The sequence below is a fragment of the Tinamus guttatus genome, unplaced genomic scaffold, assembly GCF_059628265.1.
Source record: "Tinamus guttatus ecotype Peru unplaced genomic scaffold, ASM5962826v1 Tinamus_guttatus_pri_ptg000503l, whole genome shotgun sequence".
Taxonomy (NCBI): domain Eukaryota; kingdom Metazoa; phylum Chordata; class Aves; order Tinamiformes; family Tinamidae; genus Tinamus; species Tinamus guttatus.
In genome coordinates, this window is record NW_028289037.1 from 3,496,115 (window position 1) to 3,784,472 (window position 288,358).

The 288,358-nt window shown below is 37.1% G+C and overlaps 1 protein-coding gene across 1 annotated transcript; it reads right to left on the reverse strand.

Moving 5' to 3' along the window:
- Positions 1–44,267: 44,267 nt before the first annotated feature.
- On the reverse strand, positions 44,268–213,701 carry THSD7A (thrombospondin type 1 domain containing 7A). Its single transcript, XM_088533515.1, has 28 exons — positions 213,539–213,701; positions 151,735–152,569; positions 140,386–140,634; positions 138,638–138,819; positions 136,739–136,807; positions 132,622–132,777; positions 129,324–129,527; positions 110,138–110,329; positions 102,902–103,136; positions 99,926–100,041; positions 97,751–97,883; positions 95,200–95,303; positions 85,315–85,509; positions 82,312–82,575; positions 73,333–73,511; positions 68,488–68,621; positions 66,797–66,950; positions 65,742–65,883; positions 64,977–65,092; positions 60,000–60,117; positions 57,262–57,407; positions 56,485–56,659; positions 54,202–54,375; positions 52,970–53,065; positions 49,633–49,715; positions 49,102–49,312; positions 46,626–46,713; positions 44,268–45,113 (listed from the first exon to the last, which is right to left on the reverse strand). Exons 1-28 carry the CDS (start codon positions 213,699–213,701, stop codon positions 45,029–45,031), a joined length of 4,998 nt encoding a protein of 1,665 aa, XP_088389641.1. The 3' UTR covers positions 44,268–45,028.
- Between the last annotated feature and the right edge of the window lie 74,657 nt (positions 213,702–288,358).

A 288,358-nucleotide genomic window follows, 5' to 3' on the forward strand; every position in this document is an offset into this window, starting at 1 on the left:
GTGGCCCTCAGGGTCTGAGACAGTGCAAGTTTCAGGAGCACCAGGGAAACCCATGAGTTTGACACTTAAAAACCATAAATACCGATCTATTTAGATGTGCTAACTTGAAATATTTATGATGGTGTTGAAGGAAATAGTATGGCTCTGAAGCCTTACACAACTTTTGCAGGTCAGTTTTCCAATAGATATGTTGTCTTAGAGGTGAAAATAAATTTAATTTCATTTGCTCTGGTATACGTGGTACAATAATTTGAAGAGAAAATCTTTATATTCCAAAGAACATAGAGCAGAAAGGTTTGTACAGGAACAAGCATTTAGTAAGGGAATTATATAAAGTATTCTGATCCCTAGAAAGTTAAGCACTGAGATTTTTGTGACTTTTCAAGCACTTCTCTGCATTCAACTGTTAGCAGAGCTGACCAAACATAATTTTCTTTTCATAAAATGGTAAAATTGGGTAATCTGTTGTACTTTCTCAATTAGTTGTAATGAGAGACATTTAACTACATTATTGGAAAGCTAATGTAATTATCAGATGCTGTATTGGAAAATTCATAATGATTTGAAGCTACTGGCAACATTTAATGAGATTTCCTGTTTTGCTTTCATTCATTCAAGTATGTCCTTTAGCAGTTGGATTGGCATGAGTTGAAATATTTTGGCCTGAAAGAGTTTTTTATATGCAAAAACATGAAGGGGGACTGTCCACACACCAAACCGTGTAGCTTACTAGAGCGTGATTATTATGGAGAAGCATTATTTGCCTTCTTTCGTGTCCTCTTTTTCAGAATAAAGTTTCTGTCGCAAATTACAAGAAAACTAGATTTTTCTGAAGTCAGATTGCTACTTAGTCTATGAGTGCATTATGCAAGAAAAAAAAATTAAGGCTGAATTGAAGGGTTTAAATACTCATAATATTTTGCTTCATCAGGAAAAAAATAACAAAACAGGATCCAATAATATATTTCTTGTATGCAACTCTTCTTTTTGAATTTTAAATAGAGTTCGTGACTATAAAGTATAGTTATATAGCTATAGCAGAGACTTTGAGATTACATTTAAATATTTTGGCAACCCACAACAGAAATTTTTTTTCCTCTATTGCAAAAATGACTTATGAAGAATAAAAGTTGTCTGTAGTTTCAAGTAAGCTGTATCTTTTAGTGTAACTTTTGAAGTAATTATTTTTATGTTGTATAATATGACCCAAATATTGTATTTTTGTCAGCATGTCTAATAGGTTGCTCAATATCCTTGTTCTGTACAGGTCATTGAGCCCATTCATGTTCAATGATATACAGTATGAATGTTCATGGGTAGTTTGATACATCTTTAATAGAAGGTGAAGGAAATGGCACAAGTTTGTTTTTTGACCTTCTAGAAGCGTATTCCCAGCAGAAGTGAATTGTACTTCTAGTCTGATCAATGGAAAGAGAAATTCTGGAGAAGAAAATGTTTAATTACTGCAGATAAACCTCCAAGAGCTGGAGGGTCATTTCCTATGATTACCATTATAAAGCAAATTAAGGGAACATTTGTTTTAAATAAATTATTGTACAAAGTGAAAGGTCATCACAAGCAGAGTTCTGACTTCTGAGTTTTGGATTAGCTTATGCTGCTTTAATTACCTCTTCTCTGCCCTCAATGCAAAATGCTCTGAACACGTAGCTCTGTTCAGAACCCTTAGCTTGAAACTGCATGACAGAACGCAGAGTACTTGATCACAAGTAATATATGTGAAGAAACTGATGCAGTGGACATTTAAAAAAGTAGAAGTGGATAATTTACTATTTGGAAACTAATAATTTAGTATGTGAAATCATGAAGAAAATTAATATGAAGATAAAAAGTCAATAAAATGCATTTAATATTGAACAGACAAGTGCAAAAAGGATCCCAAAAGTCTAGTCCATGATGACCATTAACTTTATTAATTCAGATTTTAAATGATTTATGGTCATTCTGATCCTTTTTAGAATGCCAGATGGCACAAAATCAAATTCATGAGACCCAGGACAGGCAGTCCAGGCCCATTCCCAAGTGACTTTGATGGAGCACCAGCATGGAGCTGATAACCAGCAGTGGTTGTCTGGAGGATGGAGCTACCTGTGCTATGTTGCTTATGTTACAATTGGACTGATGGGAAGATGAAGGGGATCAGTTTGGTGCAGCATGACTGAGTTAAGCAAATTGGGATCACTATCCACCTCTCCACGGCAGGAAAGTAATGATGAGCCTGACCTCATGTAGGATAAATGAGAGAGGGATAGCTGATCCTTCAAAGATGCAAGATGCCTTCCTTTTCCAGCAGATCACCACGCAGGGCCTTCTTGATGTGGAAATTGTAAGCAGAAGCAAAATTTAATTAAGCATTAGTAAGCAATGTTACATTTTAGAGTGTAAAATAGCATGAAAAAGTTTTTAAACTTACTGATGGAGCAATGTCACCTATTCTGAAGCTTGAGGCTCGTTGCAGGAGCAGCAACGAGCTCACCTGGTTTTGGAAGTCCCGGGTAACAGTCAGTCACGGATCCCTGCTGCTCCTCATTGACCATATTGCTGGTTTTCTCACCTTGAGAATGCCTATGGAGGTGGTTTTAGCTTCACAAGTCTTGATAAAAAAATGCAACAAATGGCAGAGTTATGTTTCTCTCTGAGCTTCCCCTCCAAAAAGTCCAAAAAGGAAATCAAAATGAGCCTATCATTAGTTAAAGTGCTAGCTGATAACTGGGTGGCATTTTGTAACATTTTTGCAGCACTTGCAGCATTGCAACATTTATAACATTCATAACAAGTGCTGCAAAGTTGAGAAAAATGATTAATGGGCAATTCTGTGACATGGGTGATCAAAACATCAGCAATCAGTTTTCTTTTTGTCGAAAAATTAGGGTTATGAGCAGGGAAGAAAATACATTAGGAGAAAGGGAACTTACAAATCTGTACTGAAAAGCTAAACAGCACTTAAAAGAAAAAATGAAAAGAACATTTAGAACAGAGTTTGTCTAATTAAAATTTCACAGAGATTTAGAGATCAAACCAGGTGTAAAGTTCACTCTCAACTTATCTTTGTCAGGTTTGTGCTTAAATGTGTACTCTGTAGTTCCCAGCATATGAAAGGCTTTATTTCCAGCCTCTCGGCGTGTGAGTGGCTCTCCTTTAACTAGTTCTTTTGATTTTTACCCAAGATTAATTATGCCACAGCACATTGTAGGTCATTACAAATCTCACTGTGCACCTACCAGTGTTCTTTAAATTGGTCTTGGGAGCATTTCTGCTGACTTTTGCCAACTTATTGGTCCCGTTCCCATCTTCAGCACATTTTTCAATCTGGTCTCCATTTCACCCTTGAAGTTAGTGTTAGTTATATGAAGTTGGTTTAAATGCCTGCTTATTATCGTGTTGCCTGTTTGGCAGAAATACTTAACTGTGGATCAGTAGAGAGATGGCAAGGGGTTAACTCTTCGGTTGACGAGACACTTTGAACAGTTTCAAAACAGTGGGTGAAATGGTGCTGCTTATGGTGAGAGTAAATAAGCTCAGGTGGAAGGATGTCACAGTGCCAAGGCCTTTCTTGGAAGAAGGTGCAAGAGATGACAAATCACTCAGATAGATACTCAGTTTCCCAAGAGAGCGGAGGCCAAAGCCCGGTGTGAGAGCAGGGTCAGTGCATTTTGCAGCAAAGCAGTGAAAGCATGAGCAAGAAATGTGAATCCTACGGAGAAGATGGACCAAGAGATCAGGAGAGTTGTCCGGGAAAGATAAGGAAATGTAAAGATTACTTTTAAGAGTGAAGGTGTTCTCCTGGTGGTTTCGAATTGCCATCAGTTTGTGTGGGTTCCAGGTCCCTGTGAGAACACCACGCGAACACCTCCAGCTGCTGCCCCCTTCCCAGCCTGCGCTCGGCCAATATGCACAGTGGGACAACAGGAGGAACCAGTGCTCGTATTTATATTTTCTCAGCTTTACCATACTGGTTAGTGATTTGTATCCAAGAAACCTTTTCCTTTGCCCCAGGGATTTTGCATTTATGCAACCACATGATCAATAAACAGAAGTCAGAAATGCTTCCTCTCTTCCTCATTCCCTTGCTTTTTAAATTTTATTTAATTCCATTTATTTATTTATTTATTCATGAGGCAGTTTTGGTTGGCCCCATACTGAGTCTCTCACTCATTGCAGCATTTAGCAAGACGCTCTGGCAGATAGACTCAGCTTATGAATTCATTTTGTTAATGTTCCAGCATCCACATCATGGCCTTTTGCCTGACAAGGGGGAGATTTAAAAAAATAATAATAAAAAATAAGCACATTATAACCCAGCAGGAATGATTTTTGCAAAGTCGCATCTTAATGCAAGAACTACATAGTAGGAGGCTTTTTAGGTCAGTGTAATTGAGCTCTAGGGAAGGCTTGAGTTTTGCTTTTCTTTTTGTTTGTCCTTTTAAGGTCTGCTATTTTTCCCTGAACTGTGGCATTTCAACCATTTGACAGAGAATTAACCGGTGAAGGAGGAGCACAACAGTTGTCAAACTGGAGCAACAGGAATCTGTGTGCGTGTCTTTTGTCCAAGCAGAATGAGTCTCCAGGAGGGATAACTATTCAAAGAAATCATGGGGCCAGGCAGGTTTCGGGGTATGCATTTTAGGGAAGCTGCTGCTGCTATGTGGGCGAGTTAAAGTGCAGTCCTACTAAATAAAAGGACCCACAGTGACCAGGTTGCAAGAAATGGTGCAGGTTTATATAATGTTGAGGATAAAAGGAGGCCATTACCCTCCCAGGCAGCCTCCTAAATGGTCTTCCTCGTTTTGCCAGGGAATGAAGCTGTATAGAACGGGTCTAATTAAGAGTTTTCGATGTTTAAGGAGATTTGTGAAGGATTTCGCTGATTTATAGTCCCTTTCTCTTCCTCAGCAGGTCAGCAGTGTTTGGCTCACACCAGCAGACAGGAGAACTTCCCACCAGAAGCTCTGCCTCCCGCCATTCCTGCCGCAGCCGGGGAGCCACAGCGTGGCGTCTTTTCGCAAATCAGCGGATGGATTTCGCAATTTTCCACATACTAGCTGAAATCTGACAGCAACAGCAGAAAACGTGTCCCCTTTTCAATGTTGCTGGCAGGGTAAGTGGACAGAAACATTTGCCAGGTCAGTCATAATCTCATTGGAAGGTGTTACAAGAGTCCAAGTGGACCATGCAAGATGTGTGTCAGATGCCTTTCAAACATATTTTTTCTATATTTATAGATTGCCTGGCATAAGAGGTCATAATAAGTGCTGGGACTATTTAAATAAGAAGAGTAAATAATGTATTTTAAGTGTTTTGCATTTTTATTAAATTCAGTATATGCTCAGATTTATTTTGATGGAGATTGACATTGTAAAGGCTTTGTTTGGCTGAACGGACATTCTTGTCTGTTTTCCAGCAAAAATCCTGTTCTTCAAGGCATAGAGACAATATGAAAAAAAATAAATAAATCAATGTTGGCATAGTCCTATAGCTTGTTTTTATTATAGCTACTGTAAATCTTACATATGTTTGTTTAATCAATCCTGTAAAACAGTCAGAAGTGATTTTCTTCATTTTCCCATTGCTCATTCTCTAAAATGTCTGAAATTAAATTAAAAAAATGATCAAGGCATTTTTGTTTTAACTGGTTCCAGCAAACAAGCCTCTTTAGTCTGAGATTTGAAAGACTTTCTGCCCATCTGTTTTCTTTTTGGTCTTTTCTTTTGGGTGTTTTACCCAATGAGATTAAATGATCGAAGAGGTAACATCTGTACCTTGCCAAACCTGGATCACGCTATGTGGGAAATGAACACGGGAAATTTTGGGAATAAATTTTGGAAAATGATCTACAGCGAAGCAAAGTCTAAATGTGTGCATGCAGCAAATGTAGGGAACCATCACGTGTCCCCTGGGCTTAACACTGGCATAGAGTGAAAGGCCTGACAGAAAAAAGAGCTGGGGGGAGGCTGTTTATTCAAGATTATGCATTTTGCTAACACAGGGCAGCCCCTGCCAGCCTGTAATACTAGTTTTCTGCTGCAAAAATGGCATTCTTTTGAATGGTATTGCTCTTAAAGTAGAGCCTTTAGGCATACAGGGTTTCATTTATATCACTGCCTCTCCTACCAAAATTAGCAACTCAGAGATTCAGCATGTAGTCTTCCTCTGAAACAAACTCCTGTCACATGAATATTTCATGAAGCTTTCTAGACAGATGGAAGTAGAAAACAAAACCTTTCCTTGGCTAGACCAAATTTGTCTCAGACTGAGAGGCTGTTTTCTAGAAATCTGACAAAAACATGGTGGTGTTCCTGCTTCTGGAAACGAAAGATCAAGCACTGAGCATACTGCCTCACTGACAACAAGAGGATTAACTGTGCTTTATATTAGGAATGATTACGAGGAATGAATCAAAAATAAGAGTCAATGCAAAAATCTCTGCAGTAACTGTTAAGTGCTTCATTATTTGATTGTCTTCCAATAGACATTCTTTTCAACAGAATTAAACAATTGTTGGGGTGGGGAAATTCACCCACTTTCCAGAAAAGTTACTAGGAGAAGTATACAGTTTAAATACTTCCAGAGCTATGGCCATGTTAATTCGTTCTCTGCTAGGTCAGGGGGAAAAAATACAAACTTTGTGAGTATCTGAAACCTGCTTATTCACTCTTCTGTCACCATAAAATCTATGCTCAGTCCCAGAGTGTTTCATATATAGTCTTGGCCAAAACGGGTGTATTTCCTCCTAAAATTTTGTCTAGGTAATTCAACTTTTTCTACCATAAGAACCTGTCCATCAAACACTGCCAAGCTTATTCTTGTGCTCTGTTCTTAATTCTTTAATCTGTCACAGGGAAAACAGAGCAAAACAGAACAACAAGAACAAAGAAACATGTGGTGACATGAATCATATCGTGTACCGCTCTGGTAGGGTATGCGTTTTGTTCAGTAGAGACGAAAATAAACACAAGAGTTGATGCGGAAAGTGGAGGAGTAGTTGCATTAAAATATGCAGAGTATTACAGAGGAAGCAGACAAAAGAGGGATTGTTTAATAGCTGAAATTGTTGAAATAATTTAAATGTTGAAATACTTCTCACAGTATCTTGGATGATCTCGAAATACTCTGTTTAAGATTGATTAAGGGCATAAAGCTCTGCATTGTGCCCACCCCCATCCAACTGGGAAACATCTGGCTTTGAGATATTAGAGATCATAACTTGCTAATAAAGAGAAGATTCTGAGAGCAATGAGGATTATTTAACATTTGTTTCTGCAAAGGATGTAAATTGTCTTTTCTTAATGATGTTTCAGCTTCGACAATTTACAGAAAAGAAAGTTTGAATAGATAAGAAGAAAGAAAGTTTAGCACAGAGAGATGGATATTCTTTGAAGTTCTTCAACTACCAAGGACAAATTTTTGAAATTAAACCATGAACAAAAAGTACTTTTACAGCTAAATACTGGAAACTTTCTAAATGTTGGAGACTGCTGAGGCCTCTCAGGGCAACAAGGGTAGTTTTGCACTGTGTAAGTCCAAATGAGGATATAGTTAAATTGATATCAGGAAGTCAGCAGACTCCTTGAAGGTTTGAGAAATTATTTTCTGCTAACACTTTACCTGTAGATTTTATAGACTTTTCTTATCCATGCTTCAGTACAGTTGCTCTGTTATGATCTGTCTTAGGACTAATATGAACTTATCTCTTGGTGCAAATGTTCTTTATGTAAATGGTAGAACGGAGAACAGAGAGGTTTTATATCTTTTTATTGCTTAATGCCTCATAATATGGAACAAAGATTTTATATTACATTTTGGAGATGCTGATATAAGGAAAAGGATAAGAAGGCAAATAGATACATCTTGAACCGTTATAACCATTTATAAAAGGACAAAGGATATAAATGTTTGTTGCACTGGCTTTTGCTAAGTAACACCTTGTTGTGAAACCGTTTTAAGGTTCTTGTTAAGAGTCAAGCATATTCTCATTTTTTCTCCTAAACTTACACTGACACAGGGAAATTATGTGCAAGCAAAATGTTGCCCTTTTTCTTCCATGACCTCGTTAGTACTTGGAGGTGAAAGAAAATTAATTAACTTGTCCTCATTTCAAAACAATCTACTGTAACTGCAAATGTTTCTGTAGACATTTTCTGAAATTTAATCCAGTGTTGTGAATTAACATGGCACCAAAGTTGAGTAACGTTCTCAGCATCACTGCTCTATGAACAAATTGTACCAAATGTTTATGCATGTAAAACATTGTATTTTTTTGTAAATCAGTAACTGCATAAAGAAAAGTTAAACTTGCAAGCCTGTTTGAAATGATTTTGCCTGTTTAAGTATTAAAATCCAATGGCAGTGTCTTGACATGATGAGAATATCATGCACTTACCATTAAATCCACTATTACAGCACTATTTTAGCAATTTTGCAGTTTTTGCTTACAGTACTATTCACTCAGTAACGTAAATCACAATGAAATACACTTTTGCTGATCTTGCATGTTTGCTTTTAGTAGAAAAGCAAACTTTTCTCCTAAAAGAAAAGAGCTTCCAGACAAGAACTTTACCGCTCTACTGTGTGGAAAATATTCATCAGTGCCCTGATGCTGAAGCTGTGCCTCAGGTCATTACATTTAGCTATGAGGTAAATGAAATTGGTATCGTTTTTCCTTTAAACACTCAGATGTGTCAGCACATAGACCACAAAACATCTTAGACTGTGCAAATCTGGGTGACACAAAGTGTCTTAAGAAGAGCAAGAACTGATCATGGCATGGTAAGAAACTGCAAAGGTAAAATCAAGAATTTAGAATAAAATTAGAACCTTTTTGTAAAAAGCAAAAAGAAAAGCACAAAAGCCCACCTTTCTAAAATAAGAAACAGGAAACCTCTTTATGATATGCATATCATAAATATATCTTTATGCATATCATAAAGATTGTCTTTATGATGATTTATGATACCTTCTGCTAATTGAGAAAGTTGATTGGATTCAGCTTTATTGATTTTTTCAAACTAGTGACTATATATAGTAGTATCTTTTTTTTTCTCTCCTTCCTTTTTATTGTCTTCAAAATAGCTGGTGTTTTGGAGTCATTAATTGTCAGGTTTTAGCTCCATTCTAGGCTGAAAGTTGTATTGCACTGAAACCACGTTTGTGACGTGGCTTTCAGTGACATGTGATTTAGCACTAACAGGAGTGCATTTCAAATTGAATGCCTTCACTAAATAAATAAAATTGACATTAGCTCATTCCCAAAGGCTTTGCCACCAAATGTCCTCATTGTTGGCATCTCCTAAGGGTCAGTCATGGAGAATCAAATGGAGAGATTTGATTGGATTTGATTGGATTTGTTTGGATTCAGAGATTGAGAACAGAACTGAGAAAAGGACTCAGTGAGGATGGTTAATGAAAGGTAGGATGAAGAGAAAAGGATCTCTGATAGGGCTGCTATCTTGACAGGAGAGTGTTTTCTCCTACTTAGTGACTGTGTGCCTATGCAGAAAGAGTCTCCAGAAAGTAATTCAATAAATGGCATGCTACACAAAGGTTGTATGCAGGGCAGCATAGAAGATGTGTAGGCAAAAGGCTGAAGGACATGAAGGATGGTGGTAGGACATGCTTCATCTTTGATATTTTTGATTGTGTGTGCATCAGGACTGAGTTTGCATATTTACAGAGACTTTTTTTTATGATTTCTCCCAAACCACTAAAAATAATGTCTGTCTTTACTGTTCATACTCTGTTGCATGCGTATTCCTGGCAACATGGTTATTCAAACCCCTCACCCTTCTTCCCTTGAAGTGTATAGTACAAAAAAAAAATTATACCTCTAAAAGTCTAGGTTTATTGTAGCTGTTTGAAACTCCCACCTGGGGGAATTTTCTATCAGACATCTCAAAGAAGTTCTATGTGTTCTGCCTAGTTTAGCTTTTTCCTACTTTGTGGGTAAAATTAAAGGACTTTTCTTTTAAAAGCAATTTTCTCAAATCCTCTACAAAAGTAAAAATCTGTGATTTTAATGCTTCCCTTGGCACTGGCTCCTTAGGCAAAAATGCAGCAATTATAAATAAGACTAATATGTTCATCTGATGGCTTCTGATAACAAGCCATTTTCAGAATTCCTTTTATTTATGTATTTATTTTTAATAGCATGGGGCTTTAGTTGTTGAGAAAAAGGCAAAAATGTTTGTATGTATGTGTGCAAGAGAGAAAAAGAGAATTGACTGCATACTGAGCTACAATATATATTTTGAAAGAGAAGATTGGAAATTCATTTTAATAGATTTACTTATAGCGTTGTTATGACCATCATCTCCAAAACAGAATGAGAGCAAGAAACTAAACTTAATTAAAGTGACTTGGTGTTCAGTAAACATCCTGTTGCCAGAATTAATTGATTTACTATAATGAAAGACAGAATTGTCATAATCAAGGTTTTCAGAAGTAATTTGAATATTTGTATGTGGTGGGCACCAATCTTGGATCATCTCCATTTAAAGGGTGTTGATAATTCATGAAGGGGGTAGTCAGAGATTCCTGCTTGTTCTACCCCACATCTGACCGATACATTATAAATGGCTAATCTTAATTTAAAAAAAAAAAAGAATTAAAAATAGCAGAAAGAAAGCTTGAAATTCACATTCTTGAGCCTGCCAGTTGCATCATCTTTATTGTTAAAGGAAAAAGACATGTAGATGTGCACATCAGAAAAGAGAGCTAAGGAACAAGAGGCCTGATATTATATATCTATGGATTCAAGAGCTGCTGTTTGAAGCAGACCTGGAACTAGCCTGCTTTATTTCTTTTACCATAGTCTAGGCTTTTTTTCCTTGAATTGCAGAAGTTACAGGACAGAGAAATCTCAGTTAAAATAGTGTTTGTTGTGGTTTTGCATCATATAAATAGAGATGATGTTATTGGATGCAAAACTCAAGCAAAGAAGTTTTATCTCTCACCCAGAACTTTCATGAAACCAACACTTGATGATTGGTTGAATCTGGTATATCAGTCATGTCTGCTTGTCTAAATGACTTTCACTCTTGTTTCCTAGCCTGATATTTTTTTCTCATCTTCAGTCTCAGTAAGCAATTCTTTTATATGTCTTCTGGTTAATTGCCTGAAGTTATTTTAGCATTTTCTAGCCAGAAATCTAGCCCTTCAGGATGCAACTAGATAATGATTTCCAATTAACAGTTAATTTATTATTACATTTAAAAATAGCTGTAGTATTCATTCAGTTTTTTAAAAATTGTTACGTTTGCAATTACACTATCTTGAGTTCCAAGTTAGGTACTTGACAGAATACAGATAAAATATAAGACATATTTTATTCTTATTAAATAAATATCGAATAATACCCAAAAATAAAGTAATATTATATTGTGCCAGTGACTTAAAAGTGTAACATTTTTTCCAAAGCCTACCTGATGCCCTAGATTTCTGTTAGCTGAAAACACATGGTGTTTCATAAATTCTTAAACCTCTCTGTATTTAAACCTCTCTGCAGCAGAAGACATTAACCAGAAGAAACCCAAACTAAGGAAATTCTCCTGTGGTACAGTTTCCAGGCATTGCAGTGTTAATTCAGGCATTGAAAAGTTAATGCAGAACTTTTGGAAAGACACATATGTCAGAGATCTGTGAAGATGGGCTCTCCAGTGCATCATAAGTGGTGAACTTCTGGGAATACCCCCCTGCCAGGGAGATCCTGGATCTCCTGGAGCTGCCTCTCTGTCTGTCAGACCACTGTGACTGTCCAGCATGAGTCATGGTGATAACGGCCTTCATCTCCAGTGCAGATGCAGGTGGGGAAGCATCATATAATTTGCCAAAAATGGCTTGCACAGAATTATCCCAAATGGAAAAGGAGCATTAAAAAAAAAAAAAAAAAAAAAAGGCAGCCTATATTTCATTGTGTCAAGGGATAAGCAACATAAGATAAATGATGAATGATTATTCAGACTGGAATGGTAAAGGAAACCTGAGACTCAAAAATCCCTGATATAAATGAGAACTGTTTCTACTGAGGATTTTTGCAACATCTTATTCTGGAAAGCAAAGGTTTAAATAAAAAAAAGGCAAAAATATTTTCGCTTCACTGTTGCTGGTTTCTGCTTTCTGTTCCTTTTGTGCATAGTGAAAATCAGTGCTGACAGCTTTCTTTCCGTGTTTGGTTTTCAAATACTGCCAAGGAATATTTGTTTATTTAAAACCACTTGTTATCTTTGCCTCGTTGAAGGTGGCAGGGTGGGAAGATAAATAATTTTGTTGTTCTTGATGTCATGGTGATAGGCACTGCAATTTCCTTGGGGAAATGACTAACGAAGTTCTGTAAAAACTATAAAGGTTCTTTTAATACCAGGCGAGGGACAATTTGAGCCTTTCAAAAGCTGCACAAGATAAGAAACTGAAAAGTAATGTGTTTGGAATTTTACTCTTCTTTAAACCTGATTTATTACGATTGTTTTCTGCAAGGCATTGTTCTCGGGAAATTGTCTCCCGTCTTTATTCTGGAGATTGCGCTGTCTCCTTAGGCAAATGCTAGTTACATGTTGTAAGCAGCAGCACGCCAAGGTTGGTCCTCAGGGTCTTTTGCTTTAGTTCATGAGTGTGAGACAACAGGCAGAGTGCAGGAAAAAAGCCTGAGCAGCGAGGAATAGGAAGGGTTGAGAGAGCTGGTCCAGGGACCAGAGTGTTTTGTTAGGTGTTTTGAGAAGCTGTGGGCATGTCAGGGTGTATTCCCGTGTGGCCCTCAAGACCATCAGGTTAAGCGTGTACAGGAAACAGGCCAAGGAGGAAGTGCCAGCATGTCTTAAAATTGCAATTTTGGTGTTGAGACAAGGGAAAAAGGATTTGGCAAGTGGAGACCTTCTGTGCAAAGAATGAAAGACTTTGTACTTTCATATAAATCAATGGATTTCCAAAGAGGGTAATTGACCTAATCATTTATTAGGTCTGATTTAAGAAGGCAAATACCAGTACTGAATGTCTGTACCCTCACATACCAGCATCTGCATTAGGAGGGAAATGTGCATTCTCCCTATGTCTAGTAGTGCCACTTAGATGCAAGGCTAACTAGTTAAATGCTCTTTGAGACAAAATTTTAAAAAGTTGTCTATTAGACAGTAGACTATTAAAGTCTACTGTTATACCGCTACTGGTTCATGGTACTATTACAGATAAACATATTTAATATGGGCAGAATTAAATCCTCATGAAGACATTGTAGCTGAACAGCACAACAGATTTCTTTTAAGATCATTTGTTGGGTTTGTTTTATTCAAAGTTATCAATCTGCTTCTGATACAGTTTATAGTCTCCTCAAAATATGAGGAAAACTTGCTAAAACATTCCCAGATATGCACTGCATTTGTCTTGTAAGGCAAGAGATTAAAATCTTTGCAGTTCTTATTTATACAGAGTAGCACTATACCATGCGTAGCTGTTAGTAGCAAGGACCATGGCATGTCAGCCAACATCTGGATTACATTTGACACTTCCACAGTATTAACCGGATAAGAGTGCTCTCTATAGCAGATGTTGGGTGCACTGGAGCACCTTCACAAGCTGCATCACACTGTCAGCCCCAGAATGCACATCCTTAAAAGGGTCCGTAGATAAAGCTTTTCTCACTTGGTTTGTGTTGCTTTTGTTTTTCTTTTTAAGCATGGTCTACCATAATTGGTATATTTGAATTCCAGTGTTTTCGAGACAGCTCCCTGATTGAATTGGGGACCGTGTTAGTTCTCCCCATGACCTGTCAGAGATAAAGAATTTGTTTACTGTAAATTACTCACCACTCACTCCTATGCACCATCTGCCACACTTACCCACAAAGAGCTGCATTTCTAATAATAGCTCTTTTAACTTAAGAAAAATATTTCTTGTGTACATCCCTGGGTTAAATTTGCAATTTTAATCTTCTTGGTTACCTCAGCCTTACATGCTAAGCTATGATTTAGTGTCAATAAAACATTTTTTTAAGATATGTAAACGTTCTGTGAAATAGTCAAAGTCCTACATCATCAAAGAAAGCAAGAAAAAGGGTGCCAATTTGCCTCTAAATTTGCATCAGTTAAACTTATTAATATATTTATATTAGTTTTTTTATTGTTGTATCTGGGAGGTCTTATTTTAGGAATACAAAAATATAATACAGAGAGAAAAGCATTAGATACAATAAAGCAAATTAATGCCCATATCTTGGCTGCATAAGGATCAGGTATCCAGCCTGGATTTGAGAAGAGCTAAGAATGGGCCTGAAATGGGAACTCCATCCAACTAGCAAATAAAATATTGCAAAAAGGGGAAAGAGAATATCTGAATTCTACTCTTATTAGGTATAATGTCTCTTTCTATAGAGGTAAGTTCCTCTGAAGGAAAAAAAATCATAAAGGAAGATGTTTAAAATCTATTTTGGAAAGTGTTATATTCTAGAGGAGACTCCACATTGTGCTTCCCAGACCCAGGGGTGATGGATGGCTACAATTACTTTAAGTTATTTCTGTTCCTTACAAATTTCATGGTGCTCAGAACAGAATTTGGATGAAAACTGAGGCCCAGTTGCCTTTCCAGGTTGCCCTACATCTCTATGGTTTAACCCTCCATTAGTCCAAATTAGTCCTGAGGGTTATGCCCAGAGTGACATAGCTTGTTTTATTTCTCAAAGTATTCTTTGGTGCAAGAATCTTTGGCATATTTGGTAAAATGGGGCAAATTGCACACATGTTTATTGCTGAGATGAAAATTGGACAAAATATTGTTGGAAGCAGTTGATAACAGTCACTGTGTACTCAGGATAAGTGTAAAAAGCAATAAACCTTAAGGAAAATTACGTAGCAGAGATCATTGAAGTCACTCCCTCAAACATCCTGAAGTATCATGAAAGATAGGAGAAACTGAGGCACATGAAGAGGGCTTCGAGGGACTCCTCTTCAAGTAGGAAGGAGACAGACTGTAGACTGTACCCAGCACACAACTACAGATCCTGCAGTCTTACCACCTGCAAGCTGCAAAGACAGCTGTGAGAGTGTAAGCAAAGTAGCAGCATCTGATTGCAGAGATATATGTGATTGCACTTGCAAAACAGTATGAGTGAACAAAGAGAAATCATAGAATCATAGAATCCAAATGATGGTCCATGGCCAGTTGGTTCTTTTCCTTTCCTTTGACAATTTGCTTTGGAAAAAAAGGAATATCATTTTGTATGAAAATGTCTGTCTCGAGTGTTGAAGTCTGTATGATGAGATGAGTGAAAATAAATATATGTAATTGGTCATATAATGAATAAACAAACAACAAACAATCTTTCCTTCTATGCCCTATTCCATCTTCCCTAAAGAATTCTAAAACTGTGCAAAACCAATTCCTTTGAGTTTGAAACTAACACATCCAGAGCAAGCAGACATAGGTCATGATGCTATGCTCTTAAAAAAATAAACCTTACTCTACAAGCAGAAGGCTGTGCCCACACAGACCAAGAACTAACCTTCTAATTCTCAGGTGAGCTCAGACGGACTCCTCTCCTGTTGTGTTGATTGGATTTATTCCTAAGAGATTAATTTTGACGTGATTCCTTTCCCTATAATCCTTTCTAATTTTCTTGGTTACTATGGATCGGGAAAAACTCATTCTGAATAACTTAAAATTAAACTGATTGGGCTCTGATATTAAAAATAAATAAACAAATAAATAAAATTATCTATTAAGTCTAGCTCATGCAAATAAAATCATTCTGAATTTAATAGCAAGTGAAAATGCATAGACTGGTATCTGGTCCGGTATTCTTGGGAATTCTCTTTTTTAGCTAATTATATTATAAAATAAAATACAATTTTATTTAACTTCTTAATGCTGTGACTGTTAATTACATGGTTTCCTAGTTATATTGCTAGGTTTGTTTGTGGATAGTATGGGTTACTTGCAAAGGTTTATGCCTCTATTTTACTTCTTAATGGTGGAAAGCTACTGATCATCAACAACCGGTAGGACCAATCTCTAAGGCATTTGTCATTGCAAGTGTCTTTTCTTAGTTTGAATACACATGGAAGACAAAAAAATCTGTTTATTTAATAACGGTCTTATTTCTAGAACAGTAAAATTCAATAGCAAGGATCAACTCCCACAATTCAATTACAAGAGCATTCTTATATCCTTTTTTTTTTTTTTTGTAGTTTAAGTATTGCATCTCCATAACACTTTTTGAGGGAACAGAAATAGTGGCATGGGCTCCCTCAGGGGATTGACACTGCATCACTTCATTGTGTGACAGAAATTTCTGAAATATCAGGCTTATGCTGTAGAGCATATATTAGAGGATACGATAGAAAACCTTACAAGTAATTGACATATCAGCTGGTACAGATTCAACAGAGAAAAAAAAATGAGGGATCATCTGCACTTCCTAAAGATGCCATCGTTATTCATACTGGAAAAAATAGTTTTAAACTATGAAACATGACACTATGTAACTTTCTCAAAAATTTTACTACCATTAACTATTGTTGTGGCTAACATATGATCTACCATGACAACTGCGAGTCAGTCCATTCCACCTTTGATGCCAAGAACTTAACAAGATTTGCTGACATGAGGGTACCTAAAATGCTTCTACTGATTTCTGGAGTGTATGAAAAAAAGGAAATCTTTTTCAGATCTGTATTTTGTCATGCTTTGATTTTGTAGGTCGACTCTCCCCTTGCTCTTGTGTTAATGATGAGCTCTCTTATTCTACATGCCACTCGTTATCTTCTCAGCTGCTTCTGTTCCTCTGGTGGCTCAGGGTTTCCTGGGAGCTATTGGACTTCCCTCGGCTCTCTGATTATTGCAGAGGGAATAGTTGGTTTATGTTTGCTGGAATCCACTTGTTCCTGATCACCAGGCGAGTTCCCTAAGCTCTTTCTTTGCAACTGGGAAGAAAACACACTCCACAGCCCCAAATCCTTCCAGAGTGTGCTCACTTCTTCTTTGTGCAACAATCTAAGTTTGCAGGTTTCAACCTTATTACCATCATCTCCACACCAAGCAGACTTAATCATGAAACAAAAAAATGTTTATGTTGGTCTAAAGATCTGACCATTATAATTCTGGAAACAGAAGGTTGCAGAGAAGCCATAGAAAACATAGGTCCAACTCTCTGGGTGCTTGATTTCTCACTGAAGTTGCTAGGGCTTCCCACCTGCCTGATGTCCCCACTTTTTTATGCATGTGTATGCACCAAGATGAAGCCCTTCCTCCTTACACCCTTTATCTCAACATCTGAATTACTTTTTTACCTGCCCTGCACTGTATGTTGGGCCAGCATTTGCATTTTGCTGAAAATATACAATGGTTCTTTCCCTAGAAAATATCTGGGAGATTATTGCCATTTGTTTCATTCCATTTTAAGAACAGTTTTTAAAACAGTTGCCTGTAGTCATTGCCACTGTCATTCTCATGAGAATGTTCTGATTTGTTTATCTTTCAAAGAGTTGTTTTAAAGGAGATCCGTCTTTTCTTTACACTATTCACAGCAATCAGATATGAAAAGTAAAATAAATAGCTTTAAAATATGTGGTGTTAGCAACAAATATTAACTATTCTTCTCTGTTTTACCAGCTTCACAAAGGAAAAAGTAATTTTCTTTCAAAGAAAATGCAGCCTACACATTCTTCCAAAAGAAGTGTGATTTTTATTATGCTATTCACTTGATTTATTATTCACAAAGAACCTTTGAACAGAAGCTGGCCAATATGTAAGCCAAAATACTGACTTTAAAGAGATTCTTTGGCCATAATTCTTACTGCCCTGTGCAAATCAGCAGGGAATATTGAAAGCATGTTAAATTTAGTGTTTGAAAGTTAAATCTGATAAAAGCAGACTTACCAAAACACATTTTGGAAAGTAAAAAGCAGGATTTCATTGCTATTTAGTTTTTTTTTCTTCTTTTTTTTTTTTTTCCTCAGGTGTAAAGGAATACATGCCCCTCCTGGTGTCCTTTGTTTCAATGTTTATATCTTACTAATTGCATTTTTAGTTGAAAAAACAGAGCGTACAAAAATGTTAGGTCCAGTTTTGTTTCCCCTAACATAGTGTTTTCTGTTGCATTTGGCTCAATGTAGGGAGTGCCAAAAGATACTAATTAGACTTGCTATGAAAGATGCAATATCCAGAGGGAAAATGACCTTCTTAAAAAAACCTCTGAGACCGGCTGGGGGAGGCTGGGCTGCAGTCTTCTCTTAGACCTTACGGACAATCTTCTGTCTCCAAGGGCAGGTCAGTTGCTCTTCATTACCTCAGCTTTGTTACCTTAAGTAAGGTTAATATGCTGCTTCATTCTGAAGCTTGTGAAGTAAGTTCCTACCAACTTTTGGAGGCCTTGGATGGAATATGCAGTAAATGAACAATGTTCTCTTCTGGAGCTACTTTGATGATGGTTGTATTATCAGAGAAGGCTCATAGCCTATGTACTGAGTTTTCCATTATACTTTTATAAAAATTTGTTTTTCCAATATGTTTATCAAAAAGAAAGTTCTGATAGCCAGATTTATTTTGTTTCAGAATTTCAGAAACTTATCCTTGTTTTAAGCAGTCTATATACTCATTTTTACTTTTACTAAGTAAATAGTAAAGAGGAGGGTTTTGCTTCTTTAAGTCCTATGCACTGTTTCTCTCCACCTGCTATTTTTAGGCAAAGTGTCCCCGTGCCCCTCCTAAAATCTAGCAGACATTCAAAACCAAATAAAAATCAGCAGAATTCCAAAGGCTGAAAAAAAAAAAATCACTGCTTTTTTTTTTTTTTTTTTTTTTTTTGGTGAGGAACACTGCATGAATCCTGCTTACAAGGAGCAGATGATTCTGGTCGCCTTATCCCCTCCATTCTTCCAGTGCAGGTAATACTTGCCTTTCTCATGTTTCACATCTGAAAAACTGAATAGGATCAGCAAATAGAGAAGAACAGCAAGGCAGCCTTTCCTAATAAACTCAGAGCTCTGTTACTAATCCAGTCTCTGACAGATTTACCCTTGTTTGCCCCTGGCTAGGATTAGAGGTTAGATATATAGATCAGGAATGTGGCATGGGCGGTAAGCAAACAAGCAAGCTAGTAGCATATTAGAAAAAAATAGGAGAAAATACTCTGTGGGAGGAATGAACTAAAGAGCCTAGTGTATTGCTGTTGCTATTCCTCACAAAGAAGAAAAGTAAAGTTAAAATAGATGATGGATCGTGAACATTTTGCGGGGGTGGGAATAGATCTCAAAGGAACCGTCTGCCTCTCCTGGGTCTACTACCTCGTGCAGTAGAAAAAGGCAACCTAAAAGAGTTTGTTGTACAGCTGTTCAAAAGATTTTCTTTCCAGAAGAAATGAAGGACAACATCCCCATGACTGAAGGAATGCACCGTCTGCCAGCCCAGCATCTGCCTTCTGGCAGCATCCCCAGGACCTTAACCTTCAGAAGCCAAAATATCTGAGAAAGAGATAACATTCCCCACTTAGCAAGACAGCAAGCATATTTGAATGATAACTAAACTTTCCTTTTACAGTTCATATAACATAGCTATCCTGTACCAAGGGAAAGGACAGAGTTTCTCCAAATAAAGCAAATGATGCATGAAGAGAAAGTAAAATATGCCATGTCATTTCTGTCCAAAGCTAGGAATGTACCATGCTTTGTTACACAGCGTGGCACATTTCTTTCATTTCCCCTGGAAGAATGACTAAAATATGTAAGATATAAAAGAATCAAAATTAGTGTCCTAGAGTCCTTCTCCTTCAGAAAGGCCATAAAAAAATGTTTCTTTGTAGTCAATCAGCTGAGTCTTGCTTGGAAAAGTTTGATGCAGTATTTCTATGTTGTACAAAGTAGTTATATGCCTATTATTTGAATGCCATGGTTAAGTTAAAACTAAGAAAATGTGATATGTAGCCATGAAATTTTTTGTTAGTGAATGTGTAGTCCTGTGTACATATGGTCCAGAGGACAGTCAATTCCAGTATTGCTTTTTTTCTGCATAGTATCACTATCCTAATAATCTGCACACTGGTGAGTATTCTTTAAGAAAAAATATATTTCATCATAATTATGACTAAATTATAGCTACTAATAAGCAAGTGTTCCGTCTCTTATGTGCAGCAACAGAGGGATTGTGCCATTAACCAGAAATGTGTGTGTTAAACAGAAACAAACCCTTTTTGCTTTCTTAGGAAGTAGTTTGAAATTGATTGGAAAATAGATAGTAGGCAGATGGGAAGTGTATCATTATCTAACATGCAATTTTATAAGTGTCAGACATAGACAACAATCCTGCAATATGCTGCCTACCTCATATATTGCCCCAAAAGAAGCGTCTGCCTACCAGCCCAATGCATCTCCCAAGTATCTTACACTGTCTCTTATAAATGCTTGCAGTAAATAGCAAATAATAGAGGAGCAAAATAACTAATTACTAATACCGACAATATAAGATTTCTTAGGATATAATGAAGACCTTTTTTCAGCAAAAACAATGATACTACAATAAAGAGCAGAGACTTTCACCGACCATAAAAACCAAGTCTTAACTAAGAGAAGTTGGTTCTGTTCGTAGATAAGTTTCTAGCTCAAAGGGACGTTTAAATGATGCTGATATAACAAAACTTCTTTATCAGATATTCAGAAAGATGCATTTACCAAGTTAATTGAAGAGAAAAAAGATTCCTGTTTTGCACTTGAAACACACATGAACTTTGCATATTTAATTTGGTTTAAGAAATAGGGAGAAGGATTCCATGAATCATTTCATATCCTTATAACTACTATTTTAAATTTTCTTTTGTTCTGAGGAAAAATTTAAAAAAGGTTTTCACAATTACTGACTGGCTGACTGTATCTTAAGGCCCTCTAGGTCTTTTCTACTGCTTCTCTTTAGTGGAACCCTCATAGCTGAGGTCTGAGCCTGCAGATCATGTTAGTGATACTGGCCTGACTCAATTTTGGCATTTACAGAATGCTGCTCTCAGAAGCATGTGGTCTGAAGAGGCACAGGACTGCTGTCTTTGGAACCAGATCCAAAACTGTTAACATATAACAACAGAAAGGGACCACGTGTAAGCACATTTACCTGTACATTTATAAGCCTGCTGTAGCACTCCTAAACCCATCTTTGGCCTGGAAGATGCAAATTGCATTTTTTTTTGCACCATTGGTTCTCTTAGAAAGATTGTAGGTGACAGGCTTTCGGCTGGAGTATCAGTCTTACCCCAGATTTCTTTGTCCCTAAGGCTCTAAGTCTGAGACTTATCTTCAGAAAGAAAAAAAAAAGCTACTAAACGGACAGAGCCATCCAAATGACTTCTTCTTTATTGATGACCGAGCTACTGTAGCATAATGCTCTGCCGCTCTTGGTGGAAAAAACAGAAAAGAACAAAATCAGAAGTCGTTGTTTTGTTTCCCCCTAATTGTTCCTTTGATTATTCTGGAAGTTAAAATCAAAGAAAGAATCTGAAAGGCATTGATAAATTAGTCTCCAAAGATACTCAGGATGGAGAGGCAACTGCAAATACAGTGTCCAAATAATGGCCAAATATAGTTTTCAAATGTACCTAAGTGAAGGAAGAATCCATGTGAAAACGCTGTTGAGCACAGCAATTCATTAGCAAGAAATGCTAATGAGAACATTAAGATATTTCTTCCGCTTCAGTATAAATTGAAGGACTTTCAGCCTAATGCTTGTCACGGCCCCTTCAACAAGATGAGCCAAATCAAAGTGTCTGGACACACTTCTCTGATCAGTACGGGGACTTATTGAATCTGATCATTTGCCTAAGGAAAGAGAGGTGCTCCCAAAACCTATGAATTTTCCTCAGTGCTATTGTATGTGTGAGGTTTTTTTCTTTTTCTTTCACTTTAATATGAACATTTCTGTTCCTTCTTTCCAGCTGCTGAATTTCTCATCTTTTTTAGATGTGAGATCCTTTGTAGCATTTGCGAAGTTATTATTGTTCCATATGAACCATTAAGGACTCACCTAAATTACAGAATTTGTGGAAGTGTGGTGAGTACAGCATTCAGCTAAAGGCTTCTGTAAAACTCCTGTTTTCCACATTTTAAGAGCAGGGCTTTTTTGTTTTTTTCCTTTTTCTTTTTTTTTTCCCCCCAGAGGAATTTAAAATTCTGTTCCATTTAGGAGTACAACTGAAGGAAACACTCATACTTCATCTGACTAACGTAAAGCTCATAGCATGGTAAATGGCAAGCCAGATTCCTTCTATCTGAACTGAAAAAGAATCCTTTTCCTGCTTACATTTAGTCTTTCCGGTATACCTGAAATAATTACTGAATTAATCTACTTCAAATAGTTCCATGTATTTATGTGCCTGACTATGGTCTTAAGTGGCCCATAATATATTTGTAACACATTAATAAAAATGACGTGCCTTTTCTGCAGGAGAAAAGATCTTTAAGTAGCAACAGGGTGAAACGTATTTCGTCATGTTTTAATATTGCCTTTCTTAACAGTTTTATGTCAGTGTCCGTTTGGAGCGATGCAACAGACCTGTGAGCGTTTTGGAACTGATGCTTTACGAACTCCTTGGGCCTTGTTTACATTCATTGTCTTCTGAAACAGAATAATAAAATTGGAAGCAGGAAAAGAAAATGAAGAAATCTGGCCATTTTCTTTCTCAAAGTCTAGTGAATGCTGCTCTCTAGTGGAGCTTCTCCTGTAGTAACCAACACTGCAGGGTGTTGAGTTTTTGGCAGATTTATTTTGTTGAAAAATTACTAAGGGGAATTCAATGCATATGATGTAGCAGTTTTTTCCTTCGAACTCTTTTTTTATAAATAACAACATTTCTGTTAATGTCTTTTATTTATTTTTATTTGAAAACATCCATCACGTGTATAAGGGGACACAGCTCTGTGTGCTGCTTTTGGAAATATCAGAGGTGTTTTGCAAAAATCATGCATTTTTTTAGTATTGCAAATTTGCTTTTTATTCTCTGTAAGTGACTTTGAAATGTATCAGTAGTTCTGAAATATATCTGGTTCACGTTTCATCAGTTTCAGTAAGAAAACAGTGGTTTAAAAAAAAGGAACAATGCCTTGTATATTTGTCTTCATGCTGTTTGTGTATATGCTTTCCAAATTACGTTTTTTAAAATCTTTCCATGTTCAAAATGAGTGCTGAGAAAAACTTCTAGATGAACAGCACAAGATAAGCCACTCTGCAGACAGCTATCAGGATGGTCTTACCATAGAACCATCTTTGCAGACCCCATAGAGAAGAAAAGAGCTCCACAAGCACAGAGACTTCTGACTTCAGGTTATTTGAGGATTTCTTCTGGATAGGATTCTCAGGTTTCCTAAGAATATGCATGTTTGGGTTTACAGGGTAGCTGGTCCTACATTAGGGGCACCCGTCTGCCTTGCAGTGTGTCTTCATGGTAAGATGCAAGTATTTGACGCTGCAGTCAGATATGGTCAAAACGGTTGTTTGCGATTGAGACAGAGCAATTTACTTATTTGGAAATCATAAGATAGAGCTATTTGTAAATGCACGTGCTCTATATCCTATAGCTTGTTTCATCCAGCAGTATCCTGAAGAAATTTTCAGGCAACGAAATAAACTTCTCTCTTCTGATTCACCCCTGAGGCTTTCTACTGCATACTTTATACCCAATCTGTGTTTGAAATGCTACTTGAGTTCACTGATATAACACACACCCAGCAAAATGCTTGGCTGGAGAGAAACACTTCATTCCCAGACATAAATTTTTGCTGCCACCTCTGATGAAAAAACAATTCTCCTTAGTCAGAGTTCTTATCCCTGTGAGCATCAACAACTTTGAGGACAAGTTATATAAGAGCTTCTAAGCCAAGACAGGCAGTTTTAAGGAGGCAGGATTTGCTCTTGTGAAGTGAGGCACATTCAATAAGGTCAGGTAGGACTGAGGCATTTGATGCACTCTGAGCCCTCGAGAAGTGTAGTCCGTTTTCAAAAGGGAGGCAGTGGCCTGTCCTGGAGGTCTCTCTACTGCAACATATGCTTCCATGAGGGATTGCTGCAATGGCGAATGCATACTCCAGCTCCCTTCATACCGTTCACCTGTGGAGACCTGCCTTGTCCCCTCTTGCTTGTAGACAGGATATTCTCAGTAAAAAGAGGGAGTCTAAAGAATCAAGTAATAATCAGTGTGCTTTTGTGAGCCCTGCGGCACAGAGTGAGGGAGTTACAAAGGAAAAGCAAGTAGGTTTTGAAAGTACAATATTTCAGGAGAGATTGGGAGAGGGCGTTTTTACGATATTCTATTATGTCTCCTCTTTAGAGGGAGGCTGAGCCAGTGCCAAAGGAATAGATTCCCAAAGTGCTATTTGTTCACAGGATGGATAGGCACTGACAAGCGGACCATCAGAACAGCTTCTTTGTCCTTGGAGCTCCAGGTGGTTTAACAGTATAGAGAAGTTCTGTGTTTTTACCAAAATGACTGCTCATTCCTTTTTAGATGGCTTTGCAGCTCTTTTCAGCATATTTTCAAGTGCTTTTAAATGAAAAAAAAAAAAAAAAAAAAAAAAAAAAAAAGATAAAGCTGTGTGTGAGCGTGTATGTTTCAGGGAAAGTGGAACAGAAGGCAAGACTGGCTGTATGTGTGACATGGAGAGCTTCTCTCTTGCCATGCCCAGAAGGATATGGGCCTGAGGTAGAAGTAGTATCCATGCAACGTTGGTAAGAACCATGGCAGATTTAGAAAAAGCTGGAATTAATTTATTCAGCAGCAGGGTTAATATGTCTATATTGAATTTTGTTTTCTTAAAGTATATTTTGGGATGTATATAGCAATATTTAAATTATGCTTGAGAGCCTTTTTTATGTAATGTTTTATTGTTTATGTGATTTACTAACCTGTCAGAAAGCTCAGTCCTTTCTTGACAAGATAGTATGATAATTTCGTAATATAGAGATCAGATACCATTTTTAGTATTTATGATTGCAATCTACTTCACTTTGTGTTGTTTTTTTTTTAAAAAAAAACACTTTGTGTTTTTTTTTTTTTTTAAATACTAAAGAAGAAAGAAAAAATATTTTGGACCTGATTCTGACCAGATTGTAGAAATGTAAATGCACACTAGTAGCTGCTTATATGAAAATTCTTCGCACTGTTTACTGGCATTGAAGATTTTATTGATTTATTTTATATATGGATCAGATGATCGAAGAAAATGAAAGGCTTGCCCACTAGCAGACCCTTATCTTTTAATGCTAGTAACAAAACGTGATGGTTTGCTATCTGTGCACTGGTGGTTAACACGAAAATGTCTTTTTAGTGATCATAGAATGATCTGGGTCGGCAAAAACCTGCAGAGATGGTTCGGTCTAAGCTCTCCCCTGCTCAAAGCAGAGCAGGTTCCTCTGGCCCTTGTCCACCTGAGCCCAAACTTTCTTCATCGATAGAGATGCTGCAGCTCTCTGGTTGCCTGCTCCAGTGCTTGACCACTGCCTTGATTAACTTCCTTCTAAAGTCCATCTGGAATTTCCCTTAAGGCATCCTGTGCCTGTGGTCTCTTGTTCTTTTGCTGCCTGTGCCTCTGAGAAGAGATCGGTGCCATCTTCTCTAGAACATCCCTCCATTTTTGGTAGAGAAAGACCACAATTCGATCCCCTCTCATACTACCAGTTTAGTAAATTGATCAATCTTGAATTGGTCCAGAAGAGAGGAATGGAAGGAAAAAAAGGCAACATATGTTCTCTACTGCCTGCTCAAGGGGAAAAAATATTGATTTTCATACATCACAGTTACAATGTTAGCTTTTCAAGCAAAAAAAATAAGGGAGCATGTGTGAATGGTGCTAGAGAACTCTAATTTGATAGTCATCAGAACTGCATTGCCGTGGCTGAAGCCATTTCTTGACTTTGTGTATGAAGGTTTTCCAAAGTGAATTTGGTGGCCAGGCAGCCAATGCTGTTCCTGCTCTTTGCAGGAATAATGTTTGTTTTAAAAGATCTGCCAGTGAAAACTCTGCTTTCTTTTCTTCCCGACTGATAAGAGGCATGAAAATGGTGGTTAAAGTGAAAATGTTACTGCTTGCCATGCACTAACATTTCAGTGAAATACCCTAACAAAAGGTTTAAGATTATGGTGGTATTCACTCGAACACAGGAGAAGAATAATGTAGAGGTGTTTGTTAGACATACAGAGTTCTTGATTTCATAGGAAATAGGATTAGAATAGGTATTTGGGGTAGAAGGTGATGGGATTTGGAGAAACAGAATAAGTTGAGGAAAATTCCTGATTCTAAATTCCAGTAGAATTCTTGAAGCATTTTCTCCCAGATCTCTTCCCCAGCTTTGTAATTCAGTATGGTAAAGTAAATTGCTTACTCTATTTATTTGGAGAAATATAGTGTGACTCTAGGCATTTTCAAACTGAAAAAATTGTCTGGAGTAAGGAGGAAGAATTCCTCCCCATGTGATGGGTAAACATCTAGCTAATTCAAGGAAAAAAACATATCTCCTGTTTCAGCCCTTAACAAAGGTCATGAGGGCTTGAATGAGACAGAAAGGGAGATGATACCTTTTATTTTTCTTAAGATGAGAGTGTGTATATATAAAACAGGAGCTGGAGAAAAAAATGCTGTAAGTTAAATAAGTGTATTTAAGAAAGATGAAATAATAACAATAGACGCCAGCAAAGACAAAAGAGGAAAATAAGACACATTTAACTATGTTACTTCCTGTGCTGGGCAAAGGTGGCACAATACATTTAGTGTGAGGATTAGGTAGGATAATTAGTATGGTAAGAATATTCATGGTCCTCAGTCCTTGCTTCCACTTAATTAAAGAAGCTGCTTGGTGGGGTAAGTGACTGTCCCTGATCCTCTTCATCAGCAGCATAAACTGTGCTGTGCTTTGTCCCATTTCCGCAGAAAATTGCCTTGTGTTCTGTTTCCTTCTTCCTTATCACTTTACTTCCACCTTCTTTTAAAAATTGGTAGTACTGATGTCTTTCCTCAGTGCTGTTGGTGGACTAAACTTTTACTGCATTTACTGCATTAAACTTTTACTGTTAATCCGATGTAAAGGTGCATATATACAAGATGTTGTTGACTTGCGTCAACATAATAGAAGTATTGCTATTTACATTCCAAAGTACACTTTAAGAAAACATAAACTTCCATCACTGTTCCTAGCAGGGCTGGAGCTGCAGCCAAGGAGTATGAAGTGCCAGAGGGGGCAGCAATTTGGTTAGCTAAAGGCAGGGAAAACATTGGCAGAGTAAGGAATTGCCAGCTGCACTGTATGGGATAGGGCAATGCCACATTCAAAGTGATGTAAATGAGAACAGGAAGATTTTTGGTCTCTGATGGGACCTTCCCAATACTGTAATCTTTGGCTCTAAACCTCTGTATTGCTTTGATTTAAATTCTGTTTTTGTTACAATGCAAGTATCTTGAGAGACTGTGTAATATGTATCAAAATACCTAAGTATTTGTGTTTTTCTAGGAATATGCTAATTTGCCATGCAACGTTTTACAGAGGGAAATTGAATGAATAAAGCAGAATAGAAAATATAGCATTTTTTTGCTTCTCCTTAAAGCAGCAGATTTCTCACGATTTCAGAAATTTGGCAGGAGTGCCACCTTGTGGGAAAAGAGGCGCTTTTCCTCTGGCACGTTAGCAAGTCGTACACCTCGTAGCGTGGCACCGAATGGCCTCTCCTGCTTATTTCTGCCTTGCAAAAAGCTGATTTGTGATTATTTTCCTAGTAACATTTGCTGCCTCTGTAGATGGCTTACCTTGAGGCCATGATACATCGATTGTACCAAAAACTGACAATATTTTAGCAGGGACACGATTTACTTCATGTCAGATCCTGACAAGACCAAAAAGAAAAAAAGGATGGATACAAATATTTTTCTGGCACAGCCGAGGTGTTTTCATAATGGAAACCTCAATATTATTCAGATCCTGACACCCTGCGACACAGCATCAAACCCAAATCCTGACCTATTTTCTTTGCCCTCCTAATTTGTTTCAGTTTAGCCTCATTTTTTGCCTTTCTCCCTTCTTGAAGAGCAGAAGCTCACGCAAGCTAGAGCCTTATGGGCTTTACCTCTTGCTTTTATTTCCATCTGCCAAAGACTTTTCTCCCTCCCTATCTAAGCCAATGACAGTGGCAGTGGCAATGACTGCGTAGCATAAGCAGTTTGGCTGGGTTTATCTGAGCAGCTATTTACTGTAATTTGTGAGGGAGATTGGAGACACTTCACTTGTTTGACAGCTGCTCTGCAGTCAATCAAAAGTAGAGAAGCAGTTTCATTCCATAGGGTCCCTTGCAGAGAAAGCCTTTGAAAGGACTCTCATAAGGAGGGAATAGCCTGGACATGAGCACGGAGCAGCAAAGAGGACAGGCGAGTTGAGTGTGTGGTTTTCTCCTTGGTTATTATTCCTGCATTCCGTACGGGAGCCTTTGGCAAAAGGCAGGTCTAAAGGGCTGCTGCTGCCCAGGCTCTTTAGAAGGTTTTTTTTTTTCCTTCAAGGGCTGCTACCACAGCACAGTTTTCACATCAGAAGTCACCAGCTTTTCCAAGGAAGGGCAGAGCAGCTTGCTTCTTGCTCTCGCTTTTTAATTTGGTGCACGGGAGGCTTTTGGATTAATCCAGCCTGCTCACTGCAGGCTTCCGCTTTGAGTTACGCTCTGCGTAATGTGGGCAGTGAGATGTGATGATACTTTGCTTGATAGCAATAGCAGTTTTATTTCTGAGGGATATTATTTCATTCATAAGATGAGAGAAAGCTGACTATTCAAGCAGGCAGAATTCTTTGCTAGCAATATGAATAAAATGAATAATGATCTTCTTGTCCCTCCAAAAAAATGAATAACAGCCTTTCCAGAGGAGTGGGAACGGCACAGGTCCTTTTGCAGGCCCTGAAATGCCAGGGAGAGGAGCTGAGCATTGGACTACCACTTTGGGACTCCTCCAGATTTTATGTTACTCTGTAAAAGCGAAAATCTGGCTGTTAAAACTAAGTTTTGAAGTGGGAAATAAGTTCATTTCCAAATGTATTGTCATTTAGATACCACAGGTCAGGCCTTTCATGCTCAAAATCAGTCCAATGTCTTGGGGCTGGATGGGTCTTGCCCCATTAGTAACATGCTCAGCTGCCTGGTACCTTATTTGTAATTGCTCATACAATCTTTTAGTACTTATTAACCCTGTTATTAATCTAATGCCTGGATCTAATTCCCTAGTACTAGATTTTGGAGAAATAAAGAACAAAACCAGCTTATATATACAGAAAAGTTTCTGAAAAAAGACACGCTTTTCTTCCACCTCCAGGATTTATATGAAGACATTTTTTATATATTAGTACGTAACATATATGGAGAGAGCAGATTAAAATACATATAAACATGCAGATAAGTAATAAATTATAAGTCAAATTTCTAGCAGTGCAAACACTGCAATAGTTATCACCTAGAAAATTCTGCAGAGTTTTTCAACAGTTGTGTTTTGATGTATAAAGAGTTATCACTATATTAAAAGGCCTGCTAAAGACTCAGTACTTTCATTTGCACCTCTGTTTGATTAAGCTTTTTTTCCTGGACCATCACTTCTTTCAGCAGTTAAGATTCTTCGCACTTCATCTAACATCTTTAATGTCCCACTTTGATTCAGACTCATCGAAGTTGGCTGGTGAGATTTGAAAAGGTGCTATTCTTATTAAATGAGGAAGTTATTCTGGTTCAGTGTTTTTAAGTAGTAGGTCTCTTTTTGGCTAATTGATCTGATGCAAAAGGAAAAGTGGCTAGTAGGCATCAGAAACGTGGCAGGAAAAATATGCCCTTAATTCCTTTAGTGTTCCACTAAACTTTTCTGAAATTTCTCCTTTCTTCTTTTTTAGAGCTGTAAACATCAGGAGACTTTATTAAATTGCTTTTACCTTGCACTGCAGGAGACTTTAATGAAAAGGGGGAAAATGTTTGAAACTGTTGTGCCTTTTTTCTCTGTATAAGGAAAGAACATAGAGAATTCAATCAACCATATTTTAATAATGGGGCTTATTAACTTCACAGTGGTAAGAAAGGGCTGGCTACCTATTTACCTGCAATATTAAAGTACCTGCTGCATTGTAAAAGGGAGACGCTAGAAGGGGTTCTCTGAATGGTTTAAAAGGATTCTAAGAATTTCGTATTTCAAGTACTTGGAAAAGCACAAATACCTTATTGTCAAAATGCCAATCAGCATTATAGAACATCTTATATATAATATCTACGAGGAGATTTACAGATTTTCTTTGGGTAATGCCTTGCAGACACTTTTAGGTATCACAGTGACATCTGGAAGAGTGCCTGCATGTCTCAGAGTGCCTGAGTCAATTGTAGCATTCTCTGGAGCTCCTGCATGGACTTGAGACTGAGCAGGGGAGCAAAGATACTCACTATATATACTTTTAAAGTCAGAGAAGGTTTGTTCCATTCCTTTTAAGCCTCTTAAAAATTGTAACTAATGGTGGTGTTTAAGGCCTTGAGTTTAAAGCCTATTTCTCAATTCATAAACGAAAAATATGCTTCATTTATTGCCTTCTAAATTAAACAGTTGCCAAAATATTGTAGAATTCTCTGCGAAGTCTGTGTTGTAATTACAAGTGATGATCCAAAATGATGATGCTCTGGTGTTGCCTCTTGGAAGAGGATCGTGTCCATGTTTGGTGTATAATCCGGTTTCGCACCGCTTTGTGCTGTTCCTTCTCGTACAGTCACCAGTGCTGCGCAAGAAGGACGGGCAGTTTTGAGAGCTTCTGTGTCAGGCTCTGTCAGGCTCCTCTTTCTTGCCACTGTTGCAGGATTTCATACAACTACTGCAACTTGTAGGACAATACCCACAGGAACTTCAAATCCTAGTGCATGTGCCAAGATCAAAGCAGATATTGTGAACGAGTTGATTGTATGATCTTCATTGCTTCATACCATGTATCAGCTCGCTTTCTGCATCGTCTAAGCTCTTCCCAACCTTTGCATTGGCAATTTCTGTAACTCAGCCGTGTAACCAGGCAATGTCTTTTTTTTTTTTTTTTTAATGAGAAAGAAGTATTCTGCAAAAATTAGTGATTTTAGTGCTAGAAGGTTTTGTAAAGTTTCTATGGTTACCTAAGTGTCTTGTCTGCTAGTTTAATAGGAGTCAGGCAGACCAGGGAGTTCTTATCATCCTTAATTCACTGAGCAAAACTGGCACTTTTTTCACCTTTTGAGTCATTAGCTACTATATGCTTCCAGGATATTTATGCTGCTACTGCAGACCTCTGCTAAGCTAATAAGTGAAGTTGTTTTCTCTTATTTTTTTTTACCGTTTTCCCAGCTATATAATATTTTATAAATTGTTCCAATGCTGTGACTACAGGTTTATTTTCTCAAGGCTTCTGCAGTTATTTTCTGCATCACTTGGGTTTAGATCTTACCATTGTGTCCAGTGGCTATTTCTTTGCCCTCTGTTTGCCCAAATACAGGGAAATTACATGTGTTCAGTACAATTACAAGCAAGCATCTTCATTTATTATGCTTGTCAAAGCCACTGTAATGTATAATAATATATATCTATGTATATTATGTGTTATATGTATCTCTATGTAATAATATATATCTATAATATTTTAGAAAGCATTCCCCCACCCCTTTGGCTTCTAAAATTTTTCAACATTCGCCGTGCAATCTGGAATAACTATAGGAATTAGAAGATAGATAGACTTTCATCTGAAACAATTAGGAGATAGGATTTTTCATGTTATAGACAACCACTGTAAAAGCCACAGAACTGTAGCTACATGGTAATATAAAAAGCCACTAAGCCTGAAGCCCTGTTTTAGATAATCCTCCATTGTATGTCTTTGATAATTTATTTTAAATTTATAGACAAGATGACACTGAATCATTTTCATTTCCAACCATGTATTTTACTGATTTTTAATGGATTGTGATAGAAATAAGAGAAATTGCTGAAGGATAATCCATAGTGGAAGATTTAACAACAAGTACATTTTAGAAATTTTCATAGTAAATTACCACATTTTCCATTTGCATTTGATGTAGAGTTATTTTAATAACCAGAAAGCACATAAAAGAATTTGAGCGTTAGCATAAGAAGATGAACTCTCTTGTTTTATCATCATAAGGTCATGTCTGCCCTCTGTTATTTCAGGCAAGATGGCTTATTTGTACCATTTTTCATGATCAAAGCTGTATGTTGGTTGGACTTATCCTTGTAACAAAAGCTACGACTTGCTTTTATTGATGATCACTGGTGTGATTCTGTGTCCTTAACTTCCTAGTAAGCTGAGATTAATATTGATTATCAGGAATACTGACTGTAACCCAGAGGCTGATCCTACCAAGTTATTGAATTCTAAAAGTTAAATCAGTAGTAAACATTGCTTATGTAACAGAATAAATGAAGCGATAAAACACAGAATCACAACCATTGCTTAATTAAGCAAGGAAATAAAATTCAGGTTAGAAACTATGGAAATTAAGTCTTGATAAGCTCATGTTTATCTGGAAGATCAGATTAAGGCAATAAGTAGGTTCACTGATTATAAGATACCTAGGAATATGTGAAGCTAATTACTGAGAGAAGTGTCTCCACTGAAGTAGTTACTTCAAACAACCAAAAAAAGGACTTAAAGTTCCTCACTCAGGGAGCTGGCTTAGCCACAGCTGTCTGCAGTTGTTCCAGCAAGTCCTCTAGGGATGAACAAGGATGAAAGCAGCAAGGTAGTATAGATAAAAGACAGCTAGAATCTCTAAAATATGTGTGCAGAATCAAGGTCTGTAATAGGAAGGACTGTATTTGGAGTCTTGCATGTAAGTGCAAAGGAATATTGAAGTGTTTCATCCAGAAGAACACTCACAGATCCCTTGCTCTGAGAAACCAAATTATATGGGCCTATTCTGCAGGATTCAGGCTTTATTTTACCTCAAGGTACTACTTATTTTGCACTGCGGACAGAAGCATGAGAATCAAGAGTACTGAAGAGGATTCCAAGATGATCACCCAGCCCACCTGTTAGGTGGTCTGGGAATGAAAAAAAAACTTCACCCTGTAGCATTATAGAGCCTTTCCCTGTGGAGGAAATAAAAATGACAAACAAGCCTCAAACATCTGCTAATGAAAGATCATGAAGCAAACATTTGCTTTGCCAGACAAGTTATTGAGTTTTCGCCACATTCTCTTTTACTGAAGCTAAATTCATGTTGCCTTCTCAGAAGATAAGGGTTTATGATTGCAAAGCTAACAACATGTTGGCTGAATTTGTTAGCATACTTACTAATGCATCAGCCTCTCCATCCCAGAAGTCTCACATATGTTTGTTATAAAACCACTGTACGGTGTGTGAAATAACCCATTCTAATTATAGCCTAGAAAAATGCCAGGAAAGTGGAGCTAATCCAAATGAGCTACTGTTATCCGACACGGCAGTGTACACCATGAGGTAAAATTACTTGGATGAAGACTGGCAATGAGGGAAGTATTATGTGGTGAGATTTTGCCATTTTTCCCCCCGGCTTTTTAGCCAACAAATTAGAAGCTCATTGGAAAAGTCAGCTTAATTTGATATACTGATGTAGCAATGCCAGCCTAGGCAACCTAGTTGTTTCACAGTATTATTTCATTTTGGTGTCTAGAAATCTATAACTTAGAGGTTAATATCTCTGGGTTGTGTTTTCATTATATTTTAAGCGTATGTTATAAGTAGTGAATAAATATGCTTCCATTACACAAGCAGGATAGGAGAGAGGTTGATCTTTCTAGGCAATTGAAAACCTGGCAGTTGATCAAATGTAAAGACTGTGTGGACTCACACTCCAAATGAACAATTGATAAATGATGCGTAACATATGAAAAACAAAATTTGGGGCAGTTTACAGCATTGATCCCTTATTCCTCTGTTGCCCAATTGCACCCTGGGCTAGAAATGCATCTGCTTTTTGATACAGGGCTCTTCTTGTCCCTTCTGCAGCAGTCTGACTACACACTTGGCACTGTGGTTAACAAAGTTATTTATCTGCTGGATTCAGAGATTCATTTTTCACAGCTTAGATCTTTTTTTCTCGCTTTGATGCCAAGCTCATGTCTAAAGAAATGTGCTAGAAAGACGAGGAAAATGACACTGTGATGATACTGCATGATATACCAGATGTTGATAAGCTGTGAGGGGAGAAAGCCTTGACTGAGACACAGGTTGGCTTTGAAAATAATAATAAGTAGGTGACAACTTGATTTTACTTTCTTCTCTTTAATATTTGTTCCCTTAGAGATCATTATTTGTAGTAAGGGGGTCTTTTTTTCTTAAACTTGTCTGATTTATTCATTATTCTTTGTCATCATTTTGAATATTTTCCAGACCCCAGGAGTCAATCATGCCCTACTTGTGCATGTGAAAAATGATGAAGTTGCCCATATTTGTGCCTGGAAGTATTAGAAATTATGAAACAAAACTCATCTGTGTAATTTGTTAACCCCGTTAAATCTTATGTAAATCCCAAAGATACCTAGTGTTTGAATAACATTCAGGCATTGAGTGAAAAATATATATGTCTTACAGTACTGTTAGTTATATCATCACCTAGTGATCTTTTTCTCATGTGGTCCAACCTTCTTTCACTCCAGACAGTGGACTGTTACAGTTCACTTTTCTGCTTCTCAATGTTCATCCCCATCTTTCTCTCTAATTTATCTTTCCCTTTGTCATCAAAATCTTCTGCCCATTCCTTAATGCACCACAACAAATAATTCTTTGAGGAGTTTAGCTTCTATATCTTCTAAGAATTCTCTATGTGACAACTGGGAACTGAAGATTTTAGAAAGCTTTGTTGTTTGTGTTATGAAAAGTTTGAGAAGAGCTGTAGTCGACATCAGAACAGCCTCCTCCTCACACTTGCCGAGTGAGTTGGGCTGCAGTGTTATCCAGAGAGTTGAGCTCTCCTCCAAAGTGAAGAAACAGCAACATTTCTTAACACAGGATTTTTTAAATAAGAAAATCAAAATGCAATGTTCGATTTTACCTGAAGCTTTCAAAAAATAAATTGTATAAATGTTAATGAAGCTAGAACTAACTGGCACTAGTTGTTGCAACGGAATTACCCGGTCTTAACCGCAGGCCTCACCAGCCCAACACCCTCTCACCATGAAGATGAGGGTGCTCTCCCCTTGCCAGCAGCATTGCTTACCTCAGCAATTCCATTACTACAGGCAGTTTATTTTGAATGTTTCCCAGATGGGATTTCTACTACTTTCCTGGAGAGAGAGTGCTTTGGTCTTAGAAATCAGGAAAATTCAAGCTGAAGTGTGCCGTGGTCAATTTTCAAGGCCGTTTATCTGGACCTTTTTTTTTTTTTTTTTTCTCTTCATATGCTTCAGTTAAGTGGTTTTGCTTGCTTTATTCTCAAAGTGTGTTGAGTATCTAAATGTGCTGGAATTTAATTCTGCTTTTATTTTACCTCATAATTGCATTTCTATTTCTTCAAGGCCTTCTCTTGAAATAATTTTGTTAATTTGTCCCCAGCTTAAAAGTCTTTTTTACCCCTGCTATGGGTGAGCAGGCATGTTGCAGGCACCCAATTTTCCTTGTGTGCTTTCAGCTACAGCTGGACACATCTGACATTTGCCCTGTCTCTGTCACTGTCTTCATATCGTCATTTTTGTCCTCCATAGGTAAATATATAGAGGTCCCATAGCTTCCTGCCTTGCCATTCAATGTGCATGTATGCTTAGAAATCAGAGTCTGCCTTTCTGGTCCAGACAGTAACATCCCCTCTCCTGAGCTCCATTCTCTTTCTCTGTAGCTACACAGAGAATTTTTATGTTATATCTCAGTCATTGAGTATCTTCTGAGGCATCTTCCAGACAGATATATTTTAAAAAATCTCTCTAAGTCATCACTTCTGCTTTGTATATGATTATATGGTATATGCAGAATTTAAATTGTCAGTAAGATATTCTCTAAAAACCCTTCTAGTTCTAGCGTTAAGATACACTTCCAATGTGTTTTTTTCTGTTTTACACATTGGCGATCTCTCACTCTCAGACGGTCACTGTATTCTGCACAAGCTACTCTTTTCAGCATGATAGTTCATTAAACTTGGCCTCCAGCATTCTTAATGCATATTTCATTTTGTTTTGTTTTCTTTATGGTCCAACCAGTTTCTAGCATGTCCTGCAGGTATAAAAAGTATAGGAGCTTACTACTTGCTATATAATTTATGACTGGATTTTAAGATGTAAATTTTTTCAAATAAGAAGTCATCTTGAGCTACGCTGATTTCCAAGGGAGTGCTATGGCAGTATGCTCCCAGATGCCACCAAGAAGTTGCAAACTCCAAATCCAATGCTGATATTGAGAAAGGTCACTCTTCAGCCAAATTCCCTTTTCTCAGCTGTCATCTTAATATTATTTAAGACACTATCCTGTTGTATGTGGGAGCCTTCTATTTGCCGTTTTAGGATGTCGCCCAAAGACTTCAGGAGTGGTGGATGCAGTGAATGAATGAGTGCAACAAATGAATCCCATCCCTTGTCCTTAACTCTTACAATCCACGTGGTAAAAGACTGTGGGATCAAACTATTGTCTGAGCCAAAGTTTTTGTCATCCACATCTCGAGGAATTTTGAGATAAAGAAACACAGTAGCCTGCAGTGATTGTCAAAAAGCTGAAGTATTATTGCTATCAGATTAATATGTTGAGTCATGTGTTATCTAAAGTAGGAGTAGCTTGTTAGAGTATATGATAAATTCTTGTATATTTTTAACACCACTTCTGTCAAGTTAATGGAAATCTGTTTTGTTTGATGCAAAAGTCCATATTATAATCAATGCTCAGAATGGGGTGGAAGATTTTTTGTTTTTAAGAAGTGTTGAGAATAATGAGGTGGAAAATTCCATGCAGTGATTTTGAGGATTTTTTTTTTTAAGCATTTTGCCTTTTTAATACAATCTGCTTTTATTCAATTGTCCAGTGATTCTGCTGGAAAAGCTTTGCGGAATGCTGCAGTAATGTTTTGTTTCTATATGCGTAACTTAATATGTATATATTAATGAAGACTTAAAAGCATTATACTATGTAAATAAAATAACATTAAATGCTATTATTTATCTAATCTCCTTATTATCCAATAGCTATAATTTTCTAAAATACTAGTATCTCTATAGTATTATTTATACATTATAAAATGTTAAAGGCAATCTTTAGGTCAGGCTTTCTGATAGAGGCCATAAAGTATTCTGGGGAAATACAATTTACTGCAGTCATCATTAATCCACAGTGCCCGATGGAAATCCTATCAATCACCTTCAGGATCATCTAATTTCAGAGAGACTGCAATAACAGAGGTGGCGTATGGTAATCTGTAACATAAATAGCGTTTTGCCCTTCCGAAATTTTGGAGATTGGTCTTTTGACTGCTTCATCACTATACCTGGCATAAGGCCGGAGAGCCAGTTTGACACTGGCAATTACCTTGCTTGTTCTGGCAAAGCTTAATTTTATGTTTCTATAAAACTGAACAAATGACTGCTCCTAATGTTTTGCTCATCAGCTAGTAAGTGGAGGCCATTTAAGGCAGAAGTGTAGGGTTTAGCTCCAGCTGCTGTTTCTAATGTTGCAGAAAGCTTTTGCTGCAGTTCATTACACTCAACATCAGGCAGTCACAAAACTGCTAGCTAATTATTTTTTTTCTTTCCTCTTCTGAGTGAAACCTTGTGGTACCAGTTTTCACTCACCAAACGGAGCTGCAGAATCCTCCATTCTTGGAGAGTGATAGACAGTAGTGAAAAAGGAGTTAAAATAGCACCTAAAATTGTGGTGGTAATTTTTTTTTCCAGTTTCTTGGATTAACCTAGAAGTCATTCAGGAGTGTTTTAGTCTTTTTATTCCCCAAGAAAAGGGATGAAGTTAGGTTAATAGTGTGAGTTATTTTCTCACTGAGAATCTTGAGTGGAAATACTTGCTTCTCCCTGTAGTCTTGGATATGGGAGATGACATTCTTGAGAAGAGCAACCCTTTCCTAGGCATTTGCAATGGTCTGCTATAGGCAGCCACGCATTTGGCTCCCCGGCTGCTGCGAAGTCATTGCTTAAGTAGCTGACACATTGCGCATTGCAGGAGAGCTTTGATGCCATAACTCAGAGCAACTCATCCCACTGGACTGCAGAGGCTTTCAGCTCCTCATCAAGAACCGAGCAATGTGCCAAGAGCAGTGCAATATGTTACAGTCACACACTTTTTAAGGGATCTTGACATCTTTCAAAAATGTTGGAGACAACTGTTCTGGAATAGTGCACTACTGAGACCAGAAAAATGGGAGGTTGGTGCAGCAAAAAAAATCTCTTTTGAGTGACCAGGTCAGTGTTAAAGTTTTGTTAAAAGGATGATACGGAAAACCCAAAAGTAAAAGCTATTAATGCACTTTTCCATAAAACAGAAAGTACACTATGAAGCATTAACTTTGCCTAAAGAGTTATTTCTACTATGCTGGTTAAAACCAAACTAAACATTCACAAGTTCTTTCTTTTTGTGTAATATCAATACCCTGTTTTTAAGTTATAGTTTATAGAACCAAAGAACAGATACTATATCTGCTGTAGTAACCAAAGAACAGACCACCTGTGTGTGTTTAGGGTAATTTGCAGGAATAAGAAATGCAACCGCATCTCCTGTTGCCATGGGACTCTCAGGGAGACAGAAGTTTTGTCTGACCTCTTTGGTGGACCTCTTAAGGACTTTGCTAAGAGATAACCTTTCTAAGCCAGTCCATCAAGCTCTCCTCACAGAGTTATTGGAAGAATAATAGATACTGAGTATTTGAAGTTGTTTATTAACATATTGCAGCCAGGTTACCAAAGGGGGAGTTCTTCATTCTGGTAAAATTGTACACATAGAAGAGACAGCCTTACTTTGAATTTACAAATTAACACAAATCAAGTATAAAAAGGGAACAGTAAAGTTTAAAGCAACAGCAATAGAATGATGTGATTGGCCCTGAAGTATTTAGAACTAGCTGTCTCGAAGGTTTCCACATATACATCCACACTTTTGGTTCAGTGAGGTGATTCCAGGCTCTAAATGGCATTTTAGGTATGCATGTTTTTCCATTTGACAGCAAGTCTTGAAATAGCTGTAAGTAAGTTGTCATTTGGTAACTACTGTTGTCTAAACATACTTAGGAGTGAGTAGGCACATCAAAATAGAATTAAGGCTATGAGAGCAATCAGTGCAAATCAGAAAAGAAGTTCCAGCTAAGGATGAAACCTGCCATCTGCTTGAAGTACTCAGATGCACAGGAAGCACAGGAAGAAAGTTGGTAAAGAGAATCGGGTCCAGGGTATGAAAACAAGATACAATATGGTACGTGTCACCCTTACTTTGTTTTTCTGTCACAGATTTGATATTCTTTCTGTAAGTTCAGGCAGGGGAAATCAGTTTAGGCTCAGTTTTGAGGACTTCTTTGGGACTTTCTGACGCAGAGCTTTAAACATTACCTGCCAATATTGGAGAGCCAACAAATGGTGAATATGCATTCCCAAAACAGTTAACTACATTTTGGCCATGGATTCAAATTATATTTCTGTTTACATACATGCGTCTCAAGGAACAGTGCTGGTTAAGAATTCATAGATGAGGCTGAGCCACATTTTGATGTTTACAGGTAGGCATTTCATTTTTTTAGTTATTGTTAAGGGAAGACAAAATTTACACTTATTTTTTTCCCTCTTTATCCAAACTTCACATCACTATTTACCATCTGTTCTCTTAGATTTTGATTGTAATCATTAGTGTGTCAAAAACTGAATGGGTCTTCATGGCTTAGATGATTAATTTAAAACCTGTGAGATTATGTTGTTTTTTCAAAGCACCTATGATTATAGAATGATTAATATTTACTACTGAGATGAGGACTATGAAAAGCACAGTACAACTGCTAAACAGAAACTATTCCCCACTTCTCAGCAAATGGCAAGACAGCTGAAAGAAGCAGCAAAGAGGCTACATGATGGCAGTCGGGCTCCACACTGGAATCCCAGCAACCATCAACCAAGACGATGAAGGGATAAGTGTGAGCCACTCTTTGACATCACTTCTAAGCAGCGCCGCACTAGTGAATCCGACAGAGAGTGATGCTCAGACCAGAACATACATCAAGGGATTGCCTTGAGTGTCTTTAGTTGTGAATGTAAGAGCACTTGCGGTCAAACTTTTGCTCTTACTTTCCAAAGTAAACTCAGTGCCTGGAGGGACAGAAATGTATACCATGTAATAATTATGCTCATTTCTTAGATAAAAAGTTATCTGAATGGGATAATTTTGGCTAGCCACATGATTTTTGTGATAGGTCATTTCAAGCAGTTATCAACAAAAACTGAATGAATCATCGCTAGCCCTTAGTTTCTTTGTCAAGGATATGAATGATCTGCCCCCAGGCAATCTCAAGATGGCAGCAATATGACACATGTCTGACTTCAAAAGACAACTGGGTCAGAAAGCAGGAGTGAGATAAACATGGACTTTTGGAAGCTGCCAAGAATTGCCATAAGAACCGGAATATTTTAACTAGCAACCCCACATCCATCCAGTGGTTCCAAGCTCAATACATTACAAAGAAAGCGTTTTACTGAATTGTTAGCTCAGAAGACAATGCCAGAATATCTATAAATAATTAAAATCCTAGATAAAATTTAGATTGGAAGGAATCTATGGAGGTTCAAGCTTCTGGGAAAGTCCAGGCGGCCTTTGACACTAGATGAGATTGTTCTGGCTCTTGTCCGGTTGATTCCAGCCGGATTCAACTCCCTCCATAGAGAGAGATGTTGTTTTGAGAAAAATGTGGAGCCACTTATTTCCCTAGCTAAGCACAAAATTTTGAGTTTAGAAGAAATTAGGGTCTATTTGGATATTCAGCTAGAATTTAAATGACATTTTTGGGGGCATATTTGCATATTTGAGGGGGTGAAAGGCAGATTTTACTCTATGATGTGCTTTGGTGTAGAGGAACAGCTTCAGCTTCATGGAAGTCGATACCTGTCTTTTAGTGAAACCAAGATCCACCCATTATTCTCAACAAATGGTTTGTGTTGCCTAAAGATGGCAATTAAGAGAGAATCTGTATTGCAATTTATTTATTGAATTATTTATACATTGGGTAAATATTCATTGTAAACTTTTATGCCAACCAGAATTGTCCAGGAATGGGCTTTGACAGTTGCCAATACACATTTTTCCTATAGAATTACCAATTTTTCAAAAGAGTAAGCTTGCTGATATCCTTCACAAAAAGAGAATATTTAAAAGGTGATCACACTCTAGGGACCTGGGTTTTGTTACTCTAACTAGAGTATTATTCTACATCAGTTAAAAAGAGAGACATGAAATGATTTTGTATTTATATTTATTGTCAGCAATGCATCAGTTATGTAAAAATAACCCATATGAAAATGTAAGGCTTCTTACATTTTCACGTCATCTGTATTAACTGAATAAAGCTTAGTGACAATATACACAAATTTGCAGTAGTTGTACGTAAACATTTTGTGCATTTAAAAAAAAAGAAATATACATAATTTAAAAAATAAAAATGCATTACACAATTTACAAATTAATGTTAACAAAAAAAAAGTAAACATTCCTCAGACAGCTGCCTCCTTGTTCTACAAAATAAATATTCAAGTAAATTAAGTTAGGCAAAATAAACTCTTAACTTTGGGTGAGCACAATTTACATAAAGGTAAAAAGACAGATTTCCATTTTTCACTCAGGGTATATTTTACAGTGATTTATACACAGAATTTTTAAATTGGTCTCTTCAGATTGTACTATTGGAAAATGGACTTTACATTTGGGCAGGAGGAAGGGAGTTTCAAAATCGGTGCTTTATACCAAATATAAACAAGCTTGTGTAGGAGCACCGAAGCCTAGAAAAAGAGTTGCTCCAGGACTCAAAGCAGACACAGTCATCTAGAAACTACAGATTTAAAAAGGAAATTACAAACCACCACATCAACAGGAAAATGCCTACTTTGCTATTTTCTGCATGATTTATTTGATCACTGGAAACGTTACTTTCACAAACTAATGATCTACAGTAGTGGCTGCTTTAGGCACTGGATTTGAAGAAGCACTCTGATTTTTAAAGCAAATACTTTTTATTCTATACTGATACTTACCCTATTCTTTATTACTTTTTCAATGCTAAAAGGCTTAATCACCTTTGCAACTTTTAGTTTTACATACTACATCATCCTTATAGTCTAATAATCTTCTCTTGATAAAAAGAGAAGCCATCCTGGCTTCAAATTTCTGTGCACTTTGCGTTTAATAAATGCACTCTAGATTTTAGATGCAGCACGTTTATAACGTGGATGTGCACCTCCACAATTCACTGAGCTATAAAAAGCAATGTAATTACTATTCAAATACTTGCACGGGTTGCAAAGGCCAAACATTCTTGAACTTTTATCCCTTTCTTCATTTGTCATTTTTACACAGTGATTAAAAAGGCGATGGTACACCTTAATAACCCTCAAGTTACTAAAATCTGACCTTTAGGGCATAAAATCTTCAGGGCAAGAACCAGACAAGAGTGTCTGAGACCTGCCAGGATAATAAGTAGTGATGATTTCTTACCTCTTCCCTCAACTGATATTGGTCCAACACTGTTGGACAACTCAGAAGCAGACTTTTTAAAGTACAGAAATCATGATTTCCATGTGATATACATATTTTTTAAAAACTTTAAGCTTTTCCACCTTATTTTTTATATGTCTGGTTAAAGAGGAACCAACTAGGTTTTTGTTGTTTCCTACCAAGAGCTTTGAAGGTTTGTTTTTTCCTCTGGCTCTTTACAGAGTGAGACCAGACTCAAGCCCCCAGTTTTGCAGGACGGGCTCATGGGCACTTCACCTGCTATTACAGAATCAAGGTGAAAATTTTAACCTGTACAAAAGCTGGTTACTATTTTTCCCTTCGCCTGTCATTCCCATTCGGGTGAGTGGAATATCATTTTCTTTATGCTGTAACACCAAACTGGTTTTATAAATTAGCTAAATTAAATTAGGACCATAATCTCTCTTAACACTGGGCAAAATGCACATTGATTCTAAGAATTATTTTACATGGAACCAGGTTAGATATTTTTAAGGACTTGTGTAACCTACTTATATCAGGGAGAATCTTGTCATTGATTGCAGTAGATGTCATTGATTACACTGATTACCATGGGCCAAAGTTTGCAAAAGCTACAGTTTTCTTTAATGTGCAAAAACTGGTGCTTCTTGAGCAAATATTGTGAGGAATAGGCAGAAATGGTTTAGGTTATAAAAAAGACCTGAGGACCTAATACTGAACTTTACATAACGAATGAGAGGTTGCCTGATCAAGCTTTGTAATTGTATTGCTTCGTAGTGGCACAGTCACTCCCATGTAGAAGCCATTTTGTGAGAATAACTCTTCTCAGGCCATGAATCCCATCCGTAACAGGCTTGTAGAAACAACAACCTTCCGGGGGAAGCATAACAGCAACGAGCCATAAGCATGGGAGAGGTTAACAGTGAGCTTCTATAACACTGAGTTTTTGTTTTTTAGAGTTATGACTATTAAAATGGCAGAAGGTTTGATCTTATTCTTTACTTGCCAGTATGCTCAAGAATTGAGCAGAATGGTTAAAAGTAATGAGTCTCTGCAATTATCTTAATTAGAAAAGACAAAAGGGCTCTGAGTTTTGCATTGCCAGCAACAGTGAAAATGCTTTTACTAGCGAAATAAAAATAGCAAAAGCTTTTCTTTCAGCTGAACAATCAGAATACCTTCTCAGCTAAATATGTCACTCAAGATTAGAGGGAAACCACTTTTTCTTTTTCTTTTTTTAACAAAGTTAACAAATATAAAAAATCTAGTCATAAACAACCTTCAAAGTACAATTAGAAACCAGCAGGACAATCTATATTTGTATAGGTAGACGGGGCAAAAAACTAGACACTTGTATTACTGCCATGATAGAGACTACGAACGGCCGCGGTGATGAGGAGCAGGAAGTACGTGTCGTTAGCCGGTCCCATCCAAGTGCAGTCCAGACTGAACTCTACTCTCTTCAGGGATTAAGACCTGTCTCCTTGACACTCCTTGCACAAGATAGATAGATCATCATCCTTTCTGAACAGAGGCAGGTTTTCTATGGCAATACTAGTTAAGTGCATAACATGCTGCACTAATATAGTGCAAAAATTTGCCTTACATGTAGCAAAAAAGATGCAGGCAACAGTTTGAGTTAGAGAAAGTAGAAACGTATTGTAACATTTACAATGGGTATTATTTTTCCAGACAGGAACCTCTAGAAAATACTGAATCTGAGAATGCCTCCCTTCTCGATGTATAGCTGAGGCATTGATACTTTGGAGTGATAACAGGACAGAATTTTGCAAGTGAGTCATTGCCCTCTGAAATGCAGGTTAACATGAGTTATCAATTGCCAAACTGTTGAACTTGCTTAGTGGGTTAACCTCAGTTAAAAGTTAATATTTTTCTAAGCACTAAAATGCTCTTTAACATGTATATAATCTGACAGAGTAATACACATGGTTCATCTGAGTATATATCTTATGCTTGAATATAAAGAGTCATAGACAGCTTGGTACAAACTCTTCATGCTGTACTGGTTATACTTAGTTAACGTTGCAGGGGCTTTCAAATCTATGGCAGCTACAGCATCCTGGAGACAGAAGTGGTGCTTATAGTTTTGTAAGACTGAGGAAAGATTGCAAATATCTCCAACTGCAGGGTCTATTAAAGTGGTTCTGCCAGAATTCTCAGTGTCGATGGTCTAAAGTAAAGCAAAAATACCTTGAATATCCATAGGCATTATGAAATCCATCCTTCTTTATCTATGGTGCAGTTACAAAAAAAAAGAAAAAAAAAGTCAAATCACTTAATCCACTCCAAAGCAAATTCTTGTGGCTTTGGATAACCTTCTGATTTTGATCCAATAGTTTAGATTCCATTTGTCATCATGAGAAGTTATATTTTACATATCTGCATCTCCATCATAAGCCAAGGTTAATGGTTTCAGTCGGTTGTTCTGTCTTCTCTGGGGCTTCTTTGGCTTTTTGCTGAAACAGTAAGATATTTTGTAAATAGAATGATAGACAAATAGCATAAAAGGTGTGGGTTTCATTCTTAAGTTAAAAAACAAACAAACAAAAAAACCTCCAAAAAACTACTGTTTAAACTAATGCATTTGATTGTCGGTTGGGTTCAAGCTATTTGCCTAAACACTTCACTTTCTGATCTATAATTCTCTCTTTAACAACCCAAAGCAACACCAATTCAAGCTCAACTGTTGAGAAACAGGCTGTTTTGGTACTGGTGTGGCTTGACGAAATCCTTGTCAGGAGATGGCTAATCCTGCCAGATCACTCATTGAAGAAACAAACAACAACAACAACAAACACAAGCAAAAAAGCAGAACCTACAGTGGAATATGGTGTATTAAAATCACTAAGAGTTTATTTTTTTATTTATGTAACTTAGGTCTTAACCTCTCTTGATACATCAAGAGTCTGCCCGTGAACGTTCCATCTTGGGTAGTATCTTTTCCATTAGCCTGTCGCATTCTACTTGCCAAAATGACGAAGGTTAATTTTAGACAGTGTGATCAAATGAATTAAAAACAGTTTTGGGTTTTGTTAACAAATGAAAAAACTAACAAATGAAAGTAAAAACTCTGTTTGCATTTTTTTTTAACTTTTAGATAGAATAAATGCTCTTTTGTAGTACTTGTCTCCTTTTAGTGTATAATATTAACATTTCTTTAATCAGGCCTATGCATTCTCACCCTCCTTCAAACAGTTTCTCTCAGAGGTATCACTTAGGTTGTCAACTGTTCCCTGAACAGCTGCTTCACCTTGCAGTCTAAAGAACTTATAGTGTTGTTAGGGTGATAGGGTGATTCTTTCCCGTATAAAAAAGATGTAATTCCTTACTGAGACAGAACTGAGATTGTTGAGACAGTCTACCAAAAAGAAAAAAAAAGAAGAAAAATCTTCTTTGTCACAAATGCTTACTAATGCAGTATAGCCTGATGATTAAGGATCTGTGTTCAGGATAGGTATGATCTGCCCTGTCATTTGGATCAGAAATTCCAAATTGGACCCAAAATCTTGAGTAAAAACATAATCAAAAGTGATGTGTTCTTGGAAAAATATTATTGCTTTCTAAAGCAAGATGATTTTCAACAAAACAACATTTCATCTCTGAAAAACATGAGAAAGCTTTGAGCCTTTTCTTCTTTGTGTACCTCTGTATCCCTTCAAATAACAAATCCATCTTGCCTAGCCACTAAATCTTTCCCTTCCTCTCCACATGGTGATGCAGCTGCAATGAAATTAGCATGGGATGCAGTCATTAACAGACATAAACTGAGCAAAAATAATCCATACACTAAGAGAGGCCGTATCTGTAAGAGGTTTGCAGCCACTACCCTGAGCTTTGGTGACAGGATGTGGAAATTTTAACACTGCAGTTCCTAGGAGGGCTGCCTGCAGTTTCTAGTGCTGCGTATGTAAATGCTTGCATTACAGTCTGCGTGTGACTGCTTGTTTGTAAATAATTAAAGAACTCACCAGGCTAGATAGATCATAGAAACAATAAAGATGAGTAAAACAAATGCACCAGCAGCTACACCATAAACCCAGGTCTTCAGCCTCCCATCTAAAAGGAATGAATGTTAGTCAGTAGTGCTTGAGTTAGTCTTGTTGAAATATTAGTTCTAAAATAGTATAGAAATACTTTTAAAATCCCAAATAAATATCTTCATCAGCACGATTACAGCTTAATGGGAGTAGATACTAGTAAAGAAGTGAAGTAATGTGCGTTTTACACACTCTCCAGTTTTCCTGACAAGCCCTGCCAAGAAAGAAGCTGCTCTTCCTTGGGTTTTATTTTCTCTGCGCACGTGTCCGGCTCTCCAGCCAAAGTCCCCGTAATCCCAAGGGAGCAGAGAGGCAGCACGGCTGGAACGCAGCTCCCCACCAAATGCAGCCAGTGTTTCAGTTTCAGCTTCGGGAATTCAACCTGCCTATTCTTTTCATGGTTGCTGCAATTTACTTCTGTTTTTAGATAACTTTTTTCTTCATTTTTTCCTGTTTGTTTTTTTTAATTATTTATTATTATTATTATTATTAATTTTTGGCACAATGTCCCTGTAGTCTGAGGTATATATTCCACTCTCCTATTTGCCTTGATCCTAGATGTGTTTCCTAATCCCAGGAAAAAAAGGCAGAACAGCTGATGTGACTTTCTGCAGGGTATGGTTCTGAACCCCTAAATCACCATTTCATAACCTGAGGCCAATGCACATTATTTGATTCATGCTCTAAACTGATAATGAAAATATTCTTTTTCAATAGGTTAGATAGCCGTTTTACACTTGGTTGTCGATGAAAATTTATTTTAAAAAATGAATATTTCTTTTAAAAGGGACAAAACTGCTATTTCATTAAGTCATTTTCTAGTGTCTTACAATATGCCACGTGTTATTTTCAATCTAATGCTAAGAATGTTTGCACTTCTGACCAGATATTTGCTGCTTCCCAATAGCTCTGTAGAAACAAGGCGGCATTATCAATGCAGCTGATGCTTCCGCAACGTGATAATAATGTAGATTAGTTGGGCTGATTTTGTTCATATTCACCACAGCCTTCTCTAACACTGCACAGTAAAGTTTAGGCTTTCTGTCCTTCAACAAGCCAAAGACTTACAGTCACATGGACAACTTGGGCAATTAATATAAAATTATTTTAGCTTCCTTACATCAACTCACCTAATGAAACAAAACTATTAGCACTGAAATCACTGATCCATTTAAAGATGGATAGAAGCAGCCAATTTGACCTAACAAATGTCTGAATGAGGGCAATTCAGACTTCATTACTGCTAACCAAGTTATTGTCTTTCCTCCGACTTATTTACACAGGGAAAAGTTATGGGACTTTTTTGTTTGTTTGTGGGTTTTTTGTGTGTGATTTGTTTTGTTTTTCTTTTTTAATTTATTTTTAAAGTTTATTTATTTTTTAAAGTGTTCTCTCCCTGAAAGAAGGACTGACATTATTTTGTGTCTGGATCAGTTTTATGTCGAAGTAGAGAACTATGTTAACACATACCAACCATCTTCAGGCACCTAACTGATGTACTCTGAATTCCCTCTGCATAACTTAGTTTTCAAAATATACAGGGAAATAGACCTTTCGAGTGCATCTGTTCTGGGTATTATTTTAGCAAGGACACGTGGAGGACACCTGGTTTAAACACCTTCCTTTTCAGAAATGTAGTATTATTTAAGCTGGTGAAAGAATTATTGTAAGCCAGATTTAGAATCTCTGAGGAATGGAATAACCATGGTAGGGTAAAGAAGAATTTTTTCAATGGTTACTCAGTCCTGGAATGGAAATAATCAGCCCTTAATCTCATGTCTTACCTCTATGTCCTACCACTCCTACACAAAGGTGCTTCCTCAGCTCTAGAGGACTTGGTCAGTCAGCCCAAGTCAGTAACTCAGAGCATGCCTATGTTGAATACCATCATTATGGTTAGCTCTTGTCTAAGATAAATTAGTTTAAATATGGGTATGGCAGAAGAGCATTAGTGTATCTACATCAATTGTTTCCTTGCAATTTATAACTTGCTTGCAAATTTTAAGGATCCCTCACAGTGCTATCTTTTTATTCTTTTGGAGTATATCCATACATCATAATGGATGTATTATTGATTGAGACAGCATAATCTAGTGTCCTGGCTTGCACCTTTGCAGTCAACTCCTTTCCAGAGTCACATTTCAAACAGCTTCTGTGAATTTTAATAAGAACCAGTGAATAAAAGGAAATATTCTGTCATAAAAGATTTCATTAAATATACTGATGGAGTAGCAGAGAAGAATAGGTGTTTACTTATGCCTCTTCATTTGTTTTAATCAGGGCAGGCCACTGTCTTCTTAAGTGAACGCTAAAGGATTTTGTTTTTCTTCCTCAGCATCAAAAAAATGCAAATGCCAGCCCCTGCAGCAATGCTTAGCACTAAGAAGCGCTTATCGTACAACTTCACCTGGCCCAAAAGGCTGCAGAAACCAGGTCCTTCCTCGTCCTGACTGGTTATTGGAAGGCTGCGTGGGGTTCACAGCTCGACTGGTTTTCACATCTCCCTTTTTGTCCTCCATGGTGGGGATCACCACCACTGGGATGAGCGTGCACTGGTCGAGCGTGCCATTGGAGGACATGACTTCCGTGTATCCATCTTCGCAACTGCACGTCCTAGTCTGTAGGGAACAAGTGTTTGACACTGTGTAGCAGCAAAGCAGTTTTCCATGAGCTATGAATAATAAAATGGATGACTGGAAGAGAAGATTCTTTTGATGAGTGCTAGGCTGGAGACTACAGCTCTTCATATATTTTTATGCAATATCTGACTGAATCAACAGTGATGTTTCAACATCTAATGGAAAGGCAGAAAATGGTTTGAGGTTGATTTTAACAAAAATGATTTCAACAGCTAGTAAAATTTCTGGGAATACTCTTGTGGCAGATGTGTGGGAAGAACTCCTGGGGGTGTTTGCTGCTCCAGCACAGTAGCACATACCTCGCTACAGTAAGCGTGGGCTTGACTGCACGGTGGGTTACATGACCTGTCAGCGTCTGGTTGGCGCATCTCTAAACAGCCCCCTGTAGGACAGAAAATTATATTTTGACATGGTAATACCTCACCACTGATGAAATACTCATGTCATTACTTACTAAAGTAGGTCACAGATTACCATTTTATGGCTGTTATGAACTTAGGAGAGCTACTTTTATTCCAAGGTGAGTGGAAAGGGGTCTCAGGTATCTTCTCATAGGTGGAGTAAGGATACTGTATGTATATTCAGGTGCAATTTAGTGAGCTAGTATTTGACAAGTAAACCTTCTGTTTTTCTACTTTTTCCTTCTGTGGTTTGTTCAAGAAACAGCTTAAATGTGGTGTTTGAGGGAACAGATTTTTATTTTCTAGGACCCTCCTTATTACTCATATTAAAACTGTGGCTACAAAGAAAAGGATATTTTTGTCCTAGATTTTTGCCTGATAAACTGAAGACATACTAACCATTCGGTTCATGAACTGGTGCTTGTTTTCTGCTACTGCTGCACTTTTATTCATTTTTGTTCATTTTTTTTCCTTTTATGAAGCTACACTTCATGCTAGTATAAGGATGGTTTTCCATCGAGAAAAGAAGCAAAGAAGCTCTCTCAGTAAAACACATGCTGAATGCTATTATACTAGAACAGTCATTCTCAGGCATCTTCTTTTTTTACACAATTCTTGTTCTCATTGCTACAGCGTTATGTACAATGCAGAGTTATTGTTATGGACCAATGCACACAATCAGGCTTTCACTATCATTTCAGCCAGAATAGTAAATAAATTTAGTGTGAAGGTACCTGGGTTTCCTTCTTACGGAAGAGGAATATGCATCACCTAGTCTAAAATGTATACTGCTACAGGCCAGCTTGTCTTACATTCGTCAGATTAATTGCATTCTTATGCCGGTGTGATATGATGGTGAAACCCCAAGAGCTGGCATTGGTCACCACCGTAGCAGATGCAGTTAGATGTAGTTATTATTTTAGCTGTTATGCTAAATCGAAGGGTTAACAGGATGGCTGATGAAGGACAAAGAAAACCCTGCTGGTTGCCGTAAGTTTTCCCCACCCCCGACAAAATAAAAGTGTGCATTCTGGCATACAAATCACATGCCTGTGAGCATCTATGTAATAAAATATCAGGCATCCAGGGAGCTGCAGAAGGAAAGAGCTGCTTCATCGCCCATGGGAAACAACACCTTCAAGCAAAAAACAACTATTCAGCACAATAATATTATGCCAAAAAAAAGGCCTTAAAATACAACAGCACTTGTAATAAAACCTTGATCATATCTGAATAAAAATATACTACTTTCCAGCTGCCAGACCTGCAGTATTAAGGAGGCAAAGAAATATGATAATCTAAATATGGTTTGATTCTAGGCCAAAATATGTAATTTCTACTTAAGTCCATCATGTGCTTGTATCTATTCAGAATGAGCTCTTAAATATTGACATTTATAAGCAAGACTTTCAAAACACCTCAGTACTGTGCTTGTAATCTGGTTCACTTTTGTATACTTGATGCAGAGAAGTTTCAACAGAATTATATTTAAGTACTTTGTTTGAAAACAATCAAGAATATGTCAAAAATTTAATTTCATATTGGATGGAGTCTGGCACATCTACAATTCAATACAGAAAGATACTAAAGTTCTCAAATCATCTATCTACAAATTAGTAACCATGTCTTACGCTTTTTGTGATAAAAGCATTTATTTAAATGAGTAAGTCCTCAGAGTAAGTAATTTACCATTGATTTGTTACCACCTTGCTTTCTGATAGCTTGTTTCTGTTTTGCAATACTCATCTTTTGCAGCCTGATCAATACTAATGCAAAGGACAATGCATCAGATATTTCTTTGATATGCTAAATATACTATATTTGCTGCTTTTCCTTATTTAAATCTGTCAGTTTCTATTACTCTGATATGATATTTCTTTGGTAAATAAGCATACTTTTGTTGCCCAATGCTTCGTTTACCTCCATGTCTTATAAAGGTCAGATTATCATTTATATTAAATCCATTTGGAAGAGAAAACAAATCTTAAAGTCAGAAGATAATTATGGATCTCTAACACAGCTAAAATAATGGAGCTTATTATATAAGAGAAGCAATTCTACATATCCATGTAGATATGTAGCATGGCTTCATGAAAAATCTGTCAACAACACAAAATTATGCAATTCTCTTCCCTGGAATTTTTTCACCTGGCTGTATTCAGTTATACCACAATAACTATTCTTTTTTAATATATGACTCACAGTGACTTATGAACAAATTTTACTTTTTAACATCTCAAAGTCATAATCTCCAAAATGCTATTTATTTTGAAGGCCTATAGAACCTTTAACAGATCACATAATGTATCATTCTCAATGAAGATTCTTATTTATATTTTTAGTTACCACACAATCATCTTAGCTAGGCAGAAGATAATCAAATTGCATAGACACTGCCTGTTGCATTCAGTATGATAGATTTTAATATTTTTTACAGTACAAGGTGACACTTACTTACAAAAGAAACTTTGGCCTGACAGATATTATTTTAAAAACTTTGTAAAAAGAATACTATCTCAATAGACAGTAGTCTATTTAGTTGTCGCAATAGAGAGTAGTTCTGAATGCAGACATTAATAAGTACCATACAAGCAGTCCATAAATTAGAGTCCCATTCCTGCCACTGACCAGTGATTGCATTGAGGAAGCTGCACTAAAATTAACTACATCCAAAAACTGAAAATGTTAGACTACTCAGGTATTTTGGTATAGGTTTATCCCATTGATTTAAATTAAAGCATCTATAGTAATATATTTGTTAAAATTTGATATTTTGTACTTTCTTCGAAGAAGATGATATATGCATGATATCATCAGCCATGACATCTCTCTGGCTCCTTGAATGCAGTGAAAAGTACACAGAAAACATATACACTTGAATAAATAAAATGCTCTGGTTATTGTAGGGCTTGAAATCTGAAAACCTAAATCCCGAAGAGTATAAATGACTATAGAAAAATACCAAATGGACAACATTGCAAGTCTGATATAGAATATAATATTTTATGTTTACTTTAACATTACATAATTCTACCTAATTCTGAAAAGCCTTTGTTTGGTATGCAGTAACGTGATAATTCAGGACAACTCCACATTAAATAAACATTAAGAGAAGTGTTCCTGGTGTCCATGTAAGGTTTTTGCATCTTTTCACTTGAAAAAAAGCTGTTGTAAAAAAGATGTTTTTCATTTGTTTTCTAAGTTTCTGTGTGTATATAAAAAAGGAGTTAGGTACCTGTGACATTTAAGCCATCTGACCTTTGGCACCACACCGTTCGAGAAGACCCCTTCCACGCGCTCGCCATCCACTTGTACTCGTAACACTGGCCATCTGGAGAGAGAGAGAACATGGATTTGGTGACAAGACTTTAGGCTTCCACTGTCCACTCACCAGTAGCAGCAATAATTCAACTATTACATTACTATTACATTATATTACATTATTCTACAGTTAAGAAAAGTGAACCACCATTTATGGCCAAATGGGCCCGATCCTTCATCCAGAAGCTGAAGAAGGTGTACTGCACACATGCAGGCCCTGGAAGGTCTCCTGCACTTTCTGGTCATACAGAAGAGATTATATATCTGTCAGACACTAATTATCTTGTTCTGAACACACTGCACATGGGGTACACCCAGGGCAGTTAACAGGAAAAAGTAGATGTTTCCAATAGCCTTTTAATGGCCATGCCCCATCTGCTGTGCAAGAGTGAATCAGGAGTTAGGTTTCTTCAGTCACTGATCGAGGCTATAATGAAGTGGCCTGGTGATTCAAGCACTTGACCCGGATTCACAGTTCTGTTCTGCTGTATGCCCTCACCCTCTGGGATAAATTACACAATCTATCTATCTGACCCATCCTTCCCTCATTTGTAAATATAAACTTCTTTTTTTCCCATTTGTCTGGCACAACTGGAATAGACAAAAAATGTGTGGACCCAAAATGTCTTTTTCAACTGATGCTCTCTTCAGTAGTAATCATGGTCAAGACATCTCAATGCTGTTGTCATGTGATTAATAACAGTTCAAATGTGGTTATGCATCAAGATTTGAAAGATTTTTTTTAATCATAAGTTCTAGTGAGAAAAGGCAAATATTTTTTCCCAAATCATAAAATGGAATTTCATTATTAAAGTAAGATAACAATTCCCAAAGAATTGCAACTGAAGCCCTAAAATACAACGGTTAAGATTTTATAACATTTTCAAAAATTTTTTTGCTTCATAATTCTGTTTCAAAAAAAGTCTGTTTCAAAAAAGAAAGTGTATTCCTGTGTCCTTGAAACTCTTTTCAGAATTACAGACTCACAGAATGGTTAAGGTTGGAAGGGACCTCTAGAGATCATCTAGTCCAAGCCACCCTGCTTTTCTCTCCAATTTCTGATATTCTGAACAGGAAGAAAACAATACCTCTGTTGTTCTGCATTTTATTACATCACTCTCACATAAGGTGTTCTTTGGTGCTTACCATTGCACGGTCGTGTTTCCAAAGCCTGCTCTGGACAGAGGTGTTGATTCTCTAAATCTTGAATGATGACTGCCCGAGATCGCACTTGTATCCCTCCAAAGCCAAGGTCCTCACCATTAACACACGTTAACTGGCACAGGCTCCATTCTGACCATTCTCTCAAATAACAGTCCCCTGTCAAGCAATAATTTTATAATAAAATATCAGATCACTGTATATGAAGTGTTTTCAGTATGACAGTGTCTTAGAAAAAAATGGTTCCAATCCTGTTTCTTAATTTTCATTCTTTAGTTCCTTTTACTTCTCTTTTTAAACAGAAGAAGACATTTTCTATAACTATTTGAATGTATGTGCAGCAGAAAATATTTTAAAAAGATGTCCAAGAAGCCTGTTTATTCTAAAGTTGTGTAGCTTTCCTATGTAAATACTCTCATTTTGAAATTTTGAGCCACACTGCACTTTACATTTTTTTTTCTGTAAATTGTAGGGTATTATATGCCTTAGTTTAACTTTATGTATGATCTTGATGATTCTTCTTTGACCTTAGGAAAACGTAAAAGAAAAGACTAGCTTTAAAAAGAAAATTAATTGTTGCTTTTCCTCACGAAGATGTCATAAAACAGAGAGAATACTTTCAAATCTACTAAAAGAATATTTTGAAAAGAAGTTGCTGTTTTAACATTGTTTTTAAAAAAGGGAAATAGAAAGGCATTTAAAATATCTACTCTGGTTACTGTGTCAGAACAATAGGAATCTGTAGAATGTTATAGTGTAAAAATAAAAAAAATTATACTAATGACATTAATTAGTATGATTGACTAAAGAACATTTAAAGATCTGAGGCACAACATAAAGAGACCATTTTGCTAAAATGGCTGTATAAAATGGGGCTAGACTGTACACAGACTCATAAATAAACCTCTTAGTTCTCATTATTTCAGTGAAAGAACTATTAAAAATTCATGCTACCTTGCATTATACAGATGACAGATATAATCAGTACTGTGTTGACCAGATGCCTGATTAATGAAGGAATTCTATTTGCCAACATTAGGAAAGCATGTGAAGAGATGAATAATTGAAGAACTGATGTATACATAATGGGAAAGCAAGTAGTGATTTTGGGAAACATTAGCTGGAGTGTATCATTAGCACATCCCCATAGGGCAGTTATCCTTGCTGGCTAAATGTGGGATTGTTCAAGTACAGGTTGCTGCTCAGCAAAATGCTAAAATCAAGCCATAAGAAGCTAGATTTTAAAAATCTAACTTACAAGAAAACATAATTATGAGTTTTTTTAGTCTTCTAATTTTCATTTAATAAGTAGAAATATGTCAAGAGTATGCAATGGAAGTGCTGAAGTGCCACAGCTGAACTTCTGAACAAAAACGAGTGATAAAAGCCTCTCTGTTTTCAATTATTTTCTATTTGCTGAGGCACGGTTACCTTTAATCCAATCTGAAATGAATTGGAAAAATATTTCTGAGAAGGAAGGCAGTTCAAAAAGAATAAAACACAGTGTTGCTATGGAATGATAGCTGCATTATTTAAGAACTAAAGGAGTAAATCACTGCTTCTGAAAATACATTGGCAATGCCTCTGCTGAGCAGCAGTAATAGACAACAAATTCTACAAAGGAGTGTTTAAATGAACTGGAGGGGGTTTACTGAAAATTAAGCAGCTGTTACTAGCTCATAATCTTTCTTAGTACTGGGATCATGGGACTGATTGTCTACACCATCTCCTTTGGATTTGGTCTACAGGAATGATGATGGCACATGTCATGCCTGGTGAGTTAAGGAGCTAGAAACACAAAAATGTTCTCAAAAATCAAGATACCAGTTGAGTTTGGAATAGCCCCTTCCAACAAACAACAACGCTCCCTAGCTTGGTTCCCTTAGCCTCCTGTAAAAGGCATCAAACTCTTAAGTGCCTGTTAATGTTACTAATAAAGCTCTTATGAGGTCCAAACGTAAAATAAATATTTAGCAAGCACCCTTTCTTGTAGAATTAAATACAAGTTTTATTTTGAAATATTTTGAGGGAAAAAAAATCCTTCATAGATATAATCTGTAGCTGAAACTTCATTATAGTTTTTTGCAAAATGATTTACCACCATGAAGCTCCTACTGGAAAATAACTGTGTTGGTCATTTGATGGAATAGCCCAAGAAAGCATGTGAGAAAGATTTCATTGCCTGTGGCTTGCTTTAGGCACTGGTAATGGTAATGATACCCAAATCATGTTGAAATGCAACAATATTTATTTGATTAGCTTTGTTACCTGGACAAGGGAGGGTGCACGTTTCCTCAAGTATCATCTTCTTATTACCATCTATAATAGGCTCTACTTCACCACAGAATTCCTCATCTACTACTTTGCCGACATCTTCAACAGATCCATCAAAAACCACACAGGAGATGTTCCTCACTCGTGTCCCCTCTCCACACTGAGCATCCTGGGGAAGGAGGAGATACATGGATGCTGGACAGAAGAAAATGACCGTCTCTCCTGACTACCTCTTCAGTGATTTCTTAGGCATTGAATAATGAAATGGACTTTTACACTCTGTGTTAGTGGTTTGAAAAGCTAAATCTGAGTTAGCTGTTGTGTTTCCTGTTATTGTTCGCTTAACTACTTATTCATTGCAACAGAAAGGAAAATAATGATTTTACTCTCTACTACTGAGATTCAAACAAAATTTTGCTGGCTGCTACTACTGTTTCTTAAAGTAAGGAACTAGGCTTATCCTCTGAATTGCAACTCTTCTTGTTGAGGCTGCTTTGTTCAGTACAAGGATGCCAACCTATTCCACAGAGATTCCTTCACCATTTATTAGCACAGATACTGCTAAGTTACCAAAGCAAATTCGTTGATATCTCTAGGAAACTGTTATATCTACTGACCAATATGAATTCTGAAAGCAAACATTTATTCAGTTTTTGCCTGACAGATAGGGAATAAAATTAACTACACTATTGTGCAGCAGGTATCTGAGTCTATCATGGATATGCCTAGATACACGAACACAGTAACTTCGAAGTCCCCTATGGCTTTTACCTCTACTTTGCATTCAGACCACTGGCCATATTGCCAGCGGTAACAAGGTTTTACTGGACAGGGCTTGAACTGCTCCATCTGAGAAGGACAAGGCCTCCCATCCCCCTGAAATGGCTGATTTATGGTTCTTCTTCTGATCATTTTTCCTGTAAATGAGAGACAGTAATATAAGTAAAAATAAAGTGGATAGGTTGATTTATTCCTCAGGATGGTTCTATTTTGATGAAATCATTTGTGTTTGAATAATATAATTTCACACTGACAAACTAGATTGAAAAGCGGATCTGTTGGCTTGTCTGTTACATGGATTTTACATTTTCTGAATCAGGAACATCACACTATATCATTTGTTTGTACTGTACGAAGTGCAGGAGAATGTCTGACTTGGATTTTAGATTGCTCCCATAACAGAAAACATAAATAGTAATTTCCTAGTTCAGAAGCCTGGGGCAAAATACTCCTTCTGAATGAAACAGTCCTGCTGAGCTGATATATTTGTGACCTCTATGGAGATTCTGACTGGAGTTTGATGCTAAAAGAGGACAATATGTTTTGTCTTTCCCTGAGTTAACACTAAATCATGTGTCACATGATTCCTCCAGCAACAACAGGGGAAGCTTGCAACAGCCCCTCTCTGTCTGTCCTTCTTGATAAAGGCAAGGGATAGAGGATATCTTATTCAGGCCCAAATAAAATCAAAATACAATAGGTTTTTCCAACATTATTCTTCTTTTCAAACTCATCACTCTTAGCTTCAGAGTTGCTTTAGTTGAGATGTCACAGGATCTCAACTAGTCAAAGAAAAGATTATTTTGAAAAGTACTGGAAAGAGAACCTCTAAGTTTATTAGGTTGCTAGCATTTATCATAAAATAACAATTAAATCTACTAGCTCTCTCAATTGCCTGTTTATTAGAAAAAGGGCAACTTATATATGAGCTTACTAACATTCATTAAAATCACTGAAAATTTGAAAGTTACTTCAAATTATTATTTAAAGTATATTTTTCACATTTGCAAGTAAATTCTATCACTTTGAAAGCACTGTCATTTCTGATAGCAAGGTTTGGAAAAAGCACAGGAATAAAGATTCTTATTCATAAAAATATCTGCTCAACAGTTCTTGTTATGTATCTGAACAGAAGCTGGTATAATCAAAATGTGGCAACATATTCAAAGTATTCATTAGTTCCACTCTCATCCACATTTTCCCTTGGTAAGAAGGATCTCTCTAAGGATTATTGTGAATATCCTTAAAGTAGAAGTCAGGTTTTGAAAAGTAATGTAAAGAACTAAAACGTAATTAGGGTGTTAGATGTTGCAGTACTAAATTATTAACTGCTATCAGACAATAAAAAAATCCATAGCTCTTGCTGATGGGATCATGAAATGGCCAGAGTTTTCAGTCATTTTTGCCTAGTTTGCATTTAATGCCCTCTCCAAGGAACACCAACAGATGTTTAAAACCCACAAAAGGCAGGTTTTATCAGAATAAAGACCAATGCAATTAATGTATTAAGTAGAGAAAACTTAAAGAAATTAAACAAAGAAATATTAAGTTTATAAAATTTACAAAATATTGTTTTTAAGTTTGAGTTGTTAACTCGTCCCTCTCTGCCCACTCTTTCTGTCCAAGGCTACCTTGTGCTTCCAGATGTGGCTTGGGACTACACCAGCAGGATTCCAGCAAGCTCTGTCCCCTACCACCACAGAGAGACTTTTCTTCCTGCCTGCCTTACCCTGGATGTCTTCCCATTGCTGGTGGATTTTTTTGCTAAGTTCTCTATCTCTGTCTCACTACTTCTCTTAGCTCATCCTGCAGTCTGGCTGCTTTTCTCCCTGTGAATGCTCAGCATTTTCCCAGAGAAGGGACAATTCTGTCCTAGTGCATTCTTGCCCAGCTATATCGCTGCCTTTTTAAATTATAAAATATAATCAGAGAACAAAATACAGTGGGCATCAACACTTTATTTATATTTATGTTTCAAGTACTTCCATGAAGGGTACATCATTTTATTATAAGCCCAATAGCTGACTGGGGATTCCATACACTGCTAACCATCAAATAGCTATACTGACATATCCCAGATAGAGTTACAGAACAAATAGGGTTCACACAAGGGTTTCTACCTTTATCCTTCAGAAGTCTGTATATCTTAATCGCTTCCTACGATGGTCACTGCAAATCCTTACTCTGAGAAATCAATATGCTCTTTCAGTACAAATAAGTAGCAAGAGTTGCTCCACAGCTAGAGTGCGCCTTTGATATAGATTTAATTTTAAATTATTGGATTAAAAGCATATTTTGGAAAAATCAAATTAATGCAATTGCAGTGAAAGAAAGCTCCCCCTCCACATCACCTTTCACTTTTGAGGACTACAGTTGTGGGATTAACTATGCACTTCTAAGGCTTAGTTGTTCTAATCTCACTATTAATTAAACTTAAGAGGGAAATGCTCTCCTATGAGAAATAAATATGTGTTTGTTTTGGTCTCAATATATCCATTTATCATATCTCATGCTTGAGATTTGAGTCAGAGCCAATTCTGGGCCAAGTTCTCATCCGCTTAAGTGAGTGTAGTCTCCCTGAGACATATTATTGCCACGAGTAAGGACGATTTATATTCCCATAATACTCCCTAACCAACCATATTTTCCTAGTTCAGCAAAACCATATATTATTGCTTTTCCCTGAAAGAAAGCTCAGACTTTTAATTACGCCAGGAACATACACTGACCTGTGAGGCCACATGTCTGCGAGCACTCAGACCAAGGGGACCAGTCAGAGAGCTGGCAGTTCACAGGGCATTCCACCACGCACGAAGTGTTCATCTGCCACGTCTTCTCCAACGCCAGCTGAAAGAAAACGGCAGTGCTCAGCACATCCCCACCGCGCTGGGTCACCGGTGCAGCCTGTGCATGAAGAATCTGAGAGGACTGAAGATTTAAGTGAACTAAATACTTAGTCATGACTAAATAAAAAAGAAAACAGGCAGGACATTTAAAATCTCATTTCAAGATAGCCCTAATGCATATGTTGATTTTTTAAGTACATACTTAGATGTCAATTTTGTCAACTATTTTCTAAATCAAAGCTTGAAAATTGAGGGCTTCCACTCTGCAATCTTACTTTATACAGTGGCTAAAGGATAAAGCAATGTAAGAGGTACTGATACAGTTTTTTGAAAATAACAATATACAATTGCAGAAGTACCATCTGCTGTAACAGCTGAACTTTAGTTCAAGGACATTCCCTGACTAAAACATTTAATTCCTAAAGTAATACTACCCCCTAACAAAAGGAGAGGGCAGATCTTGGTAGACAGTTTGTGTGTCTGACACTGTAGGTGATAAAATCTTGTGTGAGGTTCAGACAGACTGAACTTGTGAATGGAAGAGAAATTTGAAGGTTAGTAAACACATAGAAACCATGTGTGGCTAACAAGCCCAGAGATGAAAAAGGACTGAAAAAGAGGCTGGGAAAAGAGCAAATGGAAGAATTGTAAAAAGGTAAGGAAAATCTTGCCGGGAAGGCGGCGGCTGCTCCAGATATTCCCCATCCAGCTATGGAAGACAAGAGATATTCTGCTCCTTCCAAATGAACTCAAGAGTGAATAAATGTGATAGAATAAAAACTAGCATGGCAATAATTATTCCTGCAGCCTGCACAGCCTAAAAATGAATTAAAAGGATAGGTGGTTTATAGAATATATGATATCAAATATGAAAGAAAATTAATTCTGCCAGTATGAACAGTTTCCGAATATAAAAGATTGTCCTCTTCACTGTCCCTCTACAATAATCCTTGATCCCATTAGGCCTTTAAGAATTCCTGGAGGCTGCAAATACCTTTACATATACAAACCCCCAATGTTTAATAAAAAACAACACTGCAGAGATTTGCTGAACTCTAATTCAAAAGCAAACTAGGCATTTCCAATCTATTAATTGTAATGACTCCAAAGGTTAATGATATAAAACCAGCAGTTAAGACTTTAAAGGGGAAATAAAAACACTATTTCCTTCTAAATGCAAGCATGGAGCAATAATTAGGAGCAATATTAACATGTCCTCTATAAATAAACTACCACAAGTGCTGGAAATGTCTCACCCTGATAGACTCACCAAGGCTTAAATTTCCATTTGCAGTACCACTTATTGAGACAAATGGGGTTTTTGACCTCTGTTCTGTTTTACACATCAGAGATTGAGTATTTTGCTTTTCTCTGCTGCATGTCATAACCGAGCTCTGTCATGCAGGGGACATGTGACACATTTGAAGAGTCTAGAATATGGATAATTGCAAATCTAGAAAACAAGGTTTTTAGAGAGCATTTACGTCAAACATTTCTGAGCACGGACTTGAAAGGCTGCTGAATTGACTCCCTGCAATTACAGAAACATGACTGCTTTCTTGATGCCTTTTTCTCCCTCCATGTCTGGCTTCTCGGTTGGACTTTTGCAGCTAGAGGAGGAAAAGCCCAAGAGAATCATAGAATCATAGAATGCTTAGGGTTGGAAGGGACCTCTAGAGATCATCTAGTCCAACCCCCCAGAGCAGTATTAAAAGCAGTATTAAGAGCAGTATTAAAAGTGTAAGAGGAAAAAGCTAACAATCATATTACCCACAGAGATCTGCCTTTTGCAAGTCTTAGACGCTGAAGTGCTTCTGAAATGGTTTTGGGGAACATTTTGCAATTTTGCAAATGTTCTCATTTCATATTAATCCCATATTCTCTTGTCGTGCATCTCCTTTCTTCAGTTGATGACGGATTAAACCCTAGTTAAGTCTTGTACTGTACTCCTGGTTGTACACAGCAGGGCAGCAGATTGCCAGACCAGCTTTCTCTGTAAATTCTGGGATGTGGTATCCACAAAAAGTATCTATACATGTTTATACGGATGTTAGGCACTAAAGATTAACCTCTGCTGGAGGTTAATCACGTAATCTGATCTAAAACAGAAAACTGCTGGTTTCTGATATGTAATTGAAAGTAAATGAATGAAAATAAGCCTATAAATATGCAAATGACTAGGATCAGCTTGCTTTAGGTGGTTTGATTTTCAAATATTCAAGGAAAAAACAAGCAGAGTTCTAGTGATGTGCTAATTCCATAGCATTAGAGTTCAAGTAATCCAGTATTACCATGTCTTGAGAGTTTGAAGGGAACTATGTTAACATAACTAGGCTTGGAAGTAAGCTCTAGAAATTGATTTATCCTGGCAGTAATCAGGATGCTGGCTTGCTCCTTTAGTCGACTGACTGAAGTGAGCACAAGATCACATGGATCATATGGAACATAGTAGCAAAGCAACCATTACAACACAGCAGCTCTGAGGAAATTTAAGTATGCATATACCTACAGAGATTGTCAGTCAGGAAATGGTGTGTTTTATCTCCTGTGGTTTTTGACAGTTTCTTAAACAGCATACTATGTAGAAATTAGCAATTGGGGGTCTTAATTTTTTAAGGAATCAGGATAGGTCTAGCTATCCTCTTTTTTGTACATAACAACACTCATCATAATGCTGTAAATGTATCCACATCTTAATTAAACAACACTTGCACTAAATAGATACATTTTATATCAAGTTTTCTGATATTAGATACTGGAAATTCCATTAGTTCACTCATTACAAAATGAATTCATCTCTCTATTATCAATCCCCCTAAACACATGCACCTAACTTTGAACCTTATTTAATCCCAATTAATCCCACCACAGTGGCGATACACTGTCCTTGCAACACAGAAACACATCACAGGCCACCTCTGATTAGATTAGCGAGAAGGGCACAGCAGAGACACGCTTTTGGATAATGTCTTGTATACTGTCCTCTCACGACCTGGAAAGCCAGAGTTCACTTTCACATCTTTGGAATGAAGGGGTTGGGAAGATCTGAGCAGCTTGGCTTTCCTGCTAAGCAGGTTAACAGATTTGACTTCTCACAGTTATTGGATCAGCCTTTGACCTTGCTGCGCTACCGCTTACATGTACGTTATTTATCAAGGAGTCCAGACTAGTAAGACTGGGGAGCAGATCAGAGCTTTCACCAGGACGATGTACAGCCTAGCAAAACAGAAGGGTAAATAAGACTGATAAAGTCAGGATCCAGCTGCAGCGATGTCTGTTGACTGGTAATTCCTGACAAATAGTTTTGGAAATTCCTGTTACTATCCCTAATTAGCTCTCTGGTTAATCATCTTTCATTTCTTAAATACGAGAAAGGTTCTGGAGGTTTTCTGCAGTGAGATTTCATTTGTTCTAAATGTTGCACAAATTCACTGGTTAGTAATGAGAAATGTCTTTTCATGTCTTTATGGTAGAAGAAATATATTCCCCCGTATAAAATCATAAAGCATATTCTTTCTGCTAAAATATTAATTCCAACAGATATATATATATATATATATTTATCATGTCTTGGTACGAATTAATCAATACTGAAGTCTCTTACATGTAACCTGAGAGTCATTCTTTTTCTTTTAATGTATTAAACTATTAACTTCAGAGAAGCTTGCTGGCAAGTGGACAGATCTTGAGTTTTCTCTAAGACATAAATTGACAAATTATTACATTTGATTATAATCCTAAGAGGTGTGTGTGAAGGAGGGTCTTGGCACAAAAATAGACTGCCAACTTAAGGAGAAGCCTCTACCATTGCTAAAAACCTATAGATTCAGAAACCTAGGATGCTGCAGGGAGTTGGAGAGACATAAGTAGGTTTTCAACTGTCCAAGCTAAGCGATGGTTTCCTGACTCGTGCCCCTTCTGACAAGTCTCTCTTCTCCATAGGTACATCCTGAAGAGCAAGAAAGGTCACTTAGACTTTTCTAAGGGACAAAGCTGCTGGGGAGGGCACTATACCCTAGTGACTGTTTCTTAGTAAGAATACGTTTTTGATGTCAAGAGACCCATCAGTAGTGGGATGGTAGCGGAAGCAAGTTCACTTATTTCCTCTCAGAAATGGATGTGGGATTGCTATTTAAAAATATTTTTATTTTTCATGTATTTTTATATTTAAATGCTACAAATTTGAGAATACTATTTTCTTTCCTTTTTTCTTCACCTTACCGTCTCTATGAAATTTAAAACATTAAGACAGACCCAGAAAAATAGTGCTGTCATGTTTAAACAATTAATTCAACATTTACCAAATGGCCATTAAAATTAAAGCTGTCCTATCTGCTGAAGGACAATGTTATCTTCTCCAGATATGTTTCTATTTCATTAATATATCATTCTTGGTGCACATTTCTCACACATTTCTCTACAAAGCACAGCTGGAGACCAGAATTCAGCATTCAGCCCAGCTGCAGAATAGCATGTGACAAATATTTTCTAGCACATCAAGCAAATGATTGATACTGGCAGCTGTCCAAAGCTCTACACAGAAATTGTATCAAATTAGAATCATGATTAGTATTCTGATTAAGATTTATTATCTTTATTCTACTTTATTAATTATTGTTTCTAAGTCATTTCCTTCAGGACATAATAATTAGTATTCCTTCATGGAAGCACTTAATAGTAACCAAAGGAAATTGTATGAAAAAAAATCTCTGGTGATGACACAGCTCATTTCAGAGGTACTTAACAACCCATGAATAATGTTGAGAAACATCTGGTGAAGATGGGTTACCCGCAGTATAGGTTAGTGGCTCAGCATAAATTAGCACCTTTAGAAAGGCGCTTTCACAGGTCCCCACTCACCTCTTCACAGTACTTCAGGTCAACTGATTTGCCATCACTGCGAACACAATCCAGCATCCGTGTTTTGATACCATTACCACAGACAGCTTTCTCACTGAGCTGGCATGTGCTCCAGTCTGAAACAAGGAAACCATTAGGATGGCAGACTTTTTAGCTAACAATCTTAATGATCCAATCTCACATTAATTCTAATTCTAATAGCCTAAAATAATCCTCATAAACAACTTTAACTCAAGCACAGGCTTGTGGAGTCCATCTGTTACATGTTTTTGGAAATAGCCATATTACTGCAGTGTTACTGTCAGTGACATGATGCCTTCCTCAGAAGTACATATTTGGTTTTATCTGCATACATTTTGAGCAAATCACAAAAAGATTATAGGAATAAATTTCTCGGAGTTACAACAGGCACACTAAACCCAGGTTGCAAAGTCTCCAATATCATTTTATCTGAATTAGAAAGACTGAATCAGTTTTCAGTACGAACCACACAGCTTCTAAGAACAGAAAGCAGAAAATATCTCTCCTTTAAAAAGAATGGAAGTATATTTTATTCCTTCCATCTCTCCTATCTTCTACATATACACACATAAACTCCTCACCTGGAGAACAACAGCAGCATAAGAGTTCTTTGCCATCTCTGCTAGGTATAGGCCACCTGAAACGCTCTCTTTTATGCATCTGCTGTACTAAATGCCAGGAGCAGCAGCATTCATATAAATGTATTTTCCCAGGCAGTTACTGGATTAAAACATCACAAAATACCTGTCACATTGTAATCATAGTGGTAGCAGTTTTTGTTCAAGGTGCAGGGTTCTGAGTCGGTGGCAGCAGGACAAGACTTTCCTTCATCAGGTTGTCTCAAAAGCTCTGCCGACCTTTCACGGACATTACTTCCATTGCAAGGCTTGAAAATATGAGAAACAGTTAACTTTGATTCTGTAGGACACTGATGCCTTTCATGCAGTACTGCAACAGTCTTATACGTAACCTCTTCACAGAAGGCAAATGTAAAATAATGGCACTGTGTTGTTGCCTAAGAGAAGCTGTCCTTGTTTATCCAGAAAGAATTTAGTCTGTTGCTTCACCTTTGTAACACCCAAGATGAAATACCCTCTCATCACTTAGGAAAATATCAAGATACTATCCATACTGCAGTAATGGTGACTCGAAGTTATTACACCCATAAATTGGCTGTTCACATGCACGCTTCCCAAAAGACGTACCATAGTGCACCAGAGCCCGAGAACTTAGAGGCCCTGAAAATCTTTTTCATGCTTGAATCTGAAAAATGTTTTTTAATTTTCTTTTTTCTTTTTTTTTTTTGACATTTCTCTTTGAGAGGAGACACAGAATTCTCCGTATATGCTTAGCCTGTATCTGCAGGTTTTTGCTCTTTAGAGCAAGCTTTAGAGGCTACTATCATTTTTAGTATGGTGAAGAAAGTATGGTATAGAAAGTTTAGTATGGTATAGAAAGGTCCATAGCTAGTCTGAAAGGTGGTCTCCTTAGTAAAAAACAAATTAGGCCACCCAGAAGTTACCCCAGTGGAGAATGACCACTGGCAATTTTTTATTTTTATTTTTTTTTAACAGGAAGCACTTTCCCAAAGTAATTTTCCTCTGGAAAATACTGGTACACCTTATTCACAACCAGTTATCAATGAACATAAAAATGACAGTAAATGCAAAGACTGACATATGTGTCCACTGCTTACGCAGCACCTTTCCACAGTAATTCGTATAAACATATAACAAATAAATAAACACATGAAATATCTACCTAAAACTGCAAATGTTACATTGAAATACATTCCTTACCAAAGAACATCGAGACCAGGGTCCCCATTCAGACATGACACAGTCTTCAGGACATGGTAACGTGCATTTTCTGGCGCCAAGCGGCATCTCTTCAGGATCACACAGATAGTCCTCTACAGTGTCAGAAGGACCATCCACGGTGTTTAACATGCACCTGGAAAGAAAGGACTGCACGTAAACTGCATTTGTCGTGGATTTTGTACCATATCTGTGTCCTACAGTATTCTGATGCATTTTAAATGTTTTGTCAGCAAGTAACAACTCTCAATTAATTGCAGTGGCAGAAGTAAGTATTGATACAGATTAATCAAGAAAAGCTGATAAACCAGAAGTAGCCCCTTGTTTTACAGATGACAGCCATAGAAAGAGATGCAGCTGCAATGCAGAGTGCAGACATTCCCTACCAGTGATGCACCAAGAGCTTCCAGGCAAATCATCTACTTGACACAAACTCACCAGCAAGCCTACATAAATGAGTCCTCCATAGCTTGGACATGCGATCTGTGTAATTTAACTGATAATGTAAATCTAGACATATTAAGCCTTTTCTATGGTAAAACCCTAACTCACACAGATGCTTTTCAATTATCATTATATTACATTATCATTTTACTACATTAATATAATAAGCTGGAGGCCCAGTCAAGATCAGAACATGAGCATGCTCAGTTTTATAGAGCTGAAAGAGATCAGTCCTGATCTCACAGTATTTCCAGTAGCGCTAAATTTTTTCCTCATAAGTACTGATTAATTCTGATGTTTCATATTGAAAGCTTTTTTTTCAAGAAAATTTTTAGTAGGAATCTATTTAGTTGTTATTCTATGAGTTGTGCATAGATTTTTCTAACATTGGCCAATCTTCTTGAAATAAATATTTACACTAACAAAACAGTGTAATTTTGAACAAAATCTTGTAAAGTGCAACTGTTCCTAAGTACCTGTGGCAAGGAATAGCAAAAATGTTTCCATTTACTACTAAAAGTTCTCTTTACTGCTACTGGCACCTTCAAAATAAATCAAATTACATTTTTGTATTATTCAAATTTATAATCTTAAAATGTGTGTTGCTTTGTAGTTAGCCCCAGAAAATAAAACACATTCAACTGCTTTTCCTGCTGTGTATCATACCATGTGAGACTAAATTTAATTAGACTTTGATTAGAACTTTGAGTTGATGAACATACAAGATGCTTGGAACAGGTTCAATAAACAACAGAAGATGTTTGGACACTCCTATTTCACTTCAATCACTTTTGCCTTTCTTTCCTTCAATAAGAGCTATTTGAATGTATATGTACTTAGAAAGTTCTGGGGTTTTTTGTTTTTGTCTTTGTTTTTTAAGTCACAATTTCATATAGAAAGAGCCTTTTGCCTTTCAGAAAAAAAAATGTAAAAATATGTTACAGTATTTGTATTAGTATAAAAATATAGTATAAAAATTAGTAAAAAAAAATATAATCCACATTAGTTTACTAAAAGAAGTTAAGGTCTAGAACCTTAACCAATAGACAGATCTATACTAATCTATACTACATTTAATGAAGCTGTACAAATTTATTTCGGTCAAAGTTCTAGGCCAATAGACCAGAGATTTATGCTGTGCATGAGATAGAATTACACAGAATTAAATATAAGCATGATTCAAAGTGAAGCTTCTTCTTTAAACTCGGGGAGAAGCAATGCTGTTTTACCTGACTTTCCTGGTCTGAACGCCTTCTCCACAATTCTCTTTTAGGTCCACATTGGTCACTTTGCAGATGCTCCAGGGCTCAGTAACCCATATGTACTGACTGCAGTCGCTGTGGCACGGGACCACCTCGTAGACCTGCAAGCCACAGCGGGGGTCAGTTTTGTTGCATACAAATAAGACACACACGCAGCAGTGATCACGCTGATGCAATCAAAGGTATTGCTACTGCTCTTTTTGGTAAGAGTAGTCTATGATAATTTGATATATCTATAGAAGTTGCTGATGAAGAGTTTGCAGCAATAATACATATTATATACTTGCTGCAAAACTACAGGAATAAAAAAAATCAAAAGCTAGGACATCTGATGAGAGTTTTCCTTCTCTTCTCCATCACTAAGCCTTTGCTATTCCATTTCCACTGATAACACCACCATGACTGACATGTAAAATCTTTAACCTGGGCTAAGGTTCTGATATACTTTTTGGAAATGCAGTTCCCAAACTACACTTCTGTATTTCAAATCTCCTCTCAACTATTCCATCCTACGGCGATTACTCATGGAGTTTTTGTTATTTCTAAAGACAGAGGAGCTCAGGGTAAATTCCACTAACACAGACTGCTTCATTCACAATAAAATATTTTTAACTGTGGATACTTAAAATCATCCTAATATAATTTGCATGCTGCTATTATTATTAGGCTTAGGTTTGAATATAGATTTGAAATATTGTTTTATATAATAACTTATATACTATTTCATATATTTCTTTAAGGTACATTACAAAAAAGGACAGACAATGTAATGAGGAAGGACATGTTAAGGTTATCTCTTTATTTTAGAGATGCTTACCTGAGCCTGAAGAAAGTATTTTCATGAACCGAAAAGTGAAAGATAAAAAGAAAGAATTAGAGTGAAGCATAGGTATTTATGTGGCATTCATTCAGTATTTATTATAAACAATATTCTGCAACTTCTGCCAAGCAAGAGGCATTTCATTTTTCCTCTTGCATCTTTCTCACTATCATGAGGCATTTCTTTGCGAGAAGCCAGCCCTTAGAAGAAAATAAAGTTTCTAAAACACAAGTAGGGGGAAGTGACTGTAAGCTTCTATTTCAGATATTCTCTGGTACACCACAAAACTATTTTCCTTCTTTATATATTATAAACATTGACTGTTCACCAACTGGGAAATCCACCTTCCCTTTGATAAGGGAAAACCCCATTTTTGAAGAGGATACTAGATTTCTCTATTAATTACAGGTATTTTAATACCACTATATGCAGTAGGTATAAGGGAATAAAAACAATTGGCAGTTTTCATCCTTCTGAAGTTCTCAAAGAGTATCTTAATTATGCATAGATTACTTACTTAAAGCCTGGTGCCTCAAAAATACTTTATACCAGCTAACTTGATATAGCTAAATTGATAAAACATTTTGAGTGTCCAGTTAGCAAAACTGACATATAAAAGGAATCTAAAACTTTATCCTTAACAAGTCCTTGATATTTTTCTCCAGAAACACTGGGTAGAAAGAGGGCTGATGGTTTGGTATTTTATCAGTTTACCTGCAACAAAATAAATTCCTCCACTAGAAAAGGATACCCTGAACAAGGAATATGGAGTGAGTCTGACTGATAGGCCACTAAGCAGCTGAGCAGGCCAGGCACAACAAATTCAGTGTAGTCAAGACATTTGGGCTATCTCTGAGCTACATAAGCATTAAGCTTGATGTGAAGATGGTTGGTGTAACTCATTTTGAGCAAGGAACTCACTGCACAGCCTGTAGTCACATGGAACATTTATCCTTGTCCAGGAATTCCAAAATGAGAATAGGGAGGCTATAGTTCAGAGGAGCATCTCTATATGGCTCACTCTGGTGGGCATCAGAAGAAATATATGAGGCCTCCATATCCAGCACCTTTTCTGATAAGAGAAAAATGGAATATCTTGCCAGAAAACCAAACTAGAACTCTGTATGGCATTATATTTGGTGATAGTCTCTTCACATTTTCTGTAACCAGGATTGCAGACTGTTATAATTGAGTATAACAAAGATTTAATTCCTAGCTAGGTGGGTATGGACACAAATAATGCCTGGAGCCAGTCAAGAGAGGGATGCTCTTATTTATCTAACAATCTCAGATTAGCCTCTTCAATTGAAATCCTCTGAAGACCATTAATGAGATTTCATAATAAATCAGATTTGAGTATTATGAGCTGCAAACCTACATTGTAGCAGTAAAAAGATATTTACTTTTCCAATTACCTAGATGGAAAAGAGCAACTCTTTGAAGTTAATGTCAACAAAGTTCCCCTCTTAGAGTATTCAAGAGCTTTCCATTTGCATATGATTTTCCTTGTGAATTTTCTATGTATACACATCTGCCAATATATGAAGTGGAGCTATGATAGTCAAGTAAAAATAAGAACAAAATTTTTAGCTGGAAAGATGGTAGTTTAGAATGGGAAGAATGAGAAAAGCAATTTATGAGGTGATTAAAATTATGTCCTCTTTTTAGGCTTGTATGAACTATTTTGCATTAAAAGTACCATCTGCTATTGAAATGGGCACACGTTCATGGTTGGAGTGCAGTCACTCCTGCCTGCACTAGAAAGAACGGGATCTTCAAGGTGTTTTGATTCCCCTGGTTTGCTACTTGCCTGAAGTTGCGATGACTTTTAGATCAGGACAGGGGGGTTTGAGCAGGGGACATTCAGGGGCTGGAAGGCTGGAAGCCCGGTCAAAAACGGGCTGGATGGCACATCCAGCACCCATGGAATTTAGGACCCCTCCAAAGCCTGGGCAGTCACACACACCAGCCCAGACAGATGTTGAGCAACCTGCTCTTAAACTCCACTGACCTATTAGCACTTTTTTCCAAAGTTTCTCTGTCCTTCCCATTAGAAAGTTTTCCTAAGGCTTAACCAAATCAGCTTGCAGCAGTCTAAGTCTGCCTTGTTTTATCCTATCCATGGTGGCCATGGAAAATAGGTTATTGTCTCTTCTTTGCAGCAGCCTTTTCTGTGCATGCTGGCACACTGTTGTCACACTGCTGGCACGATCCCTTCACCATCCCTTCCAGGGCTGTGCAGGATGTTGAAGTCTTTCCTCAGAGGGCATCTTCTCTAGCTCTCCCTTTGCCCTTCCCTACACCATCTCCCACATATCTGAGGACACCAAAGACCCAGTCTAGCCATTACAATCCCTGTGTATGTAAATAGGCATATATTATATGTACAGAGGTATTAAATAAAGAATTAAAACTAGTCACATTTGTTAGCTGAAATAAATATTCTGAAGTGTCAGTAATGACTAGTTTTCCAGTTGAATGAATGGTGGATCAGATTTAGACAATTAGTTAATCCACAACTCCTTGGTCACTGTCTCAGAGGAGATCTGTTAGATTTCTTAATTTAAGAATTCACAGTGGGCGCATTTAAGATTATAAGATAAAGCCTCTTTTTTTTTTTAATATACATTTCTATCTGATTTGGACGGCCCCTTCTCCTAAAGTCCTACATTTCAATTTCCTTTATGAAATAAATTACACATTTGATGATGATTTGATTTGATTTTTACTCTTGTATTAGGCAAGGGCTATATAACACACTACCAAATCAAGCTCTAGTCGAAGTACCAGTAGAGGGCAATGGTACTGCACATAAGAGGCCAGGAGAAGCCCAGTGAAAACACCTTCGCTGCAGAAAAAAAGAGGCGATTATGTACCACATGGATACTAAAGAAGGAAAAAAAATGTTTAAGCTATAATTTGTTCCTGTTGAAACACATGCCTCCTAATTTAAACCAGTTTTACATGCTGACCCAAATCCAACAACCTTCTTTCTAGCTTGCATTTTGCTAAAGTAGATTACAAACTTAGTTTATTAGCTGTAGTTTAACACTTATTATTTTCTAAATTAGAACTAATTACATTGCCTAAAGCAGAAAATTAGATCAACAAGCTATTTCACTCCGTGCTAGCAAAATGTCAATAGGATAATATTAAGTACATGCATTTTATTCAAATGTAAACTGACAGCTCTTTTTTTCCCCATCTTTGAATATTTACAGAGAAGACTATGTGGTTGTGTAACGTGCCTCTGCAGAGTGAATTAAATTCCACAGTAATATGAATATAAATCAGCTCTGGAGAACATAAGTTAATTGAAAAGGTGGGTTTTCCTTTTAGGAACTCTCCAAGGAAACTGAAAGGCTATGGACAGGCCTGGGACACAAGGAAGCACGTAAGTCATTGCTTAAACTTCTTTACTGAGAGGTTTCTTCTTTTCTGAGTTGTGCCTTTGCATCCAGTCTCTAGTTTGTTGGCAAGACAATTTGGGCTGCATTTTTTGGCTCTAAGAGAGGGTCTGGTACCGACACTTGCAAGGACTTGGTGCACCCTGAAGCTTGTTACATCTAAAATGCAGAGTGCTGGTGCTGCCAGCCCAGCCAGGAGTGCGCTGGGACGCGCCTGTTTTATGAGGTAAAGTCGCCGGGGGAATGAGACTGAATCTTACAATTTGGGCATCTATAACAAGACACATTCTACTCATGAATAGGAGAAGCTCTTCAGAAACATATGGTCTTCACAGACCTAGGTAAGATTGCGTTATTCTGTTCAATTTACAATTCAGACAACGTGCTACAGTCCTATAGATTATCAAGTAATGTAGGCAGATCCTACATTGATTGATTGAAGAATTTTAAGCTGACATATACTCCTCATCCCTCAACCTCTTCCCTTTATGCCCATTTTCTGTATCATGAAGCAATACAGTTAAAGTTAAGTTATTTGAGATGTGGAAAAAGCTCTATCAATAACATAAATAAAAACAAAATTACCTGATTGACATGATCTAGCTTAGGACAGGGTCTTCCACCATTGTAGGGTTTTTCACGGAGCCATTTAGAGCGAACCTTGACGCCACTCCCGCAGGATTTACTACAGCGAGACCAGTTGGACCATTCGCTGAGCTTGCAGTCCGAGGGACACGGAATAATACAAGCTTCCTCAATATAACCTGAGTGAACGGGGAAGAAAGGGAAATCACTTCAGCATGTCACTGCCACTTCTCCCCGAAGCCCTCGTCTACTTCATTTAGGTTGCCCAAAGTTTGACTTGACAGGACTGTGTGAATAGAGAGATTTCTTCATCATTAGGGCTAAATTAAATTCTGCAGAGAACTGACACAGATAACTGGAGACTGTGTTAGAGTAACAGCTGAGCATCCTCAGTATTATCTGATTAGGATTCACACTCGCCAGATTTCCTCATCCCAACTTTCTGACAGCTAGAATGCAATTGACACTAACCCATCCCTTGTCACAACACTCTTATGCTGTACAAACATTTTTTTTTTTTGTGAAAGAAAGAGATTTAATTAAAAGCCCCTCCATAATTTTTTCAAGCAAGTCAACTGCAGTTATATATCAAAAATCTATCAGAATCAAAAGCGACGCTTCTTATCGGGCTGGAATGAGGGAACTTAACACCTTGTGACCTTTCAGAGGCTAGAAAGAGAGCGCGGTTTGCCACATTAATGATCTGCCGATTAACCACCATCTGCCCTCAGCCGCACACTGAATAATTGCCCTGAATGGAAAAGCAGATGTTTCGTTTGGATAAGTCATGGGTCCTGAGAGGTTGGAAAGGGGTAGGACATGGTCTGCAGGGAGTAACATGAAGCTTCAATTCACTGAATAAGTGAAAATGTCTTTCTTTCAAAAGCGACATATGCCATAGCTTTACAATGTGTGTCATGTATGTCAATATTTAAGGCAGAAGCTATAAAATGTCAAATAAAAAGCCTGCCTTTGCCACATTTTTTTCTACGACTAAACCTACATGAATTCTCCTCTCCCTTTCCCTTCCATTAAAGGAGATAAAGAAATTATAGCTTGTCAGAGTCATAAAATATTTTGTGGTAAGTATTGCTAAATGTTGACTTCAAAGGCAAAAAAACTTCAGTGCACATAAGCAGTGAATTAAAACACTCGAGGAATACCATTCTAATACGTGGCTACGATCCTTTTCAAATGAATGTTGGTTTTATGGTTTCAAATGTGCTTCCTATGTACCACAACTTCTTTTTTCTTAGTCACTGCATGTTTAAAGCAATCACTGTCATTTTTCCTCAGCTCTGACATTAACAGCTTTATATTTTTAACTTACATATAGATTTTACAGCTTTTTATGAATATGTTTCACATCTGCACTTCTTTGTAACACAACTTCTAAATAGCTTTCTGCTGGAGAAACTTACTATTTTAATGCAGTAATGTCATTTAGTATTTATTAATTTTCTGCCTCCGTAATTAATACCTGGTAGGAACAAATTCACATTGCTCTAAATTAATTGTACACCTTTAATTAGATAAGTTCAATCAGTGGAAGCTAATTCAGGAAGACTTTATTTTAAGGATCTTCTATAAACACCTGAGCTATTTTAACTTTGTCTTATTTTATCTCAAAGGCATATTCTCCTCTGCCTTTCCTATGCTTTCTTGCTGGGTATCATCTGGCCTGTGAGGTTCTCTGCTCCCTCATTTTTATTTCCTCAGAAAATTTGGCATTAGCACCCAAAACTCCACAAGTAAAAAAGCGCTGCTGCATGGACAGCAAGAACGGAAAAGACACACGAAGACAGGGAACAAGAATGGAGTCAATCAGTATTGAAAAGAAATTTTAAAACGCGGAAAGGTTTGGAATTGTGGAAAAGGTGTGGAAACGTTTAAAATGTGGAAAGGTGTGAACATTTTTAGATAGCACAGAATAAAATATTTATTATGAAGGGAGATGAAAGATAAGGATGAAAAAGGTCCTAATCACTAGCACAATGCTGAATGAAAATTAGATCAAGAGCATGAACAGAAAAAACAGGAATCTAGAAGAGAGTTTCTCACGTTCCAAGTGTTCAAACAGAACAGAGAGAAAAAGAAATGAGTGAAGTTACTTTTCATGGCAAGCAGACAAAAGTGGAAACCACAGAGGGAACCCAAGACAAAAGAGGTACTGACGGGGAATTGAGAAAAGAAGAAAATAGACAGGGGGAGAGAAGAGGAAAACAAATGGCCCAGAACAGAGTCAAGAGAACTGCAGAGATACATATTTCATAGGCAAAGACAACAAAGAGGAAAAAAGCAAATCCTGCCAAAAGCAGTATCTTCACAATGCACAAACAGAACACCAAGTCCTAAAGACAAACTCAGGTATCTCCTGACCAAGCAGGAAACAGAATGAAGAGACCAAGGAAATAAATAAAAAGACTGTGATCTGAGTGGGATTCTGTAAGCAATTAATACACAGAATGAAAATGACAAGTCCCCAGTTACAGCTGAGTGAAATGCTTTTGGCATATTTGTTCTTTGGCATCTTTTCTGCCCCTCGGCAGTCTCACTATTTCAGCTTCGCTCCACAGCTAATTTAGTGTTTAGCTATGCCACTGGGCTCCCCTGGAATGCAAGCAGAAGCAGCCTTCAAATTGCTAGCAGATATTTCTCTGGCTAAGAGAAGGCTGAATTAAATAAATTACCTGTTGTAAAATACTCATTCCAGTCAATTTACTGCTCTTCTAATGCCACTTTTCAGAAAATGATTCTCTGAAGGATGTCATCACCTCATACATGCTTCTGCAAGCCTGATGTCAACATATGTTTTTAGGATGATTAAGGATGATAATTGCCAGATGTCCACAGTAATCATTTTTCAAGAGTAATGAAAGTTGGAAAAATTTATACCCCTTTTTTTTTTGCTTTTTAAATTTTTTGTTATACTTCAGGTGCTTATATTTGCAATTTTTGTCAATGCTGTAAACATTTTAGTAAGTGAGAAGAGAATAAATTGTGATAAATAATTTTCACATAGAAAACTTACACGCAGACAGGTTTGGTGATGTAGGTACATAGTTTCTGACATGAACAACATGTGAATGAGCCTTTCTTCCAGTTTTCCATCGTGTTTCCACTTCTGATCTAATCATCTATGAAAGGGTGTCCCTCGTGTTAGAAACTGCAAAGCTCAAAGCAGCAGTCAGCACGTCCCCACATAACCTCCAGCCTAAAGAGGGGCTCCAGTGCTGGAGTATCACACAGTAACATCACACTCATACAGAGAGGGCTCCAAAGAGAGGGGACCCTGGGATATTCCGGGACACGGCATCCTCCCCGCACAACCCAGAAGGGTAGTGGAAAGAGATGGTTCTCTCCTAAGGCTCATTCCTTTTCCCAGTGCAGGCAGATTCCTTGCTTATTCCACCTCCTGTCAGCCAAACTCCACAGGCTGGGGAAATGGGCAGTTTTCTACTATGGCTACAATATCCTTAGAGTTTTATTGCTGAAGTACAATTTATCAAATGGCTTTCAGCCACAAAGCATGTGAACTGAACTCAGTATTGAAAGGGAAAGCTTTATTGTCCCACCACTAATTGGCTGTAAAGTCTGGGCTACTAGAACCTCATTAACAGATGGGATGGGTAATTTATAATGGAGGACTCAAAGGACTTAACCATTGTCTAGTGAAGAACAGGTAAAGATATAAGTAATTGGATGTAAGATTCCTTTTTTTTTTTTCCCAAAAAAGCTATACCTACAATGTGCAAGAACAGACCCACTAGTTGAGTTTTAGAGTATAAACACAAATAGCATCTTAAAAAGTGTTTATGTGACCTGTCTTTTCTTTAAGAGTGACAGAATTGAGTGAAGTGTGCTGCTACTTTTCAAAGAAATTGCAATGTCAGAATGGCTTGTGTTCTTTAAGGCATTTTTTTTCCCGAAGAAATATAAACTTTGTGCCTATTTCTGAACATAAAGCATTCTGACATCTAATCCAGTATGGTAATAGATTTAGCTTCCCAATTATTATTACTATTAGAATAATTTGCTGTTTTGTATCTTGCATCCTTTCTAAGACATTTTAATATGCAGAATTTCATACTTGATTTTCCCTTGGAAATACGCTGTTATGCTTGATCACTGGTACTAGAATAAGCCTCTGCATTTTGGCACCACCAGATCTGCTCTGTCAAGAGGATGTCAGCCATAACAAAGGCATTCATCAACTCGAAGGCCTTTGGAAAATATATTTATTTTAGAACCTATACTTCACAGAAAGTCTCAATTTAATTTTGACGCTCTATTATTTGTATTGATAGACTTGCATTGCTTTAGGTTAGAATACTGAAAATGAAAAGGATTTTTAAAAGTGCCACCAAAAGTGAACACAGCACGTTTTAACTGACATCTTAGACCGTGCAGATGCTTTTATAACCTAACCTATAACATAAGCAATTAAATACAGAATTCCTTGATTCACATAGATACTGCAGCTGCTGTTGTAGAAGTATTCACTGGTACGCAGATACTCCTCGCTAATCCCCCGCATAAGCCTGGCAGCCATGGAGAGCTTTGTGGAGTCAGCACAAATCAATGCATCTCATTTAATTAATGCTAAAGGGGGAAATAATCTCACACTAATAAGGCAGCAGACAAACTATCCTGGACTGGTTACTGTGCCTAAGGTCTTACAGTAAACTCACATGAATTAAGAAGGGCAATACGACCTATATAAAAATGTTACATCTGTCTGCCATGCTTCTATATTTGCCTTCCATAGCTCCCTCCCTCCCCCCAGCCACACATACACACCAAAACACACACACATAACCACCTCTTCACTTATGTGGGTCAAAATTGCTATATAACCTAAATCTTGGAATATTGTAAATAAAATGTCACGCGTGACAGTGGCCTGCTTTTGATTTTTTTGTCATGAAGGTTCCAAGACAAGGTGAACCTGAAGAAACTCTGTATTTCAGTTTTTTTAAACAACAATGCTAAAACAGATTGTTGACAGACACGTGTCATTACCCACATATAACAGCGAGGGCAGGGATAATGTTATAAAAACAATGCCTGCTTTTCTAATGGGAAAAAAAAAAGAGGCTTTTGTCTTTCATCAGTAAAACCACCTACATAGTACTGAAACAGAGATGAAAACAGGAAAAAAAGCAATTCACGTGTCTTCCATTTGTGGCACACAGTTAAAAATCAGGTCACTTAACCTTGTAGCTGGCATAGCCACATCTGCTGACAAGAGTATCAGCTGTTAGCCCCTGTCCGTGCACCACAGAACTGGTGTGCATGAAAAATAACAAAAACAGAATCTTTCAAATAGCTGCTGGATGGTGACAATACCTTTATCACTAGATTTAGTTTGAATTCAAAACTAGTATTTCATATTGAAATGAGAAGCGAAAATATTAGGCATATAGAATACTGAAAACAGGGAAAAGGAGGGGCAAGGCGAGGCAAGGCAAGAAGTCACTCTGTAGATTCACTCTGCAGCTGAAACTTAGCTCTATTTTGAGCTGCAAGTTTGGGATTCTTTTAAAGTACTTGTTAAGCAACAAAAAGCTAAGGACCTTGTTTGGAAGGAATCTACCACTATAGTATTTTTCTTCAATACATTTCTTAAATTTGCAGTGTTTTGCCTCATCTTGCTTCAGAGTTACTGCCCACTCCCAGGTTTTCGAAACCTATTTATATTGGGTCATATTGGGTTACACTGCTTCCAGAATTTCAAAGTGTATCTCAGGAATCTTTTTACGGATCTACTAATTTAGGAGTTTGCTTTGTGTTGCACCCATTCTCTTAGTTCCTCAGGGCCTGTGAAAATGTTGGTCAACTCTTCCTGCATCAACTGAAAATGAGATATGTCTAGCAGTTAAAAGAGTTTCTGAATTCTTCTGAATAATTCTGTATTAATACTTCTGAAGTATTCATTCTCTTGTTCTGTTTCCTTCGTTCTTTCCTGGGAAAATCTACTGACTTGTGATTATAAACACATAAATTTTCACAAAACAAACAGCTAAGAATGTTTTGGCATTGCAGAGCAGATCCGCCTTCTGATTCCTCCCACTCAAAACTGCAGAACTTCCAACACAGACCTAGTCATATCCTCATAAATGTTCGTGATAATACTTACATAAAATTGTTGATGGTCTCACAATCTGATTTTTCTGTAGCATTTTTGTATATTACATAATTTCACGATCAATGCTGATCAATGCTCAATATTAACATTAGTGGTTCTCTGGTTTGTTCCTGTTGTCAAATCTAGAGGATATTATCACAGCTGAAGAAGTACAATTATCCCCATGTCATATCTCAAGATTTTATAGTGCCATGAGAATGAAAATTCAAGCAAAAGTTGAGCACACACAGAGGATACGTCTTCCTTAAATAGTGACCTTGACACGGCATAACTTAGTCAAAGTTAATTTGCACAATATTGCCATTTGCGCAGTTTGCAATTATATCTCATAAAAATTGCAATATAATTGTAGTACTTGAAAAAGAAATAGCAGATTCAAGAATTATCAGTAAAACCAATTTCTGAAGAAAGCACATCAAGTAGGAGACTAAACTGGCTCTTTTTCTTTGGATTGGTTACAAAAATTAGTGAAAAGTCAATGCTGTCATTTCTATAGGGAAAAAAGTAACCCAGTTAAAATCTACAAGAATATCCCAAGAAGGCTTGAATTATGAGTCCTGTCAGGCTCAACTTGAAAAGCTAAAAGGAGATTGATGGCAAGCTCCAAGGCACTTTTATTTGCTAGCAAGTGGGGTAACTATTGGGATGCTGCACAACTCCCATGTTGATTGGGCATCATATAGCTTTTATGTTTGCTCTTAAAGACAAAAGTACACAGCACAGTGAAACCCAGAGACGATGCCAAACTATAAAGTGCCATATAAAAAAAGGCATGAAGACAACAACAAAAACATCATAAATACTAGCAAGATATAAAATAAGATCGAACTAGCAAAACAACAGCTAATGCATATAGAGCAAAATAAAACAAATCATTGGAATGTAATGCATGAATACAGAGGAGATATTCAGAAAAGGCAGCAAGCATATACTCAGATCAGACTGAAACATCTAATTCATCTGTTATAGTCCCTTTGTAAATGCAAAAGTATGCTAAACATGGAAAATTTTAATGCTGAAGGTATACAACAAATCAGGTGAGCAGTAAAAATTATCTGTGTTTGTGTACAAAACTTATCAATAATAGATGCTTGCTGTAGAAGAGCTAGTGAAAAGGAAACCAAAACTTTGGTGACATATTCTTTAGCATCAAAGTCAGATTAGATATCAGATTTTCTGTATACTTGACATTCCTATCAAACAATTCTAGGGTGCACGAGGAAAGCACGATTAGTTCTACTGCAGTTCCAAGGCTCATCTGCCAATGCCTGGACCAAGATAAAAATACTCTCTCAAGTGGGACAGATGAGGAAAACACACTAAGATGCCTCATGCACTTCACTACCAAAAAAATGTAATAAAATGAGGGGGAAGAGGGAGGCAAAAATCAAAGAACCAGAAACTTTAATAAACTCGCTTACAGGAAGAGAAATAAATAAATAAATAAAAATCAAAAGGGTTGAGGCTTTCCAACCAAAGAAAAAAAATGTAGTAATGGCTCATAAAAATTTCCATTATTCAAAGAGAGTAAAAGAGATCTCAAATCAGTGAGAAAATTGAGCTGAAACCATGGAAAGAAGAAACAGACCAGAGCAATTCTATGTTCCATTTTGGGAAGATGGTCTCTAGAGCCACTAGGGCCACTGCCACAGAAATGGTAGCTTTTGGCATAGTAGGTGTAATGGCAATATTCTCTGAGTAGCTTTGCATCGAGTTATTATTCACTGTGGTCACTGTGAGTGCAGGGGACATTCACTGCTGCTCCATTAGACTGGAAATTACTTCTGGCATAACAATCGTCAAGAGTTGTAACAAGATAAAAAAAAGACAGATGAGAAGCTTTTTTTTTCATTTTTATTGCTTTTTTATTTCTCTGATACTTTGCCATATGATTCCTTATTTATTTATTTCTATAAACATTGTGTGTGCTGCAGAAAGAAACCAAATCAAGGATGCATGGGGAGAACCTGGTTTCTTAACATCTTAAAAATAACTAGGCAGCCCTCTGCAGCGTGTTTTGGTGCCTGGAAGAGACAGGCATCTCAAAACTACCATTTCTTGATGCATGTTAATTACATCTTACCTCTCCTTGGCATCAAGAAGTTTGAGTGAAGTGGGAAGTTCACCGAAGCCAGGAACTTCCAGTTCCCTAACACCACAGATGCATCTATTTTAGGAAGGAGAACATTTATGGAGAGAATTGTCCCCTCCAGGAGCAATGTGAATACACAGAATGCTAAGTCTCTCCACAGCCTACCAATACCCCTGACACTGAGAATTACACCTGGACAGAAAAGTGCTGTGAGCCATTGAACTCAGATCAATACATATCTATTAAAGTGCTGAAGAGGGCAGGGTAAAGATAAGAGTGAAGATAAGGCTATTTACAGAGATTACAGCTACCTGAAGACTGCATTTCAAGGAAATAGTTTCAGCCTTTGCCAAAGGCTGCAGTAGCCTGTGCCGTCACTTTCTGTTTTTTGAGGCTTTGACCATCCTCATTAGGTTTACTCTCCAATACACAGGTGCAACTAACAGGAAAAATGAGAAGATTTGCCTCTTATCTAATAAAATGCCTTGCTGCTAATTTACCATCATTTTACTTTTAAATATTGCATGGTCTCAAACAGTAAAAAGAAACTTTACTTTGGATATCTGAAGAATCTTACTTTTTAGAAGTGTATAAAACATATGCTGGGTTTGAAGGTATCTTGGGATAACAGAAGCCTAAGTAATATATATTAATTTGCTATTTCTTCCTGTATGGATATTATGTCAGATGAAATGATGCAGATTAGTAAGGAGATGAAAGAAAAGAGGTTTCTAAATACCGTGACTGTTGCATCGAGACGTTTCCACAAGCCGGCTGTTCTGATCGTAGCATGCCATGGCCTGGTAACGGTAGCCTTGTCCACATTCCTTAATGTCTCCTGCTACCTTCATTCCCAGCAATACTTCCACTTTGCCCTCTGGTAATATGCAGTCGGACCAGTTTCCCACGGGCTGAGCGCTGTATTTGTCACAGGGGCAAAACTGATTCTCAATCAGAGGATACAGCTGAGAATTTCTGCATTTATCCTTTTTCTTACTTTTTCCTAGAATGAAGAGAGACTTAGAATCTGAGAAAGTTTGCCTTAGATTACATTCCCCTGCCACAATTCATTTGGCCACCTGTATTTTCAAGATAAAACCTCCAAAGAACCCAAAGCTAAGGCCAAAGTTTGCATATGCCTACACTAACCTTTATTCAATCAGCTAGGTTAATAACTTGAATTTCTAAGGTAATGAATGCCCACAGTTTTCACAAAGGCAGTATCTTTTAGCATAAAGTCATATATTTCTGCTTAATTCAGATAAAAGATCGTAGCGAGTCCAGTTTGAAAATTTTAGCAATTAAAATATATATTCTTTACTCTTTATTTCATCACCAGTGTAAAAACAGTCCACAAAATAATGTCTCTCACATTATATGGATACATCTTTCTCACCTTTGTTATATTAGTGCATTCATTTCAAAAGGCAAAATCCTTTAATTTCACTAGCTGCTATTGTACCATTTGCTAATAATTACCATTATTCTAATGGAATAAGCCTCTCCAGTAAATTTTTGTTTCTTTTCAAGTATCTTCTCGCAACTTGTTTTCCTTCTCCGACCAGAGACCATTCACCTCCCACCCACCAAGGATTTCCTCTTCAGTACCATGTGCTCTAGTTTCCATCCTAGGTGTATTTCCCTATTGGACAACTCATCTACTATCATAGGAGTCTTTGCAAGAGTAGTTTTAAAAATGTCCATTACTCTGATAAGACTATAAATTAATATTCTGCCCTACTTGTGCTTTTCAAAACCAAATATGACTTTACAGTACTTTACGCTTATATTGTTATGGACTGTCTTTTTTAAAACTAGAAGCAGGTACCTCACAAGGAAAAGCTTCTCTTCCTTGGTAACACAACTGCATACTAACAGTTCACCTCTCTCACTCCTCATCTCATCAGAAACGTTTATGAACTCTCCCCTGTTGGCTTTGTACATTAGCCTGGATAACACCACGCAACCCAGGACACACCAGAGGCAAAACCTGAGTCTTAACAGGTTTGACAGGGCAGCTTAGCTCAGCCCAGGGCAGCGCCTCAAAGCGCTAACATGGTGGTAAGAGACAAGACTCTTCTTGCTTTGTTTATAAAGCAAACAAGCAAAAAATGTTATTTAGGGATTTTTTTTTTCCCCATGGAAGCAAATCTGGCAGCATGTTCAATGGTGTTACAAAGCAGCTGCAGTGAGCCTGCCTGAAGATTAGGAATTATTCAGTGTCCCGGGATCTGATTTACAAGGGAATGGTGCAGGGGAGATGGCCTGTGTCCCATTGCACGGATCCCAATTATATTGCTGGGCCCCCACTTAGTGAACTGGCAAAAAACGCTGTGGTGGAGGCCAACACTCACTCTTAAAGTTTTACTTGCAATTTAGGAGTGAAGTGTGTCTTATCCCTCTCCTTCTATGCAAAGGAAATAAAAGAGGCAGATTAAAATAAAAAGAGTTGGAGAAATAATGTATTTCCAAATGGAGAAATGCAAATCCTTTTTTTTTTTTTTTTTTTCCTCCAAGGTTTGCAAAATTCCTTGTAAATTGCCAGGGTTTGCAAATTCCTATATCCTATTAGAAGCTCCAGGGGAATTTCAACAAGATATTTTCTCCCAATTATCACCCAGAATAAAAAGAAAAGGCAAAGTAAACAGAAACCAAAACCTGGTAGTACACCAAGGACAAAGATACACCAAAATAGTTTACTTCATATGTCTATTCCAGACAATATTGACAATATATGTGACCTCTGTGTTTCCACAGTCAAAGGATTATGAACTGTGTTCATGCAATCATGAAATCAGGAGAGAGGAGATGAAAGACCCCCACTGAATTTCTCTTAGGCTTCTGTAAGGAAGAGCCATAATTGGGATGCAACTCCAGCGCAATTTGCTTCTACTATATATTCATAATATATTGTATTGTGTAATATAGAAGTATGTAACAGGCAATAAGTGGGTCAACAGAAGCTTAAGTCAGAAATTGTTACTGCTTTGTTTTTTAGGAATAAGCATCTGAATTTTATGAATGGCTTTCTGAGGAGTGAGGTGCCTCCAATGCCTGGTCAATGACAAGTTGTTCTCTTAAAGCATCTCTGCATACAATCGATTCTTCATTAGCAAATTGACATTCTAATTAAATTAATTATAAAGCTCTTCATTACACAAAGCCCACAACGGCATCCTAGTGAATGTGGAGCTTTTTCCCTCAAAGAAGAGTTCAATGCGGTGAAAGAACACCAGTAAGGTGTAGCTTGTCTCTGGAATCACCAAGAAATCAAATTGCAAACTCATCCCCTAAATTCCTACCTGAGAAAATGCATACAAATCAAGCAAAGTCCACCTAGCCCATAGGTGCTGTCACTGCTTTGTTTTTCATTATCTGTTCTCCAAATCTAGAACCTAGTTTCTCATCTTGACATAATTAAATTTAAATTAAAATTTGTTTGTGATTGAAACTGATTTTTAAGAGTGACGTGGCAAATTTCAAGAGACCGCCTTCTCCAGAACAAGACAAAATTGTTCTGGATTTCCTGGCATAACTTGCTATCCATGTCACATGGGAGGGTGACGTTTTACACCATCAAGCTGGTGTCTGAGAATTATATTTCCTGTACTGTTCACAAGGTCACAAGACCTGCCTGCAGATTATTAGATAAATAAAGGCAAAAAAAATATGTTTTTGAAGAATATATATCATTTGAAGATAAACACTGAAAAAAATAAATCATTTTTCTTGTTATTCTTACCAACAAGGGTGCGTTTTCTGGTCCTGACTCCTCCACAGTCCCCATTACAGGAAGAAAACTTTGACCAATTTGTAAACTGACAATCATCTTGGCAAGGAATCTGGCATGTCTGTGTTAAGGACGGGAGTGGGCCAGCATATTTAAGGCACTCACTGATGTCAGCCTGTCCTCCATCCTGTCTGCGACAAGTAATTGCTGGAAGCAAAAAAGGACAGAGTTAAATTCAGTGAGTTTCATGAACGTTACTATTCTTTTTAGTAAATCAAACAATCTTCTACCACTAAAATTGCACCGAAAGGCCAGAATACCTGTGTGATACAACAAGTTACCACCTGCAATCATTTGTCTTTTACATTTGAATGAATACAAGCAAAAAATTCTGAGTGACTATTTGAGTTTATGTTTAAATTACTAGTTCTTTATCAATACTTAGCAGGACCAAAAACCTTAAAGACAACTGCAAATATCATATGGGGTTGCACAGTGTTATTCATACCTACTACAGCATACCACTTTCCATACTCTCATTCTTACTACAGAGACGACTCAGACATTACAGACTATTTTAAGTACTGAAGAGTGCATAAGCCATAAAGCTAAAAATGCGTATCAGTAGCATAGATTTTAGAGAAGGGACAGACATAAAATTTAGAAACACATCTGAGTTCTGGATATCACAGACTGCATAAGTCCTCACAGCAGTCTTGCTCTCTGACACTCTTCAGCAATTCTTAGTCCTAAATTTTTAGTCTTGATTGAAGAGCAAAGCATGTTTGCCAGGGTGCAGTATCGACCAATGGGGGCACTGCTGTTTATAACAGAATATCCATGTCCCAAACAAAAGCTTCCTACTTATAAGAAGAAATAAAAAAGGTTTCTTAAGAAAACTTTAAATGTCAGAAGAAAAAGTTGGTGGAACATCCTCAGTTATTACAGCAAATAGGGCTGTTTCATTCACATCAAGCAGCACAGTTTTAACAGCTCTATTATTGTACCTCCTGGATAAGTTTCCTTTTTTTTTTTTAATACATTGTCTCAATGTATAAAAATCACACACCTCAGTAAATCTCACTTTATTTCCTAGCCCAAAACAGCTAAGAACTTATTATGCAGTAACAAGATTGGAAACTTCTAGTTGTATTTTTTATACAGTGGAATAGTATTTATGCTTCTCAGTGTCTGCCAGCACACCCTATGTGCCATATCTCATAACGACTGTGAAAGTAATTTGGATCTCCAATTGTTGCAGTAATATTGCATCCAAACACAATATTTCATTCTCTACACCTGGGGGAATCTCATGTTTTATATTATGCTCTACTCCATAATTTAAACCTAGTACTTTTATTGTACTGACAATAATTGTTTTATTGGCATGTGAATTGAAAAAAAATATATTACTAACTCAAATATTACGGCATAGTCAGGTTCAACTGTTGGATAAAAAATGTGTTTAAATGCAAAGTTTCAAAATAAAGCAGAAAACTGCCTGTAAAGAAGGGTGAAAAAAGGAAGAATATGTGAGGATGTGAGGAAAGATTTTTTTTTTTTTAAAGTCTTTTTCTTCTGACAGTTCTAGGCTAAATCTCTACTTCATGATGACTGTAGCAAGCTGAACTGTACGATCCAGACTGTATGTTCTGTATGTTCTTTTTCAATTCTGTTTGCCTACTTATCCATATCCAAAGGCCCTACATGATTTGTTTTGCCCTGGGTCTGTGATAGAACATACTGAATAGGAGGGGTTTTTGTTTTTCCAAAGACACTAAGCAAACAACTTCTGTGATCCTTGACTGCCCTTTGGAGTAGGGCTGCCAGCGCTGTTTATAATAGGCTCAGTACTGCATCTAGTTGAGCTTACTGGTGGACTGACCAGCTGTACATTGTCTAATGCAATTATTCTATAAAATCCTATTATTTTGGTGCGTTTTCTATGGGGAGCAAACACCTTTCTTCAGATACAATTACAGTGATTCAATGGGGAAAACCTGACAATCTGAAAATCTCTACAGTTATTTTAATAACGTGTTAACTGTACCTACTGTAGGACTTCTATACTTGTCTAAATATTATGTAAAAATACAAGTCAAACCAGTATCTTCAAGCTCAAGCCTAGGCTATGGCTTTTCATTCTTCTGAGAGATTCCTTCCTGCTAATAATGTGCATCATATGTGCCATGAGATAAAAACACATTTCAGACAAGCTCCGCTATGTTCAAATCCACAGAGGTCAAACTGAAACCCTCTGTCTTGAGGTTGACCTTGGCATGCACAAGCCTCAGTAAGACTAATTGTATTAAGTGGGCTGCCACAGAGATACAGGCCACCATTTTTAGCAGTGAAAAAGGTCAAGGGCTAAATGATTGCCCACAGATTAACCCAATAACTTTTAATAACCACCTCTGAAAGTTTAATACCCATTTTAGATACTGCTTTTCAGAGACTGGTATCTGTCTAGTCTTTTGATAGGCTATAAACATTGTCCATGGGAGAATATACTTTCTAGCTAAACTGAGTTTTTCTAAAACCAGTATTCATATCCAGATCTTTCTTGGTTATTAAACATTACTCTGTGAGCAGGTATTCAAGCTGTCATATTTTTTTATCAGAATTATAACAGTGCATGTAATTTACATCAAGTGAGACGCTCCCCTTGAGATGAATAACACTTTATTTTTCCCCAGATTAACTGTGAGTTGTACTGTAGCAATCAAAGTAGGAAAAAATGGCATTCTTGAGACCTAAATATTTCACCTTAATTACAGCACTTATTAAAGGACAGCTTGGCATACCAAAACAATTCATGAATCTTAATTTTCACACTACCTTTCCATAACTATTCATAATACTCCTGCTTGGCAAGGTCTGAATGATTGACTCCATCTTTTCCTCTACAACTACTTTTCTATAGATTCAGATATCTATTTGAGTGTTTACATCCTTGTGAACACTAGAAAAGTGATTGCTTTTCCATGATTTAAAGCAGGGTTTTTTTACAACTGTATATATACCATTAATGCATATTTTTTCCACCTCTGTAATGCCTTTATGGTTAATGGAGGTGTTAAGAACATTGCTTACTTTTGCCACACACAATCTCATTTGGGCAAACCCTTCTCTGGTGTCTCTGATTAAATCCATGGTTCCCTAATTACATTCTGTAAAAGTCAGCTGAGATCAATGGTTAACTCACTATAAGTAGCAATGTCTTCCACTGATATAAAGCCATGCAGTCCCAGACTGATTAATTTACCTATACAGCCACGTTATATTTATAGTAGACACGAGGAGTAAGTGGAAAGAATGTTCTTCTATTCTTCTATTAGCAAGTTAAGCACAAGTAAAAATCACAGTTAAGCGAAAATATAAAGCTAAGAATACAACTAACAGAAAAATCAAATTTAACACAAAAATAGTCCACTTATGAAATTGTTGTTGTATTTAACAATTAGTATCTCCCCAAAGGACAATGTGAAATAAATGGCAGTCTAAATTTTCTAGACAAGGGACTTTGATGTAATTAAAGTATTATCTGATAGCATTGCTTGAACTAAACCATAGGGGACCACAGGCTAATATATTTTGTTGTTGGCTTAATGAAATAGTGAGACTATATTTGAACAAGCTTTTTTTTATGTGCATGCCTATATATATAAATCTTGCCAGTGTTGTTCCCATCAATCCCATCACCAGCATTTCAAAGTGATGTGAGATTCAGTGACCCCAACAACTAAAAATTACAGTACTTTGCAAAAAAAGTGCTCCAAAATCCTTTGTTTTACAACACATTGTGTTACTATTTTTTCATTTGTTAAGTATTTCTACAGCAGCAAAATTCTAGTTCATTTGTGGAAAGATCAGAATTAATCCAGGACTCTGACTTTTCTTACCCTTAACATCGATGTCGCCCAGGCTGCGGCTTCATTGACGTCTCTAGCTGCCTGAGTAGGTCATGCAGACTGGACAACTGCATGATGAAATATTTCTTTCACTAAGTATGTCAAGGAGCATGTACCAACCACTTCCTAAAAATGCCAAGCTGAGAGGTTCTAATGTGCCAAAGAGAATACTATCATATCATCACTGTGAAAGGTTCTCTGGAGATTTTGTCTTTTTGTCAACAAGAATTCCATTTCTTAGCCTAATCATTTGCTTTTGAGTACTGTTGTCCAAATTCTTACTTTACTATAAAGCTAGGAGCTGCCTGTTGTCTTTTGCAGTGACCAAAACACGAAGCGGATAGTTGGGCACTCTGCTAGCAGGGTTAACTACATTAAAATAGTAGCTTATGGTTCCTTCATGCAGCACTCCTTCTTCATGAAGGAGTCTTCTTTCTCATGGTTTCCATGAAGCTGCCAAGGACCAAAAGCATCCCCAGGACAGATATGCTGTCCAGTTGCTGTTCGGCACCAGCAATAGTGAGAGGAAAGCCTGGGTTGCCTTCCTCGCTGCTGCTGCTTTCGAGCTGCTCCATTGCATCCCTGCAAGACCCCCTTGGAACTCACAATGATCCCAGGACATGTCCTCTAATTCCCCGAGCTCATTTTCTCTTCATACACCACCAAGAGCCAAGCGCAGTGAGAGTGCTCAGGACCAGAAGACCTTTAACAGCAGCGAATTTCCAGCTACATCAAGCGCAGCTTTTCAGAGCTACTTCCTTTAGCAGGCAAGTTACTTAAGCTTCTGCTTAAATTTTTATAAATAACCTACCTCCTCTACTATAGGATACTGGCACTGTTCACAGTTTCATCTTGTCCCTCTCACAAAACTCTGAGGCAGATTTATGGTGTCAAGGACTGCAGGCAGCATATCCTTTTGTATATCTCTTTGGAGTCGCTGGGACAGTGCTTCCCTGTGCATCAATCCATCCACAGATGTCATGACGTGAGCAGACTACTGCAGTTTGGGCACTACGTCTTTGCATCTGTGACATGTCCTCTTGACAAGAATTGGGATTCAGTCCAACAAGTCTTACTTTTAATATGCAAGCACATTTCCTAGGCTTTTATGTGCACTTCAAAATGTTTCTGAAATGTATTTACAACTTTATTCAGAATTTACAGAACCTGAAGTTTACTCGTCACAGATGTTTTAAGGCAGGCGGTCAGCAGAAGGTACACCTGCTTAAACTGTTCACAGTTTCAAGCTTTATATATTAACCTATCTCACAGACCAGACCTTTTGAAGTTACCTTTGTGGTGATACACATCAGCCTAAAGAACTAGAAAGACTTTGCATTGCTGAGCAGATACCCTAGCTGAAAATGGTCCATCTCCATGTAAACAGCCATTTCTAACTTCTAATTTTGCCTAGGTTTATAGTCCACACCACTTTCATTAAATACTGGTAGCCTGGTTTTATCAAGAATTTGCCCTTTTTTATTGTTCCAGTTTTTCTATTTTTGTATTTGCCAGTCCTCCATGCCTTTGCCCCCTGGGTTTCAGGTGACTCTTCCGTTACTCATCAAGATATCTGGCTAATTTAGTCTTGCTAATTAACAATGGCTATTCTTTCCATTTCTTGTTAGGTAGGATCAAACACAAGTTTCAAACTTCTCACTGATGTAGATATATTACTCTTTATAAGGGGTTTTAAACAACAGAAAGATAGAAGTTTTAAGTTACTGTAAGTTATAGAATACATTCTTGCTCTGCTCACCTACTGCTAAGAGGCCTTTTACCAGGGATACAGTAGCAAATCTTCTTTCACAATGAAGATTCACCGCAATAACTATGACTACAACAATGAATTTGCTCCTTAGATGTTAAACGCTCTGTTATTCTGCTCTGGTTTAGCTGTAAATAGCTGTTCATCACTAGCAAGAATAAGGAACATCTATCTTTAAAAATGCTTAAAAAATGCTTGATAACCAAGAAATACCCACCATTTTTTTTTTTTGCCCTTGCTTTGACCCATGTTCTCAAATTGTGACGTGTTCATTTAAACTGACACTTGCATCAAAACCCTCAGTATGCAGGACAGCTAGAGACAGAGCTGTCTTTAAGAATGAATCACAGTTCTCAATTTTATGATTCACCCGAGTATCTTGTCCGTCAAGCAAGAGCAATGTGATAAAAAAGCTGAAGAATGGAAATGTGAATAGTAAGGTAGTGATATAAAGCAAGGCATGCATATGCTGTAGGCTGTCATAGGCTGTTATGATCAAACATGTTAACCGCCATTTTTAATGACTTCTAACTTCTAGTTTTTCCTAACAAAGTAATTACCTCTACCTAACTAAAGCATAAACAGTAGAGAACATTTCGTTCAGAATAAACTGCTAATTATTGTCTATTCAGATGTGCCTGTTCTCCAGCACACATTCCTTCACATTTAACACATTTGGTGCTATACTATGTGTTATAGTGTTTGTGTGTAGGCAGTCACATCAGAAATAGGATAATTTAATAGCACTGGCAACATCTCCTAGCACTGAAAAAGAAGAACTGAGAACTGTTCCCAAATACAAGAATGCAATTACCTGCTCTGCTGAATATCAATACAAAATAAAAGGACAATCCACCAATAAAGGAGAGTGCTGAAATTACTTCTATAAGATTATAGCTTTACCTCATCACCAAAGGTAAGCTACTGCCAATAGATGAATGACTGTGATTTCTGTATTCATGAGGATCAAGAAATATCAGAGAACTCTTTTTTTGACTGAAGTGCTGCTATTTGTACATTTTCACAATATGGTAAGCATTTGTACAGAATGATTGCCAGCAAATGCTTAAATATGCTATTCAAAATATTTGTATCCAAGTATCACATCATAAATGTAGTATCAAAATATTAAACCAAAAGAGTTTCATTTCTCAAGGTTTAGCATTTCCTGACTTTGCGATGAATACAATTAGAAGTCCTTGCAGAGTAGTAGTTTTGCCTTTTTCTTGCATCTACATCAAAAAAGCAGTCTTTAATAAATGATCATATAGCACAGAACTTCTAACAACATATTATCATGTGAAGTTTTCCATAGTCTGTAGAAACTTTATTTACAAAAAGCTAAAAATGCAGGAGGCCTCCACAGATTACAGAATCTGCAGGGAGAGAGTCGAAATCTCTGCCAGAGTCTCATTTCAAAAACTGATGAAGTCTTTCTAGTACTGTCTCGTACAGGGCTAGGTGCTTGCAGGGCCAGCTGCCTTTCAGCGGCAATCTTGCATAAAGTCAAACTTTGTGCAGGGGACAAAAGAAAAAATGACGGGCACCACTAAAAATTCATTACTATCTTCATGGCTATCTTCAAAAAAAGAAATGTAGGAGGATAAAAGGAGTAACTTAATGCTCTATGCAGGAGAGAACTGATATAAAACTAACCAAAACAAACTATCTGTGTTCAAAAGGCAAGTTTTGAGGTTAAAAACTGAGTAAAATTTAAACCCATATCTTACACAATTGTACGGACATATTTTCCAAATTGAAAGTTACTTTTGTGAAAAAATTCAAAATCTATTTCTAAGTAAAATTCATTGTGTAGGTGTTCAAGAGACCAGAAATTATTTAATTTTTCTCAAGATAAAGAATATTGAACTAGCTTTTATTTTAGCCCTTACAGAATATCAGTTCAGTGGTTACTGAGCACAAAATAAAACCCTTCAGCTAACTGTGTCAGCTATTATTATTCAGCCATCATTGTATCAGTAATACATATATTACTATACAATAATATATTATTATATATGTGATCTGAACTTTTATCAGTTATATCAGTGAGAAAAATATTGGGCCAAAAAAGCTCAGGCTTATATGCCTATAACTCTTTTCACTTGATGAGGCTAGACAAGACTCCCATTTATATTCCTGGACTGAGGCCCGAAGAGACTACATTGTCTGCGAGTTTTAAAATAAAAATTATAACTAAATAGAGTTGTTATAAAGAGAGAGCAAACAAGAAACTCCCCTGACACTAACAGTTGGTATCATTTACAGAATTCCACAAAACCCACCTGATTTGTTCAGGCCTAGCTCTTTCTGGGGTTCTTAACTAAGGACAGCTCATCCTACTGCTCAGCCGTGTCCTACAGGAGAGTTCCACCAACTTCCACTGCATCTGTGTGTAGGAAGAAGGCTCCTGCTTCAGCGCCTGATCCTTTGCATTATCAAACTCTAGGAGCTGGTGCATAATACCAGAGGGAAACTCTACCATGCGTTACTCCATGTGTGTGTGTGATGTGCCCAATCACTGGGTGTGATTGCAGTTACAGGAAAACCTCTAAAACATCACAACATACACTAACAACATATTGTATGTAAAAACAACATACAATAATGGTACTTTTTTTTTCATGCTACCATTAGCAGTCTATTTCTGTTAACTGACTTTGAGGCAAAGGCGATAGATTTAGGTTCTAGAATGCAAGTACCACATTTTGTACTATTCCTTAACTCCTACCATGAAAGACAGAAATCTTATTTTCTCAGTGTGTAATCTGAATGTATGCTCCTGGGCTGCTAGAAATACACTGCATTCGGAACAGACCATTGTATGAACTACCACAGTCAGAAGTCTTTTGTATTATTGGGCAAGACCTTCAGGTTACATTTTGTGGTAAGCTTTAAATTGATCTCCTTTAACACCTTCTGAGTAAGTGACAGAAGTTACTAGCTTAAGATTTACCCTATGACTTTTTTAAAAAGAATAGCATAACCTACTTTAATCCTGCAAGGAAGTTAATGACCAGAACATTTCACTTTTGCAGTTAGCAATGTCCTTGGTCAGGACTTTTGCAATCTGCTGAGTTAATATTGTTACAATGGATTGGAGTTTGCACTCAGAAAATGTGAAAAACCCTCCTGAAATTCAGGGTTGACTAGTAGTTCAAAGCAATTCAATTACTGTAACACAGTAAGAATTGTAATTATTTTCATACTGGATTTATTTAAAACAGCTAAAAAGATCTCCCTGCCCTACATAACAGACTCACACATATGCAGTTCTTTTGAACTCCTGAAATTCTCTGTGAAGACAGGAGATGGTATTTGGCTGATTTATTTGTTATTAAATGGAAATTGGTGACAAGAAGTCTGGATCACTGGGCTCAAAGGGTCACTGGTTTGATGTCCGACCATTAAGTGTTGTATCTCAGTGATTAATTCCAGAGTCAATTCTGTTTAACATCTATAAAAACCTATAGAGAAAGCACCCTCAGCAGGTTTGTGGACATCCCCAAGCTGAGGAGAGCAGTCAGTATGGCAGGGCTGGAAAGATGGGCTGCTAGAAACCTTAGGTAGGTCTACTGATGATAACTAGGAGTCCTGCCCATCCCAGGTGAATAACCCCACACTGGGATCTTAGCAATCCCTACAGTCACCTAATGAAAGAATCTGGAAAGAATCTGAGCCACCAGCTTGGGTTGCGCCTAACTTTAAAACTGGCCGTTCTCTCAGTGAGTGGTTGGGCCATGTTACCTCCAGAGCTTCCTTCCAGCTGAAATTATTTAAGGATGTGGTGATGACAAGTCATAGAACATAAAGTGATACACTTTTTTTTTTCCTTTCCTTCTTCTTTGTTAAGAACGTTAACATCTGAAAGCATGCTTTTCACAAACATGTCTGCAAATTTGCTTCAGACATGGATGGTAAATAAGTTGAACAAGCAATACCATGAATGTAGTCTCTAGTGTGCCATCAATATGTAGATATAAATGAAAACTGTTATTTAATAAAGAAACATTTGAATGTTGTTCATTCAGCTGAATACTGGTTGGGATGCTCCCTACTATATGAGCAGACAGTACTTTTGTTGATATCCATGAAATTAAGTAAAATTAGTGCTTAGTCATAATGACTAAAGTTTTAGGTATTTCTCACAGATTTCCCACACCACACACCTACAGACTTCTGAAGAGTAAAAGATCAAAAGAAAAGAAAGGATCAAACCTCTTGCTTGTAACCCTGGTCCACATGTCTCTTGTGCTCCTGGACTGTCCTGGCGCACATACCACGGCACCAGCTGGCACCTGCGCCATTTGTGGGTCTTCCATCTGAAAGGAGGGGAGGAATTAATTGGAAAAATATCAACAATATCAAAATATCAAACCTGAGGCAGCACAAATGCTAGATAATACTAATCACCTGCAAGATACTATTTATTACTATGAATTGGGTACAGAAAATCCATAACAAAGGGTTCCCAACACTATGAACATTTTCCTTTGCCCTGTAAAATTTTTTCTATCTTTTATGATCACAGCACTGAGAGCAGGGAGAAGGAAAGAGGAGTGGAGAGGTGCATTACAGTAGTGCATTGATGACATTTAACAAATATACAGTGAATACAAACTGCAATAGGAGAGTTGTGTGCGTGTGTGTGTATCATTTGCTTTTTACACAAAGCAAAGAATATAATCAGAATTTGATCAGTCAAAATTAGGCTACACAGAAAGCATATCTAGCCACATTAATACAAAGCATTAACAGATATTTATACAAAATGTGAGACAAATTTCAAAAAAAAGAATAGTACATATAATAATACACAACTAATATGAATTTAATATGAATTCAATAGAAGAAACCCTTTGCTATGGATATAAGCATGCTCAACAGAATATGTTAAAAAATGCATATAGCAAGGCATAAAAACTCATCATTAATTAAGGATGAGTTTAAAATGCCAGTCAAGCCCTGATGAATCTCATCACCTTTTTACTTTCCTTTCTTTCTCCCTTATTTATTTATTTACTTTTATTTCCTTCCCTTTACCAGTAGAGAAAGATGTGTTGAAGCTGGCCAAATACAATATCGAGATGGAACTCCAGCATTGAGTTCTGGTTCCTACAGTCCTGGGAGCTACTTTTGGCAGTAAACAGTGTCACACACTGGTGTTTGTGTATATATTTCTCCTTCCCCACTTTTCCCCAAGTTGTCTTTTTTTCCCCCTCTCCTGAACATTCTTATTTTTTTATGAAACTTTCACAAACTTCCGTCGTAGTGCAGCAATATACCTCAGACTTAAATGTAACAAATTCAGGGAAGACTGGTTATTGCAACAGTTCTGAAATAATGCACAGTGGTTTGAATTATTTAGAGTGGGGGAGAAACAAAACTGCATTCACAATTCAAATCGTCTGCTGCTCTCATGCTTAAGGTGATGGCTAACACCTTGCAGCTTTGCAGCCCAAGTTTCATTGCAAACCTGGCCTTTGCTATTGAATATCTAAACTAAGGAATGAGCAAAGCTGAGTGTGTGAGTCCATCTGTCATAGCATGTGTGTAGGTCAGAAAAATGCTAATGGGAATATAGAGAAAATATGTTATTATCAGCTCACATTAAGAATTTTAAATTATCTACTACTCACTAGCTACTCTTGTTAATTCTATTCAGTATGTTACAGAGTGGTAATATTAGTAACATTTGTCAAGTAATATTTGTTCATAAAGGTACTAAATAGATGAGGTTCAGCTAGAATATAAAAAGTGGAAATTCTGACTCAATATTGATCAGAACAATTTTTCAAGCTGCATTCCTGGATGTTCAGAATACTCATTTTGGTAGCTTCACATTATTGTGTTCCCATCCTTTTATACCTTTCAGCTGGATACAATTTGGATTTAGCCAATTTCTTTTAGCTAAAATAAAATTAGGTCCTATTAAAATCCATGCAATAGAGAGTAGTTTTATGGGAATTAGCAAGTATTCTTATTTAGTCACTGAAGAAATGGAACATTGGCTTCCAATTCAAAGATATTTCTTTTTCTTCTAAACAAAACTTAATAAAGAATTTATTTGCCAAGTGAATTGAACAAACCTCAACAGAACTATCTAAACTTTTTCTCTCTCAATGGCCAGATGTATTGCTGTATGTCTAGACTTTCAGACAAAGTCTACACAGATACTGCACAGCCTGCAACAACAGATACTGCAAAACTGCCTGAAAATTGTCTTATCAAGTTGATCTGGAGATCCTGACCTGCTGGAAAAGTCCACAGAAATTTCTGGCACCAATTAGGTATCCCTATCCCCTATTGTACCAAAGTCTCTTTGTTGACCTATTCAGTAGGGAGCTGACTCTGGGATGATGTATGGAGGAGAGAGTCTTCCTGTGTGGCAGCAGAACACAATTCTGCTTAACAGATGAGGCTTCATTTCAGCCATTTGGATAAGTTAAAATAAATGTTTTTAATCACATAGAATTTCAGAATAGTTGCTAGGAAAGATTTACTCTGAAAGACAGTTCCTAGCAGCTGCAATGTTCCTGACAAAGAACTGCAACAAAACAAGCTACTAGATACCCATTTTAAAGAAAAGAAAAAGCTTTCACAGTGAGCTTGATACACCATAGGCCCAATTAGCCTACGTAATTGCACTGAAATCTTGAGTTAGCTATGTATCCCTATTTATACATTTTCTTAACAAGTGAAATTCAACATAAGCACTCCTGAAGGTTCAAAAAACATAGATAAGTTGGCTCTGGTGGATTAACACTACCTGTAGCTATGGCAGACAGGAGGAGTTTCACATTCCTTTTCCTCAAATAAAGCATCCGGGCACTCCCGGCCTCCGTTGGCAGGGAGCTGGATTATGACCCGATGACGGGACTGCTTCTTTACAGCAACATCTCCTGCAAAGAGCAGAAGAGCTTATTTATCTTGCTGTTTTACACAATGACAGTAGGGGAAAAGAAAGATTTAACACAACAGGTACATGAGTCAATTCCTATAAAACAGACGTACTGTTTTGTCCATAAGCAGAAAATTAAACTTAATAAATACAATAAAACAAATTAATCTCAGCGAAAGTCCAAGAAGCAGAACTAAACAGAAAGCAACAGTTGCAAGGCCATACAAACAAATACACAGTTCAGATAAACAAAAAATAAATGAGTTTGATGCTATACTCTGCTGTTTCATAGGGTAATTTTGTATTAATCATTAACATACAAAATAGAAATTAAAGGAAAGAAATGATTATATTTCACATTTTTTCCATTGACTAAATGACTTAATCAGAAAATCTAATTGTCTTTTGCTTATCTCCACAGCCAGGAGTATAGCAAATTTAACTGATACTCCTTGTTTTATCCAGGCTTCACTTTAATCCTATTCTCTACTCCCTCATTTCCCACCTGGGACAACATAACCGTATCTAGATGCACAAGAAATGTTCCTAAAGAGCATATTCCACATTTAAATGTGAAGTTTTATTATTTCCCTACTCCTAGATTAATTTACAGCTCATTGTTTCCAATTATTATAGTTATTCATTATTAATGATTAACACCAAATGGTTGCTGTAGGAATTTTGATTCCAGCCCTCTTCAGAGCTCCAGGCAGAAAAATAAGAACAAACTCGCAAATTTACATTCATTTTCATAGCAAGACATAACACACAAGTGGAACTATATAAATATATTGGATTTCCTTTCTTTTCTTTCTTTTTTTTTCTTTTAGCAGAGAGTTCTAAGGCAGATATTTGGCTAACTAGCTGCTATCAAACTTGGGTGGGTTATTACAGCAGCTGCTGCTTGTCTGAACACAGAAACGTGCTGGACTTTATCCAAACAATTGTAATTAGGAGCAGGCAGTGAGAAAATTATGGCAATGGATCTCCACCACCTGGCCACTCTTCAGCTCATATGGGACCCTGCGTCAGCGAGGAAAGCAGTGACTGGAGCAGCTCGGAGCTGGCAGGACAGGCAAGACCTAGAGAAGCTGCTGCCTGGCTTACCAGCATATATGAGTGATGACCATGAAATGAAGCTTGTGTGTGAAGTACAAAAACACCACTGGACTCACAGAATAGGCAACATGGTTGTAACAGTCTATACATTTATTATTTTATAGCAAAACCTACTCTAATTTGTAGTCAATATTCACAAACATGCAAAATTGAGAGCAGAAGAGAGCGGCACTTCTGTCCAAAAAATCTGTCCCAACAAAACTGTGTCTGAAAGAACTGTTAATATTGCTCCAAGATAGTGTAGTATTTAAGTGAACAAGTATTTCATAGATTTGGTTTCAGCAGTCCTAAATATTGTTCATTTGCAAGGTTTATAAATTTAATCAGGTTAACCCTACTTTATCTGCAAGAATGTTAAGCTCTAATAAGAATTACTGTAAAAATGAGTTTATGCTTCTGACCTCTACAAAGCATAAAGACTTGACTGTGACATTTGAAATGTGTATATTTGATGTAAGAGTATCTAACACCCTGACAATATGTAGCTGTGAGTAGTCACCATGTCCCTCTCACACAGGTATTAACACTCTGTGGAATTACACATGGACATGGAATTACGTTGTTGACTATGTCTACAGTAGTACATATTAGAAAAATGCGTCCTGTTAAACTTAAAAGAGAAAAAGGGCTAAGGCAGAAAGGCAGTAATCAGTCAGCCAACACTTCAGCTTTATGTGTGATTTCAGTGTCATAAAAATTCAAGAAATACCTGCACTGTTTTTAAAGTGTGACTATTAACATCAGCTGAAACTCTGTTGATTTTTATTAGCATTCACTTTCTTTGAGGTAGGATAAACTAGAGCAGGAAAAGTGAAATAGTTCTGTCAGGAGATATATATATCCTGGTACAAATATGTACGAACATGCCAGACTAATTTTTTTTTTCTTTAAATGCATCCACTACACTATAATAGATTAATTTACCCTCTTGACACGAAGCTGGACACAATGTCCAGTCACTAAAAGGAGTGACGATACAGTCTTTCCTACAAGGAAGCAGACACGGCCTCACTGTTTCTGGTCGAAGACTTTCTGGACATCTGCAAATGGAAGAAGAAAAAATATCAAATAAACAATCATTCTGCAGTGAAGCAGGGAATCATGAGAGAGACTGAATGCCTGCAGGCCCTTGATAGGAGTGCTAGCTGCCCACAGTTCGCCAGGATTCAGTTCAGAAATAAAAACTGATATATGGCAGAAGCAAGCCCAAACCCAGTGTCTTCTAAACCTGGGCATTTAATACAAAGCAGCCATATGTCCTCTTTCACCATTCAAACCTCTGCCTTTTTTGTTTCATTTTTGTACTTCCAAGAGATTGCAAAGAAAGGTTCTCTAGTTTATCTCAGCAAAACATATTTCTAGCTCTTTGTAAATTTACCATAAACTCTGGAGGGAGGGATATTTAAACTATGCAGGACTGCTAACACAAGAACAAATAGGTCACAAGAACAAATAGGTCACATGAAGCTGGTCACAATGATGACAGAAATCAGAAAAAGGTTTTAAATGACCAGATCAATAAGCTTATGAAAGACTGTCAGCAGGGACAGAAAACTTTGCTTGCTTTAAAAGGAGACTTTATTATTATAGAAGAAAGGCTTATAGGACTGCCACTTATGGGACTCATTAGTGCAGGCCATTTTCATCATTCCATGTTGCCATGTTCTCACTACAAATGAAACTCTCAAAGCTGCAATACTGGTTGTTGGTTGTTTAAAAAAAAAAAAAAAAAAAAAGCTTTTGCAGATGCAAATCTTTAAGAGAATTTAAATAAAGAGGTAAGGAAAACATCACTTGTGCATTTTGGAGCTTTTGTCTCATTGCAGAAAAGCACAATTATTATCAGTTTTTCCTCCCATTGGCGGCTGCAGATCTTGGACCACAGAGACGAGAGACAATTTTACAGTTGGACTGGGAGCCAGGGGAGCCTGGCTTGCACGAAGCATCTTTCCCGCCAGGCTGGTGGGAGCCCAGGCAAGCTGGCCTGAACTAGCACTGCCGGGAACACGTGCTCCCCACAGTCGAGGTAGAAGGACATCTGTGTCCGGGGGGAAGGAGGAGCAGGGGCGAGAAGGGGAAGGAAAATGAGCTGCAGCTTTGCAGGAATGCAGTCTTCAACTGTAGTGTCTGCTACTTCAGGGTTTCCATCAGCTGCCTCTGCATTTCCTTGTCCATCTGCACAAACTTCTCCAAATATGATCCACCAGTGTGAACCAGTGCCAGCTTCTTGGTTATAACAAGGTCCTCTTACCCCTCTCTCTATTTTCAAGATAAATTGTGCCTTTTAGTTTATACAGGATTCAGGAGATCAGAATACATATGCATGTATCATACATAAAGTCAACACACTTTAAAAAATGATTTGCCACCATTTACATACAGTGACTGTGTTTTCAGAAATTTTCTATAGGGTTAAAAATGAACATGTTTCTGAAAAGTACTGAACACTGGCTTACTACTTTTTTCCCTTTAAGAACTACAGTAACTATTAAGCTACAAAAAGTTTGAATTGTATGTATTTACTGTTTCACACAGAACTTCATCTTTCAGGAGCATTAAGCACTGCAATCCCTCTTCAGATCCTTGGACAAGGCAATTAGTTCAATTAGAACACAATTTCTATCTTTTATACTGCTTGTGTTTAGTATATGTGGCTTAAAGCAATGTATTGATTTTTCTGCAGTCCTTATTCAAGGTCAAATTAAACAGAAGTGATATGAGCTGAAGTCTGTAACTTGTGAGGCAGATAAGGCCAATAGTATTGATTATATCATACCAAAGTAATCCTTTTTATTAAGGCAAGTTTAAAACAAGGTTCTTATTTAGATTTTCATGTCAAATGTCTTGTTCTGTAGAAACGATCGACCAATCTTAATGTGACAGTTTGAAGGACCAACCAACATTTTTTGTTCTTATTTCACAGGATTCATTTATGATACAACAGTCCTTCTCCCCAGAATTTAAGGTCAAATCAAAGGCAAAGACATTAACAGCAGATTTAAAAATAAGAAGATAAATCACTACATTTTTTTTTAATCTGGCTACCAACTGAAAGATATAACGGTATCATATGACAGGATAGAATAGCAGCTTAATGTACACATACAACAATTTAGTTTCCTGATTGTGCTAGCACTATTCTTCACATTTCCATTTAAAGTAAATTAGAAATTAGTATTGCTGAACAAAGTGAGAAATGACAGGCATTGTACAAATATTTAGTGTGAAAATAGCTGACTCAGGAACTTTCTGAAAGATCCCAGCTCTCAGCTATTTCAGCTCTGAGTCTCTCCTAAATAAGATGTATTTAGACACTGACAAACTCTTTGGAGATAGTATCAAATTCATTTTACTAGCAGCTATTCTGTATTTAATCCTCTTGATATATTTAACTGTAAATTATTCAGCCCTCTACACAAAGGTTTTCAAACTAGCTTGATGTCTGCACTGCCGTGTCAGATGCACTGTGTGAGCTCACTGCTCTGCTCCTGGGCAGCTGCACTTACCTATGTACAATATTTAGCCCCAAAGTAAAATGTTTGCCTGGCTCTGCACTAACTCACACGGATGCAGCTCTGCTTGAAGCTCACTTGAGGATCTCTAAAGTGGTGCTGCACTGCTCACCACACACTGGCCCCAAGCATTTTATCTTGGCTTGACCTGACGAAGTGAAGGGGCCAGCTAGATTTAGCAATTAGTCAGTGGTGAGCAGGAACACTGCAATCAGGAGTGAGAAAGATACTTCACAGCCCTGTAACTTTGGTTTTGTACTTCTAAAAGATGACAAAGACAAGGGAGTATTGTGTCTTTGCATGGAGTCATCTTGATCATACGCATTGAAAGAAGCAAAATACTAGGGTAATTGCAATACGATTTTTTTTTTCAATTGAAGAAGTTTACTTTTTTGGGCCCACTTGTCCCACGTTGACTCTCACACAGATTACTTTTCTTGTCTGCATCCCAACAGCACAGGTGGGCTCCCCATTCCAGCTGGCAGACGCGTTGAAAGCAGACACAGAAGCATCCTCTATACACTGTCCCCATGGTCCAGTCTGCCAATGATACACAGTGCAAGAGTGTTCGTTACAGCTGCGTGTTTCCTGTAGTGCACTACTATTTGGGCACTGAATTCCTCCTGGAACAACAAAACAGGGCAAAAGTTCATGCAGTAGAAGAAAATAAAGCATTTTATTTGGCAAACTTCAGTGAACAGACGATACAGGCCAGAATGTCAATGGACAGTAAATAAAAATGTATATTATGTATATTATGTATATTATGTAGCTAGCACTTTTATTTAGGGGTTCCCCTTCCAAGAGACTGTATGAGGCAATAGACGAAGGCAGGAAGGCTCTAAGCAGAAGACGAGGTTCCATGCTCTTGTTTATGCATGCCTAGAGACCACTGTTTATGTCTAATTCATGGATCAATTAACAAGATTTTTGGAACTCTTGTCCTAGTTCCCAGTGGATATTTGTCCATGTTACATAATTACCAAGGAAGCATGGCACAGCTGGCAATTTCAGGTCCAGACTGAGATAACAAAGGCTGTCGCAGGTTAGGATTAAATGCATTCATGTGTCAGTAATTGTGCAGAAAAGCTCCGCTAATGCTATCTTTGTTGTGTCCACTTTTAGACAATGTGTTCCTTTTCTTACATTCATGCACTTCAAAGTTAATCTATCTTCCCAATCCTTTGCAAGTAAAAAGCTTTCTTATAAGACTAGATCATAGGCTACTAGATATCTAGTCAAACAAGTACATATGTCTGCTAGATCTCTAGTGCTGCAAGACATACAGAATCAAGATACAAGAATTTAATCATTCATGGTCCACAGAGAAACAGTAAGACTCCAATCTCCAGATGATGGAAAGCCAAGAAAAAAAACAAATAACATAATATGCTCTTCTAATAGACAATAACTGTAGGAAAAACATCTGAAAGAGATGGTTTTGTATTAGTTACAGTATATGAACAATACAGAGCTTTTCTCTGAAAGAAAAATATATCACACCAAGCATTTGTCAAAGAACATATTAGCCTTTCTGTCCCACTGTTGAATGGACACCTTGACTTATAGATATGCAAAAGGGAGGGAGCTTTAAGCGCTTAGTGTTGACAAATATTAAAGAAGAAACTAAGTATAATAATAATAAATAAACAATGGATACTTCAAATACACCAACACAAATAAATCTAGCAGCATTAGAGTAGAAAATACTCCTTAAGTTGCTTTCATGGCACAGCTAGCAGTCATTCTAGGAGACCCTTCTAATCAACTTACAGGATAAAATCTCAGATCTGGAATTTTCTCCCCAGAGATAATTTTAACTTCTGAATTTGGGATAAAATTACTGGGGCTACAAAACAACAATACATGTGATACTAATTCCACTACTACCATTCAAGAAGTCATACCAAACACTAGCTAATTATAAGTTTTGGAAAGTGGGGTTACTACAACCCCACAGCTTGTGAATGCAAGTCAAAAATGACTAAAATTACATTTTTTGATTCAGAACAGATGGAACTTAAATCTGTCAGAATAGTCACAGATTTCAAGGTACTTAGCATCAATACAGTAAGTTTTACGCATTTTCCTAAAGAAATATAAGCAAGTAAAATTGGAAGAAGAGTATTTTTGAAAAGAGGAATAAATCAAACATAGCACAATCATAAATTATTTAGCATAGGATAAAAAAAAATGATTCACAAGAGAAGTAGACTTCCATAATACAAAGAGTAAAAAGGGAAAAATTTTAATGGATAAAGACATTTAAGGGTTGCTAAATTAACTACTTCCATCCAACATTACCTCAGGGAGGTAATTCTAGCAAGATAAAATACACTCACTCATTTCACATTATATAAATAGCATATTTTCTGATATTGGTGAAGCTCAAAGGGAGCACTCAAGCAAATTCATAAATTAAAGGTGTATATGCTGGGAAAGAAATGGCTCCTTGGAACAGATGCCAATCCACAAGGCCCTAAAGCATTTGAGAATAAAGTGACAACTAAGATTCATATTTGACAGCTTTGCAAAAATGTATATTCAGGATAATTAAAAAAAAATCTTAAAAACATAAACAGAGAGTGACATAGACAGTAAGCGTTCAGGAAAAAATCTTTGTGCAAACATCTGCAGTCCAGTGGCAATGCAGTTCTGTGCAAATGAAAGCAGCAGAAAGCATAAGAAAGTTATGAAAAGACTGAGCAGAATCTGGAAATAATACTACTGGCTGCCAGTAGTAATAAATATTAGTATTACTAAAAATATACTCCTTATATAAAACAATGTGCCATTCTCTCCAGGAAAACCTTATTTCCCTGTGTTCCCATAAACTAAAATAGGTAAAGAAAATGAAAACAGGGAAAACTAAAACAGGTAAAGAAAAAGCAGAAGGGGTTGGAAAATGGGGAATTAGAGATGTCCTTTATAGCATCTGTGTAGGCATGACAAGATCAGAGCTACTCAACTTTGAGAGCCTTTCACTAAACAAGAACAGCTTTAACAGGAACATAAAAATCAGTAGTTGCCATACAAAAGATAAAATAGTTATAACAAAAATAAAATAAGTCTATCAGAAACAACCATGGGCCCACAGCAATAATATTTTAATTTAATACCTGATTAGAGGAAAGTAAATAATTGTTGTTGGCAGTACTAAAAAATAAACATTTCAAGATATAAAAAATGCAGTATTTCTTTTTGATTTGGATACTTCAACAAAAGCAAGTACATTTAGAAATGAAAAACTAAGCTTAGAGAGGGACCTGCATATTACTCACAAAACAGCAGAGATATAAGGTAGTTTCCTTGAATGGTTTATTAGAATTGCCAAATATTTAGACTGCCTTTCTGCCTGATTTGGAGGCAGGAGAAATCTGCCTGCTTGGACTCCAATCTGCCTGACTGGACTTACAATGTGTAAGACACCTCACCCTAGAATACTCAAGGATGAGTTCTTGTAAATTTTTTTTTTTTGTGACATTTTCTTGATAAATTCTAACTGCTAACTACTTTGGAATTTTAAAAACATTTAAGGATCATTTTGATTAATCTTTTGATATCAGTCATTTTGCAAATGCGTTTCAAATGCATGTAATTTTACACATGCATTTCAACCAGAATATGAAGTATTTACTTGCACACAACACCCTAACTGAATATCTATCTGAAGTATCTAAAGTGGGTGACAAATCCTTTCATAAGCCCAGCTTGAAATTCACATTTGCCATCTCCAAGACTATGTTCTTTCTTATTCCTGTTTCACTTGAGATCAGTCCAAACTCATGAAAACCCGTGGCTTCTCCAAAACTCATTCTTTGAGGAATAGGTAATTTGTTGGGAAAACAATGAATCAATTCTATGCCTCTGGCTTAGTTACCAAGCACGGTAATTTCATGCAGGAGCATATATGCAAATTAAAAACAAAATAAACCAAACAACGACAACAAAAACAACCCTAAAAGCATAAGAAGAGTGAATATATTAAAAAGCCTTAGATATAAATTTTCTTTTGCACTATACAGTTTAATTACAGTGGAATCTTATCTGTCAAATTAACAGCTGATATTATATACAATTCAATTCAGTGATATATGAGATGATACTTTATGGTCCTTCTGGTGTTATACGTTATTAGTCCATAACCATAGTAAGATACTGGCATCCACACACGCTGCTTCCATCATTGCCATAAAAGGCTGTTTCAAATAAAATGTTTCTTCAAATATGCGATGTATCAGCTTATATCATTATGTCCTTTGCTATCATTTTAAATTTTGAGTCAATGACTTTCCTAAGTTACTTGCTGCACCAGGAAGAGGTATTTGACAGAAATGTAAATGAGGTACCAACAAGAGATACTTGCTTACATCATCTTAATTACCCTAAAGTTAAGTGCAAAATGTCTTCACTAATGTAATTTATATTAAAACCTTAAAATCTTCCTGTGACTCTATCATTGTAAACAAGGAATTACAGAATTGCTGAATTACCCCTATTCTGAAGTGTACATGAAAATCTACTATACTGCATCTCTTTCCTGCTGACCAGTTACTCTAACTTAATGGTTTCTTCAAACAACTCAGTACTATGGAGAGCTGGGAAATAGGAAAAAAAATAGGACTTAAGTATGAAACGATGTAGTTCTATCACAGGTTTTCATTTGTCTATATTAACAGCAAAAAGGCAGATTTTTTAAAATTATTATTATTCGAAGAAGAGAGAAACTGAATCATAGAGTCAATCTACTCACAAGATGCCATTTGAGACTCGCATACAACAGCATATTTAAGATGTATTTACACAGCCTCAGTAATTTCAATGGGTCATTCAGGTTTAAGTAACCCGATGAAGGAGAATTAAGCACTTCAGTCACTTGGAGGGATTGCAGTAATCCTTGTGTTTGTTATGACTGGAATGCTTTGATCTTGTCAGGTTTGTAGACTCAATTCACCGTGACATCTCGCAGCAGGATGCATGGATCAGATCAAGGAACCAGAGGGATAAACCTGGACTACTTAAGTCATCTCAGAAGCCAAGTTTGGCCTTACTCAGAGGTTGGCAACAGACTTACACCTTCTTTTATCAATTCATCTGCAATCCTGATAGCGTGAGGATTGTATATTTGCATACAACATATTTACATTTGTCCTATTGTGTTCTGAATGAAAACTGACAAATACCACGGCTATATTATATAGGAATTGCCACAAAGCAGCTTACCTAAGCCATTATTCTGGCTCTAATACCAGCAATTTGAGAAAAAGTTCAAAAATCCAAAAAGGATCACTGGTGGAACTGCTAGGAATGAATTAATAGCTGTCTTCAGGACATGATTTTAACATGCAAAAGGAATTATTGCTCTTGCATTTATATGGCTTGGGTTTAAAATGGTATTTACAGAATTTACATTAACACATAACAATTGTTAATAATAACATGCAATTTTTGATAAGCTCTAAATAGCTTAGGAGAACTGTAGGTTCCCTCCAAAAGAGGTTCATGTGGAGCTGCCTCATTTTTATCAGCAGGATGCAGCCTCCCAGCTCCATTAACACGTTCCTACACCCTGTACCCTCCGAACACGCAGCCACGTCCCAGCTCTGCCACCACAACCAGCGCGTCCCGCGCCGGGCACACGGCACCGTGCTGCAGGTGAGGGGTCACACAGTTATTTGTCATGCCACAAATATGCATGAAATGCAGAAATTTTACAAGCAGCAAGGAGACAGTAAGTCTAATTTCAGTGAAGCCCCAAAATTGAACCTAACCTGATACATTTTGAATATCATATAAGCAAAGGTGGAAAGTATATTCCAGCTAGAGTCATAGTGAAAGTCTGAAAGGTTTATTAATACATTTATATATGTGTGTACATATTTATATACACATACACTCTGGAATTTCTACAGCATGCAAAGGAACATCAGGCTGAAGGTACTGGAGCAAGATGTACTTGCGATCTTAAAACAGCTCAGAATAATCTCCTCTCTAAATAGGGGTAAACAGGGCAGGTTTAGAAGCAAGCTGAGGAGTTATAACATCTAATGAGTAATGAGTTAGCTTGGGAAGCAGTAGCAAAGGGTTCTCACCTCTGCCACCTCTGTGGCTTGAGACCTGCCAATCTGTCTTTGTGCTCACTTGTTGACTCTGATCATTACACAACAGAGAGAAATAGAATTCACCTGCTTAAAATTCAGTCTGTGCTTCTCTGCTTTGCTGCATCCTCTGCCTTGCATATTATCCTGAGATATGCTAGGTCCCAAAGTCCTCCTCAGAACCAAACTAGCACATTTGAAAAAGCCGCATAAGAAAACAGAAATATTTCCAGAGTAATTTTGATTTTCACTTGTCAGGATGTTAAACCTCTGTCTCCAGTAAAAATTGTGTAAGCATATAGAAAATGTCTTCTATCTTGAACTACACAAAGCAAGTAGACATAAAAAAAATATATTTATTTGCAATGCCATCCAAAAATGTGTGCTGTGTTTCCTCTCAAAATGTGTCCATATGACACACTAAAATTGAAGGACTGCACAGAAATAAAGTTGTTCCTAATTTTAAAGGCATCTTAACACAGCTGACGTAGCTTCATCTAACATTTCTCATAATGGGTATTTTGTTTCACTATTTCCATATCATAAAATTTTCACATTTCAGCTAAACTTCATCTTAACTCTGAAGAAATACAACACATATCATTTAAAAGGGGAATTAGAACATGCATGCAACCTTCTCATAGTCTTTCACCTTATTTGCAGTGTTACTTTTAAGCAAAAGATTACGGTTTTCCAAGAATTCTTTGGTAAAAATGTCCTCTTGCTTCTAAGCATGGCCCAGGACAGGGCTCACCAGTTAGACACTGGCAAGCCTAATGTGGCCATTTTAGAACCACATACATTTGTTCTAGTCCAAAACACAACCTACATTTAAAAACAAAACAAATAAAATCAGCTATAGGAACCAGAGGAAATCATCAAAGATGAGCTTAGGTCATGAAGCTATAAGAATGTTTTTCTTCTCTTTCTTACTACAGCTATATCTTTTATTTGTATTTATTGCAAACCACTTACATAAATGGAAACTACTCGCATGAGTGAGGAATTGCAGGCCAAACAAAGTTACACTAGGAATAAATAATGTGGTAACAATAGTTTCCAATTTGGACTAAGAAGTTACCAAAAAAAAAAAAAGAAAAAAGAAAAACCATTTGGAACCATTAAAATTCTGATCTGGTTAGCATTCATACTTACATACTTGCAAAACAGGACCTTAATTATCACTAGGGTTACTAACAGTCCTCTGTAAATGTCTTTCATTGCTGATTGCACTTGCTTAATTTAAATATATAAAAAAAGGAAAACTATGTTTGAATTTCAGACAGTAGTACAAAATAACAAAGGGCAACATTAATTTACATCAGCAGCAAAATAAACTTCTTTAGAATGGCCTTAAGTACCATGACTACATTTAGGACATATATTTAAATAACCTTTCTATATCAAAAAAAAAGAAAAAAACATATATATATATATATATTTTCTGCTTCAGGAATTATGTGGACATTGCAAAGGCAGCCGGTAGCTCACAGGAAGCCCGGGCGTGCGCGAGCAGGCAAGCCTACCTTCCCCAGCGTATGCCAGGATGGAGCGGGCGCGCATCTGCTTCCCTTCCGTGGTTTTGCCGGAGCAGGTGTGCGAGCAGGAGGACCAGGAGGACCACGTGCTGAGCACACAGTCCTTGGGGCACGGAGCGTCGCAGGCTACGGGGATCGGGTAGATGGCGTCTCTGCACAGCTGCCTGTCAACCTCCTCTCCTGGGAAAGAAAAGGCCCGTTGCAGTCTATCATTTGTTAAATTAACTTCAAATGAGCAACCAAGCCCAGATGGGCTCACAAATAAATTAGATTCTGTTCTTGTACATAAACAAGGTAAATAGATTTGTTGTTAAAATAACTCCTCTGCCTTGATGTTCGAACATGTTGGAGCTTAGGTTAATATGACATTCCACTGAAACAGACACCAGCATGGGTGGTCTTTGATGTTTCATTTTGTTATAATATTTCTGGTTACATAAAAAAACACTACTGTGAATAACAGAATATTTAATACACCCGTGGAAAACTGTATAAAGAGACAATGCAAGTGTATTATGCACCTAACCTTAACATAGATTTGTTGAGAAAGGAGAAAAGTATCCTAACTTCCAGCTCCATAAATTTGTTCCGTGTCTGTTTTATAACCCCCAATTTACTCTTCGAACTGCAGTTGTGCACCAAAATACAAAAACAGGTGCCGTAAGGTGGAGTCAGAGAGTTTTGTTCCGTCATAAGGTCTTCACTAATTAGCCAAACCAATGTTACTGTCACAGAACTACAAAAACAACAAAAAAACAAACCTCAGAGTGGGCATTTTTATTCTATCAGAACAACCTTAATTAAGCTGAAAAGACCCAGGCAAGTATAAATTGCCTAATAAAATACTAGTCAGTGGTTAAAGTGGCGGAATTCCTTTTCTTTTTTTTTTTTTTCTTTTTTTTTTTGTAAAGCAGTCTGGTAGAGCTGTGTCTGCGATCTCTGAGAACAGAGGCCTAATCACAAAACAGTGAGTTCTGCAAGGTGCCAAGTGCTTCCCTCACCAGATCAGTTCATATCCATGAAGAATAATGAAGTTCTCAGACATGAAAAATGCTCAGGAAGAGTGACAAAAGCTTCGGGATTAATCTTCACTTTAGACAAGTTGAGAAAAAAAAATGAGAAAGAGACTTGCAGTCAATGTTTTAAAGTTTTATCCTTGTTATCATAAACTCCAACGACAGAAGGTGATTTCAGTGAACCCAGGGATGAGCAGGAGCCTGATACATGATGCCAGTTCCAAGGAGCTGTAAAAAAGCTGCATGTAAGAGACCTCGGGGCTCGTAAGGCTCCATTAACCCTATGTAACCAAGTTCAGATCCAGTCTCATTGACACATAGGAAATTCTTTAAAATTATCTGAAAGGCATAAAATTTCAAAAGCATCTGAATGCTTTTTGTATTATATCATCCTTGCAGTGCTAGGGCATAAAAACTTTTAATGGGTTATGATTGATCTACTAAAATTTTATTGATGTATAGGCAATCTCAATGGAACTGAACAGGACCATCTATTACGTATTTTATGATCCAACATGTCAGCTATTTTGTTTTAATATCTAATGACAATGAATAATGTCTCATCAAGATTTGCAATGAAAATAAGTTCTCAATATATCAAAACATTTGTTAAAAATAATCATTAAATGCTCTGTAATTTAATGATAAAAGACATTAGCTGATGTTAATGATTGCCACCTGGACTCTGAAAGCTAATCCAATGAGAACTGTGTATGCTGTAAATCAAGCAAAGATCTATAAACGCTACTTTACCCAAGCCCCGAATTAGACTTTTATTGCTTAACAGAGTAATAATAAAATGAATCAAACAGTAATCTAAACAGAATCTACATTCTTGTCATTCAACCTTTAGAGAGTCTTAAAAACTCTGAAAAAAAAAAAAAAAAAAAGATTTTCTGCCAAACTAAATTCTTGGAAATAAGAGGTTCTCCAATACTAGAGATATATCATGATTCCCAGAATAACTAATGACCAAATTTTTCACCCTCCCCCCCCTAAAAAAAAGGAAAAGATGAGGGTTGTCACCTCAGTGCTCCACCAACCAGCATCAAATATTTCTGAAGAAACTTTAGCCACTGCAGAACTGCAAAGCTCAGCCCTCCTCAACTCTGCAGCAAGGGCAAGTCCTGCAGCTCATGCTTGCTGGATGGTCTGAAATAGTTGTATTTATCTGAATTATACAGACCTTTGAGATACAAGCCAGTCTCCATAGCCACATTTACCCATATTCCAAACAGATTTTCGAGCCCTGATTTTCGAGCTTTATAAAACACCCACACCAAGCTCTAACTCCCACTCTGGACTCTGTCACATCAATTGCTCCTTCTACCCTGTCTCTGATATCGCCAGCGCAGGAGGGATTCCAGCCTGCTCCATCAGGATGGCACTTGTCAGGGTTGGAGGAGGAGAAGGACAAGCAGACTGCAAACCTCTTTGAGAAAGAATGAAGCTAGAAAGGGGATGAACCTCATCCTCAAACTCTTCCCGCTTCCACAATGTAAACAGCTAGGACATATTCACACCTCACAAGAAATATCACTGTTATAACAAAGTGTGTCATAAGACAGAAGTAAAATACTATAACTAGCTCATATCAATCCTATCAATCACCTATCAGTCACTATTACTTTAACTGGAAACTCAGGTTATGCTTGGAGATTTTAGTTTCATTTGGAGTTTATATTTAAAATAAAAAAGCCCTCAAATTCTTCCAAGTCAGAGTCCTCTTTTATCATTTGCTTGTTCAAAGAAAACATTCTATAAATACGTTATCTTACATATTAGCATTCAGTTTTTGTCAGAAGTCCAGTTCTTATCTGATGAAGGTAATGGACAGAAATGCAGTTGGAAGAAATATTTTATAATGGGTACTTCATACCTTCGGGGAGATATTTTACTTGGGCTAAATTGTTTCTGACATTTCACTAATGGTTTTATGAACATCTTGACCTTTGTTGCCATCCTCTTTAAAGTGCATAGTGCAGTCAACTACCAGGAACACTCAGCTGTATGCTGGGAACCATGCCAATGTAGAGGCCACAGCTACTTGGAAAAAGTCCCACTTGAAAGTTTGTCCTCTATAGTCTAATATTTGAGTATTACTGTTATATATTCATGTCACACAAGAGATCACATAGATTTCCATAAAAATGAGTGAAAAGTCCCTGCCCTAAAGCACTTATACTCTAAAAAAAAATGACTGTCTTCCACTCTCCAGAAACCCCCAGAAAGATAGAAACAAAAATGTGACATAAGAAAACTCTTCCCCATTGGGAGGTTGTTTCGTGCTTATATAGTTGAATGATATATTTCTCATGCAACACATGTAGACTAGGGGCTAAACTCTCCAACTTGCCCTAGAAATTTCTATATAGAGAAATGGCATGAGGCAACAAAGGTTTTATTTCTCAAGAATATAAAATGTCTAGAACTGATTATATCCTTGCTGAGAGTTCTAGTAATTTCTGGCCTCAGTGGAAACTACAGAAAAACCAGCCCTCCAACCTTCATCTCTTCCCTGATCTGTTGGGCCAGCTCTTGCTAGATAAGCAGGACAGAGGCTCATTACATTAAAATCCCTTTGTGGCTGACTTTGTGGTGTGAAGACCGTCTAGCTAGTGTGACACTGTTGTTTTATTATATTCACAAAGCAGGTGTGATATCCATGAAAACTTTGTCTAGAACCCCAAAGACTCAGGTTCAGGTTTTGATGCAATTAGTTCATGTCACTACTTTGTGTTTTTTCTTTCCCAGCTGCAAAATATGTCTGATATTTGAGTTTCTTGTCTTAAAATGTCTTAAAATGATGGGAAGGGAAGGGAAGGGAAGGGAAGGGAAGGGAAGGGAAGGGAAGGGAAGGGAAGGGAAGGGAAGGGAAGGGAAGGGAAGGGAAGGGAAGGGAAGGGAAGGGAAGGGTAAAAAAAGAAAAAAAAATCTAGAGCTAATAATACTACTGGAAGACATGGCAAGAAAACTCTGTTGCCTATTGCGTATCTTTTACTATGACATATGCTTCAGTGCACAGTAAAAATTGCTGTCAAATCCTGACCTCCAGTAAATGGAGAGGCAATTGCTTAACAGAGGGCAAAATTATTTTAAAGCCCTAAAATGAACAGCAAACTCACTGCTGGATTCAATGAGGCATGGAGAATGGTTGAACTTTCCTCTAAAATCAACATAAAATAGAAATGCAGTAGTGGTTCTACGCAATCAAGCAATCAACTTGGTCTCAGTCCTGGACCTGGGAACCAGTTATAATCTCTCAAAGGCTAAACTATTACCTTATACAAATCAGGCAGAAATTGGTACGAGTTCATAATAAATAGGATCAACTCATGTGAGGGCTTTGAATATTGCTATTATAAGTCATTTAAAGAAAAGAATTCTGTAATAATCTGTAAAGAAGTATCACAGAGTGGTAAAACAAATCATACAGATACAGTTTAAAACCCGTAAAACAATTAATGGCAGCAATGGAGCATAAAATTTAAAACTGCAGGCTCCAGCCTCTGCACTCACTGCTTAGTCAAACCTGCTCAAATTTACTGCTACTTCTGAGACTCTGGAACAAAACAAAAAAAAAACAAAAAAATGTGTTTTTAAATCGATATGTTTAAAACAAGGATGTGCAAATGCAAAATCATGAAGAAGAATGATAGTCCAAGTGACCCCTTGATCTGGACATAGAGTTACCCCTCCTAGGCTATACGTTGTGCTTCCTCTATGTAACTATATCAGCCAGAGGCAGCGCTCTCCCGGCTGACACCCGTGTCATTGGCCTTCTCACCCTGCCCGTGGAGCTGAAAGGGGCACTCACAATGTGTCACCCGTGGGAAAACTGCTGGGGACCCCAACCCCTCGTAACACACCCCGAGCCCAGCTTGCAAATCCTCTATGTCTGTGGGCAAAGGAGGCCTGGCTGCTTTTTAGTTGCCTTCAAAAATGCCTCGAGACACAGGTGCTTCCGTCCAGGCAAAATAAATGATGCTGGACCACAAGCCTGAGAAGTCTTGGCAGAAAAACGAATATGAACAGCAACCCTCATTTCCACACTGTTATCAGTTAGTTGCACTAGCCAGCGGGAAGAAACTCAGTCATTTCACACCATGTTAAAATCTGCATGGCTTGTACCGGTTGCCATTTATGTTTTCCTTCCTTTCCCATGATGAAAAAACATCAGCCAGAAAGTGTTAGGCTGCCTCCTGCGTGGAGCTGGATGGCTGAAACGGCCAAAGAGGCTGTTCTTTACCCACGCAATTTTCCACATAGGATCATTCCATGTAAAGATCCATATGGAACCTCATACTGATATCCTGGTCAGTCTTTGAGCACACTGAATAACCTCTTGGCAGAGGAGGTGTGAGTGAACTGTGTCCACCAGGATGAACTCAGCCTTGAACTATCTGGGAATGTATATCTATCTGTATTAAAACCTGGTGAAAACAGATCTACGATAAGTGCTGTTTTTCCTATGGGATTCGCTTTTGCAGCTCTCCATACCTGAAGATAGCAAAGCATATATTGCTCTACTGAGGCGTTTCTACGTGCAATAATTTTATCTTTTTAATTTTATATTTATTTATTATATTTATTGATTTCCTAATTTTATATAAAGGTAATCTGACTGAAAGTGGGTAAAATGCATTTTCTTCTCACAATTTGCAAGTGCCTAAATGTCTGTCTTAATTGCACTTTACAGCACAAAACAAGCAAGAAAATATTACGATAAAATGTAACTGCATCAAAGTTATGAGGGTGTCACAACTGGATTATAACAGTACCATAAAAATGCTAATGTGCTTCCTCTAAATGTCAGTATACCAAAACACACAAAAATCAAACCTTCAAGCAAACCACCAAAATGGAATAAGAAAATATCTTACAAATTTGCCCAAACTTGCTCTATACATGACCTGTCTCCCTCACTCTCTATTCCTCTCTCTCCACACAAGTTCTGTACTCGATTTTCACTAATAAAATCTTATCTAAATATTGGCTGATATTTAGACTAAAATTCTAGTGGATAATTCTTCACATTACAGAAAAGTTGTTCAAATCATCACCCAAAAACACATTTTCAGATGACAGGACACCTTATATCTGCTAATGAACAGATCATGATAAAACACCAGGAAGAACCAACATTATTTTTTCATTCCTAACACCACTGCTTTCCTTTCACATCACTAAGGAATTATCAGTCCTCAAAGCTTACCAGAAATGAAGGAAATATCCTGCCTGCCTAGCACGCACTGTTATAGCAAATTAACTTCTTTCTAAACCGTAGTGCTTCAGCAATAGTATGGTTTTGCTTTTCCCTGCATTGATCAAAACAGATAGAAGTGACATTGCAGTCTATGCATAGCAAAAAGTAGAGGACCATAACATTTTCATTTAAATTCTGCCCTTTTGTAAAATTTGGCAGCTGCTGTCCTGTCTTCCTCAAACCTTCTTGTCTCACTGTAGCTTCACCAGAACTGATCATCGAAAATCCAGTATGACACGTCTCACACAGAGATATTTTTTTTATTAGTGTATTTTTTTGCATTTTTTTTATCTTCTATACAATATTTTCTGAAGAAGGCTGTCTTTCTCTTAGCACATGTTTCTAATTAAAATCCATGCACTCGCATGACAGGCTGACCCAGATTTTTCTGTAGAGAGAATTTAGAAGTTAATCTCTGAAAACCTAATCAAATAAGCCACTGAAAGGGGAAAAAATATTTACATGCAGTTCATCATTTAGGGACTTGTTTAGCACAAAAATCTTAAAGAAGAATATTTGGAGGAAAAAAAAACAGTATAAAAGAACAATTTTTGTTCTTTAACTAGTTCAATACTTTATATATAATAAATTCGTTGACAGACATTAGGGATCTTAAATGTTTTATTAATCCCATCCACCTTCATAATATCTTGACAGTGTTTATTCATATCTCCTCTGAAGATAAAGGATGTCAATGTAAGCTTTAATGTTAGTAAAATGGAAATGGCCTTGAAAGCAATAGCAAAAGTATGTATGCTCACATGCAATTTTTTTATATTCTAGATCCTGAATGACCAGCTGTCAAGATATCTTTCTACAGGAATTAGGCTGATAATTTTCCAACATTTTGAATAATTTTTGAACACCCTTGATTATTAAACATAGTTACTAACCTAAAGTTTATGGCCTCAGTATATTCTGCCTCTGTAATCTCAAAGTTTTTCATGTAACCTCAAAGTTTTCCAATGAACACTGAAAAGATCATATATTTTCTCTATGTATCATTCTTATAAAGTGGAAAGTTTCTGCGTTCAGCTCTACTGCTTAACACTCTCAGTGTTAAACCAGTTTCTAAATCCCTAACCACATGCTTTTCTCTCAATCGCTTTCGCTAAGTAGCATTTGCATTTAATTAAGTATGGCTTAATTAGTTGATGGTTAATATTCCTGAAGTCATTTTCTTCTAAGAAGCCTAAGTAGAAATGGCACTGATTTCAATGAAGACAAATATTCTACTATTTCTCACATCTGTTGGTTATGCAAAAACGTAAGAATGTTGCTCTAGTAATTTAATGAAATTAAAACATTGTTGTCAGTTTGTGTGTAAAAATTTATTCTGGTTTTGCTTTTGATGTAGAATATCACACGGTCTCTTCCTTATTAAGAGAAAATGGTAAGCATCATATTTTGGTCCCTCATTCAAAAAAAAAAAAAAAAAACACACCATGAATTTCATAAACAGGGATGCATTTTTAAAAATAAGAGACCTGATAAAACAAGCATATAAATCTTCATAATATTTACATGTTTATTATGACTGCGCATACAAGCCAGTGAGATATATTAAAAGTCACATGCCATTTCTTTATCAGCTAGAAGATACTAGAAAATACGAACTTTTTTTTTTAATGTAATGCTATTTTTTAAAATGTTCTTTCTTTTTCTTTTTTTTTTTTTTAGGTAAACATTTGCTAGGGCAAAAAATACTGCTCATGGCAGGAACCAATGCAATCAAGAAGAAAAATAGCTGGGGCTCAGAACCCAGCATACCTATTGTTGCCTAAATCAAAAGCAATGGCATGTCAAGGCATGTATGAGAAAATGATGACCTCTTTGAGATTTTCTATTCCTGAAAGAGCTGAAATACACCATTTTATAACCAGTACCTTCATGTTAAAGACTTGGTGCAATTTTCTTCAAGTATTCAACCTTTTGGAAGAAGAGATTTTGACCCCTCTCAAGGTAGTGACTTTAAGAACTCCCAAATTCATGTGGAAATCTAATTCCAACCAGGGTACACGAGCCCTCCTCCTACTTCTCTATAACAAATCAGTAAATGTTCCTATTTCCACCCCAGCTCCAGCTGAAAATGCAGTGCCTGCTGGCCTTCCCCAGTGCACAGTGTATTAGCTGCTGTAGCAAGAATGCAGAAATGGGTAACCCACTCCAGACAGTGCATTGGACAGCTAAAAGATTTGGAAGTGGCTATGCTACTCAGATAAGCAGTCCACATCCTAAAATGTCTTTTGCTATTTTACAACCATCTAAAGCTTCAATAATCAAATTTTCAAGAAAAGAGAGTCACCACTATGCAACCCAGTGAAGAACCAACTTGGCATTCTTTCAAGCACTAGGAACATTCACCATATATGTAAGAGTTACAAGAATAATTACAATCCTAAATTTGACAGATAAAATAATGAAAGCAATAAAAGAAAGACTCTGAAGCAAAAATAAAGAACCGATTTTAAAACTTTAAAATTGTTTCAGATGCTAAGAGTATGTTCTTTGGATGTAACTGGTTAATAATAATAAACTCACTTCTTCAGATGCAATATTAATGGTTTTGTTTTCATGTCTGATAATAGAAGAACATATGTACCTCTATTTATATTAAAGTCCCTTATCAGGATTATATTCATCTAGATAACAAATAAATTTGACAGACAAGAATAAAAATATGGAAAGAAATAGTATTTCTTTATCCAAATAGTGTTTTTTAGCTATAAAATGCAGTGCCATCTGTCACATATGTAGAAAAGAGCAGATTAAATAACACTATGAAAAATAATATTCCATAACTATGCTAACTCAGAAACATATTTTAAAAGACAGTAACCTGGAGTATTTGTCTGGAAAAAAATTCTTTTTTTTTTTCCCCAATAAAGTGCTAACTTCTTATTTATCCTCGAATTCTTTACCAGAGGAGAATGAAAATGAACAAAGCAGAAATTTTCTGAGGACAATGAAAATAAGAAACAGAGAAGAACTTGTGGTATCTACTTTATTCTTTTATGCTATCTTTTTTTTTTTTTTTTTCGTCATCATTATTTCCTAAATTTGCTCAGGCTGAAAATTATTTGGCATACATTACACTTAGAACAAGAAGGAGAGATTTCCAATACTCCCTGTAATTATACGTGTATTTATGTAACTGTTAGCTGTGGTGTCAGCAGTGATGGCAGTAACAATATCAGTTCCCCAAAGCATGCAGCAATCACGGCTAGCTGTGAAGCTCCTGATAAAAAAATAGTTCATTTTTATACATGTTACTCTGCCACATACATACACAGGCACACCAAAGATATCTTATAGCACTCGTTGTGACTGTAACACGGCCATTTAAACTCTGAGACTCTAAGTCACCAAGAAATGACTGATATGTATGCCACACATTTTATGTACATATTCAAAGACTAACAGAAAACTCATTATTATAAATGATAGTGTCTTTGAAATTTTCACTTGCTCTGAAACCACTGAATATGCACCAACATGAAAAAGGCTGTATCTACTGTCTTATTATAGTGAGTATCATTGAAAATAACTTATCTGAATAGCAGTACTGAAGAATTAATCCAAATTAATTAAAATGGGACTTTAAAGGAGATTAGTGAAAATGTACCTTGTATGAGCATCCTTATTCAGAATGAAAGAGAAAATTCTTAACAAATAGAATTAAAGACACTCTAGCTCTTAATAAGAAGATTCACATGCATATTTGATGCAGTTCAGCTAACTTACTTTTGCAGCTAATTCAGATCAGCTTTCCTGAGTGTCATCAGGTAGACGAGGCAAAATAAACAAAAAGCTGGAACATGAAATGCTATTAGTAGAAGATCACCTGTCCTTATGCCACAGCACATTTGCACCAGTCACATTTGTTTTAGTCACATATTTCTGGAATACCTGCACACTTCCTAACAAACAGGAACAAGATTTTTCTAGTGCTTGACAGGTTTTTCATTTCATTTCGAAACATTTTATGGCCCATTTGTTAATGTAGTCTTACCAAGACCAAGAAGGAACAGAGAACACAAATGTATTGATCATAACCAAGTGCTGTTGCCTTCTAATGTCAAATAAGCCAATCAAATGTCCTCTTTGTATGAAAGAAAAAGTAAGTTTGAGGACAAGCTATGGTCCCACTGCGAATAAAATCAATCTTAGTCGTGGGACCGAGTGGGATCAATATGTCAAACCAATAGGCCACATTTTAAGCTGAATAGAGAGAGGAAATGAAAAGTGCTGACAGAGCTATAAAGAAACTGGAAGGCATAGAACAAGCGTGAAAGATTAGGTCACTGGAAAATTCTCAGTGTTTTTCTAAGAACACTTGGCAAAAGCACCAACTCACCTTAAAAACATACATCTGTCGATTAGTCTCATAATGTCTCCTCAGCCAGAGAACTATTTATACACATATAAACATATGACTTAAAAAAAACCCACACTTTTTCCACACGTGTAAAATGTTTAAGAGTGAAAATAGTACCTTTGACAAAATTTAGATTTTTTATGCTTAGCCTAATTTTGACCGCTAGACATTCGACAATAGTCCCACACAAGCAGCGAAAAATACATGGAGAATAAGTCTAGGGTAAAGCAACAAAACATTAAAGTTTTCAAATCAGTTTAATTGGAAATGAATTAATCCTGATGAACTGATACAAACTAGATTAACATCCACAGATCTGACTTAGGAATAGAAGCATAAAAAGGTCAATAATTGGCAAGACTATAAAAACAACAGCATGGAAACAAGATGATGGCTCCGCTAAGGTCGACTGAATGGCAGCACTCTTCTCTTTCCTGCAGTTCCCTACATTGAGACCGCAATCTACATATTCTGAACAGCTACCTTAAAGAGATATTAAAGAGATATTAGATAGCCATAACTTTCACAAACTTCAGGCTTTTCATGTTCTTCATAATGTGAATTCTGGAGGACTTGTGAACTTTTGAGCTTAAATTTCTAAATTTGCATCATGAATTGATTCATAAGTCATTCTCCAGCACTGCACTTTCATCAAGCTTTTTTTCCTAGAACCTGGTCATTAACATTTTAACATTATTCCACTCTCTAATGCAAGTGCATGGCTCATAGCTGAAAAGAAGGACTAATGACATGCAACTGCTAGAATATTAGATGAACTTTACAGTTTGCCAGTTATCTAATTTCACTACTGCAAAGATAATTCCCGCTGCACAGATACACATGCGACCTGAAAAGGATCATAAAAAGAGAAGAAAAGAGAAACTAGGATTTTTTTTTCCAGGAAAAGATGATTACGAATATTCTCTTTGCATTATTCATCCGGCTATAGCTAGCAAAGCGTTGTCACTCTATATGTGATATGACAGCTCAATTCACTCACAGGTAAAACACAGGAACCGAGAGGTGTAAGGAGATGACTATCACTGTCATGTTTACACCTTCCTGAGAAATAGTTTTATAATTGCCTTCATGGATGCTTCTGTCTGTATTCCACTAGTGACCGAGAAATGCAGTCTTTGGAGACCACTTTTTTATCCATCATCCAATGAGTTATCTCCTCAGCATTAGAAGTGGGAAGCACAGCATGCCCTTAGGTGCTCAGGCTGTGAATTAATCTCGTCTTTTGAAAATATTTTCATAACTGATTCTTCTTTAGAAGACCCAAACTAAGCCATACTTTTGACTCATTCTTTCTTCAGCCTCTCACTATCTAAAGCCAGAGGGAGAGCACTCAGGAGAGCAAGCAGAGGTGAACACCAAACACTGTCTCTCACAAATCTGTGTTAAATTAAGGAAGTACAATAACTCTGTCACACCACCAAAACAAAAATAACAGAGGCGTAACTAAGAATACAGGATTGTTAAAGCTTTTTTGGCGTTGGCATTAAGATACACAAGGTACCATCAGAGAATCACAGAGATCTGACCGACTCCACTGCAGATTTAGATCTACCTGGAGAAATCAGCAGTATCCTGGGGACAAGTTAGACCCTCATCTCCTCAATAATGAAATCACTGGTTTTACAGAAGTCTCCCACAAGATTTAAGAACTAAGATAGCATCTTACTTTTACTCCCCTTAAAAAAATTTATCTAATCTGAGGTATTCAGAGGAAGAGATTTGATTTAGTTCCTGCTTATCTTTGTATTCTACTATCTTCTCTCTGGAAATATTAATGCAGCAATTTGCTAAAATAATATCAGCATCAATAAAGGATGTATCAAATCAGTAAAATTAAAACCAAACATTTGATAATGCCTACGGCAAGACTGACATAGTTAATCCATAAATTACCCCAAAATTAAGTCAGCAAAACAAATAGCTGGAATTGGCAGAAATAAAGTTGCCTGCATATAAAGTATTGTTTTTTAAATGAATAATCACATGCAACTTCTTTTTCCACTGGGTTCTTTCCTCCTTCATTTCACAGACTAGAAACTCCTTGAGTCATTATTTAGTATTTTTAGTCCCATTCTCACTGTTAAAGAAGGCATGAGCCCATGTTTTATTTACTATACATTAACTAAAAAGTGTTATTAGAACATCATTAGTAATTCTTTTCTAATTTGTTGGTGTGGCTATCACACACACCAAGAAATTTATCTTCAAAATACTCAAGATGTGATAGGTCAGTAGTATTTATATTTTGCCGATGCTGAATAGCAGCAAAGCAAAATTAGACTTTGAAGAATGAGACAACTAGCCTATAGACAAAGCATTCATTACTACAAAATATCCTCTTAAATCCCAAGGGAGATATAATCGTTTCACAAATAGGGAATGGGTTGAGTGGGGAAAAATGCCACTTCAGCACAATTAAATAATTAACGACTTGATTTGCTACCTTTGCATAAGGCCCAGACAAGCAACCTTATTTACCTTGAGTTTAAGCGACCAGCTTTGTAACCTAATGAATGATATTTTGGCATGATATTTCTTTCCTGTTTTCTAGTTCAAGATAGAAGCCAAACGAAAACCTGCAGTTCTGTTGCAGGTATTAAGCTGAGCCTGGGCATCTCTGTATGCAGCTCTGCCCGCTGATTTTACAGGACAACAGCAGCAGATTAGGGCACTCTGTGTTCCAGCTCCAAAGGGAGGAATGTCTCTCTCCCCCGTTTCTCAGGCATCCAGCCTCATTTTCTGTGGATACTAATCCCAGTCTGTCGCCTCACTGCCCCTTTCACCTAGCTGTGCCAAGTCCTCTGCAGCTGCTTAGCAAATCTTTCCTCGGGCCAAACCACCACGCAGTCCAGATCCTGCTAACGTGGGCTTCTAATCTCAGTCATATCAGGACTCTGTAACTTCCCTTTAGTTCCACACTGCTTTCAATAAACTGATCTGCAGCAAGCCAGGGCCAAGCCCTACCTTTCCACCGCTCTTCACCTCGCTGCTTGGCCACTAGCAGTTTTTCTTGCTCTCCATTTCTCCCTTTAACCCAAGGCCAGCACTGAGCACAAATCTGTTCCTCTGCAGCGGGTTTGTCCGTAGCTGAAAGCCTGACAAAACCAACCTCTAGCCCTAAAATCTGGACAAGACCCTGGGAACACTGGAGAGAGTGTTGTCTGCTTGAGTTTGGAGAAATCATTGCAGTTTGCTATGTCTCAAAACCTCTGTGTTCAAAATATCTCGGTTTGAAGTTTGCTTAAGCATTGGATGCAGATGAGTGCAATGCCTGGGAGTTGCCAGCGACACAAATTATCTTAAATTGCAACTACAACAGTCGTGTGAAATCAGATATTTCTTGGCAGGTAAAGAGTGGCTTTAGATTAATTAGTGCTCAACAAAAATTATGATGTGAAAGTAAGGTCAGACAATGAGTAGCCTAAGGATCGAAGACTGCAAATAAAATTCCTATTCTTTATTCTGGCTTGACACATATGGCTAATGAGGATGTTTTAATCACCACCATGATTTATGAACATAATAGTTTCACAGCTTCAATGCTTTACAACGTTTATTAAGAAAATTTACCATTGCTGTTGAGGATGCCAGGAAAATACAAATATCTCTGTACAATCTAAAAACAAGTATTTTAAAATGCCTACACAACTGTTACTCTTTAGCATTTTTATGCTAAATCTACATCTAATCTACATCTACAAAGCTCGACATCTAAAGAGGATTGGGCTCCTGCTTTGCAGGCCACGATACAAATCAAAACACCTCCCTAACTAATTTACTGAATTTGTAACATGCAGTTCTTGCAATATCATGTGTTTTCAGTTGGTGGTTTGATAAAACACAAACACAGATTACTATGAGTGTATATTACATGAAACTTGTAATTAAGCTCCCTTATATTCTGTGAATACTTTTGCTTTTCACCATGGACAACTTCTACCCTTAGAAGTCTGATATTTGAAGTGCACAAGCCCACTTTTCTCTGCAAAGTAATGGTACATTTTAGATGTAAATGTAACAAAAAATAGCAAAGTCATCTCTTATGATTAGACAACCAAATTATTATTTACAACACAACATAAAGATTTAGGTAATTAAGTTGGCCTACCCATTTTTACCTTACTTTTAAGTAAGTTTACATTTTAAGCTACATTTTGAGCTATTTTAAGCTTTTACATTTTAAACTATGTTTAACACTGATGTCTCTAAAGGCATTGTATACAAACAACCACAACGCTGTCTTCAAAAATGTACAATAAATTGGAAACCAGAATCTATTGCACTATGACCAGCAATAATGAGTTATTGCACTGCACTGATGAAACTCTTGTTTTGTTTTACTTATTCCTCTAACTGAAGTCAATGCTTCACTCTTCCAAGCCAATTATTATTTGCAGTCAAAAGATATTGAGAGAGAAAGTGATGTATTGCAGTCAGCTCTTATAATGAAATCACATCAGGTTATACAAGTATTAAAAAGAGCTAATTTTATATGGGATTTAATGGGGATTTGTCCACGTTCCTAATGGCAAGATAAGACACAAAAAGGAATTGGTATGACATATTGAATGTGGCCATTCTTCAGCAAAAGAATTAGTATGTATCAAGCTTCTTGATTACAGAACTGGAATGGGATAGTTTCAGTGGTACTATGCAATCACCTTGAAACTAAATAAAGCAAACAATCTTGTTAAACAGAAATGCCTTAAAAATCCAATGTTCTGGAACACTACGGCCTGAGGGTACCAATTTTATGATCCTTTAAAAAGGCTATAACTTTACCTTTTCTGTTTTCAGTAACAAATTATTATGTATAACAAACACCCAGTAAAACTATTAAAAATGTTCAATTGTTTTTACATAGCCAGATAGATCAAAGGAAAGAAAGGACTGGGATATACATTCCATATTCTATGTACTCTACTGTGAAGAACAAAGTTTGTTTCCACTATATCTTAGCATTTATTTAAATGCCTCAGACGGTCAGCCAAAAAGCTCTCAGGCAGCAGAGAACAGTTTCGGTCAATTCTATAATGACATTAGGTCCAATTAACATTGGAAAATGATGACTAATGCACATCCAACCAAGTTCCTGTAAGTATGAAGCAATATGCGCTGAAAGAAACTATCACTAGCCACTACATTTTCCAACTAATTGACCATTGAGTTTGGGCCAGATTTTGATCTGGGTTTTCTTGCAGGATTTCCTGTAATTCAGTGTAATTCAGGTTTGAACTGACTCTCCTATTCTTTTTAAAGAACGAAGTCATAAATTGACACCAAACTGATTGTTTCTTTGTACAATGAGTGTATTGGCATAATACAAAGGGCAGAAGAAGCAACTATTTATACCAGGACACACAAAAAGTTTCCACTTATTTTTCTCATTGTTTTCCATTACAAAACTGAATGAAGACCAACAGCTACCTGTGAATCATTTAGCATATATATGATTCAAACCCTAAACAGACAGAAAGTGTCAGTATTAATATTGCTGGTGCTCTGAATTTGTACTCAAGTCTCACCAAAGACGGTACGTGAGTCACCCGTATACGGGCAGATGAGGGTGGCACCAGACCGTGGGACGCTCAGCTACACAAGCAGCTCTGCCTAGGCAACTTCAGGAACAACTTTGCTACTTCCAAGGCTTGCAGGAATTTCCATATAAAAGGACAGTGTCGCTGTTGTCACGGCTCCCTCTTCCAAGAGCTCTCCCCATCTCTAAGGGCTAAGTGACACTGCAGGGTGGCAGTAAAAGTCCCCTTTCCCCTCGGAGCTGACTGTAAGCCAGCAATTAGTGACTTTGAACAAGGCCCACAGAAAATGGGTCTCTCACTCTTCATAAGTGAGATTTAGCTTATCCAAATTAAATAAATATATACATCTGTGTGTACATCACCATATATCTTACATATATAATAAGTAGTTGAAATAATATCAATTTTAATTCTAAAGTCATAGCATATAAGAAATCCGATCAGACCATGTGCAATTTTGGGGCTTCTACAATTAAAAAGATGATTTTCCCCCACAGGTGTTCTTTTGTAAAATTCCCTGGAAGACAGGCTAGGAATAAATATTCTGACAACGCTCTTGCCACGGTACAAGGCTGAAGTTTCATTTATACAATAAAATACATCAAAGTTCATTATAGCCCCTGCAATGACAACCTGGGGTACTAACTGTCACATTTTTTCAGCCTGAATGAAAATTCTGATTACTACAATGCACCACGGAAAGAGAATGGCAATCATAGCCCTCCAGCAACAACACAGGAGAATAATCTACTGTTTGCTATTGTCTCCAAGGCCGTAATGACTCTTATCTTTACAACAAATTCAACAGAGAAGCTTGTTGCAATTACATGCAATAACCTCACAGTACTGCTATTTGATTCTAATTGTAAAATAAGAGATCTCAAGTTGAGATCTGCTATCCCATGAGCTACACTTCAAATATATCTATAATGATATAATCTACAGAAAGAGAAGATACTTATCAGGATGGAGTTTATTCTTATGCTAAAACCAAAACAATACCATGCTCATTCTGAAAATTAAGACCCTAGCCTTTTCATTTTATCACATAGAAGCCTAAGGGAAAACACATTTTTGCTTTAAAGTACTTAAGTCTCTGTGATTGAAGACACAGATTTATGATTCACTAATTAATTCACATGAAATCATGAAAAAAATCTTGAAGGAAGCAAAGACAGGACTTTTAAGCAAAGACTAGTTCAGTTTAGGTAGCAAAACAAACTTCAGTGACAGTTAATCCTTATTCACATGTTGTTTCTGCACAAAATTCACCACGTGCCACTTACTTAGATCAAAACCATAGCAACATTTCATTATTTCATGCCAGACCACCTTGCTCATGAGGATCCACGCAAAACCCAACAGACTGCAAGGAAATGCTCTGCTTGACTTTGTGGACCAGAATTTGTTATCTGCCACTAGAGTGTTTTGTGAAATGGGATATATGCGCCAGGATGGGAGAAGGACAGAGGACTAAATGGGACCCATGTGGGAAGAGTGTGCACTTAGCTTGCCTGATGCCTTAGCGCAAGCAGCGAATCTTGTAACTCTTAAGTAGAATAACAGAGAACTACAATATCCATCACAACAAATGATTACAATAAATCATAGATTGACTACAATAAATTCTAGCTACTATAAATTATAACACGCATAAATATCTATATTACTATACAATAAGAAATGACATATGTAAGTAAACAACATCACACAAACAGTAGGAAAACTGAACCATCCAAAATCTAGTTAAGCTAAAAAGTAAGCATATTTTTTTTACAGATTCTGTTTCATATTAAAAAAAGTGGGAAACACTTTCACTTACAAGGAAAAGGCCATTTTTTCATCTGAAATGTATATATATTAAAAAAAATCCAATATTTTCAGTATTACTGACAAGAAAGGATTGCACCATGTGAATGGATATCTGCTGCACAAGGGACATAAAATGTAATACATTCAATATGGGCATTCTAGGGTAATCTCTTTCTGAGCTGTAAAAACTGTTACCAATTCTCTTAGGTATCTGCAGAAAAATAAAGCTTACACTCTAGTTCTAAGGTTTTAAATCTAAACCCTCAAACTCAGTTATCACTCAAATTCTTGAGCATGACAGCTTAAGGTTCAAAGTCTCTAAAAGCAAATCTCACTCCTTTGGAGCAATACAATTACAATATATTTTGTGCAGAAGTCAAACATGCACCAGAGGTGTTCCCTTACTTAATCCTGCAGAGCGAGTTACAGGTCTCTTACCACAACTACACTGTAGTCAGTGCAATTATTTTAATATGTATGCTGTGTTCTAAATAGACTATACTATCAATGAAGAAGGAATATTTTTCCCAAAATAATTCATGGCTCTTGTACAGAAAAAAGTATTTTGAAAGCAGCTTTCAAAATTGGCTGCTATGACAATATTATGCAAAATCTCTTTTAAATTATTATTATTTTTCATAAAAGATGGTATAATGGTGGTCATGTTCTTGACCTCTGAACAAACAAGACAGTCTGAACTGTCAAACCAACCTTGTAACATGCATCAAACTATGCTTTTTAATAAATGCATTATTATTTTTCTTCCAGCTATTCTGAACCATAGCATGCTTTACTTTCCTCACACTTTTTCTGCTTTTTGACTTAGCAGCTCAGGTTTGTTAGTGGGATTACATCAGGAAATTCAGTGAAGCCATTGCAGGCATGAGTCTGACCTACTGAAAAAAAAAAAATAGCTGTTTATTCTTATCAAGGTGATTCCTAGATCCTATGGAGGGCAGGGCCAACAGCATGTGATGCTACAGCAACTAGTAGGCCCGTCGCACCTAACTGTCCCTAACAGAGCTATTTCTACTCCACAAGGCTTTGCCTGAAGGATTGGAAAAGCCTGAAAATAACAAAAACTTCACCTTTTGCAACTACCTCTCTGCTGTAGTCTCCAAAGCAGGTGGAAAAAAGCACTTACCGTCGCTGTTGAGGCAGACGACGAGGGGCACTTGGGTGCCGGGCCCGCAGGCCTTGTCGTTGTCGGGAAGGCACGGCTCCAGCCCCACGACGCGCCACTCGTAGCACGAGGGCTCCTCGCACGGGATGGCCTCCAGCAGGTGGGGGCAGCTGCCCGTCCCTCCGGTCGGCTCATTCGTGACGCGCCGCTTCCGCAGCTTAAAACCTGGAGAGTCCGTGAAAACATAAATTGTTGAACGAGTCGGTCCTAAAATGCTTGGTGAAATGATATTTATCTAGCTACACCGGAATGGACAGCTCTGCTTCTGATGAGTCAAACACACACAAACACTCAATGCAACACTGCCTTTTTCATATAATTACCTAGAATAACTCATTAACCAGAGCAGAACAGTAAAACTCAAGTGAGGGCTTTAGAAATAACGAATTTACTCAATAAGCTGTGTCCCCTGTTTGTCCAAATCACATGTCCTCTGTGGAAAAGGGTACTCACTGCTGCATTTTGCTCTCGTTCCATCCATCTCATCTAACGAACCGTTGATGAGATTTCTGGGTTGCCATTGGTCAGGTATCTTTTCTCAGATACCTGTGAAATTATAAGCTAAAATACAAAAACTATGTGAAAAAAACACTGGCAGGTGAGGGAAAAAAAAACCTGAAATCTGCAAGTGATGAAGAATGAAAGACAGGCAAATCTGGTTTATCAAAATCAGAAAATCAGGGTAGATGTAAAATAATAGGTCAAACACAAACACAAAGAAGAAAGAGGCTGAAAAGTGTAAACGTGCTTACAGAATAGAAAGGCAGAGCACAGATTTTTTTTTTTAATACAAAAAACATAAAGAATAAAGTTGAGACGAAAAGCGCATGAAAGAAGAATAAGAAAAGGCTGCCATTTGTGGCATTTTTTTTTGTTTCAAATCATATTCACAACAACAGAGATTTCAAACAGCACAGGCAAAGTGTTTTATAAAGTCTTCTGAAGGAAAACAGAAGACGAGGAACTGTCAGACAGGAACCGATGTATTCACACAGTTCACAAAGTAAAAACTTTCCATTTTTCAGCTTCCTCTCAGGCACTTTTGCCTTATCCCAAATTGAGGTAGTCTATAAACCTCCAGTTAGTGTAAGAGGAAGAGACAGAAAGGAGCATATTTTTAAAAAACTTCTGGTTGGCATCATACATAACACTGTTATCTTTCTGTTAAAACAAAAAGTGATTTTAAGTGGAAGATCCAGGCACATCCTGGATCTCCTGTGTAGCCACATAGGAGATTAACCAGAGAAAAGCAAGAGAAAGGAGAAAGTTGGTTTTATGTGGCCACTGAAAATACTGTACAGCTGGTGATAACTATATAGTGACTATAAAACTAACTATAAGGAATAAAGAGAATAAATTACATGAAGACAGATAAAAAGAAATACTGAGAAATACCCTGTACTGGATATCATTTTATAACAGAAATATACATCAGCTCACACTTTCTGCAGCTTGTCTGTTTCATGAGTATTGAAGAGGTTAAATTGGTAAACCTATCATGGTGGGTTGCATATTAAAAGCTCATGAAATCAGAGCTGAACAGAAGCAGTAAAACTTATCTAAAATATTTTTCTTTCATATTTCAGCTTTTGAATCTCACCAAACCATCTCTATTTCATCCTTATCTGCACCAGAACCAACTAGGTAGCACCTCCACAGTTCATGTTTGAATCCAATATGTGTCTCAGATATTAGGGCACACCAAAAGGACAAATTCCTCCTGCTGCATCCCCTAACAGTAATCTGACAAAAGCACAGTGCAGCTTTATATCTACTCATCCAGCTGTGTTTTCCATCTAAAGGAAACCAAAACACGGATGAAGGAGGCCTGATAGACATTCACATACAAATGTGGGCAAAGAATACGCCCACTTAGTTAACTGGCCCAGCAGAGTACACAGCACCAGTAAGTCTCAAGAATAATGCTACAATTATAATGCAGCTGAAACACCAAAAGCATGGAACAAAATGCAGCTCAGAATACATAAACCAAGGGTAGATGTAATAATCTCATGCAAAATGTACTGTATTATGACATTTATATGCATATTAAAGCTTATGAAGCTACCAGGTATTTCCCCTAACAGTCAGTTTGGCCGTTATGATCAAAGGAAAAACTTTATCTCCTGCTATATAGGGAACCTCTGTGCACCTTTAGCAGGCTTCCTCTCCTTCAGCTCTGCTCCGACACTGACACTTTATTGTAAGAATCTGAAAAATTAAAATTAAAGAACTTTCTCTGCATACGTCTACAGGATTAGAAGACTTGCATAATGTACATCCCAGTACATTTCCCTTAGGCAGGTGTCCAAATGGATCTCACAAACACAAATTACCCCTGAAAATGTGGCAAATCTTTCAGTGATAGCTATGGAAATAACATGTTACCCGAGCACTGTACTTAGAAGAAACTTGATCAAGGTTGAGTCACATCACTGTGACAGCATCATAAAGCCTCTGGTATTGCTGTACAGACTGAATTGTGGCTACCAGTATACCAGGAAAAAGAGGCTGAACGAACTTGATAATTACAGCTGGTCCTTGAAGTGGACATATGTGGCTGCTCTTTCCTATGAGCATTTTCAATCAAGGAACCACGTCAGGATTTTCAACTAGTGTCAGAGAATCACACTGCAGCAATGACCAGACCAATTTTTCTCATTTGTGGCCAGAAATCTGCAGACTTCTTACATGTGGTCCTTGTCACTTTATTCTTGCCTTGTCAATTTGGTGTCAGATTGTTACAATCTGTTCTGCATAGGAATATGCAGAACAAAAAATGAGAAAATTGAAACTAGCACATATATTATCTGTAAAACAGTGTTGTTTAGTAACAGTCAGTGATTCCAGGTTTACGGTGTACTAGTAAATTCCTAAAAGCATCACTGAACTGGAAGTCTCTAAGTGATGTGGTTGCTATCCACCTCAGAGGTTGCTTCTGTTCTTCTGAGACGGGATCAGAAGCATGATCCGAAGATGCTTACAAATTGACCTCTTTTGATTTGAAAGAAAGGTTTAAAATTGGAATTGACCTTTAATTGACCAAATTGCCCTTCACAGCTCAGTAAATAGACTATGCTTTGCCAGCTTTGATGAAGAAGTAATGAACAATTTAGTTCTTATCTGAATACTCTCATGATGCTCAGAGGCTTTGGATGTATCCTTCTTGGTACAAATACTAGCACTGCACAGCTGGCAGTGCCTAGAGACTTTGGTTTATGAAATAACCATTCAAAAACACCTCTAAATTGCTACCTACCCTTCTTGGCCTGCGTGTCCTCACAGCTTTCATAGGTGCACGGTCCCCAGGCTGACCACGCCGAGGTCTCGCACTCTATGGGGCAGGGGATGTGGCACAGCTGGCTGGTGCTGGGCAGAGGTCCTGTGCACAGCTTGCGGTCCACAGGCCGAGAAGCTGCAGAAACAAGGACAACATGTTGCTCAGGCTTGCACGACCCGCTGCTCTGGGTCAACACAACCACCCCTCATTCAGAAAGGCTGCTATCTCATCCTTTTAATCTGATGAAGTGAGGGGAAAATGCCTGTCTTGAAAAAAATGAAACAGAAGTCAGTTAACTCTCCGAATGAACAGAGCCAAATCCGATTAGGTGGATTCAGGAAGACTGTAGATACTGCAGCACCCTGTAGGACTTAGTCCTTTCATTTCATAAATACAGTATGTTACTACAACATTTGTTCACATTGCTTTTCGTGTAAATCAATGTCCTGCTGTCTTACTATGTCTTCACTGAAGAAAGGTAACAAAAAGGTGTATAAATCCTCTTGCTCCTATAAAATACTGCAAAAAAAAAACTTCAAATGCCTAGCTAATGAATATTTAAAAGGTTATTTTTAAGCTAACAATGGAAATATGGTTTAAATGATGACAGAATTTTAGTTTTCTTATACTCTAAAGACCTTCAGTACACTCAGTAATTTGTACAACAGCAGCTTTAGTTCAAAATAAGTTTATTTTACATACATACCTACGTACAGTATTTAAAAATAATTTAAGCCTTGTACAAAATAATTAATTTTTCATTCAACTATTATTAAAAATCAACAAAGACTTCTGCGAATGCAGATTCTTCTGTTCTTTAAGTATCATGTAAGGGCCATAACAGACCAAAATCACCCTGCTTCTCCCACGTCAAACAGCAAGCCTCTTTGCTCTTGAATTTTCAGATTCCACAAATAATAGGGCAGTGCTGTAAAATGTCAGATTAAGTGAAAGAACTCCAAAGAAAATGGAGCAAAAATTCATTACAAACAAGATTTTAATCCTCTTTCATAATACTGGACTTTACAAGATATTAACCTAAGCAGGAAATAACTGCTAGAACACACAGAGAAATTTGCTATGTTCTTCCTATTTGGTTGACTGGAGAGACTTGCACTATCATCCTGCTCCATCAGAACTTTTTTTTTTGTGACAACTTTACCTCATTCATTTTTTGTTATCAATAAAAATAATCTCTTGTGATAAAAGATCTTACTTTGGAATACATTTGGAAGAAGAGTGCTACCTAAATTAAGTAAGGATGTAACCCTGGACACAATGTTAAAGTAAACCTCAGGCTGCTGAAGTATTGTCATTTATATATATGCATGTTTCTTTCTATTCCAACTTTCTAAGGTGGTCTTCTTAGCTATAGAAAAAAAGCACTTGATTATATGTTTTTAGGAAAACAGGGAATGAAAAATCGTCACTCTACACATGCAAGTTCCAAATTTTCCTTCCTTTGTCAGTTTTGCACTGTTTTGCTCAGTGTAATGAAAGCATGAAGATGGCAGATCAGCCATTAAATATTACTGCCTCCAGGTCACCAAATTCTTAACACAAAATAACACAGGAAAAATGATTCCAATGATGGGTTAATGCTCTGTTGAAACTAAGGTTTATGTCAGAATATTGAATTTTGCAAGAGGCTGGACATGCAAACAGCATACGTGATAATCCATAATACACTTAACTTGTATAAAACATGAACCTAAATAAACATAACTTGCCTCTAATTGAATTTGCATTGGATAGTTTCTAATAAAAAAGAAAGACAGTAAGTAATTGCTAACCATAGTCTACAGCCTTTACTTAGGCAGGAAATTGCCCGAGTGACACAATAGAAACTACAGGTCAATCACACCTGCAAGACCTTGCTTGATCTCAAAAATGCATTAGGACAAAGCACTTACTGTCCCACTAGTTCATGGGATGGCACCCAGAAACATAACAAAGGTCTTTTGTCAGGAAGCTTAAAATAGCAGATTTTTGTAACTGTCCTGAAATGCCAAAATATCAGGAATTATCATAGTGTTTGTCTTTAAAAGATGTTGGCTCAGATGAAAGGAAAGCTACTTCAACCTTTTTGGAGATTTGGAGTTCTAGGTCTTGTTTTTCTAATTGAAGACTTGGGGTTTACTTCACCCTGGATTACTTGGGATTCTTTCTTTGAAGTAACAGTAAAATAAGAAAACTTTGCCTGGATATCTTGTGAACATCTCATTCCTATTATTTAAACGGATTTCTTCCAGCTTCCCAAAAGTATCAACAAGTGTAATTCTTGTGGTTTTTTGTCTAGCAAAGATGCTTTGAGAGAAGATGATGCTGAATGTAGAAATTTACAGTTTAAATCCTTTCCTTATCTATGTCTTCATACTTTCTGTGGTGGCAATGAGGATTGTTTTGATTTCCTTGGCAGTGATGCTGAAAGCTGATTAGGCTGTGCATGACACTACAATCTCCGGGTGGAATTTGACCAAGTTTTGCTCAAAAAACATAAAGAAAACTGAACGTCTTTTGATCTATTCTTTCTCCTTCAGTCTATCTAAAACGCTGGACTCAGTTTGGAGTGAATTTCATGTCTGAGGTACTTACTTAAAAAACAAAGTGAGATTCAGTCTCTCTGTCAACCAATCATCCATTTAGCCAACTATTTCTTATCCTCTTCTGGAACATCTCTTCTCCAAACTGTGATTTTTTAAAAAACAAACATCACCTCCCAAAAAAAAGAAAAAAACAACAAACTAAGATTTTTTCCTCTGAAACTACTACTAGATTACTGAAAAAGAGTGAACAATAATCTTCAGAATACAGCCACAGACAAGCAGAACCATTTTGGGGCACTCCAGTGTTTGAATAGGTCACTAAGTAATGTCATAAAAGAGCTAAAAAAGGGGGAGAAGAAAAAAAAAGAATATTCATAACCCAAATGACTACATTTTAAAAAATAACTGAAACACCATTCTGTCTCAAGCATTTGCTATTCATTGAAATGCCAAATGTTGAGGCATTGCTCTTTATTGAGCAGCATCCAGTAATGACCAAGTTGGCACAAAGAGACCATTTTTTTCCTTTTTCTCGTCATCACTTGTTCTAGTTTCACAGCAACTAATGGAGAGAGACTTCTCTGACTGTTCTCCCTCAAAAAAAAAAAAAAAAAGAAAAAACAAAAGACCTGAACCCAAAACACAACGTGATCAACAATGAAAGACTACAGGTTCTCCCCTCCTGCTTTTCTATAACCATCGTGGTGTCATCAAAAGACTGTAAATAATTCCAGACCTTGCCTTCCGAGCAACCACCTAACTCTATGTATGTCAGCAGAACCTTTGTGCTTAGCTGGAGGATGAGTGTGTTTGCAGATGTGGAATAAATTTATGCATACAAAGGGACTTTCCTCCCATGCTCATGCTACACTAACAATTTTAAAGGTACTTAGAAAAAAAGTGCATGGTCTTCCTCCTAGGTTTACTGTGAGTGAAAATTCATGACTAAACCAGGCAAATGGATAGGTGAAAAGAGTTTGAACTATTTACTTTAATTAGTGGCAAGTAAATGGGAGAATGACAATCATCTGTCAACCTTGATTTTCAGCTGTCTAATTACTATATCCAACACTCCTCTTCCTTACATTGAAATGTATAGCTTCCGATACGAAGAATAATACAAATAATACAATACAGAGTTTTAGCAACTCTGGCACAAATAAATATTTGAAGTTCAAATTCCTGCTGGAACCATAATTCCATTTTTGAAATCTGCAAAAACATATAGAATTAGCGAATAACTCAGCAGAATAATTTCCAGCGAGACAAAACTAGTCACTTGCTAAAATTGATTAAATAATGATCAAAGGGAGCTATTCTTCAGTGATAGGGGGTTAATGTGCACCATCAGCTTGTGTTCAGGGCTGTCACTTTTCAAACTGATCTTTTGTTTCTTCCAGAATTGTTAATTTTATAAGAACACTCAAACTCAGTGAGCTGTTTTAGAGCTATCATTGCACATACAGTCAGCACAGTCCCCACAAAAGGGACATGGCCTCCTTTGCACCCTTTTGAATGAAAGGCCAGGTCAATGGCCTTAATTTACCTACCTGTTATTTCAAAAGTGATCGATAGCAGAGGTGCAGCACTAGACTTCGGCTTGCTCTGTGACTGACTTTCTGAAATAACAGGGAAACGCCACCATGAGTATGTGAGAATGGAGGTCTTCAAAGCAGCCTTCCTGAGACAGCAGTAACTGTCTCAAGCCACACTGCAACGAGGTGTTTCCCAGTGTGGGAACAGTAGGAAACAGTGCATGTTCCACCCCTTATATCCCATGCTCAGTCACTCCTGTTTCAATATACCATATTGTTTTTAAAGGCATGTATTTAATTGCTTCTACCAGGACACAGCCGCGCTACGTTCCTTTTCCACTGCACTGAATCTGATGAGGGAGGGGAGAGACAAGAAGGGTGAAGAAGCAGCACATTTTAAAATCTTCCCCCTAACACGGGAACATCCCGAGAGCTTTTTAAACTGAAACCCACTTCACCTCTAGTTTGAGCTCTTGAAGAAATTGTTCTCATGTTTATGCATCCAAAGACTAGTTCCATTTTAATCAGCTTTCTGGGGCCTACAGAGATTACCTCCTGATGGGCTCTGCATATTCCTGTCACATTCTGATAAGGACAGATTTCACACCAGCCTAAGCCAGCAAGACTTCACAGGCTACCAAAATCCTGATCATCATTCTGAACAGTAAGCTGCCCCTGATTTTATTGTTACTTCTTCCTTAGCTGAGAAATTTTACTGCTCTACTCTAAGGCAGGGGCATCTAAACTTTGTTCCACAGCCGCAGCTTGCTAAGAGCCCTTGGGCTGAAGCTGATTTGCATTAAGTGAAACAGCTTGAAAACTTCTTCTGTAATAAATACAGATGGGGGGCCCATCGAGCACACTAGTCCTAGTGCCCTGATCCAAGCAGTCACGCCAAAATGCCGTTATTCTGCATAAACTCTACCTCTCCACTAACTTTTGAGTCCTTTAACCCCTTCATTAGTCATTAGAGCCAGCTTTGTTCTAAACGTCTTATTACACAACTGATTTAAGGATGTTCCTTTTCCTGGAGTATGTGGCTGTATTTTTCTGATTTTTTAATCATGAATAATTGTATAATTCAGCTATAGAAGACAATATCCAACACTTAATGAAGCAAATGTATTTAGCTTAATTCACTCTTCTTTCTAAATGTATGGTACTGCATTATTCTCTAGTAGTGGAAGTAACAAAACACTCAAATTCTGTTGTTAGTAACTATATTTCCAAACTAATTGAAGATTTTTTTCACATAATCTATTCGTCTCTCTTTTCTTAAGAAGTTGTACAGCCTATACAAGCACTGTAATTACAGGAAAGTTCTTCAGGAATAACGTTTTCTAATTTTGAGTTTGGGAAACAAACCCATGAAATCATGTTCAGTTAAAGAGTCAACTCTCAAAATGACTTAAGATAAAACTTGACCAAATCTACAAAAGAAAAACATCAACCCTGAGAATTAAAAGGATTACATTTTTTATATGGTTCTGTACTGAATTTGCATGTCAGCATTTGCATATTTTGCCTGCATGTCAAACCTCAGAATTACATCACCTAGCTCAAGGACATACAGGATAACTGCAGTAGATTATGGAAGAGAATTTAGGATTTCTGATCCCCATTCCCATGGTGTTTTTTACTGAGGGACATCCTTCATTTAAGACAATATTTTTCAGAGAGTACTAAGAAAAAAAAAAAAAGATAGGAACCAATATTTGCAGAATAAAGAGTGAAATCTCTGCTCCTGTAAGTAAATATTTCCATTTCAACCAGATTTTTTTTTTAAAACACAGATGAGAGTGACCTGTAATGAAACAAGGCACTTGTGACAGAGCACGAAGGATGTCAAGGAGCTCAGGAACGCTGAAGCGTTCTGATTTCATACTAACTGAATTGCAAGCGAATGGAATTTACCTTCTTTTTCCTTGAGGGTATTTAAATAGGAGAGGAGGTTTTCATTAGCGTGCACGCAGTACACCTCCCGGGTTTGAAGGCCGCCCCCGCACAGCGCTGTCTGATTTCCTCGCCTCTTGTCCTGCTGGCTGAGCAAAGGATCAACGCGGCAGTCTGTCCACTCTGTGGTTCTCCAGCCATACCTGCGTCAAAACGGGCGAATTGAGCCTTTAGAAATCATCAAGTCGTGCTACATATTGTAAAGTTGTGCATATCAAAACACCTTGTCATTTTTATCCTTTTTTTCTAATGGATGGAGCCCCACAATTTCTTGCACATTAAGATGCATTTAGTTTGATATTCTGTGCAAGTAGAAACATTGCATCTGTTGCTCCACTTTTGAAATCATTACTTTTTAGGGACATCTTTCCAGTTCAATTCTTGAAACATACTGTGTATATAAATATTTTATTGGAGGGAAGAAAATCTTCCAAAAGAAATATAGGTCTCCCTTCAGATAAGCTAACTTTCGAGACTGACTCTTGGCACTTTTTTAGAGCTAGACAGTTAATATGAAAGAAAACAAAAATATCAAACAAATGGCACACTGAGAAACTCAAGAGCTAGAAGAGGAGAAGGAGGAATGAATAAAGTAACCCAACTCCCAAAAGCTCTACTTCATCCTTGACAAGAGGCACAGAAGTTTCCCCAAATATCAAGGCAAAGCAATAATTGTATTTTTTTAATTTTTATTTTAGAAAACATTTCAGTAAATTCTTTTTTTCACTGTCAAGATGAAGGCAGCTCGTCTGCAGTGCTGAAGCCTCCCTGCTGGGTACTGATGAATGATGAGAAGCTGTGAGCTTTCTAATCAGGGAATGCACACAAAAACAGATCTGTGACTCTGAGTTAAAAGCCCAAACAGGATTACAAAATGCAAGAAATGTCACAGTCTCTACCCAACAAGTACTTAAGGCTAAATCAAGTGAATTTGATTCCCAGTGTGGCTGGAGATGGGGAAAGATGACATTTCAACTCTTAAATGAAAATTATGTACTACATTTAGGCATACAGATGCAAAATGACTTAACATCAAATGACATTTTCACAGACCTTCTTTTCAGTCTGATAAAGAAAAAGCACGGTTGGGACTCTAATATTAATCTCAATTAGTTGATAAGGATTAGGGCAATCTCTTGTATACAGAGTGCTTCCTGTCATTCCTCCTAAACTTTAAAGGGGGTTAATTTATTTACTGCTGCTTTAGCCTCTCCCATTTTTCATTTGGGGCCTAGCTCTTCCTTAATTGGAGACTCACTAAAAAAAGTCTGGCTGCTAAACCGATGCTTATCGGCTCTTTCCCATGTTCAGCATTTTGCCTGCAATCAGAGTATTTCAGAAAACAATGAGTCCAGAAGAAATGTTATGCAGGATAAAGATCACCGACAAATTAAGAACATTGATTTATTATGGTCCTGTGTGTGTTCATGTTTGTACAAACATCTCTTTTAAAAATTTAACACTGACAAAGATAGATGCATTGTTATTTTTCCCATATTTAGAGCAGGAAGTGATTTCATGGTAGTAGCCACTGTTTGCAGATTTCAGCCTTTTAAGAACAGCCCTGAATATGCAATAGATATAAAACTCAAACCTATTATTTCTAAGTGACTTTAGTAACGATTTGGGTGACATAATAACCACAGCCCCGTACACCTAATTTAAAGTATTCTTTTTAGCACTGGGAGAACTGCAATGAAGCAACTTACGTAATGCAGGGTGCCACTCCATCTCCTTGCGAAATACACTGCTCCGTTTCCTCTAACTCCGGGCACTCGCTTTCGCTGCCAACGGGAAGCTGCTTTATGGTCCGTGTCCTTGTGCGGTTCCCCTTTGGGGTTGTCAGGTCAAAACAAGTTTTGGAGCATGAGGTCCACTCAGTCCATTCGGATACCTGGCACTCCTTAGTGATCACACAGGACTGGAAAGTAATTGGCAACTTGTCTTGCTTGCAAAAGCTGTAAGAGAACATTAAATTCTTCAGCACATGCTCACAGACAGTCACGAGTTCCTACAGACAAGTGCTGTCCATTGCACCAAGCATATCAGCAAATATTTGTAATGCTGTTAAATTTCAAATCTACAAGCTTTCGATTTGGAAACTAGCAAAAGTACTTTTGATTAAACTGTCTGTAAACAAATTTGCTAAAGTTAGACATAATCAACAAAATCAATTAATTCATAAAGAGAAGTACAAAAGAAGAAAAAATACTAACACTGATTTTTTTTTTTTAATTTGTAGATATCCTCTATGACTTCTGCTTGGAACAAAAAAGAAGTGAAAGGTCAATTCCAGAGATACTCACAAAATATTTTTGAAGAGAATCAAGTGGTTAGTGTCATCTGAACTATCTGGTTATCTGAAGTTTCCCACTTTTTGTCCCCCTGTAATTTTGAATACCATGATGCTGAAGTCTGCAAGTGGGGATCAGATGTAAAGTGCTTTGAAAATCCAGATGTATGTTCTTCCATGGGAATCAATGGAACAGTTATTTTGTCAGTAGGATATGATTCCACGGGCTAGTTCCCTTCATTTCATCCTCATTTTATTTTTTATTAAAAGGACTTAGAGATACAGTTTATATAATTAGAATGAACACTTTATCTTGTTCATTGTTATTTACTTCCATATGTATCTATGAAGAGTATTGAAACAGAATTCTATCATCTTAACAATCTTCTTATATATTTATGCTCCTTGACAGAAGAAAAGCCATAGAGTTAAGGCACCCACTGCCCCAAACAGATACATATAAAATGAATCCAATTTGAATGAAATATAAAACAATTTAATTCTTCATTTGTGGTAAGCAGTACATAAGTTTTACTGGATGGAGAAACTAGAGGCAAAGTCAATTATCCATTCTTTTTCTTGCAGGGTTGTTAATGTCATGCCATATTAGGGAATGACTGGCAAGTAACTGATACTGTTGGAAGTCATCAACAAACAATCTCTTTACTGTCACACCAACTATCATTTTTGTGACATGGCAGAGGTGGTAACAATTAGCAAAGGAAGTGTAGGACAAGTAAATTAGCTACTGTTTCTTCTTGCAACATTGGGTTTTCTTTGAACGAATTAGAGAAACTGGAGAATTAGTTGCAAAAATTCAGTATGAAGTTTTCTCTCATGCAGCAAGCAGCTACATGACATACTTGATTTTAAGACCTGTAACTCTTGAGCACTGGATGAAGCAGAGTCTAAAGAAACATCTTATTTTAAACTTTCAGTATGATACATTTCTCTAAAAAGGCCTTAGTTAAAAACCTTTCATTAAACAATGAATCGTGAAAGTGCTCCAGCCTCTCTGGAGTTAAAGATATTTCCAGAGTAGATTACAAACCTTTCTGCCCATTCAAGCACCGCAGGAAAGCTGGTGCTTTTCCTGTCCCAGGTGATATGTTTACCTGAAACTGAACTAATCTGCACTAAATTTTATGTTGCATCTACACACCTCCCATTTCAGAGAAGATTTGAGAATAATACATTTTACGTTCTAGAAATCTCTTGACATTTTTGAAGTTTTTTTTCCTAATTCTTTCCTGATTCTTGACACCTCAAAAGATTTGCAAAGTATTTTCAAACTTTCTTACTTAGAGAAGATCTTTCTCGTAACCCTTCAGAGACGAGAACTATATATAACAGACATTCATAATTAAACTAGTATGAATACTACATTATAGAAAAATGCTAATTCTGAAATCATATGTACTATTTTTAAAGCTCAGCATATGTGATACATTAGCTGAATAGTTTGATCACGCTTCCTTTAAATATTTGATCTGAGCAACTGCACAGATTGATTTCTAAGTGAAAGCTGGGGATTTCCCTCTGTCACACAAAATAGCCATGTGTTTTAGTACCTAAGGCTCTAAATTTGATCATATTTGATCAATAATTTACAGTGAAACTTCATTTTATGTGGATTTCACTGCACTTTCCAAAAGATTCATGGCTCAGATTTAGTTACCCAAAGTGGAATGAATCCTCTGGAAGCAGAAAAAGCAAGGGGGCAGGTAACAGATTAGAAGATAAAAATCTAAGTATCTTTATACAACAAAGTGGCTAAAACATGACAGTTAATGACTATCAAGACACAGAGAATACCTATATATTACCTGATGAATTCTGAGATAGGAAATTCAGGGGTAAACAGCTGGGATTGTTTAAAGGAGTGAGGACTTCGTGACTCCCTTCCACCCCCAAAATAAAGTTTACATATCCACCACATTTTTCTCCATACAAATAGAGAAAAACCTCAGAATTCTGTAATGTTACTTAATGGAAAGAAGGTCAAGCAAGCAGGCTATGTTTTCTTTTAATCATAAATGTTTAAGACAATTAACAGAAAACAGCAGAAGTTCTTTCGAAAGGAGAAAGAGCATTATACAATCTGAACTAATGCTATGGATCGAGGGAGTGCCATTTAAGACCAAGTGCAAGTATAGGAATTTCATAAAATTGAAGTTTATGGTAGATGATGATAAGACAAGTAGATGATAAAATGGAATGACAAAAGATGATCCTAAACAAAATATCACAGGGCCTGAATGAGTCTTGTTGCTAAAAGCCAAAAACCAAACTATTCTTGATCTCAAAAGCATGAATGAGATGAACAAATTAAAGGAAAAAGGCAGTGCTGGTTCATAGGGTAAACTACAGAGTATAATTGCTGTTCAGCCTCTTTGGGAGATGTGTGATCAGGAATGTGTGTTCACTCACGTCCTGCAGCCTCATGTCTGCTCTTACAGCAATAAATAAAAAATAAATATTGCTTTGGGCAGTAAACCCCTCTGGGGATGGCAAAGTAATTTAAGGGATAATTAAGACTATCGGCATATAAATAGAGACTGAAACTTAAGACATAAGCCTGGAGCAAACTGCATCGTGTTTCCTGTGTACAAATGAGCAAGCTGTGTACTTGAAAGCAGTCTCTTTATTGGAAGTAAGTTTTTAAATATGTGATAAAATTAGATTAGTCAAGAGGTAAACCAATTCTCTTTGAAAAGAATGGTCAAAGTCCTGGCCTTGAACTATTCTGCAGGCAGAGTTATTCTGATTTTTTTTCTGATTCGCTCTCAAATAGAAATTTGTCCTCAAAGACAACTGTTTCACATTTAGTAAAGAACACAAGTTCTGTTTGTAATCCAAGACAAACACAGTCCCAACAACATAATGCAATCATATATTACAGACTCAAGATGGAATGAATGAATTAATAATTTGAGGGATGTGGAGGAGACTTGGTCCAAATCAAGACTGAGTATTATAATTCCACACTGAGTAGTATAAAAGATAGTTCAGCAAGTTAGCAAGAAAAAGGTAGCTGTTTCTAAAGGCTTTAGATCAAAGTACAATCAACAAGCCAATGAGAAATCCAAACTCCTTCAGTTCTTTCTAAAGTGGCTTCATCTAAATAATACGGAAGAAAGATTATTTGGCAGATAAAACAATAAACATCAGACTTCCTCAGAGCAGAATAATTTAATCACCCACAGATGTCATAGCACCAGCCCTGCTTGGCCTGCGTAGCATCATTCTACCATTTCCACCAGCAGCAAGACAAAAACTGTTGACCTAGAAGCTCATTTGAATAAATATTTTTTTTCTGCAGAAAGAAGACTTTGGGCTGCGAAAAACTGCTCAGAGAACACAATACTCGATGTTAGTTTAGCAGCTGAAAACCAAACTACGCACTCACATACACACACACGTGCACACATAAGGAGGCAGACTTAGAGAGGTTGCCTTCTTGATTGAAGGGCATACCAAAGCTAGAAGAAGCTTTTGGCAAAGAATCAGAAGATACATTTTTGATTCCTGAGTGGAGATATATATGCATACATATATATATGTGTATATATATATATAAAAAATACACACACACACACACACATACCCCCAGGAACATATGTGTGTGTGTGTGCGTGTGTGTGTGTGTGTGTGTATATATGGAAAAACAGGTCCTTGAGAGACAACTCAGAACCATGAAAGAAGATGCATCCAATTCCCAAAGAATGCTTAAAAAAATAAGGCAATTGGAACAGGGATTTGAATAAAAGAATCTCTTGCTTTTCTCAGATTTCCTAAACATGCAATAGGCTGCTTAAAGAAATGAGACAGTTTTAGAAATACTTCCCCAAACTGCATTTACTTCTTGTAACTGTCATCTTGTAGTGAAAGGGTAAAAAAATACAGCACGTTGCACATTAGTGTCATGTCCTGGAAAAGTTACACCACTGGGAAATCTGGCTATAGCCTCCCAGCCTGGATCCCCATGCCCTGTGAGAGCACTAGCCCGCAGGAACAGACAGGCTGGTCTAAGGGTCTTCGAAAGTGGGGTAACCACCCGTGAAGTTTTTGAAGGCAGCCTTGAATGGTCACTCTACTGAGGAGGTCACCAGGAATGGTGAGGAGAAACAGCAATATTCATACTGAGTTCAGAGAGTGCTTTGTGTTATTTAGAATCAGATTCAAATCTCAATATTGATGGTTAAAAGTTTCCTCCTCAATCTTTATCTGATTACTATGGAACCATAAAAGACATTCTGTTTAAGTAATAGGGATTTTGGAGCTAACTTGCAGAACCAAGACAAGAGCACAAAATCCCAATGTGTTACAACAAACTATTACATTTTCTATGCAGCATTCTCTTCAAAGAGACCATAAAGTCTGTTGGATCCATTAACCTCTAGGACAACCCAGTCAAATTAATTTTATACCACTCCTGGAGAAGGGTACAGTTGAATTTTGAAACAGAATGAAGCAATAAAATGTTCAGTATAAAGAAAACCTGGTTTCTTTTCTCATAAATAGAATTAAAAAAGAAAAGGAAAAAAAAAAAAGAAGTAGTTGTGTTTAATGAGTAGTTGTGTTTAATGTGTTAGACAGCATGAATAGTTGAAAACTGACTTCAATCCAGAGTCAAAATTATTCCAACAGAGTTACAATTTACTGTGAAGATATAAAACACAATATGTAAAGTCTAGTCATCCTTGAGAGTTTCAGTTTACGGCTGGTACACACTTGTCCTTTTAAAGAAGTTAGTGAAAGTGTGTTGTGTTTTCCTAGCGGCAAATGTAATGAGCCTCCCTATGACACAGTCCTGATTCATTTTTCCCACAGCTGCACTGTTTATTATTGGCCATATTGTATATTGTTCTGAGAAACCTTTAGTACCTCACAGTATAAAGGGCTCTTACAGTCACAGAAACAAAGAGAACTCTCTGATTCATTTGCAATTCAAGTACTGTCCAGATAAGTGCTTCTCACAAGACTACTTTCCCATGATCCTTTCACAATTTTAATTAAATCTGCCAACAAAAGATGCACACCCAAAACAATTTTGAAAACAACCCCCACAATCTTTCTACACTATGAAAGAAAATAGAGATTACAACTACTATGTCAATAAAAAATACATTAATTAACATGGCCAAAGCAACACAAAGTTGTACTGCATCCAGATAAATGGCAACAGTGGCTGCTGCAGTGGTACTGTTGCAGATACCATGAGTCACCAGGAAGAAAGAAAGCAGATTTGAAGGAGAGGTTGTTCCACAGTCCAATGATACTCTCACATGTATGTATCCAGTGCATACTATAACTACAACTAGCTGCACTAATTTAAAAACTATTAGGCAATGGTCTACATATACGACATTAAAACTTCTTTATTTTTTTGTAGAGGAAGGATCTCCCTTTGCCTGTGGGAATATTTTGTCCAATTCTTACCCTCTTTGTAGCATTAATTAGTATTATTTTCATCCTAAATAAAAGTTAGATTCATGGAGGTATCAGCAAGACACAATGATGACAAACTCAGTGACTAAAAATATTCAATCCTGAAGTTAAATATATAGATATATAAATAATATTAGTTGTGGCTTATGTATTATCTTAGATTTGCTTAAAACTAAGTGTTGATGCTTTGCCAACGTCAGTGTTCTAATTCCAGTCCTCAACATCTGGCCAAGGTGGTCAAAGAGCTAGGCTGGTCGTTTATTCCAAGGGCAGCAGTGCCCAGCGATGCTGCTCGAGGAGATCTGCACAGGAAGGAGAACGGTCTCCCTGGGCAGACCCCACAGGGCAGCTCCTCACAGGGCAGCTCCTGCTTGGAGGATGCTCAGCTCACGTGCTGTGCTATGACTTTATAAAGCAAGGGAGCACTCTATGTTCCAAGTCTGCACTAAGCCATCATACAAGAGAAAAAAGAAAATAACCCCTAAAAAAAAATCTAGTTTGTTACTTATGCAACTACTTGCTACTGTATCTCATAGACTAAGGCCTGATACCAATATAAAGAACTAAAAATATTGCTTGATTGGTTTTCCAGCAGTATTTTTTTGCTTAGGCATCTTGAAGCCAGTTCATAGATGGGTGCCTCTGACGATGATACACAGAAGTGTTGTGCAGAAGAATCTTTTTTAAAGAGTTCAGGATCTGTTCCATTCGCCCCTGAGTATCTTAATCTCCCATTAAATGAAGGGTAGAAATTCAGCACACACAGACTAATGGTCAGAACATGTGCCTGGATCATCACTATACAAGCTATTACATTTTGCTAAATAAGATCTAATGCCTGTATTCAAATAAAAATAGACTCTAGAAACATGTCCGGTTTTGATGGTATGCTCAGAAATACATGAATGTGATTTAAACAACAAAACAAGCATTCAGAAGATGCAAAGTGTTAAAATATGGCATGGAGAAAGAAATGGCTCATTGGTAGTGTTTCAATTATTCAGTGCAGTGTGCTCTTTTCCATCTTAAATCTAGATTTTGGCATGGTGTGTCAAATGTACAGCAATAGTGACAAGCCACTGTCAAAACAGCAGCCTCAATAAAATGATGAAGCAGGTACTTAGAGGAGAAAGGAACGCCCAGTGAATGATATTATGCATACCCACACAAACCACTGTCTCCACAAAAATCACATTAAAAATCTACAGGATTCTTCTGACTTTCAAATTCATGGAAAATCTAAAAGGACAATGAAAAAATATTAGGAAATCAGTATGTTTGCATCTCTTTTGCTCAGAGAGGGAAACAGACTCCCATAAGGCTATTTCTAAGCAAGGACAAACAAGTTGCCCAGGAACTGACTGAGGTTTTTACATTTTGGTTGGGTGTTTTTCTTTGCCTAAGCTCTACTATTGTTCTTGTGCAGCATGGTTTCTCATCAATGAAATAAAGACTTGTCTATAAATAAAATTTTACTGTGATTTCTTCAAATCTTGAATCATCAGTAACATCGAGCTTCACAAAGAGGTCTGTAGCACAAAGGTGCTGCCAAGGACGGCAACCAAAGGGTCATTTGGGACAGTTTCTTACTTTCCTTTTATTTTCCCCTCATGCTAGGCAGGGGCCCTGTGGTCCCAGCTTAAGTAAGGTAAAGAATCTGCACCCAGATAATAGAAACTGAGAGAAGAAATGGTGCAGAAATTTCTTGGAACGTATATGTTTTCTTATTAGCTAGTTATAACTGCAGAAGTGCTTTAAATACAATCCTGTTTGCAGCCATTTGAGTCAACAGACTTTTAGCAGCCCTAGCCTGTCACCATGTGTGCAGACCAACAGCTAAAGAGGAACTTTTGTCAGTTAATTTCAAAATTTCTTCCCAAATGCCAAACATACAAGCTTGGTAAGAATCTCCTGGCTTGTTTCAAGTTCCGAAGAGAAACCTGCACAAATATTTCCAAATTTCAGATTTGTTGTCCATTTGAGCAGGATCTCAACAAAGTATCTCAGCAAATGGTTGCATAAAATTTTGGCAAAGTAGAAGCTACCAGAAGCAGAACACATATTATTACATGAAATGAGAGGTTTAGCATAAGGCACAACCATCTCAACTTCTAATAGTGCAGCTGGACGAAGTAAATTTGTAACTCCAAACGAATCAGTACTTGAACATTATGCTTTTCTACATTTATATGTTGTGATCCAACAGTTCAGTGTGTAATCTCTGGCAAATTTTACTTGCACCAGAAAGCCAGAAAACATTGACAGGATCTGTATTGGCCTCTCTGCTACCAGTAATGCTGCCCAGGTCTTGTTAGCTATCCAGCTCAGTCATTTTAAGGTCTGCTTTAATTACTGAACTCTCTCTTCCCCAGAAGAATTTATAGCTTTATTTCTATTATTTAAAATACTTTCAGTGCACCAAAATGTCAATCTAAAGGAAACTTGTAGAAAATATAGACCATGTAACATGTACATTATTGCAGAATGAGCAATACAAAATCCAATATTCATCCTTCACAGGAGACTATGTATTGTTCACTCTGCAATAAAGTACATAAATTACAGTTTGATTTTCTTGTTCCACTTCTCTTTACCATGCTTAGTGTTGTGATGCATCTAGAGAATTTGACTTTTTGAAGTTTTGCTGACAGCTTCACAGAATCATTTTCTCTGGAGCACCCCTCTGAAACTTGTTATTTCAAACCCTTTTTACACCATGCCAATTTTGCTACCTCTGCAAAAATATTACTCGCCTGAGGGTTTTTCTTCTTCTTTCACTCATGTACCAGGGGGCTGATTGTTTCTGATTGCCAAAGTCAAAACTCACAGAAAATGGGCTATTCAAGCTAAAGAGCATTTCACATGAGCACGGCAGGTTCCCAGTCACCTTGCTTGTCTATATTATTTAGTAACACAGTTACTATAAGACAGAGATTATAAAATCATTTGAGCAGGCTGCACTGACAACCTGGGTAGAAAAAAATAATTTTATTGCTTGATATTCTGGAAGAGCAATCACAGAATAAGGCATTTTTCTGCAAAATGAAGAGTGCAGCATAAAGAAAACTGATGGATATACAGATGACAGACAGATAGGTCTGTAAAAGCCAAGATATCATTGCTAGGATTTCTCACATGAGTCATAAAATCTGTTTCTTGTTTTCACAAGAAGCAATGCAATTGGAAAAAAAGATTCTGTATTGAACTTTATGGGGATACTATTATTTTAGAAATCCTTTGTGCATTTGCCACATAAAATTATATTCATTAGACATGAAAATATCCATTACATCATTTGCTGTCCTGTGAAGAATGGCTCCTACATTGTATAATCTATTGTTTCATTGCCTCAGACAACAGAGTTTCATCCTCTTCCCTCGAGCAATTGTTCTATAGACTAAAATGTACATATATGATGTACTATGCTGAGATAATTGAAATTAAGATAGCTTTACTTATTTGAGAGAATTCAAGAGCGTAAAGACAGCAAGAAAATATGGTATTAACTGTCCAATATATTTTTATCTTTATTTACCATTTATCAGAGCCTCACTCACTCCGTTTATGTTTCTCTTTTAATACCTCCCCGTTTTTTTATAAATGTGGTTAACTTTTTAAAGTAATGCTGGGATTTTCAAACAGATTAGCTGGTTATCATCTACTATAGGTATGTTTAATAATCAGTTCCATCTACTTGAGGGCTCCTGATGTTTGTGGCGTGGTGCACATGGCAGGCTGCATGATGAGAGGCTGGAATAGGAAAGGGCACAGGAAACCTCGCCCTGTACCAGCACTCGGGGACAGTGCTGCAGACAAAACTCGGGGCTGCCTGTCCAAGATAATTTTGAGAGTCCTTCTGGGGAAAACTAACCAAGGAGGGGTCAAGACCTTAAACCATTGCAGAAAACCAGAGCTAGAAGGCCACCAGAAGGTTTCACAGCCAGCCCTTTTGTGTCACCCTACTGTGACAACAGGTTACTGTACCTCTTTCATTCCCACCAGATGCATTTCCAAACTGATCTTACAAGCCCTCAAAGATGGAAGCTCCACTAACTTCCTAGGCAGTCTTTTCCAGAGCTTCACCATGCAATCTAACCTGATTCCACTCTGATGCAATTAGATCCCTCACTCTCCCCCTATACTTCATAGTCTATGGAGAACAGTTCTTCCTTATGTCAGGTTTTTATGTACCCAAAGACAAGACACATCTTCTCCCAGACACCCCTCCGGCCAGCTAAACAACCCAATTCCTTCAGGTTTCCCTGCAGCCAGGGACCTCTCATCAGTCCCCTGGTTTCCTGCTGGATCCTCTCTGACTGGTTCACTCTCTTGTGCCCAAAGCCACCATGTCCCCACTGACCCACAACCAGAGACGAGTAGCCTGGAAGAATATATGGATTCTTTATGCTACAACTCCTATTTATACATCCCAACATGACACTAGCCTTTGGCATACAGCTTGACATGTTCAGCTTGAAAAGAACTGCTGCTTAATTAGTTGCTCCCCATCCTTTTTTTTTTTTTCTGCTTATTCAGTTTTGCCCCCAGTCTGTCTATAGGTTAGGAAAATGAAGCACGCTTCACTTTGGTACATAAGCAGATGATAGATAAGAAGTCATTTAGAAGTAATGTCAGGACTTACCATCTTTCGGGAGGTGAGTCCTGTAGTTAGACTGATGTTCAGGCATGAAGAAATGAAGTTTTTTATTTGCTTAAGCTTATGAGTTTAAATATATCTAAAAGACCTGTTTACCATACTTGAAAAACTATAATATAGTCTTTCTCACAGGTATGGTCAAATCAATTACAGGTCTGTGATAGAATTTTTAATTGGTAAAATAAAAATTCCAGAGTAAAATATCCTATCTTTCTTTCTGTTTCCTGTCCTTATCATTTGCCAAAACCATCTCGACCTCCTGTTACTGCTCATGCCCAAAACCTTAAAAACAGTAACGGAGGTGTCACCTACTCCAAACATGCTTGACTTGCTATGAAGTAAAGACTTGCCGTGAAGTAAAGACTTGCCTAAGCTGCGTAGAGAGAGGAGACATTTGATGAATAACACTCAGCTTTTGAGGGAAACCCCCCAGACAAAGGCTAAGGCGACCATGTGGTTCCATAGAACACCTTTCCATGCTGTGTGGGTCACCAACACGGAGCCAGCGTGCTTCGCAAGGAGGGGCATCCCAATTGGGGATGGTGCGTGTGCTACACGGAGATTAGGGCCTGTGCAAAGTCACACCAGTGTGCAATTACGCATACCTTACTGAAATAGAGACATATAGGGACGTGCAAATGAATAAACAGTGATTACCTCAGGGCAGCAGTTTTCCCATTTCTGTGAGTACAGGTAACCTGCCTGGTCTGGTACCCAATTTGTATGTCCCAGTATTTGTTCTCCTGTCTGTTCTGCCTGTTTCGGTTCCTCTTCTTTTTAATTAACTCCCGAGCCTCAGGGTCCCGCACAGCCTTTTCTCTGTCCTTCTCCTTGTCCTTGCTCTTCCCGCGCTTCCTTGCTTGCCTGACGTTCCGTGAGTGAGGCAGCGAGCAGGCGCTCCAGGGCCCCACGCTCAGGCTGTACACGCTCTCCTCAGCGGCGCAGGGCCCGGAGCGGCACACCTGGAACTCGGTGAGGTTGGGGCAGGCGGAGCCGCCGAAGCGCGGCGGGGCCACGACATGGCGCGCGCGGTGCTGCAGCCCGCCGCCACAGCTCTTGGAGCACTCGGACCACGGCGCGAACTCGGCCACCACGCAGTCCTGCCGGCACGGGATGAGGCACGCCTGCTCCTGCCGCGGCTTCGGCTCGAAGTACTCGCAGATGGCGTCCTGGGCCGCCGCGCCGTTGGCTTTCTGAACGCACGTCACGTCCCGCACCTGGATGCCGTCCTCGCCCCGCAGGCACTCGGCGGCAGGCACCTCGTGGCCCCGGGCCAGCACGGGGCGGCACTGGCCCCAGGCGCCCAGCTGCCAGTCGTAGAGCTCCTTGTGCCAGTCGCACACGCGGAAGCAGTGCTGCTGGTTGTCCGGCCTCTCCGCCTGCTTGCAGTTCGTGGGCAGCGTTGTCCAGCCCTCCGCGTGGGCACACCACACCGCTCGCGTCTGGATGCCGCCCGGGCCGCACTCGTCTCCCATGCATCGCCCCCACGGACCTGGAAAGCAAGAGGGAGACGTTGACCTTGGCATTTGCTCTTCCACTGTGGTGCAAAGCCTATGGGACCAGCTACACACATGCGACTCCCCTAAAGCCAGCCGCCTTAGAGATGCTCCACAAACGAGTTAGCATTACTAATCGTCTCCTATTCTTATGGTTACAGATACATTTTAATTTTTTCTACTAGGCAAATTAAATATTTATCCTCAAGAGCATCAAGAGGCATTAATCGCACTTAAGAAGCAAGAAGTCACAGCCCTCACATGGTTTTGACTAGCAGGAACAGGACTACAAACTCCTCCTCTCCAAGACATTTATCTAATCTTAACTCTCACCTGCATAAGAACCCTTTCTTTGATTGTTTTAGCTATGGTTTATTTTTTTCTACTATACTATTCTTTATGCTCTGGTGCCAACTATTAGCCCTTTCTCTTCCTTCTATATTGTGTTAAGTAATGAGAGCAACATTGTGATATGGTCTGAAAAATAGGGGTCATTTCAGGTCATGGTCTTTCTTCTATTATAACCACAATAAGAAATAAAAGCAGGTTAAAGGAGTGTTTGCTCCACACAACCTTGTGCAATGGCTTGTATGGAAAATGTTATCGGAGACGAACTTACCAGCACTGATAACTGACAAAAGAACACAAATTGCTGCCTTTTAAAGTCTTTAAGGTATGATAAGTACCCTATGTTTTCATCATAATAGTAACAACAAAACCAATAAAAACCTGTGTCCCTCAATGATGATATGGTTGTTTTTTCTTTTTGAAAAATATTATATTCACTAGATTCAACACACAAAATGCACAAATCAAAGGGTAGAGAAATAAATCTTTGTTAACAATGAAAAGAAAACATTATGCTGTTGGCATTTTCTCTGTTTTTAAGACCCTCTCATGCAGGTCTAACCTGGAAAGCACTGTTTATACATGTTGCACTAACCTTCTATGAAAATAAAAGATCAAGCAGTTCAACAAAATAACTATGGCAATTTCCCAAAGGAAAAATGTCTACCTGCATTAAACAAATGCAAACTTTATCACACATCCAGAAGCCAGTTCTTCTGATTGCGAAATGCTAATGTTGCATGAAAAGACCCGAGGCCAGATCATGCAATCCTTTTCATCCAGATGACCTCATGACCGCAACAAGACTATTTGTGTGAGTAAAGTTGCAGGATTTGCAGGGCTGAGCCGCTGTTGTTTCCAAAGCAGGTTATTAAAGGAATAGTGGTAGTAAGCTAAAGGAATTATGACAGATATAAATTATTTAAAGCATTCTTGCATTTAATGATTGGAAGGAATATGAACCTGTATCCTATTACTGATTCCCAAGGACTTCAAAACTCACAATGACTTCAGCAGAAGTATCAGCTGTTCATCCAACATTAATTGCAGTAGCAGTTTGGGGATGAGATTAATGCTGGGCTCTGTACTTAGCCTCTGCTCCTCACTGCCGTTGCATGGAGCAGACACTTAGCTGAGGCACCCTGCAGCTGAACAGTTTGTTTGTGCTTCTAAAATCCGAAGCATTAATACCAGAGAGTAATGCCAGCTGGCAAAGGCCCACTCAGCACATGGAAACCCCTCTGCTGATTTTTGCAGATTAAGTTTGAATTAGGGTTTCCAAGGTTTAGCTAGATACTCAGGAAAATAAATATATATTAAATACATTTCAGTTTCCATTTCAGTGAGATTACCCTACTTTATTTCTAACCAGCCTTCCACAAGTAACATAATCATTGTTGTATTTAATTTTGGGGTTATTTACACTGGCTTAAGCGATATGGCATTTCCCAGAAAATTATGTTGAAACTCTGTCTGAAAATAAACACCAAATTTAAAAGGACAACTTTTTAAAAAAAAAATGCCAGAAAACCACCAACTAAAGTAGTGATACTAATATCACTGTGATTGAACATAAAGCTATGTCAGTCACCTTGCAAACTGCAAATTCCTGTCTTATCACCTCAGTCCATGCATCCAATTACGCAACCTTCTTTACAGTTCTACTTCAGATGAAGAATTCCTACTTTGGGATTCTACCAAACTTGAAATCTTCAATTACCCAAGAAAGTGCCTTGTATCTAAAAATTTTGCTTGAAAGCTAAGTGCTGTCAATCCAATTCATTGCCAGGTTCTTACTAATGCAAATATTACAATTTTCAGCCTTGATGCATCAAATCCCATCTTCAGCAATGCAAATATGGAAAAAAAATATAAGAAAAAAGTGTTTATATGATAATTGGGCATCAAATAAACTCCTTCAACAGATTACAAGAGGGTTGTTTTTCAAACTCTATTTTCTGTGCAGAGGAAGCTTGAGATTCACAAACAGGCTTATTTACTAAACACTGAACTGTTCTCCTTTTGCTGTGAAGTAGTCTGCAATTTTCTGAAAGCACTGCTGGTGAGTACCAAGCAAACAAATTTAGGTGAACCTCTAAACAAACCATCACTCAGCATCTCTAGGATGACGTAAGGACCCGCAACTGATATTGGTGATGTATTTGATCCCTCCCACCTCACTTATACCCAAGTTGATTCAGTTCCTTATATGCTAAGGAAAAAATACGAATATATACAATTTTTAAGTTTCAGTAAAAAAGGATCCAGGTAGAGCATGATCAACTTCAGGCTCCTCAGAAATATTAGAATCTACCTTGTGCCAAATATACCAAGATCATCTGCTACATACAATAACTATATTTTAACTGCACTAAATCATTATAAGGGGCAGCACTTGCACACTTTTCTATGTGTATGACAGACTTTGCAGCTTTAAATTCCTACATCAAACTGCAAAGAACAGAAATGCAGAGAGCAACATTCAGTTACCAAAAGTAAGTCAACTTGTACTTAACGTGATTCATAAAGATTTGTGAATATGAAATTTGGGGATAAAAATCTAGTGGGAGCCAGGAAACCAGGGAAATTTCATTAAAATGCTGTTGGGGGGCTGGTGTGGGTGAGTAATAATAAGCACCACCAACAAAAACAGAAAATGTGTACAACAGCTATCTAGTCTCATTATCACATGTGATGTTTAAATTTGCTTTTTATGAGTATTCTTTAGGTTCTCCATCTCCTACTGAAACACCTACTCTGCTTTCCCTCCTGTGCATGGATCCAGTTACAATGATGCAGTGGGACATGAGTGTGCTCAGCTTGGTAGTGCTTCTTGGGATTTTGTTTTCAACATATTTATGTATTTGTGTTGTGCCTTACTTATACTGAGTTATGCTTGTATTATGAAAATACAATCATTTATCCATTTACTGTTTAATCAGTGTATTACAAATGGCAGCTAAGGAAATAAATAGGAAGTTAGCTTCTTTTAGTGTTGGAAATTGCCATGGAAGTCATAGGGAGTTCGAAATGCCATTTGTAATTCTTTGTCTTCAAAAGAGATTACTGCAAAATACAATATTAAGATTTTCTCTAAGCTCTGGAGGATTACTTTTTTTTTTTTTTTTTTTTTTGCGCTGGGAAGCAGGAAAGTAAGTGAATGAATCATTACTGTAAATTTATACTGAAATTTCAGAGATTAGCCCCAGTGAGAACAAAGCAAGCTATCACAGTCCTTAAAATCCTACCTTACACATTAATACATGGTTTCAGGTATTAAAATTGTCACTATCTGAATGAGAAACAACTTCCTTTGAAGGTTGATCCTGAGTAAAAAAAACTGTGAAAATCCCTTCAGCTTTTCTTCCCTCAGAAATATGTACAAAGACAAAACAAAACAGGGCCCCAACTGCCCCCAAGCATCTGATAACAAGCATGTGTTAAAGCATAGGGCAAGGATCTACTTTTTTAATGAATGAGGGCTTCTCCATTGATTTCATCTGAACTTTGCTGTGCTTTCAGTGAGAAATGATTTTGACCCATTTTATGTCACTGTTTTGGTGTCTGTAAGTAGCATTAATAGATGAATGTATTAAATAGTTTAATAAAATTAAGCCATAAAATGTTAGTTAAATAAATAATAATAATAATGAAACAGTTTGCACAGCTTGGGCTGCACAACATGCCATTTAGCTTTGAGAGTTTTGAGAGGATTGAATTTAAGGAGACTCTTGGGGAAACTGATTAGCAGAATTTTCCTTAAGTTTAGATGGAATCTAGCCTTAAATAATACCAGAGACCTCAAATTTCTTTATAGTAAGAAGAAGTTGTGATGAGGAGGCCGAGGGGGTTAACCGGGTGACACGGCACTGACAGTCAGAAGGGCGCAAGCATTACAAGACACAGCCACAGAGCAAGCTGAACGTCTCAGGAGAGGTCTCAAAGCCACAGGTCAGAAGCCTCCAGCGGGAAGGGAGATGATGCCGGATGCAAAGTGCAGCCCCAGGGGGAAGCCAGGCCAGCGACAACCTCCAGCCGCTCACCGAGAACGAAACCGGCTCAGCACTGTGGCCAAAAACACCTGCAGATCCACTTCGTTAAGGGAAAATACAACGAGCATGGGTGTAAGCTGGGATCACACACTTATCCCATCTATACTTGCTTTACGCATTTAAGGACAAAGGAAAAAAACTGTTGCAAATGGACTATTTTTATCACCTGCATTTGCTACAGAGGAAAGGCTAAACAGGGTGCTGTGCAGCAGTAATAGAGACACGTTGTCTGCTCCATTAGGAAGAAGTAAAACATAAAATGCCTTAGTGCCAGATTAATTTGCGATAGATTTTATATATATATATATATGTATATATATACACACACTATATACATATATATGTATATATGGAAACTGATATGTGGCCAGCATGACAAGCTGATAGCTTTGGGAAACACGGAGTCCATAACTGATACTATAAGGAATGCCAAGGGAGATGATGATGGTCATTGATAGGTAAATCCTATAACTCTGCATCTTTCACACCCCCTGGGGACCACACCACAGCCTTTACTGGGTGTCCTGTTTCCAGCACAACTCGCTCCTGCACATGCTCCGCTACAGGAAGACCGTGAGTCACCTTGGCTGTCGTTTCTCTCCAACGCTTTTGTCTTTTTCGCTCTCTTTCAGAGTTAAAAAGAACAGACAAGGCAGTGTCTGCATCAAAGAGAAAACACATAAAGTAACAGAGAAGTTTCACCAATTTTCTCCTTTATTTAATAATTAATAATAACTAATGCTAGGTATTCATTCCCCAAACTCAAACTGCCAGGTCTGAAAAATCTACTAATTCCAAAAAAAAAAAAAAAAAAAAAAAAAAAAGAGGCCTTGTATTTGTTTTGTTGTTCAAGCTACAGATTCAATTTTTTAAATACACAGCAGGAGGGCTCACACTCTCCATACCACATTTCTTCCCAAAGCAATCTGAATGTACAGAGGCATAACACCATGAAAATCACGATCTACACCAAAACTATTGAGAGCCTCCAGCTCTCAGTAGTTGTGCAACATGATAACCTGAAATACACGCTAGCATGTGCACAGACATGAAAGGCTGATACCTCACAGTGCTGAGCTATCTGGCTTTGTATTTTTGTCATAACCCATAATGAAATCTTTTCCTTTAGGCTTATAAAACCTTAAACTAATTCTCAAAGCATTATTCAAATTTTAAAACAGCTCTTCTTCCAAACCTTTTTTTTTATTATTTATTTTCAGCATTAGTTCTTCTAACTGTATATATTTCCTACACATAGTATAGCAGTAACAGTCAAAATGAATATTGAATGAATATAGGAAAAGAATACTTAATTGAAGCAGCATGCTTTAAAGAGAAATAGAGATTCTATGTTCTACAAAGCAATTACATTGCTTTGAGCCTCTAGTCGTGCTGTAATAAATACTTCTGATACTGTAAGATACGCAATACAGTTTCCTTTAGCCCACGGTCTGTTTACGCATAAAGCCGGTACATGAACATTTCTTAATTTCCTTAGAAGTGGTGCTAAACCATACTAATGCATTTTTCAAATTTCTCTGCTTACACTGTCTCTCAAATTGCAGTACTGACTGAAAAGCCAGATAACATTCCCCTGACAAAATGCTGATTCCCATACAACATAAACAGAGCGAACATGCTTGCAGGCTTCATAAGCTGGATGAAAGATTTTGTCAGCCTTTGCTTGCATTGCTGCAATGGGTATCGCTTTATCTTTTTTGATTATCTCTTGGAGGCTGCTCTGCATCTCCTCCTAAGAATGTATGAAAGCTACCCGGAGTCAGACCAAAGCTCTACCTGGCCCAATATCCATCTTCCACAGCAAGATAAGGTACATGCCTAAAGGAGAGTATAGAAACAGGAAGACCAATATGATGCTCTCCCAGTCGCCCACCACATTCAACTCAAATATTTCTACATACATGTTTGTACAGCCTTTCTAATATAATTAATACTCAGGCATTGACATGTCAGCAAGAACATCCCTGTGCTTCTCAACTGCCTCCTAAGGAAGAAGAGTTTTAGAGATCACATTAGAAACTCCTAAATTCAGTCTTCTGCCTTATTTCTGCAAGGTATCAGAGACATAATGCTGGAAAATACATTGCATTAATTTATTTTTCCTTATGTAGCAGAGGAACAAAACCCAAAACCACTTCCACAAATAGCACAGCCAGTTATGTGTAAATTTCTGCAATCAGTAACTACTTCCAATAATTATGGAGACTGTAATCATGACAAAATATTTGCTTTTCACAGTGTAAGTTTAAATTACAGGAGCCGCACCACCACAAATGATACTTATGTGTATCTCTGGAGATTTTCACAACTCTATCTGCATCAGGATCAAATTATAAGGATAGACTATGAAGGAAACTTGAGTCATGACCTACTGACTATTAAAGATGAAGGTGTGATTTGTACAGGTTAATGATATATTTTTTTCCTTAGTTTTGATTCATTCTTTTCTCCACATTGGCGTTTTACATTCAAATCACTCACAGATCTCAGAGCAATTTCTGTGGAAATTGCTGCATTTTAACTGAAATACATCCAAGAAAAACTCTCAATCTGAAAATCTCTTTGACGTGAGTATTCGTGGAAACGCAGATTTTTGCACTAATTCAACTAATTTAATTGAATTTTACTTCTAATCAGAGTGAAACTGAATTAGATCAACTGAATAAGTGCTGGTAGCCTCCGTCTTGAATCTCAAGCATCAGCACAAGTTGCTACATCAATTACCCGGGTTAGGAGAATGTATTTGTGTGCAGAGTAGAACACACACTGGCCACACTGAATAGTTTACAGAGACTTTAAATCAGCTCACTTTCCCCTAGTATTATGCACTGCCATGAATGACTTTGCAACTCAGTTTATTAAATATGATCTTCGCCATTATATGCAGTCTGATCTCTTAAAAAACAAAAGATAAAATACTCGTTTCAATTGGAATCAAGCTCAAGTGAATGTTTTTGTGCCTCTGTCCAGTCTTCTGCCTTTCCCTTGTTCATGACAGCATCTTCCTGGGGTGCTGCCGGCCAGAAGAGCTCATTGCAGGGCTGTCACGGCCACAGGGTCCCTCAGCCGACACGGGCCATAACGCTTGTGCCAGCCCAGTGCTTCCCCATCCCCATGTGCGCTTATATTAGCCAAGGGCAAGCAAGTTGAAAACCTCCTTGACTGAGCTATGAGGAAATTTACTGCTACGGCTTTTAGGAAAGAAATCAAGCAGGGTAGTAGAGCCAGACATCAGAAATTAAATGCAATATCTTTGGACACTGACATTTTTAAAGGGTCAGACTTCCTGCAAGATGTAATGTCACACAAGCTTGCAGGAAGTTGGTTGTAAGAGTACAATTTAGTTGCATATTGGAAAGAGATTTAGGCTGTACACCTAGCCCTAATTTTAACATGCTAGATGATCTATGTGGCCCATTTTTATTGCCTTACCTTCAGGTTCTCCACGCATAAAGCAGAGATCACAATCTTAATTTTTAAACTCCATTTAGATTTACTGATGAAAAACTGTACGTGCAAAATAAATAGCAGTAGAAATAGGTGTCTTATCTTCTGCCTGTGAACACACAGTTTACTCAATGGCTTTCTCAGGGGTTTTGGCAAAATTCCATCCACCTTGAAAGGTGTGTTTTAATAAGAAAGGAAGAAGCCCAGATGGCAGACTGCTCCTTTTTCTTTATAGTAATCTTATTGATAGAGCCCAGCATGCCTACATCTCATCCGCATCCTCACTCGGCCTTCTTGGCCACAACAGAGCTAATTCAAGGACTAGATAAAAAGGTACTTCTGGGCTCTTTATAATTGTTTTCTTTGCCACCAGAGGAATAAAATAACATAAAAAGAGAGACCTGAACTTAATTGATACGATTTAGGACATTTTCTGAAACTGTCCTGGTTTCGTTTTTCTTGTAATTCACTGGAGGAAAGCAAAGTTTTATAAAACTGCTTCTTCTAAATACAGAACATTACATAAAGTAGCAAATTTATATATGTATTTACCTTTAAATGTTTCAATTATTTAAATTGCCTGTGTGCTGGACTGAAATAATAATCCAGTCATAAATCTTTGAAGCGCACTAAGACTTTCTGTCTTGCTAAGACACATTCTTCCAAGCACATCCTCTATTCATTTATTATTTATTAGCATCTGCAGTTCACCAAATTCCTGTGAAACCCATTTGCAATTTTTAAATGTCAACTTTCCCCTAAAACTGTGGTGCGTTCATCATGGAGAACTAGTACTTAAAGGCATGGGAAGGAAAGTCAATGAAGCCATGCTGATGTATTCAAAATATAGGTGCCACTGTGCATCAGACAAAGACAGATTCACATTCATTTTGAGGTAGTTTTGTCAGGACAGTAGGGAACCATTCACTGCACCGTATGAAAAATAATTAATGGCTTTCTTTGAGCACACCATAATCAATCATTTTGATTCCAACCATAACTGAGATAAATAATTAATTAGCTATAGTGAATTAATTAGTCCCACCTGAAAAATGTGTTGAACAATTGTACAAAAATAAGCGTTTTTGTCTATGTTTTGTCTTTGGAATACCTCTACTGAACTTCTAAAATGTATTTTCCTAGTTTTGTTTTAACACATAAGTAATATCTTTTATAAAATATTAATGCAGCCAGCTGTTTCAGCACCTCAGACCATATCATAACTTTGCCTTTTAAAGAGAACCTCCTATTAATCACAGCAGGGACATCTGCTTAAATATACATGACTGGATCTGGCCTTATCACATTCATTTATTACAAGAACTCTTAATGTCCCATTAAAAATGGAGCTGGTCAGTACTGAAAAAAAATGTTATTCTGCAAAAACTGCAGAAATATACAAATATTTGCATATAAAAGCATTAAAGAGTACCTCACAAGAAGGATACTCTCATATCAGAAATTTCTGGGAGATTTCTTAAAATTCCTCTCACACATCAAAGAGAGAAGAGAGGAACACAGCTGAATGACCTCTGCTTTAGTCTCCCATTCTCACACATAAAAAAGGTTTCCATTTCCATTGCTAGTACAACCTTTGATTCCCCTAGTTACTTTGCTGAGGTCATTTCATAAGAACACCAAAATCAGAAGAATCTCTAAATAGCAGCTGAAACTTTTTTTTTCTTCCTTTTTTCTTTTCTTGTTTAATTTAAGTATTTTTACATAGCACTTTAGACCATCTGTACATTTGGAAAGAATTTCTTGGTTGTTATGTTAGCTACCCTCCCACCTAAGACAAGGTGAGAGATGGAGAAGGAGTAAGAAGATTCCAAACATGGGAAACAATGAGTTTGAAAAAGGAACCAGGCATCAGTGACAATCCACCTGCAAATAAAAAAAAATGTTGTCTTTTATGTTGATTTGCTTCTCCTTTGGAAGCCACCCTCCATTATCAAAATTCAGCAGAGAGGAATGCCACTGAACACCTCTCCGAAATGATTTATGTCACAGCTATCTTCTTGTCCTCAAAAGAGACAGACGTTTTTCCAGTTCTTACCAAAATAGTCCCACCTTCAGATTATTCATAAAACAGTGTTAACAGTACTAATTCTTACAATTTTTCCCCCATTAACAAAAAAAAAAAAAAAAAAAAAAAAAAAAACTAAGCTTCTTTTCCACATGGTGGACATTCCATGTCCAAGTTTGATTTAAAGGAAAAAAAATACACACAGAAGACTGATACATTTGAATAGGGACATGCTCATCTATGATTACTGATGGTAGCAGAAAGTTTAGCACACTGTGATAGCAGTTATTAATCTACTGTAGGTGGAATTAGGGAAAAATGTATTTGTCTGCAAAGCAATACAGATCAATTCATCAGAACTGCTGAAATGCTGCTATTATGTAGGTTCAAATGTCTAGGTAGCTGAATAATTTTCCTAACTTCCCATCCTTCATTTTGTTAATATGATTGTTTTGAACTAAATCCTAAACTTTAGAAGAGAACTCAGAGAAAAACAAGTCTGTGAGCAAATACAGTGTCAAAGTGTCTTTGGTGATATAAAAAATGCTCAAAATTTAAAACATGCTAGAAAACAAGTTCAAATGAGTGAAGATCTGTCATTAAATAGGCCAAAGGAAGATGTTCAGACCCATCATGCTAAATAATATATCTTATTTTTCGAAAAGGCAGAACTAACATTATAACACTTTAGCACAGCTTCTTTGGCTACATCGCTTAGGAAATTGGAAATGTCACTCTCTTTTAATTCACCTTCAGGCAAGAAGGTTAACTCATTGGCAAGGAAATTTTAACAGGTCAGATCCTTCAAAATCAATAATCAGCTGGGTTGGAGATATCTTTCAGAAAGGATGACTTCAATTAAAACAACTCTCACCAGAGATAATGAGCAGAGAAGGAAGGTTAGTGTTGGACAAAGAAACACTTGCCCTCTTGCCAAATAGGTGATGCAAAGATCCATATCAGCCTGCATTACCCTGAAAAACATCTTCAAAAGTCTCTGAAAAACAGAAAGGTCATTTTGTTTCAAGGGCACTCTTTACAAAGGAAAAAAAGAAAAAGGTGAGACTGGAAAATCTTTCCTAATAATTTCTATAACACATCAGCATGAAAATGTTCTTTGAGCTCTGAAAGAAAGAAAGAAGGAAAGAAAGAAAAGAAAAACTTATGGGAATTTCAGTGTCTCAAAAGACATTTACAGTGATCTTATGGTCCCTGTTTCTTTCTGGAGAACTTGTAAGTAGTAATTATTCACCCCAGCTGCATTAGGAGCCATAAACTTTCTCTTACCATCTTCAGATGCACTATGTGAAAAACAAATTTTGTCCTAGCAAGGACATGCACACATTTCATTTAAGTCTCCATCATAACACAAAATTTGACTCAGTTCCAATTTCACTGGAAAGGCTTTTCTCCCTCTCAAAATACACAATTTGTGGGTGGATAACAGCAATTTACCTCAACTAGAATTTATTTTCCATAAACTCATTATAAATCTGAAGCCTAAGAATGTCTTACATACTTTGATCTTCGTTACTCCATACTATTGCCCGCTTTTTTTTATTTGGAAATAGCATTTATAGATGGAGATGAAAAATGTCACAGTCATCTAAGGAAGGGGCATGGTTGTTCTAGAAGGGCACAGTTTGTTCTACAGCAGGTGACTTTCCTTTCAGAGGAAAGTTCAACCCAGTATGGCACTGCCAAAAGAAAGACGAATCAGCTGGGTAGCAAAGAGAATAAAATACACTCACGACCACATGCACCCACTTATTCTATGCAGATCACTGCACCCTGCCTAAATCGCTTTGCATTTTTCCTTCCATTCTAACTCTTGAAGACAATAAAGCCACTCCAGAGTAGGAGATTAGGGCAGGAAGAAACAATATTTCATGTGAGTTGATGAGAATTTCCTTAAAATAACAAAGAACCACATAAATCTTACCAAAGTTGGGCATTTTAAATTAGTTGAAAATTCTCAGACTCAGGATTGAAATCACCAAAACTTTAATTGTGTGAGAGGCAAAGCAACTCAAACCAGAAATGAGACTACTTTCTTCTCTTTCAATTGAATCACCAAGAAGACAGTAGACTCTCCAGGAGACTTGAGATTAAAACATGATGCTTTACTGGAAGATGCACTTCATTATTAGTACCCATTTTACGTGCCTAAGGAGAGATATATAGCGTTACTTGTATTTACCTAGACACAACGCAAATCAGGACGTTTGTTCTGACTCTGGGCCCCACCGAGAAGATTTTGGCCCCAGAGAGCCTAGTAGAAAGCCCAGGTACCACCCAACAGAAGTTTGGACAGGTACAGAAATTTGACCAAGCTCGGCAGAGGAGCACATAATGCAGATGAGAAAAAGCAACATGGCAACTGCAAACACGAGGGTTTTTTTTTGCTTGTTTTGTTTTTGTGAATTTTGTTGATGGCTTTTCCTGGGAAGCGATAAGCTAAGCAGAAGGAAATGGAAAGGAAAATTGCAGAGAAGAGTCTAAAGAAGAGCGTGAGGGCAGTCAAGGTGTACAGAGCATAAAGGAGGAAGGAAAGAAATGAGGTCTGAAACAGTTCATCGGGAAAGCACAAAAACTCAAAATCATGGAAAGGGATCTTCAGAGCCAAGAGTCCTCTGCTTCTGCAGCCGCTCCGCAGCTAGAGTCTCCAACTGCCTGAGTGAGATTATTTTGCCTCAGTTAAGCAAGAATATTAAATCATTTCAAAATTGATAGTAATTGTACACTCCACAAACTATTAATGTACACTTTTGTTATAGAGTACATAAAGATGTTCAACAGATGAGCATTTATTCATTTACAGCTTACCATACACACATGAAAAACACAGAGTTAAAGCCAGGTGTTAATCCAAAGTAAAGGTGGAAATGTCATTAATGGGGCAGGAAGCATTTTGCCAAGTTAATTTCATTTGGAGCACTGTATTGCTATTACTCAGTCAAATGTTATGTTATATGCATAAGGATTATATGTTATATACTAAAAGAGTAAAATATGACTGCAGAAGACTGAAAAATGTAAGACAGAATGGTTGCTTTATTCAGAGGAGAGGTAAGATACAGCAGGCAATGTCTACAAATCACTTATTTTAAGATCAACATCGGAAATGTCGAGTGTTGTTTTATGAAGTAACCCAATCTATATGTACTGATTAATAGATTTGAACTAAATGTATTTAAAGCTGGACATCTATTGAACGCATTTCAATTTTTAAATAATCAGATAAAATGTGCATGTTATAGTGAGAGTTTTTTTAAAAAAAAATCTAGCTATTTTATGTGCTCCCTTTTACAATAATTCAAACACTGATAGCTAAAATCCAACAAGAGAAGCTCAGATAGTGATTCTTACTACTCCCTTGGTGGCCTTTAAGACCTTGGTTTCAGTCACTAATCCAGATGCTAACGGGCCTTCCTATTCTGTTTGGAATGATATCACAAGCTCTGCAAGAAATGAAGCACTTATCCCAGCATATTCGGTATTAATTGCATGTCTCACTTCAAACACTCTTTACAGCCAGCAGGCTTTTCACTATCAGTAACTACATATGTGAACCATATCACACAATGCAGAGAGCAGAAATGAGAAGAAAACTGAATGGAAATTCAAGAACATTTCTATAAAAGCACTTTCACTAGATAATGTGCACTATCTGATATGGTTTGTATTGAAACGATCTTCTAATTATTCTTCAGCTTTTCTTTGTTTCTCTTGAAACACAAAGCTTTGAAAACAGAAGTATACTAAAAGCAGTTTCTAACAGAGAATGGCCATATTTAAGTAGTACTGTAACAAATAGGACTGATGTTCTGATTTTAGTTTGTGAGAAATACTAGGGTACTAATAGAAGACTAAGCCACTATCATCTATTAAAGACGTTAACATAACCCTAGAAATCTAAGAATTCAAAGGAAGGATTTCTTTTATTTCAATTATTCAAATGAATGCTCTTTAATCAGATGGCAACAAGTATTTTCAATAAATACTTCAATAAAATATAATAAAGTACTGTGCATTTTAAAAATAATCTAGTAATAGAAAATCAGTCTTAACTGGAGCATTAGCTTACTTCTTCAATATAAATGATAAATGCATACATTTCCTTCTTTGGAAATGTTAAAGGGCTGAGGTTTTTTATTATATGTAACAATGGAGCAATATATTTCTGTTACTTTGCAATATCCTATCTCTTCAATACACACAGCCTTTGAGGTTGCAGTTTGTGGAGTGCAGCATTGGTGGGGAACAAAGCACTTGCCCAGCAACCTTTTCTTTGTCCTACAGAGCATGAGGTCATTTTATTCGTTCATATACACAGCAAATAGAAGTGAGGGCAAAAAGCAGAGTTTACACTAACAAACCCTTATTCTTCAACAATCTTGCAAACCAATATTTCATTTAATCATTCACCTCAAAGATGAAGAACTGGCATAAAGCATGTTTGGACATACAGAATTCAAAGAACCAGTGATGAAACCAAGAGTCCTTGTGTTCCAGCTCAGTGCATTTCTGTTGCTTTGGAATGACACAAGAACCTTGTTCAGCATGGTTACATGTTAGAACTCCTTTCATAATGGAGGTAATACCAAAAAGATTTCATTATCTATAGATATACTCAAAATAAAAACTTTAACAAGTGTTTCATTTAACTGTTTTTTTTTGATTGGCTAAAAAGTTCCCAGACTCAATTAAGGCAAGTCCCAGTGATGTGTTTTAGAAGATGCACAGGACCAAGGCTGTAAACTAATGGTTGCAAGTGCCAAAGGCTTAGGGTAGCACACAAATATCACTGCCTCTGAGACCTCTCACAAGCCCATCCCTCTCTGCTAGCATGATGTATACAGGCATCAGGCCTTTTCTCTGCCCTAGGGGGGCTTCTAGCACCAATAACAATTTTACAGTCCTGTTTGTTTTCTTGCCTATCTTTTGAAAGGTCCGAGATGTGGGATGATTAATACTCACACAGGGAATGTTGCCTTGACCTGAAGTCACATGTTTGCTGAGTGTCAGGCACCAACTTAACAAAATGGATTTTTTTTCCCTGGTTTATAGAACAGATGGACAAAATGGATAGATCAATCCTGTTCTTGTAGGTCAGTCCCGAGATTATAAGGGCACCTCTACCTTAAACACCTTCTATGCATTTATGCTCTGGCCAAAATGGCATCTTTCAAGCCTGTTCAAGATGAAAAATGATGATGCAACATGCCTTTGCCTTTTAGTACATATCTTAAACTCCATTTGTCTCTTTTACACATACTCCTATGATTACCACATAACCATACCTAAAGGCTGGCTACACTTCAGCTGCCAAGTTATTTTTCTTACAGAGGCATATTATGATAGAAAACATCCATGAAACGTATGGCAAGAAGGGAACTGGAGATTTTGCTGAGGCTTTTCTAGGGCAGCGGTGACACCACCAAGGCTCACAGTTAATTGACTTATCTCTTGGGATGCACCTGATATTGGAGGGAGCAAATACAAGTGCAACTGCAGTGACAGACTTGTATCCGTGTAAGCTTTGGGTCACTGATACACAGCTTAGTGGCCTTGACAGTCTGTTGTTGTCAAAAATCCTAACTGCAGATCTCCAACACCTATGACGCCTTTGAGGCATAAAATGACTGACAATTAATTTCTAGGTCACCTCCACAGTCACTTGCTGTATGTCAGCACCAGCTCTGGGCATTCATCCCAGCTTAAACAGTGATCTGATCCTCCTGGCCAGCTAAATTTTTTTCCCTATTTACCCCTTTATCCCTTAGCATTCCTGACAAGCATCTCATCAGCAGTCAACCTTTTATGAGAGTTCTTGGACTGAATGAAAGGGGGAACTGCAATATAGCTCTGCTCAAAGCCCACTACAAAGCCAAGCAGGCAGCTGGCCTCACTCTTGCGCTTCCCAGTTGTCCCCTAGCTCAGCAACTCCTCCTCTCCAGGAGGAGGAGCTCCCACTGTTCTACCCTTTAGTCCTTCCATCCTGTAGCAGAAATGCATCCTACAGCATCCCCTTTCATATCACAGGTTAAAACATTGACTCAAAATGGGCAGATCTCCAGTCTCCATCTACTAGGGGAGCTAGTGCTTGGGAAAGACAACTGGGCGATGCTCCACTCATCTCATCAACTAAAATTGCAATATCACGATCACACCAACACCAGCTTTTGAAACTCTTCCCCAAAACAGCCTAGACCTTTCCTTGCTAGGTGAGCTCACCTGGATGGCTGCTTTTGAGCAAAGGCCTGACGCAACTAAGCCCCAAATGGGCAGCCAGGAGCTGCAAGGTTACAGTGCCCTGCTCAGCAGCATCTCCAGATAGAGATGCTGCTCCCATCAGAAAGGTGGGCTGACAGCAGCACTCTCATTAGTGGCAATCCCAAGCAAACTGCAGAAGCAAAAACAAAAGGCCTTCTTCCTTTTCTTTCCATTTTTGAGGCAGGGAGGAAGAAGGAATAATACCCAAATGCTTAAACCATCAGGATGCCAAAATCCTGAGGTTTCTTCGCTATAGAAAACTGGATTACCAGCAGGATTAGCATGACAACTCCACAGTCTAATTAAGGTTGTTTTCCTTATCTATATAAATGTCTACTATGAATTCTGCTAAATACTTGAGTTCAACAATGTTCTCGCCCTCCAAACAGCTACTATTTCAAACAGCTACTATTTCCTAGATTAAGAAGTTTTTCAATCACTTATTTTATGGGTTTCACAATTAGATTTCCTTCCCATGAAAAGCTGCAGAGATCTGACATGCTGAAGAAGTTACCATATGGGTCATACTTGTCATTTACAAACATACATACAAACAAGATAGTGGAAATGCATGAGGCAGAAGGGTTCTTGGCATTTAAAATAGACTTGCCTTTCCTGAGGCACTTATTAATGAGGAGTGACTATTCACCATACTAATAAAGCAGAGGGGCTTCAAATGAAACAAGAAGAATGCATTAAAAAAAAAAATAAAAAAAGGGGGGAGTTCTTCCTATGACATGAAAATAGCTGCACGTGTTTACGGATACTAAAAACTTGCATGGGTTCAAAAAGCAGCTGGAGGAAAAATCTAGCAATAACTATTACAGAAGAAAAGTTTCATTGGCTTAAAACAACATATTTGCTGGAGGCTGGGACAACATGTCGAGGTGGCAGCATGATTGTCCTTATTTTATCCTCTTCCCTAGTCAACCAGAAACAGACACTGTCAGAGAAAGGACACTGGATTAGATGGACCTTTTTCTCTTTTTAGATATGACTTCTCTCTCTATTTTTTTAGTCAGGAGAAATCCATGCTGATCAAAATCTTCCCTCTATCCCCAGGTCACCAGGTATACTTCTACAGGAGCCAGCCAGATCCATACTATCCAGCGTGTTCCAAAGGAATGATTATGGTGGGAGCTCCGGAAGGATTTGACTCCTACAGCACTCCAACTGAAAAAGGAAGATTGGAAGTATCTTATAAGGAAGATACTACTGTGGTGGGAAAAAGGTCCTTACAGTATCTCCAAGAGAGCCTACAAAATGAAAACTTGCTAAAAGGTGTTATGTGGGAAGGGAAAACAGCACACAAGCCAAGCCAAAGCTCTACTGTAGGCCTCCTGCATTAGTTCTGGATATTTTAGTAAACTCTAAGCAAGGTAAATGCTTGTAGAAGTGGTGCTTCCTTTATTATTGTGTACAATTAGATTAAACTACAGAAATGGCAGATATTTCCAATACTTTTTTTTTTTTTAATTGGCTAGTCAAGAATTACAAGATAGGTTGGGAAAATATCAGATCCTAAGTTTTTAATTCATAAAATTAATTTTAGTTTTGGTATTTCAACACAAATTGCTGTTATAGGCTCTATTAAAATGGGGGGAAAAAAAAGAATAAAAAAGGGGAGGAGGGATGCAAAACTCCCCAAAACCTAAATATTGGAGTAATTCTTTACCAGTGATTCTTTACCAATCCAATCAATGAGCATGAAAGGAAAATCAAATCAAAGACTGCAAAACAAAGCAGGCATTTCACTTATTTTTTTTCCTTCTCAGAAGGACAAAATATAAAGAAGTTCACAAGAACCAAAGCATCTCCTCTAAGGAGCCTGAATATTTTTCAGCTTAAGGGAAATAAACTTTCTTCCCTGACAGCTAGAGCGCATTACAGAATGTGCTAATTGGCTGCACCCTTTGGGAGCTCAGTGTACTCCACCTTTTATTTGGAGCCTGGCATTGCGCCCAAGTGTGAGATTATCACATTAGTGGGTTCCTGTTGCGAAATACTGTTTGTGTAAGTGCAGCGTGAGTGCAAAATGACTGCAACTCGCTGCGACTGCAATGTCAGCACAAAGATCCTGTCATCGGCTATTGTGCAAATGTGATGCCCTAATGTATCTTTGGCCATTGTATTTAATACAAAAGGTGGCAGGTAGATACAGAAATAGGCAAACTTTTCAATTTGAATGCTACTGCCATTTTACGAATGCCTATTTCTTTCGTGTTAAATTGCAACAGAAAGTTCAAGGGTTCATGTGCGAAAATATAGGAATAGTCCTTATTAGCTTGATCAGAGCAAATACATTCTGGAGCAGATCATAATTTCTATATGATCTTCAAGGATAAGTCCCGCATATTTAAGAAAATGGATATAAATTCACACATGCTGAAGCTGTCAACATGAAAGATGCAAAGAAAACTGGTTGAAGAAAACCAGGAAAGACACAGCTGTGATGCAAAATGGTCAGTGAAAGGTAGTAAAGCTGAAGATTATCCACTGTAATAACAAAACCAAGGAGAGAGAAATTAAAAACAAAATGAAAAAACCCAGAACACAGTCTCTGCTCCCTGGGATCGCAAATGCCAGCCACCCGTGCGTGTGAAGCCCGGGCATAAGTTAAGCAGCATCAGTTGTGCATGCACTGAACCATCCAGCCGATTAAGTGAGCCATCCAATTCCGGACTCACACGGTTTTGTCAGCAATCACAAATATGTGGAATAATTGGATACAATCTTCCTGAAAAACATCTGGTAGAAATCGCCTTTATCACATACTTAAGTGTTCTTTGTTTCTATAGCTAGACAGCTTCCAGTATGCAGACAAATCCCCATTCCACTAAGAGGGGAAAAATATTTGGGGAAAGCTTCTGTTTTTAATATCAAGGCTATTCTATCTAAATATTATAAGGGTTATACATGTAACAAAAGATAATATCAAATTATCAAATCATATCATTTATTTTTGTTTAGCCAGTTATCCTAGAATTTAGGACTATTATATTATAAAATCCATTTTTTTTTTATTGCCTTACCTCAGTTTGAGAGACTGAAAAAAGATACATGAAAAAAGCAACATTAACAGCTCTTCTAAACACAAATCCATAGTTTCTTGGCAGTTGTATTCAGCAATTGCATTCAGGCATTACAAAATGCTGAGCTCTAGCACAGAAGTAAACCTGTGAATCACAGGAAGTAAAATTACACAGACCAACTAGAAATAAAAACAGTTTTTAAATAGACAAAACTTCTATAGTAACTTTGATTTTGAAGTAATAGTTTAATATCTAGTTTGATTGAAAATGTGACTCCCATTGGGAGGAACACCTTGCAAAATCACTGTATGGGTAGGATTCAGGAAGACCCTCAAACATCAATGAAGGCACTTGCATTAGAGGAAGCTGCAGCCATAATTTTTAGTTTTTCAAACTAACTTTTAATTTTTAAGGAGAGGCTTTTAAAACTTCAAATACTTTAAAATACATTGTATTTGGGCAGGTAATGCAGTCTATAGCAGCAACAGTCTCAGCAGCAAGAGTGCCATGAGTCTGCTGAGCACCTTCTCGTGCCAGGAGATACCAGGCTTTCCTGTCCTGAAGCAATTAGTTCCATGAGGATCAGTTCAACAGTGCTACTTCATATACCAGGAGGGCATTCTTGATATCATTTTCAAAACTGGCTTCCTGAAGTCCTGGTACTTCATTCTTTTGTATGAAAAAAGGCAGCTATTTCATTTCTGCAGGAAACAGTGTGCATTCAAAATTACTCCTTAGGGCACACAATGTGTGCTTATGTAAACATTATTACAATATGTCTGAAAGGTTTAATGCCATATATTGATTTTATTATTTTATTTACATTTCACAACATGTTTCTTGCCCCCTAAAAATAGGTTAAGAATCAAAATGATATTACGCCTACCTCTTTTAGTTATCTACTGTGATTTTGCATTTATGAATTATTAAGCATTTAACCTAATTCTACATTCTCTCTTTTTTTATTTTATCCTTAAACAAATTCATAAAAGTTATTTTCAAGATTAGAGTTATTTTGGAGATTATTTCAAGGGATTGAAATAATCCTTGATGTGCCTTGCCCTTCTCAGAATAATGATTATTGCCAGACCAGCCAGCAAGCCTCTAACAACATTTGATCTTTTATGATCCCATCAGATTTATACCGACTTTTGCATACAGCTTCTATTTAAAAGCATGAATAAAGATATTTGTTAATCTCAGATCAGCCTTTTTCTCTATGCCATTTTCTTTTTGTATATAAGAAGGCTATTTCACTCATTGAATTCACACTTCTTTGTGTCTTCAAGTAAAGTTAGAAACAACGAAGTTTAAAATAGCAAAAAGAAAATTACTTAATTGATCTTTAAATAAACAGACTCAATAACAGCAGATTATTACATCCAAAGAAGAGTTTCACTTTGGAATATGTATCCTTTTTTAATCTTTGAATCCATTTTTTTTAGCTACTATTCTTCAATGTTATGTTTACTATCAAAGGATTGTAACACTTGCAGTCATTTGTACTTCACTTAAGCATATGGGGTAAATTTTTAAGTTTATTATGCACTTTCTTTCTGAAAGAGAAGGAAATCAAAACATAGGAAACTCCACTGAAATTTCTACTATTGAAAATGTTAGCAACTTTAGGCAGAAATACTTCGGAAAATTATTTGGACAGTAACCCTACTGGCACACTGTAATTGGCAATAGCCAGAGACTGCAGGAGAAACCAAAAGATATTCTTGAAATTATTAGCTTATTACTTAATTAGTGGCAGCTCTGAACCATAGAGAGATCCTGATATCTAATCCACACAAGAAGAATGTAAAAGATAAGCCTAGCCAAGACTGCTTTTTTGTTTATAACATTGGTTTAGCCTATTGAGCAAGGACTCTGTCCACAGAACTGTGTGTGCCTCACACTCCTTCTTATAGGCTGTGACCCAGAAACCACGAAACTATATTAAAACAAGCAAAAAGAAAATCACAAAAAGTTGTGATGCTGTTTATGTGAGATGTCATGCCTATTATGCAACCCGAAGATAAAACCAAAGGATTTTTAAATGCACCAGCTAGACCAAAATGCTGTAGAATAAGTAAACATCACAGATGCTAATAAGGAAACATTAAAGCAAAGAGCATTCCTCACGCTTTCACATGATGAAAATATCATGGATCAAAAATACTTTTTTCTATAGAATTCCAGATTACATTTATTTCTTGACATGAATGAACACATCATGAATTAATGAATACATGTTGAATATATATTCAATATTCTATTTAATATATGTTGTATTTTTTGACATTTATGGATAACTTCAGGACTAACTGTAGGAATGTCTTGCTTACACTACTGCTGTTTTTGGAGGCCTCATTCAGATCAAGAGTGGGATTTTTACAGGCTGCTCTTCATTCTTCATGCCTGTGATGCGAGCAGTAGTGAAGGGTGCCATACATATATATAAAATATATATATACATGTAGTGAAAAAGTAATGAGGTATTGAAATAAGGCATATCATGAGGTCCCAAAGGTCTGCAACAGTCGAACTCTTTAAAAACAAAGTAAGGCAAATGCCCTCCAGAATGTGCACATATGGATTAGACCACTGAGTCACTCACAGCTCTATGATTCTGTATGTAGGTGGTATAAAATTTGTGCAAACTGTTAATTCTTGTCACTATGTGATTCAACAGGTTTAAATGAAACTCAGCACAGGGACAATGCAAGGAAGATGAGGATCAAGGAAAGGCTCAGAAAGCCAGCCTTGGCAGAGCAGGGTAAAGATTGGCTTGGCAGGGAATGGATGAGCTTAAATCCTCCTGAGAAATTGGGAGGAAATGTGAAAGTCAGGGGGAAAGAGCTGGACCGGGAGGCAGAATTCAGCATAACAGTGATGGATGAAGGCTGAATTTGGACAGCAGGAAAGAGGACATGCAGGCCCAGCGAAGCAGGACACAGGAAGGTACCAGAGGACCGCTGCATGGCAGATCAAAGTCTCTGAACCCCCTGCTTCAGGTCCCTGCGCAATTTCCAATGTAATCCTCCTCACAGGAAGGGCTGCCACTCTCGATAAGCTGGGCAGCGATTTTGCGACGCCTCTCCAGGGGGGCTGGCGAGAAGCGTTTTGTGCCTGGTGCCAGAGCCCAGCCTGCGTGGAGGACATGAGCAGGGCCAGATACAGTTATTTGAAAGAAGGGATGCTGACGGACAGATTGGGATTCTGGTCACGTCTGAGCAGCTATGGCAGCAATCAGCACGGTGGTGACATGGGACGCAGCAGCGGGAAACAATTCCCATTCAAAGCTCCACTGGAAACTGAGAGCCTCTCTCACCTTCAGTCTTACCAAATGGAAAAAAATAAGTAATTTATTTAAACAAATTTTTAATCACCTTCTCTTGCCTATCGGTAAGATAGGGACAATTTGCTCAATTCCCCAAATAATTCCTTTTTTTTTAAATTATTCATTAACACACACAAAAAGAGTTGAAAATAAACATGTGCAATAATTTTAACTATATTTATATCTTTCAGCAATCAATATAGGGATTTTTGCAAATCACACATTCCAAATGCAGGGGTGCAACCACCTCCCAAGTTGGATGCAGTCAGCGATCAGCAGGCTGCACGTGCGGCATAAATTGCACACACAAAAAAAGCTCCACAATTCTGGGTCTTTAACCAAAGCTGACTGATTTTTTCCTGAAACAAGTTAGGTTTCTTACCCTCACTGTTCCTACTGGTAGGAACCCGGAAGCCTGCCTCCACATCTCCCTGCTGTGATAAGCAGAACATTTCTGTATATTGCCAAATGACACATATTCATTGCCATCTGAAATCTATTTCTTAATACTATTAGTTATTTATTGCATATGCCATACTTCACTTCTGATTTCTTTGAATGGACTGGAGTAAAAATCAAACATAGCTGCTCAGGTTTCACTTGTCTTCATTGAGTAAGTGAAGCAATCTCCTTCCCAGCCTTCCTGCATGGCTGGCCACACATTTCTTGATGCCTCACAAGTAGAGATTTTGTACACCTATGTTACTAACACATGAAAGAGCAGCAGTTCAGCTACCATTTTCATGCCACCAAATGAGAATATACCTTGGCATTGGCCACGTGGTCCCTTCTAGACAACTTCCTAGCAAGTTTCTCTAGTTGTGATCCTAAATTTGGCAGAAATACAACACATAGAACAATTTTCCACTTACTTAAGGTGTTCAAAGTATTCAGTGAGAATTAATTTCTTTTACCACTTTTTTTCCTTGAACAGAAAAATATCAAGCAATTTTCTTTTGCATTTACCACAGCTAATCCGATTATAGTTTTTTTTTCTTTGAGCAAGCAGAAGATTGAGAGTAAAAATCAATCTTAATACTGGATTTTATATTTGATTATATTTTAAAATGCTCTGGTAAAACTGCTATGCAAGTTATTAGAAGAGCTTCATCAGTTACTGTTTTTTTTTTATTGGAAACATATTTAAAATGGCTGCAGTCATATCAACATTTTTAAGATCTTACCGTGATCTACTTGTTTAGTTCAAAACCTGAAACAGTATCAGTATATAATAGCCAGAAGGACAAATAAAACAACAACCATCTTCAAGAACACTTCTTTGCACATAACATTCTCTTACAGCATTTCTATATTCCCTAAACACCGCTGCTTGAACACTGTTGTTTGCATCTATACTGCTGACTTTTTGAGATCCTAATTTAATTTTTTGTCATAAAAATATTCAGCAGTATGAGTGGCAATCAAACTGAAAATCCGAAGCAGTTTACAGACTACTGAAAGAAACAGGCTTGAAAGACAATTAAAAATGCTGATTTGAGGGGAAGGAGGAGTAGATTAGGATTATTTATATATTGGAGAAGGCTGATTGGGTAGCTTCACATAAACGGAGGGACTGCAATCACCTTCGAGCTGTCCACATGACATTATGTTCGAAAAGTCGACTTTTTTGCTTATTAGTGCAAATGAATGAATATAAGCTAATTATCAGCACCTACATTTATCCATTTCAAAGGATGCTTCAGAGCTCTAGGACAGCACTACATATGCACAAGAGGCTGATTGTCCTGCGTGTATGTAATCTAGAGAGACTTTTGTAGCCAAAGACAAACTCATTCAAAAGACGAGTTACATTTTGATTTGACAACCTGATTCTGTCCCAAAGGCTATGCTCACTGCGGTTGCAACACAAGTCCAATCAAATCTGTACCAAGCTAAAAAGTAATCACCTTCTGTGAAGACCATTAGCAGATTAAGCCTGGGATAAAAAAAAAAAAAAAAAAAGTGGGGGGGCACAGGAAAAAGTTACATGTATTTATCAAATGGCAGGGAACCAATGGCTTGTACATAAGCCATCTTTTCAACTGTATTTAGGTAAGTGATTAGTCTTCCTCTTATCACTGTCATCTTACTGTTTGACTTCACTATGTCCATACTGTGACCCAAATACGCTAGATATATCAACAACCAGATCAAATCTGATTCCAGCTGCAGGCTTTTTAAGTCTGATATACTAGGGCTGACTGATGGTAGTTCTCTTGTTTTGCTTACAAATTATTTTATTCAAATTACATGCATTTCTCATTTAAATCTACGAGAATAGCAACCCAAATTCCAAAAATCATTTTTGTTATAACAAATTTAACTTTCAAAACAAAAAGGGATCACATGAGTGAACATAATCAATAAGGATGGAAATACATGTTTTTGGCAGACTTTCAAAGGGGGCAGTGTTTGGAAATGAATCATTTTAATACTGTATTAGAAACAATGAATTGTTTAACTGTTCACAAGTATATAAGATTAAATGCTGCCATATTCTGGTTTGAGCAAAAATTCAATGTCAAATCAAGAGAAGGAATACTGTAAAGTTGCCTCAAAGATTTCCACAGTGTCATTTTGTATGAGAAAAGGCAAGAGGATTTCCCAAATGAAGCAGGCAGCGATTCAGTCCCTAAACCTCTTGATCTTGTGAACCCTTTGAAAACACAAGGCCATCTGCCACAGGGACTTCGTTTCTGCCACTTGCACTATACTCTCATTCCTAGCTGTGTACTTTGACTTACATGATGCTATTGAAGCTTCTTCCTCCCAGGGCTATTAAAATCAGGAAGATACAAATCTTGACTAATCAACCCAAAGCCATGCAATAAGAGAATAGAATCCTTCTTTCTCCCCTTGTACAGTTGCTTTATGTTCTCTGGAGGGCATCTTTCACCCTCTAGCATGTAAACTATTTCTTTTATTCTTTACAAATAGATTTTTTTTTTCCAGCGATATTTTGGACTATGACAACTATGGATTTGTTTTTGTTTATTTGTTCATTTGTTCTTGTTTTTTAACATCTCTCTATCTCCCCTCTCAATCTGGCACATTAGCTTTGACTTTGTCTTGTCATTCTGAGTAGACTGTAGACCTGCTCCGTAGGCAACTGACACACCTTGACACTTTCCTTAGGGCTGATGATCCACCTATTACAATATGGGAAACTGCAACAGCATCCAACAGTTTCACTGTCATGTCTACTGGCTTTGCCTGTCAGCAGGTGTCACTATACAAAACTATGTTCTCTTCTATATGTTTACCATAGCCTAACTGATATGGATCATGGCTTTGAAGTTCATTTGATAAACTCGGCCAGAACATGGTACAGTTCTGATGCTATGAACCCTTAATTGCTTTCCACCCATATAGTGTCTGTTAAGAATTTCGCTCTCTTCTAATCTCTCAATGAAGACCACCACATTTGCTATACATTTGCTTTTCAATATGATTAAAATTGTGGCAGCTAAGTAGTATTGTGTTTTGGACATTAATTTACTACAATGAAGAAATGAACATAATCTTGTCACAGAAAGAGAACCATACAGACCAGCTCACCCAGGAGCTACAACCAGTGCTGAGCCTATTATCTTGCCAAGTAATTTAAAAGCAGTCATACTTCTGCTGTTGGGTGTTCCGGTCTTACAGTTCAGCTGTCTACATTAAGTAACAGTTGAAAAACACACATGCCCACATACAACTAAAATTAGCGCTTAATACACAAGATGCACAAATTCTAAGAAACAGGCCAACACTCAGTTCCCTTATTTTTCTAAAGCACTCTACATACTGAGCTCTTGATCCTTTGGATAAGTAAGACTCTGGTTAGCTACTGATGCCACCAGTGTCAAAAGGGGGAATGTGACCCCTTTGGAGAGGGTCAGGAAGATATTGTTCTGATTCTTCTTAGAGCCTCCCAAAACCCTAAACCCTGATCAGAGAAAAAATGAATAAAAACACCTTTACTGAGAGACACACAACATCATTCCTATTGATTCATGCCAGGCTTCCTACACATTAAGCAATTTCATAACACAAAAAAGTCATAAATTATGTAAATATCAGAAATCACTTATTTCTAAGCATTGAGAAAAAGAAATGTCAGCAAATTCAAGACAAAGACTCCTAACACCAAGCCCTTGGAGTGCTAGAGAAATCAATTCAAATGCACGACTGAAACATAAAATCTAAACAGAAGACTACCATGGTTCTTTTTTTTTCTCAACTTCAATAAAAGAACGTGCAAACTCCCAAATTATACAACAAGTAGATGCAACTGAGAACTAGCCATTCCCTGATCTGCCTGACACACAAATAGAAAAGGTCTAGTGTTAGCTAAGCTAGGGGAATTGCTAATAACAAGCATCTGGTTGCAGCAAGGAATGCTGAACGCTACCTTTTTCATTGGGACCATAAAACTTCTGTAGATTGAATTCCCAGATTTAACACCACCACCAGAGATGCATTTTTACCACTTTAGGCCAACATGTAAGATCTTCCCATGTTTGTGTGCACATACAACATTATGGAGCTCGGGTGCACAGGGTGTACACTTCGTCAGGATCACAGTCTGAACTTTCTTCAGCTTCCTACACAACTATACTTCCTACACAAATTATACTCTCTAAAAAGCAGCCAGTTGTGTTGCAGAACAATAATTGCATCAGATAGGACTTTCAGAAAATAAGAGTCTTTTATTAACAAATAGAGTATCGAGTGGTTATTATTAAGACAGCTTCTGTATATGCATACCTTGTAGAGTCTGAATATTTAAGCAGCTCCTTCAGCTATGACATAATTAAAAATAATTGACATAATTATGTCATTCTCATTTAAAATAGACACACCAGTACCAGGAGCACAAATATCCGAAGGATCCAAAATTGAAGCCTTCTGCAGCTTTCACCACATCAGCACTTTGACTTCAGCACAACTCACTGCCTTCAATCTGTCTTTTAAAATGATTTTGGCTTATGCTAAGGTTATTTCTTCAAAGAAAAAAAGGCTCTTGGAAAACAAAACCTTACAGAACATGTAACTCAACTTTCATGCTTCTCTTATCTTTTTTTTTCCTTATTGTTATAGAATATAAGCTTTCCTAGAAGTTGTGATTCCAAGTTTCAGATCACTCATGAGCAGCCTGAGTCAGCTCCCACAACCAAACACTAAGCTAACACAAGAATACTAAGTAGTGTGGGATTTTGGTGGAGAGAGAAAGCATACCAACAAGAGATCACCAAGGCATAACCAGATCAGGCAAGGACTCTCAGATCTCAGTGAGCCAGCAACCCATTATCATTTCCTATTCTTACAGTACCTCCATCCTTGAAGATACAAAACACACGTCTTGAAGCTCTCTGTGAAACAAAAATTTCATTTACCTTTTTAATAAAACTTTTTTTTTTATCTTTCTGACTCTGTCTCATTTTTAATATTAGTAACAGGTTTAGATTGAAAGTTTGTATTGATCATGTGGATAAACGAGTATGCTAGTACCTCTATGTTTTATTGTTACTTGTATATTCTTTATCAGTTTTCATGTTCTGCATAGAGAAATTCAGCCCTGATATTGGTAGATATCAGGTGCATAAACCCGGCTTAAAATTTGGGCTCTCATTCTACATACTCATGTAGTTCTTAAATATGAGATTAAAGATTCTGATTGCTAAAAGACACAATTTGATTACATATGCAGTTTTTAAGAATCCTACTTAGTTCAAAATAAACTATTTGTCAGTGAACAAAGTCTTTGCCTAAACATCCACACAGTGTTTATTAGGTTCTCAAAGGACATTTGTTGTTTCTATTAAGTTTTTTAATAGAAATAATAACCCTTGAGTTGGTAAAACATGAATGTATGGTAAGACAAGAAAGCATGAATGTAGGCAGGAAAGAACAAATGATGACTAAATCCATTACCTTGTACTGGAGAAATATCTTTACTTATAGCCCATACATTCACATTTAACAAATCTGGAGTGTCTCATCAGACAATATTTGTACCTTCTAAATGACCATCTGCTTGATGTTAACAGGCATTTTATGTACACACATATAGGTAGAATGCTCATCAGAAATATATGTATGAAACTAACTGTTTAACTGTGGCACACAGTATTTTCTAATGATTACATTCCTTCCATACTTTCAACTATAAAACAGACTATTTATGATTTAACCATAATAAAACTTCTGAGTTAACAGTTACACGAAAGAGACCAAAACAGTAACATTTAATATTTATTAGACCTTTTATATCCATATCACTCATTAAAATACTAAAAACATCAGAAAACAATGGAAAGGTAAGGAAAAAAATGAGTGTGCCCTCTCTTTCTCCATGAATCTCCAGTATTATGTATTTGTGTTTCTGCCATATACCTAGAAAACCTTCCAAACCTCTGATAAAGAGTTTCCCTCAAATACGGAATTCTACTTCCTCCCAACCCCCTACAAAAAAGGGATGACCCAAGGTCAGCTATGGATGTCATTCAGTACTGAGCCAAGGTCCAATTTATACTACAATATATCATCATTTCTTTCAGTGTCAGAAAAGTCAGCATGACTATTTCATTAGCTGAGGCCATTCAAACCCAAAAATGACTCTGGCTTCAATATTCTGACAAGACTGTCATATATTGACCCCTGAAAGAAAAGGTAGTTTAAGATGTTTGTGTGATTTACAGAAAAAATGTAATTAGATGTGTAATAAGTACAATGATTAAAATTACAGAGTAATATGCAATAAAACTATAGAGCATGTCCGTAAATATCTGTACAGTATACATCACAACTTTCAGAAATTATAGATATAAAAAAGGAAGAGCCTATAAGCAGGAATATATTTGGGAAAAGTTACCATGCAATCCATTTATTTTATGGACAGAAATGTTTCAATGAATTTCACATATATAGCTCTACTGAAATTCAAATTTAAAACCATACCCAAAGCACACTGTGGGAGTGGTTTAAAAGCCTCACATCCCACTTTAAAGGCACACCAGAGGACACAAAGATAGCTGGATTCAGAAGTGGATTACCCAGTGATTACACTTGCCTTCCAAGCTAATTTGCTTACCTTTCATGGCCTTTCACACTTTGCAATTGGGAAAGAAAGAACTTGCCTAAAATGACAGTTGTGCCTAAAGAATATACGGCATAATTCAGCTTTTCCGCCAGTAGGATAAAGCCAATTTTCTTTAATATATCATCAAAAACAGCAAAGCACTAGTAAATCTGACATTAAATAGCAGCAGATTTGGAACATGATGTGCCAGGTCACCTTTTGTTTTAAGCTGGGAGCCTGTCTCAAAGCATTTCACACATACTTACCTAACCCACCACTGAAGCTCCTAACTATTTCACAGCCTGCCAGAAGAATGAGGAGGAAGGGCTGAATATTCCTCCTCTTAATCTGCAGGAGAAAATTATAGCAAGGAGCAACTTGTTCAGATATGCAGCATTTAACAACTCTGTGCTGCACCCTGGAAGATGGAGAGAACATTTGCCTCCCCATAGCATTTCTCAGGAGCCTGGTCTAAGCAGAGTCTCACAACCTCCTTGAGCCCTACCAGACTGATGGGTTCAGCTGAAGGGAGTCAAGGCAGGTCCTTTCAACAAACCCATAATTACCATCTCTGGGTCTTCTGCAGGGAGGGATGCAGAATATGCACAGCTGCAAACCAAGCATAACTAAGTTAAGTCATTGCCCAAAAGCTTAAGTTTTCAGGAACGCGTCAGTGACAGTCTAGAGTGGAGGAACAGAAGTAAGCAGTGTGAACAAGGCAAACTTTGTTGTTGAGAAGAAGGAACCAAAGAATCACTCACATTTTTGCTGACATCGCTAGATGATATCATGCTGTGATTGTAAAGGATTACAGTGCATGCATACATCCACACATGCATATGGATATGTAAACAAGAGTCTCCTATGAACAGAAATTTTAAACAAATCAGAAAGAAACTGCAAGACAGAAAGAAGAATCTGAACCATTTCTATCTGAAACATTATCAAAAATGACAAGAAAAAAATGAGTGGAATACACAAGTTTGTGCCTTTACAGATAATGGAGTTACCCCACATTCTTTGGCTGATGAGTGAGACAAAGTGGGACAAATATGCAGGGAGGAGGACTGAGCTGAGCCAAGAGCGAGTGGGATAAAGGGACATATGCCAAGAGTTGAGTGCCTTCATGAAGGAGGGAATTGCTCACCATTCCTTGGCAAGAGGGACAAAGGAGTCAGCTGAGGTGAGAACAGGAGAAGGGAGGCAGGGAGTTCGGTATGGGCAGGCCAGGAAGTCTGTAACTTCTGAGTTCCTCGGCCAATGGCGAAGAAGGTGTGACTCAGTTGGGAAATTAGGATAAAACGGGGCTGCATCCTGCAGCAATTTGAGAGACCCCACTGGGATATGCCGAGTGGACTCTCCTTTTATTCTAATGAAGTTTTGGAACTCCTGTCTCCTTTTTGGACATTCAGTTCTTGACAGTGAGATTTTCCACACAAAAATAATAAATCCATTCTTTTTCTCAGGAAGCTGAAAACAGCAACAATTAAAAAAATTTTTCCTGAGTATCAGTGAAATCACTGAGGATTTTATAAAAGTAGCCTAAAATTTTAGATCAACTGCAGCCTTTTTTTTTTTTCCAAAAACAAATCACCAGTCCCTAAAGTCCAGGGGCAAATATCTGACTTAAACTATGCATGTGGTAGTTGCACAGAACATTCAGGTAAGATGTATTCTCACGAAATAAACATGACAAGATGATTCTGTAACTGATGCATGGTCACATGGACAATTCTCTTCCTGAAAACAAATCATAACTCTTGTATATATGGTGAGCTTAACATCCATTACCTTCCAAAGAGGAAACTGTAAATTTGCAATCCTATGTCAGACCTACAGCCCAGTCTTTTTACTCAATACAAGATGAGTTTCTGCTGCTTTGCAGTTCTTCTCAAAGCTACAGCAGCCTCTTTCACTCTTTCTGCAGATACAAAAAGCACCAGGTTTTACCTTTGCTTCGCATTGTGGTGAGTGGTGGGTGAAGCAGAGGCCGTAGGGGCCCCCTGTGTTGGGTGAAGCAGAGGCCATGGGGGTCCCCAGAACGAGGAAGCCTCGGGAGAGCACCAGCCCCATTTGTCTCTGTCGAGTTGTGTCGACCCACAACTGTTTGTCTAAGGACAAAGGCAGTCGTCCGCATGTCCTTCTTCCTTCGGGGTAACGGTTCTGACAGTTTTCAACTCTTTCAAGTAAATATCCACCCTAAGAAAGAGCCTTTGAAAAGGAAGGAGAACTAGGCATGACAGCTACAGCAATGTAATCGCTGGGGAGTGCTTGGGTTGTTAGTAAAGGTCTGGTAGTATTGAGAAGTACTTAGAGAAGAGCTTTGCTATCTGCTGATTCCTGAACTAGAGATTCAATCAGCGCTTCATTTTTCTTAAAAAATATAGTACAAGCCCCGTGCTTTATGAACAGTAGTTATTCAAACAAGAGCTACACAGGAAAAACAAAAAATAGGAATTTGAGAAACCAGAGGAGAACATCATATAAATAAAGTCAAGCCATTGATAAAGGTGAAGGAACTGGGAGCTAGGGAGGGGTAAGCCCTTGGTTGCTTGGGCCTTGCGAACAGAAGATGGACTCTCTGGGAGCCCTGTAAACAAAACTGTGATTGTTAAGATTATTCGAGCAGATCATCACGTTCCCTCCCTCCACCTGCAGTTCAGAGAGTCACTTAGCTTCAGTCATTCAATTGCTGCAGAGCTGTTACCGTCTGATACTACTTTAGCTTTTAGTAGCAACTGGCCATTCACACATATTCACAAGTTCTTGCTTCCCTTTTTAAGCCATTTTTTGAAGCACACCCTGTCTGCGTGCAGGTCATTCATTTTAAACTTTACTCTCTCTAGTGTTATGAGAATCAACACACCTACATGTCTCATATTTTACTGATGGCTTTTAATGAAGATTAAGCATCCAGTATCAAAAATATATTTTGGTTTCTTTATACCTGGAACTGAAACAGTATTTACACTCCTGATAAATCTTTTCATGGTTGATTATCAGTCTCAAACATGCCTGCTTATCAAAGCATACATAATTGTAAAACAAACATCAGACTTGAACTGTAAACATTCTAATTCAAAATTAAATGTTCATTAGTCACTTAATAGAAGACATGAACAAGTATTTCATAATGAAACAGAATTCCCCTTCTGACTATTTTTGATCTTCAGTCTGTTTTGGCCTGAGGTTGACCGGCAAAAAATACCAGGATTGATTTCTGTGTATGTTTGTTAATGAATCCCCCTTTCCACCCTTTGCTCTAAATTGTCATTGACTGAGATGATTTTCAGGATACAGATTGACACACCAAAGAAAACAGACTTCATGGAATTGTCCTAGTGCCAGTTACAGAGTAAATTTCAGGTTCAAGAGTGAAGAATCCTTGATACCAGACAGGATGACTGAAATTGATCCTGACACAGTTTAAAATTATGCAGCTTATCTGGGTGCATCACCTCCTATTCCCAACACTTTCCCTTGCAACCACCAACACATTTACTAGTCAAGTTCTGATTTTTCCCATGTGCACTGGATCCCATTTGCCTATGAGAATCAAACACAATCCAGATACCAGTCTAGGATATCTGAAGCTTGAAAAGCCTGGGCCCACATTTTCCTGTGAGGCAACTGCATCAGGCAATATGACATACTCATAGTATACGCAAAACAAAGTTGCTCATGCAGCACTGTGTAAGCATAACTAAATGCTTAACTTCAGAAGTGCTTTTTTCCAGCCCCAGCATCGCTTATAGTATTAGCTCAAAGACAACCATTGTAAAAGTGACACTCTTCTATTAGCAGCCCAGAAAGTCTTTAAGAGAGTGTTTTAAGTAGAGTTAGCTGGAGTGAGATTTTCTCTTTCCAAAGTCATGAACAGAGTACTCTGGCGAATCACTGATTAATGCCAAGGGAAACGTATGATCCGTGCCTCGAAATAGTAAGTCTATGTGGACCAAATTATGCTCTGTGTAAAGCCTCCCCTCAAGCAAAGTTCTGCTGCATGTGCATTGAGTGGGATAGGTAGGTGCATGGCTATTAGTGGACCAAGTGCTGAGTCTGATTTCAGTATCATTTTTGCAGCACTTGAGATAAACTGGAACTGGTAAGTATTCAAAAGAACAAGCAGAAAAACATGCATGTTCCTCTCACCCCAGCAGATGTTTCCTCCTTGTTTTAACAAATTGGTCTATTCATTAGACATCTGAGCAACATGCAGGCAGATTTGATGGCATATTACCCATCCAAACCCAAAATATCTTCCAAAACCTTCTGTGATTTATAGCAGAAGTTGACTCTTCCCTGGTATAACTGAAATAGCAAACAAATAGGGCAGAATAACAGTGAGCTTCAATAGTTCTGTTTTAAATCTTGATTTACCCTTCAGACTTAATCAGTTTTCTCCCTTCATATCAAAGCGCACAATTTGCGGTATGTCTGTATGTATCAAATCATATTTAGGTATTCTCATTTCCAGATTCAATCAGTTCAGACTTATTTACATATTTATTAAGCAAAAGGTTAACGCAAATCATCATATTGGATTCTAATGCAATCTATTTTTGGTAACAACAGCACCAGTCAAGGGCAGCCATTGCTAAATCACTAACAACCGCCACCAGAATTTGATGTGTAATACTACATTTTTTCATTTCAAAATAAGTATGATGCTAAATGTAACGTTAAAATGTTTCATCATTCTGATTTACAAGTGTATAGAACATTTGAATATGTTGTTATAAAGGTTATAAGAATAAGGCCATGTTACTGCTATTTCTCAGAGTCTGGGGAACCACATTCTTCTCTTGCATTTGGGCCTCATTCATCCATTTTCATGAAGTTTACAAGAAAACTGAATCATGCAGCTGTCACTCAATTTAAATTAAATTATTACATTACTGTCCACAGGAGTGAATGCTGACCTCAGAAACATTTCCTTTTGTAGAGAGACAGTAGGAGAACTGTATGGTATTTGAAAAGATTTGGAATGATAGGAGAAAGAAGAAAAAAAGAAAAAAAAAGAAAGAATAATGTTAGAAGAAAGAAAAAATAATCTCTTTTTCAAAGAAGTATTAAAGTGAAGTATCACCCTAATATTTAAGTTCAGCTTAATTAGTGAGTGTTGGACATTGCAACCAAACATTAAAGAAGAAACTTAATTTACTAAAAAGAAAATCATTCAAAATTAACCAAATAACATTAAATCACATAAAAAACATATTTCTGTAACATACGTTATGTCTTCTGTTATTTCTTCACAACCCATTCATTCAAATCCATTGCATAACAGCAAAAGGAAGCTCACCAAGAATGTGGGTTGGATGTGGGTCAGTTAGTGAATTAAGGTGCAGAGAAGACTGATGTACTGCAACACCTTTTTTGCCTCACAGGCATTAACAGCAATATTTGGAAAGGACAGGGGCAGTGGAGAGTGACAAGCAAGAAATTACTTAGGTGACGCTGGATATATTAAAACACCATAGGTAGGATTCACCCGAGGATGTTGAAAGCTGGCTGATAAGAACTTGCATCCTGTGTCTATGATCTACAAAACTGGAGGAGGATAACTGGAAAAATATTGTCATTAGGTGGACCCAGAGTACCATGGGCCAGGTCAGCCTCACTGTGGTCACAGAAACAGTGCCTTTGTGGAATTGACTTCCAAACATGTGAAGGACAATAAGGTAACATCAGGAACATTCAACATGGATTTACCAAGAGCAGATCATCCCTGCTGTGGTAGAGTGACTGGCTACAGAGACAGGGGGAAAGGGCTATGTAATAACTTCAGAGTGCTTTTAAACTGTTGCCTACAGCACTATCATTAATAAGATGAAGACCCCTCTGATCACATGTGCCTGGAAGGCTGTATCCAAGTAAGCTCCCTGTCACAGCAAAGAGAAAAGACCTATTCTGACCTACTCAAGTTCTCCAGTAAACACAACAGATCAGACTCATCTACATTTTATGCCTTCTGTAAGGTAGGCATCCAGACTTTTTCAAGAAGCCACAAAGATCTCATAAACTAGACATGTCTACAATGACCACAGAAGCCCCCCTCCCAGCACGGTGTACACTTCTGCATAGGCAGGGTAGGACTGAGTTGCTCAAACATACCATGTCAACAGTAGCGTATAGTACATAACATTATCTGGAGAGTAAAATGTTGGGTGATGGAGGTAATGGACGACCAAACATGTTGCAGCTCTAGGATTCTTGTTGTTTTGGTTTTTGATTGCTCATTTCTTGGAACCAACTCTAAAATGGTCCCACGGACAAAATACCCATCACTTCTTGCTTGTGCACTCAGAGTGCTTCATAGCGTGAAGCCAAGAACGGTGAGTAGAGATCAACACATAATGTGTTCAAAAGTATATTCCTGCTCCACATTAAAATAATAATGCAAATGCACCTAAGTCATCCTATAGTATCCTGCCTTGATTCCAACTGCTGCTCCAAAGAAATATAGGTCTGCCATATGACCTACCTTCTCAAAATATCAATCACAAAATATCAATCTCAAAATTAAGAGATGAAGAAAGCTTTACCAGGAGGCGAAAGGAGACTCTTAGAAAAGTCAAGTTTTGCTTATATCAGGCTTTGCTTGGCCTTCTCATTGCACATGTGAGATTTTTCCAATAAAGTTGGACAGTACCATTTTCAGTTATAATATTTCTGCCCTTTCTAAACATAACAAATTAAGGTTTTAAAAAAATCAAAACAGAATTTCATTTAAAAAAATCGCATTTCCTTTTTCATTCTAATTAATGACAACAATTAATGACAGCAGCTCATAAATTTCATTAACTAGAACTTTAACAAGAACAAATTTGCTTTGAGTCTGACTTTCTCATTTCCTCCTCTGTCCACCCATAGTGACATATAACAAGCCTGTATCCTAAGTCTATATGCAAAGAAAAACTAACGAAAAAACCCACACTCACGCACACCCACCCACACACACTAAAAAACCCTGAAAAACAAAAACTCTCTTCACTCTAAGTTTTCCTATCTAGCAGAATAGACACAGCATTTCAGATTAAAAAAAAAAAAGGCATTTGCACTCGGAGTGACTGCCAAGAGAGCTGAAGGTTGTTATTAATAAGGATCCCTGCTGTTGTTTCAGTGAGTGATTTATCACCTTCACATCCAAGTAGGAGGTCAGGCTGCAGAGACGAAACAATTCATTCAAGGTGGCATTTCTCCTGCCACAGTCAGTTGCTTAAAATAAATAAATAAATAAAACCCCCACAACTTTACGCTTAATTAAGGACTGTCTGTAAAGGCAGTATGATCCTTCATGTTCACAATTAAAGGAGGTGCTCCAAATACAATCTTCAAAGATTGCTAGTTTAAAAAAACTTTTTATTTCCCCTCCCGCAAGCAACAAACTCAGCCTGGAAAGTAAATTCCATGTTTTTTTTTTCTTCTGATTTATAAATGCTTATGAAACTTAGTGATTTAGAAAGCTTTGTTAGAGATGATCATATATACTGTGACTTACAATACCATGATAACTGTATTTATTTGTTGGTTCCACTCAGATAATTATTATGAATCTGCTGGGTACAATAGGTCTGTCTTCATTCTATCTACATAAAGCAATTCAAAGATGAAATTTTAGAGGTTTAAACCACACCAAACCTCAGTCTTCAAAAAGTTGTACATTGGCCAATTTTCTCTTAACATGGAAGTCCATCATAAAGCACATCATGGACATCATCTTCAATTTCAAAATTTTTCACAGTTAAATTCTTCTCCAATCAATTTTGCAAAACTCCCTGACTATTTTTTGTTGCCCCAAAATAGCAGCCAACAAAGGGGAAGCCCTTTATACTATTCTTTTTAGGATTCCTTGTCATTTCCACACAATGTGGACTATAATTTGAAAGATACTGAAAATGCATAACTTACAGAGCAAAGGAGCAAAAAAAAGTCTAGTCTCTAATTGACCTCCTTTTCGTAAATGCAGTTGTTTATTTTATACATCAGAACTGATATTGGTATTTCATGATGATTCTTGTCAGTGATGGCTTGTACTCATTGTAATCTATGCCCTGCAGTTTTATTGGAGATTAAATAAAGAAATTAAATGGTAATTAATAATAATAGAGGTTAAATAGGAAACAGCCAATGTAATTTACTTCAACATTATTTATGAAGCTTACGAGGCTTCCAGTGGCCTGTTTTTGCAGGACAATAATTATTTTATCCAGATAAGGGAACAGATTTTGACTGTAACCATATTATGGGGAAATGTCGATCCAAGATTTTAATCTAAAGTCCTCTCAAAAGGTAATTAGCATCAAACTTTAATGTCTGCATTCTATGCATTTCACTTGCTTAATCTTCTTTGGAAAGGAGAACACACAGAGCATCACCGCTACTCTGATGGAAAATTTGCTCATCCAAAATGGGAAAAATCCCGGCCAAAACACTGAGCTACAGCTGCTTGGAAAAACAACATCAACAACAACAACCACTCAGTTCATATGAAGCAATATATTGGAGTAAAATAGGAATATTATCTCTTATGTACTGCTGTTTCTCAGAGCTAGGCAAAGAGAACGGCTTCTTTTCTGCTTCCCTCTTCCGCTTGCCAGCTGGAGCATTCTTACATTTTTTTAATTACTCATTTATTATTTTTATTATCCAATTATTTATACATTCTGATGTGTGCTGGATTCCCTCCCTACTCCCACTTTATTTTCCACTTAATTGCATTGTGTCAAAGTCAGCTGTCTGCAGTAATAAGAGACATACTCTGTCTGCTACCTATTATTGCAACAAGATTTCTGCTCCCAGTTCACCAGATCAGTAGGAAATTGGAAGAAGGAGGGGGGAAAAAAAAAAAAAAAAAAAAAAAAAAAAAAAAAAAAAGTTGGTCTTACCCATCACGTTCACTCTGGATTTCTCCCATAAAAAGTCAACCAGGGAGAATGCAGGCCAATCACAGCAGCAAGCCCTGCCAGCACAGCTGCCCTTAGCACTGCCAACTCACCTGGCCTGCATTAAATCCTCAGTAATATTCAAAACCTCAAGGCACATTTATTTGCTCTGCTCTTTAATGTTTCAGAATTAGTTATCTGACTTTCTGAACTGAGCTATTCCATCATCTCCCCGTAGACTTATACATCAAGCTGCTTTATGCAAGTAAAGCTGACCTAGACGTTTTTCTTACCCGAAGTTTCCATGCAGAATCAAAAGAGTAAGGGTAGCAAAGGTTACAGGAAAACAAAATTGACCGCAAAAGGCAGGAAAAAGATGGCTTAGTTTAAAGAAAAGATGAGTAAGGCAAAACAATAGATTTCACCTAGGAGAATGTTTGCTTCAAGGAAGAAAATAATTAAGTGTTCTCTCTGTCCTCTGGGAATAAGACAAGTATTAGGCTTAATCTGCTGCCTGAAAATTTATCTTAGACATCAGGAAGGAAAAAACAGTGCAAAACAAAAATTCCATTTTAATAGCACGATAGTTAACAGCCTATCAAATGACCAGTGGATTCCATGAAAATTCTGCTAACATGGGTTTAAAGTGAATTAGACACAACTTCAGGAAAGTTAATGTTGCCAAGGTTTAGCTAAATGTCCCCTCTAGTTCTATTTTCTACAGCACTATGAATTTGCCTCTTAGAAGTGGATGTTCAGAGATTAATACATGATAAATTACAGGGGTCTGCAGGAGAATCACCACTACAAATTATTTTAAATGAGCTATAAGTAAAATTTATTGACCTCTATCAGACCAAAAATTCCACCAGCCCAGCTTTCACCCTAGTCTGATAGGAAAGCTGCTATTCCCAGGGATCACTGAATAGAGGTTGACAGTAACAGGCAATCCTAGCAATTCACTGCAGCCCAAACCAGGCAACAGCAGGGCAATGGTTTACCCAAGCAGGGTCACAGGCTATCAAGGGGAACAGTGTTTGATCACAGTGTGCAAGGACCTTGAAGGAAAAACACACTGAAAGCCAGAGCTGCCAACTATGTGCATCCCATTAAACTGAAAAATTTGATTAAAAAATTGCTCAATATAACAGATATTTGCAGACCACAAAATCTGTAATTGAATTAGTCATAACTATGAAATACAAATAAAGAAGATGATATGTAAGTATACAGAAGCATGTATAGTAAAGCAACTTGAAATAAAAGCAAGAGCTGTTAGCCTACTGGTCAAGAAACCAAAAATGCTCTGTAGAACTGGTTAATGTGTGTGAGGATTTCTGCAGTGTTTCAGCTTATTTGTTATGTATAAGCACTGAGCAGAAAGAAGTTATTTGATATAGTTAAACTTATTAAACGGACCCATTTTTGACACATCGTGGCATGGAAAAATGTCTTAAATGCCTGTCAATAAACCTTACTGCTTACAGGACTTTTACAGGATCTTCATTCTGTATCATTTTGTTCGATTGGTACAATTGAAAAATATATATAGAAGATCCATAAATACTTAATTCTGAGCTTTTTTGTTTTTTTACCCAAAGTGAAATGACCAGTTTCTGACCTTGGAATTATGACAGTATATTGTCCAGCAAAAGATCAATCTCTTAAAAGCAACTTTACCAACACCAGTCTTTTCACATTTGCCAGAACAGCAGTAATAGGAAAATATCCCCTACAAAACACCCAGATTTCAAAGTGATAGAGGCAATTGAACAACACATCCTCTCACTGCCAAGCCTACAGTCACCAGCTGTTGTTTTCTTAGCAGTAAACATTAAAAAGAAAAAGCTGAGTTATGTTGTTTGATTCTTCATCAAAACAACACTGGCCTGCACACCAGAGGCAATTATGCTAAGTACACACACTGATGAAAAACAAACTAATAAATAATACAAACAAGCCCTCAAATACCACTGTAGGACTTTAATTTTATTTTTAACTATTAAATGTTAAGTTAAATTTTTAAAAGTACTACCTAAATTTTACTTTCCTTACAGGTTGTAATACACTCCTTTTGTATAGCTATCACAGCAAGGCCTGAGGGGTCAATACACTGCATATTGAATTTTTCATTAAAGGATTTTTTTTAAAAAAATCCTTCCCCAAAGAGAGTAGACCCCTGGAAGTAAAGGAACAAAAGGGAAATAAGACTGGGGCAGTTGCTATCTTACATAATGGATTAACAGCTTTGTTATAAGATATAAAAGTGTACCTAGCCCTGAAATTTCCCCTTCCTTAGGGGAAACTGTAGTGTTGCCCCAGATAGAAGAACTGCTCATCCTGGCAGTCTCCAGGAAGAATACCTGAGCAGTCTTGCTAACCATGGGTAATCTCAGTTGAGATATTTGTACTGAGTTACCACCATAGATGATGCTTCTTCATCTGATAGTGTTTGAAAAGCAGCTATGTTCTTTCATGTCCAATTTCCTACTTATTTTCATGTAATTAAAAGTTCTTTAGAAAAAAAAAAAAAAAAACAGTGTCCTTTCTCCTGTCGAAGACAGATGCCCTGACTGATGTTGTATTTTTTTCTAGTTTCTCTTCCTAATCAGTATTTCTGATCAGCTTCAAAAAAGCATATTTAAAAATCACTGAAAAATCATAGAAAAATAATGATTGTTTTGGTGCTCTTTGATTTGCATTTCAAAGTTGAAGGCAGAAGTTCAAACCGGTGCTCTACTTTCAACTTTTGCTCCAAACCCATGAGTTTGAAAAGAGAGTGGGGAAAAAAAAATACAATAAATATTATTGTTATATCATCTTGTATTCCATCTTTATTCTACTTTGCATTATCTAAACCTCTTAATACTTGAATTTTGGGGATTTTTTTTTATTTCAATATCGTCCAATCATATGTGTATATGTTGTTAAGGAAACTCTATCCTCTAGTCTTAGAACATATAATCATGTTATTTTAAAGTTAGCATGATCTGCTTTCTGATAGACGGTTGCATTGGTTGCCTTCATGATCTTGTTTTTCTTACCTCTAAGTTTTAGGGGGTTTTTTTGTCCCTCTTATCACAGGGCTGATTATGTGCTCTGAAATCTTCACCGTCAAGGTCCTGTGGTGGAGTTGCTTCTTTCCACACTTAAGAGTTTTATTTTTCCTGTTAGCCAGCAGCTTAGTGTTGAACGGCAAATGTGTATCAATCCTGTTTTGTGCATGTTTTTTTTCTCCCCATTAGTTCCAGGAATCAAGCTAAGGTCTCTTAGAGGCAAGAATGAACTCTGTGTCAAAAAGCTTGGGGAATTATTTCAGTAGACATACCTTCACAGTCACCCTCCTCATGTTCTTATTAATACTGATGATATGACTAAAATAATAAAGTAGTAAATGAGCAATGTCTGTATATTAGTAATATGGGATCTTGCCTTGGAATGCTTAAGATATCAAATTGAGTGAAGCCTTTGTAAAATCCCAAACCTCAATAACTGCTGGAATTCACTTATGTTCTTACAGAGAGAGGCTGGTGATGGATTACTGCAATAATGAGTGCTACTGGAGGAAAATACATGGGAAATAACATGTACTGTAAAATTAATGAATGAACAGTATAGCAATAAGACCCAGATCTTATTATCTCTAAATATCACTTGTAAGTGTTGTCATAATATTGTTTTGAACTTTTCCAGTCCTTACGCTGCTCCTTGAGCAACAGTAGCAGGTTATAAAATTTTATGTCATGTCTGAATTAAATTTCCAAGGTCAAATAACTGAGAACATATATTGAAGCAAATTTTTAGCCCGAAATACAAATAGAGCTCCTTAATGGACTATGTGTTTGCATGTCAGCTCTAAAACCAACGTCTGGGCCCATCTCCACAATTTTCATTAGAACATGCTGAGGATGAGAAGTCCAAGAACTGCACCATCACAAATTGGTTCACCCTGCCCTATGTTTCCATTCTTCTTTCCTTTAAATTGCTCTTCCCTTTCCCCATACCTGTACTTGCAGAATGCATTTCTAGCAAAATAAGTTTGTTGCCATTCTGTTTGCTAACTTGGGGCTTAATTATATCAAATAATCTGTTTAAACTAGAAAGAGAAATGGAAACCTTGGACATTAAAATATTCCTAAAATTTATTTAAACAAACATCAGTATCCAGAGCAGAAGAAAACCACGAATTAAGTGTCCCTGCTGAGGGAAAGCAGATTAAACATGCCTCTCTACATGCATTAATGTTGAAGCAAAAAGTATGGCCATACTCCCATGTTTTCCATCAAAAAAAGCTCATATTCCCTTTCTGAGTATAATCTGGTTCAAAGTTTTGGCTCGTGTTTTGTTTTCTTATTTGGTTTGTGGGTTTTTTTTGTTTTTTTTCTCTCCCCCCCAGGATGTGATGCCACAAACTATGATTTTGCAGAGGAGTCCTGAGCTGATGAGCTGCACTGAGTGTCAGGTGATCTATATTTTTTGATCTTAGGGCAGAATTTGGATTTCAAGGGAATTTCAACAGCAGATTCTGGCATCCTATACTTCCACAGGTGCACAGATCTGTGCAGAGTGTGAGCAGAAAAATGCTGTCAAATACTGTGCATGCTCATGCAATGCATGGAGCTGACAAACTGAAATAGGAAGAGATCTTCATGTATTATACTATGTTATTCTTCAGTTGTTGTTTTTTTTGATTTGTTATATCATATATTTGATTACAAACCTCTTTTGGTGTTTATACCATCTCACCTAATCAGGCAGATGAGTTAACTTAAAATCTTGAATCTATTCAATGTTCTTTCTAGCATTCTTTCTAACTGATAACTCTTGTCTCCTGGTTGGGATCCTTATTTGTGCTGTATTTTGAGAGCAAGCCTCCCAGTTCATGCATCTCTTCTGGTGACGGCTCGCTGCACAGATTGCTGCCTCACGCTTGATCATTATTGGCAATGGGCACTACTCCACAGCCTCAGCAATTACTAGGAAAGTGCAGCTGCTAACGCTCAACATACAGCCATATCAGTGACACAGGAATAATTCTAAAACAGCAGCTCTGCAGTGCGGCTGAATCTGGCCTTACACCCTCCAGGCCCAAGCAGTCATGGTATTTATACTGGATTGGTCTCTGACCCACATACAGAACTGATTATTGGAGTTTTCATTTGGCAGTAATAATTTTGACCTACTGTGCTAATAATTTTGCTGATGGGAACTAATTAACCACCAGACAGTCTACACACTCTCTTGAACCTAGCTGTTAACATGCTTATAATGAAATTTCAATCAAATCACACTGTGTATTAGGTTAAAAAATATAAAAATAAAATAAAACAATAAACACACTCACGTGCCTCTGAAATGTTGGATATAAATGTAAATAATGAGTGAAGGTGTATCATATACAATAAAACACACTGAAACGCATTACAGACTAAAATATCTTGTATTTGTATATGTCTCAGCATTGACAAACATAAGGACGTAGAATTAAACAGCTACCTTTTCACCCCTGGATTACCTCATGTAGGTCAGCACAGGACAAGCCAGACGAGCCTCCAGTCTCGCAGCTGTGTAAGCATAACCCTTGTCTGCAACCGTGCATCAAAACCACAAGAAGTGTAAACTTGACTTTGGATTGGACTCGACTTTGGACTCTGGAAGAGTGTTTTCCTCCATTATACTTTCCGTGTCCCTCCACTAACCCTCCACAAAATCATAGAGCCACAGTAAATCAGTAAGTGCTGAAACAGAGATAAATCTAAAAAACAAAACAAAATAAAAAGATCTCTATGCCAGATTATGACAAAACAACAAAACAAGAATATCATATGTAGTAAATAAACAGACAATTCTATACAGTTTTCTAAGTAAATGCTAAATCCCTGAGCACTCTGCATCCCCATATGTGTAGTTATGCATGGGAACAGGCCACCAGTGAGAGCAGGAGAGAACAAAATCCCTGTGTTAATCATATTTTGCTAAACACTTCAAGACTCAGAGTAATCAAACAGAAAATAATCTTCATACATTAAATCAATACATGGGTCAAGAAAAGAAAAATACAGATTGATTGCTTTTCATTCCTGTTAGATCCCTTTGCGATTCAGCATGGGAGCTGCAGGTAACACTATTCAAATCAGCAAAGTCTTGAGGTAAGTTCAGTGACAGTGCAGCATTGCAAAATAGCTTGCATTAATTCACCTAAAGAACATATCTTATCTGATTGATATTTATCAATTTCCCCTAAAGATTAACATTCTTCTCCTCTTCTATGGAATTTTAGTAACAGGTATACCAAAGGTCCCACACTGAACAACCACATTTTCTGTGAAAATGAAAAACTAACCCAAAAGTGTTACCTTAGCCAAAAGTTAGAAACCTAGCACTCTGATGATGCTCTTCATACAGACTTTCCAATGCCGGAGTCAGGTATTTGGCTACATCATATACTTTTGCCTCTGAAAAAGAACACTGGATTTGTACAATCTTAAACTGTGCTCTTTGACCTTTTCCGATTACCGCTACTCACTCAACCTTCTCAAGATGAATGGTGGGTATCTTTGTCCAAGACAGTCCATTCAGCAATCACAATATTTCCCATAAGTTAGATAAATTGAGCGGTCACTTAACAGGGAGAAAGGTCAACATCAATTGCACCAAAGGTCACTCAGCCCAGTTATCACGTACTGTATTAAATTGTCATCAGATCTGGCCAGTGGTTTCATCAATAAGTCACACACTCAGAAAGAGCGCGAGTGCTAGAAACTGGTTTGCTCACAGCTGCTGTGTAACGCCACCGGAGCGAAGGCCACCGTGTAAACGGAAGGCAACTAAAGCTTTGATTTAATCCGCCTGGAAGCAAAGCAACGGGAATGGAAAGGCCTAATAAATTGCTCCTACCCACACAGTCACTGTACTACGAACTACCATTTTGGGTGCTCTTATGGTCACTGTGGGAACACTTTGTTTTCCCAAGATCTTTGGAATTACTGGTCAGTTCAGGTCAAACCTCACTCTTTGCTTTCACATCTGAGAAAGTTACGAGAGTAACAATACTTCCCTTAAGCATTAGAGCAAAGTAAAGATGACTAATAAGCAACCTCTAATACAGAGAACAACTCCAGAACTGTTTTAATCCAGTTACTACCAAACTCCCACACATTAGAAAAAGCTTTTATCTTATATCGGAAGAAAATGCTTTCATTGTTCAAAAATGCTACTATTTTATGAAATCAAAATAATTCAAAAAATCCATAAATCATCATAAATGTGAAGAGTTTAGGTGTGAAATATTTACACAATTTACAGCCATGTATATCACCAAAAAAAAATTGATCTTTGTAATGTTTTTTGAGACACAAATAACTACTTCTTTATCTACTAAAAGTGAGCTCTATGCGTTACAAAAATATCACACCAGGTGTATTTTTGTTTAGGGTTTCAAACAGTTAACTGAAGTTACATATATTTCTCAATAATATTCATACTTAAATCTCTCTCATATTTTCAAGCAAATCCTAATGTACTTTTCAGACAAACCACTCTGGCAACAAATTTGAAAGTGAATGCCTGAACATCTACAGACAAAATATATATACACTGCCTACTCAGGAATTCGCACTCTAACAGCTGGTGTTGCATCCAGTCAGGAAAGACAGGCAATACCATATAGCATATTTTTCTTAACACAGTTCAAAGTACTGAATATCCAAAACACCATACTTAGGTAGGGGAAAGCAGGGGTGGAAATCCATCCATCACTCATAATTAATCTGCTCTTTAACAATTTATTTAACTTTATTCCTACTATGAGTTTTTACCTAAATATATTGGGGATTAACAGTATGATTTTAACTCTACTTAAGTACAGCAAAATTATTTTCCATTAATAAATCACTGTTTACGGAAGGTTGCCTTACAAAACTCATTACTTCTAAGTTTTTTTTTTCTTTTTGCAGCTAAATGAATAGTCACACCTTCCTTTCATATTTTGCTCAAGCTTGTATCCCTGTGGTAGAACGATTCTTTACCTACCCATATTGTATGTAAAAGCTAAATAAGGATACTAAATTGAAAAATATCTTTTCACTTTAAAAGTGAAAAAAAACAACAAGAAAGCCTGACCAAAAATATAAAAAATAATTACTTAATTACTAATTCATCAAAACACATTGCACATATATGACCTTTAAAATTAAAATGGGCATTGCTTTTATGCTTCTAGGAAAATTTCCATATCTTCACCAGTGCTGAAGACTGATGCCCAGGCAGATAAAAGCAGAAGCTTGGAATCATACTGAATTGTTTCTGTTCAAAGCTAGCTGTCATGCATTATGTTTTAGTTTTGAAATTTTTTGTTCAAAACGGTATTTGAAACAACACATTATTGTTTTGAAACCTTTAAGACTAATTTTTTTCTAAAAGATGCATGCTTTCTCTGCCTTGAAAATGGAACAACAATGAAAAACTTTATCAAAATATAAAATTTTTGCCAACAACAGCTGTACAAAAGTGAGCCAGGTCCAAAATGTTCATCGGGTAGATATCATGTAGTGAAGATGATCTTCACTGCACTTACTTCAGGGAGAAAAAAAAAAAAAAAGAGAGAGAGAGAAATGGATTAGAACTTAAGCTATCAACAAGTATAGTAACTAGAAACTAACAAGAACCTACATTGAAAGCATCCCAGTTTGTCAGCAAAAGAATACAATTTAAAAAGTAAAGGATGTCAAAACAATCTGTTAATAAAAAGCCCCTGTTTCTGTAGATATGGTTACCAAGCCTGCCTACTAAAATTACACTGGCATTATAATACAAAACCAATTCTATCAGACATCCATATTTATGGATGACAAAGGATAACCATTCCTCCAAAACAAGAAGAAACAAATTGGGGAAGAAAAAACCTTCTTATACTAACCTTTCCTATAATAAAGGATTAAGTTTATACTAAGAGCTTCCAGTTGTATCTTGCTTACATTTATCTTCATAAAGTGAAGCAAAAGTTGTGAACTCTTAATGCCACATATTTGATGGCATCATTGGCACTACACATGACAAGGTGGCTTGTAAACCAGGAGGTGGAGCATAACGAGACAATGTAGTTCTAGCAATTCACTACTCTGGCATTCCTGGTGACTTGAACATCCTCAGGCTCTAAAAAAACTGCAGTAAATGTCTTCTGAACCACTATTAGCCTTTGCAGAGTTGCTGAATATTCAGATAGGGTTTTGCATCACCAGCAATGAGATACTTAACATTTCTGAGCTGAAGATCTAGAAGAGCATTAATAAAAAGGGCAAAATGATTTAGGCTTTGCTTTTCAATTTCATTTAATCTTTATTAAAAATTCTCAGGTGTTGGCGGCATGAGAAAAAAATACATTGTGTTTATTTCTCCCTTTCATTTTTCTCCTTTGAAGTGACCTTTGTGTGGCATCCATCAGCATACTGAGACAGAAGAAGATTAGGGGATAGAAGTGCTGGTACATGTGGCTTGAGAAACTGGGGCAAGAAACTGAAATCAATTATCCCCATCAAAAAAAAAAAAAAGTTGTATAAGACCGATCAAAACTTATAGAGAGTATATAACTTATGAAAACTCTATATATGAACACTGAATTTCATATAACTCATCCAAATGCTTCATTACACTTTTAATCCCATTAAGCATCTTAGCTAACCAGAAGATCTATATTGCACCTTCAAACACAAAAATCCAGGTGCATCAGATCAAGTGGATACTATCCTGCTCTGAAGCCATGTTGCTATCAGAAGTGCAGGCCCTTGTTTCTTTTGTTTTTAAACATGCACAATGGACTTTCAGTGAGAAGTTCCAAACTTAACTAAATCAGGATTTAAAAGTGAACTCAGTAGTTTGAAATTATGTGCATCTGGGCAACGATCACAACTCTGCAGGAACTAATTCTCTACCTGAAGTCAGAAGATAAAGTCACATTAAAGCAACATGAGGAATCGTTATATAAACAGCAGATACTGTGTTGCTCCGCATAGCTCTAATAGGCTGATATATCAAAAAAAAATAGAAAAAAGAAAAAGAAAAAAAGAAAGATTAGAGTGCACTAAGGAGGGTTCAACTAGGTGACCGCCAAGGGGCATAACAGCTGACAAATACTCTTCCTGAGGAATCCTGTCATAAGTGGACAAAGAGGATTACAGAAAAAGGTGAAAGCTATAAACATTCAGACCATAGCTTAGTCTTTCCATAAAGGGATAGAAATCCCACTGTGGAATATACTCACAGTAAACATAAAGCAGTGCTTGGGAAAGAAAGGCAAATTGGAAAGGAAGAAGAGAGAAAGGGTAGCTATTCAGCCTCATTACATTTTTCATTGGGAGAAGTATCATAGTTTGAACAGTTCCTTTTTCATTAGTGTTCTTTTTAATATTGACATCCAACCAATTATGTTCAAACTAATTCCCAGAATACTGAGAAAATGTAAGTGGTTTAAGAACTTTTTTCAGATTAATGAACTGCATTATTTTTCATTAGAAGCTGCAGCGTGCTTGAAAACACAGAGTGTGGGGGGAGAAAATGCCCTGAAAAGCAAGGATTCTCCAAAAAGCCCTTGGCTTTCTTAATGACCTTCTATTTTTCTCATCTTCAGGGAGCCTTCTTCATCTTTACTTTAAAAATTCAAAACCAAACTCAACACTACTACTTCAAATGCACTCCTTGTTCATAACGAACTACAACAAATTAGATGAGCGTTCTGTGCGTTAGCTCCAGACACAGATGAAATGATGCAACACCCAAGTAAATTATTTACCTCTTTATTGCCATGCCCTCTTTCACATTCTACATTTTTTAATGTTATTTTTCCTTGATCTTCTATTTATTAGACTGTTTACCCTATCTAGGTTAAGTTAAATCTATAATGCATTAAAGATTTAGCATACCTGCGCCAAGGCTGACTTCTTTCCTTGTAAAAAGCTATAATGCCAAAAAGTTGGTTATTTTTTAATTGAAAACAAAGTAATATATTAACTGTTTGGTAACAGAAAACAGGACAGTTCTGTTCTTTGAATTTTTAATATATTTTTGTTTCCTTTCCAAAATAAATCTTAAATGGTGACATTTGCATAAAAGGTAAAGAATGCCTGTCTTAAATTGAAGAGAAACTGCAACACTGAGTTGTGTTAGCTGAGAATAGAAGCATTACACAGACTAAGAACAACTCATTTTTCCTTTTAATATTCTGTCTTAATTAAGATATATCTTTTCTTCCTCTCAAGTTCTCTTTTCCATCCAGGATTTTTTTAATGAATAACTGTCTGGGTGCTACTGGCTCTAGGGAAATTACATACCAACTGTATTCCATTCACAGCATAAAAATATGAAAATTTCCAGATAACAATGTTTACTTGCTATTAAAAACAACATATTTTGAAGGATATGGGCATATATTGAAGGCTTTCTTCTAAAGGTAGTAAGACCTCAGTTCAGAAGACCTACATGCAACCTTTGCAAGAACTACATAAATTGTTTGCTTACAAAAAAATGGACTTTAGTAATAAATCAATATTTAATAGTATTTTTACACTACAATCATTTACATGCAAAGTAGCATCTGTGTATGAACAAAATATAGTACCTAATGTAATCTCAGAAATGCAGGTTCACTGCTGAATCTCTATTTCTAGCCTAAAATAATGTTAGTGATTTCTCATGCATATGAAAACAGTTATGTTCTATTTCTTGAATGGTAGTTATGAAGACATTATATAAGGAAGAATTTGGGGGGGGGGGGTTGAGAGTTTTTTTTTTTCTATTTGCACAGCAGTAATTTAAAGCCATATAAGAAAAAACAATTTAATTTATAATAATTATAACCAATATATATACTCACCAGCTTGATTTATTCCTTAAAGTGACTTGAGATGGACACCAAGGAGCTTTTAAAGCAACATAAATAGAAGACAAAACTAAATATTTCTTAATATCAAATATGGAAATCACCTGCAGAAATCTGTCATGGTAGCTCCTAAAGCACTTGCTGAGTTTTAGAGATTGCATTTCTGCACAGTGAGGTCCACTGACATTTCCCGAAGGTCCCTGCAAAGACCAGGAAGTACAGTGGATAGAAAATAACCCAAATTTCCTATTTTCATGGTTCAGGTACTCAAACTATTCCCAAGGTGTTCTTTTTCATAAATCAAGCTGAAACATGAACAGCCACAAGCCATTCATCCACGTCAGGTTAAAGACTACAAATCTTCCTGGTATGCTCATTCACTTTGTCACTCGCCCTCCTCCTCCTTTTATTATCTTTTGCGTGGCACACAGCAGATCTTACACGAACAGTAGTAGAGCCAAGCTGGTCTTCCCAGTGCTGCTCTCTAACAAAACAAAGCTGCCAGTTTCATTTAGGATCACAAAAGAGCTTTTCAGCATCAATTTTCAAATGATTCCTTTTGCTAATAGAAAGCCAAGTAGCAGAAAAGCTACAATTTCTCCAAATAAGTTAGTGGTATATAAAAATTTTACTTTGTTATTAGATGTAAACACAAATACATTTAAGATACGCTATTGCTTTAGGCATCAAGTGCAAACCTATGTAACCTCTCAGGAAGGAATGTGGATTTTAAGATGCTTCTACTGGAGCCATGTAGCACTATTCTCTAGTATTTTCAGACCAGCCCATACATGTCTACATACACAAGCTGGCACACCTTTGTGTAAGTGTTATTGGAAAGGACATTAAGAAAAATTTCAGAACTTTTTCATCAGAAAGCTAATGCTTATTTAAAAAATAAAGTTTGTATCTGTTCACATAGCTTTTGTACTCTCCCTTCAGCTTTGTGCTTTTTCAAATCTGTTTTAAATGTCTGCAGTGAACAGAATAGAGCTGGCTGATTGCTTGGCACTTGCAATTCAAATCTTGTGCTTTCCACTCATGCAACTTTCTTCTTCCTGCTTTCTCGTCTAGTCTCTTCTATTTCATCCTTTTTACCTTGCATATGGCAACAATTACACATGCTTAAGTGTTGGTTTCCTGGAAATTATACACAGCTATATCACAAAAACATAACTCTCATGATTTCTTCATGTTTTGTTTTTTGCACCGCACTTTGACTCCTACAGAAAACTACACTCCCACAAGCATATAGATGGTGAACCAGGTTCTCAAATGTCACTGCTACAGACCATTAGCAGAGCTGAGACAGCGTTCAGGAGTCAGTCTTTTTTTCTGTTTTGCTGTTCCCTCATACAAGATATGACAATCTTATGGTAATGCCTTTTTCATTCTTCCTCATCCCTTCCTCTAATCATGGCATTATCCTGACAAAATATTATACACAAGTAAGTACAACAGAATAAAACAAAACAAAATTAATTACATTATATACTTGAATCAATCATCAGAAAAGTGAAAAACACGTGAAACATGTACATAACACAACCGATCTTTGAGGATAGTCAGGTACATCTAGACTAAATTCAAAACAAGAGTTTTGCTCTTATGTGTCATCACCACATTTGTGAATATGCAAATGCTAACATTTAAACACATTCTACTATCACAAATATTTTTCTTCCAACAGTGCCCTTTAGAACTACTACACAGACAATGCTGCTTCCAAGTTTTTTCATAACATTGTTTTCCTGTGAAAGTTTCTCTTGTATTATATTCTAATACGGCACCTTGAACATATCTATCTGAACTATTTTTGGCACTTTATATAATCTGAATGTCCTTCTGAATGTTAATCATTTACCTGGTGAAGAGCATGTCTTTAAAGTTCAAATTATATCGCTTTGCATAAGGCTGCACTACACAGGAACACCAGCACTTGAAGGGGATTCAGTTGTGCTAGGCACTGTACAAACACAAGTCATTATAAAGCAATATCTTTGTTCCATTCTTTATTTCTCTAATGGCTGAGTTGTAAAATAGCTACTCTCAAACACAATTAGGGAGAGTTATATTGTCGCTCAGTAATATAACCATTTCATTTTGCATAACACAGGAGGTAGAAACTAATAACAAATCTCATTAAGAAATTTCTCATCGGACTAACAGATGCCATCCATCTTTTAAAATGTGTAAATATGTCTCATTGCATTAGCAACCATTTCCAATTAATATCCTTCTAATCACTTTATGCAATATAAACAGCCTAGACAAAACAGCTAACTTGTTATCCCTTTTGTTCTCTCTCAAAATACCTATAGAGAAGCCCAGCAAGTACTTGGACATTTGCTGTTTGCAACAGCACCTTTCAGGATGGGTCACACAGAGGAAGGGACCGCTTGGGACACGCAGTGCTAAGGACAGTGTCACGTGCAAATGCATCAGTCCTTCCTTCTCTATTCCACAGACATGGAATAAAGCACCAAAACAACCTCGGCATCGCCCACAAAAAGCAGAAAAGTAAATTCTAAAAATAGACACTGTGATCTACTGACAACTCCCAGAAATGTCAACCACATCCAAACACGCAGCGCTGCTGAAAGCTGCAAAGATGTGCAGCACTCTGTGGCATTAATATAAAAGAGGTAAGTAATGGGATTTCTGGGAGAGTTTAATTTATGCTAGAGGCAGTGAAACTGATACAGTTGCACTCATATTTCAGGCTCATTTTTTATAAATCTTTTTTCTTGGTACATCTTCTGTCTTGCTAAGCAGGGAAATTCATAGCTCAAGAAAAAGGAAAACTTTTAGGAAATAATGTATTTTTGAGGGCCTCTGAATATATTTCATATAATTCTTTCAATATTTTAACTATTTAAATAATATAATTTTACTGTCTCACTAGAGAGAAATAGATAAAAGAAAGAAAAAAGAAATCACAAAGAAATCACAAAGCAATGCAACCATTGTGTCCAATTCCAGGCTACACCACCCCATTGCTTCCTCTGAGAGCCAATGCAATACGACAGAAAAACCCACTAATGTCAAGTTAAAACCCGGAAAAAACTCTTTATCCTCCTAAGCAAGCCACTATTAGTGTTTTTTTTTTTTTTTACTTCCTCTGATTTTACCTGCCTAAGAAAGAGGAAGAGTGACTTCAAGTAAATCATTCACAAGGTTATCATAGGTTTAGAAAAAAGTGCCTCAGCCCCTTCACAAGGAGAGGCTTGGTTTGCAGACAGAACACAGAAACAGTAGAGGGAAAAATATGTGTATATATATATGTATATGTGTGTGCATATATGTATAAATGAAGAAAGTTGTTAACGCAGCAATAGACCATCAATATGCAGATTTTATTCTCCTAAAAACTAGAAAGTACTTTCTCAACTGCTGTACTTAGTCTTATAGTCAATTCCACCTACATCATCAGAAGTATCACCTAAACCTATAAACTCCTACTCATCTTTGAGAAGAAACCTTTATATTATAAGAATCAGACATTCTATTAAATATGTATTTATTTTGTTAAAATTTCCGTGGTTTTGACATCTGAACTGAATGGATGACTAGGATGATAAAACCTGCTGGTGTAGTTAGAAGCCGTAAGGTTAAACCCTCATCCGTAAGATATTAATAGACAGACTTAATCCAGCACTGCAGCAGCCAGCCAACAGCACAAACCACCCCTAGCTCTTGCGGGATTCCCACATTCCGGTATCCCCATAACTGTGGGATTCAGTTTACCCAGTTAGCATAAGCACTCCAGGGCACTTGCTGAAGAACAAGCCCGACGTTCGCAGCTTCCAGTACACGATCAACTACCCAGCTACTTTTCCGAGAGCTTCAAAATGCTTCTCCACAAGTGAGGGCAAACATTAGTCCAGGGTATAAGTCTCTACTTAACATAAATGGGTCACGTAAGATGAGCCCCACCTGTTTCTTATCACTCAAAGGATTCTATTTCTATTTCCATATTTCAAATACAGAAAAATTACTGCATAAGAAAATACACTGTTAAGGCAGCACAATTTATTTTCAAATACTTAATAATTTACTCTGGTTTTGTTAAATAATGACAGATTACTAAACATTTATAAATAACTTCCTTAAAGCAATCATTTTCTGCCCCTCTGCCAAGTGTTTTGTTGCTAAGCGGCACTAAAAAAAAATATTTCACGTTGATCAAAGACTTAATACTTCCTTTCCACAATTTCTGTTGAATAAAAAATCTGAGGGGATATTATACAAATGAGGACATGTAAATAAGAGTGATGATCGTGCCTAATGAAAATGAACATTTCTGTATTCAAGTCATAGATAGAAAAATCCCATTTGACTACATGAAAGCCAGGTTTGACAGGGAGACAAGCAGTAAACAGTGCGGTTGCTTAGACACACATTATGTAATAAAGGTGATAAATTTTAATTCTAATTAATATGAATTTATACATTACATATTTATAACCCACATTCAGTCCTAGAGGATCGTTTATATTAAAGAGAACTTAAAGTCAAAGTCAAATAGAAGTAAAGAGTCTTTATCACATAGTGTTTGAACAATCTTTACTCTTTGAACAGACGAAATGCAGCTTTTACTAATATGCCTTTCACCTAATTCTGTATCCAAAGGCCTGAGAATCAAAGAGATGAAATCTGGAAGCAAAAAAAAAAAAAAAAAAAAAAAAAAAAAAAAAAAAGAACCACCATAGTTGAAATAGTTGAAAAATCTTGACCTCTCCTTCTGTTCTCATGGATGCATAGGTGCCAGCTCAGGCTCACGTGCCATAAGCAGAGCTCTTCTTCCCCGTGAAGACGTCCTCATTACCCTCTCATCGTACGGACGACCAGTGCATTTCCTTCCTGCCAGTCAGGCCTCTAGTTTCTCATTTAGACTCTTCCCTAGGTCTTCACATCTAATCCGTCCCTTCAGATCATTTCTTCATAATCTCTTTAAAATAAGGACTTTTCTATTTACTGACACAGGCTTATCTGCCTCTCGTCTCAAGCCGTAATCACTGCAAAACTCTTTACTGTGGTTTGAAAAAACAAACAAACAAACAAACAAACAAACACACTGCATCACCCTTGAGAAAAATGCTGAATTTTCTGCTCTACAATGGCAAGGCTTCAGTAAACAGGCTGACCCAACACTTCTAAGGCAAGTACGCTAACCAGAAGGCCGTGGAACCGAGGAAGGCCTTTCCTCCCTCTTCTTCTGTGGTGACTCCCACGAGGAGGCACTTTGGGATGTCTGCAGGGCCTGCCGGCCTGAGCTCTGGGAGCAACTGCTGTCCCTGAAACAGAACAGGTTGATGGGAACAGCAGCTCTCGGGACGTGAGGAAGATTAAATGAGGATATTTTAAGCACTGAAATTTATGCATGCTAGCCACCAGTGGTGGAAGATGAGGGGTCCTAGGCAAAGCATTTGAACCCGATACTTTCTTTTTTAAAAAAAAAAAAAAAAAAAAGTATTGATTTGAACATACATTTCTATACCCAAATTCCTTTTATTCCTTTCCTTTGCTTTTATTCTCCTCTTTTGAAGAGATTATCTAACGACTCATTTTCAACCACTGAGATGCAGCTAGAAACATAAAAAAAGGGATACTTAAGAGTTTTCTTCTGGAAAGCAAGACTTTTCACTTTCTGTTAAAAAGGCACAGTTGCCGACAGAAAGTTTATTAATAAAGTTCCAACAAATTCATTAAAAAGACCAGGAAAACATCCAGCTGGAGTTGTTACGCTGACCAAATCTTCAGATGACAAAATCGCAGCCAGCAGAAATGATTCAGCACAGCTCTACTGACTTACCCTGGGATCTGATCAATACCCTTTAAAACAGATAATGGTGGTAAATGCACTGCCTCTTGGATTTTTTTTTTCTTATGACCTATTTCGCTCCTGAGATATCAATCCAACGCGGCGCCTTCCACTTCAAAGACGTAACACGCATTACTTCAGACTGTCAGAAGGAGCTATTTTACAATGTGATCAAACCTTGCTGATTTTGTGTAGCTCTACAGTAATTATATTAGCAACCATGGGCAGGCATTACACCCAGCGCTGACAGCACATCACACATCACAATCTCAGTTGACTTAATGAAAACTAATGAACCACAAGGTAGAAAGAAGTAAAGGAGAATTCTGATGTGGCAAGAAATGTCTCTGCTTAGTCAATGGTGTGTGGAAATGGTATATTTGTGGCTTGCATTGTGATATGACAGTTGCAAACCAAGAAAAATATGCATTTTCTTCTCTTGGATTAGTGATTATTACTTCGCAATCTTTACTTAGGAATCAGCACTCCTCCTTTTGCATGAAAAACACAGATACATCAAACAAACTCTTAGTAAAAAAAAAAGAAAAAAAAAAGAAAAAACACATTACCAGCTGTGTCCTGAATATGAAAATTTCAGTTTAAAAAATAAATTGGACAATGAAATTTAGTAGACGTTAACGCACAAGCAACTTTCACTGAATTATGGCACATAATTTTTTTTTGATGTCTATGTAGGAACAATACAATAAGCTTTATAATAGTTATGGTAGGATAATAATATGAATAAAATTAGCACATTTCAGGAACTCCCAGAAGTTCAGTATGACAGTATAGAATTTGAACCAATGAACTATTCATTGCAAATGAAATCAGCAGAATCAGAGAAAAGCAACCACTAAGCAATACAATAGGTTATTCAGTGGAAGCAAAGTTTTCAATGATCTAGAGAAGGAATTTACATTTTGAAATGTATCATTTGATCATCATTAGCACAGAAATTACAAGCAATAACATGTTTGGCCCTCAAGAAATATTCAAAGTAAAGGTGCAATTTTAACTTGTACCATAATTTTCTCAACTTTTAATGCCATAAGAAAGTTCTCTCCATGCTGCCAATTTGCTTTTTGCTTTGTACATGAAGAAAACCTTCATTTTGCAAAATCATTAAGAAACAGAATAGATTAACATCCCTGTTGCTAATTCTTTCAGCTTCCAAACTCAACACCGTGTGCTCGCTTTAGTGAAATCAAAGCCCTTCATCACCACAGCTGCTCTTTGGACTTGCTCGTAACTTCTGTTCTCAACTTCAAATCATCAAGTGGAAATCATTTCTGGGAGTCTAGCTTTTCATCATTCTGCTATAAGAACAAGTTATTCTGCACATACAAAGACTTTGCTTAAGTTTGTATTAAAGAAACCAGATAGCTGTGCTCAGTGAGAACACCAAGTGAAGTCTGTTTTTATTCTATGTTTATATGTGCAAAAAAAAATGCACACAACTTGTCTGCATGGCACACAATGTGAATGTTTGGTAAGATATATAAGCTTTAAGCTGTACCTCTGATCATCTTGTCTATGAATTATGTCCATCTAAATACCATGCGGAACATAGAAGGTCCATTTTACCATATTCCAGCAAAAATATACAAAAGCCAATACCCATCCTCACAGGAGCAAAATTTCAGAAAGTTATGAAAGTCAGAACTTCAAAATCACTTCAATTGGAGAAGTAAAAATAGTCATTTTTACTTCTAGTAATGGCATACATCTCACCTAATGAGACTGGCTGATGCTGAAGTTGGAAAGTACCAGTGGTGACCACCTAACCCAGGCCCCTTGCTCAGAGCAGGGTCAGCCAGATAACAGCAGGTTACACTGTCAGGGCTGTATCAACGTTAATTAAACCTCCAAATGTTTAATCTGGGCATCACACACTCCTCATATTTTTATGGCAGCAGACAGGAAGAGCACGGCAGCAGATGGGTTATAGGTTGAGAGTAAACAATTCATATTTGAATAGAAGAAAAAAGTCAATCCCAAAAGAATAAAATATTGGGAAACAGTAATGGGTACTACAGCTGGCATTTTCTAGGAGAAAGACTGTTGCAGCTCAAAAGTTATAACCCTTGTAGATCACCAGGGCATCTTAAGAAAACATGCTGCAGCAGCGCAGTATAGAGGTCACAAAGAAAGATCTTACACAAAGTTTTTTTTTTTTTTTTCAAAAAAAATCTTTAGGAAAAAAAAAGCAGACATATGCAAGGCAAACAGCCAAAAGCTGATGCCAGGCTATCTTCAGTAACAAAAATAGTATATTTCTCAGAGACTGGACATATTTCACCACTAACAGATGCCAAAAAAGAATGTAATCAAACTGATTTTCTAGGCGCTATCTTAGCCAACTTTACCAGCATGAAACGATATCAAGGATTTATCAAGGATTCTAGATGCATCACAGTACTTTCTTCTTCCCAAAAGAAACACAGGCAATCTCAAAAAACAAAATGAAACAAAAGAACAAGGAGATTATAACCAGCTGAAGCAAAATATAAGTGCATACAGCACCAAAGCCAAAAGTTTATCATATGACACCAGAAAGTTCCAGTCTTTCACCCAAGTTACTCTGCTTCCTTTTTTTACCAGCCTAGACCTAATTTTATAAATCACAGGAAATTGAAAGGCAGTAGGTTCTGTTGAAACTAATCCATTTCTGGGAAAGACAGACTAGATTCATCAAGGCACAAGCCACTTTTAAGAGCTTCCCTAGTTTAAGAGTAAGAAATAATTAAGAAATATGCTACACGTTTCAAATACAGATTTTGTTTGATTGGCAAACAAACAAGAAACAGTTGAGATGAAGGGCAGAGGAAAAAAATGCCACCAGCAAATCTAATTAGAAGCAGAATCCAGTCTTCTGATAGACTAGTCTATTCAGTGAATATTGCTGTTTAGTGTTTGAAAAGAGCCACTCAGAGACTTGATTTTCTCATATCATTGTCAAATTAATAGTTAAAAATTACACAGTGAACATGCTTATCCTATTCCTTAGTGTTAGGACAGCAGAGAACACAGAAGGAAAAGCTCAGGAGAAGAACTACCTTCTTGTATTATATCCTGTTCTAAAACAAAGTTCTTCAAGACTGGTCTTTGTCATCTACAAAGATGGGGCGAGGAATCAAAAGCCAACCCATTTTCTCCCTTGGTGGTTTAACTGAGATGACTTCAGAGCACATGTACTATATGCAAAGTAAATGGAATCACTCCACAGCAACTTGACAGTTCAAGATTGTTAGCTGACTACAATAACTACTCTCAAACTATGTTATTATTTTAACATTCCTAAATACCAGCTATTAAGTTACTAAATGAAGACATGAGAAAATGCTAGTTTATTATATTGATAGCTAGCAACTTTATTGCGTATAGGTATGCATTTTCTCTATTCTTATGTGAGTATCACATGTTTATAAATCTGTAAGTGGAGTGGCATTTGTCAATGGTTCAAAAGGAAAGAAAAAAAAAGGGAGGGGGTGTCGATCAGTGTAATTGCACTACCCATCATTCAGTAGCAAGTGAAAGTTGCAAAGGATTTTCTCCTCTTCAGATTTCTCTTTCTAGTGTTATTGGAAAGCTCGTCTTCTTCTTTAAATTAATTCCCTTTTAATCTCCTCCCTGAACTGCTGGAGAGACACAGGCTCTTAAAAAATTCAGGATATCAGTGTAATTGTAAATTGATCTGTTTCTGTGGCAGAAGGCTGGGGCCTTCCATCCAGGAAAAAGACATCTCAAAGTTGTTTTCCAGACAAATGATTAATTTGTACTCTCTCTTACTACATCATTGTATTAATGGAAAAGCAATTTTTAAACAAACTACTAGTTTTTCAATCTCTTATGCCTGGCAATATACAGTGAAAAGGGAAAAAAAAATCACCAAAGATACTGTAAAGTGTAATTGTAAACTGGCTTGAAATTTTTAAATTTCCTAAAGGAGACTTTTAATCTACCTAAATAGGAACCAACTTTATATGTCAGTGCTAAAACGTACATATTCATCATTCATAAATTCTGAATTGAGTCAATATATTAACAGAAGCATGAAAATCCCCTACCGATTTTTAACGCAAAGTTAAGGTTGGAAACTGTCACAACTATGCAATCTTAAAAACAGACACGTAACTCATTAGTACCGAAGCAGAAGAAATTATCTATCTAGTGTGGTGCTGAATCTACATAGCCTATTTGCCTTCAGCTCTTCAGTTATGAGATCTGGCATCACTTGGATTATTTCACATAATCCATCATTAGCTTTCACGTGTCCTATATACCGTGCAACAAACCTAAATTTAACAAGCCCAACTCTCCATCAATTACTACATTTAATATATTACATGTCAGCATAGAGCATAAAGATTAGACATGCTGGATTACATCTTTGCAAAATGTCAATATTTTTGAGCTCTGTTAGCACTGCTGACTGTTACTGAAGCAAATTTTCCTTTTCATTGTTGACAGGCACTAATGCCCTGACCTCTGCTATTCACAGACAGCGCAGGGCTATTGAACAAAATGAAAACACAGGAAAAAAAGCAAAGCAAAGCCAGTAGCAATGCCACAGAGTCACTATTGTTTTTTAATTGCTGCGTTTGCTGGTGAAGGGACCCCTGTGAGATGCCCTAGTTTGTTTCCCTAGAACCCCCCCCAAGTTAAGCGTTACTGATCTAGGCTTGACCCCTCTCCCAACGTGCGCAAAGCCCACAAACAGATTATTACTTGCGACTAAAAATAAACGCCACGCAGCTCTGCTAGCGCGGCATCCTTACTCACCGGTCTTCCACAGATACACGGAGGAAGTTGCCAGCTCACTTTGCGCGGCGGCGGCGGCCCCAGGGCCCAGCAGCAGGGCCAACAGGACGGCCAGGCACCGGCCGGACAGCGCGGATGCCCCCGGAGCGCAGCCGGGAGCAAGGCGCCCCGCGCTCGCCCCCATGCCTCCGGCCAGCTGCTCCAGCACGGAACCGCGCGGCGACGGTCGAGCCTCCTCCACACGATATCGGCCTCTTCAGAATTTCTTCACGAGGAGCAGCAGACAGGAGCGCTCTCTCCCACTGTTGTGCATGGCAGTTGAAAAGGGGGAAACCTGTTTAACACCGGGGAACAATAGAGTCCGTGCTCGCTGTCGCGGCGGCTGCCGCAGCTATGGTCGCTGCTCCGCACTCTTCCATTCAGCCGCTAGTAGCAGTTTCCCATCAGCTGAAAGAGAGACAGCTGTCCGCAGGGGGCTCCAGCTGACCGAGCAGGTTCTGGGCTCTGCGAGGCAGCAGCAGCAGCATTTACACCAGCTGGAGAGAGTGAGAGACAGAGAAACAGCCATGAGGAGAAACACAAATAAGCCAACGCGGCAACCGCGCCGCAGAGAGCGACAGGGAAAGCCTCCTTGCCAGACAGCCCGCCCTGGAGCATCGCAAACGAGACACACCGGGAACAGAAGAAATCATTGGTGGTCCTGCTTCAGAAATACGAGTCATATAGCCACAGCACTTCTTCATGTATCCACAGTAATATATTGTAGAAGACAGAGCATCAGGCTGTGTTAGCAGGATGTATGCTGTGTTAAATATTTTGTAAATAACAAAATTTAAATGATGGCACATGCATTAAAGAGAGTTTGACTAGCTCACAAAGAGAAATGAAGGAAAAGAAGGAGGGAAAAAAGAAAGAAAGTAAAAGGAAAAGACAACTTTTCCTGCATTTTAGTCAAACGCTTTTCAGGTTACTGCTGATTGCTCACTTACTGCCGGCTACCCTGAGAATGAATGAATATCCAGATATGTAAACGGATATGTATACGTGTGCATAGGTTTAAGTACACCACCTCCCAGACAGAGGAACCCTGTATGTATTAACTAACAGGCAACACAAACAGCCTTTCCTATCCAGAAAGTATGCGCACATACACACATGCATAAATGTCCATCATGTAATTTAAGATAATGTGAAGATCAAGTCATCAATCATTTTTGCAGCATTCAGTTTTACATATAAAAGTATTCAGGACACACAGGGTTGTCATGATGATACCAAAATGTGGAGAGAGACAAAGCTTTTTAAATAGGCATCTTTCTCCCACCCACCCGCCTGCCCATCTCCCAGGGAACAGATGCAGTAACAAGCCCAAGGATCAGGTTTCAAACCTCTTGAAACTGGGAAGCAAGTCGGAAATTATCAAGAAAGCTACCATCATATTCAACAAAAGTTTCATTAAAAAACGTGAGCAACTACAAAGCACACTGGATGAACACAGGAAGCCGAGTTTTAAGATGATGGAGCTATTGTTGCTTAAAGAAGAAACCTTCAGTCAACCTCTCTTGGGACGCCTGTCATTTTGCACAACCTTCCCAGACTCAGCCTTTTCACATGCATTAGATTAAAATCAGATGTGATCAAATAATTCCCAAGTCCTTCCCTGTTTAAATATTCTGACATCAGAGCAAATTAGCAATGTTGAAGGTTGCAAATTCGTCTTTGTTTACTTTCCACTCTGTTACGCCTCTAAGAGGGAATTAAAGGCTCAGGGAGCTCTAGCACCGTGAGGCTGTGATTAAGAGAGATAAGCAAGTGTGGATTACTGTTCCTCAGCTGTTGAAAAACAGGCAACAATCAGGAGATTATAGGTTGATAAGGGATACATAGAAAGTTGTGATCTTAACAAATTTATAGCATCCTGATTCAGAAGTTGTACTCCCAGTTGAAGCACTTTTGGAAATACATTTCATTCACCTCTACTTCATCATATTATATTCACTTTATGAAGCAGACAAAGCCACTTAGCTTGGACTTGGTAGACAGAAGACCACTTTAAGACAAAATGCCCTCCAAGTTCATAATGCACTGCAGTTTCACAGGTAAATTTGGGATTAAGAACAAGTTAGTCACCTTCATATTATTTTAAATGGTAAATAAAGAGATATGAGAATACTTGGAATAATAAAAATAACTCAAGCTGCATAATTTATGAAAAATAAGACTGAGAATTTAAAAAGTGTAAATGAAAACTTTTAAATTCATGAGGAATTCCACAGCAATAGTTTCATTGGCTGGCATGATCGAAGTTAAATGCATACGACTTGTGCAGTCCTTGTTAAAAATAAGAGTAAACGCATTGCAGCTATGCCCCAGAGGAAAAGTCGGCTTTATAGGTTGGCTTGGATAGAAGGCATCCCTTCCAGAGTTGTTAAATACGATGGATTCTACCTGGAATTTTTACGAATCGAGCAAGAAAGCCTCTGCAAATATTCTGTACATGACCCTAGGAAACACACCAGCTGTGTAGTTGACACAGTGGATCAAAGGGATTTTAGTGGAAGACCAAAGCACTAGCATGAGCGGGGCTGTGCACACAGACACAAACATACAAATCTTTTCTTATATTGGCACAACTATATGACCATATACTTTTAAAAATTCATTTTGATACACAGAATACAACTCATATTTACATCCTACTCTTTATGGTTATACTGTTTTTCTGACAACTTGAAAATAATAGAATATATTATCAAATAATTTCACCTCAGTTTTCTTGGTAAAAAGCTACACCATATTAAAATTATTCAGAAATATATCATAAAGACAGAATGGAGGGATAACTGGTAGTACCAGTTGTGCAACTGTATTTGCTCATCTGGAAAAACGACAAAGATTGCTGAAAAGCTATCTTTGGCAAACACTTAACTCCCAAACTACATCAGTTCTTCAGTCAAGATGCTCACTTTCATTTATTCAGGACAGGAAAAGGCCAGTAAAACAACAGGCCAAAAGGCAGGCTCAGGCCAGGAGGCAGAGACGCTCACTAACCTATCTGCTGAAGTTGGACTTCAGCCAGGAAAGACATTATATTCTGACTCCAAGCTTCAGCTGCCATGAACTTCTGAACATACCTATTGCCAAGAGCTGCTGCTACCTTTTTCCACACCACTGTACCCAATATGCTCTTACTCCCTTCCTATTTACATCAGTGAATAAGAAACCTCCCCTGCCATTTAATGGTGTGAACACTATTCCTGGCCCAAACTGACATCTCTTATTCTAGTATAACCTAAGCATCAGAATGTATCCATTAGTATCTTATGGCTTAGATGTCGCAAAATAAATGTTTAAATATTTTCAAAAGCTCCAGACAAAGCAGAAAAATAAACTACAGTCAATATTAACACTCCATACCAAAACACAGCATTGTCTGTATTGTATCTCGGAGCACCAGTGTATGGGTCTCAGTAGATTGATATTAAGGAACATTTGTTCATTTGAGGCACAGCAGCTATGTGAACTATGTAAACAACTCTCATGAACAACTGAAAAGTTAGCATCTTTTTGTTTTCCAGAATCAAATACAACTAATTTTTAAAGTTTTATGAGTAGAGTAACCATAAAAGATTAGAATTCTTTTGTTCATGCTTCCTAGCATTAAACAGCTAGAGGATCACAAAACAAGCATACAGTGACTGTTATGTAGAGAACAGAAAAATGAGAACACGATACAAATTTCTTAGCCTCTGGGTATGAAAAGCTGCCTGCCAAACAGAATCAGCTTGCTACTACTAGCATGTCCCTGTGCTAGGATGCAGTCCTGGGCTGACATCTTTTCCAGTTTATGAAGTGCTGCAAATAAAAGCTTCAGGATCACCTTATCTTCTGAAGATGTCGTATTTCTCTATATAATAAAATCAGAGTACGCAGAAAGCAGAGCAGAGCAAATACAACACATTAGGTTTTAGAGTCAACAATTCTCAACAAAGAGGTGTGCCCAGAATCAATTTTGTCTACATTTGGTTTACTGGTTGAACTTGAAAACCTGGAAATTTTATAAAAGCTCTAATCCATTCTTCTGTATCAGCAGACGACATTTTATGAACTCTACTGTTGCACCACACGAAACCATTTGTGCTGTGCATAAAAATACAATAAAAATGTCCTTTTTTAAAAAAAAAAGTTATTAGTTGAATAGGAAAAAATATTCAAAGCCCTCAACATCTCTCAGGAAGATTTTTTATTTTACGTAGGCATGGAAAGTGCTGCCAATGACTGTCCACACTCCCTGGAAAGAGCTCTAGAGTTGTAGTGATTTTATAGAGACAATACCCACTGGATAATATGATACTGTAGATTTCTACAAAGCATTGCAAAATTTTAAAGTGATTATAATTTCCTTTTTTTTTTCTTTTTTTTTTACATCTCCCAAAACTAGACTTTTTCTCTTTATGATGCTATTATCTTTCTTTGCCAGAAAAAGTTTGTATTCATAATGTTTTGAAACACAGCATGAGAAGTTATTTACCATCTAAGTCTCTGAACTATGAATGTCCTCAGAATTCTTGATGAAGGAGTAGAGTTTTACTTCATGTGTATTCTGAAGCAAAGAAGGAACTAAAAAATCACCATCTCAAAGAAAAACATCCTTCCCCTTCACTCCCTTGACACCCGGGAAGAGAGGCAGCCACAGCATCCTGATCTGGTTCAATCAGCAAGCTATGGTGCCCTCCCATCCAATGTATGGAATACAGAAGTGTTTCATTCCCAATTTTTAGAGGGGAGTATTAGGTGTGACATGCACCCACATTTGTGTTGCAAGATTCAAGATCGTAACGATCCACAGAGCAGCTCAAATGAGTTTTGTTCTCCCTATTGAGAGGGTTGCCTATCTAGCTAGGCAACTTATGGGGGAAGTCAGAAAAAAAAAAAAAAAGAAAGAGAGAAAGAAAAAAAAAAGCTGAGTATGGATAAGTTGAACAAAACATAAAAATATGTTGCAATATATTCTGTCTCTCAAAACCTAGCAGCTCCATTTGTAAATCCAAGATTCAATCTATGCTGTGCAACACCTGTACCTGAAAAACAAGAACGCTCTACTCCTAGATGTATGGCCTCTAGGTGTCACACTTGACCATATCATAATACACTATTTAAGGATTTTCTTAGGTAAGAAACATTGATTTTTGAGTGATAATTCTATTTTAAATGTATGTAAAAAAAATCCTCATAATAGCTGATTTTGGAAGCACTAAAAGTAGACTGCTATATGTTTGTTATATTTGTATCATCCTTTTGGATCTTGGATTTTGGATAACAGATTCAGAAGAAGTTTGGCAAAAGATTTAAAACCCACTGCATGTAAAAAAAATCCTAGAAATATGTTAATAAATTATATTTAACCTCCTTAATGTTTCTCAGTTTGAAACCAGTCATTTTTGGAAAATTAATTAAGATTTTACTTGCATGAAAGCAAAAGGATCACATATCCAGTCCTAGCTGACTTTACAAACATCTAGGGCAGTTTGCTTAGCCAGTCCTATACTTTTAAGGCTTTTTTTCTTGCTTGGTCATAATGCAAAAAAGGTAACCTTTTATTTTATTTTATTTTATTTTATTTTATTTTATTTTATTTTATTTTATTTTATTTATTTATTTCTGTACTATTGGTTTTGAGTAGCTCTCCCAGTTTGGTTTAACACTGTACCCTAGCTGTTGTATTTTTGGGTGCTTCCCTTTATGGGTAACAATTAATACTCCTGGTGTTGACAGCTCATTGACAGAAATTATCCTTTATACTAAGTGGCACCTACACAAAAAGGTGTACCCATATAGGAAGGTGCACCATAATTACCATCTTGTCTTACATCAAAACATTTTCTTCAGAAGATATATTTTAAACAAGAAAAAGTGACCAGGCTAGAGAGGTCAATATTAACGAAATATAGTAACCCAAGAAATCAGAAAGTCGGATTGAATTAAGTAAGTCTAACTTCTGTCATTAACTTCTGCATGAAAATTGTGCTTTTTTCCCTGATTAAATCTGATTTCATAGCAGACTTTATGAAGAAGTTTTCCAAACATCATAATTGGCTGGAAAAAGTCAACTTATTAAGGGAGTATATTACTGAGAATATACTGACAAATCAAGCTCTCAAACTTTTCATATCAGTTCAGAGATCTCCTTAGTAGCCTCAGGTGCAGATAGCTGCATAGTAGGAAAATTCCACATGTATTTTTCATTAGAACTCCAAGCATGCTGGTAGAGTAGTTTGGTCAAAACCTGATCAGGACCACCCCAGACACAGTGGCACCAATATGTAGCTGCTTAGGAGAGCACTGAGGGGGAAATAAGTAAGATGGAACATGAAAGTGAGACTAAGACATAAAGCTAGGCTCGAAGTCCCTAGGCTAGAATGCTTGGAAAGAGCAGATGACAGAAAGATCTAAAAAAGAAAAAAGAAAAAGAAAAAGAAAAAGAAAAAGAAAAAGAAAAAGAAAAAGAAAAAGAAAAAGAAAAAAAAAGACTTGAATTAGGATAAGAAATCTTATTAGGAAATAATACTTTGAGAAAGCAGTGACAAGCAGGATTTGATTAAGACTGTGCAAGGAATGTAGCTTCTCAGTTAACTTTAATTACCTCACTTTTAGAAAGTTCAATATAATGAGGAAACCAAAAGACTTTCCAAATCAGCTCTGTTTTTCCAGTGTGTGCATGCACTTTTGGAACTAGCCCATACACCTGATACGAAATCATGCAGAAAATAAAGTAGGTTATCAAGACGATAGACTTGCTGGGTTAAAAGGAAATTAAAACAGAGTTTTATGTAAATTCAAATAAGCAGGATATTCGCAGTACCGGCCCAGCACAGGCAGGGAGATTTGAAAGTCATAAAGGTGAGGTAGGTATTGAAATCCTTGTCAAGAGGAAGAGAAAGATAGAGAATGGACTAAACAAAGAAAATCAGTGCCCATTATTGCCTTTGAAAATCTTCTCCAGGGAGAGTTTAGCAATTTGCACATACCAAATCACCTTTAAACAAAAGCCACCTTCAGTCAATTTTAAACCATCTCTTTATTAAAATCCTATTGATTGATCATTCCTCATCTAAAAGTCTGACAAGCCAATTTCCATTTCCAAGGAGAGAAATGCTTGTCGTCTTTTACAAGTCATAAATCACTCAAACATTCTGTCATCAATTCTCAAATTAGCTAAGTAATATGAATTAATAAGCAAATGAAGTAAGGCTGCTTTCTTCAGTATCATTAAAAAAAAACAATATATTTAGTGGCTTGCAGAAGCAGACACACACAAAATAGTTGGAAATATCTTTTAATGATTTGTTAACTGCTTAACAAATCTGGCATAGCTAGCCAAAAGTAAATCTGTGTGTTTTGTGCTGACTTTAACAGATCAATAAACAAGAGGAGAATAGTTTAAGGAAGCAGATTAAAGTATCTCACACTGTTTTGGCACAGGTTAATATAAGGTTAGGTTTAAACCACATTAAACCAATGATCAAGGTTCAACTGTGATTTACTAACAAGCTAAGCTCTAAGATGGAATGATATGGTATCATTAGTGACTGTATTTTTTAGAATCTCAGCTTAAAGGTATGCTACAAAGGAAAATATCCTAAAACAGACCCTCCTTGCCCAAAAATGTACACAAAAGATTTAGAAAGGAGCTCCATCTGATACCCTTTAATCATAGGTAGGTGCCTTTACTGGGGGGTGAAGGGGAAACCTATGTTCCAAATGAGGAATTTTCCTATTGAAAATTACAGCCACCTTCATCGAGGTGAACTCTATAGCAAAACAACATTTAAAATGAAAGCAAGAAAATCCATGAATGCTAAGCCCAGCTTAGTGGAAGCTTAACAAATTTAAAGCAAGCCATTATTTATTCTTGAACTTGGATAGATAGATCCAAAATATCGAGTTGTCCTGATTTTATCGCATGGCTAACACAGTAAGCATATGCTTACACTGATTCTCTTCTTTTAATAACTGGTTTATTGGTAGTCAGCCAAAAAGCTAGTTAATTACCAACATCGTGAATCAGATTTTTTCTTTTTTTTTAACATCAAACTTAATTATATTGCAAAACTAAAACTGCTATTATCTTTTGCAGGACAAAGCTTCTTATTTTCACCAATAGCTAGAAAATTTTGAAAGAAATCACTGAATGGCTAAGGTTGGAAGAGACCTCCAGAGATCATCTAGTCCAATCCCCCTGCTCAAACCGGGACACCCAGAGCACGTGGCACAGGGTCACATCCAGGTGGGTTTGAAGATCTCCAGAGAAGGAGACTCCACAGCCTGTCTGGGCAGCCTGTTCCAGGGCTCTGTCACCCTCACAGTAAAGAAGTTCTTCCTCACATGGAGGTGGGACTTCCTGTGTTTCAGCTTGTACCCATTACCCCCTGCCCTGTTACTGGCCACCACGGAGAAGAGCCTGGCCTCATCCTCCCTACAATCAACCCTCAGGTACTTGAACATGTTAATCAAATCTCCTCTCAGTCTTCTCTTCTCCAGACTAAACAGGCCCAGCTCGCTTAGTCTTTCCTCATACGACAGATGGTCCAGTCCCTTAATCATCTTTGTCACTCTACACTAGACCCTCTCTGGAAGCTCAATGTCCTTCTTCTACTGGGAAGCCCAGAACTGCACCCAATACTCCAGGTGCGGCCTCACCAGAGCTGAGCAGAGAGGCAGGATCCCCTCCCTCGACCTGCTGGCAACGCTCCTCCTGATGCAGGCCAGGATCCCATTGGCTTTCTTGGCCAAAAGGGCACATTGCTGCATCATGGTTGACGTTGTCAACCAGGAGTCCCAAATCTCTCTCCACAGAGATGCTTTTCGGCAGGTCAATCCCTACTCTGTACTGGTGCCTGGGGTACTTTTCCAAAGGAAGAAAAAAAAAAAGTTATTTGTAATGCTTTTCTGATTTTCTGACAAGCAAGGGTACAAAAGAAAAATAAATAATAAAATAGAAATACAAAATTAATAAATTTCAAAAAACAAGTCTATTTTTTTCCTGTTTTAAATGAATTACCAAAACTTTTCTTTCTCCTGTTTCATGTTCTCTTTCATACTTCCAGCCCTATGCTAACTTGCAATTTCATATATATAATAATCTCTGGATGATTGCATAATGCAGCAATCCCAAATATGTTTTTTTGGCTTTCCATAATGGAATTCTGAAGACCATATTCATTTTATTTCAGAATGGACCATTAGCCACTGTATTGTTAAACCAATAAAAGAAGGAATTTGAAATCAAACAATAAATAAACTTAATGCATACCTCTAAGCAGTTAAGTAATTAAAATAGATAGCAAACATTTGCTTTATTGTTTGCTTTTTCCTCCTAAATTATGATTTTGCAACCATCCTTTAAATGGCTTTTACTTTCATTGCATTGCAAAAATGAGTTCATATTCATTGTATGCTCTTCATTATCTTAACTGATAGTGTTTTAATTCCTGCAACATAGAGCAAAGTCTAATATTACTTTCACAATCTGACATAGCTTGAGATTGTTGAGAATAATTAACTTCTCAATGGCAGAACAAATGATTTTTTGTAAAGCGCACACACTGCTTTTTAACGAAGATTATTGTGAATCATTCAGGGTATTTCTTGTCTTATAGTAAAGCAACTATTTCATTTTTAATTAATTCTTCTGTACACCAATTTCCCTAGTGATCTAATCACTCAAGTTCTCTCTGATGACAAATACTTTCAGCAGATCCCAAAGAGGAGAAAACAAAAGATACTTAATACAAGTGTTCTGCCTGCCATACTGGAACAGTTCAATATTACGAACAGTGAATGCAATCTTAAATACTAAGATTTATCCAGAAAGAAAATAACACAGAATTTCATTGCATTAGTTGTATCATTATTTTTTGTCTGAAGCTTCCCATAAAAATGAAAACACCGAACTTGTAATTTGGCAGAACATATTATCTTCTTGTATGTAAAAATAGCACGATTAATCTACTTGTTTTATTTTCAAATTTACAACAATGTACCAATGATGAGATTCTGGAAACATGTACTTACGTTATAACAATAAGTAATCAGGTGTCAAGGGAGCATTATAACAATATATGGCCAATAGCCAAGACAACTGGATGTTATGGACCTTGGTAAAGGCCATAGATCAATAAGTGACAGAACAACAAGACCTGAAACTGCTGGTAGGGTATTCCCTGATACCATTATGTGCTGATCTGATAGGTGGCCTGTGTTAGCATCTGGCTATAACAACCTCCAGATAGAGGGGCTGTGGAGAAACATTGATCACGTGGACACTGAGTGCCCAAAGCTGGGCCATTCCATGATCGGAGCCTCACCAGTAAGAGCCCACATCACATTTCCCCCACCTACTGTGCCAACCACTGCAGTGGCAACTGGGTCAAGTACGTGTACACACACACCAATGCATACATCGGTAGGTACTTTCCCTGACACAGCTCATCCCTTGATTTGCCCACTGAGCACTGTGGAGCTGAGCTCCACAGCTGGCTCATCCACGAGAATACATCCTCTGTTCATTACTCCCCACATACTGATACTTAAGGTGTTTGTGCAGAAGCAGTATTATTATTCTCAATGCAATGGGAGACAAGAGAGGAGCTCCTTTAGCTAGACCTTCACTGGACCCTAGGTCAATAACATCACCTTGAGTTTCACTCAGAGGCAGAGAGACAGTTACAGAGATATTCAAAAATGTTGCAGTGTTTCAAAATATCATCAAATATTGGGTAAGATTTTTTCTCGTTGATATCCAAAAAGTACCACCACTAGGAAACATGGCAGTGATCCTGAATTGTTGTCAAAAGGACATAAATTACTTGGCAAGATCAACATCAGAGACAAACAAGCTCTATTACATATATATACATAAACATGCACACACACACACACACACAGATATATGTAAAACACACACACATATATATGTAAAACACACACACGATTTATATATACACATCTTAACAATAAATAGCATCAGAAATTAATAGAACTACTGGAAAAAAAGAGCAAACACCAGCCTGAGTTAAGGACAGTAGGTGGGCTAGCAATCATTCTTGTTAGCATCAACTACAACACTGATTTCTTTCTCTAGCTTAAACCACCAACCAACTGAAGTTCACTTTTCTACAGTATTCTGATATCTTAAGAACTCCAGATGGAGTTCTTAAAATCACAGTACAATCCTGGAATAACTGTAATGCCTTATATAAGATTAAAGCAGTGCAAACACCTTGAATTAGTCTTTTGTACCAAGTTCTTGCCATGTTGAAAGGAAATTCTATTCATCAGCACCTTGGACAGTGTTTTGTAATATTCCTTTAATCCTGAAGTCTTCTTAAATGTGATTAATAACATTCAAGAGCTTCATTTACAATGTACTCTTATTCTTACACAAAAATTCTACATTATTTAAACACATGGATAGCTACCAAAATGTAGCTAAGCTGTCATAAACTTGAGGCCATCTGTAGCTTGTTTTCCAAAGTTACCCAAAACATTACATTTTATGGTTACACTGTGCTTTAAAAATCTGTGAAGGAACACTTATTCCTCCTCTAGAGCTAACTATCTTCATTTACAGCAAATAAAACATCACTTTGCCACAGAAGTCCTCTGTCCTCTGAAGTTAGAGTATTTCTTTTGCCAATTCTCCTTTCACAGTTTGACTATGAAAGAAGCTGAACTGTAAAAGAAAAAAAAAAAGGAGATAATGACCAAAAATCATATATTTTTAATGGAAAAGAATCTCTACACTTAAAATAGTTTATATTTATCATAAAGAAATTATTCATTTTCATAAAATTTTACATCTGTACAGCAATAACTAATGCTATTTTAACACTAGAAAACCATTGTAGTAAGCTTAGAAAATGTGGTTTTACTGAGTCAGTTAAAAAATGTTATCCTGAAAGTCAATGTAAAATGAATTAAATTTAAATCTCTAATTACCATGTAGATTATACTCAGATGAGGCATTGGAGAATTCTTCCTGATGTTCAATTGAAGAAATCAGTGTAAAGCTAAAAAAAATATTTGTTTGAGAGATGCTCTTAAAAATAGGTTTAAGAATTATTATTTGGATCCACCTGCAGGCCATTTCAGAAAGATTGTAGCTGAGGGGATGAGACAGCAGGAAAACCCATTCAAGCTGATCCAATTTAGATATGCAAATTTTATCTTGTGTGTTGAAAAGAACATTATGGAACAGCCTAATTTGCACCTTGAGCTCCAAAGAATAATATTTCTAATCTAATGAAAACATGCCTCCATTGTTCACTCTCATACTCACCAGGTTTGGTCCAATCAACTCTTCTCTTACCCATTTAAAACTGCTGTTTCACATTTGAAACAATTAACTAGCATTAGGAATAAATAAATATAGAAAAAAGAAAATAAATATATTTATTACAGTAGTTTATTAAATAGGCAAAGTTATAAGTGACTGACTGAAGTGTGATAATGGCTATCATGTCGATGGGGCTAAAATAAGGCCCACTTTAGAGAGGAAATGCTAAATGAAACAAGTGAAATTTAAAATTTGATCCTTACTTATGTAAGTGTGTAGAAGACTACTGCAGATTATTTTGGCCCACGCAAAATTTCTACTTACTATTATCATATATTACTATTTTTTTTTCTGATTCAGTGGTAGTCCTGACAGAGAACGTGACAATGTATCTTATAATTCACGGACACTATCTTAAGAACTAGCATAACAAAACTAGCATTAATGCTAGTAGGCAAAAAGCTTCAGAGTAAACTTATTTTTCTTAACAGTACAAAGACCCTGTTTTCCTTAGGGATATGCGTAAAGCTTAAGTTATGGTAACAATAAGCAACATGAGATCTGAACAAATAGTGCTGGTAAAATACCGAAAGGAGGTTCAGAAAGCACATAGGAAATGACATTTTTTTCTCCAGAGATGGAGCACTGTCATTATCGCATTGTCCTACTTTTTAAAAGAGATAACTGATAAATTAAAGCTCCTAAACATTGAGTATTTGCAACATTCTCAGGCAATTCTATAATTTTAGAAAATACACAGCATACTTTACCATCATACATACAGTCTACCCAAAAACTAGAGTTAAATTATTCTTCAATGACTACAAAATTTTAATTTTTATATTACTCACGTTCTAGATGTATCTCTAATTAAAATGATAGAGCGCAGCTTCGCTTCACTTTTTGAAGCATATGCTTGAGTGAAATTCAACCCTGCTCAGATAGGTTCTCATGGGACTAGTCATAACATGCAGCTCAGCCTCTGAATCCATGAAGATAACAAAATAATGAACTCCACTCTGATGAATCTGATGAAACATATCCATTTCTTCTATTCACCCTCTCCAGCCATGGTTTTGATAAAACAAGCAGCCCTACCCAGCACTGACTATTTACACTTACAAGTCCTTTACCTGTTAAGTCAGCTATACCTAACTAATATTCCGTTAACAAATATAAACAAAGACTTCAACAGAAAATTGCTTCTAGACCTTCAATAGAATCATAGAATCGTTAAGGTTGGAACCTGGATGGAATAGAGATCATCTAGTCCAACTCCCCTGCACCCACAGGGTCACCTAAAGCACGTGGCACAGGACTGCATCCAAGCGGGTTTTGAAGATCTCCAGAGAAGGAGACTCCACAACCTCTCTTGGAAACCTGTTCCAGTGCTCCGTTGGTTAGAGAGCTAGCTTATTAAAATCATCGTTCTTAAACTACAGGCATGAAGTAGGAGCAATGGGGCATGACAAAAACTTGGAAGCCTATTTCTAGGAGAACAGCACCACAACATTCTCCTTACTTAGAAAGACCAAAGTAGTTGCATTTAATGCCTGAACTTCCCAACTTCCTTGTAATGGCACTGCAACTACAGGACATGTAAGCAAGGTGCAATTAGGACAGTGCCAACAAATAAATGGTTAATCTGTTGAAAACTGGATTTATAGAGTTCTTCTCCCAAGCTCTATGCAGAACAATTCCTGGAATAGCCCTGGTGCCAATGCTAGTGGCAGCTGGCCCACACTGCGACTCAGGAAATGGTGCCGGAAAAGGTCTGTCTGGTGCTATCCTAAATGCAACAGCCATAAAACTCATCTGCAATGCCAGGGTTTACAGAGTCGGCTAATCTGTGTGAAAGAAAATCATCTCCTTGTCACTCAGCCCAGCTCTGAGGGTGCTGGGCTCCCTCTGCTTCTACTGACATGAACGAGTCTGAGCACCAGAGGAGCCTCACGGATCCAGTCCATCCTGGATGGACAAGGAGGATGCCTGGAACTGGGCTGTGTCCTGTAATACTCTAACTCTCTGCCTGACAACAAGCAATCATGCTATGGGTGGATTAAAGAAATGCTGGACATCATATTCAGCTCTAGGAGAGATGCTGCTTTACCACACACACACACAAAGTTTTATAATGCGGAAGGGCACAGAGCGGCTAGGTGAGAAGACCACCCCAATCAGACAGAGCTAAGGAACAGGCTTGACATCTCTCCAAGTCAATAGCACTTGGCCACCTGCTTGATCTGACAAACACATTCTCACCAGGACCTCGCTAGGATCCTGCTATCGGCTCTATCTATCCTGATAGATCCTGCTCTGCCCAGAGACCGTTTCCCTCTGCAACTCCTGTGACTATCCCAATAGCAAATCCCACAGCTAGCATTAAATTGCTTAAACTCAAAAATAAAAGAGGAGGTATTTCCATTCAAAGCGAGCTTTATAAAGCTAGATAGGTAGTAATACAACCATAAATTAATTCTACACAGTAATAATTTTCATCAACATCCTGATACAAATTAACACTCTTCTTTCCCACTTTAATATATAGCATCCGTTTCCTTTTAAATACGCTTTCCAGTGACATTAGCATATTAACTTCCTGTAACATTCCACTGAGCAAGGAAAGGTACATGCTGAGATCTAAGATCCCCAAACGAATCTTTTGCATGAAATTAACTCCTTAGGTAAGTTATACGTTACTTGCTTTTTATTAAATCAGCTCACTTAAGGAACAAAACGCCAAACTCCACAACTAGGTGTTCTCAAAAACAAAACAAAAAATTCTCTCAATAAAAACAGAAAAATAAATCCTTCAGGGGTATTATTTTGCAGTTCACTCATATATTGGTTTGCAAAAACAAGAAGGACTGGTGAATATATAGCAGATACATTTCCATGAATTCATACTGTATTCTGAGTTCCGATATACATCACACATAAAAAAAGAGAAATATCAACAAATACCGCATGATATTTCTGATATTTCCAAACAAAGCTTTCATTCACTTTCATCATCTTTCCTGTCATCTAAAAATTATCTTTTAAAGGGCCAATCCTGGAATCTTTCAGTGAACTCCAGGGAGACAGACTTTCACAAGGTTGAAAGACAGGCATTTTAATTAAACAAGTCAAACCGTTATTACAGTTATTATTTCTATGTTTTATCTGATTCTTAGTTTAGATTAACTGCCCACTATTGCCCTTCAAATCTAGGTGAGATTATCAAGCATCATAGTATTCTCAGTCCAGTAAATATTTACAGTAGGTTATATTCTCTGTTTTGATGATTAACAATCCATAAAGAGATTTTAAGCAAAACTATCAGTTTAATCTAGCAGGGTTTTACATCTAGTATGCCAGACTGAGTCAGATGGTTATAGTAGTGAGGCAATGATGCAGCCACGGTATCTGAAGTAAGAGTGAATTTTTAAAAACCCAAGGGAGTTACAGCACCATTTACTCCATCTGTGATACATTACAGAGGAAAAAGAAACAAGTCTTACTATGAATTCATTTACAAAATACATTGTTAAACAGCTATTTCCAGCACAAAAATGAGCTTTTTTTTTTTTTTGGAATACGTATACGTGCATATACACATATATACACATTCGCGCGCACACATACACACAACAACATTGGAATACGTATATTTATTTTTAACAGCCACAGAAACATTTTTCACATATTCTGGAAGAAAGCGCTCTTTTCTGAATAGCATTCATCCACTCTTTATAAGCTCCGAGACCATTAATTTCCAGTAGAGCCGACTGCACATTTCTCCAACAGCGGAGCCACAAAGGCTTGGCCCTTTATAAACACACAGACCAGCTCTGACAACACAGACCAGCTCTGACAACACTAAGACAAGAGCCCCGAGGTTGCCCAGGTCATTCAGCCCAGTGAGCAGGTTCAGGTGTTCTGGCACTGCTCTAATTTCTCCCACCTGCTTCTGTTTTCTTTCTGCTGTGGTATTACCACAGGGCTGAACCTATGTGGCTGGTTGTATCCAGCTTTGTGAAGTACGACTTCACACTCACTATATACATGTGTGCAGGACTCTCCAGTTGAGGACCACTATCTACTGGCCTTATGCCACTGGGATGGTGAAGGGATATATGATTTTGACAACACTTGGATCCATCTGACCCATATTTTCACATCTCAATATCTCAAATATCCAAAATATGCACACCCAACCACATGTAAACATGCTCATTTTTCCATGTGATTGGGAAACTTGAACTCTTAGTGTAACACTTAATATACGTCTGACGTTTTCCTACACTGAAGCTCAACACAATAATTTGGTTTAATATACCAAAACAAACAAAAACAGTCTACAGAAGTCCTTTACTATAAGCTTGAAATTATTAACCACAGTAAACAATTTCACCTACTTTGTCCAAATTGAGGCAAACAGTGTGTTTAAAGTAGACTGCTTAGGTAGACTTGTGCTCACATGCAGCAAGCTCAAGTAACAGAAAACACAGAATCCACAACAAAAAGATGTGTTGTATTTAACTGAATTGATCTAACATGTCTTCATGTTGATCAGTTTGACAAGATTCTAGAAGTGATTTTTACAGAAAAAACAAATCTTCTAAGAATGAAAAGATGGTAATGAAAATCTGACAAAAATGATGACTGAGACAATCTTTTTTCTGTAGACTACCTCATAAATTCCACACAGTAATGGTTATTCTCACTTATTTTGACTAAAGGTGGTGATATTTTTAGATGACTATTTCATACTATCATCACATTTATAGAATTATTACTATAGACCTGCAGTGTTCCTTGCAGATCAAAAGAACATTCAATTATTAGAGAGATTAACCTGAATGCACATTAGATATGAAAGATTATGCTCTGAAATCCAGCTCTCAGAAGACTGACTCTCGGACTTGACTTTTGAACTTGTGAGTTCATTGAAGATCAGTAGCTATAAACCACATTTGCAGTCAATAGGCAGCCTGACTAAATTGTCTTGTGGGAATTCAGGTTTTTAATCTTTTTTTTTTTTGTACCATAAAACACACATTTTCAAAAGCTTGACTTTTTCTTTTTAGCAATTGTAGAACTAAAGCATTGACCTGCTTTTTCAATGCTATGCTTCTGGCCTGCTCATTTTATTCCCTATAACCCAGACTGTTATGGCATTCACCTGAGATTCTTCAGTGACAACTAGCTTTAACAGAGGTACAAGACTTTTTACAATACCCACAGAGGATTCCAATAGATGGTTGAGACACCAGAAACAGTGTTTTGAGATTTCATTTACAAGCAACAATTAACCACTGTTAAGCTTAAAATACCCACAAATCGATAACATCCACAAATACCCACAAAGCTCGACACCCACAAATCCGTGGGCCCTGATGGGATGCACCCCAGAGTGCTGCGGGAGCTGGCAGAGGTCATAGCTAAGCCGCTCTCCATCATCTTTGAAAGATCCTGGAGAATGGGGGAGGTGCCGGAGGACTGGAAGAAGGTCAATGTCATGCCAGTCTTCAAAAAAGGCACGAAGGAGGACCCAGCAACTACAGGCCAGTCAGCGTCACCTCTGTCCCTGGAAAAGTGATGGAACGGCTCCTGTTCAATTTATTCATCAAAGACCTGGATGAGGGCACAGAGTGCTCCTTCAGGAAGTTTGCTGATGATACCAAACTGGTGATACCTCCGAGGGCTGCGCTGCCATCCAGAGGGACCTGGACAGACTGAACAACTGGGCGGTGAAAAACCTCATGCAATTCAACAAGGCCAAGTGCAAGGTCCCGCACCTGAGGAGGAATAACCCCAGACACCAGTACAGGCTGGGGACTGACCTTCTGGAGAGCAACTCTGTGGAGAAAGACCTGGGTGTCATGGTGGACGACAAGTTGACCATGAGGCAGCAGTGTGCCCTCGTGGCCAAGAAGACCAATGGGATCCTCGGGTGCATTAAGAAGAGCATCTCCAGCAGGTCGAGGGAGGTGATCCTGCCCCTCTACTCAGCCCTGGTGAGGCCACATCTGGAGTATTGTGTCCAGTTCTGGGTTCCGCAGTACAAGAGGGATGCGGAGCTGCTGGAGAGAGTCCAGCGCAGGGCTACAAGGGTGATCAGGGGCCTGGAACATCTGCCCTATGAGGAGAGGCTGAGGGAGCTGGGCCTGTTCAGCCCGGAGAAGAGAAGGCTGAGAGGGGATCTAATCAGTGTCTATAAGTACCTCAAGGGAGGCAGTGAGGAGGATGGTGCTATCCTCTTTTCAGTGGTGGCCACCGACAGAACTAGAGGAAATGGCCGGAAACTGAAACACCAAAAGTTCCACAGGAACTTAAGGAAAAAAATTTTTAACAGTGAGAATGATGGAGCACTGGAACAGGCTGCCCAGAGAGGTTGTGGAGTCTCCTTCTCTGGAGATCTTGGACGCAGTCCTGTGCCACGTGCCCTAGGTGACCCTGCGTGTGCAGGGGGTTGGACTAGGTGACCTCTAGAGGTACCTTCCAGCCTTAAGCATTCTGTGATTCTGTGAAAATAGATCCGTTGTGAAGACAGGCAAGCCCATCTCTCTGTATTGCATGCATTCCTAGCATTTACAGTTCTGGGGAACGTAGGCAAGGGCTGCAGCTGGTAACCTGTGCACCAATAATAAATTTACCCTTAGGTATCTATAGTAATTGCTGATTTCGCAAAAAGGACTTAGGCTCTTCTTTTTATTTTTTAATTAAATCTGCTATTTAAAAAAAAAATTCTTAGGATCGAGTGCACGAATATATAAGACAGTAGAAACTGGAGAGAAATGTGAGAACCAAGAGTCATGAACAGTATGATTTTGACAAACTAAATTCTGTTCTCTTTTCAATTAAAAGTGCATTCAGTATCATTAACATACCAATGCACATAGGAAACTGAAAATCAGAAATACTGGTAATAACAACAAAGATTTCTGATTTTGGTTATCAGACAATTCTTTCATGAGAGCTTATGCCAGTCAGTGTTGCTCCAGAGGTATCCAGGATTTTACCTCAACTTACAATTTAGGTTCACTAAGTCACTAATTTAAGTAATTTTGGTAAACTCAATTACTTATTCTACATTGTAACAAACATCATAAAAAAATATGATCACATGCAGAAATAATTGTAGCTATCTTTCTGTCTTTACTAATAGAAGTCACTACTGGGAAATCTTCCAATCAAGGTCACTAGAAATATTTTAGCCAAGTGTTCAATAGAAAATGTGAGAATTTAGGATATAAATGACTGTATATACATGACTATTAGCTGCTTAAAAATGAAGAGCATACCTAAAATGAGGTAATAATAATATAACTAAAAATGAGAATGTATCTATATAATCTGCAAACAATTCCATTAGAAAATAAGAAAAAGGGATGAATTACATAAATCCATTATTATAACTAGTTTTTTTTCTGGTCTACAGTGTCAGAAAAGTCAGAAAGAATAAAATAATTGAAATATGGCATTATGTTAGTACAATATATTCTTGGAAAATTCTCGCACTTGCATCTTTTTCTTATTTCTATAATACCATTATCAAACAAGGAAGCTATGAAAGTGAGTGGAACATGTACCCTAATCTTGAAAGGGCAAATGACACTTGAAATTACTGAAAAAGAGTAAAAAAAGGAATATATTATCAGACAATTTATTGTAAGAAAAAAAGCTTTCAACTCCCCAAAATATCCCTTGCTAGTGATGGAATGTGTATTTGTAGTTCTGGCTTCTATCATTCTGTCAGGAGGAAAAAAAAAAGATAAGCATTAAGTGGCTCAATAGCTGTATTTATACAAAACATAGATTTAAAAAAGGCACAGAGATAGTTTGTCATCAAAATAGTCCCACAGAATTAAGTGGTACTTTAATTAATTTAGAGTTATAAATTATATTACATAAATGCATATATATTAGTGCACATAACCTTGTTCATTCAAGAAAATAGAAGGAAAGAAAATGTGTGAAGCCAGTTAACCACAACAAAAAGCAACTGCACAATAACAAAAAGGAAAAAAATATGAAAACTCATACTTAATTTTATATGTGTATGTTTTATAAATATATACATACACACACACACACACACTTTGGCAAAAAAAAAAAAGGGCAGATGTATGAGATGAAATACCACCTAATTTTATACGAGTTTTCTCCACACTTATAAAAGACATTTTTATTCACATATCCATAAAATCTTAAAACTTCATTACATCTCACACAATACCAAACTAACCCTGGGGTGTTGAAATGAGTATTCCAAAGACTACAGAGATAAGAAGATAACTGATTAGCGCACTTGGGGCTAAAGTCCTTTTATTCCCCATCAGCAAAAAAAAAAAAAAAAAAAAAAATCATTATAAAGTATTATCCTTTTTTTTTTCTTTTTAAATAAAGTTCTTTGTTTTATTGTCTGATGTGGAAGTTTTCCTGTCCCTGCTGCCTGGAAGATACCAAAAAAGCATCTCCCACAGGTGGAATCTTCATGCTTTAAGACAACTCAAACACGCAGCCCCAGTCAGGACCAATGCACAGAGGCCTCAATACTTCAATATGACTACAAAGAAGAAAAAGAGATTCTCTTATAAAGAATAAAAGAGCCTTCATGTCTTTGTAAGATTTCACTTAAATCTTACTTTAATCTTTACTTAAATATTTCACTTAAATTCAAAATAAGCTGTCAACTAACATTTCTTTAAAGGTACAAAGATACTGCCCAGTTCATGTAAAAGTACAATGTTTTCAGCAGCTACCAGAATTGCACTGCTCTAAATCTGTCACTAAATCTCTGTTATCTCAGCAATTGAATATATGACATTAACTCTTGAAGTCATACAAATTACATTCCAAATTCTCCAAATATCATTATCCAAGTTACGCTAAAGTCAAAAGTGAACAGGAAATTGTTTTCACAAGTCATCTGGTTTATCAAGGAACATTAAAAACACACATAAGAACAACAACGCGTCTCATTTACTTTGGGCATCCTAGCAAACATTTTCAAAATACTCATACTATCTGCAAAAATATTTCTGTAAAGTATATAAATAAACCTCAACAGTTGCTAATGAAGGTAGGTGAAAAAAATACAAAAAGTTCCAGAAAAGTTTTGAGTATCCTTAAAGGGATGTAGTCTAGGAAAATGGATGGGAATCACTCATGAGAACTTTTCTCCCGTAGGTCCAACATATCAACTAACGTTTAGTGCTATTTTTGAGAGTCAGGATCATTTCTCAAGTATTCTCTATATCCAAGGTAGGGAATGGCTGGAGAAGTTTGCTGAACTTTTCTCTGAAAGAAACCTTTTTTGTAGATATCTCTTCAATCATATCTGTACACAATGTTCTGAAACAAAGGAGTTGTTATACAACCCAGTCTGACCAGCTTTCTGAGGGTTCAAATATAAACAGCATTTTCTGTGTAAATCAATCTACTATACAATGCATTTGGATTTTTTTTCTCTCTCTATTAAGTGCTTGAACTTTCATATTGCTGTGTTGGGAAAAATGAACACATTTTCTTGCAATTGTTTCAGAAAGCACATGCATTTGGATGGAAATGTGCAATATTTCACTGCCTTTGGGAGTCCTCCAGAACATACCTTGAATAGGATTCATCATTCTCCATTGTTGTCACTACATTTCAGCTATATTTAATTATAGTCAATAAAGATCTTGTCAATAAGATATATGCTCCCGGAAAAGATGAGCTGTATCTAAAATGAGTCAGACGAATCCTTTCACAAAATTTCAAAGTGCTCGTATTTGTCCATAGAAAAGATGTCATGTGATCTAATCAGCCTTAGATACCTAAATTAGATTAGGCCCATGTTTTCTAGCTTTTAGATTTGAAGTATGTTCCTTCTTTCTATGAGAAGGAAACAACAAAGACCTTCACAATGCATTTATATGAACTAAAAGTAAATAAGATTTTTAACATTTCTACTAAGATTTTCTAACACTTTCATTCATTTCCAGTCTATTTTCTGCTTTTACACTTTTCATAAGCTCCCCCTTTTAGATAAACACTGCTTTAGACTGGGAAATATGTGCAAAAGTTTGACCACAAACACAGAGTATTTTCCAACACTTCCATCTTGAACTTTTCATATGGTACCAGTAGGATACACAAATGTAGGGATCTGAGTAGTCAAAGTAGAGGCTTGTGCTAGCCCCCCTCCACGAAGCTGCACCTCAGCCATTTCCAATGGCAGTTCTACCCAGTCCTTATCAGCAGTGATGACCAAACATCTTTAAAACCGAATCTCTCTCCTCTTTTTCACTGACAAGAAAGGATTGGCAAGGTCAAGCAGCTAACTTGATAACTTTGGGCAAAACTAACAGACCAGGCAAGACTAACAGACCAAGCATTACCTGAATGAAAAAAAATATATATCACAAGTCACAAGTTATGCAGCTCCCAGGGGAGACAGTAATTGGAAAGTACTCCTCGAAGACTTCATTACAGCAATTACGCACCATGCTTTGCATCAGATTAATCACACGGGTGCCTTGCTGCTAGAAGGAGCAGCATGGCCTCAACAGCCGCGCATGGACCTTGCGGGCAACTGCCAGCCTCATGGCAAGGGACACAGAGCAGCCTGGCTGCCTTAATATGGACGTATAGCAGAGAGAAGGAAGAAATTGTTAGCAAAGTGTTAAGTAAGAGAGCAGAAAAGAAATAGGATTGATTGTGAAAGGGAGGGGAAGCCTGAGTGATATTGGCATGGGTAGTTTTGGATTGAAATGAGCTGAATTCTACCTTAAATGATCCAAGAGTATCTGTGAAAAGACAAACATACGCCACTAAAGCACACCTTCTAAAACCACCAGTAGTACAATCGATCACTTTATCACTAAAATAGTATTTTAAACAGTGTTTAAACAATGTTGAAATGCTTAGACAGCCTTTAAAGTTCTGTACAATCTCTTCAAATTTCTCTTTAACTCATTTAAAATATGCTCAAGATTGTGACTGCCTGTATGTTTCTCTTAGTGGCAAAGATGACTTATGTCCCACTCTTACAGGGTGGCAGGGAAACTCCTTTCAGATGAATATACTGACTGCATCAGCAAGCTGAAAGCACCCTAAAATCCCTGATTATCTAATTCCAGATTTTTGAGCATGTTAAACAATTTTTGCTGCCTTCTTCCACTCAAAACTATATAATACAATCGAGGCTTGGATTCTGTTTTCAGTTAAACGCACACATGTCCCTAGACAAAGCTGTACAGAGCAGTGGTATTTTAAAGGAAAAAAATATGTGAAGGAAATATTTGTCTGAAAAAATGTATTTTCTTAACAATTGTCTTCATAATGTAGCTACCTAGTAGCTAGGCAGGTTTTCAATATGCTGTTTTGTATATATACAGGAAAGCAAGCTTAAAATGGGGGGGAGGGGAAATGTTAAATGAAAAATAACAACATGTAAAATGATCAAATGAAGCCAGAATGAGAACTCTGTAGAAATAAGGAAGAGCTGTTTATCCACATGCGTTTTCAAGAAAGCACCATCTGAAAAGTGGTATGCAATGGTTTCCCATCCTCAGGAGACAATTCCGTAGCTTGATATATCATTTGGCATGACTTTATTACCTTTTACACTTGGTAAGTATCTGTTACACAAGTTTTCTAGTTCGTCTCCACCATCCTTAATTACCCTATTAAGCAAGCTGGTATTTGCATTTTCACTTTGAGCAGCTGCACTAGAGCTGTAGGGCACAAGACTATAAAACCAAGAAGAAAAATTAATAAAGCATTATCTTCTCCATCTAGTAACTTCAGTTGCTTTTTTAGTGGAAACATTTTTATTAGTAGATACTATTTCAGCATTGTAAGGTAATAAATCACATCAAAACCTTCTATTATTCAAGCTGACTGAACTGCCAGATAGAAGTATCATCAGTCACCAGCAGCACATTTTGCCCATAAGCTTTTCTGGTTTTATGATATTTCACTTTGTATCCAAAAATGTTATTCAAAACAAAAAGTGTTCTGCAAATTTAATGAAACAATTTCTTTTTCTAGATCTAAACTTTTACATATTAAGTTACAAACTTATTTTACCTAGTTGTACATTGTTAACTAACTGGGGAACATTTTTATGGAAAAGTAGATGAAGATTTTATGAGTCTGCAAATCATGATACATTCCTGAAAAATAAAATCTGACTTTCCACACAATATATTGTAAGACAACCTAGATAGTTTGCAGTACATCCAGCATAAAATAGGAAAAGTCAATCAATTACTTATCACATCAGCATGAGGGCATTTTTTCTAAATAGTATGCATACTATAAAAAGTAAGAAAACAGAGAGTAATCAGGAGTATCAATTTATTAATTGTTATTTATTACTGTGGAGAAGGCAATTCCAAGTTGCTGGTTGCTGATAAGCCAGATAGCCTACTTTCCTCATGGTACAGGTCATCTGTTTTAAAAAACTCATTTCTTAAGCATGCAGATGAAAGCAGCACAGATTTTTTCCTATTCCCTTGTTCCCACAGTCCTATTTTTGTAACTATAATGTCCTATTTATGTAATTCTTCTACCTAGGAAAATCTCATTATAACACTTTCTTGTACCAGAGATGTTCTGCCATCCCCACCAAGACTTACCACTTTTAAGTATAAGAAAACACACTGAAGATTCTCAGTTTGAGAAAACAAGTAACTGAAATTTCTACAGGCCAGCAACAGATTAAACAGACTAATGAGTGGATAGCAGGTATTCTTCTTCCCTGAGAAGCTGGCGAGTGAGCTGCTAGGCAGGTAGCATAGCTATTTAGAGAAAGAGTTGACGCAGCCTGCTGCAAGACATGTCAAGCCATGCACTCCAGCGTGGGAGAGGGCAGTGCCACGAGTCACAGGCCCCCTGAGAGTGAGTACAAGATACTGGGGGGGAAAAAAAAACACATCAAAAATTAAAAAATCAAAAACAAACCAGAGTAATCAAAACAACAACACCTGCAAAGCACCCTTTTCTTTCTTCTCCTTCTCCCAAATCCTATAATCTTTAAATAAAATTTTATTTTTGCTCTAAACATAAAGGTCTAGCTCCAATCATGGCAGTTCTGCAGATGTGGCTCAGGAGTGCTGGACATGGAGGACACGTCTAGTCCCTCTGCAGTGGAGATATACATAATGGGACACTGAGGTTTATTTGCAATTAATGGCAATTAACCATGGATAAGGCCTATTCTCTAGAATAAATATGCTGACAGAAGATGCCAGACTGGAAAGGACGTGGTAGGGATGAATTAGCATCTGGAATCAAAATGCTGTCTTTTCATTAGTTCAAAATGTATATTGTGTGTATTGAGGAGGAGAGTTGGATTTTTTTTAAGTGATTCACATATAACAGCCAGCTACATCAGTCATTGGTAAAGTATTGGTTAGAAACCCTGAGAGACCATTTCTTTTCCTTTGATTTACATACCAGCATCCATCCAGGACATGAAAAACAATCAAAACAAAAAAATCATAATATGAAAGGCCAAGTATTTGATGTAACCTTATTTGACCTGTTTCATAAATCTGTTACTGCTCATATGCCACTTCAAACATTGCACTCTATCCCATAATAAAAAGGTGAGGCTGTTCATACCACAGGGAACTTGTACATGCTATAGTCACTGTAAAACATGTCCAATTTAGAACAAAAGCAGCACAGGAAAACCCATATCCTTCCACCAATCTTTGCCTCCACCAACAGTTCTTCATCTTTTCAAGGACAAGATGACAGTATTTAGTGACACTCTCATATCCTCAGTTCACAGAGCCAAAAATCTGCCACCACACAGCTGTTATGTCAGTCAGAAAGAACTGCAAGCAGATCAAGACATGAAACGCACACAGGTGCCTACCATACCGTCTCAGTTATACTCTCTTCCACCTAAAATATGATTTTTTTTTTTTAGGAAGATGTACTTTAGTGAGTGATCTAGAACTTCATCTTGTGCTACTGTTTCTATTACAATATTTTTAAACTTAGTTCCACATTTGCGCCAAACGGTCAGATGATGTTTTCAAGCACCATATGCCCATCAAGCTGACAATGTTAGGAAGCTTCAGCTAAAACAGATCAACCAGTTTTGACAGGTTTATTAAAGAAAATGCTTCTATAAGCAATGATTTTATAATTTAAGTAAAAGTGTACACTCTGAATGCTCAGTTTGGCAACCTTGCTGTCATTTCAAAAATATTTCCAAGAATTTTAATTTAGCAATATATAAATTTTCATTAGATAGAGCAAAGAGTTATTGGGGAATCTAGGAAGAAATACTTTCAAACTAGCATGACAGTTTTGCATTAAAAAAGAGGAAACAAATCAAGTATCTCATGTTTATTCAATGGGTAAAGTTTTAGGTTTTTTTCTATTGCGAGATGTCAACATTGACTGGGATTTTGTAGAACAACAATATGACTTTATTCAACACAGTTCTGGTAACACGTTTATCAGCATCTTCATTACTAGTGATTTGAGTTGTAATATGAGTTCAAATAATGGACTAGTCAAAATGCCTTTGATCATCCATTAATCCTGCTCAGTCTATCATCTATTGAGTTTAAAACCAATAATAAATTCATTTTGCACTCTCCTTGCTCTACTGGAAGCAAGCTAAATCTTTAAAAATATACTTTTAAAAATTTCTGAACAGGCTGCTCTCATCATTAAAGATTGATGGGATGGAGGTGGAGAGTAGTGAGGGTCAGCCCAAATTAGATTTGTTTAATTATTTAGACTTCAGAAAGGCCAAGAAAATTTTGCTAGAATGATAATAAACAACACAGCACTCAGGGTTTCAAGATGTAAATGTTTACTTGAATTTGGAACATAATGTTTCTCTGGTAAAAAGGTAAAATAAATAAATAAATAAAGATATCTCCGCAACATTGTCTTGACAACAGAATTTTTAAAGTGAGATGGGAAGGCAGGACTAGATGCAGCATTCTGCCTTTCTCAGCCTACGGCTGAATTAGAATTCCCAACACAGATGGTAAAGAATCTGAGATACAATGAAGGTCCTCTGGGTTTGATATTCACCTGTCTCTTTTCAGCACCTCAAAACATAATAGAAACTGCTATTTCCTCAATTAATACCAACCAAAATCTGTAAACTGACATCCCTATGCTCTTACTATTATTTAGTTTGACCTTGATATCATGAACAAGAATATAATTATGATAATGAACCAATTATTTTTTTACAATATAGCAATCAAAAGGACTACCACTCCCCTCCTTTTCTCATGATAATAACTGAACATTCTGGTATTATTTCATCTTCAATCATTCCAATTTGATCATTATCATTAATATTTTAATTAAAGCTTTCATTGCTTATTTTTAAAATAAAGTAAAATGGAAATTGTAAAGTTTCATAATATTTGTAACAACATGCAGGGCGTATGATGTACGTAGTATGATAAACAGATATTAAAGTTTAGACTATATTATGGGTTTTACTGGCGTGAGTTTTGAATGATGGCAGATCTGTCTGTTAGGACAACCAACTGCCAGCAATACAACAGCTACAGCATGATATGCACTGCATGTTCTATACAATTTATATAAAAATAGCATTATAGATGAGAGTATTTTTTTTTGTTTGCTCTGAGTTTTTTCTTTTTTGGGGGGGTACAGGAAGGGTTTTCGTTTGTGAACAACATAGTCATTCCTCCCTTCCAAGGGACTATTTCTCCCATAGTTCTTGTAATTTTCACAGAACTTTGTCTAATAATTCTTTTTTACACCCAATAATGTTTTACACCCTTCTGCTTATGAAAATCAGGTGATGACATTATTTCAAGGCAGGATCTATCACACACAATGTGAAAACCAACCAGCTAGAACGGCGTATGTAGAAATGACTTGAACTTGCAGAAAAAAAGAGTTTCTTTCACACACGGAAATCAGTACAAAGCTGTTATCTGAGACAGGTAGCAACTCTGTTAAAATACTTCCTCCACTAAAAACTCCCAGCTTTGTCCTCAAGGATCATAAGTTCACTAAAAATCATGCTCTTTTAGAGAAAAGCATCTTTCCTCTCTTAGTCAGAAAATAATCTTTCCAACCTTGGTCACTGTAGGATTTATTCTCAAACTTTATATACACGTAAGTTGCCAAAGAAGACAACATTTTTCTCCCACTACCAAGATTATTCTTTTAGGCAAAGACAAGTTCTGCACAGCCAGATTCGCTTATGATGAACTGCACAGGTTTAGAATTAACTTTTGTATGGAGACAACTGCAGTGTAGAACAGCAAGTTAGATATTATTGTCTAGCAATAGTCTTCTTTCCTGAAGCACAGTTATAACAGGTATAAAAACAAACTCTCCAAAGCATTCCAAATTAATTTAGACAAACTGAAGTTTACTGTAATCCACATATCACATCTGCTTTCTTAGCCTACACATAAAGGCTGTTTCATGCAGAAGATTGTATTTCTGTAAAATGAATCAGTTAGTTAAACAAACTGTTCCTGATGAAAAAGGTTTCAAAGTTTCCTACTAACAGTAGGAAAGAGGGAAAGTAGGAAAAGATGCACACTAGCGTCTCATAAAGCACTCTTCCATTTCCAGAGAAGCCTAAGCAATAGAAACCAGACCAACCTTTCTGCCCCAGGAGATGTTCATTCTGCAGGGCCAATCAGAGTCTCCGGAAAGGACATGGCTGTGCTGCATGCTAAAGCATCGCTGCATGATGACAGAGTGTGGGCAACCACTGCGCAACAACTCCAGAAGAAGAAACCTATCAGGAAAAAAGGAAAAGGCAAAAGGCAAAAATTACCTATGCAAGTTCTACACATGACTACCTACACATAACTCATTAAGGAGAGGGTGTTCACTCTCACTGTGTTATGATGAATTAAGGGATGTGCAAACAGTGCTAAATTCAGTATTTATATTTCTATATATCCAAGAATATATGCTAAGCATATTTTAATGGCTGTCTCATTTCCATGCTTATGCAACCCCAAAATGCTTTCTAATTTCCCTAAATGATCCATTATTTAAGTCTCCATAGCATAATCATGCCTGGAAGGTCACACTTTTTCATATGAAAAATAACTGCCAGTCATCTATTTTGAACCTTTTTTCCCCTCTCTTTCTTCCACTTATGCCATCTGATCACATTACTTATACCCATTTGAAAGTTCTAATTTAAGATGACCTCCCTCTAAATCATGGCATAGGCTTTTTCATACCTTTTCAAGTATATGGAAAGAAATTTTTACTTTCTGTCTTAAGTTATGTCAAAAAAGAAGGTAAACACAATTTGTTACATCATGCATTACTATCAAAATGATTAAGACTATCTTTGGTGAGGCCTATTAAAATCAAGAAAATCCAAACTGGAGACAACTGAATTGGCCCAGACAACCTCAACCAACATAAATTTTAAGAAATGCACCAAGAAGAAAACATTGCTACAAAGTAATGAAACCACACAGGTAAAATGATTCTGCTTTTATATAATGACACATTCAAGTTTCCTTAGGTAGGAATAACCTGCCAGTTGAGAAGAAAAGATGACACTGGAGGACATTCCTTGCTGCTCCGTTCTCTCTGTTACTTGTGAGATCTGGCCCAGATTCCCTTCCTGCAGTGTAGGAAAAGCCTTGGGAAGGATGCTGCTCATGTAGCCTCTTTCCTTTTTCTTTCCTTCTGATGAAGATCACTGAAAGGGGATACAGTTGTGGAATGAGCTGTGGAATGACCACAGTTTTGGTCAGTGATGAGGACCTGCTTTTTTGCTTGGCTGCCTTCATCTTTGCTATATTGGAAAAACCTGAACTTTCCCCTCCAGAACTATACCTAATCTCAGTTTGGATCTTTCTATCCCATTTTAGTTTGCGCTCTTAAAAGCAAGGAAGAGATATGTCAGGGTCAGAAAACTTACTTACAGTTATGCTGTAACATTGAACTTTCACACTAACTACCCACAGAAGAGCTGCAGAAAAAAGAGAAAACTGTCCTTTAAGCTCTTATAATACCCTGCTTTTAAGAATCAATTCATCTTATTCTTTATACTTGGCCATTGCATGGTGATAAAATATTTACTGAAGGAGTCTTATCTGGTGTTTTGTATTTTATAATCTAAATTAAACTCAAAGTAGCCATATTACTCTCTTGAGATTAGTCACAAATATTCTTATTTTTCCATCAAAATGTCAAAGTCCTCCTACCACCAATATAGTACTACAAAATATAAAAAAGTCACTGGTATCAGCAGTTTCAGTGCTATTACACTGGCTTTAGAGGTTTTACTGGAAGGTCAGACAACAAAATGACTTCTACACATATTATTCACATGATAATTTGGTGCCTGCAATTGAGAGTTTCTCTCTGCTGCTATGACTCTCCCTCTCAGCCTGCACTACTCTTTAGTAGATAAGAATATTTTAAGAATATTTGAAGTAGCTTTACTTTTTTTTTTCATTTGTGAATAAAGCTTAAAACAAGAAGCCATCTGCTATTATCAGAAAACAATGCCAGTCTGTACATTAGTATGCCACCAGTACATGACCTGGAGACCTGGAGCAAGCAGCCCATTGTAAGATATAATAAAATATCCTTGTGTTGCTTATTTTACTTTGTTGACAATAATATTGTATATCCATTCAGCTGTAAATCTCTCCAAGTAATATATTTGAAGTTGGAATATCATTTTCCAGCCTTTTAGATTTCTTTGCACTAGGACATTAATTCAGGATTTTAGAAGAAGCTATATCGATGCAATTTAGTAACTCAAATATGCAGATATTCAGATAAGGCAATAGGAGGAAATTAAATCTACAGGTTAATGTTAATGTTTGCTTGGAGTTCACATAAAAGAGTGATTTAAAGTAAATATCTCAAAAGTTTTAGATGAGCACCACTAAGCAGTTGATTAAATAAAAACAAACAAGTTAATCTGAGTAATCTATACAGCGAAATGATCAAGAAGTGACAAGCTGGTCTTGTTGGACCTCTGAACTGTTAAAATGAAGCCATTTCAGTCAAATTTGATAGTCAAATTTACTGTGAGGTTGATATTTCACATTCAGCATTCAGCTTGGAGCAAAATACTATACCCTGAAGAATGGATTCATACTGAAATGCTGACAAGCCCTTACCACATGAAATAACTCCTGCTAAAGGGTGGATTGCCTATTCTCGACATTTCAAAATCCATGAATTTACAACTAAGGAATGAGATAGAATTCATGTTCAGTAAGCACAAGTCTCTCCTTTTTTTTTTTTTCCCCTGTTTGATAAATACAAAATACATATCTACAAGACAATTTTCAAATTTTTCCTAAGTTCCCTTCCTAAGTTCAAAGTCAAAATGCTTTCAACTTTAGCCATTAGATCAAAAAGGTCTCTCAGGCCTCACATGAGAGCAGTATTAAAATACACAAATATATGTGTATATACAATATTATACATAATATACACATATATACATCATCATCCTCTCTTTCTCTGCACAAACAGAAAGCCACATGTTCCTCTGGCTCTTGGTTGTAACCCTTTTGTCTTTAGTGTAAGCCTTACGATCTAAGGCAACAGCTCTTTTTAGTTATTTATTTATTTCACTCTGTAATGGAGGAAGGTTATTATTTAAAAGAAAAAAAGTTAACTTCGAACCTTCCACTAAAAAGGAGTCATGCCATAGCTAGTGTTCAGAAACAGCACAGACGGAGTGCTGGGAAAGAACAAGCCAGGAAGCCAACGTGGACCAAATTGCTGGAGACTGGAAACAAAAATAAAACAACCCAGTCCTCAATATTTACAACCAAGAATGTGAATTCAGTTATTTGACTTGAAAACATAAAGCTGAATGTTAAAATCGGAATGATAGAAGTATCTTGTATTATTCTCATGCAGAGATCACTAGATTACTAGTGAAAACTAACTCTTTACAGAGGAACCTAAACGGCAGATGATTCTCAACCCACTGCAGTCACCGCAGCTGCTAAAAAAACAAAAGCCCATGAAAAGGTTCTTCCATAAATTCTTCTAAAATAGCTTCGGCATGATGACTTTCTGTTCACCAGAAGATACGTTTTCTTCTCTGGAACAGGCGCAGCTTAGCATGAGAAAAAGTTTCTTTTACATTTTACATTTCCAAACTTCTGTTTAATTTATGATTATTGCATTTTTCACAGGAGGCCATGCAAGCTATAAAAAGAACCAATTACACTGTTATGCTGACAGCTTATAGATGGCAAAACTACCACTGTTCTGTATTTGATCTTTTTCGAGCATCAATTTATAAACCTCACTTTCAATATAGTCTTTCAACATTTATTTGATTCATATCTGCTCATTTTCAAAACAAATGGTTGCTACTATATAGTTCTTTTTTTTCTTATAGATTCCTCCCAACCTCCCAATATCCTACTATGTTTTGAAAAAAATATATATTCAGAACACCTCACACTACCAAAGCTGTTGTACCAATAATGCTATGAACTGCATATTGTTATATTCTGTAATTCTTGTGAAGGTCCATTAAATATTCCTAGATTACAATATCTAATGTTTTCACCTTCTGTTGAGATATATATACAGTTCATGCAATTTATTTTCATATAACAAGTCTCTGGGCAGAAATTACGATCTTCTAATATAAAATATGATCAGCACAAACACAACAGAACATTTTTTATAGTTTACCCTTTTTTCTTTTCCTCTTTGGGTCTAACAGAATTTGAAGCATTATTGTTACATTTGGAACTACTACATGAGGGGTTTGTAAGTGTTAGAAACCTAGTATGTAACAAATATCACAATGAAAAAAAAGACAAAAAATTAATCACCACCAATATAAGAAAGAAAGATGGAGCACTACTAGGATAAACCTTACGTGGCTATTGGAGTCTCGATGCAGCTAACCCCAAATTAAAATATAAAGTCAAATCTTAAACTGAAATTTTATATATTTCACCTTGCATTGAAATTACATTACAGATGTATTAGTGGCCCACAGCAACTTGTTAGGTCCTTCATTTATTCCACATCTTCTGATATTTATATGCATCTAAGGATCCCATCTGCATATAAATTTACTATCATAATACATGATGTAGGAGTATGTTTAGAACTGCACATTTTGTCTTTCCCTGATGCATCAGAACAGGATAATAAGCTCAGAGATGGTGATTTTACTGTGAAGTTTGCATTCAATTCATAAATAAACTCTCAGAATTCACACCATAGGGTCTAAATGCTTTGGAACTGGAGGGTTTCTTTAGATTTATTTATACTGCTTTTGATTCCTTATGCCCAAATGGGCTTCTCTGCCATGATCACTGCTCTGTTATCTAAGGATCTTTAAAATAATATTGCAATGAGAAATAACTATAAAAAGAATCCAATATCAAGCAATCTTTGTAGAGACACAAGTTTATCTTAACAGAGAAATATTACGGGCAACAGTGCAGAAGAGAGGAGTAGTTACGTGAATAAATAATACAGTAATAGGCAGTGAACACCCTGTAGCAAGTGTTGCAACATCATGATGCAAATATTACTGGAAGAAAAGGCAAGGAAAGCATCAAGGTTTTATCAGTGGTCTGTGTTCTGGGACGTGGAGAAGAGCAGGAAGAACATTTTGATTTCTAGCCTTCAAGATGTCTGTAATGCCACACTGGCAATTTTCCATTTCTAACAATAAACATTGTAGTCTCTGTCTAGATGCTTAAAGAAAATGGGTAAAAATGATTTAATTTCCCATATAAAGTAAAACTGAGATTTACTGTACTTGTTCAATATAAGGAACCATTTGTAGTTGTCAGAGAGGCAAGCACTGAGTGACACCAGCGTGGAAACTTACAGATATCATCACCACAATTACTTTAAGGGTCAACATATGTAAAAACACATGTACATATGTTTTATATATGTAAACATATGTAAAAGGGTGATTATCCAACTTCTGCTTCAAAGCAGCATTTTATTACAACTCTCCTTTTCCTCAACCTTTTCTGAAGCAGCATGAAGATGTGAAATACTTAATTCTGGTGCCTCTTCATTTCCTCACTTCATTACAGATCCAGATTACTATCTAGTCTGCATTGCATCTCACTTGATGCCACTGAATGACTGGCTCCAAGAAAGAGCAAAACCATTCCTGTGGGACTTGAGCTAACGATTCTTTATTTTGCATTATCCTGCAGGGAGTGATGAACATGCAGAAAACCTTCGAGATTGTCATCCATAAAATACAATCATTGCATTGCAATTTGAGTATAATTTGGAATTCACCAAAGACCTGGATCATAGTTTCTATTTGCTAAGTATATGTTAATTAATTCTAATGACATGAAAATAATCTCCCATTTTGCTGCTATCATACAGCAAACACAGATGAATAGAAAATGATATATTCTTCCTAGATTTTATTCTATACAATTTTATAAAACCTTTTATTTTATTAAGTTTCTCAATAAAACTCCATGAGGAGACCAAAGAAAAACAAGTTCTCCTGTAGACCATGAAAAACTGTCACTTGAACTAACAATCCCAGTTTTCAAATACGAAAAATTGTTCTCAGTAATAGCTAAAATAAATTTGCCTTAAGATACAGTTATTACTAGATATTATATATACAGATTAGCAATTATTATATGGATACATTATCAATATGTACAACAACTCAATTTATATTTAGATTCCATTTTCTTTTAAGTTCAGGGAATTCAATATATTACTAATTAATATGATCTACAATTATTATTATGTTATTTCATGTTTTTAAAATCTAAATAAAGAGATAATGAAGGGTTAAATGCTGCCATGTGGCTAAGCAGCTCATTAATTAGCTACATGTATGCACACACACATAGACATGGATTAATGAATCCCCCTCCTCACATTATTGTTATACCTAGCACCTTCTCCCTTTGCTATCACAGAGCAACTAGTAGGTGGTTTCAAGCATATAACCTCAAAGGAAGTTTAAAAGTTAGTAAAAAAGCTTTGTCTCCATCACAAAAAAATCCCAGAAAACTTTGCTGTTCAAATTTGATCACAGCGGCACTTTAAAGCTAAAACAGTTGCTACAAGTCATCCTTAGCATTGAATACTACCCTTCTCAGTCCTTATTTTGACTAACCCTCAATCTAGAAGAGAAGCGAACAAATCAAACAAAAACAAAAAGAAAACAACAAAAACACAGTTTTCATTGTCGCTTTTCTTAGCTACCTGATTGATATCTGTGTGTAGAGTTTGATTGTTTTCCTGTGTAAAACTGAAAACATAAAACCTGTGCAGACCTCTCAAACATATGCTCATCAAGTATAAACTATTATCCATCTACTATGCTCTGTAAAATGAACCCTTTTTTCTGTTTCTTTTTTTAAAGTGTACATTGATTTAAATACAGAATTAATTAAGATCAATGTTGGCCATATAGCTCAGATTTACTACCTTAGTAGAAAAAGTTATCTTTAAAACACATCCAATAAAATTTAAGTGTCAACTCTGGTGCCTGAATATTTTAAATACTCACTGGAGATTACAAAGAAAGCAGAATATATCTATAGATAGATAGATAGAATATTGTTGTGGAGCTACAACATAAAGCTGAAGGAAAAACAGAGCTGTGTGCCCAGAAATTGTGGTAGAAAATGCATTTAATGTCTATAATGAATATATATAATACATATAAATATGTATGTCTATACCTACCTATATATTTTAAACATGTATATAAAATGTCTAATTACTTTTTTCTGCCTTTATTTCATTTGACTACCTAAACTGTTTTTGAAATGCCTATCCACATTTGCATTTTAATGAATAGTAATTGATATTTATTTAGCACATTCCATTTGTGTCTCAGAGCTTCACTCACATATTAATATTTCTTATTACCTAAAACAAACTATTCATAGATATTCAAGGTTTGGGAATTACCAGTGATTAAGAAACACTCTGTGAACAGCATTATAATTTGGTCAACCTGTTGGCCTCATTTTTAGCTTTTTATTTGCAGGAGCTGTCAATGGTGACAGGGAATGCCTGGACTTTCTGAAGTTACGCTGCATTTCCAAGATGAAGAAAAAGCAACCAGACAGCCCACTGACATGCCCAAAGGAAGCCTGCAATTTATGTCATTCTTGCCAAAGTAAGCTCTCTAAGTCACACAGGGAAATGAGGAGTAATCACTGTTTTCCCACAGTGACAATGAGGGAAAGGAAATATTGGCAAATGTCAGAATTAAAAAAAAAAAGAGCTATTTTTATATCAGATTGCATAAATCAGGCCTGTATAAATTTATAAACCACACTGATAGGAATATATTGTGCCTTAATGGTTCAAGTCCAATTAAAAACAGGGAAAAGATGCAGCCTTCATTCCAGCATGTACTTCCCACGTGGGTGAATATATTTGATTTCCAATTTTGACAGTTACAATTCAATACGTCAGTGGTTTGCTTAGTGCACCAGGCAGTCTGTAATGAAAAATTAATAAAAAGCAGAGGCTTACCTATGAAAAGCATATATCACAGCTTTACTGCCACAATAAATTTGATCACAAAGATTGGAGCTATGGATATACACAATGCAAAGAAACAAATCTACAGAAGCACAGAACTGACATCTGGATTTCATATTCATGAGTGTTTCTTGGGGAAAACAGATTACAGTGTCTGGATCCTATGCAGACATCATCCCTGAAATTCTCCCCCTCCCACAAACGATCTTCTCAGAAAACATGTTCATCATCTTAGAAAGCACTTTGTATTATTTTCCTGTATAGTTCACTATTTTCTGCAGTAACGATGAACATAAGATAAAGGCATGTAAATTATTAGTATAAGAAATGCATTATTATGGTGTACTTTGGAAATTTTAACGTCACTGCAGCATAAATTTATGACATACCCAAATGGAAAAATCTATGTTACAGTCTCGCATAAACCATCTCTACTTTCCAAAAGCCTATTTTAAAGTATCCCTAGACTGTACTACTAAATGCAAAGCTGCACTATACTGGAAAGCAATGCACCATTTATATCTGTTTTCCACTCCTTTTAAAAATAACCTGCTTCCAAGTTGTCTGCGTATAGGCTTTCTGCCTATGTGAACTGGGATTATGGCAGAAGTTTCTACTATCACTAGCAGGAAGGCCAAAGCTTTTTTATTCAGGCGGAAGAAAGTGGATCAAGGACTGTCTCACTCATAATGACATACAGCTCCTGTACATGGTGTCTGTCCCAACCACAGACAACTTTCTGCTCCCCCAAATCCAGAGCAGCGCTACCAGCCTCAGCCTGCAGAAAAGCACTTCTGAAGATGGTTCCCCAAAATTTGAGAAATTGTCAAGTGAAGGCTGTGCGCTCCAAACAAGTTTATCTTTAGAACAAGCTAAACTTGCATCCTGGTTCTATCTAAAAGTAAACACTAGAAGAAAGACAAGTAAGCTCGTTTCCTAAGCCATTCAGCTGAAGGATAAAGTAACCATTCTCCAAGTAGACATGGCAAATAACCGAAACCCTCTTTAAAGTGCTTATTTGTCCCAACTACCACAGGAGCTCACAGTACTTAACTACTGGCAGCAGCTAATGAGCAATGAAAAGGAAGGAGGATCTCTCTTTATGAAAGATAGTAACAAACATCATAAATCTTTAATAGGGTATTAAAATCAACATATAAACACTTATTTTGCAAAGATATTCTGCCGTTGAGAAGGCTGCATGTAGACAAAAGCAGCTTCAAGTGAGAGAGAGAGAATTTAATCAAGGAACTTACAAATATTTCTAAGAAACTTAGGGAAAGTGAGGAAGGAATTATCATGTGATGTCAAAGAGCAAACTTTCAAAGAACAAAGACTATCAAAACAGAAAATATCCATGACCATGGACGAAGTCGTAGTATTCCTGGTTAGAGAAAATGAAGCTTTCTCTAAGCAGCAGGTCTAGTTGGCTCTTTTTGTAATATCAATACACAAAACACCGCTCTAAGAATAGCAGGTCACACTGTCCAATCTGAGGAGCTAGACAAGACACTGACATAAGTAAAGAGATACATTATGTTACATATATTAAAACTTTCTCTTTTTTTGCAATTCTTTTATACTATCACATTTTTAGAACTTTTCAATAAACATCCTTGCATCCATATATCTTGCCTGGTGCTGACAGCAATGCATTGATCAGACAATACATGATTCAAGGGTGGACCATTAAAATCCATTACCAAGGAAGAGGGCCCGAGTTTCTACAAGCATCAACATATTACAGCAAAAGTAAACAACAGAAATTTAGTAACCAAAACTAAAAGTAGTCACCTGCCACAATTAATTCTGTAAGCAAAGCCTGTGACATTTTGACAAGCAGTAACACGAAGGAGAAAGACCCTTCATCACAATGTTCTTTTAAATCACTCAAGACTTATTTTTTATTGTCTGCAAGTATCTTTTGCTAAAACCTGAACTGTTATATTTCTAGCACTTTTACAAACTCAACATTTAGTTCTAAAAAGAGGAAGTCCTAAAAGCCCTAAAAGTAATTTTTTTGTGAGTTAAAAAACTAAGGAAGTAAATTTCTATCACAGCATTAAAAAAAAAAACGCACATTGAAAAAGGGGCACAAAATAGAATATTACCATATAACCATTACTTTGATTTACTGTTCCCACTCATAGTCTAGGAAATACTATTTTCAATTCATTTATATCAACTCAGTCTACAAAGAAGTGAAAGCGGGAGAACATCACAGTGCTTCCAGGAATTAGACCCATGCCATATCATACGCATGAATCAAGGGAAAGGAAAAAAAAAAGAAATAAAATCAGAATACAGAGATTTAAAGCAAGCATACAACCACTGCATACAGTGCATGGCCCCTGGGCCAAAGAAGTCTCAAAGGGGAGCACTAATATCGAGTGATGTTCTTGCCCCATTTGATCTTAATATTGGATTAAAGCAGGGAGATACACTATCCCTACGGCTTCACACAGCAGTTGTGGGGAAAACAGCACATCTGCTGGGGAAATTAACATGGGCCTGCAGCAACTTTTTTGATATGCTGATAACTTAACTATTATGGGAAGAAAACAAGAACATATGATACATATGATGATGATATGGAAGATGATGACTGGAGACATGAAGAGAAATGGAACATAAGATAAACTAAATGTATGCATATAAACTGATAAAAATGATCTTAGACAAGCCCAGCTAAACTTGATAACCATAAATACCAATGATTCTGATTATCTATGTATATAACCACTAAGCCTGAAAATTTTGACAAGGGAAAAATGTTAAAAGTACAGAAAGACATCAAGGAATTCCTATTTTTAAGGTCTAAGCAGCTATCAAGAGAGACAGACTTCAGATATACATGGCCATTACAGGGTTCATTGTTTTCTACAGAAGGGAGATATGGTCATTTATCTCTAGAAGAGATGCAGTTAAATTCATTATTATGCATTTATTATTATGCTTTTAAATACAAATTAAAACACAAAAGTAAAATTGCCAATAAGGGCAATAACAGGCATAACAAGAACACATGGTAGGAGGCATGAACAGAGAGACAAATAGACTTCTTAAGGATCTTAGTGGGCAGGACACACAGGTAGGTCAAATAGTATATATGATATTACCACAAACGAACTTTGTTTTTACATAATCTTCTTTCATACTCCTATGAATTTTCAAAGTTAACATTTCACATAATTCAACACCTGTTTGTTGATTGGCATTGCTCAAAGAGTCTATCAGGATTGAAGAACAGTAAATTAATCTACACTTAAACATTCTTTCTTCGTGCTTCATTATGCTGAGGACTTATCTCTTTTTCCAGCAAAACTGCAGTTAATCACATACAACATGTACAGGTGACAGTCTGTAGTGGAGATCATGATGATGAAAACATTTGGACAGTTGCTTTGCACATTCGCATCAAGGCCAGCTCCAGGAAAACAGTATGCAAAATACATGAACCATCCCTTCCATGTAAAAAAAAAAAAAAAAAAAAAAATCCCACTGATCGACAAGCATTTAAATCCAAGCATTTTTAATTCCTAAACACTAATTCTATCAGAATATCACATTATTCTAAAAATCCCTTTAGGTATTTACATTGCTGGGCATATCCAGATTTTCACTTCTCAACAAAAATGCTATTTTTATTATTAATATGAAACATTTAATAAAATTAAATTAAATTTCCATATTATTTCCATATAGAAATATTTCCATGTTTCTAGTATCATGATTTGACATATAAAAGAACCCATCAGTAACTGTTAGAAAGATAGTTTACCGCTATAATGGTAAAACTATAAGTTGAAGCAAAAGATTTGATAACTCATTCACAACTATGCTGTATGCTGGGAGAACAAATGCTTAGGACTTCTAATTCCATTTACCATATCAGAGATTTCACCATTATGAAAGTGGCCATCATACATGCTGACAAGTTCTGGATGGTCTGAGTATGTGCACTTCAGGAATATTATACAAAAATTTCATTACAGCACTAATAGCAATGGCTATGCAAGGAGACATATATATATATATATATTCAATTCCTTGTGAGTGCATATAAATATACACATGTGAATGTATGTATAAATACACATCTATATATTCTCATACACATACATACATTACCACAGCTGAAAATATGTCCCCTACATAAGCAAAGAGAAGGTGAAAATTATGTAAGTAGGCCAGGTCTTTGGCCCTGATTTGGATATAAGTGGGCCTCAGATTCCACATAAAATTGATCAAAGCATCTCCCAGAGGGTATCTCAGGTCACCAGAGTCCTATTTTTATCCTATGTGAACATCTTTGCTCTCAATATTCTTTGACACCTGGAGGCTTGTGTTTGCTCTCTTTTTGAGGAAAGTCATGCTCTTCCAAAGGGGCATCTTCTCTGGATACTGTCAGTCAGGCAGCACGCAGCTGACCTCGAAGGAATGTGCTCACCTGCCCTTCGCAATATGATAGATGGATCTATATGAAACTATTACTTGCATTTTCTATGCGGAGCCTGACAGAGAATCAGAAAGATAAAAGAACAAACTTGAATTGATAAACTAGGAACATACAATATCCTTGGGAGGTGAGGATGGTGGAATCAAGAAATCTTGCCAAAAAAAGTTTTTTTTTTTTCCCTAAATCAATAAAGGTGCAAGCATTTTTTATGCATGACCACTTTATCATGTAACTACTGTCAAGCTTTTTAACTGTAGTACGTTTTCACAGCATTTACAATGTTGAACACTGACATTTCCTTCTGTACCATGCAGAACATATAAAATGCTTCCCATGACCACCACTAAGCTGGCAAGGCCCGCAGCTTTCAACCATTGAAACGTATTCTTTCAGTTCTTTCCTTCTATAGGAAAGCCAGCTTTTTCCCAGATTACTGCATAGATTAATTACACAATAAAACAAAGGACAGCACAGAAGCTCTAGCCCCACTGAATTAGCCGCCTACTTTCTCCTAAATTGGGACCATCTTCTACACAAGGCATTCATGTCTCCCAAGAGGCTTCTAATCCATTATGGTTTTGGCACTAACACTCAGGAACAACTCTATGAAAGGCCAAATTGTGTTTTATGGGATGCCATAAAAGTTCTATTCCCTTGGAACAGGGCTCAAAGCCCAGAATTAATTGCATGACAGCTGTATCAAGAGTATTTTGCCATTTTTTGTAAGAAAATACTGAATATTCACTAAACAACAGGCAAGAAAGACTATCCTGGTCACATTTCATTAAGCCCTTATGACAGGGAATCGTGTGCTGCACGGTGCTTCCACGAAGCACTAAATACAAAGGGAAAATATGATTAACTGAAAATAATTTCTTTCCTAGAAAGTGCAATGAGAACTATGGATCTAAGTCTTCTGGGCAAAAGGAGATGATAAACATTAGCCTTATACCCAAAGAAAATATCTGAGACGACACAGGTGTATTAAATAAATATAGACAGAAGTCATTCCTTTAGCTCTTCGATTTTCCAGCATCCATATAAAACAAACTCTCCAGACTTTGGCTGCCCCAGAACACCATTCTGAGCCAGTAAAGCTGTAAAAAGAAGTCAAAAAAGAGCTATAAACAGGAGTCATGAATTCTGTTTCTTCTAAATATCTTCCTAAATAATCTACCAAGAAACAAGCCATTGCGGCTTTAAACTTTTTAACTTGTATTTCAATCAAAATGTTTTGGTTTGATGAGTTATCTACAATATATTAACATCCATCTAGTTCTAGCACAGTTCAGTTTGCTTATACTGCATTGTGGGACAGGAATCCAAAATACATGGCAGTTTTCATCTCACAACCCTACTTGTTACGAAGTAGGTAACAAGTAGTTGAATGACTGTTACAGATTCTCTCTACCTCACTAGTTTTCTTTTGGCATTTTTATTTTGTAAAGTCTTTTTAATGATGTCTTCATATGCACAACGTATGCAATGATGTTACAGTGTAAGCAGCCTAATAACAAGTTGCCATGGCGATTGCCTCTTGAAAAGTGAGAAAACCACTGCACACCTATCTTGCACAATATACCTTCAAATGAGGTATCTGCATGTGTAGCTTTTAACATCCAGCCTTCATTTGCCCAATATCCTATAGACTTACAACAGTCCTAATTCTGTTTAACATTCTTAGATTTGGTTCTTCTAGACTGTAAAAACTGATGGACATACTGAATACTAGGGCATAATAGAAGCATAACAAAAACCTAGGTGTTTACATTTTAAAAGCACATAGTTTAAGACTGTACAAAGTTCAAAAACACTAATAAAGAACTTCAAGATGTTGTGCATGTAAAGACCATATTAGTACTCTGATACATGGGTGAGATAATGCTATAACATCCAGCAGATCTGCTATTTTAACAGTTGCTTAGCAAACTACTAATCCCAGGAACAGAAGCTCAAACTAAGTGTTGGAGAAGTAACTAGTCTAAAGTGCAATTAAAATGTATTCTGAAATTACATTCTGAAAAAGAGAGAGGCCAAAGACATCTCTTTCTCTAGGGAAGGTTTAGAATTACTTATTGTCCCATTTTATTCAACCAAATCTAGCCCAAGGCAATTTTTCCTTTTCTGTTATGGCCCATACCTGCTAATGCTTACACATTCAATGTAAATTATTTACTTTATTGGAACACCTTTCAAAAATTAACTGCTTAGTATGAACATACAGTCTTAATGTGACTGCAGAATTAACATAGTCGCACAACAAATCTCCCAGCAAGAGGGCTTTCCATTGCACATAGAAAGGACTTGAACAACTATTTACCATGCACTGCGGGGGAAAGCAGCATGTAGTGCATTTATTTCAGGTCACTTATAGTTGGAAGAGAGGAGAAGGAAAACAAACAAACCTTTCACTCAAAATTTGCCTGTAAGATGACTTCAAGAATTTTGTGGTGATATCTAACGAAATCACCAACTTCCAAGACAAGACAGAGTTTTTGGATTTTATCCACATGTTTGTTTTTTTTACTTCATGCTAATGATTATTTTCCGGAATTTTTTGATCTGACCAGATGATACATGTCATGATACCACAGAGAACTCTGAGATAACTGAAAATAAATTTTACCCCAGGCAGCTGGTCATTAATCTCTTACAAGATAAGCATCTCCCACTGATACAGATTATCTGGAAAGCATAAAATAGGAAAATTTATGTTACAAAATGTGATACAAGAGGTGACATGAATTTGCCAGAGGACATGTAACAGCCCCAGATTTCTCTCTTCAAATTGCCTTGAGCTATTTAGAAGACTCGAGGCAATTTCTAAATACCCTACAGCACAACTGTATCCTTATATTATTTCTCTATTGAATGGAATCATTAGTGGATGTAAATTTTTTATATGCATTTAAAATTAATTTTAATACTGAGAAATAAATACACAATATTATTATTTCCATTTTTAAATTCCATAAGATTTAACATTTCTTACAGTTTGCCTGTTACCATTATAAATCTATGCTCTGCATTTGCACAGAATGCTAATTTAACCTATTTAAGGAGAGCTGTTGACAAGTTTATCAACTGCTAAATATGGGACACCAAGTAAACTTACTTACCATTCAATGGGAAAATAATGATAATGGATTAACTAAATGTTCTGTGTTACCATACTAGTTTTCCTCTCATTTGTCTTTTCTGTTTTAGTTTTATAAAAATGAGCCCACAAATAGAACACGAAAATTAAAATCTGAAAGTAATCTGTTGTAGTTACTTATGAAATACACACCCACATGCACATAACCAGCATGTAACACATACACACACTTTCTGGCATTTGAAGTATTTTATAAAGTTACTGGGAGCAGAAAAGACTTTGCAAACTTTGCACCATACAACATTTAGCAGGAGAAAAATCTTATCTCAAGGCTTAAAAAATGAAGATATTTCATACACAGTCTTACTGCACTGCTATGCACTGATATATAAGAAATGCCGCATACCATTTTTTCTCTTTTTTCAGAAAAGATTTAATAAAGATTTTAGTTACAAAAGTGGTTTTGGCTAATGAGTACACCATACCATTCATTAGCAGAAGAAGCTTTGCCGGTTAGAAAACGTAGTATTTGTCAGCTCAGTCTACGTAACTTGCTAAATACCAACCATTGCATGTACTGAAAAGTGCACATTAATTAAACCACTCGTTGTTTCAGCCAACACAAAACAGTGCGGAATGAACTGCAAGGGTAATGTTCTATGGCCAATAACTTTAATCAGCAGTTAAAATGATAACATTAAATTAACCAAAAATCAAGCTAACAGTCTTGTTGCCTTGTTCTAAACACTTCATGGGTTAACATTTCCTCTGGAAGGTTTAATTTCAAATTGCTTTGATTATGTACATAATCACTATTATTTGGCAGAGTTACCGAAACAGGTGCCAGCAAACTGAGACAAGCTGTGCTGAGATCCAGCCCAGGTCTCAGAACTCGATGTTCAGCTACCAGTCAATACAGCAAAATTGCTTATAAAGTCCTTCCAGTTCTACCTTGGTCTCTCAAAACCTTAACCCTATCAGTTCTGCATTCAATATATAGTATCTTCCACAATAATACCAATTCAAACTCAGAATAGACAACCTCAAAAATGTTAAATGTAAATTTGTTATTCTAGTATGTACAAGAACACACAAAAGCTTGATTTTAATTCTAAAATTGGAACCAACAACCAAGAATGGGAAATCAATGCTCATTTCTGATATATAAGCACAACCCTGACTAATTTCTGGCTTTTATTCCAGTGCACAGTTCTACTAAAATCATAATTTAGCTCAACAAAAACATGCCTTCATAGCCACACTCAGCAAGATGAAAGATCAAAATGCTAACAAAATAGGCCAGAGCTGAAACTCAGGACAGCAGCAACAATCTTTGAGAGTTAATGTAGTCCATTGACGTTGCACTGCTTGTTTTTATGTTTTTGGCAGGATGTGTCAGTTTAGAAAAACATTCTTAATTCTTTAATTATACTAGGCAGAATCTCAATACATCTAGTGTCTAGGCCAAGTTAAATAATAACCATATTATATATCTAATGACAGAAACAATAATGAATGTTCTGTTTTTATGCATGACATTTGAAAATGGAAGTTCCTACATCAAACTCAACTGCTATTAATGGTCTTGCCTCAGGATTATGTCTTGAGCTTGACAACTTGGTAAAGGAATAAATCATACAACAGCTTCCATGTGACATGGCATCCTTTTTAAACAGGATATTATTTTGATATTTTCAAAGGTGCTAAAGACTTAGAATCCTTGCCTACCAATACCAATGGATGGATAGAAAATAATTACCTTATTTATTTATTTTTTGTTACAAAAGCATAAAATTATCACAGAAAAAAAAAATCTAATCCCACATTTTACTCCAGGTCACAGTTATGAACTCAACTGTTGGAAACTTAAGGCATGACAGCTAGGATTTCTCCAGGAGGCATGTTACACATGGCAGGACATTGTCTTGTCAGAGATTCAGTGACACACTATTTAGGAATTGTTGAAATGTGATGTTAGTGATTCTAAGGTCACTAGGACAACAAAAGATGCAAAACCTGCTATTGCAAGAATACATATATATGTATATATACACACATGTATATTTAAGTATAAATTCAATAAAACATGAAATTTTACTTGCATGTTGCTCAAAGCTGAAGAATTTTGTTCATAAAAGACTGAAAGAAAAGCACTGTGTAGCTATCATGCTCCTACTCAACCTATTAAAACAGAAATAAAAGGCACATTATTAAGGAAAAAAGCAAACAAATATAGCTTTAGCATAAGCAACTCTCCTGACAGGTAAACAGTGTCATCCACAGAGGTTTCAGAGAAACTGTGTCTGCAACTCAGCAATGCAGAAGGGAGTAAGTAGCTGACTGCAGAACAGACCCACAGACACGTGGCTGGAGCCTCTGCAAGTGCTGCTTGCTCCTCATTTCCATTGATCCCATGGTTTCTGCAACAACAGCACAGCTTGCAGTATTCAACCAGTTAATTCAAGGACACCTTGAGTTTATCTCTATGAGCTGCCTTTACACCCAAAGACCATAGCAGACAGGTCTTTGAGAAGTATATTTGAATTTTCAGACTCTCTACTTCAACATATTATAAATATCCACTGAATTGGTCTTTGTGTGTAAGCTATAAATGTTTAATCTTAAGCTACAGAAGGATAATTCATTTTGCACTTTGGTCTCACTCTCTTGGAAACAGACTTGTTCGGTTAAATATTGCCACTTTCTTTATGTATATATATATATATATATATATATTATATATATATATTATATATATATAAAGCTTTGCTTCTATCCCGTTTCTGCCAGCTCAATTTCTACTGAAGTTTTACTAAAATTTGTGAAATAGGTCAGACTACAATAGAATAAAAGCCAAGACATATTATTTTCTTTTTATGGAGAAAAACAGAGTATAAGCAGGAATCCAATTAGATGGCTGTAACTGTTGTCTGGAGTATCTTCTTTAAGGCTTCTTCAACCCTCCAAGGCTTATTCTGATATTTTGCGATTCATTTTGGAAGCCCAGTTCATAACATATGTAACTTATCAGCGTTTAAAAGCAGCATCACTTCCAAGTAAAGCTAAATGATACACAGTCTCTCAAATCCCATTTGACAGGGTGCTGAAAGAGATTAGAACTAATTCAGTTTTATACTGATGCTCCAAGTATTGTCCATGAAGGCAGAAAACTATGTTTACGACAAAGAAGATCACCTCAAAGCACTGACAGGCATTTTCACACCACAGTGATCCAACAAAGCTTCATTTCTTTACCCAGTCAAGAGACCTTAAAATAAAATTTGTGGCACAAGAGGTAGCCAATAACACTCAGTTTTTCCCTTCAACTTGAATAGTTTTTGCTATAGAAGGAACATCCGTTTCTGCAAGTGGTAGTCTCTCATGTGGCTGCCTGTGCCAAAAGATAGGCACTCCCCAGATTTATTGCCCACCACTGCACTAGCCCAGCTCCATCACCTCCATCCACCTCAGGCAGCAGCAAAAGCCAAGGTGTTGCCTCTCTCCTTGGGATGGCAAAACCCAGTTTTGAATCCATTGTAGGGAAGATTTGTTTTCTGAATTTTGGATGTGAAACAGAATTGGAAACCTTGGCTTGGGGACGTTAATGCCTAGTTTTAATGCTTATTAAATCACCTCTCTTCTCATGGCTAGACAGCTATTGTAAGTCATTCTAGCAGTAGACAACACTTCAGCACTCATATTCAAGGGAAAGAGACGTGATTTCCTACCGGTGATCTAATACAGACCCACTATTTCAAAGAAGTAATAAGACATACAGAACAAATACATAAACACTGACTCAGTGTGAGTGTTTATGCAGTCCAGGACCCATCTCTAGCTCTCTCTCTGCTGTCCTACACTGTCAGAAATTCTGAGGGAGGACAGTACAGTCCTCTTTCACAATTCCCCAAGGACACTAGTGCACATTCCACACCTTTAAACTTCTGTCACTGTGTAGTTTCTCCTTTTATGTCCTATCGTTGCTTCTCACGCAATATGAATATTGAGGAAGCGGGGTCACTATGGAGGTTTTTACACAAGGGTCCTGCTCCTCTGGATTTTCTTTCAGATGAAAACTGTGCTCCTCATAGTAAGTATTTCAGAAATGAGCTAAATAGTCTGTGACCAGGTTGCTGGATACTCAGTCTACTTTTCTTTCTTTCCTCCCGTTCTTTTCTTCATTTAATCAACTCTTGATGTTTTCCATCAATCAGTAGAACTCTTCCTACCAGCTGTTTCTTCTAAGCAAATGATCACAAAAGATGAGATCTCTGGTCATGGGAATGAGTTATGACTACCCTACTCAGCTACTAAACAATCTTCTCTTAACATCCCAGGGGAGAAGGATGAACATAAAAGCTTAAAACAACATACAAACGCAAATTAAACCAAACAAAAAAAGCAGTAATTCATCAATTCATATTGATTGCAGAATCTGTCATATAACTCAAGAAGGTAGATGTAACAAGAGCTCAGCTGCTCTTAAAAATCAATCTCCAATCTTACAATCTCAGCATGGCAGGTACAGCATGGCAGACAGTACACATTACAACAGGGAAGGCTGAAATGTAGAAAAACATGGCTTCTTCATGCAGTTATCATTAATAGATTAAAAAAAAACTCTAAATCAACTCTCTTCTCCAAGGACTAAGACATATGTAGAAAATTTTCTTTCTAGAATTTTCTCTAGCAGGATTTTTATTTCTAGAACACCACCAAATGGGCATGTGTAAATCTGACATGTTGCACTCACAAATGCAAGGCGCATGTGGACAGATGCTTTGCACAGCCACAGGAATATCAATGCTGTTCGGCATTACTCCAGACCTCCTTCCCACGCTAAAACCATCAGAGCCACCTGTGTGCAATCAGTCCAGTTCATGGAGGGTATATCAGGGTGACTACACATGGAGGCATAGGGGCAAACTCAAAGAACTGCAGAGATAAACACAGAAATTCAGCTCTTAAACCTTAAGTATGCAGCATGGGTAATGTTTTCTGCTCACAACACATCTAAAAAAGAAATACAGAATAGGAAATAGGTGGGAAGAAAAATAAGCTCATGTGCTTTGTTCACCATGCTTTTTTCCAGGCACATATTTTAAGAATTTATATAAACTAAATATAAGCATTATTATTGTTTTTATGCTATAAGTATATAACATGTTTCTACTTCTATTTCAAAAGTAATGAGAATCAGAAATAATCAGAAATAAAATTTAGTTGCACTCTGTGATAAATATATCACAGCACCAGAAGCCGATTAAACATCTGATCAAGCTATCTTTTAAAATGTAAATGAACAAGACATTCATTACTTTCATCTGTATAATACGGCTTGAAGTTTTATGTTTGTCTGGGCAATTGGTCAGCTAACCATCTAATTATTTGCACAATGAAATGTACATTTTTTAAAACAATTAGGTTTACAGAATAAAAATAAGAAAAAATGTATTAGATTTTATATAACAAGGTCTAAAAGCATTTAGCTTCAATTAGACATGCCTGATTCATTATTCCTATCTGCCAGAAAAGACTCCAGAGTTACAGAATGGAGAGCACAGGATTTTAATAAATTCTAGTGAATTACATCCAGCTGTCCCCCTGTGAGACTTACGAATCTAATGAAACAATAATATATTCAACACAGTATTTAAAGAGCACATAAGTTTATCTCCACCCTATATTTAAAGTAGCCAAGAAGTCCTAGTATTTGTTCTGATCAAATAAAAATCATTATAGCCTTTTACATCTATCTGATCATTTTCTTTCACTATGTATTATTAAAACAGAAAACCTGCGGGTAGGGTCCGGGGGAAAAATAATGCACACGTTGTTTAACTGATTAGTTCTGTGCCACTAGTGCTACTTTCAAGAATTGCCAATTGGTCCATTGCTTTATGCTTAACAAAATACTTCTTTTATTGTGCCAAAATGTGGTGCTTTATATTCTACCTACGTATACATGCCCATATACTATGGTGTATACACCAGGGTAAAAAAACTATTAAAACAAACAAACAGAAAAGTACTGCTGCCCCTTTGCTCATGATTTAATACCAGAAATTTTGGCAGTTACTGTCTCATGAAAACACTTTTGTTCCAAATCTTCAAAGTCAAGTAGAAGCTTTTCTGGACCAACATGCCCTGATTAAATTAATCTGCTGTGGCCCATTTCGTAAGATTCAAATTAAACATTTTTGAGGTAATTGAATGACAGTTTCTTAATTCATTTATTATGCAAGAATGATTCCCTACAGTGAGTAAGTAGGATCGGTATTGATAAACTTATAATTCCAGACTTCTCCTATATACAAGACTAGCAAAATGCCATTGCTTGTGAGTGGCAATACAAAAGAATATTTCAATTCTAAAGGAAGAATCACAGGCCGAGACATTACCTTGAATTCCAGCCACACTCCCTGAGGAGTACTGAGCAAATACTGGAGCAGTTGCCTGCTGTAGAAATATCATAATCTCAAAGAATTTAAAACACACATTGGTGATTTTCAAGAAAAAAAATAGCACGGCTTGTGGGGAGGGGGTGACAATGCTAGAGGAAGCTTTAGTGGAATGACTCTTCTAACGCTTTAAAACAAATTTAGCCCAGATGAGAATAGGTACATAAAAAAAAAGTCCCAGATAAAAGGAAGGCAGGTCTCAGGAACAATATAAAATGCCATTTCAGAAATAACAGCCGTGTTATTATTGATGATATACATTTAGCAGATATGAGCATGCAAAAAAATAAAAAATAAAAAAGGGTCTAAAAACTGTGGGCATATTCTGGGAATTCAACATTTACAGCCATTTTCTGCAGTATTTAAATTATTATTCAACATGTTAAAATCAGAATAATTTCAGAATCATTTGCTTTTCCTTAGGCTCTATCAAAAGATTTCAGTCACAACATTATTTTAGGTTTTTGGCAATCAGGCTAAGTTTGCAGATTAAGTTACATTAACTATGAACATTCCTTTAAAATTTCATGTCAATTCATATTTAACAACTTGGATTAAAGCAACCCAAGAGGAGAAGTGGAATATATTAAAGTGCTTAATAATAACATCTATCTGAAACTCACCTGAAAATGTAAAGTTTTCAGTCACTAAAATGTTGTTTTATTTTGTTAATTAGTTTAGGAAAAAAAGACTTAATGACAATTTGAGAGCCGGGGCATGCAGAATTACAGCCTAAGGGCTGTATTATAGCCTTTAAAATGGCAATTATGATAGACTTAAAGCAAGATTTAACTCTTCAATATATATTTAAGGAGAATTCATATCTTAAATGCCGCATCTGGGACCTCTAGAGGTCACCTAGTCCAACCCACCTGCACACCCAGGGTCACCTAAAGCACGTGGCACAGGGTGGCATCCAAGCGGGCTTTGAAGATCTCCAGAGAAGGAGACACCACAAACTCTCTGGCAAGCCTGTTCCAGTGCTCTGTCACCCTCACTGTTAAGAAATTTTCCTTAAGTTCCTGTGGAACTTTTGGTGCTTCCGTTTGTGGCCATAACCTCTAGTTCTGTCAGTGGCCACCACTGAAAAGAGGCCAACACCATCCTCCTCACTGCCTCCCTTGAGGTACTTATAGACACTGATTAGATCCCCTCTCAGCCTTCTCTTCTCCAGGCTGAACAGGCCCAGCTCCCTCAGCCTCTCCTCATAGGGCAGATGTTCCAGGCCCCTGATCACCCTTGTAGCCCTGCGCTGGACTCTCTCCAGAAGCTCCACATCCCTCTTGTACTGTGGGGCCCAGAACTGGACACAATACTCCAGATGCGGCCTCAACCAGGGCTGAGTAGAGGGGCAGGATCACCTCCCTTGACCTCCTGGAGACGCTCTTCTTAATGCACCCCAGGATCCCATTGGCCTTGTTGGCCACAAGAGCACACTGCTGCCTCATGGTCAACTTGTTGTCCACCATGACACCCAGGTCCCTCTCTGCAGAGCTGCTCTCCAGAAGGTCGGTCCCCAGCCTGTACTGGTGTCTGGGGTTATTCCTCCTCAGGTGCAGGACCTTGCACTTGGCCTTGTTGAATTGCATGAGGTTTTTCACCATCCAGTTGTCCAGTCTGTCCAGGTCCCTCTGGATGGCAGCGCAGCCTTCTGGGGTATCAGCTACTCCTCCCAGTTTCGTGTCATCAGCAAACTTGCTGAGGGAGCACTCTGTGCCTTCATCCAGGTCATTGATGAATAAATTGAACAGGACTGGACCAAGGACTGACTCCTGAGGGACCCCACTAGCCACAGGCCTCCAACTAGACTCTGCACCACTGATCACCACCCTCTGAGCTCTGCCGTCCAGCCAGTTCCTAATCCACCTCACTGTGCACTCATCTGTCCCACACTTCCAGAGCTTGCCCAAGAGCTCATCTATTCTCTAAATGAAGCATTTGTATCACTGTGACATTTCTTAGCAACCAAAATCGGTTCTGTAATCACGTTGATTTCAGGGCCATGAGTTGTCTGCTTTAATCAATTTAAAGAGAGTTCTCGGAGAGGATTCTTTACCACTTCAGTGTAATGCTATTTCAATATTCCACTTTCTATCAGAACTCAATTTACTAACACGCTGACATTTTAGAAAGAGATAAATTAAATCACAGATCAATTCATGCCTAATAAAACAAAAACAACAACAAAAAAATCCCACAACATTAGGTCAAGCTTCATTGAACAAAAAAGCAGGAACTGTAAGGTTATGGCTGAACTATGCTGACTAGTCCAGTCATGAAAGCACTTTTCAGAATCTCATATGCTTTGCTGCTGCTCTCGTAAGTATATTGAAAATAATCTTTAAGTTATGAAGTGATGAGTTGAGAATTAAGACTTCTCCTCCGTGCCTTTTGATGTTATATCATAAACAAGGCAGAAATAGTCAAGAAGTACCTTTGTATATCAACAAAGTAGAATAATATATTAGTATTTCACAGTAATAATGAAATTGTGTTTGTGAAAATAATAACAGGTTATTAAATAGCAACTACTAAAATCAAATATTTGTAAATCTTCAGAAACAGCAAAGATTTATTCCAAATTATTAAAATATTGCCTGCAGGGCTCCCTGATGCATGAATGTTGACTTAACACAAGACGTTTCCAAAATCCACATGTAGTAACGCAATGCAAACAAGCAGCTAATGCTTACTTGAAATAATAAAGACCTACACACCCGCATACACAACACAATGATCCAGGGATTTATCCTAGCGTGACATTGATCCTGAAAATGTCACAGGGAGACTATTAATGCATGCAAGTATAAAAATGACAACAACAATTATTGTCATTAATAATACAGACTGTCTGATTATTTTAATGAAACATGAGATTGTTTAGTGAAAAAAGAATATTCACAAATATATTTGGTTTTCTTTGAAAAAATAAATATATGGCTTAAGAGATGTTTAAACGATCAGTCATAAAAGACAGTTTTGAACATGAAATTGCAAAGTAGCACCACTGGATTTTATTTTTTTCTAAGAGGAAGAAACTCTTGTCCTTAGCCCTTTTCTATTTTTGACACTCAAGGATCCAGAAGTAATCACAGTAATTGCTGATAGAATTTGTAGGTAATGCAAGGGGTTGAATAATGAGTTGTGATATGGATTTTTTTGATTACTTGGCTAATGCCTAATTTGAGTGATATCAGTTTTACCACCGATGGGGGGAAAAAAATCCTAAACCTTGCAGATCTACTCTGTCATAATTTACATCCTATCAAAAAACAATAACTGGTTATTTGCACTAGTCTTCTGGTATGAACATCAGTTCAGACACAACAGATGTTAGTTATCAAACTTTTTTGATGGCTATAAAATTTAGAGAAGAAGTCTTCAGGACAGACAGGTATAAATCTACCTACCTACTTGTTAGAACAAAAACACAACTAAAATACAATTTTATTTTCAATAACACACTTCCTGAAATATAAGGAGAGAGAGAGGGGGGAAAAAAAAAAATCAGTGAATCTTAACTTATAGAGAACTAGGATACTCTACTTCATCTCACACCAAATCTAGATAAAAGCATTATATACACTTGATCTACACACTGACAAACTTTTTTATTATTATATTATTATTATTCCTGCATTTGCATAACCACAGCAAAATGATTTGTTTCTCAAAACAGCAATAATGAGAACCTTTCTGATAAACTAAAATCTACCTGCAGTGTGATTTTCCTGCTTAGAGCACAGAGAAAGCTCTGCAAATGCAAAAAGAGTTCAATTGTTCCTTTCTGCCTGCTGAAGTCACAATTTTATGCAACATCAAAACTACTTACTGTAGTAAGTAAAATGTCAGAAAAAAATGTCAGAGGTCTGAGAACTTTAGGATAAAAATTGACTGCAGTAATCTAGGTTCTAAAAGGGCCTGCCTTCCTAGCACTACACATGATATACATAATAACAGAGATAAATTTCAACAGATTTATTCTCAAGATAAATTGTTTTCACAATACTTGAGTTTCACTTGCACTTTTTTTTAACTGCACAGGGTGACTGTGTGCAAGTAATGTGCTATGACAGATTTTGACTTCTGTAAATTACTCACAGGAAGTGAAGCTTCATGGCATATTGCCCTTGATTTTTTTTTTAATTAAACTGATATTCATATCCTGAAAGCCTATCTTGGGAATGGCCTTGGTGACAAGACCCTCGCACGGACGATGCCTGTGCTAGTGGGCAAAAATCACTCATTAAAGACCCCATGATTCGGATAACAGAGCTCATAGGGACCGGCAAGGCAATGCTTGCTTGTGCGAGATGCCACACATAGACAGATTTAGCAGATTTGCCACAAAATACGTAACCTGAAGTCAGCAAAGCCTACAAGATAATGAAATGCTAGAAGAGGATTAAAGTTGAACCGTCGTTATTCTGTATTTTATTAACCGTCATTATTCTGTATTTTATTAAAGCCGGAGGGAAACCTGCTGGCTGAATGATCTACAAATGCCGCACCTAAGCATTTCAATGTGCCCACGCTTTCCATATGGCTTCTAGTTGGCTTCAACTGCAGGCAGGAAGTAAATCTTAGCTTCAAAGGCTCACATGGGACCTTTAAGGATATGCCATATTATATCTTCAAATAATCTGTTTATTTTCATAAATCTAAACCAAGGAGACTACGCAGAAGCACAGGCTTTTTTCAGGGGACATCATATACTACGCAAGAAAACAATCATCTCATAGATAAAAACATCCATCCATTAAATATGCTTTTCTTCTTTTTATCTTGGAAATTAAGATGTTAGATTCTTTCTCCAGCTCAACTTCCATGTAATTTAATGCATAATAAATTATTAATAATAGTTTTATTTTTTGACTAATTATCTCTTGCATGATAAACACTCAGACTCTTTCATTTTTCCGTCTTAATTAGTTTGTTGTTTTCCTCTTCTCTGAACAAGAGCACTAGCTGCATTTCATCTTCTGCAACACCAAGAAGCAGAAAATATTCTCACAGAAGTAGGACAACATGGCAAGCACAGCAACATAAGCTGTCATGTAGAGCTCTACTTTTCCCAGTAGCTTTGTCTTTGCATGAGGAGTTTCGGAAAAAACAGCATCAATGAGGAAGACGGTGGACACTTCTGGCTTAGTCCTAGGGTTTCTCTTTGCTTACAAATAAAACTTTAATGCCCGTTTTAATACAGTCTTTTTCTTTTTTTTCTAAATTAAACAGATCAGAAAAAAAAATAATCAGAAAGTCTGTTGGATATAAAAGAAACAGTCAAGAAAATTAAGAATACATGAAAATGGGACAAGTCCTCTGGAATGGCAAACAGAATGGGGATTCCACTGCAGGGATGTAGGTGCTCAGTTTGCTTGATTTCATTTATTTTATTCATTTATTCTCTATAATGGATGAAATTCAAGAACTCTCCTGCCGACTTTTCAGTTTATAAGGGTTTCAGAACAAGTTAATAAGATAAATAGTAAATAAATCACCCATACTAGACCCCATTCATCCAGGAATCCTAAAGGACCAAGTATGAAAAATACATGTCTTAGCTTTCAAATCTGCCTCGGAATCACTGGAATAAAAGATAGCAAGCAGGATGACAACTTAAAAATAGGCTCCCAGCAGAATACAGGAAACCACATTACTAAGTCTGGATTCCACAATGGGAAAAATGGTAGAAAGTATAATAGAGGCTAACATTATTATATACATGAAGAAATTATGTTACACTGGGAAGATGTTATGATTTTTCTCTATAGGATTCACATTAACATTTGTTAGTTCTTTAACAAAGAAGAAAGTGAGACCTAGAATGTTCTTAATATAACACCCCTCAACTTCCAGAAACCTTTCTGAAGGTTCTTTGCAAGACAGTAAATGAATTATTGCATTAGATGTATTTATTTACAGATCATGTTTGCTATACAAGTATAATAACCGATTTTAAGACAGAAAACAAAAGGATGAGGAGAAAACAGACCACTTCCACTATGAAGGGGAGATTATTAGCTATTTCTAATAGGAATCTGTAACATCAAACATATTCACAACCTTTCTGAAAAAAAGAAAAAAAAAAGAAAAAAGAAAGGGATGGAATGATAGCAAAGAGAGCATCTGCTGGCAAGTAAGAATGGTCAAAGTTGCAGAGGCGACTTCTCTCAGAAAAAGGAACACAGTAAATTAAACTATAAATGAAACTCATTGCCTATAAGTACAAAGTAATGTATTAAGAAAAATCCACATCCAATTCCATTTACACATGAACAGTACTGGGCTCTGTACCAGCTTTCAAGGAGAGCATGTCCTGATCGCTGAGGACAGCTGTCTGAAAATGCCATCTTGATGCTCAAGAGCAGATAACGACCTATTTGTTTGGGGGTGGGAGAGAGTGGGAAGACTTTTAATCAGAAAAGTTTTTCATTAGAAAAGTTGTAGTAAACCAAAAAAAATCCACCATTGAATAAAAAATACATGGCTTTTTGATATCACAAATTCTGCTTGCTGTCCTCATCACTCCATCACAAAAACTGGAAGAACTACAAAGGACTTAAAGCATAGGGACATGGATGCTCAGGGGCTATACTTTTATAAGAAAGATATTTTTCATCATGAAAAAGAGATTCAAGAAGAAGGCCTAAGATGGACAGCCATAAAATCAAAAAAAAGAGTATAATAAATGGTTGCTCACAAACTAAAAATCATTTCATAAAATTAACAGCAGTATTCAAATGCAAGGAAGGCATCTATTTCACAGAGACTAAATAGTTTTGCAGAATTTGCCACAACATACTGTGAAGGTCAAATGCTAAAAAGGAGAACTATAGAAAGCAGTAAAGCATAAATCATTAAACAAGATGATCAAACAGAGACCTAGTCTTTGAAAACTCCAGTCTGCTGACCATCAGAAGTTGACAGCATCTGTCAACAGATCAACAGATCACTTTGTGCTACCCATTTCTTATACTCTTAAGAATTGTTTGCCAACATTAAAAAAACTTCACTTTGAATCAGTACAAATATTCCTATGATTTCCTTACTTTTAAGTGAAAAAAAATTTAATTCCACACTTTAGCATAAACTCTACAAGTTTGAAAAGTTTTGCAAACTTTTTAGTTAACATTTTATAGTAGCAATAACTTATAAAAATTTATAAAATAACAAAAATCCCTAAAAGTCAAATATACTAATATCTTTTATCTTCACAACATATTCGTTTTATGAATTTTTAAAGGTATCAAGAACGGAAGACATAATTTCTCCAATGTATCAAGAACTGGAAAGGAAAAAAAAAAAAAAAAAAAAAGAATGTGTCCATTAAGCAGTTCTGAGGTGGCTAAAATAGCTATTAAAGTAAGGCAATAAAAACAAATCCCTCTCAAAATACTCCCCAATTTCTTATTGATGCTGTATTATTTAATATTTCAGTGCATAAAACTAGCTCAGCAATGCAATTAATTGCAATGGTACATAAATTATGTATTTAGCTAAGGCTACTCAAAGCTTTGATTCTATGGCTCAGAATGGCATTGTTCGTGAACAGGATATTACAAACAGAAATATAAAACCATAAAGGGATGCCCAGGTTTCTAAAGGAGATATGCAGAATATCATATAAAACTAAAAGAGGGTCTACATCATGACAGGAAAAAAAAAATCTACATACACCAAAAAAAAAAAGAAAGAAACAAAACCATCAGGTTTTATCACAGGAATCCTTGCAGAAACATAACACTCTCCAAGGTTCACAGCTGAACTCCTTTTAAAGCAGGCAATGAACATTTCTGTTTTCTAAATTATGTTCCTGATGAAAGCTTTCTAGCTATAAGGAAGATTTGAAACAAAGAATTTAGATCATTACCCAACATATTTACCTAATGTACTTCTGGGGAACTGATCACGTTGAACATTTTTTGATACTTTAATTTATGGCATAGCTCCTTTCTACTGTTTACATCCTTCAATAATCCCAAATTATTTGTGCCCAAGCCCAGCCTTAAACACTGATCTAACACTAAGCTATCTGATATACTTAGTTAGGAAAATTAATGACAGCATGCAAGCAGAAGAATGCCTTTCAAATGTCAAAGATGAAGAGCTTACTTTCCTATTCTGGTCTTATCACACATTAATGATATTACTTCTGAAAAAGAACAATTCCCTAATAGAAAATACATAGAAAAATTATGATTATTAGCCTAGAAAAATTATTTAAATTATTCCCTAACAGATATATTTTTGAATTATTAATTTCCTTTAAAAGTCTATTAGAACAAAAAGCTCTTTAATAAGACTAGTTAAATCAGTGAGCCAAAACTACTTAAAATTTTTTAGCTGTGACCTCAAGTATAATTTGTTCCAAACAGTATCCGTTGGCTGATGAGGCCTGAAATCTAAACCTCACTTTTTTCTTCGTGCTGTAACTGTGCTCTTTCAGAGCACATGCAGAATTTTTCAACTCATTAGCATACTTTTCCATCTATATTTCTGAAAGAAAGAGTCACCTTCATTCATGAGAAACAAGCTGAAAAAAAAGACAGAAGTTAATTTCCAAAATGCGCCCCAGCATGATTTTACCCATCGTCAGGCTCCCTAGGCTGGTTACACTGAATAGCAGTTGTCTACCAGGCTTATGCTGTTGTTCTGTCCATACAATGACACTACATTAGGAAACTGCTTATATTTCTAACTACAAGACTATACATAGCAAACATTTTTTAAATCACAAAAGGCATGAGATAGCTGAAGAAATTAGAATGTTTGTTACCTAAATGACTACTTTATATAATTACAGTAAGTATTCTCAGTCTTCATTGTCTGTATTTTTTATTTGGCAAAAAATTGAAACAAAGTAATAGAAAAGGGCCTTTGTTTTATCAGTAGCGCTTTCATGACAAGTTGTGCCTCGAGCATACACAAAAACCCAGTTCATTTGGATGGGAGGCATTTAATTCCACTGTTTTCCATGCTTGAGACTTCCCTTCCTATGCAGCAAATTCATAATATAACGTTGATTGCAGCAGAGCTGTGCAAAATACTTGCACTTTTTGTCAAACAAGTTTTTTTCTAACAAGTTTGCAAGCTAAGCAACTGGAGCACAAACATTTCTACTATCGTGACAAAGAGCTAAGAGCTCTCCAAGTCCTAACTGGGTACTTCCATAAAATGGATGGAAAGAAAATATTTTTAAAAAACACAAGAACATTAATCCCAAATGTTCCTGAAAATTTTTTGAGGCTGTCAAGGACTGTATTACAAAACTACGAAAGAAAAAAAAACACCCTACCTGCTGTTCTAAATCAAAAATGAGAAACTTAGAATAGATTTCCCAAGAAAGCACTTCAATTTAATGGATTAAAAATGATGTGAAAAGCACACAGAACTAGTCCTAGAGTATCTGATCCACGTAAAATACTCTAAATTTCACCTTTCTTTCCCCCCTAAAAAAAAGGTAACTAAATGAATGAAGTTTACTACAATTTTTAAAGTGAGAAAATTTTAGCACACTGCAAAGAAAAGTTTTAAGAACTACTATACTAAACTATAAGAAGTGAAGTAGATCTGGATCGTGATCTGCTTTTCATCTGAGAAAAAGCAGCATAATAACATAGTTAGAAAGTTCGCACATATCGCTATTGAAGGAGAAACATAATGCCAATAAAAGGAGCAGTACTTGGTCACAAGGCATCAGTGCTATGAAAACCTTCAGTTCTAAAGTAAAATACTATTTTATTTAAAAAAACACTTTTCCATTATTGAAAAGTAGCTAAATTTTACAAACTATAATGGCCTATTTTGCAGAAGTGTTACATATTCTTTAGACGTGCTCCTCAATGCTATGTGAACCTCCTCTGTGTTCTTCTTCAGATAAAAAAATATAATCAATGTCACATATGGAATAATTCTGATAGGGAAATAAGAGAGTTTCTAACTCACTCATTTAAATTGTCAAGTGTTTGAACTGAATGAAATCACTGCTTAAGCAACAACATTTCCATGTAGGAAAAAAAAAGAGTTTTAAAAGGTTGTTGTTCTTCAGTACAGCTTCTGCAATTTCAGTTCAACAAAATAGGTCAAGCTTAACCCTCTCTCTCAAGTTTCTCAAAGTCAGATTGAGTAATAAAAGCTTGACCCGTTTCAAATGGGCCTCAAAACGTTATAATGAAAAATATTAAAAAGAAAAAAAATCAGGTGGTTGTTACTCTTTTCATAATATCTTCTTTTTCCAATTAAGAGTTCCCACGTGAAACACATTATCATCTGCATTCTGTGCTCTGAAGAACAGATTGCTGTAAAGCACTCACACATAGCTCAAGGCTGATTAGTTAGCTTAAGGTAGATTAACTTAGTTTGCATTTTACTTAATTCCTACAATGAGCAACTGTTAGTATCCTGGGTTAGCACAATAGAAAGTTATTACAACTTTTTTCAACCATGATGCAATATTTTCATGGAGAATTGGAAAAAAAAATCCACACACACACATGCTTATCTCCTTATATTTGCTGCAAACAATCTTCTGAAAATTTATTCTTCCATTTTTGCTTGGCTATCACTTTCACCTTCAAAATACTGCATTTATGCAATTTTATTACAAAAATTTTTAAAAAATATACAGTTATCAGAATTTTGTAGCTCACTTTGACCTAAATCCACAGAAATTCTGTTAATATCAGTGCAGCAAAAGAAAGCAGATGTTATCCACTCTCTAAATGTTCCTGCTAATACATTTCAAAGTTGTTATTTCGGGTATAAATAAAGTACAGGTAGTAAGGTACATATATTGTTACCATTACCACAGTTTCTATCAAGGATTTCCACTTAGTAAGGTACATTTCTTACACACTTACACACTACAGATTAATTTTGAATGTAACTGTTGCAAGGAATTCATCCACTGGTAAGAACAACTGTTATGGTAAAAGGACTTTCCTACACCAAGAATTTCTGTCTGTAATTTTTGTCCTTTGATCTCTTAGAAATATGAACTAATTCTACACTTGGAATGTAGCTCATTATTAATAGTTAAATATCTTTAAGTGGGGCAGCTTTGAAGCTCACTCCTAATATCAGTAGCTACTTGCATTTATATAAAGCTTTCGTTTTTCAAGGACAAGGCCCTAGAGTCCCAGAATCTCATACATATGTGCATGTATAGCTAAACTTTGATAGACTGTCATATACATCATTCAGATTATAAGTATATAACTGCCTCTTCTACCATCTTAAGTATAAATATGAATATGTAACACCACTAGATGATAAGTCAAAGCATAATCACATTGACGTCAATGGAATTATATCAATTAACGGTGGAGAATATGGTCCAGTGTTCTCTACAGACAAAGCTACGTGGGAAGATGACCTCTATATAAAAAGAAAGGATAACCTCCATCTATTTTAACAATGTGCTTGGAAAATGTGAAAGTATGGTTACTTTTACAAAAGTATTTTCATTAGTCTTGGGTAAAATATTGTTTTCATTGTTCCACTTTATAACTTTATAAAGACAATTTTTTTTAGAATTGCTTCTGATGAAAATTTCCCACAAAGACCTTTGAAATTTCAGCTACAGTATTTTTAAATTGCTTCCAGGTTGGAGACTACACCGAGCAAACCTAAAATCTATATACAAAAATGATGTTCAAACTTAACATTTATTCTGCAAGTTACACCAGTTTCCCTTCCATGAAATTGATTGTGCTTGCGATTCAATATCTGAAGGATACTTTCTGTTGCAATTTACCTCTTTCGCTTTTCTACACATGTATTTCTTCCACTGCATAAATTAAATTTAACCAGAACACCTGAGGAAAACAGCCATGATGAAAACAGCTTACCATTTAAAAAATCATTTCTGAAGTAATATAGAAATGTTTTTCCCCATTATCATTTTAAAACCAAAAAATCTAAACAAATATAAGTTAACATTTCCTCAGCACTAGCTCATAAATCCAAACAGAGAGAACCAACTGCCTCTCCTGTTCAAGTAAATGGAAATTTTTATAGTGACTTTTAAAGAAAGATAATTAGGATATCATCCCTCACACTAAGGAAAGGTGCAAGATGTTTAACCAGTTACTTATTTAATTAACTGATCTTTTACTATTTTTTTCTTTTCTAAAGCACTACATATAACAGTTTCTTTTTTTGTAATAATTCTAAAAACATTCCACAATCTAACAAATGCACAATTTTCTATATTGAATCCTATATTCAAGTGTAATCACCATCAAAATTCACGATTGATTTTGGCTTTATTTTAATCAATATCTATCTCGAAGATATATTAAACTTCACATTGACCTAAACAAAAAAGTCATTACATGTACATTAGTCAATCTCCAAAACATACATTAGATTAATTTTGGAGACCACAGAAGGTATATTGTTACCACAGTTTCTATCAAGGATTTCCACTTATCATGCTTAGCAAGATTTACATACAACCAATAATTCACGTAATTACACAGCTACTGTGGGGGCTTTCTCAAAGTGTCTTGACCATTCATTTGTTATTTGCAGATTAATCTTTTCATACCTATCTAATTAGAAGAACAACACCATATTTTACAGTTATGAGACTATTAGAATCCAATGGGAAAATACATTTCTCTTTCACTAACAAAGGAATTGAGCTCTTAAGGAAAGAGATGATTCTAAAATATTTTGTTGTGACATTAAATCCCACCGAATTCAAAGTGAAAAACTTTTTAAGTAAGAGGACTTTGAACAACAGTTTTTAAATAAAGAATCACAGCACCCCGAAGTATATATAGAGATAATTTTGAACTATACAGATTTCTGACTAGCTTTTTAAGAGTATTGGCCGATTTTGAGATAAGGAACATAAAACATACAAACACCTAAAAGAAAAGAGTGATAATATTATGGTAAAATGTTACTGATCTATGTAGGGTAAACACTTGATCACTTTCATCCTCTTTCCTTATAAGAAAAAAAAAGGCAAAAAGAAAAAAGAAAAACATCAATAAATGGGTGATTAAAAAACGTATTTTTGTAATTAAAATTGGTGGGTAACTTCATCTGAATTATTCTTTTTTTAAAACAAGTGTAATTTCATCTCCGTATAACATACCCTAGATTTCAATTGAACTATTTGCATTTCATATAATTTATTCTTTTCATAAAGACACATATTATAAATTATTAGAAAAAATAATCATGTGTTTATTCTCTCCCCCAGGCAACTTAACCTAAATTAAATAAATAACTCTACAGCATGGTTGATATTTCAGTAAGCACAACTATAATATGAAAACACTCCATGAAGCCTCTATTTTGAAGTCTTAACATAGAATAACAGAATCCTTGTGGTTGGAAAAGACCTTCAAGGTTATCAAGTCCAACCATAAACCCATCACCACTATCTCTGCTAAATGTGTCTCATCTACACGATTCTTGAATAGAAAGCAAAATATTACTGCTCATAAGATATAGATTTTTTGCAAGTTACTTCTACATACTTAAATACAATATTGATAACACCTACATACTTCTAAGTTTGACACATCATCTGGATTATCTTAAAAAAGTAAACTTTATATTTCTTAACTCTAGGAACACAGATGTGAAAATAAATAGTAGTGAGTAAAAAGAAGCTGTTAGAAACCAAATTTTAAAAAATGCTTAAAAGAAGAAAAATGTAGAGGGTATCAACAGTGAGGCCAGAAAATGATAAACATATCTTTCCAAGAAAATATCCAGGTTTACCATATTCTCTTGAGCACCTCTCTTACACAGCTCTTTCCATGATGGCCAGAGTTAACCTTGCTTCAAACTTAAGCTTTTGCCACCTCCTGGATTTCCAACTCCACAAGGCCACAGCTGATACTCTAAGGAGCTTAGGCCGTTTTATTACTATTATTGTTTATTCTGCTCTATTTAGAATGCATGAGATTTAAAATTACCCAGAGAGAGAGTAGAGTATCCAGAGAGAGTACAACACTTGCTTTCTGATATCTACTAATCTGGGGAGGAATAACCCCAGACACCAGTACAGGCTGGGGACTGACCTTCTGGAGAGCAGCTCTGCAGAGAAAGACCTGGGCATCATGGTGGACGACAAGTTGACCATGAGGCAGCAGTGTGCCCTCGTGGCCAAGAAGGCCAATGGGATCCTGGGGTGCATTAAGAAGAGCGTCTCCAGCAGGTCGAGGGAGGTGATCCTGCCCCTCTACTCAGCCCTGGTGAGGCCGCATCTGGAGTATTGTGTCCAGTTCTGGGCCCCACAGTACAAGAGGGATGTGGAGCTGCTGGAGAGAGTCCAGCGCAGGGCTACAAGGATGATCAGGGGCCTAGAACATCTGCCCTATGAGGAGAGGCTGAGGGAGCTGGGCCTGTTCAGCCTGGAGAAGAGAAGGCTGAGAGGGGATCTAATCAGCATCCTTAAGTACCTCAAGGGAGGCAGTGAGGAGGATGGTGCTGGCCTCTTTTCACTGGTGGCCACCGACAGAACTAGAGGAAATGGCCGGAAACTGAAGCATTAAAAGTTCCACAGGAACTTAAGGAAAAATTTCTTGACAGTGAGGGTGACAGAGCACTGGAACAGGCTGCCCAGCGAGGTTGTGGAGTCTCCTTCTCTGGACATCTTCAAAACCCGCTTGGATGCAGTCCTGTGCCACATGCTCTAGGTGACCCTGGGTGTGCAGGCGGGTTGGACTAGATGATCTCTAGAGGTCCCTCCCAACCCTAAGGATTCTACCTGAAACATGAGATGGTCTCCTGAAGACTCAAGCACACCACACAGAAGCAAAATGATGTCCACTAGAAAAAAAAAAAAAAAAGTAGGAATAAAACAGGGATTTGCTGCCATGCAGATACCTCTCCTCAAAATAAAGCTCTTCTAAACTTTTCTTTTCCTTTAAAAATCTTTATTATTTTTTCAGCTCCAGAAGGTATTGTGGATGCCAGCCTGGATGCCCTTGATACTTCATCATGTCTAGAATGGCTACCCTGCATATTTGCTAGCTTTGCTCCAGGAAGGGCTCTGGCTGGAAAGCACATCAAATGTTTTGTGTTTTTCAGAGGAATTTCTAAGGGTGCAGGGAAGCACTAGATTGCTGAGGCCAGCCAAAGCGCAGACAAGCAGCCTACACCTGACACAGGAGAGGAGGAGTCAAATGTTGGCAGCGACATAGCAAGAGCAAAGGATTTCTCAAGGCACATTGTAAGCAGACTGAAGGGGAACCAGGTTGGCCTATTAGAGGGCATGAAGTGTAAAGCCCTAAGAGAAGCTAAATCTGAGCATTGCCTTGGGCCCAGACCACTGCTACACATAAAATCCCTTTCAAACTAGTCAAACTTCATCTGAAAACTTTCTTGGTACCTCCCACTTGCACACCGTGTCACTGTTTCAGTATCCAGCTGCCCTAATGGGGAAATATTCTTCAAAATTCGTAGAAGTGCTTATTCATGGGTCACAGATAACGGTTAGGTATTGTGCCAGGCAAGTCCTGTACCTCCAGGCTTTACTTCCCATCGCATTGACCCCTCCTTGAATGCCATATCCTTATTTGCTTTCATGCTACTTAGTTAAACAAGCCAGGATCTCCCCAACCTCCCCAACAAGGCAGGTCTGCTGTGCACTGAGCATCCTGCTCGTTGCTTTCAGCACAGCCAGTCCTGATCAGACCCTTTCGTCCTATCAACAATGTTATGAGCTAACACTAATATTTTTTTAGTTCTTCTAAAACCCTCTTTCCTAAGGCACGCTAAATTGTATTTTGCTTTTTTCCATAGCTGCATCAAATTGGCAGCCCAGTCACCTGTCTGCCCAGGTCAGCATGTCATTTATTTCCAAAACACTAGCAAATCAGTCCATTAGTGAAGTTTTTGTGACAGAATTTTATGTATTTTATGCCCATGAGGACTAATTGCAGAATCATTATAGGCCTCAACTTCATTATTTTCTTTCTGCGTACATACATACATTTTGATTGATAACTTCTCATAGCTTTGTGTCATTAAATCAAGAGATCAACATTTTTACCAGCCATGTGGAGAAATGACCACAGGAGAAAAGACCAATTTGGGAAAAACAAGTTAGGTGTCCATTCGGGAACTTCAAGAAAGCTACTACCTGTCAACAGTGTGAAAGCCGAAGTGGATTCTCAAGCTTTACAGCAGTGATTTCCAACCTGTAGTACACAAAAATATCTCCTAGGAGGCCTACCATACATAATTAAGAAATCCAGACCTACTACCAGTAAGATTAAAAGTAATATCAAAATATCCATACACCCACTAGAAATTTTTTAGTGGTCTGCAAATTAAAATGAAGCTGAAAACTGTTGCTCATATTACTTGAGTATCTTCCCTGCCTGTTGACAGTTTGAGGACAGAGCACAAATCCAGCACACACTATATGCTCACAGTAAGTAAAACTGATGCCTCAAATGCAGTATAAAATATATTTAGCTCATGAATAATTTTTACATTCTCGAAGGGATAATTTTACCTCAGAACATCCAGAATAACATATCAAAATTAAGACAGTGCATATATATTAGCATTTGAGCACATCTTTTCTGTTATCTTTCTCCTTCCTTCAATACACTCTTAATTCTGGTAAAAGTTGCAAGAATACAAGAAAATAAATTATGAATCAAGAATTCTTTCATGTTATTAAAGAAAAAAAATCCCTAAATATTACTTACATCTTCTAGATATATTTTTCACTCTAATAAATAGATCTGCAGAAGATAGAATATGCTACTGATGAGCATTAACTTAATATAGATTTGCATTTGTTAAGACAGAAATTAAAGTACTTTATCTTCCTGATTACATCCTGAAATAAGTTTGAATACATTAAGTAGTGACTTAACACATTAAGTGATAAGTAATGAATAAATGGATAAAGAAGCTGACTTACACTAACTGAAGAGTTACCAAAGAAACTACTTAAAAAAAAAAAAGTGTTTAGCTACTGCAGTTGAACTCGTTCATTCTCTAAGATTTTTAGTATCAAGCACAAACTGATAAAATCATAATTTTCTCCCCTGAGTGCACTAATGTTTCAGAAGCACCTGAATAAAAAACTTTGTTACACTCATGTGGATTTAAATGAGGACCTAACCGAGGCAGTTGGAGTTTCCTTCCCCCACTCCAGTGCATAAGGTTCCTGCAATATATGGCATACTGACATGATATATAGTCTATAAAAATACTGTGTCAGAATATTATCACTGTGTCAGTGCTTCAGCTTTGCCTTATTCCCTCTTCTCATAAAATGTACCATGTGGGAAGATAGATGTGGATCCAAGTTCCTAACCACGGCTGGAATTCCTAGTATGTTCTACTTGCCAGTAAAATGAATTGTAAGGCATAAGGAATAAAGTGACAGCTGCCAAAGATGCTCTGATTTCCCTTGCAAACCACAATACTAAACCTCGATCCAGTTTGAGGTCAAAGCTATGGGCAAAGTCAGGTAAGTTTCTATCTTAACAGAAAATTAGAAGTCATATTATTCCCATATTGTCATAAAACCAACGGCTCTTCTTCAGAAGAACACAGGAAAAAGAAACACCTCTGCCTTCCTGCTGCATCCAAAGTCATAGCTAGGCTAACAAAGTCGAAGTATTCGGCATGTCGATCTTGATTTAAAGAAAAAAAAATCTAAAAGTTATTGTGTTGTAATGTTATACCGGTGGCAGGGAGGCCTTAAAACAAAGTCCTTCAAAAACAAAGCCAACAGGACAGCCAACAGAATTAGCAAATCACAGGCAACCTATACCCCAAATAAATAAATAAATAAAGTTAACTGGAATTTAATTCTATGTCAACGGCATTCACCGCTGAAGCAAGCTCTTTAAAAAAATCATTCTTCTTTCTTTATTTTCCTTTTGCTGGTTTAAACGCACCCTAGAGGAACTCCCTGCGTTTGGGGGACGAGCCCGTCCCCGTCCCCGGCGCCCTCCCTTCCCAAGGGCCGCTCTCAGCAGCGGCTTCCCCAGCGCTGTCACCGAACACCCCGCGCGCGGAGCAGCGAGCCCGGGCACCGCGCAGCGCGGCCGCGGCAGCGCATCGGCGCGCGCGGACGGCAGCCACGACCCAGCTCCGCAGTGCGCGCAAACTACGCGGGAAACGAGCTCGTCTGTCCGAAACTGCAACTATCTAGCAACAAGGGACGCGCATGTTTCCAACACTGCGGCTGCTGTAACTTGACAGCTATACTTTTAAAATCAAAGCCGGAGAAACTATTCGTGGGTGATTTCCCCTTGTGCCCGGCGTATTCTCTGCTGTTTACAGACCTCACTGTTGCCGGACACGCACGGAGCAGACACCCGACCGCAGCAACGCGGCCGCTTTCCGCATCGCCAAACTCCGCGCCGCAGCCGTAGGACCGCGGGCGCGTTTCCCGGCCGCGCGGACCCCCAGCTCCGCGGACACGCCGCTTCTCGGCGCTTTCAAACCACGCGAGTTTCCAGCTCCCCCGTGGCGCCTCCAGCCCCAACGCGGCCGAGGCCGCGCGCAAGTACCGCGCAGCTGTCGGAGGACCTGCGCCCTGCTGCCCCCCCCCCGCGCAGGGGCAGCGTTTGCCCTTGGCGAGCGGGCCGAGGGTCCCGGGGCAGCCCCGCACTCACCGCTCCGCGCCGCTCCGCGCCGGGACGCGGCGCCACCCCCTCTCCCCCTTCCTGCTCCTGTGTAGGGCCAAGGCTCCGCGCACCCTCCGCGCCGCCCACGCTCCCCCTCCGCGGGCGCGGAGCCGCCCCCTCCGCACCGCACCCGCCCCCTCCGCGGGAGCCGCAATGCAGCTACGGCCCCTCTCTTCCTCCTCCTCCTCCTCCTCCTCCTGCGGCCGCCCCGGCCCGCGCAGCGAGTACCTGCGCTCCGCGGCCGAGCTCGCCCCGGCGGCTGCGCGCAGCTCCGCGGCCGCGGCGGGGGAGGCGGGCGGCGGGCAGCGCGCCCGGGCGCCCGGCCAGGACGAGGTCAGGAGCCGCCTGGCAGCGAAGCGCCCTCCCGGGGACGGAACGGCAGCGGAGACGGGGAGAGAAAAAGAGAAATAAATAAATAAATAACATGGAAAGCGCGGAAGGAAGCTGGACATTCACTTCGTATTTTGAAGGGCACTATTCCCATAGCTGCTGCTTTTCCCTTTTCTAAAGGAGTATCCAAGTCATTGCTTGAACAGTCTGTTTATCGGTTTACTGTAAGTTATTAAGTGCGACTTAGAATCTCCAGCAGATTTATCCTTAGAGCCAGCAGCTACTGCAGCAAGATCAAATCTGTTCTGTGTTTTACTTATTTACCTGCACCTTGAGGACAGCAGTAAATCAATGCCACTTTTACTCACTACTTCTACAGGAACACAGCACAATTTGTGCAATCTAAATGCCCCAAGTGAAGGGAAGTTGCTTTTTCTTTCTTTTTTTTTTTCCTCCCCTTCATTAGTCTGTCTGTCCTAAATTTCTTTCACACAGCAAGAAAATGAATTATAGCATGATCAACTTCCATCAGTCTTTCATGGTATCACATTGATTGATATGCCAAATGCTTGCCTAAGTGTAAGCTTAGCACTAATACCTATGACTGAGTAATTGTGAGCTTGATTGCATGTCTTGCGATAATGTGATCAATCTACAGTGACATTCGGAATTTTGCAGAAACATCAACTATAAATTAAGTGATATCATCTGAGCTCTACCGCAGTCGAAAATATGGGGTTTAAAAATTCCATATATTAAAAATTATTTTTACAGTAAAATTATTTAAAAATTATTCACATTAATGAGATGTAAACTTAATGCTTATCATGCTAATCAGTTAAATTTAAAATATTTAAGACTTCTTTTTAAAACATTTATATTCTTTTTATTAAAGAAAAATAATATCAAATATTTTATTTTACTCAGAATTTGGACCTACTGAGCACTATACTCTGAACTATTTTGAAACTGCTTTAGTATCTGATACAAAGCAGAGAATCTAACATACAAACATCATCATCATTAACATTCATGTGAAATCTATGGGAAAAAAGTAAGTTAAAATTAATTGTTTTTAAAATCAAAAAATACAACCGACACTTCATATGGAAAACTGGGTCATTGCTGCAAAGTAGAGATATAGCAATATGCAATCAGAACAATCTAGGTTGGAAAGGATCTTTACAGATTATCTAGTTCAACCACCTTGCTTGAGGCAAGGCCAATGCCGAAGTTAGAGTCCCCAGCACCATGTCCAGCCAAGTTACAAAATCCTTGAGAATGGAGTTTCCAACCTTTCTGGACAACCTATTCAGTTGGGGAATGTTTTCCTTCCTTCTATGCAATTTTTTCCCTTTCTGCAGGTTGTGTCTGCTGCCACTCATCCTTGCTCTGTGCACAGAGGACAGGAAGAGTCTGCTCCATATGCATTCACTTAATAGTCCAATTGGATTTCCCCTCCTTAGCCTTCTTTTCTTCAAAATGAACAAATCCAGCACTCAGAAACACCACTGTGTCTTCAAAAGTTGACAACTCTATCCCAATCCCTTTTTGGATAAACCTCACCAATTTTAATGCCTTTAAGGTGATAGTTACTGTGATTTTTCCATCTAACAAATTAGTAGAAGTGGATAGCTAAAAGGACTCATCCAGCTTCTAAGATGGTGACCATAGATGAAACCTTTCCAAAACACAATGGTCAAAGTAGAACTTCTTTCCTATCAGAAAGAATATTGATCTAAGTCTAAGTTGAGTCAGCTGCATCCTGTTAGGTGACACAGGCAGGTCATACAGTAATTTCAAGGATGTCAGCAGCACTTATAAAGCAGAAAAAGTTTTTCCAGCTTTTAGTTTAAAATCATGTTGAATATTGGATAGGCTTTTTAAAGTAACAATAATATTTTTTTTCCTAAGATGCAGTTCTTCAGATATATTTGAAAGCTAGTACCTATTTTTAGTCATGTGGCATGTGTATAGGCAGGTGGCTCCGTTTAGGCAGGTTCTTGAGTAAAGCTGTTAGCAACAGCGGTGCAGGGGGAGGTTGGGAAAGGAGGGACAGATGCAAAGGAAAACTTTGCTGAGTTCACACAAGCTCTAATCATCTTTCACCTCCACAAAACCAGTTTTTCTAGCCATTGAGTTCATGGAGAGTATTAAACTGTTTACCAATAATCTCATGAATACAGTCTGCATTCTAATTCATTCTCCATTGCATGTTTACATGCTATCTCTATATACACATGCACATATATATAAAATCTATCAAAAAATACATATACACTGCAGAAACTCATTCCAAATGAACCTAGGAACCTTACAAGGCATGTTTTTATTTTTATATTTTGTCAATTTTGTCAGACTGGCACCTTAGAGCAAATTAAGGATGAGAAATAAAAAGAAATTGGAACAAATGTTGTGGAAAAAAAGAATCAAGTGAAAAAAGAGACTTCTTAAATCTATTAGGATCTTGCAAACACCCTTGAGAGTTTCTGTAATGATGCAAAAATACCAGGGAAAATTTTTCCCTTAGGGACTTGACAAGAGTAGAAGCATGTTCATAGTCAAAGAACTGAACAATTCAACAAATTGAGGTGGGATAAGGAAGCTTTCACCTCAGCTCAGCAAATTCAGGAAAAAATTGACCAAGTTGAAACTATTTTACATATTCTGTGCCTTGCATGACATTAATTAGTTATTTCAGTTCAATTTCCAGTGGGCAGAAGTCCATGACAGCACCACCACTAATTGGCATTTTTGTTCACAGTATTAATTTTCTATCAGTGTATGGACTTTGCAATACACACAGCTTTACTACTGATTTCTTCAAAACAACTTTGAAGCAAAAACAGTGCTTCTGTGTGGAAATATTTACAGTTTCCATGTCTATAATGCAGCTATCCAAGTTTTTATCTGTGCTTTTCTGAATAATAATCATCTAACCTTGTTTTGAATAAATGAATAAACACATTTTTTTTCTTCCTCCATTTGAAGTATTCTTCCCAAGACAAAATCCATATCTAAAAATCCAAATCTAAAATCCATATCTATCTTTATCCTTTTTTTTTTTTTTTTTTTAGTGAGAGACTACAACCATGACTGAGGACAGATGAATTTGCAAGTACTCCCTGGCCAATCTGGCCATGCGTACCCAAGCAGAGGAAACACACAAGAACATGTAATTTCTCGTCTATTTAGGTCTATCTGTGTTTTTGCCTCAGAAACAAAACTACACGTCTTGTGCCATGCATGAAACATCTACATTGAAAGACTACCCATGAATTAGTTTTCTTAACAGAATTACATTTTCAAAAAGGCTTCTGCTGGAGAGTTTCTTTTCCTGGAACATTCCGTGAAATGTTAACCATGCATTTGATACACAGAAATAGTTTTTTTCCAATGTTTTTAAGTGGAAGCAGATATTGGACATTTCTTTCCTGTTATTTTTTTCTGTGTGTCCTCTAAAAACTAAACACTTGAAAGTAATTATTCACTTCTTCAAAAATATATTGAATTTTTTTATAAGTGCATATATATATCCCTGATAATATTAATTCCATAAGAGGAGAAAATAGACTGTTTCATCCCAAGTGAATGTCAATATTTAATTCTTTGTCTACAAGCCTGGAGGTACAGGAAAAGTGGTAAGCAGGGTTGTGAGGAGAACTGTCCAGTCCTGCATTCATGTTCCTGGGAAGCACTGTGCGTGGGAGGAACTGCTCTTCTTTGACAAGTACTTAGCAGGAAAGTTCAAACTGTAGCATTTAGTGAATATGCAATTTACACCAGATAGAAGCATGTCAGCTTTAGCTTTATAAAAGTTGATTTGTGAAAACAAGAACCTTTATATATTGCATGTTGTTATTTCACCTGTAATGGCAATATGAAAGCCCGGTTGGATATTACCTTTATTAACGATAATGAACCTTCTTAACATTACTTAACTACTAAATAGAGAAGCACTTATTTGTCAGATAAGATATTTACACTAGCTTTAAACTGACAAAGAATAATCTACTGGAACATTAATTTTTTTCTCAAGTATAGTTTGGAGACTAGAGCAACTCCAGGGAGTTGGCAATTCCAAATATAAAGGTCAGTTTCTATTAATGATAAACAGAATACACACGGAAGAGTGGAATTCTCATGAAGAGTTGCCCCACTGTGGACTAATTGCTCATTAGTCTCATCCTCCCTTAGGAAACATTTAATGCTATTTCAAGACACACAGCTGAAATTTAGACAGAAAGAACAATCGGCTAAAAAGTGTTGCAGATCACAGACACAAAAGTGGCTAATTCAAAACTGCATTAGGAGCTGTAAAAATCCAGCCTGATTACAGAAGGCTGTAGAGGCTTTGCTGGAGCTCGTTGGAGCTAGAGATGCACACCAAAGCATCCTTGTGTGCTGCAAGAAATCCTTAATTCATCTGGGAGAACAAAGCTCCCGCCTTACCCGGGTACTCCTTTCTTCTCCAGGAAGTCTCCTTACTCTGCTGGGTGCAGTAAGGCCACCTTCTTCAGCCCTAGGAATAGAAGGAACAAGGCAAGAAAAGATGTCCAGGACTTTCTTTGTATCCACTAATAGTCCCAAAATTGTAATGTTTGCTCAACTTTAATCAATATGTGCTTCCGTGCAAATGCTGTATCAGTAACATACGTTTTAGGTAAAAGATTGCAGGATCTGGCCAGGCAACATTAGGGTTTATGGGGTCTAGAAAAGCCCCATTTTCATGTTAAAAAGTCTTACATCCTTTTCAATATCAGAGTGCCTAAGTAGGGCCAAATGCAGGCTGTGTCTCATTGTGACTTTGGCTCAGACAAATGGAAATGCTGCTGTTTCTAGGGTCAGAGAGAGGCACAGCCAAAATGTGGTGTGCCCTTACAGGAGTCCATTTGTTGCATGTGAGTTTTCTGTTTGTTCTTTATCATTTATTGCTATTGTGAAGATACATTTTATTTAAAAAACTTGCATCACTTTCTACAGGACTGGAGCATACTATATGATACACAAATACCATTTTCATATCTTAAAAAATG

Coding starts and splice junctions, on each gene's coding strand:
- THSD7A (XM_088533515.1), bottom strand. CDS start 213,701: ATGGGGGCGAGCGCGGGGCGCCTTGCTCCCGGCTGCGCTCCGGGGGCA. Junction 68,622..73,332: donor AGCTAGATCATGTCAATCAG/GTAATTTTGTTT, acceptor TGTGGCTTGCAG/GTCTACGAGGTGGTCCCGTG. Junction 53,066..54,201: donor GGAAACACGACCGTGCAATG/GTAAGCACCAAA, acceptor CTCTCTCTCCAG/ATGGCCAGTGTTACGAGTAC.